Source organism: Rhinolophus hipposideros (assembly GCF_964194185.1).
Source record: "Rhinolophus hipposideros genome assembly, chromosome: 12".
Classification (NCBI taxonomy): Eukaryota; Metazoa; Chordata; class Mammalia; order Chiroptera; family Rhinolophidae; genus Rhinolophus; species Rhinolophus hipposideros.
In genome coordinates, this window is record NC_138058.1 from 70,690,203 (window position 1) to 70,978,560 (window position 288,358).

The 288,358-nt window shown below is 47.0% G+C and overlaps 3 protein-coding genes across 21 annotated transcripts; 1 reads left to right on the plus strand and 2 right to left on the minus strand.

The window, feature by feature from the left end:
- Positions 1 to 4,157: 4,157 nt before the first annotated feature.
- LPIN1 (lipin 1) lies at positions 4,158 to 116,334 on the minus strand. Of its 15 annotated transcripts, none has more exons than XR_013994610.1 (23): positions 113,948 to 114,327; positions 88,813 to 88,869; positions 55,038 to 55,238; positions 54,169 to 54,264; positions 50,725 to 51,035; positions 49,726 to 49,851; positions 47,418 to 47,525; positions 44,118 to 44,247; positions 42,454 to 42,766; positions 41,290 to 41,383; positions 40,431 to 40,618; positions 38,797 to 38,890; positions 37,971 to 38,040; positions 34,524 to 34,616; positions 31,084 to 31,163; positions 25,353 to 25,479; positions 23,978 to 24,126; positions 23,381 to 23,467; positions 14,948 to 15,100; positions 10,105 to 10,219; positions 8,682 to 8,785; positions 7,107 to 7,226; positions 4,158 to 5,637 (listed from the first exon to the last, which is right to left on the minus strand). XR_013994610.1 is itself a non-coding variant. In XM_081068366.1 (23 exons), the coding sequence occupies exons 2-23, from the start codon at positions 114,020 to 114,022 to the stop codon at positions 5,478 to 5,480; spliced, it is 2,931 nt and encodes a 976-aa protein (XP_080924492.1). In that variant the 5' UTR covers positions 114,023 to 114,077; positions 116,010 to 116,334; the 3' UTR covers positions 4,158 to 5,477. The 15 variants fall into 15 exon arrangements, 12 of the variants coding, with proteins under 12 accessions (XP_080924492.1, XP_080924486.1, XP_080924491.1 ...); XM_081068366.1 differs by lacking the exon at positions 7,107 to 7,226 and adding an exon at positions 116,010 to 116,334 and having other exon boundaries at positions 113,948 to 114,077; XM_081068360.1 differs by lacking the exon at positions 7,107 to 7,226 and adding an exon at positions 34,765 to 34,842.
- Positions 116,335 to 122,159: 5,825 nt separating this feature from the next.
- GREB1 (growth regulating estrogen receptor binding 1) lies at positions 122,160 to 187,769 on the minus strand (the record flags this gene model as incomplete). The annotated part of the gene is made up of 32 exons (XM_081068023.1): positions 122,160 to 124,009; positions 125,118 to 125,256; positions 125,692 to 125,892; positions 128,019 to 128,154; positions 129,160 to 129,378; positions 130,843 to 131,017; positions 131,540 to 131,744; positions 133,081 to 133,242; positions 136,047 to 136,189; positions 137,187 to 137,345; positions 139,730 to 139,832; positions 142,165 to 142,790; positions 144,935 to 145,036; positions 146,358 to 146,557; positions 148,518 to 148,633; positions 149,324 to 149,663; positions 152,266 to 152,402; positions 153,890 to 154,085; positions 155,491 to 155,671; positions 156,362 to 156,559; positions 157,192 to 157,320; positions 158,033 to 158,161; positions 161,535 to 161,885; positions 163,440 to 163,625; positions 165,874 to 166,017; positions 166,525 to 166,638; positions 168,879 to 169,010; positions 170,683 to 170,826; positions 172,553 to 172,735; positions 180,273 to 180,449; positions 182,807 to 182,926; positions 187,613 to 187,769. The coding sequence occupies 32 exons, from the start codon at positions 187,767 to 187,769 to the stop codon at positions 123,846 to 123,848; spliced, it is 5,868 nt and encodes a 1,955-aa protein (XP_080924149.1). The 3' UTR covers positions 122,160 to 123,845.
- Positions 187,770 to 259,267: 71,498 nt separating this feature from the next.
- Positions 259,268 to 285,658, plus strand: E2F6 (E2F transcription factor 6). Of its 5 annotated transcripts, XR_013994615.1 has the most exons (11): positions 259,268 to 259,386; positions 259,640 to 260,098; positions 267,141 to 267,195; positions 270,709 to 270,925; positions 271,436 to 271,591; positions 272,892 to 273,006; positions 275,509 to 275,656; positions 276,296 to 276,749; positions 282,988 to 283,132; positions 283,228 to 283,406; positions 285,573 to 285,658. XR_013994615.1 is itself a non-coding variant. In XM_081068395.1 (9 exons), exons 4-9 carry the CDS (start codon positions 267,189 to 267,191, stop codon positions 276,343 to 276,345), a joined length of 693 nt encoding a protein of 230 aa, XP_080924521.1. In that variant the 5' UTR covers positions 259,268 to 259,386; positions 259,640 to 260,098; positions 266,694 to 266,753; positions 267,141 to 267,188; the 3' UTR covers positions 276,346 to 278,278. The 5 variants fall into 5 exon arrangements, 2 of the variants coding, with proteins under 2 accessions (XP_080924521.1, XP_080924520.1); XR_013994616.1 differs by lacking the exon at positions 285,573 to 285,658 and having other exon boundaries at positions 283,228 to 285,531; XR_013994617.1 differs by lacking the exon at positions 285,573 to 285,658 and having other exon boundaries at positions 282,988 to 283,121; positions 283,228 to 285,530.
- The last annotated feature ends 2,700 nt before the right edge of the window (positions 285,659 to 288,358 follow it).

The following is a 288,358-nucleotide window of genomic DNA, read 5'->3' on the forward strand; positions in this document are numbered from 1 at the left end:
TACATTGTTGTTTGTACAGGTAATACAGGCTGTCTTCTCCTGAGAAATTCACCTTTCAGGTACCATACACTGATTTCTGTGGAAAGTCCAGATGAAAACTATTTTACTGTATATACGTATCTTTTGTGTGCTGTATGGAAGTACACAAACTTTTGTCCAGAACTGTCTTAATAAAATCAGAAGTGAACCGCCTCACTCAACCAGAAAATGCTATTTATTTTTAGGACAGCCCTGAAATATGGATCAAAAAGACAAAGAACAAAAGCAAAACGGTCCAGCCACTCTGGAAGGAAAAATATGAAGTTCCCAAATGAATGTGTTACTTGAAAATACAAACCATTTCTTCTTATGCTTGGCTCTGTCATCCATCTCGGAAAAGGATGTTTTTACAATCAGGGCAGAAATATGACTGGCTGACTGCATTTACATTTCTTTGTTGCAAAATGAATGTAACTTGTTTGGATTCCAGCAGTGGAGAAAGCAGCAGAAGTAGTGGTTACTTTCCAAAGTGAAACTTAAAACCACAATCTCCGGTGCACAAAAGGCAGAATGAGTCACCGGAAGAGGCCACTTGCTTGCAAAACTCATTAAAAGCAATGCAGGGCTGAATGGACTTCCTGCACCAGTGAAAAGATCGCTGGCATCAGGACAGCACCTCCAGGCTCTGACAATTTGGGGGGAGAAAGGGAGCCATCAGGAATCTGGGCACAGCCCAGGTCTGCTGGTTCACATGCACTGAGCTGCCCGACCTGGTCACAGGCGGCATTCCTTCCCGGCCAGGACCCCGCTCACCCTGAGATGCCCAGGAAGGTGGCGAGGGCCGGCAGCTGTGCATGGAAGGTTCAGGACATTTTGTGACTCAATCAAGGCCCTGTATTGGGTTTCCAGACGCCTCCCTCCTGCAGCAGATCCTTTCTGTGGCTCTGGTCAGGCAAGATTCAAGATAGACATCGGCGGCTGCAGTGCAGAAGCAGCTCCCTGGGACCAGGACCCAGACCTCAGGTGTACCACCTGGAACTTGCATGTGCATTGGCATTGGGGAGGACCCATTAACACAGGTGTGGGCCGCACACCCACTTTGATCCAGAAGGTCGAGGATGGGGCCCAAGAACATGCTTTTCTAACAAGCGACGGGACCTGGAACTGCAGGCCCCAAGACTACACTTTGAGAACCACAAACCTAAATGGTTCTCAGACCTGAACAAACAGCCACAAACTGCTCCCTCCTCCAAGCCAGCAGTGATGTCTGACTTTGAGCAGTACCAATTGGAGGCACTTTGGTACCCAGTCAGTCAGTCCCTTAAGGAACCCCTCCCCCTCCCCACAAGCCCACAACACACCTGGCTTATCTCCAAGGTAAGCTCTATGGGGAGGGGCCTTCGTCAAGCCCAATGTTTTTAAGGGCTGTGCCTCCAAACCAAAAAGGATTGTGCCCCCAGGTGGCCATTTGAGGCCTGCTGACTTTCAGAACTTCTGTCTGGTCCTATTCTAGTTTCCTTCAGGCACCAAGCCTTCTTGCACTAGTAATGTCATTTTACCACCTTCCATTGCAGCAGCAGCTGGAAAGGGGTCAGAAGCAAGGAGATCCTAATGGCATTTCAACCACCTTCTTTGTTTAGGCAAGAGATGGGAGGCCCACCCAGCTTCCCTGCCCTGCTCAACGGGATGAGAACAGCACAGCTTAGAGGCACCCCTGGGAGAAAGGGGGGAAGTGGGAGCAGTTGGGGATCACCAGATCCAATATGACAGCTTATGCTAATTTTTATTTTACAGATAAGTTTACAATCTGAGATGGAGTTGGAATAAATCTGATGTTCACCCAAATGAGAGGGTTCGTTTTGTTTTCAGAATACACAAGCATGAATTCTCCAGAGGCCCAGAGGTGAACTGTTTGGATCTGGGCTTCACGGGGAGCTCAGCCTGGTATCCTGTGAGGCCATCTTTTAAGCATTTAGGGGCCAAGGCTCTTACAATTATTCCAAAAACACTTAGGCTGACGCAGGTAAATCAATAGGACGTCTCAGGCATGTCGATAATGCACAAAATCAATAGGAATTATGACAGTTTTTAAGTGATCTGGGTGAAGTAGTCAAGGGTTTTGATGGGTTTGTTCAAAATGAAAAATGAATCAATACACCACAGAGAAAGAAGAGTCCAGAAACTGAGGACAGTGAATGTGAGGCAAGGGAAACTGAACTGTTTGTACTTTTATTTTCTGTATGTTATTATAGTGTCTTACATCTTAAAAAAGCATTTCTTGCTGACGAGAGAGTGGCTAGCCATTTCTTAAGAGGTAGCAAAGGGCCCGACTGGAGCACGTCTGTGATATGCATGACCCCCTTTCTGGCCCGTGCACCCCAGCAGGCAATATTCCTCTGCCTTCGTCATCCCCGGGTCAGGGCCAGGCAGCAGACACCAGCCCTATTGCTTAGAGGCCACTGAAATTCCTCAGCCTAGCCAGTCCCAAACTGTTCACCCTGCCTTTCCTGCACAAACCCCAAGAAAGCCTAGGCTGTCCCCTCACTCCTGACTTCTGCCTCCTGATCGCCCTGGTGCTTCCCCACGTGGCCCTGCGCGGCACGGCGTGACCTGCCTCCCGTTCCTCGGACCCCTGAGTATAATAAACTGGGTTTTCCTGAGCCTCGCCTGTGTCTTCTTTCATGGCCACAGCTGATTAACCATCTCATAAAAGTACCCGGAACAGAACCCGCTTATGTAATAGACACATGGGAAACACTGATTTCGGGCCAGGCCTGGAAGCACTCCATGTACAACGTGTAAGTGAAACCACCCCGTTCCCAAGCCAGTCCTCTCAGGTGGGATGCGCCCGGGGTGTAGCCCTCTCCTTTTCATCTCTACCCTCCTTCCTTCCCAAGTGCACACGGAAGGCGGGTGTTTTACCAAAGGCATCAGAAAAGATTGGCTCTTTTATTCCACGTATTCCAAACAGTTCATAGCCTTAACTTTCTTTTTTTTTGAGAATAAAATAATCTGTTTGATATCACACACTAGAAACTCAGCAACTTAATCACTTACCAAAAACCATTTAAAATTCACACGCCTCATTTTCAGAGAAGTCTTTCATCCATCTCGTTTATTACAATGTCTTCCAGCTTTGCAGCCAGCACAACACAATGAAGTAGTACAGTGATTTTTATCATTGCACCAGCATATACACATACAGACCAAGTGCTATAAATAAAAATATATTTAAAGTAGTGCTGCAAACCTAAAATTGAAAACGGAATTCTCTTTGGAGGTGCAATCATTTCTCTAATGTACCAGGTACATATATTTTTCTCCATCACAATGTGGTGAACATTTGATGACCCGTCACTAGGAAGTGACTCGTTTCCCTAGAACAGCTTGAAATGTGTGGTCCAAGGGCAGGGCTCCAGCACGTGACCATGAGTTGTTGGTTATAGTTGTGTAAACACAGATAAACCAGCTCACATATGTGTCAGTGCTGCCCGCGGCCACATCTCGTTTTCCAAAGCCCCAGGCAGGTGTGAATGTTACAGCCTCTCTGGGGGTCCCACTCTGAACTTGACACGGATCTGAGTCTGACTTTCTGGAAGGCAGGCGTGCTCTGGCTCAGCGTGCAGTGCTGTGGAAGCTTAGGGAGACTGCTCTCACAGCTGCATGGGGCGAGGACTACAGCCGCTTGTCCTGACAACGGCCAGGGCAGGAGGGATTCACGAGCCACTCGCTGCCAAACTCCTCCCAGCGCGAGAAGACACTCTGTCAGCCTCCGCAAACCTACTTACTTCCCAACAGTTCAAATTCACCCCGCAAGCACCCCCGTGACAGAAAGAATCAATGCAGCCTCTAAAGCTCACTAATGAATAAGTCCAGAGTGGTGAAGGCAGGACTATTTTTCCTTATTTTTAGTGCCTCCAAAAGGGAAACTGCACATGCGTGTTTGTATTTCCATGCAAATGTGCGATCGACTACACACGTATGTCTGCCTTTCTCTGTGGGGCACACGGACCGTTCAGAAAAGGCATCCACTGCTAACAGCCCACCAACTAAACGGAGACAACACCTCTGCGTCTTCTTTCACAGAAAGAGTAGAATTTCGTTCAACTGTTCCTTTTTTTTTTTTTTGCCTCCCTTGACTCTAACAAGGCCTTTTAAATAGGAAAGCATTTCAATCATTGGAGCAAAATGCTCTTTAGAAAAATAATATTTCAAAAAGTAAAGCAAAAATCTTTTACTAAAATAATTCTTTCACGTTTCGAATTGTTCTCTCCACAAGCCAATTTAATAAACAAGTAAGAGAATCATCTTCTACCGGCTTAAAAGAGTGTCCCTCAAATTATTACTTGCACTCGCCCTTGGGTGGAAAAAGCTAAGGAAAATAAAGAGTGTCACTCATAAATCTCAAAAAAAGGTCAGTGTTGTAAGATATATAGAATAAGGCTCTTTGGATAGTCCTAACGTATATCTTTTTAATGTATTAGTGACAGTTATAATAGAAAGAATATGGCTAAAATGCTTATAACAGTAACCCAGAGTAAAGTAATAAATAATAATATCTACAGAGAATATAATTTAACTTCTCGAAACTATTTCCTTAAAACCAACCAGTTTCCTTTGAGAGCCCTAATTACCATTTGGCATCAGTTCTGTTCAAGCCCACGTTCTCAGCACCACCTTGCTGATAAAAGGCTGCTGGCACAGTGTCTTAGTAATATTTACTACAGTCTAAACTTAAGGCATTGCGAAGTTACAGAGAGCTAGACAAGCACATTTGAAATAAAGTGTCTGCCACAGATGCATTAAGGCATTAAAAACTCCAGCCGTGAGCCACAAAAAAAGGGGGGGTAAGGGGAGAGAATATCCCATTTACATAGGTTATGTTCAACCAAAGGAATTAAAGAAAAGAACCTATCACCTAAAAAATTAGACCAGTCGGCAAATACTGCAAGGGAACATCCACGAGGCCAATACCCAGGTTTGGAGTCCCTCCCGAGACCCCAGACTCATGTCACGTGACCCCGCATGGCCCCCCTGCCGTGCACAGAACAGGTGGTACGAACTGCCATAGTGGAAACATGCCCCCTACTCTATCAAAAGCCATGCACCTCTGGCATTCCTCAGGTGATGCTGTCATCAGCGGGCCGCGTGGCAGCCAGCTCTGCCCAGCTTGCACAGGCCACAGTGCCGGTGAGCCAGCGACACCCTGGGGCAGGCCGGAAGCACAGTGTCGCCACTGGCTTTATGCCACACTGAGGAATGCCCTACACAAGCATAAATGCATCCGACTCCTGGCCTGTAAAGTACACCGTTCATATGTCACTCAGAAATGTCAGACCCCGGGGCAGCGAGGAAGGACACAATGCATCTCAGCTCTCACTGCTGGTAAGCAAATGACTGCACACCAGGCTCCTGAGCTCTGATCCCCGGACCCCAAAACCTATCCTTTAATGGGGGGCCCGGTCTTCGTATGATAGCAGGAGGTTGCTTGAAATACGTCATGCTGAGGCAGAATGAACATCCTGGTTTTCAAAGGGTGGCAGTGGCTCTCTCCAAAAGGTGAAATTACTGAAAGTGTCTGAGCAGGGAAAGTCCGAAGAATGGCTTCTTTTCAGCAACGGGAAAACGTGGTCAACCACTTCACAGAGTCTCACATACCTGGAAGGAAATGGACAGCGTCACTGCCCTGAGGAACACCTGCCACGCTCCCCGGGCTGTGCCTGGAAGTCAGGAGAAATCTATGACCCCGAGGAACGGACTTCAGGGGTTAACACAACAGAGGGTGTTCTAGAATAATTCCTCACCAATTTATAGGAAATCAAAGGGGGTACCAAGCGGGAGTCAGAGAAGGCTCCACGGGCAAGGCAGGTGGGACCTAACTTGGCACGAAGGACTGAGAAGGGCAGAGCAGAAGCAAAGGGGGACGGGAATAAGTCAGTCAGCATGGCAGAGGGACAGCCACCCGCTGCAGAGCTCACATGTGGGCAGCTGGGGCATCAAGCTGAGACTGCTCCACTGTGCCATGAAAAGACTCTGGGCCCTGGGGTTAAGAAGACACGGATTTGACCTTCAGTTCTGCCATTTACTAACTAACTGTGTGATCTTGGGCAAATGGCTTTATCTCTCTAAGCCACAATATCCTCAGCTGTAAAGGGAAGGAAGGGAACACTATGCCAAAGTATACATAATGAGAGTCAAGTAAAATAATGTATGCAGCAGTAAAATAAAGCCTACTGGACGCTCAATAAATGTATTCAACAGTACATTGTTAACCTTAGGAAATAATTAGTCCCGGCTAATTATTGGCCTTAGGAAGTAAAGGCCTCATTGGCAGGAGGGTCAAGAGACCTGGGATCCACTCCCGCCTCACTGCTGTGGAACCTGGGGCAAGTGTCTCGCCCTCTCTGGGCCTCGGGCCCTTCGTCTTTCTAGAGTATGGACTGGAACAGATCCGTGTTTCTCAATGCTCCCTGCAACTCCCTCCGTCTATTTTCTGTCTATTCCCAAGAAGTTGTTGCATATTAGTTTCTGTGGCCTATTCTACAAAAAGCAAGTTGCTGAACTGAATATGCATTTTCAGACCTCCAGGCGCCTCCAACCAGAAACTGTGACAAGCCCAGGCCTCTCCACATGTCCCCCGAGTCCTCCCTCAGTCACTGGGTCCCTCTCCAGTTCCAGTTTGCTGAGAACCCAAAGGGGCTTTCTGCATATACAAACTCCAAGAATTAGAATGTTCTGAGGCACAAAATAACTTAGAAATAAGGAGGAATGTGTGTATTTAATAAGGGACCTCCAAAGGGCTTCTAAGAAACATGCTTGCACAAAATGGAAAGAAAAACCGTCTCTTAACAAGCAAGAATTATGTCTTTCCTGGGGATTGAAACAAATGTTTAAAATACCTCCTGGCTTTAAGACCTACTTGTTTGAGTTTTGTGGCTATGGGAGGTGGCTGTCCTCACAGGGAGCAGCTTAGCACTCGTCACCAGGGTGTGGTGGCACGAGACCCAAACCAACTGGGAGCTCCATCATGTGGTTCTGTTGGAGCCACCTAACCCGCACAGGGCTCCTTTGGGGGCATAAATGCAAAGAAAGAGAGCAGGGGCACCCCACCCAGCAGGGGAGCCTACCCTCTCAAGATACTTCAGATGACTTCTCGGAGACAGTGTCCCAGGTTCCGAGGGGCAGGTACGCACTTGCCTTGGAAATGGCTGTACCAGGTTCAGTGCCAGACAAACGCATGTGCTTTCCTGGGGAAGGAGAGTCACTCTCTCACAGGTACAGCCACCTCTCCCAGTCCAGCCGTAAGACAATATGTAAGGTTTTCTCCCACTCAGGGGTACACCCTAGGCCAAGGCCCAGGCGAAGTGTCATTTTAACTCCAGAGTCTGTGAATCGGAGAGGCTCAGAGACCTCCTGGGCAAACCCTCATAGATGCCAGAGTCCCTCTTCCTAGGTTTCTTATGACAAGACCTGCCACTCACTCGACTGCTGCCTGGCAGAAACCTTTGTCATTTCTGGGCAGTGTCTCATCGGTTTAGAGTACTTTTGAACCCTAAATAAAAACCCACCAGATCTTCTCCAGATGGAGGAAAGCCTGTCACATGGGAATGTGCTGGGCTGAGGAATGAGGGGGGACGGGGAACTGTGACGTGGGGACGGGGAACTGTGACGTGGGCAGGGGTGACCACTTAGCACTTGGGAGGAAGAAGAAACTACTAGGAAAGGGCTGAGAAAGGGGTCGGTCCCCGGCCGCTACTCTTCTGGGGCTGCCCTGATTAACCTGGCTTAGACTCCAGCTCGTACCAGGAGCACCTTCAACGTGAAAATCTGCTCTGGGGAACCTAGATCTCTAATCTACCTGAAGCCAGAGGAGACAGCTGGAGGAGACCCAGGCTCGCCCATTCCAACTCTTCCACCTGACGGAGGCTCCAGCAGGCCCCCTGGGGTCACTGGGGCCAAAAGCTGTTATCTGGGTCTGCACAGATCAGGCCAAAAGAGGGGGGCATTCTCTGTAATGGACAAGGCAGGGGGATACCTGTCTGCCTGATGTCACCCAGGGGGCAAAGCTCCCAACACGTGGGATGAGGAAACACTCTCCCTTCTAAGAAGTTAGGAACCCAAAGTGAGATACATCAAGGTCACAAAGAGATTCAACAGCTAACCAGGACACCTCACTATAAGCAGGCACCCATTTCAGCCCACTGCCTCCAGGAAACCGGGCCGCGACCAAAACTATGGAAGGAATTCTTACAAGTACACAGCAATGCTTCTGGTGAGATTACTATTACAGGCCAGGATGTGAAGGGATATACAGTTCTTCGTCTTTAAATACAGCCTGACATGATATTTCAATTTAGATACATTTTTAATTCGCATTCTAGGCTTTCAAACCTAACTTGGCAAATTGAAACTACTAGTTTTCAAATTCATTCAATTCCAACTCTGTAGCAGAATGTAACCACCAGTTTAAATTTTTGACTCAGACGGGATCTGATTTAATCCAGATTGTCCAAAAATTAAATTTTGGACAAAGTAGGAGGAGTGAAAATATAGTTTCCTTGTAAGAATTGAAAATTAAAATATAGGCAACAGAGGACCAAAAGTTATACTGTAAACAGCAGAAGAAGAGCGTTCCGAGATTAAGCTGGCGGTGACACGGTGGTGACGACGCAGTCATCACAGGGAATGCGGGGGATACTCACGAGGAGATGTTGGTCTTTGCGTGCTCCTGCACGAGCTCTCCTTTGGGATTGACAGTGAATATTCTGTTCAAAGACACTCCTACTTGCTTGTACGAATACACGTCCTGTGTTTGGTAAGGTGTTAGGAAAAACAGAGTTTGTTGTAAATACAAATCCACGCTATTTTGGATTTGATACTACAGAATTCTCATTAACCAGAACTAATTTTCATCAACCAGCTAGTGTAGAGAAAGAATATCCCCGGATGTGAAACTATTAATATTAAATTAGTTTTCCCTTCTGGGCCCCAGTTTGTTTATTCAGGAATGGAATTAAAAACTGGACCACCCGTCACACCCCGTGCAGTCCTAACATTTTCTTACTGGGAAGAATTAGGAACATTTTCTTACTGGGAAGTTAGCACCCAACCCTATTCTCCAGAACACTGAACTTTCCAGCAAATTGGGGCGGTCCACACACAACCTCCGAGCGTTTCTTTTACCATCTGAAACAATACAGTGGTCCGCCCTTATCCACCGGGGATATGTTCCAAGATTCCCTGTGGGTGCCTGAAATTGCAGATAGTATCAAACCCCTATATATGCTATTTTTCTTCCTATACATACATACCTATGATAAAGTTTAGTTTATAAATTAGGCACAGTAAGAGATTAATAACAATAAGTAATAATAAAATAGAATTATAACAACATACTGTCATAAAAGTTACGTGAAGGTGGCGTTATTAAGTAAAATAAGGGTGACTTGAACGCACGCCATGTGATACCTCAACAGTGATCTCATGACCCGGCGAGAGGGCTACCAAGTGACTAACCTAACGGGCGGGTGGCATCCACAGTGAGGACGTCGGACAAAGGGATGCCTGGTCCTGGGTGGGGCAGAGTGGGCCTTCGTGAGATTTCATCACACTACTCAGAACCACGCACAAGTGAAAACATATGAATTATTTATTTCTGGAATTTTCCATTTAATATTTCCAGACTGTGGTTGACCAGAGGTAACTGAAACCACAGAAAGCGAAACTATGGATAAGGGGGTACGACTATACTCTTAAAACTTGCAACACTCAATTCACCACTGTGCTAAGGATTGGCTTTGAGGATCCTTTTTGGTAGGAAGGGTATAATCCTATTTAGTGTTCTTGTTTTTTCACTAATTTAGCAAGTAATTTAGAATTTGATGTTCCTAGGCCCACATTTCATGCTTCAAACTGAAACTCACTAACCAACCTTCAAAGAAAGCTAGAGGCCATGAAATGATTTACTATCTCCTTGCCTTTAGACGTAGGCAAATGGCCCTTTACCAGCTCTTTCTAGTAGGATTAAGAGTCTGGCTTCACATAATCCAGGCCAGCCTTTCCGATGACTGCTGTCAAAAAAGACAGGACTTCCCAGAGCTCTCAGATACCCCATCTACTACTTACAGCCGGTCGGTTTCCAAAAGCAGCATAAAAAGGTTCTGTATTTGGAAAAAACAGGTTCTTGATGTCTGTCAAACACTGTACTTTAAACTTTTCTGGCTTCTTTTCAATCACTTCTCTGTTAAAACAAACAAATAAATAACGGATCAGCATGAGAGGATAAGCTTCATTAGCGTCAAACTATTTTTAACTGTAGACAATGCCACGGACACTAAAAACACTCATCTCTTCAGGGGTTAAATACGCATAAATCAGCTCAGCTGTCCCAGAAAAGCTCTAAACTGAGAGGGAATCCTACTTGCAAATCTTCGTACTAGCAAATCTTCGCACAAAGAAAATGCTGAAGTCAAGGGATTTCACCTGAGACGTGCCCCAGCCACCCAAAATAAAAAAAGAACTCTAGAGCACAGAAAAAGAGAGAACAGCCCCAAGCTCGTTTTGAGGCTAGCATAACCTCAAAATCAAAACATGAAGAAAAATATAAGCAAAGTCTTGTTCATGAATGTCAGTGTAAAAATTCTAAATAATTAAAAAAAAAAAACTTCATTAAAATATAGCAGAGAAGACCTAAATAAATGAAGAAGCTTACCGTATAATTGAACTGGAAGATTCGATATTACAAGGAGATGCTAATTCTCCCTAAATTGATCTATTGTAATTTCAATCAAACTCTCAACAGGTTTTTGTCTGTATATTTTCATGGAACTTGATTCTAATGGCCACACAGAAGCGCAAAGGCCAGAAGCAGAAACACACATTTACGGACACGTGATGTCTGACCACAGTAACAATTCAAAGCAGGGGGAAAGGGTAGTCTTTTCAGTGAATCGTGTTGGGACAACTGAATATCACTATAAGGAGAAAGAAAAAAAAAAAGGAAATGGACCCCTTCCTGTACTTTCTGTACAAAAATCAATTCCAGTGCATTATTGGTCTCACTGTGAAAAGCAACACCTTTAGAGAAAAGGTAGGAGACTATCTTTATGGCCACAGGTCAGAGAAGACTTTTTTCATTGGAGAATATTGGGAACAGTGTGTTTTTCCAGGACCCATCAGCTCCAAGTCCCATCGTTGTTTTCAATCTAGTTGTGGAGGGCGCAGCTCACTGGCCCATGTGGGAATCGAACTGGCCACCTTGGTGTTATGAGCACTGCGCTCTAACCAACTGAGCCATCCGGCCACCCCCAGGGAAGCCTTTTTAAATACACACACGCACACACACACACACACACACACAAAGCACAAACTACAGTGGCAATGATATGTTCAACTACACGAAACCAAGAATTTATGTTCATCAAAAGCCGTAAACTGGGGAAAGACATTTGCAGCACTCCTAACAAAAGCTCCATATATAGAATCTATAATGCACTCTTACAAATCAAAAAGAAAATGGAGGACAGATCTGAGCAAGCACTTCACAGAAGATGAAGCCCAAATGGCCAGGAAACGTATGAAGAGAGACATTTCATACCCACCAGACTAGCAAAAATGTAAACGGCTGACATGTTGGCAAGAAAGCAGAGCAAGTGGAACACTTGCACACGCTATCGGGGCACAAAGAGGTTCAGCTTCTCTGGAAAACAGCTTGGAATGACCTAATAAAGCTGAATACGTGTATGCTCCGTGGCCTAGAAATTTCACTCCTAAGTGTGTACCTTGGAGCAACTATCACATGTGTCTCCAGAGGACACACACAGGAAGCACTGCTTTTAATAGCAAAAAACTAGAAATGATTCAAGTCCCCCATTGACAGTACAAAGGACAAATGAACTGTGCAGGATTTGTACGTCAGGATACTACACAGAAGTCAAAATGAATGAGTTAACAGGGACACTCAGCAATCTTGGGAACATAAGATTGAGTGAAAAGGGCAAGCTCCAGGAGAACATATGAATTGTCTACAATTAAACATATTGGTTTAATTGTGCACAATTAAACATATTGGTTAGGATTACAAATATATGTGATGAAACTATTAAGAAAAGCAAGGGATAATTAACACACGATTCAGGGATAACGGTTACCATGACCCCGAGGGGGCAGGAATGAGAGCAACTAGGACTTCAGATGTAAAGACATGTCCTTTAGCTTTAACTGGCTTATGGATACGCTGGTGCTCACTGTTTGGTTACCCTTTATACCTGGCATATATTTGAGAAATATTCTCTGTACCCACTCAGAACGTAATTTAGAAGATGATGGTGACGGTGACGATGATCAAACTGAGTGTTGAAAGACCCAAAGGGCTGTCCTGGCTCTGCACTGACTTCTGTGGACTCCAGAGCCCTCTGTAAGACCAAGGGCCTTCCATTTTAATCTCAGGACTCTTATAAGTGTGTGAGTGACTGTATGATTTTTTTTACTAAGACATAATTGACATATCACATTAGTTTCAGGTGGACACCGCCAACGACTTGCTAAATGCATATACTGCAAAATGATCACCACAGTAAGACGAGCTTACATCCATCACCACACCCAGCTATCACTTGTTTTTCTTGTGATGACAACTTTTAAGATCTACTTTCTTAGCAACGATCATATGATTTTTAAGTCTCAAAGTTCAGTCCACTGGGGGGAAATCATACAAAATCAACTTCCTGCTTCAATATCTCTCTCTCTCTCTCTCTCTCTCTCTCTCTCTCTCTCTCTCTCTCCACACACACACACACACACACACACACACACAGTTACTACCTAACTCCAGAAATTCAAATCTGTCCAGTAACCCAGAGTCATGAGAATTAACAAAGGTTAATCTGTGTAACCCTGTCTGTCTACCTCTCATCAGTGACACCCCTTCCTCATGAGAGGGGAGCCACACTTATTAGGAATGTGCATTGTACTAATAGAGTGTTTGTGAAAATGATCTGAAGAGCTCTGTCACCACAACCACACGGGGTAGGTAACTAAAAAAAAAAAAAATCACATGACTCAAAGTCAATTTCTACCTCAATAGGAGAAGCTCATGAACCAAAAGATTAGCTGTGTGAAATAGTAGATTCTCTCAACTTCTTCAGACATATTTCCTAGAATCATAGTACTTTAGTCCTGAAAGAACCATGGAGATCCTCTAATCCAACCCTGTCATCTAGCAGTTAAAGAAACAGACCCGGGAAGGGGTAGCACCTGCTTGTCACACCAGTAATTAGTCGCCAACAGCGTCAGTATGCGGGGCCCTGGGGCCCCACCACAGAACCCTCTCTGTACCCCATGCTGAGAGCTTATTTCTGCCACCTGTGCTCCACACACATTCACGCACTTCTCGTTTGTTCCAATTTAAACCCAGTTAGTATAGTCAGAGCTGTACCCAGTTAAAGTCTCTTGCTAGGGAAGGTCACCCGTGCTCACGACAGACTTACCCAGCAATTCTAGAAAATCTGCAGGACAGCTGCACGCAGAATGGTGCTGGCTAGAATGCACTGCTAGGAAGGACCAGGCTGTACCACGGCCATAGGAGCACCTCCAGCTCCCGACAGCTTTAGCTTTCTTTTTTTAAATAATTCCTCACAAGGAAAAAGTAACAGATCTTGGACAAATATGTTTAAATAAGGAAAAACCGAAAAAGATCACCTTCAATCATATTTAGTGTTAGGACAGTAAAAATGTCAACGTTTTACTTTGCCTAGCAGAGCCATAGTACGTAAAACATGCTCATCAGAAGCTTGTTGCAAACTGTAGACACAACTCAGGGACATCTCATTAAAATATTAGGATTTCTACTGAGGTCTACAGTCATCACAGCTCTTAGGACTTGAAATACACTATGGCACCCAGAGTTTTCACCTGAATTTTCTCCCCAGAATGTGTACATTTCAATGTGAGATCTTTTTCTACAGGAAAACAAAAACAAACCACTACTCACACAAAACAAAGCTGTGATGGAAAGTGTAGCTCTAGAGCTGAAGCAAAATACTCAAGAGCAATCAGCATGGTGTTTGGGCCCATCTGGATGTTTGCACTATTTGCATGGCTAGCAACAAGCCGCTAATCTGGTCCTCCGCTGAGGCAAAATCATGACAAAGCTTTTCATTGGATGTTCAAGACACAACTATAGGAGACTCACCAGCCTCTGGCTGCACCACCGTCCTGTTGTGACACAGTACACTGTGCTCTGAGAGCATCTGGGGCTGCCCTGGGTTCCATGCTCCCACCCCCCACAGCTGCAGGGAAGCCTGGAGCTCCCCTCCCCCACTCCAGGAGCCCCAGTCTGGCTTGGTTACCTCAGTGCAGCCAAGCGGACGAAGGGAGGCCTGTAATTGGACACCGGCTAGTGGCCTGTTAGTGGTCCGTTACCATCAACAGTGTGACCAGAACTCCCGGAACGGACGAGTATCATGGGAGTCCCAGGCCAGGTGGGTGGGGGTGGCTGGTTGAAGGGCTACTTAAGCCAGCCTAGGTCCCCGATTAGACGGGATGCAAGTTGATTCTTTCAGACCCAGCCAGGCAACGCAGGAAGACGGAGGGGCGGCTACCCACAAAAGGGCAGCGGCCCGTGCTAGGCCTCAAAGGGGAGACTATCACTCCGGAGAGAGTTCGACACAACAGAGTTCTAGAAACTGGAGAGAAGTGAGACTGGAAGGGAGGGCAGGGCAGGTCATGATGTCATGGGAGGCCGAGCTGACCTATCTGGATGCTGTCTGGAGAACCACGACAAGCCCGTGATGGGTGCAGACAGGGTTAGACCCGCATTTTACGATAATTTTTCCGGTGCCCACTACCAAGCGGGGACATCGGTGGGGAAGACCAGTTAAGAGGCTTCTTGCAAAACCTCAAGGGTGGAAGAGAGCGGGCCTGACCGGCCTCAGATCCGGGGCGAGCGTGGACAAGCCGAGCGCCCTACCTGTGCAAGGCGGAGAACAGACTGCTGGGGCTCAGCAGCAGGGGCCCCTGCGGCAGCACTGTCCCCCTCTCGTTGACCCAGTGCAGGTAGCCCCTCGTCATGTCTGCCATCCCGATGGCACGCGCTGAACAGTAGAGAAACTTATATCCGTTTCTGAAAGAGACAAAACGTTCACATTTAATGGCCTCACAAAAGGGAACCTGTGTGCATTCACAAACCCTGATCTGTGTCTGCTTCATGAAGAACAGAACTGGGGCAAGTTCCCTCACACGTGAGAGGCCACATTCTAGAAAATGTGATTGTGAATGCGTGTCGCTGTCATTTACCAAGCAGTTCACAACGCTCACCTGGCTTCATCCTCAGAATCTGTTAGTCATGTTCCCCCTGCTTTGCCACGAGGGAAACTACAGCTTCTGCCTGCACCTGTGCTGCTCAGACTCGCTACCGGTGCACCAGGCCCCACTGTCATCTACCAATTCACAGACCTCGTGCCAGCTCTGAGCCCATCCCTACCCACCCCCCCTACACACACACACTCACCATCAAATTCCCCCTCCATTCGATAATTCCTGTTGGCACATAAATGTACTCTGACCTCTCTCACCTCGGCCTAAAAACAACCCACGCAAAAACCACCACCAAAAAGCTCTGCTTCGGTTTTACCTCTCCAGGTTGAATCCCATTTCTCTGTTCCCCTTTGTAGCAAAATTCTTTCAAAGAGCTGTGAATCTGCACTGACTGCCTCCTCACTGTTTTCTCTCTCGTTCCCATCTCACTGCCCCGGTTGTCAAGGTCACCTGTGATCTTGCCAAATCCGGGCACGGCTTCTCAATTCTCCCATCAACAGACTTCCCGGTAGCATCTGAAGCAAGCAGGCCATCAATATCCCTCCCTCTACGACCCCTTCTTCCCCTGGCTTCCAGGACCCCACAATCTCCTGGGTCACACCTCCTCACTAGCTGTTTCTTCCCAGACAAGTCCCTGTGGCTCTAAATGTGGCTCTTCCCAGCCTCTGAAATGTCCAAGTGTTCTGGGGTCCTATGGCCTCATTGCTTCTCACCACACTCACTCCCGAGAGGACCTCACCCACTTCTGTGGCTTTCAATGCCACGTCTAAACGGAGGCAGTGGTAAACACTTGTGATACCACGATGTAATAAATATATATTTGGTCTTCACCCCCGGTTCTTGGCACAGAGCTTCTAAAACCCTTGGAATTTCCCGATGGCGGGAATAAGAGCATCTTTCCATTACTCATAACAAGCCCCTTTCATCCATACCTGAGTTTATGCTGATGAGGTGACTCAAGAAGGACGGGGACTTGTTGCCAGACGGGAAAAAGCCATGCAAGTAGAGGTCTGCAACTTTCAGCCCCACCCCCCCAAATTCTGGGGAGCGGGGAGGGGTTGGAGACTGAGTTCAATCACCAATGGCCAGTAATTTAATCAATTGTGCTTAAATAGTGAAGCCTCCATAAAACCCCGAAACACTGGGCTTCAGAGAGCTTCCAGGCTGGTGAATGAATCCTCGTGCTGTCATACACCCCACCTCCAGGGGGCAGGACCCTTCCTGACCTCTCCCTAGTACCTCTTCACCTGGCTGTTCCTTTGTATCCTTTCTAATAAACCAGTAAATGTGTTTCCCTAAACTGAGCCATCAAAGCAAATTATCAAACCTGAGGAGGGGGTTTGGGAACCCCTATCTGTAGCCACGTTGGGCAGAAGTGGGGGTAAGCTGGGGACCTGCTACTTACGACTGGCGTCTGAAGTAGGGGCAGCCTTGTGGCGACTCTCACCTCCATTCCTGCCACAGCCTGAACCTTCGCCCTGCCCCCTCATCAAGCCTCCACACAGAAAGAAAACTTAAGAGTCTGAAACATATTCCGATCCTGCCCAAAATACCTCCAGACTCTTGCCATTGCTCTCAGGGATAATCCAAATTCTTTGCCGTGAGCTACAAGGAAGGCCAGTGAGACCTGGTCCCTGCTTTTCTCTCAACCCCATCGGCTCCCTGGCACCCGGCTTCCCACACCATGTCCTTACCACTCCTCCCACTGCACGCCCGTTCCTGCGCTGGGCAGCTACACGTGCTGGTCCCGCTGCCTGAACACTCTTCCCCCAGACCATCAGGGTTCCCTCACGCCCTAACCCATCCAGGTCTCTGCTCAGACAGCACCTCCTCAGAGGGCCCTTCCATTGTCCCTCTATTGAATAAAACACACCCTCCCTCACCCTCACCCCAAGCACGGATCCCTCGCTCTGTTTCTTTTTCCCCAAGGCACTAATCACTGATATTACCTTGTGGTCCCTTGTTTAAAGGTATGCCTCATTAATCCGCACACTCCCTGAGGGTGGGGACCCGGGCTCATTCCTTGCTGTAACCCCTATGCCCAAACCACTGTGTGTCGTGCAGTGGACACTCAGTAACTATTTGCTGAATGAGCAACTACAAACTACCCTCTTCCCATCCGACTTCTTGCTTCTCCATGAATATCTTATGCTGACCAAACGACTGGCTCAATAGCATGTTTTTTAAAACAGGAAAGTTTTAAGACAAAGATAAGCTAGAAATATCAGCTTGTTTGCAATACAGGGATGCATCTGAAAGTCAAGCAATCTTTTTAATTAAACATCTTTGTATCTTAGCTGTCTAATTAACGTAATCTTTAAAAAACAAAATCCCTATTTCTGTATATAGCTCTTCACACCAAAGCCGAAAAGCTGCCACCTGCAGGCTCTGCGATGCTGGTTTTATTCAGAACTTGCTTTGCAAATACCTTTCCTGGTCTGACCATGGCACCGTGTTATTCTCTCCACACAAGTGTTCCGCTCCTGAGGCCATTACTAAACAGCTGGAACATCAGCTCCAGGACCATCTGAGGGGGACACGCTTGTTGGTGGCAGCGGGGGTTACCTGTCCGGACCTTTGACCCCATGAAAGCTGTCGCAAATCCCAAGTGCTGCCATTAAATGGTCAGGTAGCACCAAGTTGCACAGCTGACTTTCAGTAGTGTCCCTCGTGGTAAGAGGCCCCGCTCAGAAGGGCAGCGGTAGCAGGACACGCTCCACCACCAAGGCACACCCGCCAGGCACTCCCGCATCAGGCCCCGGGCTGGGTTGGCGACGCACGGGAGATCAGCACATACTGCCCTGTGGGGACAGAGAACGCCGAGGGGAAACCAACGATGACACGTGACGCAGCAAAGGGGGACACAAGGAATCCCGGGGTGGGAAGGCTGCACCTGCCTGAGCAGACACCCGAGAACAGAGGTGCAACGCACACGTGGATGGCGCTGCTCCCTCTGCTGCGTCAGCCGCTGACGTGGGGCTCTGGGGAGACACCAAAAAAGGAAGAGCCTTCCCGTCCAGGCTTGGGAAAGACGGCTTCTCCTTAGGTCCCAGTCTCTACGTCCCTGTCCAAACACGTGGCCCAGAGAGACATTAAAATAGCTTGAAAAGATTACCTTTAGAAGTATTTTCCAAGATGCACTTCTAGATTGGAGTTTCTCAACTACTGATATTTTGGACAAATGTACAGGTTGGGGGCATCTCTATAACGCTGCATTGTGGGGTACTTAGCAGCATGCGTGCACTCCACACACAGGTGCCAGTGACACGCCCCGGTCGTGACAATCAAAAATGCCTCCAGACACTGCCATGTGTCCCTCAGCTGAGAGCCACTGTTGGATAGACAAGGGACCTCTGTAGCCCCTGCTGCAGTCCTAGAAGGGTACTCGCCCGCGGCCCCAAGGAAGGAAAGCTGTGTGCCAGACTCGGGCTTGCTCTCAGCTGGCCTCACGGCCTCTGCCATCTGGTGCCAGCCGACTTTCCTGGTTCACCTACACCCGCCCCATCCTCTGCACCAAAGCCTCCCTTTCCATGACCCCACCACACACCTGGTCGTGTCCCAGGCCCCTCCTGTCACTCCTGCTCCCCCCCATGGTGAGCTTGCCTCTCCCGAAACCCTACTCATTGGACAAGGCTCAGCTCAGGAGCACCGTCTCACCCAGCGACACACACACACACACACACACACACACACACACAGTGACTTCAACCGCACAACCCGGAGCAGAACATTTGGGGCGACCAGTGCCTGAAGGGCTCCAGCCTGATATCCTCATTTTAGAGAAGAGGAAACCGAAGCTCCGACTGGGGAAGGAGGTAACAGCATCTGTCCTGAGCTAGTGGCTGTTGCCCCTCGAGTAGGGGCCCTGACTCTCTCCTGTGCACCACACATGACAACGGCAACAACCTACAAGGACCTGACGTGAAAGAAAGGAGTAACTGCTGTGGGAGGGAGAAGGAAAGAGATCCTAACCGTCTACTAATGATTGTTTTCAATGTCCTGGCTTCAAAGGGCTCACAGCTTAGGCCACAGATGAGCTCATCCACCTATGGAAACACAGAGCACATTCATTCTCGCTAAGTCTCGGAGACGCTGATTTCTGGTTACATGAATACAAAAACACAAGGTGTGATCACAAAACACAGTGAATGTTTAAATAAAAAAAGACACATCGCCATTAACCTCCCTCAAAATACGCCCCCCTTCACTTCAGACACACTTATCCCATCGTTCTTCCTACTTTCTGAAGCAGTTCTGGAAGTCCTCTTTCGTGAGTATCTTTAGTTGCATTGTCACGGCTGCCTCGATGTCCTGAATTGATTATTTTTCATGGTCATTTTTACTTTGGGGAAGAGCCAGAAGTCACACGGTGCCAAATCTGGTGAATAAGGTGGATGAGGACACACCATAATGTTTTTATTTGATACAAATTGCCATATACCAGAAGCGATGTGTGACACGGAGCATTGTCACGATGGAGGATGAAGTAAAGACACTCAGGACAGAGACTTCCAGAACTGCTGCAGAAAGCGGCAAGAACGATGGGATAAGTGTGTTCGAAGCAAGGGGGAGTATTTTGAGGGGGGTTAACGGCAATGTGTCTTTTACTATAATAAATTTTTTTATTTAAAAATTCACCATGTTTTGTGATCACATCCCATATATATATCATGTAAGGTAGAAAATCAGAGCAACTATTGCTCAAATTTAGCCCCCAAAAGATCCCCTGGCTCGATGTAGACATTTTAGGAAATGTCCTTCTTCCCTTTCCTTCCACTTACTGAACATAGTTGAGCATGAGGGAGTTTCGTATATCTTCCATTCGTATCTGCTCTAGTTCTTTTTAGTCAATAACCAAGTAAGCTTTTTAAAATCAATAAACAAGCAAGCTTTACACCCTCTCTGCGAACAAGGTAATAATCGGCCTGACAGATAATGTCTCGCAGGCTGACTGCATTCAAACAAATAATTACATTCGGCAAAATATATAAATAAAATGGCCCTCATCTTCTGTTATTTCCAGGGAAGTGGCTATCTGCAAGCCTGCTTTCTCCATTAGCCAAATCCCGCAGCACATAAAATTCAAGAGGGACCCGAATTCAAGGAAAGCAGTATCAGCAAAGAGTGATCAGTCTCCAAATCCTAAATTAAGTGGCATCTTTTTCCTGGGACTCTGGCAGGCTAAGCATTTTTCTAAATATGTCTCTGGGTAATCACAAATTTGACTTCCAAAGAAATGACCTGGACTCATTTAGGAGTGAGTGACAAGCTTTACCAGTTCTTTGCCCCTGCACTTCTCCCATTCTTTGCCCGTAAGACCTTGGAGGAGATGGTATGTGACACACTGCCAGGGCAGGTAGTCACTCCAGCCAGCCGTCAGCTGCAGAAGCCTTTCACCATGTCCAGCCTGGGCTAGGACTCCATGATGGGACCAAGGCCACCAAGCCAGGCCGAGCCCCTGGGTGTCAATAAAAGACTCAGTGAAGCCAGAGGAGGAGATGAGAGGTGCCCGGGGTCGCCGATTCTGGACAGCAAAGGTTTCATGAGGACTGCAGCATCTGAGCTGGACATTACAAGTTGACAAAAATGTTGAGAGGCAAAAATCAGAGGTAAAGGCATGCCAAGCAGAGGCCATCATATGAGAAAAGGAGGGACGATGGGAACATGAGATGGAGTGGGGACCACCACAGGCCTAGATCAGAGGAAGGTCTGGGAAGCAGCAGCAGAGAAGGAGGACCTAGCAGAGGGCGAGGACCCGAAACCGCTGGGTTTCCAAAGCCACCGCACGGAGCTTGCACCTCCTACCACAGGCGCTCTGAGAGGAGCTGCGCTGGGTTAGCGCCGCTGCTCCAAGGGGCGCGAGCATCACTTGTCTGGCTGGCTGGGTGTCACTGAGGACACACATCGAATTCAGTAATCAAAGAAGCATCGAGCTCCTTCCTCCCCACCAAAACAAAAACACAAGGGACTATTCTCAGAGCCTCACCAACACATCTCCCTCGTTCTAAACCAACCGACCAAAGAAACGAAGGATCAGGTGTTCTCTGGTAAGCTACACATCTTTATTTTTCAAGAAGATATCTTTTCTGGGAAAATCCAGAAGAGACAAATCAAGAACCCCACCCGACCCCCCCTAAAAAAAAAGCAACTGTGCCTTTTTAAAATAAAGTTACAGTAAAGACAGGAATCGATTTATCTTCCCAAAATCAAAATGAACCAAGCTGTGAACTACTCAGCAACCTGACCCAGGAGGGTTTCTTTCAACCAAAAATAGATCCAATTTTCAGTGTCATGCAAGTCACTGAAAAATCAGGGGGTTAATCCTTCTGAACAAACGTCAGTCCCTGGTTGTATACAAGAACGCAGACTAGGGGACTATGCAGAGGGCAATTTGGCAACACTGATCAAATCTTATCTTCAGATGTGCTCATGCTTGACCCAGCAATCCTACTTGACAGCAGCCCTTCCCAAGTGTGTGCGCCTTTATTTATTTATATGTTCATTATGCATAATAAACAGGATACGTAAACACTTAGTACATCACTTTTGGAAATTGTGGGAAACACTGCAAACTGCCTGCCACGGTCATCAGCAGACGGCTGGTGACATACAGTAAGGTTTATCCGGATCATAGCATTTGTGCAGCAGTCAAGAAGGGGGAAGCCTGACATGTAACGAAACATTAAGGATACATTATTTAATAATGTGAGCGCGTGTGTGTCGTGTGTGTCGAGGCAGGGAGACTGTGTAAACGAACTTTAAGTACAGCAAGACAGAACCCAACTGTTCACAGTAGTTCCACTTGTAGGGAATGGATTCGCTCGGCGCTCAAGTAGGAAGAAGATACGACCTTTGTACTTTTAAATTTCTCCAATTTGTCTTATTTCTCTTTTTTTTTTTTTAAAAAAAAGAAGAATGTATTATTTGGTGATTTTTTAAAGATGAAATCTAGAAAAGTAAGGTCACACAAATGATCTGGGCATCCGAGAAATCAGAAGGCTTTGATCCCCCCAGGGTACAAGGTCTGCCCCCAGCCATCTGTCTGCCACTAGAGCATAAGATCCAGGCAGCCTGAGACTGTCTACTTCATTGTCACCCCCAGCACCTGTCACAGGCCAGCCACTCAACAGGCACTCCCTGCCGCCACCACCACCACCGACATGGGCCAGAGGTGAGTGCATCAGGCTGCCAGTCACAGGCCTGGCTTTCCATCCTGTCACTCAGCGGCTGGGTAACTTTCTCACCTTTCTCCCCAAGCAAAGAGGGGCCGTCCTAAGACAGCCTCAGGCACCGCCCCGCTCCAGCTAACGCGGGAGGGCGAGCTTTCCCTCTAGTCCACAGTAAGACGAAGGCAGTGTGACGAAGCGCAAGCCAGGAAGGGGTGGGGCGGGGAGCCCCAGGGGCTTTGAACCTGGAGACGGACTGGAGCAGAAGCAATGGACTGGCACTTGGCTTTTAATGAGTTCTGCCTGTAAGCAGTTATGGGAATTTAGACAAATCACTTTAACTCTCTGAGTTCATTTCACTCATCTAATGATATTACTGATTACTTGCTTTTCAGAATTACTATAAGATGTAAGGGAAGTGACACACGTGCCCAACAGAAGATCGCAGCTTAAGATCTACTGTCCCCCCTGATGTGCGGGGGTGTGGGCCCCAGAGCAGCTGCTGGCCTGTGTCTTGGCCTCTCAGCAGAGCGCCCCCCAGGCCACAGGGCCGGCACCACAGCAAACACCTGCTTGAAATCCGCACCTTTTTTGCGTAAAATAAATCTCGTGGCGTATATCACACTACAGTTTCTTCACCTGATTATCTTTGCCTTTCCTCTGTCTGAGATAAACCTCAGTCTCTCGCCTGACGCTGCCTCGTCCTTTTCTCTCCATCAACGTTTGATTCATTTAGCACTTCCTTTCTTCTCTTGGCATTGAATTCAGATTTGCAGTTGGTGGGATTCACCGTGTGCTCAGGACTCCCCACTGCCACCCTTGTACCCCTCTCGGTAAGTCACCCCAGCAGTCAAAATTCTGGGTGCAGAGTGCCGTGGGCACCAGCAGAGCGTGGGGTGGGCCCACTGCCCTGTACTTACTGGCTCACTTTGTGGTACAGCTTAGCTATGCCTTGGTGGGTCCAATCCTTCCCGAGGGTGGGCAAAATGTGGCCAAGAGTATCTGACCTAAATAAGGATAGAAGTGGGAAGAACAACATAAAGAGGGTATAACAAAAGCGGGGTGGCGGGGGAGTCTATTCCAATTCATGCATCATAAGTGCCTCATAAAAAAAAAAATGCCAACAAGACCCAGAACTTCCTTTCTGGACAGAAAGCCCAAAACTAAAGTAATCAAAGGAGAAGGTTCGTAGAGGGATGTGTTAATACACGAATGGATTGAGCACGTGTCAAGTCCTTGACTTGAGAAATCAAAGTGAAGGGCCATCCAGAAAGGCACACCCTTCAGAAGGTGCTCCACATGAGCACCACATGAGCACCAAGACAGGGAGCTGACACCCAGGTGGAAACAGCTAGCAAGCCCAAAGGGCAGCTGCCAGATTCAAGGAACGAAGACTCCTCGAGCAACCCCCACTGCACAGAAACTGAACTGCACGAGCCCCACGATGCCATAGAAAGAGGACTGAAACGCTGGCTCCAGGCCCAGGGGTCCCACGGCCCTGAGTCAGCAGGACCTACCTGGTGATTGTCCCGTCGATATCAGAAATGATAACTTTATCGTCCCAGTTCCACAAATAGATGGTACCCTCGCAGCGACACGTGCCTTGATACTGTGTGGTGACGCTGAAAACCACATCATTGGGGCCATTCTTCAACTTTAAGCTTTTCTGAAAAACATGAACTCAGTGTCCTCTCAAGGGGAAGGCCCAGGTGGAGAGCTACTTGGCTTCTATGAGGAGCAGGATTAGGAGTTTTGTTTTTTTCAAATCACTGCCCTAGGCCACTGTGCAGTTCTTTCTTTCCCTATCTTGCTCTCCGTGAGGAGGGTTCTTTCCAGGTTCTGGGCAAGCTGAGATCCAGCTCTCCTTGCAGACCCACTTTCAATGCAGCTCACACACTTCCCTCACTGGCCTCCTACTTCCAAGGGTAATGCTAATTTGACCCCATATTTCTGGATGAGAATCACCAGAAAGAGTTAAGTGACAGGCTAGCAGACTCAGCAAAATAAACCATAATTTCAGAATAGGTCACACTTACTACTCCATGACTAAATATGAAGGGCCATGCCAGGGGACACAAATTTAAGCCAAGTGTGGAAATATGTTTCCCTCAGTAGACACGTTTTTAATGGTTTTTATACGGACACAAATTGAAGGCAACCAGTCTCGGTTATCAAACACATCTCATGTCCACACGCATGTAGTCTAGAGGAAATCCCACCAGATGCGGCCACACTCCAGCTCTCCCCCAGTGCCACTGGTTGGAGCCACTCGCCACACAGCTACACAGGGCTGCAGAGATGCATGCATGGTATACATGGGTGTCTGGGCTGTCTGTCATCTCTTCTCATTCAACACCATCACGACGAAGCCTGGGATCCTTGCTCACTCACTGACTGCTCATGAAAAACAGGGTCCAGGGAACGAGGGTCATGCACCCACGCAAAAAAGGTCATTGTGACCATCATGGGCCCTGCCACCTGCAATTCTCTAAATCCCATCACAAGTGCTTGATTTAGGAAATGCATTTGAGGAAATAACAAACTTCTCTCTAAAAGTGGCAACACCCCTACAGGATTTTTGGTCAATCAGTCATTTACACCTCAGGCTAAGTTACATCCATCAGGCTACCTTCCACTAACACTTGGAAACAGGAACGTCCAGGGCTGCATCCAAGAGGACAAAGGGGAAACGATACTGAGACAGCCTGGTCAGGTGCTGACGTCGGGGTGGAAACACGGGGTACCCAGGGGAGGGCAGCCAGGGGGCAGCAGGCACTCAGGGACAGAATAAGTGTCAGCAGGTACCAATGGGAGCCAGAGAGCAGGAGGGACACTGCCACACATTTGGGCCTTGGCCAGCGCCCACAAACAAGGGAGGAACAGGACACTCACCAGCTGCTCTGAGGTGAGCCGGAGGGTCTTCTTGTAGCTGACGTTGGGCAACAGAGGGAGGTGGTTTGCACTTGGCGGCTTGGCGGCTGCCTGCTCCTCATCACTGGAGGATGACTCATGCTTTATTCTAGAACACACAGTGACGTAATCACCAATTAGGAAATGCATCTGGGTAGCCATTAAAAATGCATTAGGCCGGAATCAATGACGGAGCCAACGGGTTCTCTCCTGAGCACCGCCTCCTGGGTGGTCATTTACCATCTGCCCTTACATTCATCAATGAACTCAATGCACTAAATTCCCATTCATACAGCTCTTGCATTATTCAGCTGGGGCTGCCTCTCCTCATTCACTTCCCCATTTACCAGCTATCATCACTCTATTTTAAACCAAGAGGCTCCCCTTCCTGATGAGAAGGGTTAGAGTCCCTCCTTGCCTAGAAGGGTGCTCACAAACGTTCTCCTCCCCATCTGTGGGCCAAGCACAAGAGCCCACATTTCTACGTGTCTGACCCATCAGCACCCTGTGTCTTCCTCTCCAAATCCACAATTCCAAATAACGAGAGCACGCTAGGACTCTCTAGAGGGTACCAGAGCAGACCAGGACGACTCGCCAACCCTCCCCCAGCCCGAGCAGCTGCCCTGTGAGGAAGGGCTGCGTCTGACCAGCTGACACAGAATCCAAGGCCAAGGCTTCTGGCTCTTCTAGACTTTCCCGTTTGCTGGGGGGGCTGAGAGGTGCAGGTAGGAAGTAGGCTCATTTTCTTTAAATAGCGCATATAAAGCGTATCAGTAATTAGTTGCTCCCTAGATTAAAATCCTGCTGTGGATTTTAACCCCCAACCTAACAATATCAGCTCTGCTTCCCAGGACCATTATCTTTAAAAATGCCTTAACTCGTACAAAGTGCTTAATAAATGTTTGTTAGGCTAAGTGGAAAAGGCTGAGTGGCCCCCAAGCAGGCATATTCTACCTCCTTGGGGACACGCCTTTCTGCCAAGCTTCCTTCCGGCACATCCCTATATGCAAGACTTGTATGAGTACACAGGAGATGTCTTCTTATGAGCTCTTCCTCTTAGTGCTAATGTCCTTACCCTCTGGCCTCCTGTTTTCCCCTTGCCTCCCTTCCCTTCTACTGCAAAATTATCAGCTACCTCCTCTGCAACCTGTTGCTATCGTCCTCCGGGTGTGTTCTTTCCAGAAGCAGTTCCTACAGTGCAATACTGCCCCAAAGTAGGGGAGACGTGAGCGAGGACTCCGTGACACCGCAGCCCTGCTTCTGTTATTTCTACCACCTCTCCCCGCGTGGAGAATGAGCTGCCCCTCCGTAAGCACCGGCCCCCGGGGGCCCAGGAGAGGCAGCCTGTGGGCTGCGGGCTGGTGAACTGGAGCTCACTGAACCAACACTCATGTGCTCTGTGCCGGGTGTTGTCCATACAGCAAAGAACCTGGCCCCGACTCTACCAGGGCTTCCGTCTACACTGTCACAACACGGCAGGACCAGTGCTGTGAAAGGAAAGCCGAGGGCGCCACAGGAGCTGGACTCAGGGCCTGGGAGCTGCACAGAACGACTGGGCTGGATTCACAGATTTGGCCATGCCCGGGACACAGCCCTGTGAATGAGCCGCAGGTTAGAATCCTGGTTGGTCCGGGGTAGGGCTAAGCCATGCGTGGGTGAACCCACACTTGTGACATTGCCACTGATTTTATGGAGAATGAAAAACGGCATAGCAGCGAATCTGAGAAACCCAGGTTTGAAGGCCACAGGAACTTCTGGCTGTGTTACCTAGCACAAAGCACGTCTTTTCTTTCAGCCCTGATTTTCTTATCTTAAAATGCAGAAAAACAAACTGCATCCCACTCAGCAGAAAACTCCAGCTGCAGAGATGCAGTCAGACAGCCTGTCAGGAGCCAGCCCGGGAGACACAAGTCCCAGGAAAGGCCTCGCAACCTGAGATTCCTCTCTGGGCCTCAGTGGCTCATCTGTACTATGACATGTTCCAACAAGAGTCCTGTCCAATTCCGACCCCCACGGATCCTATGAACAATGCTGGTCCTTCTGAACCAACAACCCAGAAGCTTTCAGACAGACGGGAAGACGCAGTCCGGGAGCCCATCGGCCTGACAAGCGCCTGGGTGGGAACCAGAAGGAGACGAGGCTCCAGGCCCCTCACTGAATCGGAAAATGTTTATGTTCCATCCAAACAGTTTGGAGTGAAATGAGGTCCAAATGTGAACTAGAGCTCTTCGTGACAACAGATTGATGTGTGCCTCTGCGGGTCGGGTGTGGGAGCAAGGAGGAATTGCTGTTATTCCATCTGCCGCTTAAAAAAAAAAATTCTAAAACCATGCAACATGCCATGTTTGCAGGAACACAGAAAGGAAAAACACAGATACAAAAACTAAAATGAGACTGACACAGCCGGCTGCTGGTCGTTCCGGCTGAGGACGAGTATACGGTCATTTGTGGACTTGCCACCCCGTGTGGAGCGACCTGGCTCCCGCCCGAGCCCCCCCTTCCCAACCCCACTCTCGCAACGGCTCATTAAATGTTGCTCACTTTACAGCATCTGCAAGAAGCCACAAAACAAAAGGGCTCATCTCGCTTGAAAGCCTATAGCTGTGAACGTCTAAGCTAGCACTTGTCACAGTGTACATTTTTCAAATGGTATTTTAATGATTTGTATGGTGACAAGCTGTTTGCTCAATTATGAGACTTCAGGGACCGTCCTGTCAATCAAGTCTGTCAATTAGGAAAGTACTCCTACACCTTTTTTTTTTTTTTAGTCAGCTGTATGAATCTAATTAGGAGACTAAAAGTCTAAGATGCCAGTAAAAATTAAAAGATTTACTTTCTTAACAAGAACTTTATGTTAAAACTTTTCAGAATCTCAATTCCTTTTCACAAGAGTCATTCTCCCTTTTTCAGGTTTAATAAAGAGATGTCGTGGGACTAATTCAGCATGATGATTTAAACTATTTAACTGAGAAAAGCATTTTTGTCAACATTGAGTAGGATTCTATCAGGCAGTAAGAAAATCCCAAACGCTTCAAATAAACCATGCCAGCCAGTGTCCCAACTTGGGAAGAGCTGCAGAAGTGTCTCGCTGAGCCCCCGCCTTGAGCCCACCCAGCATCCTCGCGGGCCCTCCAGGCCGCTGTGGGAACAGGGAAGAATAACAGCGGTGGCACCAGGCCCTCAGTGTGCCCGGCCCTGCAGCATCCGTCATCATGTTCCGTCCCCTTTCAACCTCTTCCCGCCTCAGGCCCATCTTCCTCTAGGTCAAAGACGGGCAGATGGCGCGCGGAACTTGGCAGATGTCCCATGGTGGGCCACACCTCGGAGTGTATCTCAAAACATTCGAAACTGCTCGGTTAGGACGAGCACGGGTCCTCCAGATCACCAGAGCCAGGTTCCCGACTTCCCACACAGCCTCTCCAGGCACATCCCCTGGGGCCTGTAGGGCTTCACATTCCAGATCTCTTTCCCCATGAAGCTGTTGTGGGGGTTAAACGAGCCAACATCTGCAGTGTTGGGGTCCTTCTCATCCCCTTTTCACAAATGAAGGAAGACACACTGAGTGAGGGGTTGACGAAGTCGCCAAAGGTCACACACAGAAGGTTGACAAAGTCCCTTCTCTTACGTCTTGCCTGTGCTACCTCTCATGTTTGGAAATGACTGCCAGGACAGACAGAGTTCTTAAAAAGAATTCCAGGAGAGCAGGACGTTACTCGTGCAGCTAAAGCGCTGGTTTAAACTGCTTGGGGCAGGTTTGCGTCTTTGCTCATGTCCCCTCTCGTGACCTTGACGGTCTCCGGTGCAGCTTCCCCGGCCACCCCGGCTGCTCCGGCAGAACAGTATACTTGTTCCTTTGCTCAGACACGGTAAACAGCTTGCCTGAAGCCAGGATTCCCAACCAGGTCTTCCCGACTCCAAGCCTGCTGCTTCCCTCCAGTAGCAGCAAACAGCCACTTACTGAAAATCTCATGCTTAATATATCGCTTCGAAGGACTGCAGGTTCTTATCCTGTCCTCCCATCTTGAACACACCTGCCATCTCCCTTCCAAGACCACTCAAAGCCAAACTCAAAATTCTTGCTGGGAAAGTATCCAAATAATCATGCTTGAGAGCCCTTCCCCAGACGTGAGCGTGCAATGCAGGAGGAAGGAAAAAGGGACCACGAGATCTGTCAAGCCTGCTCCCCTGTTGCGTGCAGATGGGCAGGGGGTCAGGGGCGTCCCCCAGGAGAACAGAAAGGGCGTCCGCGCTAATATTCCCACCAGGAGTAGGCAGGGCCACTTAGGGTCATCTTCAAAAACAGTTGTATCGGGACCTGCACATTCTTCTCACTGTGAGCTCACTGAGTTGAGCTCACTGGGGTTTCTCTTACTATTATAATAACCAATTTGACTGTTGTCCTTGGGGTTTCTTCCTACTACATTCCAAAAGTAACACATTCCAGTATCACAACAGAGAAATCAGATTGTTTCCTGCTTGCCACCCCAGGTTCCTACACGTATTTCCAACAGTGAATTCTAGAAACAAAATCGTTTAAGATAGAGAGCTTTGGCCAGCAGTCTGAGAACTTGAAATCGAAGGCCCCTCCTACAAATCAGCAATATATTGGGACAATCTCCTCAGTTCAGTAATAAAACTCAACAAGATACACGCAACGCCTGCTGGGTCAGGCACTGGTTTGGCCTCCCAGGTACAAAAATGATTAAGATACACATCTTGCCTTCAATTAATTTGTTAGCATTTTCTATCTGCTAAATAAGAAACGCAATCCTGGGTTTCTTAAGCACAGAAACACTGTGAAGGAGAGGTAATATGTAAAAGGTGTGACATTTGCTCACTCAGGGTCCATACATACCGTGTTTCCCCGAAAATAAGACCTAACCGGACAATCAGCTCTAATGCATCTTTTGGAGCAAAAATAATGTAAGACCCGGTATTATATTATATATTATATCATATCATATCATATCATACCATATTATTATATAAGACCCAATCTTATAGTAAAAATAAGACCAGGTCTTATATTAATTTTTGCTCCAAAAGACGCATTAGAGCTGATTGTCCGGCTAGGTTTTATTTTCTGGGAAACACAGTAGCAGCAACGTCATAATTAGTGGGTGATGGCATTGCCTTCAGAGTATGGCTACCCCCAAAATCCCATACAAATAGATTAACCTGAAGACGAAACCCTGCAAATGTTGATCAGTGTTATCAAAACCTAATGTCTCCTATGCCAAGTTCACATGAGTCCATATCAATACTTAGAAAAGTAGCAACATTAAGTCCCAGGAGTAAGAGGGGCAAGTTTCTTCAGAAGGAAAACTTATGTTCATTCTGCTATTAACGCTAGTGTTAATCATGACCGTTATTATTACTACTTCTTCTCTATACTGACTCTATACGACTGTCACATGCCAACACCATGTGAAGCGCTCTGGTTACATTATCTCACTGGAGTCTCATAATTACTTTGAAAATTAAATATCTAAGGGAGCGACTGCCTCCATTTGATTAGTGGGAAACCAAGTTAAACTGCTCCAGGTCATTGAGTAAATGACAGAGCCAGGGCTGGAACCCAGGTCTGCCACCCAGGTGCACGTGGGTCCCAGGTGGGTGCTGTTCGGTGAATCCTATCGGCATCTGCCGGGTCTGGGCCATGACATTGGACACAGAAAGGAGCTGCTGCACCCCAGGTGGGCTTGCACGGTACCTGGTGGCCATGCTGAGCTGTGACGGCTGCTCCCCAGTATTGTGACTCTTCCCAGCCAAGCACTGCTCCGGCTTACTTTCCTGGAGGAGAAGACAAGGAGTCAGGGGCGTGCCACAGAGAAGCACCTGCACAACAGCTGGGGTTCCACGATGGGCTCCCCAAAGCCCACGGCAGGGCCCCAACTGCCTTCCCCAAAAGCACAACTCCCAGGGAAGGCAGGGCCCTGTCACTCCTTTGCTTAAAAGTATACAATTAAGCTGAGAAATATTTTGGACAGAAATGAGTCTGTTTTCCTTAAGTGTTTGTGGCACCAAACCAAACTTCATAATCACTGTAGTTTATGCAAATGCTTTATCAAGGGCTGCTTGGATACCCAAGGGCTTTCAAAATATTTTCTTATAGCTGCTGATAGAAATGCCTGAAAATATTTTCACACCATATTTTGCTTAGGAAAATGTGGACGCAATCTCTCTTTCTCAATACCGCATACTTTTAATAGAAAATGCTCCTCTGAGGTACTAGAAAGAGCTTTGGAATTCTAAGAGATCTGGGCTCAGTCCTGCTTCTGACGCTCGAGATCCTCGGACAGCTCATGGAATCTTTCAGAGCCTTATTTCCTCACCTGTGAAACGGGGGTGATAATATCCATCTCCTAACACTGCTGGGAGGGCGACAGAGATGCTAACGTGTTTCCCTGAAAATAAGACCTAACCAGACAATCAGTGCTAATGTGTCTTTTGGAGCAAAACTTAATATAAGGCCGGTCTTATCTTACTATAATATAAGACCGGGTCTTATATAATTAATATAATAATATAATATAATATAATAAATATAATATAATGTAATATAATGTAATGTAACGTAACATAACATAACATAACATAACATAATATATACCGGGTCTTATATTAATTTTTGCTCTAAAAGACACATTAGAGCTGATTGTCCAGCTAGGTATTGTTTTCGGGGAAATGGTACACGTCAGCACAGAGCCCGGCCCACAGCAGACAAAGCAGGAGGAAGACACTACCACCCCCAGGGGCCACAGGAAGCCATCAAAGGTCAGACACAAGTGTCAATGGAAGGAGGACATACAATTAACCTCATTATTTATGGTCGTTTGGTCAGCAGGTGGGTAGGTCAGGAAGTTTTTAATATTAGCATAGAAAATGAGTGATATAAATAATATAACCGGGTGACCATCTTAACATATGATAAGGACAACTATTTTCAAATATTCTTTAGCTTTTTATAAGCACACAGGTAATTGAGGTGATAACATGCCTGGTAATTCGTAAGTTATTTACTGAGGCAGGTAACTTAGCCACTACTGACGGTTCTTTATCAGACTAGTTAAGAATGCTCGTGTTAATCATCACCACTCATCACTCTGTCTAGTGCTCTGAGATAGAGAGATCTGAAATAAATGTATCTCAGGTTTTTTATGAAACATTTAATTTCATAACTGTTCCTTATTTCATGCTGGCATTCCCCTTAGTTCAAACTGGTGAGAATCTGAATATTCCACAATAAATAGGTCTGCCTAACTTCTAGAACATTCTGCTCCCTAATAAGGGAACCTGAAAAACTCAGGTAGGCTAACAGAAAATGTGAAAGAACCATTTTATCTTGATAAAATCTTCCAACACTTTTTCCCTTTGAACTAATGGAATGAATAAATAAGTTGAGCTCACTGGGGTTTCTCGTACTATTATAATAACCAATTTGACTGTTGTCCTTGGGGTTTCTTCCGACTACATTCCAAAAGTAACCAGCATTCCCTCAACAAATATTCGCTGAACCCCTGCTCCACGTCCAATATGGACATCAGGGAGAGCCCAGGGATCAAAGCCACACATGGTCTAGGCCTTCATAGAGTGTGGGGTCTGAAGGGAAAAGAGATATTAATCAAACAGTCAAACTGATATGTATATAATTGCAAACTCTGGCAAAGTTCATGAAGGAAAAATTCCCAGGCAGAACTATGAGAACAGACAACAGCAGACCAGGCTAATCTGCAGAGAAAGGGACATTTGAGATGCTGGTTAATTAAGTGAAGAGATATGAGAGGGATCCTAAGAGCAATAGACAAAGAAAATACCATATGCAAAGGTCCTGGGGTAGCATGTACTTTCAGCCAGTGAAGCTAAAGTACAAAGGACAGGGGAAACATGGCAAAAGATGAGGCTAAAGAGGGAGGCGGGGACTAGGGTACACAAGTCCTATGACCATGGTAAGGATTACTGGTCTTGATTATAAGAACCCTGGGAACCCACTAAGATGCTTTAAGCAAGGAATAACATAAATTGGACCAGTATCCTAAATAGACCAATGTAACTACAGTATAGAGAATGAAGAAGAAAGGGAAGAACGGATACAAACAGTCCACTTGGAAGTGATCCTGGGAGAAATAATGGTAGGTTAGATTTGTGGGAGTGAAGCTGAACAGAAAAGGAAAATCTGAGAAACATTGACGATGACAAATTGATAAGCCTCAGAGATGGATTGAATATGAGGAGTGAGAAAAAAGGAAGTATCTAGTGTAAGGAAGCGTCTAGCCTATGGATGGACAGTGGTACCATTTTCTGATGATGGTCCAATGAAGGAATTCACAAGAAAATTGTGAATTCAATTTTAGAAATGACAAGTGTGGATCCCTTGAAGTGAGGCAGACACATGAAGATGTGGGTCTAGTTGACTATTTGATAAATGGACATAGAATACAAAAGAATGTCTGGCTTGGAAATAAAAATGGAGTCATCGCATGGGCATGACTGAGGCTGCTGAGGGAAAAGTAAGCAAAAAGAAGAGAAGGCCCCTGGACAGCCCTCGCAGAGCCCCTTGTGGAGACTAAGCCAGAGGAGGAAAGCCAGGTGGACATGGCGGCATGGAAGTCAAGCAAAGAAATTGCTTCAAGAAATAGGTTGGGAGACAGACAAAGATCTGAAAAAACGTATAGGCATTTATAGAAAATGGAAACCAGAGCCATGTATATTTAGACATGCCACCTAAGTGAAATGACTAATGAGAATTAGTCTACGGTTGTAAGTGTACCTCACTAAAATCATCCTCACAAGCAGAAGGAAAATATTTAACTTAAAATAATACTAATAATTTAAACTATCAGGTCAAATCCCTCCTTTTTACAGACGAAGAACCATTCCAGAGGAAGAGTGACTCGACCATGGTCTCTGAGCTAAGAGGTAACGGGGCAAGGAAAGGGAGCCCAGCTCTCTGCTCAGCTTTCCAGATCCTCCTTCTCCACCTTCCTCACATACTGTGATGCCCTTCCCCATTTTGGGGCAGAGCTGGCTCCTGCAAACTCAGTGTTATGGCTTGTGCTTATTTCTCTGACATTAACAGCTTGAAAAACTCCACTACACAATGCCAAAATTTACTGAGCTAAGTAGAAACACTCTATTGTTTTCCACGCTTACCTCCTTGATTGTGGTATTTCTTCCCCTCCATGAAAACCACCATCTTCCTCCCTTTCTGGGCATCTTATCCCTCATGATAGATTCCACAGTGGCCTGTTTTAAATGTATGGTAACATAAATAATGGAACAAAAAAAAAGATCAACTCAGCACATTCAAACCAAAAGACACAGACATGCAAATTAAAGTAAGATTACAAAAAATAAAAAAAAATAATAATAATCAAGAGAAAACACAACATACTATTTGCGAATTAAAAATTTTTGAGAAGCAAAACCTAATGGCATCCAAAACTACATTAAGGTAACTTAAGCATGAAGACTTAAAAAGATGTTAAAGGAATAAACAAACAACAGAAAAAAAAATGTAACAACAAAAAAAGAAAGCATTGAAAATCATTAGTGATTAGTAAGACCAGAAGTTTTCCAATTAAAGTGGCTTACTGGTTATGATATTGTTACTATCAATATGATGATTATAAAATAAAAAATGAAATGATTAATATGGGGTACAGGGTAAAAGAGTCTTAAACAAAAGGTAAAATGCACAGGATGTTTTTAGAAAATGTAAATTCCCGAATTTTGACAAACTGAACATTAACAGATGAATTTAAAAATCTCAAGTGTTAAAAAGAAAATTCATACACTTGCCCTAAATAAATGGAAGTTTGATGGGGGGAAGATTAAATATTAACTAATAATTTTCCAAGTATTTTCAAAGAACAAAATATCTATCTTGAGGCTAATTCCAGTACCATGGTAAATGTTATCTAATTTTCTCTCATTGGTTTGTAGAACTATCAGGGAGCTGACATATCAGCTAATAATGAAAGAAAGATCTGGGGTGGCCAGTTAACTCGGTTGGTTAGAGCGTGGTGCTAATAACACCAAGGTTGCTGGTTCAATCCCTGCATGGGCCACTGTAACCTGCGCTCTCCTTAAAAAAAAAAAAAGATTTAGTCTTTCAACCAAATAGGTTACAGGTAAGTGGAAAGATAAATAATTCACATAGTTAGCCTGCAGTATGCTTTTTACCATTTAAAACATCCCTACCTGACACAAGGGAAATCCTGCATACACTAAAATACAAACCCTATTCACAAATAGAACAATCCATAAAGATGTCAATTACCTTGTTCCTCCTAATTCATCCATAAATGTAATAGAACTCCAATTTAAAAACAAAAAACAAAAAACCTAGACAAACTAATTCTGAAGCTCATTGGAAAAACAAACAAAAATAGCTAAGAAAATCCTCAGATAGAAGAGTAATAAGAAGGCACAAGCCTTACTAAATATTAAAATATATTTAAAACTACAGTAATTAAAAGAATGCAAAGTTCGTGAATAAACATAGTAATGGAACAGAAGGCAAAGTCCAAAAATAAATCTAAATGCGTAGAGAAATATAAAAGCTGATAAAGGTGTAAATGCCTGTCAGTGGGGGCAAGAGTTATCTAATGAAAGGTACAGGAATAATTAGGGAGCTACCGTGTTGCCCCAAAAATAAGACCTAGCCGGACCATCAGCTCTAATGTGTCTTTTGGAGCAAAGATTAATATAAGACCCAGTCTCGTATTATATTATAAGGCTGGGTCTTATATTAATTTTTGCTCCAAAAGATGCATTAGAGCTGATGGTCCGGCGAGGTCTTATTTTGGGGGCAACACGGTGTGCCAACCTGTTAGTTGCCTCTATGGGTACATCATCTCCTTCCTTCCTTCTTTCCTTCCTTCCTTCTCAATACATCCGAAACTCTATTTAAGAATCAGACTACAATACATCCCGGGAAGGCAGGCTGAATTCCAGAGGCTGAACCTCAGCTGGTTACACCATTCACAGTCATCCCACTGTTTTGCCAACAACTTGGTTTGAGGATGGTCATGTGACCAAGTTGTGACCAATGAAATGTGAGACGTCTGTCTCCATCCTTCCTATTTTGGATGTGGTTGTTTGAGGAGTTAATGTGTAGAATAGTCATCTTGTGATCATGAAGGGAAAGTCAAGAAAATCACAGAGAAGCTAACCCAAATTCATCACACTGGGAACTATCAACCTCTAAGATTTTTATTATGTATGATAATAAACCCCTATTATTTAAGCTACTTGTAGTCACTATGTTTCCTGCAACCAAAGCATACTGATCCATAAACCAGCTAAGAAAAAAATTGATTTGGTTCTGGATACCTCCCCCATTACTCTCAAAATACAATCTGGATAGATCAAAGATTTAAGAAAGTACTTGAAGAAGAGACAGGGCACATTTTCACAAGGTTTGGAAATGGGGAAGCAGGGCCCTGTCAAGTGTGACACAAAACCCAACAGTTGTAAAAGACTGAAAATTTCTACACATAAAAATAATTACAAATTAGATAAATACCATAAACAAAGTCAAAAAATTATTGACAACTTGTAAAAAGATTAGGATGGATTTCTTTATGTTTAGGAGCCGTGTGTATTTCCTTTTCTGTGAACTAAATCCTTTAAGAGTATTTCCATTGCACTGGCCTTTTCTCTGATTTGTAAGAGTTGAAACATGTAATGCAAAAATTTGCCCCAGGCCATGGATACCAGGCAGCTAGCAGGGGCAAAACAAAACCCATGTGGAAAAGCATGCCCTCCGCCCAGTGCACAGAGAATACTTACAAATAAAGTACCCCCAAAATGAGGTCACAATCCCCAAATCCCAACACACATACCCACACACACGTGCACACACCCCCAAGCGAGCATACACTAAACATAATCAAATCAGACTTTCCAGAACCTCAGACATCAAGCTTATCTGACAGACTACAACATCCAGAGCAGCACAAAGCACTTGCTAAGTGTGCAAAGGATACGTGTGTAAGACATGGGCTCTGCAGCGAAAAGAACGTGTAGGAAGACACAGCATTGAAAAAACAAACAATTCCAGGCGAGTGTCTAGTGAGTCGTTGGGATGAAGACGAGAGGAGTGGCTGCTAGGGAGCCTTGGGCAAGTCACCCTCCCGTCACAGCCACTCACCGGCTGTCACGTGCAGCCAGGAGCTGCCCAGGCCCAGCACTCAGGGGGCTTGTTTCCTGGCTGAGCCACGCCTGACTAGGGCATCTGGCGTGCTGCGTCCCTGCCCCCTCCCCTCGTCATTCCTGGGCTCTGACACCTGGACATCCATCTGCTCTGCCCGCACTTGTGTCCCTAGCACGGCAGGTGTTGGGAAAGGAAGCCCAGAGGAGGCAGGACTTGGTGGCAGTGCCAGCACTGGGAGGTTTTGCCTTGATGAGCAGGAGGGGGACACACACTCAAGGTGCAAGAGACGCAAGCGAGACAGATTGGACACCCCTGACGTTTATACTCATGACACACAGTGTAATTAACTTTGTGGTTCTTAAAAAAAAAAAAAAAAAATTGAAATTCCGAGCACCCAGATAGATCTGTCCACCATTTTTCTTTCTCATGTTAGAGCTCACCTTTGGCAAAGGTTTCTGGAAGGCTTGCATTGCCAGGAGCAGTGGTGCTGCTGTTGTCCAGTTATAGTATCTACATAAAACCATAAAATAAATGTCAAAAGACCAAGGCTCAGCCTGAAACCTCATGGAAAGCTCTGGAACTCCAGTCTGGTCCTTGACGAGCCCAATACTTTGCCAGCACCCCTCGCCCTCCCCCACATGTCCCACCCTTGCATGGGCCCCTCTCCAGCTAACCCGGCAGCGACCACACTGACGGGCCAAGCAGCCGTCCGGGCAGAGGTAGCGGGAGAGCCCTGCAGGCCACCGGAGAGCAGCCCAAGCTCCGTGTGTGTGGAGCCACCGACGTGCCTGTAGCCTGTCTTGTCACACTTCAGGGAAAGGCAACGAGCTACCCTAAGGGAATACATAAACATCCATGACTGCCTCTTAGGGAGAAAAGTTTGCCGGCAGTCTACAGGAACACCTACACATCCCCTGAGCTCACACAAAGGAAGTTCCAAGGGCCGGATACATCGTCTACTCTGTCACATTCGAGGGCAATCCAGGCCTAAGTCCTACAGGCCAATGACGCGACACGGTGGGTAGAAAATCCAGCACAGGTGAACATTAAAATCTACAAGATGACTCGTCACTGATGATAGCCTACCAACCAATTATACAGCAACACAGTCTTCTGTCAATAGTGACAGTAGTCAATTTTTTTAAAGGCTTACAAAAATATAAATATATAAAATGATTTCTAGGGTCGTCTAGGTCTCTGTATTTAAAAAACTAAACTTGACAGGGTATCGTGCGACGGCCAAAATGACTTTCAAGAGAAACTTACTTATTCCCGATCTTTACCACAAGATTGGGGTCATCAATGAGGGCAGGGTTGTCCACAAACTGTTGATATGACACGGCTTGTTCCAGAAATGCGTCTGTGAAAGCAAGCGTGGGGGAGAGGGGAAAACACAAAGAAAAGGTTGTTCAAGAAATAGGCCTATTTTCACTTGCTCGTGTCTACAGGTAAGTTTTCTTAAGAGTTTATACATTCCACCTGTGCAGCTAATTCTTAAAATGTATTTGTAAAGGGGGCTTCAGTTTGTTTGGGGGAAGTGTCTGTGCAGAAATGAAGGGAGGCTGGGCATCTGCGGATGTGGGGAGCGTGTCCTTAGTCAGGGCACACACGTTTACGCAAGGGCAGGTGTGTGGGAAACACACCTGCTTACAGATGAACAGTAAGCAGGGCTCGGAAACCAGGAGACCTGGGTCTAAGTCACATTTACTGTTGTAACCTTGGGCAAGTGATTAATCTCCCCAAGCCTCAGTTCCGTCATCCGTCACATCTGGGGATAACAGCCGCGCCCACGTCCTTGGTGGCTGTGGGGATGGATGAGGTTGTGAATGGAAGGTGCAGTGTCCTGCCTGAAAAAGGGCTCACTCAGTGTCAGCAGGTGGGATTCTGACCACTGTCACCTACAGAAAGTGCGGAGGGCGGCACGAGGCCCAGCCGCTGACCCAGCCCCACCTCACTTAGAGCAGGCAAGAAGGCCACAGGGTCAGGAGGCAGCCTTGCTTCAGTTCATCATCATCAGGGTGATGGATTAGCTGGTCCAGGCGCCAGGATAAGGGCCTGAGGCTTTGCAAGTAAAGAAATTTACAAAGCCTCCAGGGGACTTCAGGGTGGAGACAGGCGTCCAGGAGCCCATCTGGGGGCCGGAAGGGGAGGTGGGGCTCATGAGTGGCAGGGGTAAGAAGGGCACGACCTTACCCCATTCCCTGCTAGAGATTCAGACCGTTGCAGGGTGGGAGGGATGAAAAAGAGAGAACAGTGGAGGTGGGAGGGGTGGAAGAGGGACAGCCAGGTCTCCTCGGAGAATCTGTGAGTTGGCGATGACTGGCTGCATTGACTAGGGGTCTTGGGCCACCTCACCACGTGACCATCATGAGACACTGGGAAATCACTTTACAAATATGATGGGTGCTATGAAGTCTCTCCCTCTAGGCCACCCTTCAGAGCACCCTTCAGATCCAGTTGGAAAGCATCCCTGGACTCACAGACGGCCCTCCCTCCCCCAAGACCCCACAGCATTCTTGCACCCTTCCAATGCACTGTATTCTCATCATCCTACCGTCCCCACCAGGACACATGCTCCTACACATCTGCAGGGCTGGCATGCGGCCAGGGGACACACACCACGCTCAGCAAACATGCCTAACGATGAGCGGCCCCGATGGCCCTGATATTGCCCGAAGCCATGTGTGAGAACAACAGAACCCCGAGGTCAGCCAAGTGCAAGCCAGCAACATGTAGGTCATGAGCAATGATGAGTCACTTGTTCTGTCACTAACCACACAAGTGAAAGCGACTTCTGACGTGAACGAAGCACAGAAGCCCAAGCTTCTGGACGTTCCGACCAGCTGCCACAAGAGGGCGCTCTCGGCCTGAAAAACCAGCTCCCAGGCCTGGCGCAGTACCTTTGGTTATCTCCCTGTTGTCACTGAGGCCCCCGCAGAGTGAGATGGCGATGGACGGCAGGTCCCTCAGGCCATCTGAGGTGCTCTCCATGCCACTGTCAATGCCAGAGCTACCCATGGGCTGTGGGGACTGGTTGGCTGACCGGGCTCCGTTGTCTGCATGTTTGGGAATCCCAGAAGGGTCTCCGCTGGAAGGAGTAAGAGAGGAAGGTGTTCTGAGGATTCTCCTTGTCTGGGTCTCACACAGACATCACGTGACTCCAGCAATCTGCTACCCCTCAGAGTAGCAGATGACTTCATCCTAGGACAGACTGTTCATTAAAGCATCATGACAAACAGAGACAAGTTACATGAATTACCTTAGGAGAGAAAACTATCTTTTGCCTATTACATCCCCTGTAGCCCCTCCCAAACCCATGTGAAATGAACTGAAGAGAAAGACACACTGTCCTAAGAGGCCACAGTTCTGCGCTTTCACCCTCCAAGGAGCTGGCCGTCCCTACGAATTCCTGGAGAACTGAAAATGGAGACGCCTCTTGGAGAGGGAAACAACAGAGCGGTGACCCGCCTTTTGCCTCTGGTTTTGGTTGTGGGCTAGTGACCCTGCGACATAAAAGTGTCATCAGGGGTGCTGGCCTTGTGCCTGCGTTCCTGTTCACAACACCAAAAGCCAGCCACACAGAGACACCCACACGCTGACGTCTACAGAGAAAGTCCATTTTTCCGGGTTGCTTTTCACAGCAAAATGGCATCCTCCCACTGCCTCTTACTTTCTAATCAAATAGAAGGAAAAAGTGGCCCCACACAGATAACTATTCAGATTGTAGGAAATGACATGAGGAATAAAAGGAAATGTTACTTTTTGGGAAAATACAGGGCAGCCACTTCGGGATCCATGTCTGTGAGCTCATCCAGGTAGACGCCATCAGCACCAAGATGTCTGCTCCGTTTGTCTGCAAGAGCAAATGGGTCCAGTCAGAACGCCGCTCTTCCGGAAACAACTCATGGGCTTCTGAGTGTCTCTAGAAAGAACGCTTAAGCATGGTGTGCAAATTTGCTCGGAAGTGCCCAAACCGGCCCCAGAACCCCACTGGCAGAAGTCGTCAGCAGCGTGGCAACACTGCAGAGGCAGGCCCCGGGCCTGCATGTGGTGCCATCATTCGCCAACTGCGTGACTTTGATCAAGTTACATAACTGCTACGCCTCAGCGCCCCCCGCTCCGTGAAGTGCCTGAATGCACTAAGCCATCACTACATTAAGGTGGTCACCACAATTCTTACTATTACTGTTATTACTAATGATAAAGCTTTCAGTAAGCACGTCCCCATCAATACGCTGGAGCACAGCATCCTAAGTGGTGCCGTTAGTCACTGTGCACCATGGCTGCAGACTTCCTATTGACTTCTGGCCGAGAATGACGTCACTGGCTCACATAAATCGAGAAGATTGGCTAACAGATTAGGTTTGACATCATCACTGCCGACAGGCACTCTCCTGTGTGCACCGAACTAGGGTTTAGGGAGCACCTACTATGTGCCAAGCACCATTGTAAGCACTGAGAAAACAATGGTAACCCAAACCAAAAAGACTCTTGATCTCCTGGAGAGCATATGTTCTAGCAAGGGAGTCAGGCAAAACAAAGAAACAAATGATCATTTGAAATGTGATCAACAGAAACTGAAACAGAGTCGTGTGCCAGAGGGCAAGGGGGCCAGGACTGGCTTAATAATCAGCTTTTGACGGAGCCCCGGAGCACGCTGCAAAGGACGTGACCCTTCTGGATCCCAACAACCCTGAGCCGCAAAAAGAGAGTTTACTGCACGCTCCCCAACGCCCCCTTTATGTCTGATTTTCTAGGGCTACGTTCCCGTAATGAATACATTCAGCAAAGGGGCACAGACTGAACATGACAGATGTCACGGTTCCGTTTCCACCTTGATTGTGTTCTGAACTTTCGAAGGGACGACCATAATTTGCAGCGCACCACGTTCGCACAGCAGGAGATGAGCCCCAGCCTCCGCACCTTTTCTCTTCGGAGACTCCGTCTTGCTTGCTGTGGAGCCCGGTCCCGCAGCGAGGGGTTTGGGTTCTTCCATCTCAGGCACAGGCAGGGCTGCGGCTCCCAAGGCCTCGATCTCGTCTTCGTTCACAAACTGCATGTCTGTCTGAGACTTGTTCGGCTCTAACAGTGGCTGCACAGAAGGCCCCCCAGCCAATGTTGGCGACTGGTCACTAAACCCATCGGAAGATTCACTGTGAATGGCCTGAAAGTGCATTTTATCACAGATTTTTCTACTGCTCAACGGGCTGGAATCTTTCATCTTGTATGGAGATGACTAAATCAAAGGGGTGAGGTGAGGGGGGGGAAGAGAGAGACAGACAGAGAGTCAGGGCACGACAAACAGAAAAAGTTAACCAAAGAACTACAATTAGCCAATTACGGATCTGCCAATCTGTCCACATTTTCCAGGGAGACACTCAAGCCTCAGGAGTCACTTGGTGATTTCTATTCCTGCTAAAGGCCCCAGAAATCAAGAATAAATCTTCCAAAGCAAAGGAACTTTCAGATAAAACATCAACTGCCAAACAGCAGTGAGTGAGATCAGAAACAGCCAGCAAGTGGAAGTAACCCACCTGTCCATCAGGCGGATGGGGGATTCACACAGGGGCATTTTGCAGTAATGAGAATAAATTGACCACAATTACATACAACAGGATGAATCTTGTAAAATTGATCTCTGCAGTTGGAGTCAAGATTGTGTCTATCCCTGTGGAGGGGTCCGTTTGAGCAGTAACTGCAAAGACGGGCGGCTTCCCGGTTGCTGGTTAATTCCCGCCCTGGGCCTGGGGCGCAAGTCGCACGGTCACGTTCACAGTGTGAGAATTTATAGATCTACACACTTATGATCTGGGTGTTTCTATGTATGTGGGTTGTATTTCACCCCCAAAATGTTAGTAAATAAGTGAAGATTTGGTGGTTGGTTCATATGAGTGGGAAATTAGCATTTCTGATTCTATCTCTCCAAGTAGTTTCCAGTTATGGAAAAGATTCATCCAAACAAAACCCAAAAAGCACTTTGTGCATTAGAAATGGGGAAGAAGGTATTCATTTCTGTATCTGATTTCGCAGCTTCTAGCACAAATGAAAGCAACACCCAGTAGGTCTGTGGTTGGAACTGTTTTTCCAAAAGAAGTGATGGGTGGGTCTACACTTCGATACCATTTCTCCAGCAACAGGTGACATGAATTTGTAAAGATACTTGACTGGGTCAGCATGATAGCTTGTGGGCAGATAAATCAGCATTTTCTGTGAAAGCTAAATATAACCCAGAAAGGGCATGAATCCACACTTTCAGCCTCCACAGACCTGCTCTCCAAAGAGCTGTACATCTTGAGTCTTAATAGAATGCTTTAGGCCCTCACTAAAGCATTCATTCATTCATATTATAAACATTTACTGGGGATACAAGAGGCTGTGGCATCTTCCAATGGCCTTACAATAAAAAAATAAGTAAAAATTAAAACAAACAAACAAACAAAAAAACAGCTTGAAATATAATATAATTCAAGGTTCTTGTAACACATTGGAATATGAAATAAAATTTCTTGAAAGAAAACATTGTGTCCATTTCACGTTTTTAGAACCTATCTTCAGTGTAATGTAGAATTGAAGGGGGAGAAACTTACTTTGGCAGCTTGTGGCAATTCCCCCCACAGCCACAGCACTTCTGGGGTGTTCTTCTGCACCGTCCGACCCACAGACTTACTGACCAATTCTGAATCACTTTTAGGTGTTGAAGGTCGGGAACCTGAAGGACTTAAGAAAACAAAAATCTGTGAGTAAAGTGGCAAGAAAAACTTTTTAAAAATACTTTTGGACCAAAATTCTATGGTTCAAATAGCCCAGAAAATGCACGCAAGCCACCATTCCCTTATGAGTGGCTTCATGACATGTCTCGCCTGTGGCCACCAGGGGTCCACAGAAAGCCCATCCAGGAGGAAGGAGCTCCCAATGAGTAACCCTGTCCCACGCTGCTGCCAAATTCCAAGTAGAAAAGGTGAGAAGTAGCACTACAGAGAGAAAATTGGGGGGGAAGAGAAAGGGACGGGGAGAGAAAGAGGAAAAAGAATTTGCTTTTACCTTAAAACCACCCATCTTACCCACCTCACCCTGAGCACACCTCTCCTGCCAAAGGGCACACCTCTCCTTCCAAATCAAGTTTCCCAACAGCTGCCCAAGGGCCCTGGCCATCTCTGGCAGGCATGCATTATATTCTATATTTAAGACACTAGTGTGTATCCATCTGCACTGGCTTTGAAAACCGGGAAGTTGCATCATGGGCCAAGTTTACCACAAATGTCAGATGCCACAAGTAAACTTGCTAACGTGGCAGAGGCCTTCGAATTGAAATTTTATGAAATAATTTACCTTCCAGGAACGCCTCAAAGGCTCCTACTTGTAAGGCTCTTTCTGTAACAACACATCACAAGGCTAATTCTCAGGCCAGCGTTTGAGTGGTTGTAACTTGTGTTCTCACCTCTATGTTTTCTGCTTTTTAATCTTGAGACATGAACAAACTCTTACTTCTGTCCAAAGTCAGCAGCCAACAGTAATCAGCTGACCTACAAAATTCTCACAGTATTCTCAACAACACACAGATGAAGAAATAGATATATACCCCTGTAATTATTTCATGTATTTATTCTCCCGCATCATTTCCTCTAGAATAAGATGACAGTTTTCAAATAAACTGAGAAACAAAGCTACCCCAATTTTCCTTTTGCATCTTTCAGAGACCACCTCTCACTGATGTGCTTGGTCCCATGTATCTATCTGTCTGAATCAGATGCAACTCCATTTGAATACGGCTTTCCTGTCAGGACAAGGAGAACTCACAGATGATACATAACTTCTATCAAATAGGGACCCCTAACGGCTGCATTCATCCTGGATCTCTTAATCTAAGCCATTTGGACCAAGCGGACCAGGCGCTCTCGCCTTCATCTCCCTCCCACCGAGGTGTATGCTAGCTGGTTCCTTCCCCACTGGTGGTGCCAGTGCCCATCAGCCCATCTACATGGCACCCGGTGCAGCCCCGAGGTCAGCCTGGAGGAGAGGGTCCTGAGATGGCATGCTGTGAGAGCATATAAAGTGGGACCCCCCCCCCAACACACTTCCCCGCCCTTGCGGAAGCAGCCCATGAGAAGGAATATGGGGCATGCCTCATGTCTGCAGGTAAAGTGTCCTCACCTTCCAACGTCTCTCATTTCCTCTAGTTCTGTAATTACAGGCTTTTCTTCAAAAGGCCAATGCTTTTCTGACATGGAAGTGTCAGTGAGGGACCTTTGTACCTACAACTGTAACCATAATCCATTCTTCCTCGAGTCATCACGGAAGACGACTCCTGCCCTCACCCATGCTGAACCCAAACTTCAAATCATTTCTTTACAAAGTTCTGCCATGATATTTATCACACAAAACATAATCTATATTTGGTTATAAAATCATTGGAGCAATAAACTGTCTCACCCACTGCCATTAAATTAAGTAAAGCCCTTTCAGCTGAGCTTGCTCTAGAGTAGGGGATCAGCAAACTCTTTCTGTAAAAGGCCAGAAAACAGGTATTTCAGGCTTTGTGGGTTATGCATTCTTTGCCATGGGCTGTAGTCTGCAAACCCCAGCTCCAGAAGAATGCAAATGCTGAACACGGTGGGACAGCTCCTCCCAGCTCCAGAATCCCTAACATTCTGACCCTCTCAGAAAGTTTCCACAGAGACATTCAGGTCTGCAAATTCATACTCATCAAGAAACAAGCCCTTGTGAACGTCATAAGCTGAAGTCCCATCTCTCCCATTCGACATGCCACTCCAGTAGCTCTGGCCCCTTGGGCCTATCATCCTTTGTCAAAGGAGTCGGGATACCATACACATGTACACTCTGACTGCTCATTGGGGGAATTCAGACTGAGTGAAGGGGAATTAGGGGAAAGATTCCCAACACTATGACCAATGAGAAAGATGATTCCCAAATTTCCCATTATCAAATATTAGGCTTTTAAGATCAAGGGTTGTTCAAAAAAGTAAGCTTACAAGGTCACTGATTTTCACAAATAATGCATTTATTAGCCATATAATAGTTTTCAGTATTTTTTGCCAGTCCCTATTAGGCAAACTGGTTATAGCTGTTCACAACTCAATTTGCCTCATTTTAAAATGGCCTTTCTTCTGCACATGTGACATCTGAATGAAGTATGAGATTTGGTTCTTGAATCAAAAAGAAACCCAGCATCTCATGTAGAAATTAACCATAGCTTCATTCACTACAGTTTTCAAGTAAATCCCGTAAGTTCACAATGTAGGCAGGTCAGGGTATGGACACACTGAAGGAACAGGGCAGACCTCAGACCACTGCGTCAAACAAAAACACAAACCTATAATCCTAAACCTTCAGATTGGTCCTATGCTATTCTCCAAAACTCTGTTCTAGAAATGCTGTGGAACTATCTGACTCCATTATTCCGAAAGTCTAAGAAGCTATTTAAATAGTTATAATAATAATTTCCCTAAAATGACATCTTAAAACATAGTCTTGCAAACTTATTTGTTGAACCACCCTGGACACAAAACAGAAGATCATACTCCCAATTTTTATTTCATTATTCTATTTTTCAAAGCACTGCAGAATGGAGAAGAATTATATGTTTAACTGTAATTTCCAGAGTTAAATGTAGTACTTAAAAAAAAAAAATCGAATACTCTACAAATGCTTACAATGAAAGGAAAATAATAATAATCTATACGCATTCTCCTCATAAATAATTTGGTTAGTAAAATAGATTTGTAAGGGTTAGATCAAAATTTTCATTTCCTAGATTCTATATGCAGTTTCTGCATAAGTAATTTGGTTAATGCTAAAATAGATTTTTAAGAGTTAAATCAAAATAGTCATTATCGAAGACATCCAAGTGGGAAAAGTAATCCTGCTACCTTTCCGAAGCATGGAAGTGGGACGACTGTGGAGGGCAAGAGCTAGACAGCCCGCCCTCGGCCACGACTGCAACGGGAGGGGGAGTCCTTTTGCAATCTATCAGGCTACTGGATACCACGTGATACACATTAAAAAGAAGAAGAAGAAAAATCGTAGGTCAATTAAATTAAATGAAATTTCATATAAGTTATAGGACCACTGTCAACAATGACATTTGTAAGAAAATGAACATACTTAGGCATCTGACAACAGCAGAGAACTGATATGTTGAAATCCCTAAGAAATCAACATGAATTTTCTTAACCACAAAAACAGGAAACTGCCAAAAGACCCATTTCACTTTCTATTTCATCCATATGTACATAAAAGATTGTTTTTCTCTGGTCAGAATTTCATGCTTAGTCAAACCACTTACTCCAAGGATTTGATAATTTGTGCTATCAGTTGTCTCTTTAAAGAAAATCCAGATTCCAAACATGGAAATGTATCTGTTTATCCTAACTTGTAATTACGTTTGACAGTGGCCAGATCCTCACAGTCTGATGCAGTCATTACTCTGCACGCATAGAGCAAACCACCAAAGACAGTGAAACCTAGTCAGGGTTGTGTTTAAAACATTTATTTTAATTCTTTCAATTAATGTAGGGTGTTTGAACAGATTTTTCCACCCATTAGTAGTTTCTAAACATTCCACCTATTTTCTTCCTGAAGTACTGTTTTTCCCTCCTGAGGGTTTCTCTCCCCAGACCTCGGAGGAGAATGTGTGAGGTCCTAGAAAGGTCTTCCATCTGCACTGTCCGATAGGACAGCCACGAACTGATTGACCACTGAGCACGTGAACTGTGGCCAGTCCAAACTGACATGTTCTGTCCACGTGAGATACACAATGGTTTTAAAGGCTTTGGATGAAAAAGAGAACATGACATATCTCATTTATAATTTTTTAGGAAATGGTTTACTTGAAATGATATTTTGGATCTACTGGGTCAAATGAAATATAACATCCAAGTCAATTTTATCAGTTTCTTGTTACTTTTTAAGGATGGGTGCTAGAACGTTTTAATTTATACAGGTAGCTAGTACGCATTATGTTTCAGTTGGACAGCACTGGTCTTTAGACAGACCTCATTGAGGGGACTTCACAGGTCCCCAGCGCCACCCTGGTTGACTGACATTCATTGTCACAGGGCTTCCTGGAAACTGGGCATGTGACATATCTATTTTTCTCCAACCTTAAGCTCAGCACACACTGCTCACTGTGCTGTCTCATTAACTAGATGACTCTGGTCAAACTGGAACCAGGAGTGGCATTTACAGGAGACCAGCTTTAGGCAGGAAGCCTCCACAGCACACGCCAGAATGCCTAGGGGCCTCCGACCCTTGCATATTAAACCTGAAGTAAATCTAATGCATTCGGGATAAGAACAACCCAAGCACATCACACTGTCACTTAGATCGCTATTTCTCAACCTCTTTCTCAAGGTCACCACATAGCCGGAGCATTTTGAAGCTTTTTTCCCCTAAGAGCCCTCCCTCCATCATAAAATGTCAATGCTGTACATATACTGTGTACCTGTTTATGTGCTGTGGCTTAGTACAGGCCACAGACTGTTATCACAGCTAGGATTTTTGCCATCTGGTGAGGGTGGTAGCGTCCCTACTGAGAACGCACAATTTAGATCTGTCCCCTCCCCAGTTCTTCTGAAAGCTCCCAGAAGGGCTCCCATATTCTCATGGGTTTCACTGATTCAAAGCCTCAGGACTCTCAGAATGGCATCTGCACCTGGGAGCTCTGCCTCTCCCAGCTCACACCGGAAGTCTAGGCCAATGTGGGAGTTCATTTCAGGGAAGTAAACATCCTTGAATTCAGCAGAACGAGTAAGCATGGGAGAAGGGCGTCATTCTAACAGCCCCGCGTGTCCTCAGTGGCCCCTGAAGCAAACCTTTGTGTTTGAATCCTACTATAGAAATAAGCATCCAGAAAGGCTCAGTCACCTGTCTTCTCCTGTGGACAGTTAGCACTGTGGGACTCAACAAGGGTCTTCCTTTCACTGCCACCTCGGGGAGCTAAGAGCCACATCTGCAGTTCCATATTAAAAAGAAGTTTATGACCTGCACACGGTGTTTTTAATCCTGGTCTGTAATGTACCTCCTGCTCTAAACTGCATTTTTTCTGTTCCTAACTAATTTCATATTTTATTTATGTTTCACTATTTTATTAAATATGCTTCCTATTATTGACTTCAAATCCTCTGGACCAGGACAGACGGACAGACTAACACACACACACACAAACCAGCAACTTACCTGGAGTTGGGTGACCACTCTCTATCGGAATTAGGGTACGAGGCTGACTGAGGATAAGACATGACTGGGGAAAGGTTTGCCTCAGGAGCATCTTCTAAGAATGGAGGTATATCACTACAAAGAGTTCTGGTTAACAAAAAAAATTAAAGAATTACTAGTGATAAATTCATGATAAAGCCAAGTTTCCACTTTTTCCTAATTATCTCTAAGTCCTTTAGAGATTAACACGAGCTCCATTAAAACCACCCAACCATATTCCAGGCAGCGGAGAGGAAAAATGCATTTTGTATGTTCATGCTTTGGCTGAATTATAAATGTAAAATTACTTTGTTCAAGTATTTGGACTTTATGTTAACAAGATAATTGTTTTATTATCAAAACTTATACTGAATTACATAAAAATCTGAAACGTCAAATATTCTTTACAAATGAGTTTTCTTTCAAAACTGGCATTTTTCACCAAAAATGGTAACACACAGAAACGGAATTTCACCACACTGCTAAAAGCAAAGAAAAACAAAACAGGGTGTCCATTCAACTCTGGGTCTAATCAAAACTGGAAAGGAAAAGATTGCATGTAGAGGAAACTGGTCACGTTCTACATTGACTTGCAACCCTCAGCCTATCACCGATCAGCTCCAAGCTACAAAATCAGCCAAGCACCATGTATGTAGTTGGTGCTCAAATAGGAATAAGGAGGTTGTGAAACTACGGTTTCATGCAGGCAGTGTTAGTTTGGTCAGTTCCTGTTTTTCGCCTCTGTTCTGGAATGCTGACATTAGCAGCCAAAGAGGTCTGGCATTCCCAACTGTCTCTTAGTTATAAGCCACATCAAACCTTGTTGATACTTTAAGATTGGGGCCACAAGATTCCAAAATTCAGTCTAAAATGTACTAACAGAAGAATAAGGAATTCTGGGGGAAAACATTTATTAAAACCTCTAGAAAAATTATGTCACTCAGTTCTCATATGGGTCCTGCCTCTGATTCACATTTTCACCTGCTGCTGCTATCTGGCGGGTCCATCTCCTCATCGGAACTCATTTCTATGGGAAACATGTCTTCATCTTCAGATGTGTTCACGTTGTCATCTCTTTTCAGGCTGTCCAGCTGGGACTTTCTCCTCCTTTTTCTTCTTTTCTTCACTAAAGAGCCACTTGAAGGGGTCTCACTGGGAGGTAAGACTTGGGCTGCCGTGCTGGGGTCCAGACTTCTCATCCTGTCTACGGAGTTCCTCTTCAGCTGGCATTCCATTAGTGAGGCTCCTTCCGACAGGATTGGGGAGGTGGCCAGGTGCATGGGGATTACCTCCTAAAGGACAGAAAATATTTTCACAAAAGACTCTCGTTAATTTGGGTTAAGGAGCAGGGTCGTGCCGAAGGCCTGCCATTGTTCATTCAGGAGCCCCAGCCTTTCTCAGGGAGGGCCACGGCAAGGCAGTGGGACTAAATGTCACAGTGACCTGGAGACGTGGCTGCCAGATTTGATGCAAGATCACACAGTCAACAATTCATTAAATGCTACTTTGTACTGAATTCCACATTTTCATAATTATAACAAAGTAAAGTAATTATGAGTGATTTCAGGCTGCCAAAATTCAACTTTTTCTGAACTATCCAGAGTACAGCCAAAAAACATGGGTTTTTTGAGTCAACACATTACCCTGGGAACTGGACTCAATTTTGCATTTCAGTGTGGGAAACGGTGTGTGCATGTAAGAGAGAGAATGTGTATGCATTTTTTAATATGCACTGAATTAAGATACTAATTTTAAAAAGAAAAACACCGAAAGGTCCCCTCCACTGTGCCCAAGTGCCTCCCTGTGCCAGAGCACATCCAGGACGTGGCTGCCGAGTAACTACATATTGACCCTCTGCTTAAAAACAAAAGAAAAAAAACACAGCCTGTCATTAGCTGTGTAATAAGGACTCACCAGGTTTTTAAAAACTAGAGCAATCATTTTATTAATGAATGACTCATTTGTTACGAGAAACCTAGAAACAAGAAGAATATATATAAAAAGAGAGGGGATAAACAGAAACATGCTGCTGATCGTGTCAAGTAGCTCAGAGAACATCAAACGCGCTACAGATATAGAAAGTCTACATCTGAGAGTAGCAGCCTCCGCTGAAAGGGACGTGAGAGGTCATCTCACTCGTGCTCAACTGGACCACCTGAAGAAGAAATGCCGAGAGTGTTGACACTGGGTCAAGAGCGGAAAAGAAGGTTCCAGCGACTGAAAAGGAAAGAGGTGGGCCTCTGCAGGTGGAGGAGAGACAGTATCCTGTAGCAATCTGATGAAGAAGGACACAGGCTCCCCAACGTCCGACAGGCTCCCCAACGTCCGGCAGCCTCTCAGGGACAGAAAGGGGCAGTATGGAACAGAACACAGTCTGGCCTCCCAGACCCTATCCCACCCACTGGCTCCCTATAAGGCCTGCCCAGAAGGCCCTCTGCGGCCTGCAACTTCCGTGGCATCTCGCCCAGAATTCTTCCTCAGCTCTGACAGCATAAAATCTGTCTAAAGCCAAGGGGCAAAAGGAAGTTAAAAATGCAAGTGTCCATTCGGGTGGGAAGAGTGTCTGTCAAAGCACCATTAGGAGCTAAGTAATAATTTCCACAGTCTTCCCTTTGAATAGGAAGATGAAGAGCAGTAGGCAGGGATTCCTGCTGGCCAGGCGGGTAATTACAGAAGACGGAAGGCACCGGGCAGGGATGCTGGCCTCCTCAGAGGTCACACCTTTGCTCCAAATGGAAGCAGAATCTGAGATGAGTTGCTTCCTGAAACTGTAAGTATGGGCATTTGTTTTAGAGCCTAGAGCCACTCCTTTTTAATCAGGCTATCTGCCCCTACAGGAACTAATTCAAGTGGGATTTATAGAGAAATCACCATATCAGAGTGGCTTCCTCAGTGAGTGAGAGTAAAAAGAGGTGGTTTATTTAGAGGAAAACACAGGGATAAATCTTCATGACCTTGAATTTGGCAAAGGATTATTAAATATGACACCAAAAGCATAAGCAACAAAAGAAAAAAAGTAGGTAAAATGGACTTCATCAAAATTTAAAAGGTTTTGTGCTTCAAAGGACACCATCAAGAAAGTGAAAAGCCCATTCATGATGGAAGAAAATATTTGTAAGTCATATATCTGATTGGGGACTTGTATCTAGAATATATAATGGACTCCCAAAACTCAATTAAAAAAAGACAAATAACTCAATTAAAAAATAAGCAAACAATCTGCATAGACATTTCTCCAAAGAATGCATCCAAATGGCTAATAAGCACTTGAAAAGATGTTCAATATCATTAGTCATTAGGGAAATGCAAATCAATGCCACCATGAGATACCACTTCTCGCCCACCAAGATGCCTACACTCACAAGTCAGGTAACAAGTATTGGTGAGAGCGGGGACAAACTCAAGCATGACTGATGGGAATGCAAATGGTGCAGCAGCCTTGGACAACTGTCTAGCAGGCAGTTCCTCAAATGTTCAACAGACAGTTACCATCTGACCCAGCAATTCCGCTCCCACGTATGCACCCAAGACAAATGAAAATATACGTCCATATGAAAACCTGTACACAAATGTGCACAGAGCATTATTCACCACAGCCAAAAGGTGGAAACAACCTTTTGTCCATCAACACATGAAAAGATAAACAAAATGTGGTGTATGGATATAATGGAATGCCATTCACCCTACAAAGGAATGAAGTACTGACACACGACAACAGGGATGAACCTTGAAGGCATTATGCTCAGTGCAAGAAGAGAGGCATAAAAGACCACGTACTATACAATCCTGTTCATATCAAAGTTCAGAAGAGGGAAATCTACAGAGACAGAAAGTAGATTAGTGGTTGCTTAGGGCTCAGTGGTGTCGGCGATGGGGAGGTGATAGCTAAAGGGCACAGTTTCTTTTTGAGGTGATAAACACGATCCGAAACTGACAGTGGTAATAGTTGCTCATATCTATGAAAACACTAAAAACCACTGAATTATACACTTGAAATGGATAAATTGTATGGTACAAGAACTACCTCAACGAGGGTGTTAGAAGTTTTTAAATAATAAAAATAAAAGTGATCTGCTCACTCATTAAACAAAAATTAGAACACTCAGCCATTGGTGATTTGACAACAGTATAATTCGTATGCTTTGGACAAGGGTTCAGACCAGTGTGATTCGGTTGCTCTGATCCTTGGAGATAGGGAGCAAACTCAAACAGCCAGGACTGCTGAGTCTTGTGTGGACACAGCACACGCCCAGCCTGTCTGGCTCAAACCCTCAGGACAGGAAAACAGCTGCTTTTCTCTGCTGCCATCTTCACACAGCCACACCCGGCATCACCTCTCCACCCACACTTCTACTGTGTCTCCTCCATAAGCATTGCTCAAAGCTCAAAACTTGGCAGTAATCTTGACCACCCAGCCTTCCTTACCTGATCATTATCAGCCTCTTGAACAAAAAATGCTTCTCCATTATCTCCCAATTTCATGTGCAAGTCCACAGATTCCCCGTTGATTTCTATGTCAACCTGAAAGAAAAACACACTTCTTCGCAACCGACCTCATGGGGGATGGCCATGGGTCCACACCCACACTTTAACCACATACATCCCCCAAATATCACACAATTCTAAATTCAGTCAGTCTGGTCCCACCTGCTCTTCCTCATCAAGAGACAGAGTCCACGCCCCTGCCCCATCCCCCCCCCACCTTCAGCTTGGTCAGGCTTGTGATTGCCCCAACATGTAGAGCACAAACCATAGTCATGACACTATGTGACCTCGGAGGCTAGGTCAGAAAAAAAGGCAGCGTCTCTCTCTCTCTGTCTCTGTCTCTCTCTCTGTCTCTCTCTCTCCCTCTCTCTCTCTGGAGACGCTCACCCTTGTAGCCAGCCGCCATGTGTGAGGACACCCAGGCGGCCTTCCGGCTGAGAATCCAGCCAAGAGCTGCCAGGCATGTGTCTTCAGGGGACTCTAGCCCCGGCCTTGACCCTTCCAGCTGAGGCCCCAGACAGCAGAGACAAACACAGACCTGCTGCACTTGGTCTCAATTCCTGACCCACAGAACTCAGGAGCTCAATAAACAGTTGGTTTACGCCACTAAAATCTGTAGTACTTTACAACAGCCACAGTAACCAGGACAATTTCAACTTGCAATTGTTAACTCAGTGAACAGCTCTTGCCAATAGAAAGCTAAAAATCTGGGTCTGCAACAAGCTCCGGAGATGCGAAGCCACAGAAATGTGATGATTTCGTCTAAGAAGAGAACCTGTCCCCCAGGTCCCTGGGTCCTACGGTCTTACCACTTTCTCTCGGGAGCGCAGGACCCCCATCTTCCCAAAGCGGACATGGAAAGGGGAGCACTGAAGGCTCCCGTTGGGTTGGCGGACAACAATGATGTCAATACACCCAGACAAGGTGGCGGGATTCAACCCCTTGTAGAGTTCCTTCACGGTGACAAACACCTGGCCCGCCAACTGCCCCACGTAATTCATGGTTTGAGCCTAAAACAGAGATACAAACAAAACACACAGACACACAATTAATTTGGGGAAGGCCATTTATCCAGAGCCAGTCAAAATGAACTCCTCATTTCAGCAACATGCATTACACGTCTGATTTGACACCTTGCCGGGATCATTCTGTTCCACTGGAATGGGCTCCACAACACCCACCCCTGCTGCCCATCTCCGCTACCCCAAACAGCAAGCCCACCAACCTCCACCCTGGAGCCCACAGGAGGCCTCATTTCAGTTAGCACTGGCCCTTCCTCGCTGAGGTCAACAAGTACCCCTTTAGAGCACCAGGGTAGCTATGGCCACCTGTGCGTTCTCTCACTACATGCAGGTTTTACAGACTCAATCTCAAGACTCTTGAGAGAAAAGACTGTATTTGATACCTTTTAATATCCTCCCACTGTCCCAAGGAGAGAAGTTACCTAGTTGAAAAAAAAAAATGACTACCTTTACTTCAGAGAAAAAATGGTTATTATTTGACCAATTCCGTCCTGGTCCTTGCCTGCCTGCCTGCCTGTCTGGCGCCCACGCTCCAGGGCACAGCCATGCTCGGCTTTCATTTCTCTGACCAGCTAATCGATTGACATTCACTCAGCAAACATCCAGGGCGTCTACTCTACAAAAGGCCCTGGTGCTGGGGGCTCAGAGATAAATAAGACACAGGCCGAGCCACTGAAAGGACTGGCCGTCTCATAAAGGAGAGAGAGGTAAAACACCAGTCACTAAAATATGTTGTGTCTGTGTGTTGTGTAAGGAAACGCTGAGGGAGTTAGGACCAAGGACAGCGGCGACTACATCACTGGAAGGCTTTCAGGTAGGAAGGTGGACCAGGGCCCTGCGACAGGTGTGTGCAAAGATACAAAGATGGGCTGTGTCTGCCCCAGAGAATGTGCAGGGGACGGACAGAGAGTTGAAACCACGCTAAGAGAGTCCGACGTTGCTATGTAGCAGTGTGAAGCCACGATCACAGAGATTCACGAACAACAAAATGCCAGTTCAGACCAGGACCTAGAAAAAAGAGGTCGTCATAAAAACGTAAAGGAGTCTGGCAACAAAAGAAACTGAAGGCAGGAAGACCAATTTGTGGCTGTTGACGGTGTAGACCAGAAATAATGCCAGCCTGGAAGAGGGCAGTGACAGCAGAAACAGAGGCAAAGGGACACTGCGAGAGATATCCGGGCCCAGAACGGCGGGAGTCTGAGCGGGCGCTACGCCCTGGCTCTGTCCACCACCCGGTGCTCATCCACACCCGACGACGGCCCACCTCGGCACAGCCACAGCTTCCAGTCCCCTGGTAGTGCCCTGGCACCTGCCCCGATGTGACTCGGACACCTCAGCCCAGCCCAAAGCACGGAAGTCTCTCTCTGCGGTCTTGCTCTGGCCGCCCGCCCTCACTCCTCTTCACCGGGCCGCCCCACCACCCGCCCTCCAGCCCCCACCAGGGATGGGGCGGCGCTCAGTGCTCCTTCTCTCTCTGGGTCCCTTCCTCCCAGGTCCAGCAGCACTTACACTTCGGGGCCACGTGCAGACCCTCTCCTCCCCTCCTCTCTGCCCACTGAACGCTGTGCTGGACCAGTGAGGCCACACGGTTCAAATGCCCCCTGAGGAGGAAGGGTTTGCACATGTGACTTCCAATCCATGGATACTAAGATGTCGCCCTTTCTCCCAGCCCACGTGCCTCAATTCCCCAAGGCGATGGCCTGCCTGGGGGCACAGGGGACACGCTGACCCCACCCACCTCAGGTTCCTTACAAGGATCCAGCAGCCACCACAGCCGGTGCTCACCTGTCCCTCACTCGTCTCAATCACAGGTTTGGTTCTGTGAACTTTCTTACTCTACCGTGTCTGTTTTGCCATGTGCTTCTCCTATCCCTTGGTGAAGCCAGATTCTCCTTGAGTCCAAAACTCAAGCCTTGTCCTTTCAAGTTTAAGAAACAAACAAACAAAAAATACCTCTTGGAAGCCTCACCCCAACCTCTATAAGTAGAAGCGATATTAGCATCCCAGTTTACAAATAGGACACTGAGGCTCAAACGTGATGGTTTGCCCTGCATGCACTGGGCAAAGCAGAACCATGGATCTCACTCGAATTTAGGCCATGAACGAAACCTCCCAGGGAAAGAGACCGAGAAAGCCGTCACTTCTCGTTTCGATTAAATGACGCCCTGGATTCACGACCGTCCTCCCTCGGATGAGGAAATGCGTTACCACATTCAGCGAACACCTGCGAGATGAACACAGACCTGCTCCCTGTAAACGGACTCACTGCCGGAGCTGTCCCGCCTCCACGCAAACACGAGTCACGTGCACATAAATCTATAAAATCACATGATTCCGAAGTGTGTTTAGTGGCGCAAGTTAACTAACTTCATGCATAAAGGGGAGGGGGGGATAGTTCCTGAGAAGATGAACCATATAGAAAAGGATTCTTCGTAACCCTGACACTTTTTTACAGGGAATCGTTTTATAAAAGAAATCACCACCACAGGGTTCAACCCCGATGTGAACACACTGTGCTTACCGAGAGGTAAACCTCTGACTCCACAGGCAGGATCAACAGCATCTCGTACGGTTTCTTTCATGTAATTACCTCACGCTCACGTGATTCACAATACAGCCCTGTAGGTGTGAGGCCTGTCAGATGAGAAAACTGAAGGACAAGCAACACGCAACTAAGCAAATGGCCAGGATCACAGGCCTCTGCAGCCTCCCTCGCCTCCCCCATCCCCCACGGCTTCTCCTAACTTCACGCGCCTCACACAGGAGCTGTGCTCATCACTGAATGACATGTGACCACTCCCCAGCACTGAGGCCCCGAACTCACACCAGCGTCACTGCTGCTGCTCACACGGCTCCTGAGAAGACCCCTGGACCCGCCAGGCAACATTTTTTATTCATAAGAAAGAACAAGCTCAGAACTGGATGGTATTACCACGTCTCCACACCCCAGCTTCTCATCTGAGGACTGTGGCCTAGATGGCCTGCGAGGTGCAATTCCAGCCCCAACCGATCCAAGATAAAGGCTGCGCTCCTTGATTCTTAGCCGCTCAAAGGGCATCTTTAATAATTTAAGCTCAACGTTCCTCGTCTCCTGTCCTCAAGAACAAAGCATCCTTCTGTCACTGAGCAAACTCAAGGTTAGCGTCCAGAATCCAAGGGTTTTGAAGCTGCCAGGATCCTGATTGGGTATTTGTCCCGATACCCTCATTTTAAAGATAAAAGCCCAGAATGGGAAGTGATTCAGGAAGAGCAAATCTGAAAATACCTCCATTTTAGAAGCAGGAAATCTGCTCCATAATTCTCAACAAATGACAGGGTCATGGTCCCACTTGGCAATAAGCTCCAGTCCTACAGCTGGGGCTGCTGTAGCTGAGCACTGAGAATTTTTTAAAAGGGACAATACGACCACCTCACACCTATTAAGATGGCTACCATCTAAAAAAAACAGAAAAAAAGCAAGTGTTGGTGAGGACTGCACTGTTGGCGGAAATGCAAAATGGTGCAGCCGCTATATAACACAGTGTGGAAGTTGCTCAAAAAAATTAAAACTACGAGTATCATATGGTCTAGCCATTCCACGTCTGAGAATATATTCAAAAGCACTGAAAGCAGGGACTCCAAGAGATATTTGCACACCCGAGTTCACAGCAGCATTATTCACAACAGCCAAAGGGTGGAAACGACCCAAGCGTCTATCAACGGGTGAATGGATAAAATGTGGTACATACACACAACAGAATATTATTCCGCCTTCAAAAGGAAACTGCCACATGCTACATTATGGATGAACCTTGAAGACATTATGCTAATAATAAATAAGCCAGTCACAAAAGAGCAAATACTGTCCTATGGCACGTACATGAGGTAACTAGAATAGACAAACTCAAAGAAACAAAGTACAACAGCGACGCATGGAGGGGAGTGAGTGTCTAATGGGTACAGAGCTTCTTCCTGCAAGATGAAAAGATGAAAAGCATTCTGCAGCTGGATGGCTGCCTCAACACGGAAGTATTTTTATGAAATGTACTGAACTACACACTTAAAAATGGCTACAACTGTAGATTGTATTTTATCATAATTTAAAAATATATATATTTTAAGGCGGTAAAGAAGACTACTGCATTAACCAGAACTCATTTCAGAAAGATGAACAGTATTTGGTTTAAAATTTCTTTGGAAGACAGTTTGGGCTCAGGAGGCATGGGACGCTGCCTATTACGGGGAGAGACACTGAGGCGGGCCCAGGTCACCTCAGACATCTGCTTGGCTTGGTGGGGCGCAGGCAGGGGATGGGGAGGGCCACGGCTCTTCTTTATCTGCCCCTCCTTCAGGATCTCCTCTAAATAAATGTTGGACAAATGTTTAAGGAATACAAGAATAAACCAGCCGGGCACCAATTCCAAAGTCCCACTTCCTTCAGTTTGCTTTGAAGTAAAAGGCTCAAGACAAGAAGCTAATATGATTGACCTGAAGATAAGCAGCCAGACAAACCAGCCGGATAGACTCACCTCCCTACACTTGCACAGTTAATCTCATTACTGTTATCGTTTTTCACGAAGTCACATGATCAGGCAGAGAGGGGAATATTTGTTTTGAAGGAGAAAGTCTCCTAACTGCCTCAAAGTAACCCAAGATAAGTAAACCCAATAGAGAACAAAACAAAATGGTTCAATTTCCAGTTGAACAGCTTTGAGACACCCGTTCTTCACTCACCCACACAAAATTACTTTTCAATCTATTGATTTTAATCGCAAAATCTGGCAAGAAATAGCTGCTTCACTTGACAGGGCTTCATTTACCACTTGAAACTGGATTCCCCAACCGCAGTTCAAAAGGTTTTCAAGGAGAGCTGGGCCAAACCTCACAAAAACCCTTCGACCAAACTGGGGTTCTCTCAGCTGTGCTGTGGATTTTCAGAGCAACTCTGAGGTTAAGAAACAAATAAACATATGGTTTTTTATTGCGACATTTTCTCGCTTGACCTGCTGGAATAACACTAATTTCCTGAGGTTATCACATCCCATTGGAATGCCACCTTTCCAGATAGTCTTCTGTAAGTTAGAAAGTATTATACTTACTACTGTACTTAAACTCAAAGAGATAATACACCGAGGAACATAAATATCGAAAAGTGGATTTCCACCTGGGATTCTATTAATAAGACATGCATTAATAAGAAATAGCATGTTCAACTCAAATAGCAATTATTAAAACTAAATATGGGAATTCGAACTACTTTAGGCCACGCCCCTTAGTCATCAACTCACGAATCAGGAGTTTCACTCATTCATTAGACAAGTGGGAAAAAATGATTTCAATTCTCTTTCTAGTCCTCTCAACTATAACGTTATCAGAGGCACCTTATCCAGGAAATAACAGTTTCTCCACTTTAATATTGTGGGATTGCTCCTTGAAAATGAAATGGGGACGTGGTGCAACATCTAACATGTCCCACTACTCTCCCTGAGAAGGCTGAAGATCAGGATTCAGCGGTGGGACACCTCACCTCAGCCAGGGTCAAGATGAATGCAAAACTCTCAAGCAACACAACTCTCAGAATCACCATTTTTGCTAACTCCTTCTCACCTCTTCTTTTCCTTCTCCCTTCTTCCCTTTGATACTGAAGTGTCCCGCAAGAGTTCTCTGATCACACCTTCGTCTGTATTTCCTGTTGCCTCCTCCATGCCTCACCTGCTGTCCAGCACACCTCATTCATAAACACGCCCACAGCAACTCCTTCGTTTGTGACCTGAACCTCCTCCTCAGCCCTCTGGCTCCGTGAACAACCTCACATCCCATCCAGGGCAGATGCTTGATGACCTTGGTGGCCTGTCAGTTGTCAAGTGGCGGGACAGACCCCTGTCCAGCAAGCCAGTCTGCTTTCCTGAGGACAGCGGGCAGCTTGCTCACCCTCACATGGTACCTGACCCAGCCCCAGGGACCTGGGAAATGTCTGCAGTCATACACGGCCACGATTTCTTTAACGACTTCCCGCGCTTCCTTTGACTAGATCCATCAATATCTGAAACACAGGAGTCTAATCTTACTTTGTCTGTTAAGCTAGGTACCTCTGGAGTGACTGAATTAAATCCCGTGTCCCCCCCAAAAATAAGACCTAGCCAGACCATCAGCTCTAATGCGTCTTTCGGAGCAAAAATTAATAAGACCCAGTCTTATATATTAAATAAAGGGTCTTATATTAATTTTGCTCCAAAAGACGCATTAGAGCTGATGGTCTGGCTAGGTCTCATTTTCGGGGAATCCGGTCTATATGGTGATTACCTTCTAAAAGTGAAAGTGCTTTATTGGTTTAGAACACGTTTCCATGGAAGCAGAGGATGCCAGATCAAAGCTGTCTCCCTCCTACTCTTAGCACATGAAAACATGCATGCCCCAGCATCAAGGACTAGGGCTCAGGGGAAATGGACTTACTTCTGGTGACCATGGTGACAGACCGGGATGGGAGCGGTGGTAGGCAGGAGGGTGTAAATTTGTGTTGTGGAGGGGAGCACCCACGGCCTCAGGACTGTCATGGCCACACAAGGGTGCACCGTCCTCTATAGTGCTTGAATGAGGAATGAGTTGGTACATAAAATGAGGAAATGTACTAGAAACAAATGGAGTAGAACTACTGAAAACAAATTACCCAATCGTACTCGAGTTTCAGCAGAAGATGAACCTTGATTCATCTTTGAAAGGACATCCAGTATGAAAGAGAATTCCGGGCTAAGAAAACAAATCCTACTGCCTGCCTGACGTTAAATTGTCCGTCGGCACAGCCCTGAGCCCAACCCTTGTTTTCATGCGGCTCTCAGGGGAGCTGCAGGTGCAGCCTGGACGGGCTGCCTCTTACCTGACAGCTCGGCAAGCAGCTCCCGGGATAATTATCTGAGATGAGATGGATAAAATGCTGGGAGAGACATAAATGGGCTTGGTAATCCAAGAAGGGAGTCTACTAGCTTTGGAGAGAAAGTAGTCCTGTGAAGCCATCAGACCCAACGCCATCCCATTTCGGCTGCAAACCCTTATTACATCACTTACCGAATGCCAGGAAAAAGCCACCAAACCTCCCACTACACCTATGGGGCACTTCACAATATGCAAAACCCCTTCGCATAGGCGAGGTCATTTGATGCAAATTTAAGCAAAGCCGAGCAGCACTCAAGTCCAGCTGCCTCATTTCTGGGGAGGAAGCAGGGTACCAGGGTGTGTGGCGTTCGTTCAGAGCAGCACGACCAGGAAGGGAGCCCAGGCTGGAGCCCTAGCCCACCCTGCTCTCCTTTGCATTGTGCTGCCTGCCTCCCTCATCTCCTGGACAAAACTGGTATCAATGGGCGAGGCCCAGTGAACGAAAAATCACTTGTGTGGCTTTAGCAAAACAGATGGCAGTCATGTAGTTCTAAATGTCAAATAGTATTCAGCTCACATTTACTGGGTATCTAGTGCTGTAGAGACAGTCATAGACTGGTGATTAATTACAGATGGTAATTAAAGTCGGAATTACAGAGAGGCCAGTCCAGAGTCAGGATGGAAAGCATAATCTATGAGACCAAGCTTCTAAGAACTGATTGTTAGAGGGAGTGGGCTCACCATCGATGGAAGTATTCAGTGTCTGAACCACCACCTGGCAAAGAGGTTGCAGAAGGAATTCAAGAATGAGATAGGGCTTTAAGTTTATGATTCTATGACCTGGTCATAACAACATCACAAAACAAATACTTCATGCCAAGCAAAAACCCGGAGTGGGGGCCAAAGGGCGGGGTTCCCAGAGGGAGATGGGGAAGGTGGTAAAGGATGTGTGTTGGGGGGTGGGGAGGATTGTTATACAACCACAAAAATTTCCAGACGTGCAGATACCCAGGTGCACCCTCCACCTCTGAAGTAGTTGGAAAAGTCTAGAGATGAGGGGAAAGTGCTAGAATTTAAAAATTAGAAGAAATTTAAAAAAACAAACAAACGAAAAAATACAGAAAATGTTCTCTCCCTGGAAGGTAAAACTCGTAAAGACAATGCCCCACACAAAATTCACTGCAAACATAGTTTAAATAACAGGCCCATAAGGCATCTCTTGCCAACAAACAGGCCATGAACTAAAACATAAGAGTGTGAAAAATAGGAACTGCACAAAATTTGGGGTCTGAAGGCCTGGAGGTGATGATGGTCTTCCTTCAACATGTTTACGCTGTGCGCATGGGAGCGAGGTGTTAGCGCCACCTGTCTGCAGAAGAAGCCTCACCACCAGCTGCCGGGTCACCACCTCCCTGAGTAAGTGACCAGCGAAACCTGATCAGTCGTTGGTTCTAGATGTGATATTTTCACAAGTACTGAGACCCTCATCAGCCATATGTCCTCAGGGCCTCTTAGAAAGTAAATTCAAAACTCTCCCCAGAGGACTAGCAGGTCAAAAGCCCTCTCTTCCTTCAGTTTGCGATCTGAAGCCGTCTTTGGCACTTCCTTTGACCTTTCTTGTGCTCAGAATGATTCATCATTTCCTGAAGAGAGCTTTGCCACTAATCCTCGCCTGTGCACGGAGAAAATACCTGTTGTGCTTGTCACCTCCACCCTCTCAGCAGGTGCTTAAGGAACACCTGTGGAATGTGGGTTCAAGGCACATGCAGGGAGCTGCTGGATTGGAAAACCAACCCCACATCGGCCCTGGACAGGCCTGCTTTGTATTCCTGTTATCAGCAGCAGGATTACGCATCCGGGTACAGAACGGGCTGCTGCTGGCTACTGCTCTCTACTGAGCTCCTGGCCAAGGGACACTGTTCAATCTGTCATGTCCCAGCCAGCCGGCTACTTTGGTTAAATGAGCACAGTGGAGACTTCCAAATATCCATTGAATTTACCAGCAACCCCAGGGAAAGACAGTAACAGCAGCAAACCAGTGCGACACAAATCGTTAAATCCACTGTTCACTGTCACATACCATTATGGTTGGTGCATGGTCCAGATGGTGATAATAATGAGTTAAAATTATTTACTTGTTTATCATAATGATACAAAGGATATAATTTTCCCATTTTGCAGAGAAGGAAACTAAGATCTAGAGTTTACATAACTTGCTCAGGGTCCCAATGCAGACAAGGGGTGGCAGCCAGCAGTTAAATCCAGGTAAGTCCGTACCCAATACTCTGACAATCCTGCAAACCATCGGTGTGACTTCACAGTCCCAAGTACACATGTGGCAGCACACACATAACCGCAGGAGAGTATAACACCCAGTATGTGCAAATATATTCACTTCTCCAATGATGAAGCCAAAATTATCCACTGCGGGACACTTTAATAGTTGTTATTCCTTTTCCTAAGCTGGTGTCTGGTTTGCTCCAGCGGTGTGCCTGTGCTTGCCAGTCGGTCCAGGAGCAGCAGACAGCCTCTCCCTCTGCCATCTCCAGGTGGCACACACAGGTAAGGAAGGTGTTCAGGTGAGGCACAGGGACTCGGCTGCACCCTGCCACCAGTTCCAAGAGTCAGGGGAAAGCCTATGGACCTTGCAGCTCTGAAAGGGGACTTGTTACTTTTGTGTTAATGAAGAAAAAGGGCAAAAAGATTTTACTAGGGAAGTCTAAGTACTCACAGATAAAAATCTCCCCACTCCTCCTTCTTATCCTGATCTACCTGGAATGTCTGAAAGATGTCTCTGGAGACAGGTGAATGACTGGCCAATCCCCACCCCTTTCTACACACATCCATTCCCCACTCACGCAGCAGATTATGTACACAGGTGCTTACCCTGTGCCCGGCTCAGGGTTTGGCCCAGGTTAAGACTGATTCCTGTCCTTGAGAAGCTGAAAATCTCACCATACCTTAACTGGCTCAGTTATGGAACGACTGATTACTGATGTCCATTTATAACCTTTCTGAAAACTGAAGACTTTGTTTTGGGAGAGTGAGCACCCCATCACTAGGAGTATTTAAGCTATTTGGCTTTTATTTAGGACGGTTCTACCTCAAAGCCATTACAGAATCTACCTCCCTGGGGTTCTCCCTCCCCACAGGTCCTTGGAGCCCAGGGACATCTGGTGGTCCTTGAGCCATCTGAGGTTGGCTATGTGACAGCCCTTGTGCCCTAACACCCAAACCAGGCACTATCAGCCCCCCAGCTGGGCCTCATAAGAATGGGGGTGCTGCAGTCATCACCCCCTGCTGCTCTCTAAGCACATTCATCTGCAGCTCCATCTGGTATCCAAACCCAAGTCTAACCAGCTCTGAGTACAAGTACAAACGTACTGCTGCAGATCACATTCACCTGGGAGGTTATGATATACATGTTGGTTTTCAACCAAAGCATTAAAAAAAGACAGTTTCTAAGAAATCCCAAAAATGGTGTCGTGCGGGGTCTCCTGCGGGGTCTCAGCTCCAGCTCCCCACATAAGAACGCAGGACATGGTGAGGCCAAAAAGGAACACCCATGTTGCCATAGATAGAGGAGTCATACCACTATATTCTCGCTGGCGGCTGGGCCACACTGTTCGCAACCTGCTGTCCACTTCTCTGCAATCTGCAACCCGCACTCCGCCGTGCTAACTGCAATCCGTGCTTGCCAGCCCAGCCACCATCTTCTTGCTAGCCCCCATTCTCTTCTGCTAGCGTAGCCACGGCAGTTATATTAGTGGCCAATGGCTCACTGGTTACAGCTGACGGTCAACTAGCCACAGCTGATGGCCATCCAATCACAGTTGACGGCCATTTACTACCTGAGCCAGCACCTTTCTATGTGAGGCCGAGAGCCTGGAAACTGCTCTCTAGGGCTCTGTCCCCACAAATGGTATAATGACTAATAAGACTTGCGTGAAAATTAAATTGGTTTACAAATAGCATATCTTCCTCTGTGACTCATATTAATGGCAAGGAGGAAGTCTTTTTTGGGAGCATTGTGGGTACTTATCAGCTGGCAAGGATGATAAATTATGTGCAAATGACAAAAAAAGGGGGGGAGTATGACTTAAGATGCACTGTAATGCAGGAAAAAGAACACCAGATGGAAAGTCAAGACACCTGGGCTTCCTCCTGCCCCTGGCATCACGCCTGTGGGCAAGTGCTACCCTCCTGGCCAGTTCTGGGCTGAGTGAGTCCATCAGCTGCTCCACGCAGTTAGTTCAGCCATCCTGCACACGGTACTTAAGCTTCTTAAAAGGCAAAAGTTCCATGTCCATCAGTACCCTTGGGGATTGGGGGAGGGGGATACTCTTGGCATATGTCAGGGTTCTTCAGGAGACGCTCCAGTCCAAAATAAGAAAATTGACTAGAAAAGCTTGAGGAGCTTTTAAAAAGTCAGCAGTCAAACTAATACTTCCTGTCAGAAGTGACGAAGCAGCAGAAACAGCTGACCCTAGGGTCCCCCATCCAAAGCCCTTTCTGAATTAAGGGGGTCAGACTGTTTTGTACTCCTGCTTTGGGACCAGGGGAGGGGGACAGCGAGCTCCAGGCGATCCTGTAGGAAGGAGGAGACAGGGACGCAGGAGGTGTGCGGGGTCACGGTGAGGAAGTGAGCCAAGCAAGCGGGTGCCCGGAACAATCCAGACATACAGGGACAAGGGAGAGTGGACCTGGGAAGGGTCTCCTCCTTCCAGGCCTCACAAGGACGGGAGCGCCCCACACAGACGCTAGTCTGTACAACTGCTGACACATAACAGATTTGCCAAAGTATGAGATACTCCGCTCTTGGAAGGTTCCAGAAGGGTCACACTGCTAACACTTTGTCAAGGTCTCGTGACTTCTCTCCTACTTGTTACATCAGAAAAATCAGTATTTCATCCCCAAATTGGCAGAATCCTTCTCCAGTCCACATTTCACAAATTATCAAGAAACACTGCTTCCTTGGAACTTGTGCCAAATTCAAAACCCCAACCACAGCTTTCCTAACCCCACAGTTTCTGTTAACACCAGTCACTTATAGAATGTTAAGGTCAATTTAAGATGGCCTCAGACCGACCCAATAGAAAAATGGACAAAATATATAGAGTTCACAGAGAAGGAAGGAGAGAGAGAGAAGGAGAGAGAGAGAGAGAGAGATAAAGAAGGGAGGGAAGGAAGGAAGGAGAGACGAATTCATACAATCGATGATCTATGAGAAGATATTCAACCCTACTCATAATTTAACGTATGCAAATCAAAGGAGGCCTTTCTGATGGTCCAGGTCCAAAACCAATCAATTCGTAAAACCCCAGGATTGATGAGAGTGGGGGAAACAAACTCATCACTCGCTGCTGGTGGGGTAATAAACGAGGTGAGTGCTCTGGCAATGTCTGGTCACTTTCTGCACACACTAGCAAACCCCAGCAATTCCACTGCTGTAAGACCCATGTACCAACAGTAATTATGGCATTGATTATAATAGGGGAAATGAGAAACAGTTTAAGTTATCTATAGGACTCTAGTTAAGTAAATTATGGACCAGCCACACCATCTGATGGAGTATTATGAGAGTGCTAAAAAAATGGAGAGGGAGAGGTAGCTCCACAAACTAACATGAAAAGTTATACACTTAGTGAAAAAAGTACAAAAATATTTACAACATGTTCCCATTTGTTAAGAATTACATTTACACATATTCTGATAACGCAGAAAAAAATTCTGGACTGATTCCCATCCCACACAAGGTTCATTCACAGGCTTACCCTGGGACCAGGCCTGGGGATGGGCGGAGACCTTCACATCTCATACGAGGTCTCACAATTAAGTTCACGAACTTTTTGCACGATGATGTCGCTCACCTTTTTTGATATCAGAGGGATTACTCATTATGAATTTGTACCAATTGGACAAACAGTTAACCAACTTTACTATTTGGAAGTGCTGAAAAGGCTGCATGAAAAAGAGGAAAACGACCTGAATTTATCGCCAACAATTCATGGCTCTTGCATCACGACAATGCACCAGCTCACACGGCTCTGTCTGTGAGGGAGTTTTTAGCCAGGAAACAAATAACTGTATTGGAACACCCTCCCTACTCACCTGATCTGGCCCCCAATGACTTCTTTCTTATCCGAAGATAAAAGAAATATTGAAAGGAAGACATTTTGATGACATTCAGGACATCAAGTGTAATACGATGACAGCTCTGATGGCCATTCCAGAAAAAGAATTCCACAATTGCTTTGAAGGGTGGACTAGGCACTGGCATCGGTGCATAGCTTCATAAGGGGTGTACTTCAAAGGTGACCATAGTGATATTCAGCAATGAGGTATTTCAGCAATGTGGCACTTTTTCTAGGATGGGTTCATGAACTTAATTGTCCGACCTCGTATATACTTCCAGTGTTGGTTTCTGAGTGTTGTTTTTTCACATGTGCATGTGTTACTTTAACATTAATTTGTAATGACCTCAGAGAACTGGACGCTCGAGAGTCAGGGTTTCCTGTCACGGAAACTGCTGAGAAGGAAAAGTAAGGGGTGGGGGCTCCTGCTTGGATCCCAACGCTCAGAATGCTGACCGCTCTGCTCCTCTAGTGTTTTGCAATGCTCGATCTTACAATCCCACGTCATGAGTGTTCCCGGGTCCCTGCCAAGGAGCACCAAAGGTCTGGTCAGTGGGGACGGAGACACGGAAACTGCAAGGAGGCCAACGTGCTAAAGCAGCCCAGGTCTAGGAACCCATCCTCTGGCTCTTTATTGACTCATCCATTGAGCCAGGGGTTTGCCTCACACACCTGCTAGAGCCGTCTGTCCAACTTTGTGTCTCGGTCAAAAAGAATACCCTGCTTTTGTGACTTCCCCTCCTGCGTGACAGCCGCCCACCCCACCCCAACAATTCATGGAGGGCTAAATACCATCTGGACGTTCAAGAGTGCTGCCTACAGTGGAGGGGGTAAGAATGTGGGTTCTGCAGGCAACGGTTGGTATTCAGATACCAGGTCCAGGACCAACCAACCTGTGACCATGAGCAAGTTAGTAACCTCAGCGTTTCAGGTTCGAATCTGTAAAATGGGATAATACTCGCACCGTCCACTGCACAGGATTGTTGTGAGGTGGTATATGTAAAATACTTTCAAAGGGCATGCACCAAATAACAGCCAGGTGCTAATCCTGTGGTTACAAATGGCTGCAAACAAAGGCTGCACTTTGAATTAAGGCTCTGGCCTGCACATCAAAGATTTAAACTGCACCTCCCCAAAAAGACAGGGACAAATAATATTATTGGTTAAAAGAATATAGAAATATTAGAAGGATATGTTTATATTCCAACAAAGTGGTAATGCATTTCCATTTGTCCAAAAATCTAAGCCCAAAGGCAACCCCAAGATTGCGCAGCACTTAGCAATTATGCAGAGTTCACTGGCAGGAAATTCTCTTGCCAAAGCAATTGCCAAGGAGAACGCCTTGTTGGGTCGTGGTGCCCCGTTACCCCATAACCTTTGTGGCTTGTATCTTTTGTAAACCAATGTTGTATGGTAGTGAGACCCATGAACGCTGAGGAAGACTTTCACCGAAAAAAGAAAGCATGTGTCTCCAAGGAGGCAGAGGGACTTCCTGGGAACAAGGCACATGGTGTAAATGTGCTCACCCCATCCTGGAAGCAGTTGGCAAACAGGTGTGTCTGGATGATAGGGTCTGTAGTCAGCTGTGGTCTGAGCCAGGAGCACACAGACAATCCAATCGATACAGAGCCAGGACTATCCTAATAGCCTGTAGCTTTTTTCGGGAAAGCCCCAGCATTCAGCACCAGCAAAAAAATTTTAATTGTTGCAAGAATCACAAAATTTGGTCAGTAGGTTGAGAGATGGGCCCAGATCACTAGTGTGGAAAAGTTCCCTGCTCCTCTCCAGAATGAGCCCTGTCTGTTCACCTCCATCCGACCGCTGAGGGGGACAGCAGACCAGGAGATCCCCTCAGTCCCTCTCCTGAACCCTCAAGTTCTCTCCCAGCAGTAAGACCCAGCAGGTTTGCCCCTGCAACCCGCTGTTTTCAAGAATGATGAGATTTTTTGACAACTGAGACCTGGGGTGGTGAATATTCTTGCACAGGGTCCCACAGCCAGCTAAGGCAGAAAAAACTATGACTAAATAGAGCCCAGGCCTCCAGACTCACTAAGTTTGGGTCCAGCGCTCTGTCCAGGCCTGGCTCCACAACACCACGTGGCCCTACTACATACTAACAGGAATAAAAGGTCCAAAACAAACACAAAAATGCTTGGTAATAAAACTAAGGTTGGCAAATAAGAAGCATTATCAAAATATAGAACCATAAAACAGGTCTCCCAACATTTCTAGGGGGAAAAAGTGTAAGTGTATGTTTACTTCTTGATTACTATACATTTTCTTCAATCGCTTACTTTAATTCATGAGACCCAAATTATGGAACAAAAGAGAAACACTAAATTTCACCATCCTACCCCAATTTTAGAAAAAAGAAAAACTGTTTCAAGTTCCTCTTTTCCAAAACACTCCTACCATCCCAAGAAAACTACTGGATTCTAAAAACTCTTGGGATGAACACTGCCAGTTGTTTTAGTTCAAGTGTCCTGTTTGGTGGTTAAAAAATAGGGTTGACATCTGTTTTCTGCAATGATTTCACCTTCCACACAATTATTAGCCAGGTACCTACACTCTAGCACTTTGGCACTTAAAAGTTATTTCCAAAACACCACTTTTCATCCTACATTTCCCCATCCTTCCCCAAAATAAAATAATTTGCAGGGGCATTAGATGGAGCTAACTAGGCCCAGCACCCACTAAACTGCAGGAAAGGTGCACAGAGGCCCGGCAGGCGCGGAACCAGGCTGTAATCTGAGAACCCAGCCGGATTCCTGGTTTCAGCCGGCCGCCCAGCAGCTGTGTGACCTTGGGCATGGAGGGCAACCCCCAGGCGCCTCAGTTTCCTAACTGCACATCAGGAATCCTAAACATTTTTTTTTTTAATGTCCTCGGCTAACGGCAGGGGCTGCGTGCCGCCCAGAGGGGACCCGCCCGTCCTCCCGGGATGGAGCCAGTCCCGCGCTCCGGGGTCCCACCAGCGACGCCGGGTCCGCCGCACGGCTCAAGGCAGCGCTGCGGGCGCCCCGAAAGCGGAGCCCCGAGGGATGCTCGCGAGGCAGCCGATCCCCGGGCCCGTTTCCCCGCCTCCCTCCCGTAACCACTTCCCCGAAAGGGCCGCGGGACGGAGCTCGGTCCTCGGGCGTCAGCTCGGCCGCAGTGGCCCGGCCCGCCCCGGCCTCGGCGCACGCCCCTCGCCCGGCCCAGGCAGCGGCTGGGCTCGGCTCGGGGCCCCACGGCGGAGCGGAGGCTGCTACTCACCCGCGGCCGCCGCGTGCGCGGTCTCCTTTGTATGCAAACACCCGGCCCGCCTCACGCCGGCTGTCAGGGCGCCCCGGGGGCGGGGCCAAGGGGGCGGGGCGGGGCTGGAGGGGCGGGGCTGGAGGGGCGGGGCTGGAGGGGCGGGGCCGAGCGAGCGGGTCGGCCACGAGGGGCACCGCGAGGCGCGGGCTGCTTGGCCGCTTTCAGAGCCCGCTGGGCTCAGGGCGGTAGAGACCCCCTCCGAGGAAGGCCTGGGTGCGCCAGCCCCTCCTTCATCGCCTCCTTTAGCTTTCCCGTGGGCGTGGAACCTTAGGCCATGCTTCTGATTTTCCTCCCCCAAGCCAAAGTCTTATATTTAATTCAGGCTAGAGTGACGTTGACGGATGCTCAGGCTTGCAGTGAGCCTGCGAACCGGCCATCAGGGCAGCCTGGTAAACCGCAGGGAACCACCCCCCAGGGCCTGGCTGGATGGCATCTGGGCCCTACTCTCCCTGAGCATTGGGACCTAGCGGGTCCCTTAACCTTTCTGACCCGGGCCTTTATTTCTTCAACCATAACGGGGCAGCTGCGTTGGCCGTATGGTGATCTACATTTCATTCATTCATTAAGCAAATACCTTTCACTGGTCATTGTAACCCTGAACAAGAGAGACAAGGCCCTGCCCCCTTGCATGGAACAAATAAAGAGTAAAATTATCTCTGATGGCAAAATGATTTAGATCATGTGAATGAAAAAGGGGTTCTGTAATAATACTGACAAGTCCAGTGACCAAAAGTAACCTCCAGGGTGATCTGATTATAAATTCCTAACTGGGCAGGTCATGGTAGGTAGGCATGCCCAGACACATAACTTTTTAGTAAAAGGTTTATCTTTGCCTTATGGAAGCCCTGTCCATGATTCCTTGTGCATCTAGGTTAACACACTTTGAAATGACAAAGTAATCCTCTATTTCAGAGCCCTCAGAGGTGTAACTACCCTTAAGGGAGCACAGAGACTTGTTAATTGTCCTATAATCCAATCCCACCTTGCTTTCCCCCACCTTTACGTAATCCTCTTTACGTTCCCTCCTTAATCCCTAATGCATAAGAGAAATGGCAAAACTGTCACTCTAGGAGGCATTTTTCTCAATCTGTCAAGATCTTGCCTCTAGGAGTATCCCCTTTTGGCTCAAATAAACTCATAAAAATTCTCTACAGGTTTGGTTGTTCTTCTGTCAACAGTCAGATGATCAGAGGTGGTTACATTTGAACTGATATCCTAAATGACAAGAAGCATTTGAGTTCTACGAAGATGGGGAGAGGAGACAGAGCTTTCTGGAGAGCAGAAACAGCAAGTGTAAAGGTCCTCTGTGGGGGTCTGGGGCCATGGCCAGCTAGCTAGAGCAGTGGGTAGTAGGGACCAAAGCTGTAGGGCCCGTGGGCCAATTTAAGGAGTTTACATATTACAAGAAGGGCTTAAAACTGGAAATAATAGAATCTAATTTACATTTTCAAAACACTTCTCTGCTATCTGAAAAATAGACTGTAGGGGGCAGGAGCAGAAGCTCAGACTGGCGGCTCCTGCAGGAAACCAAAGGAGATGATGGGGGCTCAGACTGATGGGGGAGGACAGGAGGGGATGGTCGTGAGAAATGGAAAGACTTCAGATATATTTTGGAGATAAAACCCATGGACTGGCTGACATCTAGGGTGTGACACGATGAAAGGAAGGAGAATCAAGGGTGAAATCTCCATTCAGGGCTCGAACCACCCTTACTAAGTGCTCCTTACTAAGATGCAGAAGGAAGAAAGAGGGAGAAGGTGGAGTTGAACGGAAATTCAGGCTCTAAGTTTGAGATGCCTTCCAGCCTCCCCAGCGGAAATGTCGGGAAGGCTTCTGGAGCTCAGTGGAGAAGCTCCAGGGCTGGCGGGAGTCGGGGGCTGCCTGCCTCGGGAGTTTTGCCCAGGTGATGCATCTTCCATCCGACTGGCCATGTGTGGATGCCCTATTAGCTAGTCTTGGGGAAACTCCCATCTAGGCAGCCCCTGTCCCCCATAAAAGCAGGTGACCTCCTCCCATGCTGGCACTTCAGAGGAGGCAGCTACACCAGGCGATCAGCATTTATAAGTGAGATCCCTCCACAGCAGTTTCCCAGAGACCAGAGTTCAGAATGTAAACTGCAGGGCCCCAGAAGGAAGTCTTCTTATGTTCTCCTCTCTACTCCCCTCCCTCCAGAGAACATCTGGCCTTGGTGTCAACAAGCAAGTCTACCCTACAAGGAAAGGCTTTCTGGAAGCAAAGTCCAACTTCAGGCCACTTAAGTGAAACATTAGTTTAAAATAAATCTTGAATTATTAAAACTTGGAGACTGTAAGTCTAAAAACAGAAAATCCAGTCCAAAGCACTCATCCTACAAATGACGACCATGGGGGCAGAGTGGGGTTGGGGTTCGCCCACGTGGGCACATCTTAACAGGACCCAGCTAGACCCCAAGCTAGTGAGGTCTGATGGCTGCCCAGCTTAACCTGCCACCTCAGGGAAAGCACTTTCCCTGCCATCTCTGTTACTGCCACACATCTCAACAGGGCCAGACTAGAAGGGGGCAATTTTTCCAAACAAGCAATTAGGAGAAAACACACACTAGACTCATATTTCACCATAAGCTGAATAGGATTCAACAAAGCCCTGGCGCTTCTGATGAGCCCTGTCTGGAGTCCCCCTGGGAGGGCCCTTGCTGTGTTGTCAGCAGCTGGGTAGTAAGAGCTGTGACTCAGCCACTGTGGCTGAGGTGATCCCCTTGGCCAATCCCAGGACCTGCCGTTTTCAGCCCAAGTCGGAAGAGAAGTAGGAAGAGAAGAAGGAACAGGATGAATAAAACTTGCTCTAGCTGGCTAGAGGAGGAAGGAGGGGTGAGTGATGCCAGGGCAGAGCAATGCACACATCCTTGATTCTATAGACTCAGTTTCACAATCTGGAAAGTGGGGTGGGCGAGGCAGATGCTCAATCCATAGATCCATTTTCAGGAAGCAAAAGGCCATCGTGTATATCACATAGCATGAGTGCTGCTGACTTGAAAGAGTTTTAAATTCTAGAACCCTCTACATTGAGGAGTGGTGATTCCTAGAAGGATTTGTCCAGTGCTGAGCCCAGCTCACTGCCCCCCAGGACTCAGAAGGCTGCTGGCCGCCCTCTGAGGAGGGATACCCAGAGAACATGGTATTGCTAAGGAGATGTAAGGCTAAACAAGGACTAGTCCTCTGCATATTAAAGCGACCAGAGTGGTGTAAGCAGTCCTGGTATCTGGAAACCTCCCCACTTTTAGCCAGTGGCAATAACATCATTTTCTTGGGAGGGGAGGCAGGAGGATGACGATCCCCATCAAATACTGCAGGTGGGTATACAATGGACTGGTCTCCTGACCAGTGAGAGGTGGCCTGGGTGGTCAGCTCTGTAATTGCCCCTGCAGAGAGGAACACAGAGCAGTGCTCCTGCAGAGGGCAGTGTTCAGGGAAGTGAACAAGGACGTGTTCATCTCTGGCAGCGCAGGGCTCCCGGGAAGGGGAAGGGAGGGGATCTCCTCAGGACCCAAGGCCAGTCTTTGGCTGGGGCCCTTGAGGAGGTGACTTCAGTGGGAACAGTGCCTTGCTGACGCCTCAAGGTGGGAACCAGCGATCCCTGGTGCCACCTCACTTCCTCAAAGGGCAGAGGACAGAGAAGCCTGGAAATCCACCAGAGGTGGACCAGGCCCCTGGTCGCCGGTGGGCTGGCAGACCACAGCAAGTTTCGTGGGAGAAGAGGTAGGTACGAGAGGCCCTGGGCTCCGTGGGGAGAGGAGCAGGGGGGAGGGCAAACCAGGGGAGCAAATGTCTAGAACCAAAGCACGGAGGGCACATCCCCAAATTAGGGTGAGGACCGTAGATTAGGGCTGAGGCGTGCAGAGGGAAAGAAGTCACGGGGAGATAAAGGGGAGAGGCGGACAGCTGGCCCTAGCTGGATCTTGGTGACCACCCCACCCCACTCACCCTAACAGGTGTATTAATTAGGACGCCTTGAGTGCCCTCCCTCAGCCATGCGCCGAGCACAGCCGAGGACTCATGGGACCCATGCACACAGTGCAGCAGGGAAACAAGGAAACTACCCAGGCTTGGGGCAGAGAGAGCTGCACCCACGGGACCCACTGTGCCCAGTGGGCCCACGCTACTTCACCCACTTGGAGAGCAGCCACCACCCGTCCCTCGCTCAGTCACAAGCCCTCGGCTTCGTTCAACCCTCCTCTGTTGAGTGCCTGCCCTGTGCCAGGCCCTGTGTGGAGTGCTGGGGGCTCCACTTGGGGGAGCAAACCAGACAGGGCCTCTGTCCTCAGTGAGTGTGTGGTTGGGGCAGTAATCACGGCCAATTACACAAATACATATAAAAACTGTCAACCTGCTCAGCACCGCTATGAACCCGAGGGTTGTACACCTCTGCAGGATTTCACCTGCTCCACCCCTGAAGAGGAGAATTCAGCCAAACTCAGTGGCCTGAGCAGGCACTAATTTGGCCTAATCTAGGCCAGTCATGGAGGAGCAGAAGGATGGGAGAGGGAACAGCACATGCAGAGTGGCCTGGTGTGTGCAGCGGCTGGAGGAAGGCCCTGGGTGGCCCCTGATGGGGTGAGGGGCATACACAGCAAGTCCCACGCCTGCCCTACCAGTGGTTCCCAGCCTGTGTCCCCTGTGATCAAGAGGGGCTGGGACACCCTTTCTCCTCTGGCCAAATGCGGAAGATTCCTAATGAGCCAGGCTAGGACAAGAAAGATATTTTTGCTACACTATTACTTGTCGCCTCTTCCAGGTCCGCAGGACCCAGTCTCCATACAACAGCCCACACGCCTTGGACGTTATGACCTTTGGAGTGGATTTCAGATCAGGGTGTGTAAGTTCAGCTATACGGTCTTCACCCTTCCCAGCTTTCCCCCAGCCTCACAGTGAACACTTGTCTCATCTTTGCCAGTCCAGGATTCATATGTAGACTGTTTGGTGTGGCACAAGCTCTTGCCATCCAGACTAGACGCCAGGCTCGGTAGAGCAGCGTCTTGCTGGATTATGGAGAAGGTGGGGAAGGGAAGGGAAGAGGAGAGATGAGCTGAGATGGCAGGAATGAGATTTTCTAATGTTTTAGTCATTGGCAAGGCCATATGAGAGTCCATACTAGATAAATTTACCCAAGAAGAAAACATATTTGGAATTCAACTGAGAAATGCATCTGCTATCGACTAAATTTTTATGTCCGTCACCCTTTCCAAGTTCATATATTGAAGCTATAATTCCCCATGCGATGATGGCATGTGGAAATAAGGAGGTAAATCGACTTAGATGAGGTCACGAAGGTGGAACCCCACGAGAAACCTGTACCACAAAACTAAGCATAGTGACCCAGCCTCTGACCTCAGTAAGAGAAGCTGACACCAGAATAAAATCAGGTTCCCACAAAGAAGGCGCTATGCAGCCTGTTACAGTGCTCTGAGCTGCGCCAGGTAATTGTTCAGCTACTAAACTTTTCAGCTCATAGCTCTTTGTTTGCCCCCACTTAAGATAAAATCTAAGATGCTAAATGATATAATTCTGTCTCAGCTGTAAGCAAACAGAAAGGCAGAAAAGGACATGCTTTGCCAACATACCATACTGTTAACAGCCGTCCACATTGACACCTACTTGTTGCCTGGAACCAAAATACAATGTCTTTAATCGTTGACCTAAAACCTGGGGTTTGTGGTGGGAAGTAACTCTAAACTCTGAGACCTCAAATCATGGATCTCATTATCTCATGTTCTTACTGTGTTTCCCCGAAAATAAGACCTAGCCGGACAATCAGCTCTAATGCGTCTTTTGGAGCAAAAATTAATATAAGACCCAGTCTTATTTTACTATAAGACCCGGTCTTTATAATAATGATATAATATAATTAATATAATATAATGTAATGTAATACAGGGTCTAATATAATATAATGCATAATCTAATATATAATATAATATAATATCAGGTCTAATATATAATATGATATCATATAAGACTGGATCTTATATTAATTTTTGCTCCAAAAGACGTATTAGAGCTGATTGTCCGGCTAGGTCTTATTTTCGGGGAAACACGGTAGAATAAATGAAACAATTCTAGAATTGAACATTCTCACCCACCCGTCACACTCTACAGCAGTGTTTCCCATGAAAACTTGTCACATATTAGAATCACCTGGGGACCTCTCAATGCCCAGACCACAGTCTGCATCAATTAACCACAGTCCTTGGGGTGGGACACAGGAATCAGTATATTGCAAACTCCCCATGAGACAGTTACATATGAGCCAGTGTTCTAAGGGCCCACTTTCCTTCATGCTGTACCTTGACTGTCATTCTCTCTCTCAAAGCCCACCCTCCCCTCAACCAGCCCCTGACGCCAAGAGTCAGCATATATTGTACATTTTTTGTAAATGTCCATATAAACGGAACCCATACAAGCCAACTCAAGTAAAGTAAGTGAGTGTGTCTGTGTGTGCCTGTGCGTGTGTGTACACATGCGTGTGTGTGTATGGAGTATGATATAGTGAAAGGAGCCAGGAATTCCAGAAATGGGCCTTGATCTATGGTGACTTTCTCTCTCACTTTCTGTCCATTTGGTTAGCTCTGCTTCCTTTCTCTCTCCCACCTTGCTTCCTCTGCTTCTTCCCATGTTCCCCTCCCTCATCAAGCTGGCCACACACAGCTCATCATGTACCATTGCCCTTCACATGACTTTTACATGACCTTCCACTTCAATCCCCTAACCCCGAAATTTTGAGAGAGAAATCGGACTCACCCAGGTCATCTTCTCAACCTACAATACACAAGTCTTAGACAGGTTGCTGACATCCTAGGAATGGCTACCTTAGGGTCACTTTCCATGGGAACACTTTCTCTATTACCTTTTGGGCTCTCTCTCCATCCCTTGTTCCTTCAGTCTTGCAAAAGGAACTGTACTGTTGCGACTCAACTGCCCCTTTCTGGTGTAGGGTCAATACAGATTGAGAAGAAATCTAATCTTCCCTGGTACAATAAAAAGAAGAAATTGTCTTCTTCCCTTTCTTAGAGCATTTACTATGTGGCACTTCTCATTATTAAATTATTTCTCTGGAACTCTGAGACGTAAATAAATCTTTTAAAAAGCTAAATAAGCCCCTGGACATCTGTACGACTCAGAAACGTCTGAAGGTCCTGGAAACCATCTGTGTGGAACGTGAACAATAAGGGAGGTGGCGGCCCTACTTCCCAATTTCTGGGAGGGTAGGCGCCAACCTTCGGCAGGTGCCATGCCTCCCTCCAAGGTACAAAACTAGCTCCTGTCCTTAAAGTACCGGAAGTTTCATTTTTACTTTGGATAAAAGCAATAAGTAACACAGATGGCCACGCCGCGACTAGGACAAATCATATGTGACACATGGTTCTGTCGAGTCCTCAGACCCAAGGACCAGCAGTCGTTTAACTTGAGAACATGTATCAGCCTGGCTACATAAGGGGGTGAGGTGTCATTCTGTCTTTGCAATCTGGCCATGGTGGGCAAGCCATAATATGATGACAGGAAGACTGGGCAGCAAAGGCAACTCAGGTAGACGACGTCTACGATGGTCTAGATACCCAATTACGCAGTCGAGCAATGAGCAGAAGTTGGTTGCCATGGAGAATTAACACAGGGACAAAATTTACAAATGTACAAATTTTTGAGTAGATGAAAATGGCAGCTCCAGCAGTAACACCACCCATCACCACGCAGGCTCAAGGCAGGATGTGGATGGCACCTTTTCTGTGGGCGTTATGTCCTGACCCCACGCTGGGAAGTGAGAGCCCTTGTTCCCCTCACATTTAAGTCCTTTTTGGGATGAGGAAAACTGATTTATTTCTTCAGTCAGCCATTAAAGAAAGGCAGAGATGGGGAGACAAAAGTGTTTGGGGAACAGTGCTCACATTTCCTGTCCAGGGGTCCAAGTGTGAGTGTCTGTCTACACAAGCTGGCTGTTTAGAGAAGTCTCAGACAACTCCCCAGTTCCAAGCCAGAAACCAAATAAAACAAAACAAAGAAAAAAAACCATTATCTTAAAATCCCAATGAAATTGTACTTCCTATAAATACTCGTTTGCTGATTCCTATTGTATTACTAATTGTTCTCAGTATTACAAACACCTCAGCTCTCTGGAATAAATGAAGGGAGAAAGGAAGGGTTGGAGGTGGACGAAGGCAAACCTCACCTACTTCACAAAGATGCTGTGGGCTCCTTGGGTCGTGGTTTGGGAATCGAAGTTCCTGTCCCTACTGCCTCTTGTCCTTCTAACAGGAATTAGACTCGGAGTTTCCTATCAGGCACCAATTTGGAGAACTCCCTGAAAATACATTCAGTATCACATGCTGGGACCTAAATAACACTGCCTTTGCATTTCCCATGTTAATAAAATAAAACATTGGGAAAAGTTATTTGAATAAATTAGAATTTTACAGCTATGGACCATGGCTTATCATTCTTAAAAGAACTCCAAGAGTCCATTGATTACACTTAGTATATGAAGAGAGCTGCAGAGGAGCCCACAGCAAACCGGTTAACAGAAGATAGAATCGAAACTCCACAAGTCTTGTCATAGGGCTCTAGTGTCCCCAGATTTCAGTCACTGAGATCATTCTTCGGTGAGTTCTGTGCCTGAGAAGCTGGCACGTAGGGAAGCTACTGAAACCTCATTACGCCCCACCCTCCCTGCCATTTACCTTAGCTGCTGAAGAAAGCCTGGGCTCTCCCTTTGGGGTGCATATTGATAGGACCCTATCAAACTTCCGTCAGCTTCATATGGACATCCCTGCGCATGGGAACTTTGGCCTCCTGGTTGATTTTCCTTTCTCCTAGTTGTCTAGTTCTCAGCAGCCTAGGCCACCACTGATTGGCTGTTGCTAGGATAGGCATGGTCTTACCCTTCTCTCTCGTGCCCCACCTCCTGCCCTACCATTTTCTCTCCCTCTCTATCGTCCTTTCATCTGTGCTCTCTGCAAAGACTTCAGGAAATGCTCATGGTTGAGTGGCAGGATTGTGATGACGTCACTGGAGTTATGATGTCAGTATGTAGTGGTGCTCAGAGAAAGAGAGAGAGAGAAGAAGTTATGAGTGAGGACTGAGTAAGGCTGCTGTGTGGAGCTAGTTTGAGACCAGCACCGAATTCAGAACAAAGTCTGGTCAACACTGGTGCCGGGAGAAAGCTTGGAGCACAGCATGACTAAACCCTTGCATGAAATTGGATTTTGCCTTGCTGATTTCTGAATTCACAACAAGTTAACTAGAAGAGACTTTTAATTCAGAAAGCTGCACTCCAACAAATTGAAGAAATGTTGAGGGAATAAATTACCTTATCTATTTTTTACAAAGCATGAAAATTTGGTGTTATCTACTAAATGTACTGTTAAGAGATTTCAGTAATAAATGTCATTGCAGAAAAAGCATCATTTCCAAGAAATGTAAGCTATATATGAGCTCTTTGAAATGCCTAAGCCATAGGGAAAAATGATGACTAACTACAGGATACAGTTATTGAATTATTGTCCAAGCAACTAAAAATAGTTCTAAATGGTGTTCAAAGTGGAAAGTTATGATACGGTCAGAACAGAATCCCATAAAGCACACGGAGTCTTGCTCAGGTGTGACTCTGGGAGCCCAGACTTCTGGCTGCACAGCAGGAGATATCCAGTGCCCTGCTCAGCCCAGTTTTTACACAAATGCTTCGGATCAGAGTGGGGCTCTCTTCTCATAAGCCATTTCTTTGGGCATCACCAGAATGCCTACTATCTAATCTTATACATCAGTGTGGAAGGTTCATGAACCATGGGTCTTCTCGCTCTGAGAAAATACCAAGTCAGAGCCAGCTATCCTGGTCTTCCAGACGCCCAAAACCTGCTTACCACATCTTCTTTGGATGGTGCTTTTGAATCATGACGAAAAAGTCATATGTGAAAGGAGCTCCTACAAGGAAAACAATTTTTTCTTTCACCTCCAGCTCATGGTACCTTGGATGGATTCGTGGTTACTGATGGTAAAAGGCTGGGCAGTGCGTTCTAGTAACTGCTTGGCATTTGTACATTGCTTTGTTCTCTTGTCATCGTGCAACACAGCACCTTTCAGGAGATCATGTGCGAACTTGGCATATTCAACTGTCCTAAGAGAATGCCGTGGAGGCAGCAGTACCTACCATAACTACATATCATTCCAGCTAAATACTGGGTGCTTCTATGGTCTCTACAGATCACGTCAACCCCTCCTCACCAAAATATGGGGTCTAAAAATTGCTCACTTGCTTCTTAAATCGTGATTCCCATCTTCAAAAGTGTATAGTATTCTACTGAGACCGGAAGTGGTATTCCTCAGGTTGGCATGCCCAATAGGCACGAGGCACCCCGCCAGCCTCAGTAGAGTAAGATCCCAGACCTTTGCATTTCCCTGTCGTATTGGGCTGCATGGATACACTTCTGTTAGCCTGAAACCAAGGAAGTCATGTTTCCTGGTATTCTCTGCATGTTAGGCCACACTCACAAAGCTGTATTCAGTGCCGGCCATCAGACTTAAGAGTCATAAGGACAGCAGCACACCTGATTGGTAGGGAATGACCCAGCATGAAAGGCTGGCTCTGAGTGCAATAACCAAAGCTATTTAACCTGCAAAAGAAAACCCAGTGTGGGGAGTGGGAGATGAGGAAACAGTGGCCTAGTAGCCAAGGGTGACATGCGAGAATTATATTTATCTATACATTCCCAAGGAACTAAAGAATGAAAGGAGGTGGATTTGTGATCATTATAAAAGGACCTCAGGAGACAGGTCATGCCTGTGCAGGGACCATCTGGGCTGTGTCTGGAGCTTGGGAGCTCCTGGCCGGACCCCCAGTTGAAAAAGGATGTGAAGAGTTCTGATCACGAGGCAGCAAATTGAACGCGATTCCCTTCATGCTTGTCCCAGCTCTGACTCCATGAATCAGCTCTCTCTCTTCCTTTCTGTCTTCCAGAGTGAGCTGCTGGCTCTTGTGCAAAACCAATTTGAGAATTCCGGGTTAAGCTCCACTGTGCCACCCATGTCCCCGACCCATAAAGGAACGGTGCTGAGTGGAGGTGGGCAGATAGGGCTCAGAACACTGCCACCTGCTCCTCCCATGTGTGGATTGAATTAGCTACTCTCCCTGCCACCCCCAGGAGGACCTTGTTCTAGGGAAACCCACGCTGCCCAGAAAAGGCAACCGAGGCTTCGGCCCCAAGAGGAGAGAAGGAACTAAAGAACTCTGTCTGAAGGGACTCTGAGAGAAAGCTGGTTCTGAAAGATTCTGGTGAGTTTCACATCTGCCCCAGGCCAGACCCCAGGGTCTACGCGTAAGTCCCCCGAGGCCCCCAGAGGGAACATGGCTGTCCCTGATCTCTACACTAAATGTGACCTGGGCCTCAGCCAAACTCTGTGTTTTTCCCTCCCAGAAAAGGGAGGATACAAGCCCAGTAAAATATCCCTCAAGTCTTTCTGGAGTCTGGAGTGTCCTACACAGGGCTGGTTCTAAGGAACAGAAGACCTGGGTTCTGTCTGGGCTGTGCTCTGTCACTCGCGAGACCCGGCACATGTCACCTCAAGACCTTGTTCTCCGCATCGGAAAGTGAGGAAGCGGGGAATAGAGGATCATCCGCTCTGACCGATCACTTACATTGTCTGAGATGTGACTTCATGGGTGCAAACATCTTATATCATCATCCCTGCCCGCTGCCCCCGGCCCCAAACACACACACAGTATGGTAACTTTCAATCCTGGGTCCATGACACCCTGGGCATGTCTAATCATTTCAAAATCTATTGAGATCGTTTCAGAAGAAGGAACAAACATGAATTGACTCTAACTTGAAAATGGGTAACATCCCACCCAATACTTTCTCTTCTCCCCTCTCCGTCCCCTGAGGAAGTCTAAGTGAAGGTTTGGGCACCACTAACCTAGAGGAAATTCTGAGCAGAGCACAGCATACTCAAAACAAAGAATCAGTTGGGAGTTTCTTGAATTTCAAACGGGAGGGAGGGATGGAGGCAGCATTTATCCTTGTCCCAACACTACTCAGTTTGAGTTCTCTTCCTGTCGCACCTTGCTTTGTAATGGCAAATCCACTCCAGGACCACATAGCTCAGTCAACGCTCAGCTCATCCACAGGGTCCTCGGGAGACTCAGAGGCAGATGGACCAGCCAGAGAGCATCAGAACGAGGGAACATCGCTCTGACAGACATTCCCCCCCAGGCCCCGCGTCCCCAGTATCAAACGTCGGACCACACGTCAGGTGCCACCGCTGCCCTGGCTTTGCTAATTCTCCACGCAGCCTAAGCTGAAGCCATAGTGGATTGTTTGCATTTCTTTCAGCGTGCACTGTTCTTTCCACCCCAGGGCCTTTGCACATGTTGTTTCCACTACAGAGAATCCCCTCCCTTCTTCACCTGGCTCACTGCTACTCATTCTTCGACCTCAGTGCAAGCATCATAATCTCCCCAACTATGTCAATTCTCCCTCTTAGACACTCTCACTGTTCTACATATCTTTCGTTCAAAATATTTATTATAATCAAATGTTCCATTTGTGTGTGCCATTATTATAAAATCCCTCGCCAACAGACAGACTCTGAAGGAAAGACCATTTCTGGTTAGGTAACTTGCAGAGTGCCTGGCACTTAGTAGGTACTCAATAAATATTTTTAAATGAATGCTCAAATACCATATCAAGGGCCACAATGGCTGGTTGCTAATATATATTTATAGACATAAGAATAACAAAAATAAACTCTAATAAAAACATACTCGTGCTAATAAAAAGTAACTAGGCACGTACTGCTGTTAAAAATATCAGCGTTCTTATCATGAATGAAGCAGGAGGGACGTCCCGAAGAATGCACTCATTTACACAACAAGCCATTTCTGAGTGCTTACTGTACGCAACGGACATGGGGGTTAACCTATTAAGAGATGCCTCTGTCCTCAAAGAGGTCACCATCCAGTATATATACAGAGAAAACAAGGACATGCCACTCAGCACAAGATGCCCACGGGGTGGGAGAAGGGATTGGTAAATGGGAGGATTAAGAAAACACATTAAAATGAGACATTCATACAATGTTTCTATGCACAAATGAGAAAGGGGCCTTGGGATGGCTCTACAAACCCAGAGAATTCACTGAACAGGAAGATTCTCTAGAAGATTCTAACTAAATACATTATTGTTGGATCTGATTGTGCTGGTGCCTGTCACTAATCCACGCCAGACACGCAATGCAGAGGGACTATAATGATTCATGTGTTTTTTTAAAGAAAGCAGTTGGGTAGGAGAGGCAGCTCAGCGCTGCCAAGTGGCGACTCAGTGATTGTCATCAGACGCTTGCGCAATAGCTCCAGGAGCGATGCTGGACAGGAAAGAACACCTGGGCAGATGGCAGGTGGAGCAGAACAGACAAGCAGGCGTTTGTTTTCCCTTTACTTCCACGTATCTCATTACATTTCAAGGAAACTTCAGACCATACAATCTCACAACAATGAAGAGAAAAGAAGGGGCACCTTCAATGGAAAAGATACTCAGTTACATTTGGAAGGTGACAGCAAAGGGAAGGGTTAAGCGAAGAAATAATACGCAGCGAGCTACAACCTGGAATACTTGCAAGGGGGGCTACAGCCCCCTTCTGTGCGTGTGTGCTGGGGGGTGGGGGGCGAAGGAGACAGGCAGGGAGTCAGGGAGCTGCTCCTCCTAACAAGTAAAAAGAAAGGCCAACGTAAGTTCCAGGAAAAACCCACGGCCCCACAAGGAAAACTCCATACAGAGAAAGGCATACTCTGAACAGAACAAACTCAAACCAGGTGAGATTATAAGTAAATGGCAGAGTAAAGAAAGGAGAAGGCTTTTGCATAGGACGTTCTGTGAGAATCAGCGAGACTCTCCTCTGTCAGAGTGTAGGGATAGTGCATAGGATAATGTGCAAAGGAGATACGCAGGCTGGGGATAGGAAGAAGAAACCAGCTTTAATCATGAGCTAGCATTTCCTAGCTGATTTTCTAGAGACCAGGCACATGAAGCACTTTGATAAAATTCTTCAAAAATAAATTTAAATCTAGGCACATTTCCACTTCCTCCCTGACAAAAATGGGCTCCCTCCAAGAAAACTACATTTTTAATCCAGTCCTTTGTCAAACCTAAAGACAACAAGAAATAAAAGGAATAAGCAAAATATGGTTTCATGTAACAGGGCCAAGATAATCTAGAATTCTGGGAATTGTTGCTCTTCTTAGAAATGTTGCAATCAAAGCACAGGGTGGCCAAGAAGGAGGCATTTTCAAGTGTGAGCTGCTCGTTGGAAACACAACAGGAAGGATGAGGTAGGCTTAACGTGACAAATTGCAGCACAACATCCGCCACCTGAGCAAGACCAGTTAAGTAGTCTGGGTGGCCCTTTCGCTGCTCAACTGTCCCTCTAGAATGCAAGGCCTTTTGCCTTGAATGAACCTGCGCGTGTACATGGGGTAGAAGGGGTAGGTGTCCCGGGCAGTATTTCTTTGTGTTTCTGCTTTGCAGGGCCAGAGTCTTCAAACTGAGAGACAGACCGCTTACAGAAGCCTGTCCACAAATGTCCTCAAGTCCATGAAGAATTAATCACTGGCTGCTATGTATGAATGAGCCCACATATGACTCCACTGTGGTGCATTTCACAAAGTGTTGTCACCATGTCATTGTAGATACTCTGTCTCCTCCACTGGTTGGTGAACGCTTGAAGGAAAAGACCAACCATGGCACACTCATCACTGAATCCCGGTACCTAGCACATCTGCAACATAACTATGTAGAAGACAGACAGAGACAGAGGGACATTCTGAGTCTTCTGCCCCATTGTTTTTCCCCTTCATTTTTGGTTTTCTCATCACTAAGCACTTTTGGAAGTTATAAACTTACCTTCTACGGGTAACAGAATAAAAATTACCAACTACTTTGATAAGAAGAGACTTTGATTGGAAACCCACCTACGTGCCCTCACCCACCTCCTCATGCCATACACTCTCCCTGGGTGACTTTGCCCCCCTTGAGACTTCAGTGACACTGCCCTACCGATGACCCAGGCACATTTCAGTGTTTCTGGTGCAGCCCTTGCCCCTCAGCTCCAGGCCACCCATCCGACTACCTGCCTGCTGGACACCTCCACCTGGATGGTCCGCAGGCACCTCAAACTCAGCCAGGCCAACAATCAACTCCTATCTCCTGCCTCCAGGCGCCCTCCACCCCCCATGACTACCCTCTAATAGGGCTGCAGATCTGAGACAACTCTGCCGACTTAAGGCCCTTCAATGCCACCCCCTCTACTACCTGTAGGATAAAGTCCAAGGTCTTTAGAAAAGCAGATGAGGCCCCCTGGTCACCAGCACCCTGCTTCTCCTCCATGCTCATCTCCCACTGCTCCCCTCCTCCCACCACACGCTCCGTGCTCCTTCTTACCTCCATGCCTGGCCGACTTATCCCTCTTTCAAGGCCATACATGGCTCACCTTGTCTTGGAAGCATCTTTTGAAATGCTGAGTTACAAACCCCATTTCTCTTCTACACCATGCCTTTTGATAAACAGCAAGCCCTTTATGTTTAGGACTGAATGAACTCCCAATGCACACAGAAGGAACTGAGGCTCAGAGAGGTTAGCTAACTTGCTCAATGTCACATGTGCCAGGACTTTGGCCTCCTAAACCAGTGCCCCTGCTTAGATGGTAACAGTTTTCTATAATTTCGCCCTTGAAGCAGAAATTTCCTATTTCGATTCTCTTGTCCATTGCTTCCTGTCTTGTCACTGGATGAGCTCTGTGAAGGGCCCAGGACAGGGCGAGATGTAGAGACCTAACCGATTCTTTTCCCTGCCCTCTTCTCTTTATCCCACAGCCACTGGGGCTTAGCCTGGGGCTGGAAACCTGTTGGCCGTGGGCTCCAGGCCCCTGGGTCTGGAAAATGGGCATTTGGCCATGGGAAGCAGCCTCAGACCACCTCATGACTGGCAGCCTGCACGCCTATCCACAGGAGAGGGGCACACTTACCGGGACTTCCTGCCCCTTCTGTCCTCCACCGAGGATGGTTCCCCTCACTCCAGGTTCAACTGCCACTAACTGCCCCCAGGTCAGCATTCCTGGCCTCTGATTGGGCCCCATCCCTGCCAATCCCCTCGGAAATAGAACTTCTCACAGAGTTCCCGGGGCCAGGCCTTCCTCAGCAGCCGTCTTCCTGCGTTTAAGCGGGGCCTCTGGTCTCATCTCAGGGAAGACTCTCTCGCTCTGGCCGGCATGGCATTAAGCCTCGTGAGCCTCCTGCAAATCCCCTTTGTCCACACTCTCGAGAAGTTCCTCTCTAGACTGAGCTCTTTGGGAGTGAAGACTGTTACTTTTATTCTATATCCCATGGCTTAGGACAGGCCACAGAGGGACAAATAAGTGTTCAGGCTTTCTCACTTCTTCCCTGGACGGTCCTATAGCCCTTTCGTGAACCTCTCTACCTGCTACTTATTACCTCACATCTGTTCTCCACAGACGAGGATCTCAGCTTTAAGATCTATGGGGTATATGGTGAGTTGTATAGCCCCGGCAAGGTGAGTGCACTAGCATGTAGGTTGGGACCACCACCAAACAGCAAGGGCTCAGAGAGCCAGGTCAAGCAAGAGCATCTGGAAGCTGAAATGAGCGTGAGCGGTGGAGGTGGCGCTGGCCTTCAGCCTGCTGAACTTGGGGTCTAGGGAGATCCCAGAAGACAGCATCCACGGGCAGAGCAGAGCGCAAAGCACTAAGTACAGTCACAGAGACAATCTGAAGGGCCTGGCTAAGGCTTTGGGACCAGGCATAGGTCAGTGAGACGAGGCAGGAGGACAAAGGAAGCAACAGGTGCAGGAGGAAGGAGCAGAATCTGCAGAAGGGCCCTGAGGGGCTGGGGCAGCTGCAAGGGCTCTTATCAGATACATGTGGCACCAATGGCAGGAGTACTGATATGAACCTTCCCTGTTGGCACAGGAAGCCACAGAATGCTGTGTAATCAGGGAGGTGACAAAATCAAATCGCTGCCTGGGGGAAGATGGATGCAGGGAGAAGAGATTAGAAGCTAGCCAAAATGCTCCTAGCCCCTTGGGGCTTCTCCAGCCTTCAGAAAGTGCCCCAGGCCAATGTGGCAGCTTCAGCTGAGCCGTGGGGTCCTGGTTTGGGGACTGTACCTGCCCACAGCACTCAGCCACCAAGAGTCTTTTCTCTCATCTCAAAATGTAACAGTATAATTAGGACATTCACAGTAACTTCACTCACGTTAATGTTTGAAGACCACACATTTCGAATCCATCCCGGGTCTCTCATGATTGGAATCTGAAAAACAAAAACATTAGAAATTATCTCATGGAAATGTTCTGGAATTACTGTATTTTGCCCAAATTTGTGAGGAAAAATTAAGGATGCACATTATACATAGGTACTATGTTTTCCTGAAAATAAGAACTAGCCGGACTATCAGCTTTAATGAGACTGTTGGAGCAAAAATTAATATAAAACCCGGTCTTATATTATGTAAGACCCAGTATTATATTATATTACATTATATTATATTATATTATATTATATTATATTATATTATATTATTGTATTATACTCGGTCTTATATTATAGTAAAACAAGACCCAGTCTTATATTAATTTTTGCTCCAAAAGATGCATTAGAGCTGATTGTCCGGCTAGGTCTTATTTTCCAGAAAACATGATAGTACTTATTCCATATCTATATAAATGTTTTTAATTCTTTTATTTATGTTTATGAGTTAAAAGTGTACCTCTAGAAATCAATAACGGTATCCGTATGCAAAATAATACCCTGGAATATGATAATAAGTTTTGTTGAACTTACCACGAACTTTGGAAGAGTTCTTGGCCTTCTATGATATATAAATATCATAACCTTGTATCTGTTCTTGTGTTTTGTAATTATTTGTTATGTAAAATTTCTTGTACCATAATATGTTAAAAATAAATGCTAAAATTCCTTTATAATACAAAAAACAAGTGCCTAAGAGTAAACAAATAAAAATTTGCGGGGCAGTTGATGGCTCAGTTGGTTAGAGCACGAGCTCTAACAGGTTCAATTCCCACATGGGCTGGTGAGCTGCGCCCTCCACAACTAGACTGAAGACAATGAGCTGCCACTGAGCCCCCGGAGGGGCGGCCAGATGGCTCAGCTGGTTGGAGCACGAGTTCTCAACAACAAGGTTGCCGGTTCGATTCCTACATAGGAGGGTGGGCTGTGCCCCGTGCAACTAAAGATTGAAAATGGCGACTGGACTTGGAACTGAGCTGCGCCCTCCACAACTGGATTGAAGGACAACTACTTGGAACTTATGGGCCCTGGGGAAACACACTGTTCCCCAAAATTTCCCCATTAAAAAATTTTTTAAATTACATAAATAAAAATTTTTTCCCCTGAATGATTGGGCCAAAAACATGGGTACACATTATAGAGGGGAGCACATTATACACAGCAAAATACGGTAGATAATGGTAGAGATCGCATACCTTGTGAATATACTTCAAACCACCGAATTGTACACTTTCACATGGTAAATTTTATGGGGTGTGAACTGTATTTCAATAAGGAAATTAAATAAGAAGGGTGTGGTGGCTTTTCTCTGTGCACGTTCAGTTAGTGTGAGGTCTGGGCAAAACGGGGTGCTCTATGAGGTCATAAATCTCTCACCCCTCCTTCACGCCATCTTCTGGTCCTCCCTAAAGTGATGTGACCTATCAGTGAAACTTCAGGAGATAAGGCAACATGGAAAATTGAGGGGATGTTGAGCCAGGGGACATGCCTTCAAGTGCTGCCTCTACTGTTCCTTAGCTGTCTGCCTACTCGGGCTCGTTTTCTTTCATGCAAAGTGGGCATAACAACAACCGCGGAGCTGACAGGTGTGCTGTGACTGGTCCATGCACGTGAAGGACCAAGCCTCATACACCATGAGCTACGGTGGCAATTGGGTGGCATTATCTGAGCAAGTAGGACCTGCACAGTGCGTGTGTTGGCAGGTGCCCCGATTAGAGCTTCCAAAGGGCCGTCACACTCATGTCACCCAGCCTGCCCAAAAGCCGGGCTGAGCTTTCCTAGGCCTTCAGTTAGACTTGTGTGGTGCTCAGAAACATATGCTCTGACTTCAACTAAAACAGGCCAAATCAACAACCCTCGAAGCCCCTCACTCCTATGTCCCTTATCCTGGCACTCCCTCTCCCTGTCACCCGACCTGCTCTCCATCTGATGCACTGAGCCTTTCCAGCCCTTATTGTGGATCGGCCGGTGGTTCATGGCGCTGCTTTACCTCGTTATTTATTGAGTTTCTTTCAGGGACCCTGTGCTTCGCTAGGTCGTGGGAATGCAGAGACGGGTAAAATACAAATCTTGTCCTCAAATCACTCGTAATCTAGTGGGGGGAGGGCAGGAATTCATGTAGAAAAGTTTGTCGTGGCCAGGGGTGGTGTCAGGACATGGCCAGCGTGCAGTGGGGGCACAGGAGGGAGCCAACAATCTGCCAGTGGGGAACCCAGGGAAGGCTGAGTGCCATCCAGAGGTGACATCTAGCTGCTTCTGAAGGTTAAGTGGGTCTCTCGGAGAAGAGAGGAAGGAGAAAGGCCATTTCAAGCAGAGAAGAAAGCGTGTGCAAAGAAACAGAGGCATCACACATGTGTTTGGGGAACGGTGAGGAGGGCACCGTGACTGGAGAGTAGTTGTGGCACGTGCACGTGGGCATGGAGTAGCCCCAGGTGGTGCCTATGGTCAGGAGACAGGGGTCGAGTGGGGCCATTATTTATTTTTTTTTAATGCCCTTCTCAAATAAAATCTTTTGCAGGAGCCCACATGTAAATAGATAGAAGGGGCACTGCTATGGTCATATCAAGGAAGGGGCCTAGATTCCGCATTCCTGGCTACAGGACCCCGAGGCTTCCGAGAACACACTTTGAGAACAACCACAGCACGAGACGGGAGCCACAGAGAATAAGGGGACTCGGATCTGTGTTGTGCAAGAGTCACTCACTCTGGCATTTGTAACGGAGGCAGAGAAGGGAATTCAATGGTGATTCCGGCAAAGGAGGGCCAGGGTGTGAGGGAAGGTGACAACAGTAGGGAGGAGGAAGGGGGCGCTGTGAGCGCCGCCTGCTGGTGGAATCCTCTGGGCTGGTGAGTGGCTTGGTTGGGGGTAAGGGGTAGGGTGAAGAGGGAGAGTTTTGAGGATGACTGAAGTTTCTGGTCCCTGGGGGACTAGGTAGATGATGATGCCACTAACTCAATGAGGAAAACTGGAAGGATCAGTTTGGGGAGGACTGTTCTAGAATCCTGGAACCGCAGCTGAAATAAAAAGGACAGATTTCCTATCTGGGAAAGAAGGCAGATATGAGTCAAGATTCTACCCAAGTCTGGATCCTTGTTGGGAAAGTGGGGCAAGGCAACTGGTTTCTTCATCTATAAATTACTTAATTTGGCAATTAATTCAGTCCTGGTTTCAACTGAACAGTGTGTTAAAAACACTTCTTGGAATCCAGTTACGACTTCTGTTTCAGCCCTTTGGAATATCACAGCATGCTGCAAAAAATCATGCAAGTTGGGCACAGATTTTCTGGATCATCCAACTCAAATTCCTCAGGGGGACAAGCACAGCCAGCGGCCTGCCAGCATGGCCTGGGTACAATAGTCACACTGATTACACGCCATGAGGTAGGCCGGAAGGCTGGCAGCAGCTTCACTTCGCAATGCTTGGGTTTGGTCCCAGTTAAAAACAAAGTTTCAAGTCAAATACCAAGTATATATTTTTACTGCCAGGGGAGCAATGACTCTGACCCCCCAAGAGTTTGCTCTGATTTCAGAGATTAAAGATAAACACAAGAACACCAAAAATGGTGAGCCCGTGTATTTCAACAATAATTTCTCTCAAAGCTAAGAAGAAAATAATCTCATTCCACCCACAGCCATCTGTTGTCAATCAAAATTCTATCACACGATGGGAAGCCCAGGCTTTGGACCCTGGGCACCAAGCAGTTAGCAATCTTAGGGGAAAACCACACACGAACCTGGATGTGAAGCCCAGTTCTCCCACTGAGAGCTGCGTGGCCTGTAAGGAATGTAACGTTTCCAAACCTCAAAGGCTCCACCTCCAAATATCATCACGTTGGAGATTAGGGCTTCAACGGATGAACGAGGGGCACACAACATTCAGGCCAAGGCAGTTCCATATGTTAAAACTTAAGTGAGGGACAGAAGGAAAACAAGAGTCGAGAATGAGGCCAATGCAAGCATGCCTTTCACTGAGCCCTTCTTATTTAGAACAGAAAGGCGACTCTGGCCACCAACGCCTAAAGAAGAGCCCAAATAATTCGCAGTTCATGGTATGACTGAGGTCAAAGCGAGCCAGCTGTTCAGAAGCTGCTCACCAATTCCTGACATCGAGTCTTCCACTTTTGACTGTCATCCGGGAACGGCAACTAACATCTACCGTAGGCAGTGTGTTATTGTTTTACAGTGTCATCACTTTTGATTCTTACATCAGTTCTATGAAGTAACTATTTTACTGTCATCCTTTTCTTACAGGTGAGAAGACTGAGGCTTAGAAAGACTTCAGGGAAACTGCTCCGCTGTTGACCTACAGGTCAGTATTTGGGGTCCAGACCTTGCCCCTCAGCTCCAGGCCACACATCCGACTACCTGCCTGCTAGATACCTCCACGTCAGCCAGGCCAACGGGCTGTAACCTGGGTGCCCCGGAGGTTGCCCAGAATAGTATAGAAGTGGAAAGAGAGAATCTGTAGTTGGGAACTTGGATCTAAGCCCTGGTCATAATACTTCATAGGGCTCGGTCTTGGGCAGGTCACTTCATGTCTTAGAAGTTCCTTTTCTTCAATTGCAAAGTGAGGTTACTGTTACTTCCTCCATATTCAGAGCTAGCTAGCCAGGGAAGGTGGAGTGCTCGCGATGTTCCATCTCTCTGAGGCACTCTCTGAGCCCATGGCGTGACACTGGGCCCCCTGGATAATCGTCGAGTCATCTTAATTCCATCTGCAACTTTAATTCTTTTTTTCCATGTAATTAAGAAATTCACAGGTTCCGAGGATTGGGACAAGGACATGTTTGGGGAACCACTACTCCTCCCGGCACGGCCTCCTCCTGGGATCACCCACACCTCCTTTTGCCACGCTGCAGTGCACGCTCCACGCTGTCAACATCATCTTTTTGAAACACAATCTGGTATGTCACCCCCGCGATTAAAACCATTCCAGTAAAAATATAAAATATATACAATTTTTAAACCCTTCCTTACCTTGGTGAGCAAATTTCCCTCCACTTTCCAGTCTCAGTTCCCACTGCTTCCTTTGATCCCCTGACCTAGTCACACTGGCCTTTCATCCCCTTCTATTCCACTTTCTCTATCCAGTCTCGGGGCCTTTGCACATGCCATTCCCTCTGCCCAAGATACATTCCAGCTGCTTCCATACCACTCATCCCCTAGAGCACAGCAGGTGTCACCTCCTCAGAGAAGCCGTCCTGGGCCTCCCCAACTTGCTCACATCACAACTATACCCTCCCTACACTTTTGTCACTCTTTCTTAACACAGTGCAAAGTGACATTTGTTTGTCTGACTAGCCAGCTAACGACAGCTGACTCCATAAGGGACAGTGTCTGTGGTTCTATCACTGTGCCCCCCACAGGGTCCACCACATGGTAGAAAGTCAATAAATAATCGTTGTATGGAAGAATGAAAGCATGGCATTCTCAATATACCGATGAGGATATACACTGGCACTCAAAGAATGCTGGGGAACGTGGCCAAGGTCACACAGCTAGCAAGTAGGGGTGGGGACGCTGGGACCTGACCCAGGTTGGGTTGACACTGCTCCATCTGCCTCAGGCTGCTGTATGGGAGAGGTGCTGCGGACAGTCTCATTTTGGTACTTTTCCTAAGGGGAAGGTGGCGTTGGTCCCTGCAGCTACCTGAGATGGAACTTCCAGAGCGGAGGCCCTCCGCCATAAACGACCCCTAGGTCAGGCTCTTCCCTAAGCCTCATATTTCATTTGCAGCCACTGGGAAGGCAGTTGAGGGAGGTGGCACACCTCCCAGCCCAGCCCAAGTTGCCCTCTGCTTCAGGCCAAGATGCAGCCCAGTGTGCTTAGTAGGGAAGGCGCACACATCATGTGGGGCAGAGGCTGTGCACGTGTGCATGTGTATGTGCGCACGTGTGTATATGTGTGCGTGTGTGCACGTGTGTATGTATGTGTGTGCATGTATGTGCTTGTGCGTGTGCATGTATGTGCTTGTGCGTGTGTGCATGTGTGTACGTGTGTGTGTGCATGTGCGTGTATGTATGTGTGCACTGTGCATGCATGTGCTTTGTGTGTGTGTATGTGTGTGCATGTGTGCATGAATGTATGTGTGTGTATTAGACTACAGATTCCTTGCTCCTCCTGCCACTGAGTCTAACAGCCCTCCCCTTAAATATGAGCTAGCCTAAGTGACTTGGTTGCTCAATAATATGCAGGACGGACAAGTGATGTTCTGCAAGTCCTGAGGACAGGTCTTAAGAAACCTCCCAGCATCCCCTCCACTCTTGGCCATGGTCTTTATGAGGGATGCCAGCTACAGTGTCAGAGGTTGGACTACCCTGAGATGCCGTGTCTGAGAGCCCCCGTGCAGGCTCTCCTGTCAACAGTCCCAGCTAAGTGGCTTTGTAGCCAGCAAACATGTGAGGGACGCCACCGTGATCCTTCCAGACCAGCCCATCCAGTCAGGTTCCACTCAGTAATGCACGAGGATTCAAAGACTCAATCAGCCAAACCCTGCCCAAACCCTGACCTAAGAAGTCACGAGCCGTAATAAAATAGTTGTTGTACTAGGGCACTAAGTTGCCAAGCAGATTGTTTTGGAGAACTAACTAGCTAGTACAGAGCATGTGTGTTTGGGAGGAGGGGGCCTGAATTGTATTCTATGCATGTTTGTATGTAAAATTGCACCTGTGTCTTTCTTTCATGATGTAGAGTGAGTATGCCTAGTTTTGCGACATGTCTATGTGTTTGCTCTGATCGATACACTTTGTGCTTCTGTGTGTTTACGTGTGTCTCTGTGTGTGTGTAGGGCCGACTCTCCCATGTGAAATCCTATGCCAGTGCTTAATGCCGTCTTTGCCTGTGTAAGAAAAGAACCCAGACAGACTGTAAATGTATGCACATGTGTGTTTACGTGAGGAGAAGTTCTGATTGCAAAACAGGACATAGCCCTTAATGAGTGGGTTCCAATGAGGAATTCATTCAATACAGGCCATCATGATCCCCCACTGTTTGCCAGGCACTGTGCCAGGAGCCAGGAATTTGGAAAAGAAGACCCGATACAGGAAGTTGGGCAAGGCCAAGGGCATAGCAGAGACTCTGTGAGAATCAGTCCAGGGTTAGCGCCCAGGGTATTGGCCAGTTATGTGGGCTCCTGGGCACCGTGAAGCCCTGGACTCCACGCCTGTAAGACTGGTCCCTCTAAGCCCATGAGTGGGCAGCTCAGAGTCAAGCCATGTCCCCTGTTCCAGTCTCCCCTAAATATGGCAGCAGTTACTGAGGACTTCTCATGGGATAGTACCATGTTCCCCGAAAATAAGACCTAGCTGGGCAATCAGCTCTAACGCGTCTTTTGGAGCAAAAATTAATGTAAGACCTGGTCTTATTTTACTATAAGACTGGATTTTAATATAATATAATATAATATAATATAATATAATATAATATAATATAATATAATAACATAACATAATATAATATCGGGTCTTATATTAATTTTTGCTCCAAAAGGCACATTAGAGCTGATCACCCCACTAGGTCTTATTTTCAGGGAAACAGGGTAGTAAGTGTTCAACGAAACTCAGTTCCACAGTGAGTCAGGCACATTTGGGAGCATCAGGTAAAACAAAGAGAAAGATTTTTTTTCCTACATAGATTCTCAGTGCCCTTATTACATCACTGCACACTGTCAGTTTCCAAGAGGTAATATAGAACGCAGTATTTCCCAGAACCACGTAAGCATGCAATCCCTTTTTCACTGAGCAAATGATGGTCTTTGTATCTCAGGTAACTCATTCAGGAGAAATTCTGCTGCAGAAATAATAGGTACTGTATCGGACTCTGGGGGGTCAGTCATCCACATGTCCCCTCTCCACCCATTCCCCTGTGGAAGATCACGGTTTCAAGAAATTCAAGTCTGAAGAGGGAAATTCATGGAAGAAGCCATGTGAAGGCTGGGATGGAGGGAGGGCAGTAAAAATTAGTGGCTAAACAGGAGTGGGTGTTGGTGCCATAGTGAGGAGAGAGAGAGAGAGGGACAGAAAGACAGAGAGACAGAGACAGATTGAGGCCAGAGTGAGGGAGGCCGGGCCAGCCTGCTCTGCTAACATCTCAGCATACTCCTCCCACAGTTCTCACTGCTAAGATTTCCTTCTTAGCAAGGCCATGCCATGCAAGCCAAGGTTTGTCTTTCTTATGTACCCATGTTACGTGGTGTATTAACCACATCTTTTCTGTATTTTGATGCTTTAATATTTAGGGCCTTGCTGACCCTGGAGAGACCGCCCCTCCCAAGGCTAGCCAAGAAGAGAAACCAGTGTCATTACTGTGCCACAGGACACCTGCTCTTGTGATTAAAAAGAAGAAGAAGCAATGTCTATGTATTTGTTTTCTTAAGAATACACACTGTAGGGAGCGGGCTGTAAGCTGACAAGGGCCTTGCAGCCTGCAAGGTCACCCATGGGAAGCCTCGCCTCAGCAATCTTCCCAGGAAGAACAAGATAACACTAATGCAGCCACAGACATACAAACTGGCCAATACACAAAACAAAATGTTCTAATAATACCTGCTTGTTCTGCTAATACTTGTTTGTATAGATAACTATTCTAAGCCTATATAAAAACTGTGCATGAAATAAAGACGACGCCACTGTTCCACCATCCATGGACGGTGGACCTCCAGATCCCAGCTTTCCTGTCTCTTGTGTCTTTTTTCTATCTCCTCGCCCTTCCCCCTCAGGTCAGCCCTCCTGGCCTCGCAGGCCACAGCAGACACCTCTTACTAGTGACCCAGCTGAAATCCAGCTCTCCGCAATCAGTTTCTTCTTTGGGTCCCAGGGCTTGATGACATTTATGAGCGTGCCTTTCATATGTAAGCCACCCAACCCAGAGCCTACAGCCAACCACCTTCCTGATCAGGCTCTCACACGCTGGGCCCTAATCACTGCAGGGCTAGGTCCCAGGCCACTAGGGACAGTCCCTGAGCCCCATACCCACTGAAATCGTGTACACTAGCCAGTCCTAAGCTGCTTCCCCTGCCTTTCCATTCCTTCCCCATGGAAACCACGGTAAAGGCTCTTGCGCACGTCTTCCCCTCGCTCCCTCTGCCTCCCCATACGGCCCTGCGTGGAGAGCCATGCCTCGTGTTCACAGGGACCTGTGAGTACTTCAAACTCCTTCTTGCGTGGCAGTCATTTCTGTGGCTTACCATACCTAAATAAAACAAATCTCGGGTACCCTTAAAACACACGGCATCCTGAAGCCCCAAGACCAGGAGAGACACAATTATAACATGAAGACATTGATTGACATGGCAGTGGGAGGCGGGGAGTGTACAAAATAGTTAAGGAACAGGTTTCGTACAGCCACCCCCAAACCAAACAGACACCAACCAACCAGAAAGGGCTCATCAGCCCTGGATCACCAATACGGAACGCAAGCCCCTTCCTCTGTAAAGTGGGTAAGGATATATTGTTACTGTTAGGATTAAATATGAATGAATTTAAAACACGGAGCACAGAAACCAGTACCATTATGCATTCCATAAAAGCAATATTTTATTTGTATCATTACTATTATTATTACTACTACAACCATCACTACAGATAACGAAGTGGCAACAGCTTGGTCCAGGTACTCATTCTCATCGCGAGTCTACCGCCTGGGCCAGGTGCTGTGGACAAGCTCGAGTGTTGTTGTAATTCAGGGAGAGAGACCAGTGAGGACTGGATTAGTCCAAGCCAGTCATACATTAACAAAGCATCTACCATGTGTCATGCCCTATGCCAAGCACTGAGTTCATCACCGGGGCGATTACAAAGATGACTAAGACATGATCACTTGCATTATTCCTCGTCTAGCAGGAAAAACAGGTGCAGAAACAAATCTCTATAAGCCCCCCGATGTGTGCTATCATGGGGCATGAAGAAAGTGCTGGGGTAGCCCAGCAGGAGAGAAATCCCCCAGGGAACAATGAAGGAGGGTCAGGGAAGACAGCCCAGAACATCTGGGTACAGACGATGACGCAGGCGTTCACCAGGCCCGCGAGGGAAGATGTGGCCAGCAGAAGCCACGGGGCGTGCTTCAAGCAGACACCAACACCCTTGGCACTGTTGCAAGCCAGTGAGGAGACGAGAACACACAGTGAGTGTGGGCAGCAGAGCTAAGACAGAGGACTCTGCAATTGAGGAAGAGGAGTTGAAGACCAACATGGAAAGAATCAGGTGCCACCGAGGCGTTTTGTGCAGGAGTTTCATGACAGTGATGCAAGCCGTGGTCCGGAGGAGGGTCTAGAAGCCCAGGTGGGCGCAGTGGCTCTGGGGAGGGGAGGTCTCAGCCACCACTGAGCCACCAGCCGCATGCTGAGTACAGTGCTGGCCATTTATGTGGGGGCCTCCAGGAGCCTCACTGCCTGCCAGTGAGGTCGTCTCACCAGCATTAACTTTGAAATGAAAAAGCTGGGGCTCAGAGCAGCTTCATATGGCCTGACCGACGTCACCCACTGTGGAAGTGGCCACACCGAGACCCAACCCAGGACTGTCTAACCCCAAAGTCTTTGCTCTTCCCGCTGTATGATGTGCCTTCAGAGGGGTGGGGAGGAGGTGCTGAGGTAGCTGCAGCAGCCCGTGAGGAGGCAGCCAGGCGTCCAGCCGGGACAGGGAGAAGGCACAGTGGAGGGGAGGTCAGGATGAGAGAGGCTGTAATGGCCACATGCGCCTGGCTTTGGGGCAGCCTTGATACTCAGCCCACCCACAAGGCCCCACGCGCACCTGGCTGAGGGTGGGCAATCTGGGATGCAAACCTGAGTTTCTGCACTTGGGCAGACTCTTGGGGCTTCACTTGAGGAAGACCAAGTTCTTGAACTGCAGCTGACCATGAACTGTGGACACCATGCCCTCAGCCCCTAGTCACACCTGACACGTGGTGACCATTAGAGACTGCACTTAGAGGGACTTCAACCTGTGAACCGAGGCAGACCGATGGCCAATTATGCATCTTCCTCTGCGTGGAACATCAATGCCCACCTACGACGTGCCAGGTGCTGTGCCGGGTGCTTTCCATAGTAAATTCCTGTCATTCTGTCATTCTCCTCTAAGCATTGTGTGTATTACCATCCAGTTTTTTATTGAAGAAGCTGAATTTCACAAAGCTTGAGTAATTCTCCCGAGGCCATAGAGCAGACATTCTTTTTCCTCTCTAAATGGCGCTGCTCCCTTTGTCCAGATGGCCTCCTCCTCGTCATCCACCGAGGTTCCCAAGTTTACAGGCACAGCATTGGGCAACTGAAAAACCCAGCTTTTAAAAACCAGGCCCTGATCCATCTACTCAAACGTAGGTGGGTTTCTCTGCAGAAGCAACAACGACAAACATGAAGAAACTGCCGCCTCTGAAGACATCAGATCCACGTGATATTGTTCCTGCATTTTACAGAAGTGGCGGCTGATCTGGGAGCCACTCACAATGGCCCTGATTCTGGGACTTTTAAAAAAAGAACTCAGAGCAAGGCCCTTGACCTTGGGTACATTCAGTCCCTTCTATGGAAGCACCTGGTCTCCTGAGACAGCTGCAGTGAAGCTGGTCCCCAGCCAGGCTGGAGATCAGGCAGCGGGAAGAGGTGTCCTCAGAGGAGCCAGGACACAGCAGGACATGATGTGCCCCCACTCCTCCAGGCTCCCGCCAGACAACAGACGCCCATGTCCCTGTGGATTCCGGACCTGCGGGAAGGGGCACTGGAGGAAAAGTCGTCTGTTGCTTCAGAGAAAATGACATCACTGCCAACACTGGAAACACGGACACTCTCTGACCACCACTGGCCCACTTGCCATCCCAGTCAGGACCATAATCACAGCCAGAACCAAAGTTGGGAAATCACCCAAGACTGACAAAGGCAGGACCAGGTAGCCTGTTCTCTCCTTCGCCCAGAGAGTTGCTGCAGTGATCTCGACCCTGATGGGATGGGAGGAGTAAGATGGGGAGACGGGGAGGGAACTATAAATGGGGGAGGGACGTGGGGGAGGGACTTGGTGCCCAGATTCTGCGGTGTCCACAGCCAGAAAGGCGACTGATGAGGTGTGAGCCAGGTTTCAGACACAACCAAGGTCTTTCCCACTCACCCCTCCCTGAATGGTGGCCTTTCCCTGTCCAGGGCCAGGACACATCACCACCCATGGAGTGCAAGGAAGGAGCCAGCAGGTCAGCAGGTTCAGCAAACCCTGAGCAACCTCGTGCCGGGAGGCAGGCAGAATCCCGAAGTCGTGACCCACAGACTCCCGCAGGCTGAGGGCAGGCCAAAGCCAGGAGAGACAGGAGCTAAAGCCCCAACTCCTGGTTTAGCCTGGAGTGGCTGGAGGGCGCTCCTTCCTGCCCCCCTGCATCAGGCCTCAGCTCCACACGGGAGGGCAGACAGACCGCAAGGCTGCCACAAATACGTGACCTGGACTAGGCTTCTAGAATTCGCAGGTTTTTTTCCCCAAGCAGCAAGGGGCACATCAGACTATGAGTCAGCCAGGGGCTCTGGTTAAGAATGCAGGTTCTGATTCAATAGATCTGGGGTAGGGCCTGAGAGTCCACACTTCTGGCTAGCTCCAAGGGGGTGCTGACGCAGCTTCTGCCCTAAGGGCCACACTTGGAATAACATAGAGCTCTAGATTCAGACCAGCTCAGAGCGCTGACCAGATCATTCAGCAGAATGCCTACATCACCTTTACATCATTCTAGAATCTCAACATCCCAAACCTGGCTGCACATCGGACCGACATGGGCAATTTGGTAAACATGCAGAAGGCTCAGTGCCAGAAATTTAATTCCATAGGAATGGGATCAGGGATTCTATAGTCTTAAAAAAAAAAAAAAAGTTGCTCATGGATTTTGGTGCATAGCCCTTTCCAAAGATAACTGCCCACCTGACCCTCCTGAGCCCCCAGGACTACCTCTCTGCCTTTTCTATTTCTGTCTCTTTAGCTCCACCTACCGTCTCCATGTTACAATGACCTTGAAGCTTCCACTCATAACTGGACACAAGTACGGAGAAAGCCTCAGGGGTGTGATCTGCACTTATGTGAGGAAGGCCGGCGCCTGACCCAAAATAAGATTTCTCCCCCATTTCAGCTGTCTCAATGCCTTCAATTTCTCAGGTTGTAATATAATCCCAATTTCAGGGCCAGTGCCAGAATCCTATGTATCTCATTATCGTGGCTTTAACAAAGGGTACAGATTATTGATCCAATAAATGGTGGTGAAACTTAAATGAAAACTTTGAATGAAGCATTGCCCTGTCTTCTATTTTTATCAAAGGAAGACATCTGGAGAAGAGCAATTTAAATGGGTTGCAACCTGTAGTTTTCCTCTGGGACACAAACTGGGTGACACGAGAGCACTGTGTACCTCCAAAAAGAGAGGGGAGAAGGAAAGTGAGGTGGGGGCCTCTGCAAAGCATGTGCTAGGCTCCAAGTGCGATTTGCTAGGTGCTTTACAGACATTGCCATTCAGGAACTAAACCTGCTTGCTTATCAAAACCGATGGAGAATTCACTAACATTTTACATTCTCAGGCCCCACTCCAACCTGCTGAGTCAAAATCTCTAGCAGCAGAACCCAGGGACTTTTTACGCTCGTGGGTGAGTCCAGTACATGGGAAGCATTGTGTTACATCGTCTAACCCTCACCCTAGCCCCTTTTACACATGAGGTCACTCACGTGCAGAGGGACCTACTGCATTTACACAGGGCCACAGCCAAAGCCAGGAGAAGGAAATGGGACCAAGCTTCCTACTGGAAGTAAAAATATTCAAAATCAGGGGAGCGGGGGTACATAACAGGTGACGACTTTTTGCTTTGAATATGCCAGTGTTTCCCGAACATACACAGCAAGGCAAATTTCCATCTAGGGCATGGTCACCGAGAGGACTACACGCCACCAAGTGAGGAGTTCTTAGTGGGAGAAAGCCACGGACATTGACAACCTGTAAGAAAGTGGCAGCCACCGGAATTTAGAGGGAACATCTCTGGCAAAGAAAATGCTTCCATTTTTCATTGAATAGTTAGGTTCCCAGATCAGGGCACTATCACATACACATACAAACACACACACACACACACACACACACACACACACACACACACACACACACACACACGAAGACAAGTAATGATTTCAGCAAGGCATTTGATAAAATCTTTCATGATGTCCTAAAGGATAGTTTGGATAACTTGGGTTGGGTAATATTATAACAGGGACAGCTAAATAAACTAGCATTCCTGAGGAATGAGAAATCCCCTTGGACAGAGGCCTCAAATATCATGCAACTGCTTCTCTTCTAGCTGTTCCCTCCTTGAACATTTTATCAATATTGGGTTGGGATAGAAAACATGTTTGTGACTTATGGTCAAGATAGTGTAGTGAAATTGTACTTTGAAACATTCCCTCTGACCCCAATCCACAGTGTATAAAAGGATAAAACAAAATAACATACGGAGGCTCAAAAAACAATGTAGGTGTTGTCATGAACCAAAGACAGATTAGAAATGTAAAGCCACTGGTCCAGAAGCAGAGAGTGCGGCCAGCACCTGCAAAGGGACACGTGAGAATGGGCACCAGGTTCTACATTGAAGCCTGCCCTGGGAAGGGGTCCCACCTCTAGCAAAACAGACCTGACATTTTCTGCAGTGCTACTGCTTAGGGCTAAGGCTATAGAGGGCAGTGGGAGGACAATGACACAACCTATCAAACTGAATGGCTGCCTGGCTCAGCATCTGTGTGGCACATTTCCCCAATATCACTATACAAAAGGAGCTCGGAAGTGCTGTTATAAGGCCTGGCTCTGGACTGTACTCCAGAAGAGGCAACTAGCCTGGGGTGTCTCTCAAATCACCTGGGCTTAATGTTGGAGAACAAAGGACTGGTGTGGGGTTAGGGTCAGGGGAGGAGATGGATATCACAGGAGGGAAATAACAGCAACAAATAAAATATTCATTCAAAATAAGCCCAAAAGCAAGACTTCTTACACTTATGAACAAATATAATGCTAAGAAAGACAGCAAAAATAAATAAACAAACAAACACTTGGAGTATGGATTCACACCAAAGTCATTTCATTGAACAGCCTGACAATGATTCTAAATAAGTATAATTAAGGTGCATAAAGATCTAGATTAAGGAACAGCATCCACTAAAAAAGAGAAATTACAAGACAGAAAGATAGAAAAATTGAACACCAGTCAGTAGCTAGGGAAAAGAACCAATTAGAAGTCTTGGAAATGAAAACTATAGTCACTGAAATTAAAACAAAAGTATTGGGTCGGCCCAGTGGCTCAGGCAGTTAGAGCTCCATGCTCCTAACTCCGAAGGCTGCCGGTTCGATTCCCACATGGGCCAGTGGGCTCTCAACCACAAGGTTGCCAGTTCAACTCCTTGAGTCCCACAAGGGATGGTGGGCTCCGCCCCCTGCAACTAAGATTGAACACGGCACCTTGAGCTGAGCTCCAGATGGCTCAGTTGGTTGGAGCGCATCCTCCCAACCAATTGGACCTGGAGCTGAGCTGCACCCTCCACAACTAAGACTGAAAGGACAACAACTTGAAGCTGAGCTAAGATTGAAAGGACAACAACTTGACTTGGAAAAAATTTTTAGAAGTCCTGGAAGTACACACTGTTCCCCAATAAAGTCCTGTTCCCCTTCCCCAATAAACTTTTTTTAAAAAAAGTATCAATATAGTGGACGATATCTAACAAGAAGCATTAAAAGAGAATTAATGAAGTGGAATATAGTAAGGAAAAACTCAACCAGCACTAGCAAGTCAAAGAGATAAAGAAATAAAGAACATCTAGGAGACATGGAAGATACAGTGAGCAGTGAGAGGCTAAAATTCCATATTTTCCTAAAAATAAGACCTAGCCGGACCATCAGCTCTAATGCGTCTTTTGGAGCAAAAATTAATATAAGAGCTGGTCTTATATTATATTATATTATATAAGACCTGGTCTTATTTTAATATAAGACTGGGCTTTTATTAATTTTTGCTCCAAAAGATGCATTAGAGCTGATGGTCCGTCCAGCTAAGTCTTCTTTTCAGGGAAACATGGTTTGTGTCTGATATCTGTTCCAGAAAAGATACTTAAGGACATCGCAGAGGAGAAACTCTTGAAAAGATGTCTGAAAGTCATCTAAAATTGATAAAACACATGACTAATGAGTGAAAGTAGACTGAGCATTGAGAAGTGTAAATAAAAATAAATATACACACATTGTAGGGACATAGCAGAACAAGGCAAAGGATAAAATTTAAGTCTCATAAAAGACTAATATTTTTTTAAATACTGAGGAAAAACAGTTGACAATTTAGAATGAGTGAAGGTCTAGGTGATATTTAGCAGGAGTATATAAATAATAAATAAGTTTAAAACCAAATTAGACATTAAACAAGTATGTTTAAAGATTAAAGAGAACCACTAAAAGAATGGGAATTCTACAGTCATAAAAGCTGAAGAAAAACAAAAAAAAATGGGAATGGAAAAACATATTTTTTCAATTGTCAATTGATAAAAGTCAGGAAAGGAAAACAAATAAGTCAGATTTTCAGATGTAACAAAATCAGTACATTCGATAACAGAATTAGAGGATCAAAGGGCTTTGACAGGTCTAAAACCAGTGACATGACATTTAAGACAGATATACTAAGACTCAAAGTTGAACTATATAACTCCTAGCAGGGTCATGAATGCCGCCTGCATATCTTGTATTATTTGGGAACTCCCTAATTGATGTTAGCGTCCAGGACTGAGAGCAACTGTAGGACTCCCAAGAGGCCAGCTTTGAGTTCAAGGCCAGATTAGATGACCGACCCCAAGGCCCTTTCCAATCCAGCATAAAGGATCCCCTATATCGTTAACTTCTTTCATCCAAAAAGTTTGTAAAGGCGGGATCCATAGAGAAAGAACGGTGTCTCTCCTGCTACCCCCCACCTCACCATCACCCTAAGAACAGGCATTGAGTACTGAGATCAGTTGGAACATGACCATCATTCACGTGAGATCGTGCTGCAGAACCAAATCTCTAACCCTGAGCATCAGGGGTAAGCAGAGCCATGCAGGATGGGAGAACTGGCGCCCGGGAGTTAGAGTTCATTCCTATAAACGCTGTGCAGAGAAGAATGGGAAGGCAGCATTTCCAGTAGAGGGAGCATTGTCTTTCGAAGCAGGAGGACCACAGTGGAATTATAGTTTCACTGCTACTCATGAGACCTCAGTCCAGTTAAGTAATATCTCAAAGCTCCTCTGTGTATAAACTGAGGGTATTACCCCACTCATATGGTTCTCACGGGGACTGATAAAACAAAAAGGGAAAATGCCTCTTAGGGCGCCTGGCATATAGAAAGCACTCAGTCGACAACAACAACAATAATAAACCTGGACAGTTATCATTTTTGAAAGCACTTTAAATTATCCATAACCTGGGAATAACTCATCTGTTTGCAAAATACCATTACACAAGGTGGCTGCCCAGTGTCCAGCGAGTAAGGCTGGTCTTTCTCTTTCTAGCTGGTGACCTCTCACCCATCAGGCAGTTCTAATTGGATAAAACCCAGAAAGCTGATCCCATGCTGCTTCACCATTAACTGAAGTGTCTATCAAATGGCTATTAATAAACTCAGCTTCTGCCTAGGTCAAATCAGGGAAGAAACCGACTAGCCACGCCCCCGTTTCCTTTATTTTGAACGACTCTGAAGTTCAAATCACCTTGTCCTTAGATAAAAAGAATTCACTAAAACTCTCTTATTGTTGGCTGAAAATGTTTTGTGTATTACCTCATTTTTCACTTGTGCCCCACTTGCGTGGAGCAGAGGGGACTCAAGGGGGCCTTGTCCTGGGTCCCGGCGGGACAGCGCTCTCTAGAGTAACTTCTGAGCCAGGACACCCGGGCCAAATGACAGCCATTGGAGGCTCACTGCCTAGAATTCTGTACGGCAAAGGAGGAACAGGCTGGAGCTGCAGGATGTAACAGGGCAGGGAGGCAGGGTCCTCCCAGCCCCAGCTGTGCAGAAAGGCTCCATCCACCAATCTAAGGTCTGCAGACTGTTACTCCATGTTGCTCCAAAAAGAATTCCAGCTTGTGATTCCAGAGATGGACAGCCTACAGGAGGTTAGCTCCTCCAGGGGTTTCAAACTTTACTGAGTCAGGCCCTGGGTGACTGTGGAGAGGGAAGGTGGGGGCTGGCAGAGAGGTGGCTGATGTGAGGAAAGGACAAGAAGCTTGAGAAAGGAGGGCACCAAGTTCCCCATCTTTGCGTCTTCACAAGTTGCCCCATTGTTATTTCATCTACACAATGGGGTCTAGATACTGTCGTTGATAGCAAAGCTCCCACGCTGGGAAGTGCAGGCGCTGGACACCATGGTCAGACCACCTCCCGGGCCACAGCTGGCACACGGAGTGTGCAGAGTGAACAAGAAGGAGGCCTCTGCAGGAACACACTTCAAAAAGGTGCCCCTTCCTCCCACTGTCCCAGCTGGCCTCAGTCCAAAGCTCAGCACGCTGTTGAGCAGAGTGCAGGTTGAATTTCAGCCCTTAGTCGCCCCTGAGCCAGCACCCTAGGCAGACCACAAACTACAGAACCCTACACAGCGGCCCTGCCACAGCCTCCTTTTACCGAAGCAGCTGTAAGGCTGTCTCCACTGCTACCTCCGCCATGACTAACAGCGAGCTTATTCCCCTTAGAGGGGCCCCCTTCTGCTTGCAATTGCACACGCCGAGTCTCGTGGAGACAGCCCTGTGGAGAGGTGTCATTGCTCCACAGTTACAGCGGGCCTGCTCAGAGCCACACCGTGAGCCTAGAACCAGAACTCCCGACGAGGCACTTTTTCTGCGTTCCTCCATTAGTGAACACGAGTCTCCCCTCAGAAGAGTCTTGTTCCCTTCCTCCTAGTAGCAATGAACTCTTCAAAAGTTCAGAGTCAAGCCCCTCCTGTCCCCGCCTTGCTGTCCCTGCTGCAGGCCTGTCACGCCCTGAGCCATGGTTACAGGCTGATGGACCAGGAACGTCCCAGTCGCATTCCTACAACTGCTCCGTAGTTTCAGTGGCTCAGGGCTGCTAACATTGATCTTTCAGTGAATTTCTCCTTTATCCACAGTGCTGAGGAGGTGAAAGGGGAGGTGACAGTGCAGGCGCAGGGCACACCTACAGGGGCAGCCCTGCCCCCTCCTGGCTCCTCTGCAGAGCCCCAGGAGGCAAGAGTTGGGGCAAGGAAGTGTGTACCTGGGGCTTCTCAAATCAAAAGCCAGTGCAGACCTCTTTTCTTTTCCTTCCTTCTCAGCCACCCATTCCCAACCCTCAGGCTCAGCTCCAGGCCCACCACCCACACAAGGCTGACTTCCTGACCTGCCTCACTCCAGTGGCTCCCAGCCCCCAAAATGGCAGACCTCAGTGTCTGGACCTCAGCGTCTGAAGCATAACTAGCCCAGTCCATTCTCTCATGCTTTCTGCCACAGAATCTGGCATTTTAAAATATCAGAACACAAAATTAGACACGATGCATGTTACACGATATATCTTATTTCATGTAGTTTCTTAGCTATCACTGAAAGTCAAGACCGTGTGTTCTCCCATAGCCCCCTACCCCCACCCCACTGCCCGGGGCCTAGAACCGGCAGAGCAGACACACGAGGTAAGCAGCATTTGTAGGGAGCTCCACGGTTTGCAAAGTGTTTTGACTCACATGACTCACTTGAGCCTCACAGTACTAGGCAGGGAACTGAGTTCCCCCAGAGAAGTGACCTTGTCCAAGGTCATGGAACGTTGGGCCTGCAACCCTGGTTTCTAGACCCTGCATCTGCAACTCTCGGGCCCATCAGCATGATGCTTCTCAATACCAGGTATACATGTGCAAACAATACATTTCTTGTTGGGAAAGAGTGAGTGTTCATCACAGGCCTAATTTTAATTTAAATGCATTCAGTTACACGTATCCTTGGCGAAACAGACAGGAAGAGAAAAAAGGCTAATAATAATTTCAACCGTGCATGCCAACTCCTCTTGCTCTTTTTATTCCAGAGAGTAATTCCCAGAGGATCTCGGGATGAGAGAGGTAGACCTGCTATTTCCCCACTGTCTCACCCCCCAGGTAGAGCTCATGGGGCAAAAGTCTCAGCGTGCTGGTGTGATGGAGGGCTCAAAGCAAGGGGTCTCGTGGTACCAACAAGGCCAATCGCGCAAGGCTTCGCAGGGGAACGGCTGCCGGAAACAGCGCCCGTGATGGATTGCATAATAGGAGGTAACACTCGTCACATGCATACTAGGTGCCTTTTTAACGCTTTTAGTCCTCACAAAATCTGTGTGCAGATAAGGAAATGAGACTATGCAAGGTCTCAGGTAGCAAGCCCGAGAGCTAGGCTTTGAGTCCAGACAGGTAATCTCTGCAAGCTACTCCCTTAACCATTAATGCAAACATGCCAGGAAAAGGTGTCGGCAGTGGGGATCGCATCCTAAGGGACCTTGACCACACACGACTTCTGCCTCTTGCACTGACTTCAGATCCTAATCTTTGCATGAAACACACCACTACCAAACAAAGCACCCCACCCCACTCTAGCCCAGACCAGAGGGCTCGGGCAGATGACTAGGACCCTGAAGTGGCAGTGAGAAAAGGATCTCTAGGAACAAGCTGTAGATGAGGGGACAGCTCCAAAGCCAGGCACACGTGAAGCCTTACAGGTGTGAACTAGGCAGGGTGACCATCCCATTCCAGAGCAAAAGGAGGCGCTACAAATAATTACATCAGGACTATAGGTGTTACTCCAACCGAGCCAGGCAAACACAGCTGTGTGTTAAGTGCTGTGGGGACGCCTAGATGGAGAGACCCTGACTGCCCTCAGGAGCTCACAGCTCAATGGGAGAGAGGAGACAGGCACGGAAGCACTGGAACATAACAGGCAGAGAGGGAAGGGCGCTAGCAGGTCAGAATTTAACCACACTGTTCGGAGCTTATCCCCTGCACTCCAGTTTCATAAAGGGAAACAAAACTGGTTTCCATCAGAAACACACAGAACATGAAACAAAGAAAACGTAGGTGACCCCAGCCTCAACCACTAATTGAAATTCTGCGGAGATGGTGGCATTTAAACTGGGCCTCGAAGGACGAATAGGACTGTGATCAGCTAAGAAACAGAAGGAACTGCACATGTTCAGCTTTTCTCTCTGCCCCCCTCCCCCATCCTCACATACCCAAGGGGCTGGTGGTTTCAGGCCCACCTGAGGCAGGAGCCTCTTGAGAGCCCTCCACGGACCAGGCAGGCAAACAGATATTTCAAGTCAGCGGGGGCTCTTGGGAGAGGTGCGCTCTTTCCCTGAGTCTGTCTGCCTACACCCCACCACAGTCAGGGGCATGGGCCCCAGAGGTCCCTGAAGAAAGGGGCCTGGGAGGGTGTTGTCCAGCCTCTGTCCAGGCCTCTGGTCAGTGTGGCAGAAGGAGCCCAGGTGGAAAGCATATGCTCTGGGCAGCTGGAGCCCAAATCCCAGCCCCCGAGCCTACAAGGCTGGAGGTGGCAGGAGGGGTCCTGATGGTCACCTCCCTAGAGACCCAGCTAACGGATTGGCTCAGCGCCTCTGAAGAAAGACAGCACATGGTTATGGTAGGAGAGAACAGAGCTAAGAGAAGGAAGGTGAGGCCAGCTTTTGAGAGGCCTTGAATGCCGAGCTAAAACGTCTAGTTGAAGATTACCCTCAGAATTCTGCTCTGTGTTAGCAGACAACGGGGTCTGGATTTGCGCATTTCCTTCTCACAGTACTAAGACCAACAGTCCAAGCGGAAATGTTCTGATTTCATTTCGCCATTATATTTACAAGCCAACCTGTCACAAGAGGCTATCTTTTTTCAGGTTTAGTTCTATTATTTACTAATAATAGCTACCATCTATCGAGTACCTGTGAGTATTATATTATTAAATATTGTAAGCCCCATTTTACAGATGAGAAAGTGAAGGCTCCAAGAGATCAATACTTGAAAGTAGCAAAACTGGGGCTTGAGCCCAGGCCACATGGCTCCTGTCCCCTACCCCACCCTCACCACCGCCTTCACTCTAGGTCCCACCTATTTGGCCCGTCCATGACTGCTTGCTTTCTTTCTTTCACAGGCTAGGTGCCTGACCAAGATGAATGTCACCATGTACACCCCAGCTAAGGAGAAATAAAACCCCCAAAGCCCTGAGAAACAAAACCGGCAGATTTAGCTTGAGGGGAACACCCTGTCCTCACAAAGCCACCCTTTGCTCAGGCTGAGCCCTCAGCCTACAAGGCTCCACCCCATGGGTTCTGTTTATTGAAATCCTACTCTTCTCTAAGGCCTGGCTCCAATGCCAGCTCCTCAGAGATGCCTTCCCTGGCCCTGCCAGTTGAAATTCCTCCTGATCCGTGCCCCTGTGAGCTTGGCAGCCGGCCGGGCGCAGGCCCACCCACTCCATTCTGCCTTGACCTCCTGAGGGAGGAGACCAGGTCTCCCACTCACTCCATTCCCCACGGGACTCTGCACACACGCAGGGCCCAGAGATCAAGCCCAGAAGGCTCTGGGAATGATTGTGGCTAGTGTCGCAGGTGGACGGTGCCAACGTAACAGGTGCCTTTGAGGGCTCAGCTGCCAGCTGCCCTTTCCCAGCCACAGGAATGACAGCACCCCACGATGGCTGAACCACCTTTATCCTTTCCAGAAGCAGCCAGCCCTGGCTTCTGGGGCTTCTGGCCATGGCACCTGCAGCCCCTGCCTCTCCATCCTGTTTGAGCAGCTCTGCAGCGGCCTCCTCCTAAACTGTCCTGCTTTGTGGTCAGTCCATCCGAGTGTCTGCCTCAGTTTCCTGCTTTGTGCTCCACTTCTGCTTCGCCGAAGTGCCCCTCTGAGCCTGGCCCTCCTCTGTCCTCCAAGGGCTAGTCAGGCACTCGCCACCCCCGCCCCCCCGGCAGCAGCTCTCTCATTGGAGCTGGTTAGGCTCCCAGTATCCCCTCTGCAGCCACCTTTCAGCACAACAGGTCAGATTCTTCCAGACATGAGCACAACCTGAGCCAAGCCTGAGTTTCTGGGTTCTTTCAGACCTGGTGCCTGGGGCAGACCCCCTGCAAGAGCCAGGGCTGCAGCTCCAGAGTCCAGTAACTGCCCCCCCACCTTCCCCCTGCCACGGAGGCCTGCCTACCCTGGGGAAGAAAGTCACAGGTGCCACACAGCGGGGCATCCGGGCTGCATGGGACGGCATAGGGGTCTGGGGGGCTTCAGCATGGGGCTTAAAATCAAGCACACAGGGTGGTGTGGGGGTTGGAAGAGTTATGGAATTAAAAGGGACAGAGGTGGACCTGAAATTCTTTCTGTGGCTTAATTATAATGTAATGAGCCTTCAGGGAAATGGAGCATGACCTCCGTTTACCAAGTCTCCAGGCTCCCTGATGGTGGGGCGATCGGCATTTACTAGCTGGTTTATACTTGGCTGTATATCCTAAATCTTCTATCATGAACATGCTTTTATAATCAGGAAAAGCAAGTAGTCATCCAAAAATAGGAGCAAAACACAGATGTTGCCAGAGCTTCCTCGGATCACAGTGTCTGAGGGCGCCCGGGGCTGTGTGGGCTCCTACCTCCTGTCTCCCTCTTCCACCAGCCCCCTGAGCTGCTGATGGCAAGTCCCACCTTCATAGCCTCAATTTCCTCAGCTGTCAAATGGGCATGACAGCGTCTGCCTGGGTTTTACAAGATACCCACAATAATAAGACCCACGTCTCAGGGCTACAGAGACTATCCGTCACTACAGCGGACGTGGGGGACTTTATGGGAGTCCAATGCTGCCCACGAAGGAGAAGTAGGCGCATTTCTCAGCCAGCACAGGGCTGCTCCGTGTATGAGCCACTCCAGGAATGGAAACAAGACGCAGCCATCTTAATTCCAGCTGAGCACAAATCCAGTCTGTTTAGTCAGAGTGTGGATGCTGTGCTCCTGGAGGGAGGTCTCATTCCTGTCCTCACACTGTCAAGGGAGGGCCATTGATCAGCCTGGGTAACTCTTCTGCCTGCAAGCATTGTCCACTCAAGCAAATATTTGCCCAAAGGGCCAAGTGGCAAGTGGCAAATGGTGCCAGAGGAGGGGCAGAATCTGGGTCCCCTTTGTCCCCTGGGTGCCGCACTGTATTTCTGCCTGAGCACCAACAGCCAGACCCCTGCAGTGATTCCTGCCCCTGAGAGAAAACAAGCCGCCCTGAGGATGAACCTGACTAAAGCGGGAGAGGACAGGGGCTTCAGGGAACCAGCAGCCTGAGGCTCTCGCTGCTTGGTGCATGCCATCCCATCACCCTAAAAAGAAAGCCCCGAGCTCTCTCTGCTTCCAGGCACCCTCAAGGGCCAGCCGAGCCTTCTGAAGATGAGAATGAGGTGGAGCGGCACTGGTGACCCTGATTTGGGGTGGGGTTTAACACCTTATCCTTACCGCCGCCAAACCCCTGGCCTTTGGAAGATACAGCAAAGGCTGCATTCTAGCTCAGTCTCCACCCTCAGCACCCACTTCCACATGGTGTTATCTGAGCACCCTCCTGCTTTGAGGCTTTAAAAGAAAACGACAACTTAATACAAATCTTGTAAAAAATAAAGAAAATAACCAGTTTAGAACAACCTTCCCCCCAACCCCACCAAAGCGCCCCAGCATCTAGGATGAGCTCTAGAAAGGCCGGACGGGACAGCTATCGGTTTTGGAGCCCACAGCACACGTGTCGCATTCTGAGACATGGAGGTTAAAGGGCTGCAATGGACCAGTCACTTCAACATGTAGATACTTTCCTCCTCGCCCAGACACGAAAGACAACGTGAGGTCCCAGCACCTGTGCAGCGAGTGGGAAGCCCTCGAAACACGCATCTTGAGGAGCAAAGCAATCACTATTTTCCATCCAAGGCTAGGAAAAAGCGTTTAATTCTTGAGTAAGTTGTAAAACTTCATCTATGAATGCATCTTCCATAACAAGGGCCCTTGGGGAGCAGCTGGTCCCACCACTTAATTGGACAAATGTGAATGCACGAATCCTAAATGACCCCGCAGGTCCCATAAGCATTCCTCTGCTAGGGGTGGCAGTTTGCAATGGACACAAAGGCCCTTACCCATGACCAAGGTGAATCCGGGGGGCTCTTATCCTCTGGACTCTCCCAGGTGGAGCCGCAGGTCTGGTCGTCCATGGCCCGGCCCTCGGGATGCTGGCTGCCTCCTCACCACCACCACCACCACCAAGGCCTGGAGAAAAATGTCATGCAGTGGCTGATTTCACTCTCTCAGGAGCAGTGGCTGGGCCTGCGACACTGAGCCCAGGGCAGGCGGCTTCCCTTTACACCCCAGGAGCCCGGCCAAGTCACAAGGCTCAGGAAAAGAGCTGAGTGTTGAATTGCAAATCCTCTCCCACCTGGGGACTGGCTAACAAACACTGAGACACCTCCTGTCCCTGAAGGATGCAGGGTCCCAGCAGGTACTAGTTTATATGAACCTTGTGAGCTGAGACCAGGATGGGGGGAGGGGGGGAAAGGGGAGCTGGCACTAATAGTCATTCTCTCTCCTCACCAGCTATCTGAGGTATTATGAGTAAGACTCAGAGATTGACTAACTCCCCCAAGGTCACATAGCTCTAAAAGAGAGAATTGGGACTCAGACCCGAGTTCTGTCTCCAGAGGGATTTGACAGGAAGAGGCATGAGGGAGAGACCACCTCACGTGCTGGGTGCAGGGAACGTTGCACAAGTCTGTCCGTTCACCTTCCACTCTATCCTACTAGTTCCCACAAAAGCTTTGGGGAACCTTTTCTCTTTGTTCCTCTGAGTTGCTTCTGCACCCCTCAGGAAGTCAGGAAAGCCGGGCTCAGTGGGCCATTATCCTTGCCTCTAACACGCTCAGCAACATCAATCATCACCTGCTCTCTGGTTTTCACTACTTTCCACACACCAGGAAGCTAAGCATTTAAGCTGCATTCTGGCATATAATTTGCACAGCAACCCTATAAGGTTACAGATCAAAAATTGGAGCTTGAAGAACTGGCCCAGTGTGGGAAGTGGCAAAGCAGGGCCAGGCTGACTTCAAAAGCAGTGCTGGAAATCCAGCTCTAATCCTGCCAGGAGTCTGGGATCGCGGGGATTGATGGGTTGGGCTCAGAGGAGTTCAGGTGTTAGAGGGACCTGCAGCTGGATGGGAGGGAGGTCACTGACTGGGGCAGTTTCTGGGCGAGGCCAAGGGCAGAGGGCACACTGCAAGAGTGGGTGCAGAAGCTTTGATCTAGATTGACAGGACGAAGGGGGACAGCTTTGTGACCTCACCTGGGGAGAGAAAGGGCAGTACCCTGAGTGCACGACAGGGTAAGAAAAGGGCCTTAGAATACTGCAATCTGAGCATGTCGGTGGCCGACGCTGAGGCCCGTAGAAGGAAGAAGGATCAGAGAGAGGACAGTTGGAGGCAAAAGGGCAGCGGAGTGGTAGATAAGTCAGGCTTCCTGACTCAGCTCTCACCACAGAGACCTCCCTACCCGCCGCCCAGCTCCTCCCTGCAACCTGTGACCCCATGACTGCCTCCTGGAGTCGCTCAACTCTACCCAGGGGGCTCTTTGAAGCACCCTTTCTGGTTCTCCAATCCCTCCGGAGCCAGGCCTTCTCCAGTTTTCCTGCAGGTTCCTCCTTCCTTCTGGAAAGGGCCCTGATCACGATCACCTGGGGCTGCCGTGAGAGGCAAGTGCAAGAATACATAGAAAGGTGCCCTTTCTAACGCAATGGGTATAACTGCCCTCCCTTTACAGGTTCAGGGTGGCGGTGGGTAGATGTCAGTGGCTTCCCCAGGTGCTGCTACTGGTAAGGAGCAGAGAGGTACTCAATCCTAGGCCTCTGTGTTCCCAGGTCACTGTGGCACTATCCTGGCCACACTGGTGCTCCCGCCTTCCTCACCCTGGAAAAGCACAGAGAGTGCCGGAATGGACCACTGTGCACAGCCTTAGAGCTGGGTGCCTCCTAGCCCAGCCCTGGAAAAGCCACCACAGTCTGAACGCCGCGAATTGTCCTGAGGCAGGGAGAAAATAACAAGTTTAAGACACTTCTGCTGAGCTGGGTCACCACTACTCTTACTATTTTTAATTCATCCTGTCAAGATATTTTAAGAACCTCATGACTAACGAATGATAAGATTGTAATTATACCTGGTCATGTGTAGCCTTTCGCCAGAAATCTGATGGAAGCACAGTGCGTGCTCAGGAGGTGGTGAACACAAGCAGAGCCTCCCCTGGTGTAACCGAGAGGGGGCGTGGTGCTCGGTGCTGAGCCCGGGCGGGTGGTTTCGCAGCCCTGATGGCAGTGTATGTTGGAGACAGGGTGATCGGGCTGACGATGTCCTGCTGCTATGAAGGGCTGCAAACAGCCAGCACTGGTTTAGCTGATGTGCCTGGAAAAGGGCCGTGAGCAATGACAGGGCTCCCAGAAGCTCTGGGTAATGGTTCAGTCTCGCAATCTGAGCCACGCAGGTCTGGGCACTTGGTCTGCCCTTTAGAAGCTGATCTGACTCAGGGCAAGTCACTCAGCCTCTAAGAGCCTTCGTTTCCTTATCTGGGAAACACGGGGATAAAAATAGAGTCTGTCTGTCACAGTGTTGTTGCAGGGATACTTCAGGCCATGCACTGAGAGCCCTTGACACAGCGCCTGGCACGGATTAGATCTTCACGAAGCGGTAGCAACTACGAATCCTCACAATAACGCTGAGGTAGGCATTCACAGCTCATTTCACAGACAAAGAAACTGAGCCTCTGTTTTATTTTGGATTTCCATCCGCTGCAGGCTCTCTAACATTTCCTACAATAGGAGTCCTGAGGACTTCCATCACGGCCCCATGGGACCACAGAAAGGACCAAGTTGAATTTCCCCCCAAAAGCCTTCCCTTGTGTGTGACCCTGGCTATCAACAATCTCCAGGATGCGCTCTCTCCCAGGCTGCCAGCCCAAAGTCTGGGAGTCACCTGTGAACCCAAGAGCACTTTCAATTTTCCCCTTTCTGGGTCGCAGTTCATGCTATAACCCTTCCCGGAACCCTTTTCCCCTCCTCTCTTCTCAAATGCATCTACTTTCTAGTCCCAGGTCAAACCTCCTTCCTCTACGGAGCCCTCCCTGATCTCTCCACCCCATAATGACTTTTCTATCCTTTGACCTTTGAGGGAAAGGACGAGGTTGGGACTGACATTTCTGAGTTCCTTCCATGTGCCAGGTGTTTTTCTTACACATATCCTAATTCTCAAGGTGAGGCATTACCAGGTTCCAGACGATGAAACGGGCTCCGAGAGGCTCACCTGGCCACGAAAGGTGGCGCTCAGAGAGTCGTCACTGTCAACCCCCTTACCTGACACTTAGAGTGTGCCAGGGAGGTGAGTTACCTGCGAGTTCATGCCTCATCACTCCAACCACCTTAGGGGCCCTCAGGACAGAGGGCAGGCCTTACTCATCCTTAGCTCCAACATACCTCACAGAGTAGGGAGGACACAGCATGGGGAAAACTCAAAAAAGGTTCCTTTTTTGATTAATAAACTTTTGCGTGTGGGGGGGAGGTGGGGGACAGTTTAGGTTTATAGCAACACTGAGCTGAAGGTACAGAGTTCCCATATGATCCCTGTTCATCCATGGACCACCTTCCCCACTACCAAGAGCCCCCACCAGAGTGGTCCATTTGTCACAACTAATAAATCTACATGACACATTATCACCCAAAGCCCATAGTTTACATTAAGGTTCATTCCTGGTGCTGTATATTCTATGGTTTGGACAAACGTGTAATGACACGTATCCACCCTTAGAGTATCATACAGACTAGTTTCACTGCCCTAAACATCCTCTGTGCTCACTTTGTCACCTGTCCCTCCCTCCATGTCTTTTCATAGCTGGACAGCTGATTTCTTTTTAGCACTGAATACTATTCCACTGTCTGGATGGCCCCAGATGGTTTATCCATCACCCACTGAAGGACATCTTCGTTGCTTCCAAGTCTTGGCGATTCCGAATAGTCAAGATTATGAATCCATACGTTTTCATCTCCTTGGGGTAAATACAACGAAGCATGGTTGCTGGATCATCTATGATCAAGAGTATACTCAGTTTTGTTAAGAAACTGCCAAACCACGTTCCACAGTGGCTGCACCATTTTCCATTCCCACCAGCAATGAAATCGAGTTCCAGTGGCTGCATTTCCTAGCCAGCATTCGGTGGTGTCAGTGTTCTCGATTTTGGCCATTCTAATTGGTATTGATACCTCGTTGTTCATATTTGCGTTTTCCTGATGACATGATGTGAAGCATCTTTTCATAGGCTTATTTGCCATCTGTATATCTTCTTTGGTGAGATGTCTGTTAAGGTTTTTGGCCCACTGTTTAATTTGGGTTGTTGGTTTTCTTATTGTTGAGCTTTCAGAGTTCTGTGTGTATTTTAGCTAACAGTCCTTTATCTCACACATACACTAGGTCAGGTAAGGTCCTGGTAGAAAGCAGATGGGACACTTCCTTCCACTGCTCCATGAGAATGACATCCTTAAAGGACTGGGGACGCATGATACCACGAGGGTGCAACCGCCAGTGACCAAGGACTTCCTGGAGGACATTAGTACAGCACTGAAACAGCCCTTACCGAGAAGAACACAAGCTGTAAAATGTTAATGAACTGGCAAGTTCCTGACCGTCTGTCTGGGACTGCACACAGACAGCAGCCCAGCCCAGGGGACATGCTATGCTGCGGGTCCCAAGCTTTCATACTGATTCCCTCATTTATTCTTCACAAGACTCCACAATGTAAATAGTTTTTAAATGCAGAGATAGGTTGAGAGAGGTTAAAAACGTGCCCAAGGTCACACAGCTAGAAAGCGGTGGCGATCGGCCCCACTCATGTCTATCAGGTAGGTCCCAAAGGAACCCTTTACACCCAGCATGTGCTTCTCTGGGTGGAAATGAACTGAGAAGCGTGAATGCAGCTAACAGTCTTACACTCGCGGTCTCACGTTTGCTCAGGGGCACCCATCCGGGGGCTCGTCTTCCCATTCTAGAGGTTCCCAGAGAGGAGGGGGTGCTCCCTAACCCAGGCAGCTCGCCCAGTTTCCCTGCAGTATGAGGCTAGGAGCGCAGGCTGCAGAAAAGGGATGAAAATCAGCATCCTGCGGCCCCCGAGGCTGCGTCCCAGCCCCGCGGCTGAGCCTGGATCCCGGCTGGGTGTGGACATGCGTCTCTGGGCCAACGTGTCGTTCACCTCGCTCCTCTTGTCACTCTGCGCGCCAGCAATGCGCTGTCCGCGCCCGTGGTGCTGAAGGCGCCGGCGGGTCTCAGGGCGCCGGTGCTGTGCTGCTCAGCCCGGCACTCTGGGCCCTGGTGCTGCGGCTGCTCAGCGTACCCACCCATGGAGCGAGCGCTACAACTTCGTGTGCTTCCACTCCCGAGTCTCCGATGACCTGGGCGCCTCCGACTTCGTGCAGGCGCTGTGCGCCTATGCCACTGTGTTCAGCATATTCAGCCTGAAGCTGAGCACTGCTTGGCCCTGCGTGCTCGCCACCTGTTGACACTGCACTTGACCCGCCGCCTCCCTCCGCTTGCCTGGGCTGCCTCGCGTGGCCTTGGCCTCTCCCTGCCCGTGGCCATCGCCATGGGGCAGAAGCAGTAGCTGGAGATGGTGGGAGGGGGAGCGGGAGCCTGCCGCGCATGTGTGCTGCTTGCTGTGACCCGCCCCATGGCCCAGGTTTTCATCCAGGGAAGGGGAGGGGGCACAAACCGCCTACGTCTTCCCCTCTAATACTCGTGACCACTAGAAAGGTGGGTCTCATTGCCCCATTTTACAGAGGACTTGGGGAGAGACTTGGCCAAGGTGAAGCATTAAGAAAAGTCCATATTTGAATACAAAATTAACTCTGTAAGTCTATGCTCTTCCCACTCTTGCAGGAGTGCTCGACTAAACGTTACTAGGTATAAGAATTACCTGGGGAGCCTGTAAAAAATATGTAGTTCATGACGTGCCCCAGGCTTCTGTTGTTTTTTTTTTTTTTTATCATCAAAACTAGTCATCTTTAGCCCCATAACTATCTAGACAGAACAACAGTATAATGGGATTTTGTGCAGGTATAGAAGAGAGACCCGAACAGTCAACATTAATGAGGGATTTCAGAAGAAATACATTTACCAACTGCAGTCTTAACAAAATATGGAAATACGTAAATTTAAACCCAGTAAGAAAACATTCCATTTGCTTCAGAAGTTGCTGCTCATGGTCCTTATAAAGAGAATTACTCAAAACCAACTAGGTAGGAGCCCCAGCTTTTAAAAATCCACTTCCTCGATTAACAGTTTTACAGGTTGTCAAATTCTTTACCAAAAACAAACAATCCCCAAAACCCACCAGCAGCAGAGCAGTAACCATACTAATGGAACTGGTCACACAGGGACTGCAGACCGCAGGGACCCCCTGACAATAGTGGGAGCTGCTCCACCGACCATTACACCAGATGAATTAATCACAACCTCGGGCCTCAGCAGTCCTCTGCCGGCCCCAATAGTGGCCCAAGCACATCAAGGCCATAGAGCAACATGGGACACTCATCTACCTCCCAGCATTCTCCACAAGGGTTCTGAGCTGCAGCACAATTATCTAGTGGGATAGTCAGTGCACTGTGGCTCCTGCCTCCGGCCTAACTGTCCAGCTCCGGGCTGTACCAGGTGTGGCCTTGGCAATGAACCAGCGACCACATGCTCAAAATGCCTACTAGCCTAGTCCCACCACTTCTCACAGACTGGGGTAGTGGCATATAGGGTACCCCTATTTTGGAGTTAGGCTTGGGGTGGGGGGAGTGTCAAGCAAGGTATGTGTTGTGACTTTGCTACTTGCATAGTTTGCTTTATGTGGTGCAGAGTGACCAATGCAATGCAAACTATGAAATGTGCTAGGGGCAAGCTTCTGACCTTATATGTAGTGAATTCTTTCAGTGTAATAGAATTATTCAATAGATAGTACATTAGGAAATATTTAACTTGATACATAGAGCCTATGTTAACACAACAAAATAACCAGACTCAAATTAAGATCATTTTGGCCCACCTTTCTTTTAGTGTCTTATCAATGAGTTGATACATTGTCTATATTAATCAGTGTTTTTTGACCAAGACTATTCCTCATGGTTTTTGAATGGGATTTTGTGCAGATATAAAAGGCCTGAAACATTCAATATTAATGAAGGATTTCAGAGAAATACACATACCAACCTTAAAAAGAATATGGAAAAACGCATACTTAAACCCAAAAAAGAAAACATGCCAGTTGCTTCCAAATTGCTTACCATGGTCCCAATAAAGAGAATTACTCAGAACCATCTAGGCAGGAAAGTACAAAAGCTGTATAGTTTTTCCAGAAATATTTTAAAACTCCAAAGATTAATTACTAACTTATGCACATATTTTTACCTTCAATTTCTGTCTTGACTGGTTTTAAAGTTACAATTTAGTAATAAGTATGCTGTCGTTGATAAAAACCTATTCGGTTTTATCATAAACTAAAATGATTGTCATGAACAGTGTTTAATTTTTCTCCTGATGTTGCTGATTTATTAGCACGCATTAAGATGAAAAAAGCATGAATAACAACTCCTTAAAAAGGTACAGCACCCAATACAGATATTTTGTACTGATTTTAAAATGCTATTAAAATGCTTACTTTTCTAAAATGTTTGCAAAGGGAAGGAACCGACGAGAAAAACCCTATGACACACATATTTTGAGTTTTAAAAATGACATTTAAAAAACAAGGTATATACGCTTGTTTCTCACAAGTCAAAAAATATCAAACAATAATGCAAGGTTTGTAATGGAAACAGCTGTCTCCTCCCTACTCGGATTTACATTCTCTAGTCTAGAGGCAACTGGCCTCCACTCTTTGCCTACTGAGGTCAGTGGAATACGGTGAGTGCGGCAGCAAGAGCTGGGAGGAATCAAACAGCCTCGCTGCTCCAAACTACTTCCCCTGGTGATCATCCTAACAAGAGCCCCAGGTCCCCTTCGGCTTCTTTGGCCACAACAGAGCTCAGAATACCTATAAAACCATCTTCCAGCGTGGCAGGCTTCTTTTCAGCTGCGATTTCCTCCATTTCTAATGCTGTCTTTTTCTTTTTCAGAAATTCCTCCACATGTGAACATATCCCTACTTATATAGATTTACGTATTCTTATTTCCTTCCCCAAACTGTCTTTTCTGTCATGCCATCAGATTTGAGGCAGGTAGCCCCTGGAGATCACTGGCCATACTACTTCCTCTCAAAATGATGCAATTAATACCCACCAAAGAAACAATAGATGCATTATACGTTTTATTTATAAGGCTGGAGCAAATAAGAATATTAGTTTGTTCGTTTTTTAAATTTAAATTAACTAATAAAATGGAGAGAACAGCACACAAGCCTCCTATTTACAAAAGACAAATATAACTAAAGAAGGTAAGTTTTTATTCCAAAATAGGAATAATGACATATACAAAGTGATCATTTTATAAACATGGATCTAAATCTTTTATACTCATGGACTTTTTTCCTTAGGGGAGAAAAGACTGACATTAATTCTTTGGCATCATCTTTTAAAATAATGTCTTCTTGGATTGTTTTCCATGAGAGTGCTTACAAGTGTCTAAGATGGATGTACAAGAATGCATTCTGATGATTTATTTGGGGGAGGGATAAGAATGCATTCTGATGATTCATTTTTGAGTGTCGTTAAACTTTTCCTTTGGTTATAGGCCACTCCAAAAGCAGTACGGTGTGGAGGGAAGAGAGACTCTGGAGTCCAGAATCCAGTAGCTTGACTTGTGCTTCTTCTCTTTTCCGGCTCTGTCGTCTTGGTGAGGTGCACTCCCTGCATCTCAACCTTCTCATCTTTCAAATGAGAGAGAATTCCACCACCCACATCAGCTGTTGGAAGCATTCAGACCATCTGTGAAAGCACCTGTTCCAGTGCCTGGCCTGTAGGTGGCGCTCTAAAATGCTGGTTTTAAAAAACATTCTGGCAGGCAAGTAAAAGTGTGAGCATGGGGAAACATCCCTGCTGTCTTCTCTTGTCTGTCCCCTTCCTATGGTCAGGGACCAAGCATTCATAAGACAAGACAAAGTATTTACGGAACTGAAAACTGAGCTTCAATAAATTACAGTCCGAAGTCTAGTTCTTACCAACGATATATCACTTGGGTTGTTTTTATTGTTTGTTTGTTTCAAGTAAGTCGTTTGATTCTCTTTCCTTTGTAAGGCAACTTCTGTCTCTCAAGATCAACCTCTGTATTCTGAATTTCCTTCCTGAAACCCTTTTAGCTTTAAAGAAAGTTTTTCATGTTTGCCCTTTCTAAGAGGTAGGGTATTTACCCTATACTATTTTAATAGAATTGTATTTGCTCTGAACTAAAACAATTCGTTTTACTTTATTAAACTTGACACCTTTGGCCTAGCTTTTTAAAAAGCAAACTTGTAGGCAATTACATTAATTCTTATTCAATGACCCACTTAGTTTTTTCTTGTCTCCAGCCTTTCCAGTTAAAATCTTCTTTTGGAATATTGCTTTGTAGTCGGTAACAGGGAAACACCTACATAGCTCAAATCATACCCATTTTCTGAAATACTGGTACCTCTACAAGATAATCCAAGGAGGATCCTTTAGAACTAAGAGAAAAGTCAAGTTTGTTCATGGAAGCATATGGATGACATAACAGTAGGCAAAACTTTGTTCTTTATCAAATGGAGTTTGAGATAGCCCAGAGCAATAGGAGGTGGTCCACAGCTCTGCAGGCCTGGGTGCAAGTTCCTGCCCACCAGCCATTCATCCTCATCACTCTCGGTTAGTCTCTGGGCCTTCGTGCTCTGGGACACGCGAGGGGGTTGCACAACAGACATTCTGGGGCCTCACGGTTCAAACACCCCATGGTTCTAATTTTTCCTTTAGCCTCAACAGCATGAGGTTCTGAAGGCTCCACTCTTCCCCCAAACCTGCTGCTGTCTCCCTCAGATGTGCCGTCCAGTCAGGAAAAAGAGTGGTCGGTCTTCCTTGGCATTGGCGGTCTGGAATTCATCGCGCAATCGGAACTGCCACTCGTCTTCCAGCTCCAGGCGGACAACCGTCTGGCGGAGGGAGTTCCGGTCCTGACAGATCACACACAAGGTCGCACCTGCACAGACAATGGTGGAGGAGGGTGAAGAAAACAGGTGACTTTATCCAAATGAAGCCTGCTGCCTGGATTCTACTTGCAATAATGAAATATGAAGCTGTTTGGAAGGGAAGGACCAGATATCCAAGTGACCTCTTCTTTCCTTTAGAATGCTTCATAATCTTAGCAAGACAGACACTGCAACTGTGATTGGCAGGTCTGGCAGATGAAACAATATGGAGACAGAAGAAATGCTGACTTACAAAGAAGTGAACAGAGGAGGAGAACTAGAAGGAGAAACTGGTCGGTCCCATTGCAAATCAAGCTTTCTCAGCTCCAGTGTGAACGCCGGCCCAACTCCACCTCACAGCCTAACCTCACCTTCTCCCACCCGAGCTGCCCACCCATCCAGGCCCAATGCAGCTCCCACTTCACCCCATCTGCCCAGCCATCTGCCTTCCCTCCTCTCGGCTCCTAGCATAACCAAGACATCATTCATGTTTGTTTATTCATTCATCCCATTTGTCTAACTACCTTCCTACCTACCTATCTACCTACATGTCCTATCCTCCCCTGAGACAAAATGTTTCCCAAGGGTCAGAGTGAAGACCAACCAAGGAAAAGTGTAGATCAGTTAGGGATCCCAGCTGGCTTTGAATAATTTTTTACATCATAGAGAATGAATGTTTGTCATTCTAAACCACACTAGCATGATAACAGCCACAGAAGGAGAAAAAGGATGAGAATAAAAGAAGCACGCAATACTCGAAGATGGGGAAGAAGATCTCATCTACCAGGAGGAAAACACATCTGAGGAGACCTGGGGGCTGAGGTTAAGAATTTGGACTGAAAAGGAACATATGTGTAAATGTTGAAAATATCTGCTATTTGCCTAAAAGAAAAGGGATGTGTCCTGTCTCTACCCAGACAGGTATGGGGGCTCAAGAGCCACCCTGAGATCCATTCCAGCTGTCTCATACTTTCCTGGATGGTTGGGGCAGTCACGTTCCCTCTCTGAGCCTCAGTTTACTGACTGGCAAATGAGAACTAGGACCAGAAGTCACATCTTCAGAGGTGCCAGGTAACAACATTCAAGTGAAGGTGCAGGGTTCAGAGGACGGGAAGTTACCTTTCAGAAAATGAAACTTTTTCAAAAAGCTAGCTCCCACGAAAGAGTCACAGAGGTAGAGCAGGAGTCCACTAAACATGAAGTCAGAGCAGCTGATGTTTAAAGAGTGGGGTCTGGAGCTCACATAACACACAGAAATCTGAAAAAGAAGGACGCCAAGAGAAAATATCGTTTTCCATGAAATACTCAGCAACATCACGCTAGGGTTGTCCAGCCAATGAACACTAACTGCTTGGTCCAGCTCAAAGTTTTGGGGGCCAGAAACAATTGTTTCGTGTGATTTGCAAATCTATGTCCTAAAAATCAACTCCAAGAGATTTACCCAGATTTATCCATTCGTGAATTCATTTGAGAGTCAGAAATGTTTTGGCATCAGAATTGCGTCTAATTCCTAACTTACGACATTGGGGCAAATGATTTAAATTCTCTGCAGCCTTTATATTATCAACTGTAAAGTCAGGTAAATACCTGAGACGATGTAGTGGAGTTATAATTCCAAGTCCTGAATTCTAAAGCATCTGTTGGAGGAATTTGTCAGATTTATGGAATCGACAATGCCCCCTCTGAAAGTTACCTGGGATCCCAGGTTAAGGTAGCAGTCGACCAACAGAACAGGGTGGCCGTGATTCTTCAGGGAGAGCGGGAAGAAGTGGTGGCTGTGGTGCTGGAGAAACTTCTCCAGCAGGAGCTGTGCGGGGGCCGCGAGGAACGTGTGCTTGCTGTCCGGGGCGCAGATGTACTGGGCTGGCACGATGGTCATCGGGTTGTCAGACACCTGCATGGGGAATGATGAGTGTCAGCCGCCCCCAGCCACCCTGAGCAGAGAAGTCCTTCCCAAGGCTGCACGGGGCCGCAGGGTGGGTGGCCCCGTCATGGAACGCTGTCAGGGTAGTGCCGTGGGTTGAGAACACATATGCAACAGTAAAATTCTCTGTTAAGAAGAAACATCAGGTTTTATCAAAGTGGGATATGTGAAAACTGACCAACGTGATCAGTAAGAATTGTAGACATTGATCATTCCACGCAGAAAACTGGCTGTCTGGCCTAGAAAGAAACAAGAGAACCGATGAACCTTGGGAACGCTTCCCCAAATCCAGGGATGTAAACCTCTCGGCTTGGTCAGCGCCGCCCCCCCTCCCCCAGCCTATCTACCGCCGGCCCACCCCCACTGCCTTTCCTCTTGACTGCCCGCCATGGAGCCCATGCTCTCTGCCTCGGTCGCCGCCATATTTTCCCTGCGGTAGCCAGGGAGACATAAGAAAACTAACAAAGAAAATTAATGAAATCCTCTGCTGGATACCCTTCTGCGATTTCTCATCATTCCTAGAGCGAAGTCTACAATGTCCCCATGGCCGTGAAGTTCCTGCCTGCTTCTCCAGCTCATCTCTGCCACGACCCCCGCCTCCCCACACCCAGTCCTTCCCGCTTCCTCTGCCACCTGCCCGCTCCTACCCCCTGGGCACTGTCACCCACTCCTCCCGGGGCCTGGGTACATGGCTCTTCTCATCCTCCCCGTCTCTGCTTTCATGTCACTTCCTCAGGGACACACACAGACCCTCACCTCTACTGCCTAAGGCACACGTATCGCCCATGGGTGCCTATCACAATGGTACTTCACTCCGTTTTTGTCTAACATCCACCTCAGCTGCCAGGCTATGCACTCCTGACTGAAGGGACAGGGTGTGCAGTAAACATTGAATGAATAAATAAACGAAAACAATTGAGTCATTTTATTCAGATGAAAGATTATCAGATTTTACTAGCTTTCCTATAATCAATATGCAATGAAACCTAAAGGAAAAAATAAGATTATGCTCAAATGGGAATAAAGATAAAATACCTAAGAGTTAAAAAATGTTATTGAGGGAACTAAAAAAAAAAACAACTTAGTTTTAAAAGCACATCAGGAAAGGGAAAAAAAAGCATATCAGGCTCTTTGGTAGAAAAACTTACTATGGTAAAGATCGGAATTCTCCCCAAATTAAGCTGTAAAGCTAACACAACTTCAACAAGAAATCTCAATGGAGTGGGGGAGAGATGGGGGCGGACTTAATTAAATGATTCCACGTTCTTCTGGAAGTACAGACCTTTCACTGAAGTGTCTTGCCCCCTTGCAAGAGCAATTAGAATGGACTTTCATTTCCAGAGAAAGCTTCACTCCCTGCAGACGGGAGAAGGCAGATGGGGGTGGAACTGGCATCTGAATTCAGACCTGGCCCAGCTCAGGGAGGGTAACCACCAAAAGAGTTATTGGCGACCAGGAAGGACAGAGGCTGGAAGAAGCAGCTGGGATTAGAACTGGCTGATGTGATCCGGGAACGATTCACGGCAGATGGAGGTGAAAAGCAGGGAATGGGGCTCTAGCCCGTGGATGGGAGAGACCTTCAGGCAGGGACATACCAGCTCTGCATCACCTCCTGGAAGACTCGGAGCTCAGGGCTTGCTGTGACTTCACATCTGAAATTGCCCAGACCTGCCCAGCCAGCACCGGCACAAGCGGAATATGTCTGTCCCCACCCAGAGGCTGGCTCGTGGACAGACAGCACAGCGATCAGGCTAGTGCCATTCAGACAGAACTTGGCCAGGCGCTGTGTCAGGGGCCCAGGGAAGAGCATGTACCACACCTACCCCCCAGAGCTCTGTCCAGCAGCAAAGCCAGACAGGTGAGCACTGAGCGCAGTGATGGAAATGTGTGCGGGAACCATCAGGCAGAGCGCGCGCGGGCAAGGGTGCCCAGGACGGTGGGTGGTGGGTGTGCGCCGAGCAGACTCAACTGAAAACCTTTACTCCCATGACCCAGAGGTCAAGCCCACACCCCTGACTCAAAGGCAACCATGTGGCTCCCCAGCAGCTCCCACCCTTGGTTTTCACACCACGCACAGCAACCCAGTGGTGACCCACCTTGGACGTGATGTGGAAGGACCGCTGCCCGCCCACAGCAATCTGCTTCTTCATCACGCTGAAGCGGTTGAACCGGCAAAGCAGGAGGCCCGCGCTCTGCACCCGCAGGTTGAAATCCACATCGTCACACAGGAACCTGCTCGGGACCAGAGGAGGGGCAGGTGGCACGGGACGCAGCTCACGCCCCCACCAGCATCATACACATGAGTGAGCGCCCCTGTACTGGCGCTGAGGAGGGGGAGTTGGCTCGCTGCTGCCCCACACACCTTCTTGTAGGAAGGCACAGGGGCAAAGCAAACCAGGAGAACAGGAGAAGCTGTGCTGTGTCGGCAGCAGGAATGGCAGGGGAAACCTCAGGCGTAAACTACAGACGGACTGCCATCTGTTGACCATACGCTCCATGCCAGGCACAGCGCAGGGACTTTACAAACACCCTTTCATCTATCTGTTAAAAAGAAAACACACCTGCCAGGGTAAAAAATTAGCCACTTTGACAGCTGAGGAAAACAAGGCTCAGAGACGGTAAGTCACCTGCCTAGAGTGCAAAGCTGGTAAGTGGCAGTACCCAGATTCCTAGCAGGTAGGTCGGTCTGGCTCTGAAATCCACACTCCTACGTGGGCCATCTCAGATGTTTGCCCACTGCCTGGCACACAGGGACACTCGACGAGCATTAGTGATTGAGTGAACACTTCTGTGGCTCAGTGCGTAGAGAGTGACATATGGAAATTACTTTACAGTTTTCTTCAGTGCTAACGCTCCTAAAAAGCCATGTGTTCAGAGAGGGAGCCAAAAAAAGCAAGAGAAACACATAAACATAAAGTATATTGTAAGTCGCTAAATAAAGTACCATGTGAATTGACGAAGGAAGTTGAATGATCTTATGCAAATCTCCCTTCCAGAACATTATACAAATACGCGTGCGCGTGCACACACACACACACACACACACACACACACACACACACACACACACACACACGAGAGGGCTGGAAGCAGGGGCCAGGCCAACTCCCTGGGCAGGAAGCCTCTGGTTCCCTTGCAGAGCAGAGGAGCAGCAGCTACTCGTCAGGCCTATGGCTGCCCCTCGCGGGGCATGGGGCCGCGGGCTGTGCCGACAGCCACAGTGGGGCTGGAGCTCACCGGTTCTGGTTGTACTGCACATTCTGGGTCAGGTCCACATTCAGGACGATGAAGTCGTGCACATGGCAGCGGGAGAAGGGCTCGCGCACCTGCCCACTCCCGGTCTTGCTGGACCACTTCCGCATGCCGAGCAGGGCATAGTGGGTGATATTCGGGGATGCCTCAATGTGCTGCATGATGTATTTCAAAGAGACGTTCCTTTCTGACCAGGAAAATTCTCTGCTTGAAGGAGGGAGATTGACATCTCTAGGTTGACATGCAAACATGAGCAAGGCCCTCTGGACTAGACCAATCAGGATGCTGCTCTCCACTTGGTGGGCAGGGCTGGTACAGATGGAACCCAGCACAACCTCTACCACCACAGAGAGCCAGGCACCAGACTATGCACCTCAAATTTATTATCATTTATCCTCACTGCAATCCTCTGACGTAGGCACACCATCCCCATTTTACGGAGGAGGAAAAAGAAGCTCCAGGGAACTTGTCCTGTGTCACTCCACAGAGCTGGGATTTGAGTAGCTCTGTCCCCGAAGCCCACACTCTGCACCATGCCAAACCACCTTATGTTTCCAGTTTCCAGATCTGAAGGTAAAAGGTGGGAAAGACTGAGGCTTTCTGCTGTGAATTCCAAATGAGAGAGTGGGAAGGAAGGGGGCACATGTAAACACCTCCCACCCCCAGGACCGCATTCGAGGTGTGTGAGGACCGAGAGGGACAGCTGAAGAGTGACTCCAGGGCTAGGAGTCGGGGATGAGAGCTCTGTCCAGGGGACCCAGGCAAGTCGCTCAGCTTTTCTGGACCTCAGCTTTCTTTTCCTCACCTGAGGGGCTTAAGCTAAACTCTGTAAGGACCCCACTGGCTCTGCCACTCCAGGGCATTAGCTGCTGCTGCGGAACAACATTCTCCATTCTCGTTCCCATCTGGGCCCTCAGTCAAGCTTGTGCCCTTGGAAAAGTGACAGCGAGAATACTGGAAGCAAAGCAGATCACTGTTTTCATAAGCCATGTGCCGTCAACCTAATGTTGTCTCTCAAAAAACCAGCCCACACTAATCAGAAGTCATTCAGCAGCCCTCAGTGGAAACATCAACATGGCAAAATCACAAGGAAACATTGTGTGGATGATGCTGCATACAACCGTATGCACTGAGCCTTTGCTCCAAGGCGCCGCTCCGTCGCCCCCCTGCGCCTGCAGGCACACCATGGCCACACCGTTCAAGACTGATGAATCCTCCCGACAAACCACTAGCGCCCCATTGAAAGGTATTCCGCCCCTTTGAAAGATGAGGGGGCTAGAAGCCAAAAAGAGTTAGTGCTCTCCCTACTGTCACACAGCAAACAAAAATAAAGCCGGGTGTTAGGAGGGAGGCTGGGGGGAGGGAGAATGGCGGCAGTCAACAGGAGGGGGCCCCTTTCTTCTTATGGGAGGTGGTTCAATGGGCGTGTTCAGTTTGTGAACATTTCTGTACATGTATTACATTTCCCTTTTTGTATGAATTTTATACTGGATATATATTGTGTGATTTTCTGTATGTATTATACTTCAATAAAAACTTTAAACTCAAAGTAAAGCCAGGAGCGTGAGGCTGCCACATGCTGGGCTCTGTCCCCCTCCCCGGTCTTCACAGGGTGGATGAGAGCACACCCCTCCTCTGTCCTACTCGCAGGCTCAGGAGACACCTCACCTGCTCCTTTCCCCGCCACAGTCGATGTCCACCACGTTCCACATCACGCAGGAGTCATCAGAGATCACGATGAAAGGCCAGATGTCCTGCGGCTTGATGCCCAGCTCCTCCTGCCGGCTGCGCTCCAGCTCCAGGTTGTGGTAAGACAGCTCCTTGATCAGGAAGTGCGCGGCCCCTGGAACGGGCAAACCCACCCCTGACTCGGGTCTGTCCACACAGGACCAAAGCCCCACTTAGAATGAGAACTGCTCAGCGAGGCCCCACCCCCCCAAACCGCCAACTCTGGGTCTCCCTACTCTGTATCGCTCGTCCACCCACTTGTGGCCGTTGACGCGGGACAGAAACTTCTAGGGGAGAAAACCCTCTCCAGTTTGCACACACATCTGTTTGCTTATCCTTTGCTTTACTACCGTGAATGGAGAAAGAGTCAAATCAATCACCACACCTCGAAAAGAATATTCAAACCCCTCAAAAGTGCCTTAAGGGATATGGGGAGGTTATCACTTTGTGGGGGGTATAAATGTCTAACTTGTACATTGTTTTGTACACCTGAAATAATAAAAAAATTAATTTAAAAAAAAGTCCCTTAAAAGTCCAAAAACATGATGACAAATGTTTAACTCTTTCATCACCAGAACATTCTCTCAAGTCTCCATTCCCAAAAACTTAACCGAGTGGGCATGTTCCAAGTGCCTACCGACTCCGGCGCTGTTGAAGATGCTTGGCAGCACCAGCATGATGTGGTTGGGCCAGTATTTCTTATAAATAGCCATCTCGTACTCCTTGACAACCAGCACATGCAAATGGCTGGCACCGTCCATCGCATGGTACAGGTTGAAGAGTCCGTGTTCGTGACGGCCAGTTGTTGGGGTGAAGGTCGGACTTTTTATATATTCATGACTCTGGAAAGTAGAGGCATAAGGAGGGAAAGGGTAAACACAGCCGCAATTATTCCCCTCCCTTTGACATGTGATTTTGCAGCATCTTCCGTCAAAAAACAGAGTCGATTTCCACACTCCTTGAATCCGGCTTAGCCTTGCAATTTGCTTTTACCGATAAAATGCTGTAAAAATGGTGGTGTGCCAGTTCTGAGCCCGGCTGCAAGAGGACTGACACATCCTGCCCTCTCTCAGAGCCCTCGCAGGAACAAGCCCGGCCTAGCCTGTTGGAGAAGGACAGCCCACACTGAGCAGAGACGGGCACCCCACTGAGGCCATCCTAGCCCAGCCAGCCCCAGACAACCGGCTAGCTAACCAGGTGCAGGAGTGCACGCAGCCACGCCCCTAACAACCCAGCTGAATGGAGCCCAAACTGCTAGCTCACAGAATCAGAAGCTACGTAAACGTTTGTTTGGGAATGGTTGCTTAAGCAACCCAAACTAACTGGCATATATCAACTACCCTCCCATGTTAGCATCTACCACTGTTCTGACTACACACAGCTCCTGTATGACTTAAATCACCCAGTCACTTACCCATATTGCCTGGTTATTTATGCACTCAGGCTGGGAATCTTTATGGAAAGAACTATGTTTTCTTCACCCTTTCCTCAACTATACATTCCTCGGGCTGAGCTAAGTCTTTCGCTCCCTCTGAATTCCTCAAAGCACCGGCCACAAAGCTGTGAGGCAGCTGGTGCTCAGAACCTGTTCCGGTAGGAACAGGCTGGAAAAGGCAGGGATCCTTGATCTCTGCAAGCCCAGCCCATGGGGTAGGAGACACCAAATCCCAAAGGCTTCTCTGGTACTTTACAAATGGTTTCAGCGCTGGGTAAGAGGCTGCTAGGTCTGAAAGGCTAGGTTCAACTCTGTGGATGTCTGGCCCTCTGGAGAAGGAAAAGCAGCAGTTACACAAGGTTCCCAGTGGCTGGGGCTGGTCGAAGGACAGGCAGCGAGTTGGCACTGTGCTGGTTCCTCAAGTCAGTTACTCTAATAATTCTCCCCACGAGCTTCTGTAAGATTTATTATTGCCCAAGCTTATAAATGAGGAAACTCAGGCTCAGAGATATTAAGTGGTAAGTCCAAATAATAAAGCTAATAAAGGGTAGAGCAAGGCTCAAACTTGACTCTAAGTGACCCCAAAGCTCTGTGTCCCCCAGCTTCCTCCAAGTTCCATCCCCACATTGGTCTCTCCTTCCCACCCCACATGCCTTTGACTCATCGGGCAACTAGTCTCTGGTTCTCCACCTCAGTGGTCAGTTGCAGCCACTGATTTGACCCACTGGACTCCAAGCCAGTACCTTGTCTGTGACGAGGGGCAGCCGCATGCTCTCCAGCTGGCCTCCAGGTTGGCTGAAGACAAAGTGATGCTCCTTAGACTTGGGGATGATGAAATGGAGCTGGATTTCCTCTCCTAGCATGGAGTAAGAGAAGGCAAAGGCGTGCAGGGTGGACTCATAGAGCTGAGGTGCAAGGGGAAAGGACAGAGCTCGTCATCAGAGGCCGGTGTTCCTTCCAAGAAGAACCCAGGCCCATCGTGGCTGTGCCTACACACAGGGCACTGCCACCTCTGCCCCACAGCACGAGAAACCCACCGGTTGGTACCCGTACAAAGTGTGGACACCAGGTCTTGCTACTGGAGGCCACACCCACTCAGCTAGAGTCTGCTCCGGCCCCTGATTCTGATCACGCTTCACCTACGGTCGCCACTTCAGGTGCCAGCCCCTCTGGATTTGGCCAGGAGAGGAAGGTTATCCACTAAAGCATTCACGCTGTAGATCACATTTCTCATTCTCATAAACGTGTTTTTGCATCCTACGTAACTACACGTGTAGCAGCACATTAATAAAACAATAAGAATTGTACACACTTACACACTTCTATCTCACTTACTATATCCGGCACCTTTCTGTCCCCTTTGTGGTAGAGTTAACAAGCGTATGAAGCAGGCACTGCCACCATCCCCACTTTATGGATGTGGAAACTGGTATCCAGAAATCTTGGGCTCACTCCTGTCCTCACGTCTAGCCTCACCTCCAGTTACTTCGTCTGAAGAACCCCCCTTACGGCATATCTGTGCCAGCCTGGCTCTACCTAAATTATGTGACGCTCCTTTCGGCCTCCGCTCAGGTACCCAGAGAGGGGCCTTCCCTGACCCTTTGCCCTACCGGCTATGGAATGACTGAGGCCTGGAGTGGGTGGATGCAGGCCAGGACACGCCGGCGTTAGACTCCTTGTCTAGAACCGCAAAGCCCTTTGGGAGCCGAGATGAGGGAGACATAGATTTTGACCTGGGAGGGAGCACAGAGAGACACAACTGAGGTAATTTCATAAAAAAGGTCCAGGGAGCCTTGAGAGTTGGTGAAAAGAGGACAGAATGAGCAGAGGCACGGGAATGCCAGCAGGGAGCTAGTGTACACCCCTCAGCTCTCCTCATGTGGCCAGGTGTCAAGTCCCCTGCAGCTGTGGCCCCCAGACCTGAGTACAGACCAGGTGTGGCCGACCAGAGCACAAGATCACCTCCTCCTTCTTTCACAATCCATCCTGCTATTCATTCACTGGTGACATTTACTGAAGCGACCAGAGACTAAAACCCCAAGTCTCTTTTAGTTCTCTAAATTTCAAAATCAAGAAAATGTTTTCACTTACATTTTTCTCTGCCTGAAAGAAAAACAATCTCCAAGGGTTGGAAAAAATGTCAAGAGAGTTTATCTGAAGCAAATTAGATTTCTGATGATTTTTAATCCTTTAAAAAAAATCATTCATATGTATTTTCCTATTTTGTCTACAATAATTGCATAATTTTTAAAAATTAGTGCTGAAAGAAGACTGCTATTTCACTGGTAGCCAAGCTCAAGGCCTGGCCGACTTGGGAAAATCAGAGCCACTGTCTTCTGCTCCCTCTGCAAAAGGGACAGATGGACAAGCCAGCTCTGGCCACCTCAGGCCTTTCTGGAAGCAGCCGAGGACAGGTGCTCTCCTGCACACCTGTTTCCCGACCAGGTGTCTGACTCGCACCTTTCCCTTGCTTGGGTCTGAAAGAAAAAGAAATGCTAGGTATAAAATCCTAGCCTCTTTGTTTCTACATTACCCGCTTCACAGGCCCTTTGGAATCCTCCTCCGGGCTATGACATTCCGAACATAGCTTTGCCCACATCAGGCCCCTCCTTCGAATTCCCGCTGAAAAGTCCACATTTGCCCCACAGCACAGAGGTCTTTTGTGGTCTGGTCTCTGCCCACCTTCCCAGCTTCCTCTCCTGGGACCTCCCACCACTAGCACTTTATGCTCCTGCAATTCCTGACCAAAACCACTTCTAATTCCCCTAGAGACCCCAGATCTCCCCTGGTGCACATGCTGTTCCCTCTCCTTCTACCTGTCTTGGCCCTTTGGCAAAGTCTTATTGATTCTTCAGAATCCTCTCCTCTGCTCCAGCCCGACAGTATCTTCAGTTATAAAACGGGGATAACACTATTGCCTCATGGGGTTTCCGTGAGAATCAAAAAATAAACTAGACAGGACAATTTCCTAACCAATGCACCTCGAACAGATTACAGGTGTGGCTTGAACACAAACTTTCCCCGGGTGATCAGCCAGAGCCTGGGACAGCCAGAGCCCTGGGTCAGTAGCCTTATCCATTTACCCAGTGTCCAGGGCAAATGACATTGTCTACCACATAAAAAGGTGGGGAAGTACTGAGATATAAAAAGTGCCTAGCACTCGGCCTGGCGCATAGTAGGTGGTCAATAAATGCAAACTCTTCTCCTTATCTACATAATTTCTATGTTGCAACCCTACTGCTCTTGCCGGCTTTACGTTGTTTTGAAGTTTTGCTTATGTGCATGTCTCCGTCCCTAGACCACTGAGTCGTGAGTATGCAGACAGTGTTCATTCATCTCTGGGTCTGTGTCTGCTACGCAATAAGCACTCAGGCTGTGCCTGCTGCACGGAACTTTTGAAATCGCTAGGACGTAAAGAAAAGCAAGACATCTGCAGTCAGGGACCGGTTGTCTCTCGTAAATGTGAAACCGTGGCTAATCACTGCTCTGTGTGCCAGCGGTAATCTCACAGGTTACTAAAGGGATCTGAGGATGCAAGTAGACCGGGAAGCAAGGGCTTCCAGAACGTTCCATCTCCCACTCCGGAAGGAAAGCATAAAGACAGAACAGGGAAACGACGGCGTTGGCCAAGGCGAAACGCGGTGCAGAGAGCTGCCGGGAGCGCCCCGGAGGGCCTGGGACATGGCCTGCGCCGGCCCCTGCCGCCTACCTGGTAGCGCGGGTGGAAGCCCATGTACTGGTGGCACTGCTCACAGTGGTGGTAGGTGTTGTACGCCGCGTACTTGGACAGTCGCATCCGCGCCGTCTGACGCCGCAGGTACAGGTCCTCCGGCTTCCGGGAGCTCCCTCTGTCTGCAGGAAACCCCAGCGTTACAGAGCAGTGGGAGGCAGCACAAATGTCCTCTCCCCTGTCTGCTCAAATGGAAACGACCTGAAATGCCGTCACAGGAGTTTGTGGGATGGCCTCCAGCCTGCCTGGGCCCTGGGGTGACTCAGCGGGTCAGAAGCCATGGCCTCAGTGGGATAAGTGATGGGCTGTGCCCACCGCAGCGTCTGACTCACAGGCCCATCCGTAAGTTTTACCAACACACAGTCAAGGATGTGCTACATGCCAGTGTAAATCCATTGCTGGTAATACTCAAGTACGGTAATGCAGATGAATTGTCCCCATTTTTCCAGATGCCTTGGCAGCATTACGATTTTAGCACCAAACTTTCATTAGAGACCGGCCTTTGTGAAGGACCCTGAAGTGAAAGTGATCTGTTCTGAGACCCATGAGGATACAATTACTCGTTTGAAATGGAGACTGCTGAGCACTTTCCTCGCACATTGCATTCACCAGACTTCCCTAGTCAGCATTTATAATCACACTGGCCACTGATAGTCTTATGTTTGCTGATGGTGACCCTGAAACACTGCAGGGTCATAATACTGTGAAAGTCAGTGGTCGCTGAAGAAGGAGGGAGAAAACCAGGCCGAGGGAGGAGAGGGAAATACGTGCATGTTGTTACCCCAACCCCAGGTCATAAATAAAGATCCATGTCTTTTATCCCCTATTCACCAGGACCTTCAGAATATTCTGGCCATGACAAACACCAAGGCTGTCCTCGTTATTCTCAGCACCTGTCACCTGCTGCGCAGCAAGTCTTCTTCCTTCATGGGTTTCATGAGGAGCCCTTCCTTGTCCTTTTCCAGTGAGGTGGTGACCTGAGCTCTCTCCTGGGCACAGCTGGTTAATTCACCACGACCAGATAATTAAGGCCATCACTAACAAAATTTGGCTGTTCCTGTAAGAGGCTAGTCCCATGTACTTTGGAAGAAGATTACACAGGACATTTAAAAGTCTGACCTTCACTCTTTATAGCCTGATGGTGTGAACAAATCAGGCTGGCATCCTCATACTTGGGATCGTGAATAATGTAGTCAAAAGGCAATGTCTTGAACAGCTCCAAGTCCGGCCAGGGGTCACTGAGCTGGAGGTAGTGCCACTCTGATTCTTCTCTGAGGTCTACAAGGTTGGGAGAAACACGGATATGTGACAAAACACCGAGTGAGAATGATTTATTTTAAGTGTGCACAAGTGTCACTGAGTCTGTGGGTTGCTAGGGGAACACCACTGGATCTTGAAGGCTTTTGGCACGTAGCCCATTTTCAGAATTGTTCTACAGAGGTGTTCATATCAACCTCTACCCAGAGGAACAGCCTGATACTGTTTCCTATGAGATGGATTTGTTCTTCTGACCCTCACACTAACTCCAATGCTCCCAGCATACCTACCCCTCCCCGGTGTGCTCTGTGCTTCACCCCAGCACCATCCCCCAAATATACCACTATGGTTCCCACCACCAGTGGAACCTAATGGAATTCTCTTTCTTGCTCTTCTATGTAAATGCTACCCAGCCAATACGGCCCAGTTCCTATCACTGCATCTCTGGAAAGCCTCTTCCAAGTGCTCAAGCCCACTGCTCTCTACTTCCGGATGCCAACACCACTCGTGACCCAAAGCACATTTTTACATTTGCCACGTTGTCACCTTACATTATGATTGGTGTGGTCTATGGTACTCACTAAACGCTTTTTGGTCAAAACGTTAAAAAATCTAGTTGATCCAACCCCAATTATATAACATGTTGATTGTACAGAAGGTGCCAAAGACATGTATACACATTTTAAGAATGGAAAAAACGCATTAAGATTGTTATACTCGAAATATACCGATAACAAAAGGTGAATACAAGTCATGTTTGACTTCAGCAATTATACGAGGTGCTCAAAGTGGTTACCATCAGCGTAAATTTAATACTGTTTTTTCCTTTCTTAAAATGTGTATGCATTTTTTTGGCACCCTCTGTATATTACACATATACACACATCTATCTATATGTATTTACCTTTCCTTCTATATTATATACATGGGCAAAGTATATGTTCATGAGAAGGAGAAGAAAGAAGAAGGAATGTTTATTGTGTGTTTCTAGGTGCTCAGTGTTTCCTATGTGTAACATAATTTAATCTTCACTACACCCTGTAAAACAGGAATTATCCAGGTTTTACCAAAGAGAAAACCTGCAGTAAGAGAGCATTTAAGAAAATGGGCTTTGAAATTTAAGAAACTGGGTTCAAATTCTGTCTTTATCATTGGCGTATGCAAGAAAGTAAGGAGACAGAAACTCAACAGGCTTGTTTTCATCTGAAATACAGTTAATTTTCATCTGAAATATAATCCCAAACTGTTAGGGGAAACCAAAGAAAACTCAGAGCTGGAAGAGCCTCTTTTCTTCAAAGGAAAGACCAAGGGCTGGTTCCAAATTTTGTCCAAAATTCAAGCACAGTCAAGAGCATCTGAAGAAGTGCTGTGTATGAACATGGCAGGATTTCCCTTTTATTAAGGTTAACTAATATTCAATTGTATGTACATACTGCGTTGTCTTTACCCATTCATCTGCTGGTGGGCATTTATTCCACCAGGGACAACACATGGTTATCGGCATATCTCAGCAATTGAGAATAATGCTGCAGTGAACATGGAAACTGTGAGGTAATGAGTATGTTAATTAGCTTGACTGTGGTGCTTATTGCATAGTGTACACGGATAGCAAGTTGTACACCTTAAATGTATACCCCAAAAAGTGCTGTTTAGACGCCAGTGCAGCCTACTGGTTCCCTTTCTTTCCAACACAGACAGGACTCCTTAACAAATTTTAATTCCCCAAACAACAAATGTATTTACCTGACCAAACTTATGCGCCACTGGGGAGGCACGTATGAAGAGGAAATGGAGGCGGTGTTCTACAGTTAGCATAAAATAGCTATTCGGAGTCTTACCTTAATCAGGGTAAATTCTGTTCCGTGAACAAGGAGAAAAGGCTGTTCCCCACACACCATCTATGTCCATTTTGCCCCAGGATATTGATCTCTATGCCAGTTGCCTGAGTGGGGAACCTCCCCTGATGGATACCTCTGCTTTCTAGAGGCAGCAATCAAATCCAGGTTAGTGCCAGCTCTGCCACCGCCCAGCGGGGCTCCTGAGCATGTTACTTACCAAGGAAAGGGATACAATCTGTCCCATACCAGGAATAACAACATCTACCTCGAGTGCTGTGCAGAAAATTCAATGGGGTAATTCATGTAGGTTACGTAGCACAGTACTTGACACATGGGGGTACTCAGTCAAGAGTAGTTATTTTTAGCATGGTGATTTTATCCCACAAATGCCGCCCAGGCACTCTCCTGACATTGAGCAAAACAACCACTAGGGAAAGATCAGAGCACCCCACAAGGCCCTTGGGGTGAGTCTGATTGTTAGCCTGAGAATTCCATCTAGAAAGTAAAAGACACAAAGTCACTTGAGAAGCTGATTCCAAGCCCCAGGGTCACCAGTGGATAACTCACTGATATTGATCTCTTCCTCATCGTAAACATCCACTTCTGTCAGCCGAATGAGCATTCTGGATAAAATACTGAGGAACTGAAGGTAGGCGCCTGTCTTCCCGATCTGTGAAGATTGAAATCGCGGCCAACGGTCAGGACGCCCTGCCTACGTGCTGGCCCTGGCTGGAGCACCTGGCATGACACAGAATCTACCTCTTTTACACATCTCACCTAATTAAAACCAGAGCCTGGAGAGCGAATGTGGTCTAAAGAAACGTGGCAGGTGGACAGATGGACGGCCACAAACGGGACACCTTCCTGCTTATAAGTCAAGGTAAATGGTCTCATTTTAACTGTCCACATTTTTTAAGCTGTTAGAAATCAGACTTTATCACAAGCTGAAGACAGTTTGCTTCCAAAAAGTAAACTGCCAATATAAAACAATTTCTTAAGTCTTGTATAAATTGCAACCCGCTGTTCTTATATTAATCAACATGTCTACAGTAAGACAGCAAAATTCATTGTGCAAGACAAAAAGTTGGCATCTCCTTTCTCTCCTCCTAAGTCCAGGAAAAGAAAGAAAATGATTTTTCTCTTCTTCCTTCTCTTTCTCATGGTGCCAGAGAGTCCCCTCTCCATCAGCCCAGCACCAGGCGAGTATACTATTGGTTATAGGTTTATTTTGGTCACAATTGGCTAAACGGGTGCCTGTCAGTTACCCTAGAACCCTTCCCTCTTGTTACTCTAGAAATGTACCTTCCAAGTTCTTACCTCAATGCCTGGTTCAGAGTAAGTACTCAAAAAATATTGATGAATGGAAATAACTTTAAAAAAATATGAAACAACCGGCAGAAGCTTCAGAGAAAATATTTGCAATACATATAACAGACAAAGGATTAAAACCCATAACCTCTAAAGAGCTCCTACAAAGCAAAAGGAAAAAGTAAAATGGCCAAAAGGACAAAGAAACCTGAAAAATCACTGTACAAGAAGTACCAAAGACCAATAAATAAATAAAAGTATATTCAACCTTACTGATAATACAACCATAAAATGCTATTTTCCCCCTATCAAATAGGCAAAAATTTTAAAAACTGATAACATCCAGCAATGTGAGGGTATGGAGAAACTGGAATTCACTTTTTCAAAACATTTTTGTTTTTTCATATTTTAAAAATAATTACAAAAAGCAGTATATGCTCACTTAAAAGTTCAAGAAATATAGATCAATAACGAAGTAGACTATTCACAAATCCCACTCTCCTTCCCAAAAAACAATTTAGTGGCTATTCTGTTAGGGATTTTTTTAAAGGCATTTTCACACAGAGAGACACACACACACACTGGTTGTTTTTCCTAATTGATATTACCCTATGTATACATTATTCTGCAACATTTTTAAAAATTTCAATATCTTAGAGAAATTTTGGTGCCAGTCTATAGAGATCTCTCTCAAATTTTCTAAGGTTCAATGGCATGATCCAGTTGTACCCAAATTTATTCAACCAACCTTGACCGATGGAATTTAAGTTGTTTCCAGTTTGTTTTTCACCTTCGCAAACAATACTAAAATGAGCATTCTTGTACACATTTTTGTAGGTTTGCGTTTCTGGGGATAGAGTCCTGAAAATGAACACACTCAGTGCAAAGGTAGCACATCTCGAATTGTGACAGTGACGTACTGATGATGGGGACAGTGAGTGACACTGCCCCCCTCATCACTGGTCAGGTCATGTTCTAGGCGCCCTGTCATTATTCCTTGTTTAATGCTCTCATCTATGACATGGGTACTATCGCTTTCCTCTTCCTCAGATGAGGACCCTGATGCAGGGGGAAGGCCGGGTCCCACCCAGGGTATCAGGGGATGTTTGAGTCATAATTCGACCCCAGGCAGTCCGCTCCAGGGCCCACCTTCCACCTCTGCACTGTTTGGACAAAGCCCTTCCTAGGACCATACCAACCAACAATCCTCCACGAACTCACACTAGACACTCCGCAGATTTTTTGCCAGGTGACAGGTGAACAGCCTTTCATTGTCAGGGAAATGCAATGAGTTGGGGTAGAGTTGGGATGCTGACAGCTCTCCTGCCTCCCTGTTATGTTTCACCAAAATCTTTTAGTGCTAGAGCCAGTAAATCACACAGACTGGCCGTGAGGACCAAACGAAATAACGTGGGAAATGCAGAATCACAGTCTGAAGAATTGAGGGGTACCCGTAGAGAGCCCTTCCACCCCCTACATCACACAAACGAAGAAGCTGAGGTGAGAGGACAGAAATTACCCAGCCAAGGGTGGTAGGCAGGTCCCAACCTCCGTCCACGTGGGGGGCCATCAGAGAAGATTCTGACATGGGACTAGCAAGACTTGAATAAGGGGCCACTGTCCATGCTAAACCTGCCCTCTGGCCTGAGCACAAGAACCCCCACGGAGTCCAGGCCATGGCAGGACACACCCACCTGAGGGGGCCCGCTGAGCAGCAGCCTGCGCGGGTGGAAGCTGTCCACTCGGCCCTCGGCACGGTTGCCATAATCCATGTGGCTGGGCCGGGGCACTGTCCACTGCCGGTAGTACAGGGACTGCTCTGTGGACGTCATGGTTTTGCTGAGCAGGGGCCGGAAGGAGCTGGCCCACATGACTGAGTGGGAGGGCAGGAGTGAGGCGGCTTTGGGCAGGCCGCTGCTGTCGGTGGAGGTGACCATGTCATACACCAGCTTGGGCAGGAAGACAACGGGTGGCTGCTGGCAGGCTTTGGTCATGGAGCAGTGGGAGGCCTGCAGGACGAGCGTGCCAGCAGCGGGCACCGCGGACGAGGAAGACGAGCCAGAGGAGGAGAGCTGGGAGGACGACGAGGTGACCGACATCTGGACGCCCTTCTGGCTGGTCCTGAGGCCGGAATCAGGCTGGGGGGCCAGCCCAGGGCTGTGCCTGTTGACAACCGCTGGACCCTGGCTCGCTCGGAGCCTCTGTTTGTCACCAGGGACCCTGCCCTCCTCTGAAGGGCTGCAGGGCTGCGGGGTTCTGGCCTGCTCCCCCTGCGAGGGCCCCCCAGGCTGAGCAGAGGACTCGCCACAGAGCGCAGAGCCTGGGGAGAGAGGAACCAGTCAGTCGTGCCCCAGAAAAGACCCGTCCTAAAACATGACATACGCCTGTTTCTGCAGCACAAACTACCTTCACTTGACAATTACTGGGAATTTGTCAACAAAATTCCACCTCTGGTTAGATATAAACTCTTCTGTCCTATGACAAACCCAGGATCTTCTGTGCGCAGAGAGCTGGTGACACCTATATGGTATGACTTTGTCCCCCACCCCAAAGCCCGGCAAACCGCCTCAAAGCCTTCTCCTCTTCTGCAACCCCTGCCCTAATCTGTTCCAGAACCTCTCCCCTTCGGCGCTCAACCTACGCTCATGCTTCTGGGCAGGTAGTTTCCTTTCTGTCACTCTTGCTGCTCAAGTCCCACATCTGCACCAGCACGGTGGTGGCAGCAAAACTCACAGGACTCAGTCGTCTTTCCTCTAATGCTCTCATCACTGAGCTTTAGGAGAATTCAAGATAGGAAATGCAGCACGCACAGCAGCTACTCGAGTATGGAGTTTCTTTTGCTCCTCCCCACGCAGACCACGTTGAGAGTCAAGGAAAGTGTGGGTCACCTGAACACACAGGAGCAGCACCCTAGCCCATATCTTTTATATGGGGGTATATACACCTGAGGCTCCCCAGAAAGCAGGGCCGACTCTGCACCCCTACCTGAGCTCTGTTGTTTCCCAGGATACGAGAGAGGCTGCTTCTCAGGCAGGCCCGATGCCCATTTTCCCTTCCCCTTGGCAAGGTTTCCTGCCACCCTGCATCCCACTGGCCACACCTCAGGCAGCCTCCTCTCTGGACACGAGCTCCCCAGAAGGCTGCCCCACTCAACTCTGCAGCCTGTGTCTGCGCTGATGTCAAGGCCACAGCTCTATGTCCTGCATTCACCTGTGAGGGAGAGCCTGCCCGCCTGGCTCACTGTTACCTGTGGGCTGCTTGAGGAGGGGGAAGAAGAAAGGAAACCAAAGCTGCCCACAGGCCAAATCCCCTGCTGTGTCTGCAGGACACCCCCCAATGCACAAACTCTCAGCCACACCCTGACCACAGCCAGGCCCCCCGCCTGCACCCTGACACCCCTCAGGGCCACTCCCTGAGCCCACGGACACCTGCACCTTCATGCTCTGAGCTTCCTTTGCCTGTGAAGTTTCCTCCCCCCATATGCTCTCCTCCCCCCGGATACCCTCTCCTCCCCCCAATTCCCTCTCTTCCCCCAAATACCCTCTCCTCCCCCCAATACCCTCTCTTCCCCCAAATACCCTCTCCTCCCCCCAATACCCTCTCCTCCCCCCAATACCCTCTCCTCCCCCCAATTCCCTCTCTTCCCCCAAATACCCTCTCCTCCCCCAAATACCCTCTCCTCCCCCCAATACCCTCTCCTCCCCCCAATACCTTCTCCTCCAAGTCCCTGTCAAATGTCAGCTACTCTCTGAGACCTGCAGTGACCACCTCCTCCCCCAAAACCCCCCACCTGAGATAAAATTCATTGCTTCTTTATATCCGTAACCATAACCCTCCCCATGTGAATACGTGTGCCCAAAAATCACTGCGTCCCTATTGCAACATAACATGGTTTATGAGGAACCATGAATTCCCTGGGAGCTGGTCTGTATCTTATCTGTCTTCAATGCCAGGATTCAGACATACAGTAGATTCTGGATAAATGATTCTGCTTTGTTTCATGTGTCCTAACTGCTCGCAGAGACCAAGGCGTCCCTGAGGGCACAGACTTGGGGCATTTTACCCACATTCCCTGCTCCTGGGGTCCGTGAGCCCTGCTGCCCGTGATGCTTCCCCCTCAGTGGACTCTTCTGGGGGTCCTTCTCACGGCCCTCAGACTCCATGACAACACCTCATTCAGCCCCTCTCCTGCTGATTCCCCAACCCTGGGGAGCCCTGAGGGGGACGGCCCTCTGCCACCTCATGGGACAGAGACCACCATCTTCCGCCAGGAAAGGAGCCACTGAACCTCACTGTCCTGCCAAACTCCTCACGTTCCCAGACCTAGTCCTGAAAAACGGTTACTATCTAGAAAATTCAGTTCTTCAAAGATTCCCTTCTCTTTCCAGTTCTGGCTGAAATAAAGGATCTCTGCTCATTCTCTGAAAGCTCAAGAAACCGGTCCAGCTGTGGGCTCTTTCCCACCTGCAGGCTTACTGGACGCCTTAGAGGAGAGGGGTGAGGATGTTGAGTCGTGGGAGCAGGGCCTTTCCCTCTTCACGGGGCTCCTCTTCTCCGACGTGGAGCCTGTTTCAAAACACGCACCGAAAATGCCTCATAATCATTGGCCATACGTTCACCCAGCACTTTACAGTTTACAAAGTGCATTCACACCTGTCATCTCTCCCCACCCATCCATCCAGCCGCCATCTTCCAGGTGCTCCCCTCTGACAGCACTGACAGGACAGGGTAAAATGCTGGGTGGGCTAGTGAGGCCCTCCCAGCTCAGTGGGGGCTCCCGCCCTGTAAGCTGGTATGAGGAGTGCAGAGAGAGGGGGGCTTGGGAGCCCAGAGGCCAGGCTTCCACCCAGCACAGGAGGGCAGGGTCAGAAAACTCTCTGGAGGTGACCCCGACGTGAGCCCCGAAGGGTCAGCTGGGGCTCCCAGGTGAAGCACAGCAGAGAGGGAACTCAAAGCAGTGGGGAAAGCGTCGGAGGGGCCCCGACGTGACAAGAGCAGAGCACAGCCAGGGACCCACTCAAGTTGGGCATGGCCAGGAGCATGGGGTACAGTGGGGGGGGTGCTGGAGAGTTGAGAGGAGAGAATGATAAAGCTAAACAGGTGGGTCGTGGAATGCCAGCGGTGTGGGTCACCCACGGGCAGCGGGGGTGTTGAGGCACTTTAACGTCAGGGTCCCATTCAGTTTGTGACAGCGTGCCCCAGCGCCAAGGAAGTCTGTCAGGCCGCTCTTTCAATCCCTGTTCTACAGCGAAGCACTTTGAGGCTAGGACAGGTGACACCATCTGTCCAACGTCACACAGGTAGCAGATGGAGGAGGAAGAGGAGTCAGTCGTCTGCCCCTACTTCCATCTCTGCACCACACCCCACAAACACTTTGCATTTTGGTATTAACAGCTTTTTGTTTCTTCTCGCTATGCTCTTGACTGCAACCAAATGTCTCACACTGCTCTGATTTACACATCCTATTAAAAATATGATGTTGGATTTTCAAGTCTGCAAATGAACTGGCCTGTTTTCATAAATCAAAATAATGGACACATATTGTCACGTTGATTCACATCGAGCCAATAAGCCCGTGAATCTTTTACCGGGCAGTAATTCCATCAACAAGCAGAGCAAAGCATGAACTTGAACCCTAAGACATCTCCGTTTTTCTTCTTATTCATTAAGAATTTCTAGAGCTGGGAAGAATTACTGGGATTTTCATTTTTATACCATCAAAAAAAGGGGGGGGAAGCAAAGTCTGAGCTGAAAGAGAGATTTGTCATTTCCTCCAAAGATGTATCTAGATAGCTGTCACCCAGAGCTGCTGACCAAGGCCATGTTGAAGGGGGACAGCTGTCTAGACAAGCGCAGGCCGCCCCCAAGACTAGCAGCCCAGGCCGACCTTCCGTTGCCAGCTCCTCATCCTCGCTGTCCGTGCTGCTCAGCTTCTCCGTGTCGCTCTCCAAGGCCTGGCCGCAGACCCCTTTCTCCAGGGGAATCTGGTTGCTCACAAAGTAAGCAGCCAGGCCCAGCTCCTGCTCCAACGCTGTCCTCACCAAGCAGGAGGAGTTGATCAGCCGCAGGTCACAGTACCTCAAAGACCTGGAAGGAACAGAAGAAGGTGTCTGTCAGGGGCTTTGTGCACACGAGCGCCATGCTGGGCACTGAGGGAAACAGTGGGCAGGACCAACAGCCCACCTTCCCCCTTAGGGCCCGAGGACTTGTGCCGACGGAGAAGCAAACAGCATCACCGAGAGCCCTTCGCAATACAGTTGGTTTCACGGTAAGTCTCCAGGGGCACCCACCCACCCCCCCCCGTAGTCTACCCCCATATTTAGTCTGTGCTGCGTGTAATCGAAAGAGCACCGACTTGAGATAAAAACGAAGCTCGAAGCCCAGCTCTAGTGACAGGACCGTCCACAAAGGTGCAACTCCTCGGAGGCTCAGGATTGTTTCCTCTGAATCATGGGAATGAATATTGATAACAATCTAAGTACATTGTTGTCAGGGTTACATGTGATAAGTGGACATTTATTTATCCAATCAATATTTAAAATGCATCCAGGACTATGAAGCTGAGGATCAGATGGCGACCGAGTCATCATCACATTGGAAATGAAGGCCCGTCTGGGAAGACAGACACCAGCAAGTGGTGAAACATTTGGAGGAAGTAAGCAGAGGACAGGCCCAGGCAGGGCTCAGGAGTGTGCAGCAGGAAGAGCAAAGGGCTTGGAGAGCGGCACACTGGGTTCCAACTGGCCCTGCAATGTACTGCTATGGAGCCTCGGGCAAATGGCCTTTCATTTGCCCACCGATCAAACAGGAGAGTAATATTACTGCTGCAACGAGTAAATGCTATGTGAGAAGTCTAGCACACAGCCTAATACAAACGAGGCAATCAGTAACTGCTTGCTCACATTTAAGATAAAGACATTGTCTCAGTCCTTAAGCAGCTGAAGAACAGAACAATTAATCCATGTGAAATAGCAACAATCAAGGTCAAACCTTTGGAGTCCCTTTTCCTAGCCTGTGCATACACATGTGCAGCGGCCTTGAGTGAGTGGCGTGTGGCCCAGTGGAAAGAAGCCAGGCTTTGGAACTGGGCAGCCCTAGAGTGCACTGTCAGCTACACTGGCTTAACCTCTGCATGCCTCAGTTTCTTCATCAGTCATATGGGACCACTGCAATAATACCCTTCCCCAGGTCTATGGCAAGAGTAAAATGAGATCAAGCACATAAAAAGTATCTAGTAGAATAACAGCACATAGCAGGAACTCAATAAATGCCAACTCTCACTATTCTGTTACACAAGCAAAGACGTGCAAAGGCCATGAGCATGGCTGCCCACTCCTCTCCATGGGTTTGAAGAAAATCTTTAAAAGCCAACCTGTCACCACCAATTCCAGCAACTGCCTTACTGGAAGCCCAATAACCTGTGTCTGCAGATCTGTGCAGATCTGTGTGGAGACCCTGGGAGACCAAGTGGGCTTGCAGCTGTCATCTGCTTGGCTGGGATGGCTCTGGGGAACACAGCCTTTGGGACAGTCAGCCCTGAGTGCTGGGAGAGCTGGCTCTTCCTGAGTGGCATCAACCACCTGCCCTCCTCCCACCTCCTGCACCAGGAGGCGCCAGCTATCAAATCAGCCTAGACACCGGTGGGAAATGTAGCCCCACACCCCAAAATGTTCTGATACTTTCCTAAATGGAACGGCCGTCCCTAACACACACAGCGACCCCCACACACACATTATTGGGGAGAAAGTGAGAGGCATCAAACTGTCTCCAGAGCAGGAAGCCCTTCCCCCACAGAGCCTGGGAATAGCCCTCACCACACTTTCATGAGCCCAAATGGTACCTGTCAGAGAATTAGGAAATGTGGCCCAGGCCCCAGACACATTTCACCATCAGCTGGGAAACCCTCGTAATACAGATACAAACCTATGGTGACCAAGATTGTGAATGCACCCCCTAGAGTCGGGCAGTGGAAGGTCGGCCTGGCAAACCCCCCAGCTGTGGGCCCAGGCGGCTCAAAGACCCCAGGGGTGTAGCCCCTTCCACTCACCGTGGTAAAGATTCCCCATGCGGGTCCATCCCACTGAAGATTAGGATGCAAGGCAGGCCCTCCAACTCCAGGTAAGTCTGAGGTCTCCACTCTGCATCCTCAATTTTCTGCCACATCTGCAGATAATTAAGAAGAAATAAAACCTAAGGCCCCTGACTTCCCAACTAGCCCAGGTTTAGGGGACCTTCATGGCCTCCTACTGATTTAAAGCCCTTACACCACCTCCTTTGAGAAAAAGGAAGTTATCCGGACTGCAAATAAGTAGGTCATCTGCTCACCCCTTACTCCCAATCCACTGCCTGGCGTGGCTTGCTGCTCAAAAAACACCTGCTAACTGACTGATCTTTGGGAGATGGTACATATCCTAAACTGTGTCTAATGTTTTTGACTATGTTCCTCAATCATGGCACTATGCCTTTCAATCATAATTCCTACTCAATTGTTGTTTCAATATTCTTTCTAACCCTTCTGCATTTTCCATCACTCATAGGTTTAGTGAGAAGCTGCTATGTGCCGGGCATTGTGCTAGGTTTGGGGGGCTGAACCGGCAGAAAGAAAAGCATGCTACAGCCCAGCAGTTTCAAATAGCAAGATAGTGTGTTTGGGGAAGCGTCAAGGGGGTAGCATTTATAATTTGGTACCTCTGGGCTGAAAGATGGCGGTAGGGATGTGGCAAGGGAGGAGGCTGGCAGGGTGGTGGGGTGTGGAGAGGCCATCATGGACTGCAATGCTAAGGAGTGTGTCACCCTCCGCCTCCCCATGCCCTTGGGTACCACGCCCCTCCTGTCCCTGACCACAGGGCTCACCTTGAGCTGCTTCACGAAGTGCTTCCCGACGGTGATGCCCGAGCTGGGGTTGCTCAGAATGATCTCAAAGTGCTGCTCCAGCGCCAGCCGTGCTCGCACGTGGGCCAGCCGCTCGTAGGCCACGGCCGCCAGCGGCGAGCAGGGCACCCGCAGCAGGACCATGAGCCCGTGGCCACAGGGGCACTGCTTCGGGGAGTTGATGAGGTTCTGGGTGATCTCCAGCGTCTCCACTGACGTGTAGTTCTTCATCTGCGAGAGGCCGCTCACGGCCATCATGGCGGCTGCGTAGTGCTGCACGAGAACAAACGTCCTGATCACCGCGCTGTGCAGGCGGGGGAACCTGCAACAAACAGACAGACCAGGCCGTGACCCCGGGCCCGGCCAAGCCCAAGGACGTCCAGGGTGCTCCGCAGGCAAAGGGCCTTCCTTTGGCAAACAGGTAGCCCCAGTCATCCGCCACGCCAGGCACGGGCATCTCCCAGGTTACAAACAAGTCATGTGGCCTTTCGAAGCTGAAACAGAAGCCGGCCTTAGAAGTCAAATCATAAACTACTTTGTCATTTCCAGCTTGGGAACAAAAGGTTTGTCGTAGCTATTGTTTCTCTGGCACATAGTGGCTGCTCAATAAATATTTGTGCAGTGAATGAACAGATGAATGAATAAAATAAATGCCCAGTTAGTCGATCATCAGTTTAACTTATAGTTTCCTGAGGCAGGTAAGTTGCCCCAAGTTCCCACTAGAAATAGGAGATTCACCAGCGAACCACATGCCTCAGATAAGAGGAATTGTCCTAAAAGGCACATCAGTGCATTCATGTCAAGTACAGCGACTTAAAAGAAACATAACTCAACATGATTTAATTTGACAGGGAATTACAAATCAGAACACACCCAGTCAAACCAGCAATCCCAGTTTTTGCTTGAGAAGCCATGGTGACCATATGTGTCTCCGCACAAAGGCGGTAACCCCTCCCGTGACCACGGGCATGGCTGGGGCAGCTCTGATCCATGCGTCAGAATCACGCAGAGCACGCAAATCAGTGTTTCTCAGCAGGAATCAACTGACACCCCATTTACACGTGATGCTCTTGTGAGTTTATTTCACTGTAATGAGTCGGCAGATTCAGTGCCTTTTGGAACAAAGGTAATTTCTTGACCTCCAAAGACAGGAACCTTCCCATGGCCATGCCACCCATGAGTTCTACAGGGCGGCCAGCTCACCTTCCAACAGCATCTCTGATGTCTCCTCCTAACCATTATTCTTCTCCTTTCCTCTGTGCTTTCTCCTTAGCACTGCAATGACTTTATAGGTTCTATAAACTGGAGAGTTAGCTTGATTAGCAAGCTGCCATCACCAGTGCTGTCTCAGAGGCCCAAAGATTGCTTTACTCTGTCCCTGGTGCACTGGCCAAGGAGTGCCCAGGAAGGAAGAAAGAGGGAAGCGTAGAGAATACAGGGTCTCCCCTCCTCTATATCACTGCCCCAGCTGTGGTGGCCCCTTGTCACCTTCAGCGATGTGAGAAGGGAGGATGTCACTTCGGCAGAAGCACACTCTTCTCCCCATCTTTGACGTGGTGGGAAGTGCCTACACTCAACTCTGTTCAAAGGACAAGCAGAGGACTAGCCCAATGTCTACAGCTTACTCAGCACTCAACACATTTGCCACAAGAGCAGAAATTGGGAGCAGAGAGCAGAGCACAGCAAAGGCCAGGTCTCATAGCCTCCATGTCAATTCTTGGGGGCTTCTTCCCTTAGCATGTTCACGAGAACTCAGCTGCCAATCCTTGAGCTGGAGAAGGGGCCTGATTAATCTCCATCAGCATCAAAGTGCTGAAAGGTATCAAAGGGATTGAGTTTCTCAAAGGGTGTGCTGGGGAACACGAATCCCATGAGATACTGGAGACGTTGCACACACACTCTAACCGTCTCCTCGAGACTTATAGCCTGCATGGCACATGAAAAGCTCTGAGAACTCTCGTGGAAAAGAAACCTTTTGTTAAACATAAAGTTTCTCAAGCACATTTGACCACGGAATTCCTTTTGACAAACAGCTATTAGTATCCAGCCAAAGCAGCATACATTGGAACACAGTTTATGAAGCACATGTCTAAGTTAATCCCTTTGTTGGCAAGTGAGAATAATGAAGTGCCACAAGGGGAGGCAGCATTGCCCAGCTCGACACCCACAGTTAGTGGCAGAGCCCCGTCCTGTTTTGGATTAGACAGTCTGTAAAGCTTGGCCTGGCTTTACAACATACAGACTGTGTGATGTCGGCAATCCCCTCCCCTCCCTGGGCCTCAGTGTTCTCACCTGTAAAACGGCAGCATTAATCTATCTTACAGGTGTGCGATGACAAGGTAAAAAGCTGTCGAGTCAGACTGACTCTGCATTCATACCCAGGTCTGTCATTTGCAAGACGTGTGGCCCGAGAAAGTCATGGGATCTCTCTGAGTCTCATTTGATTTGCAAAATGAGAGTAATAATAGCAACAGGCTCCAAGATGTGGTGAGGACTAAATAATAAATAAGATCATGAAAGTAAGGCTCTTGGAACCGTGAAGGGCACAAAATAAGTACTCGATAGATGGTGCACGGAGGAAACAAAAAATGAAGCCGACCAGGATTGTCACTATCGCTTCCTTTAGGCCTTTTGGTACCTTACTTCCCATTTTGTTGCCCTCCCTTGAGTTATAAACACGCAATCCCACTTTCCAGCATATTTGTACCCATTCTCATCTCTAAAATGTTCTGGCACAACAGTGTGAGAGAGATATCACTGGCCCAAAATGCAGGGCAAGAAATGAACCAGGATCCCTTTAATGGAGGGACTGAGTCCCAGAGAGGAAGGGAGATGGATAGCGTCCTGAAGTTGCCTGGCTGCACACACCTCAACTTGCACTTGACGACTGAGCACTTTTAGTAACTTCAAAAACAGACATGTACCTTTTCCCCAATGCGGTGACCATGGCCTCAAAGGAGCTGTCGTATCTTAACAATGGGAGGCTGTGTCCGGAAAGAGTAGACTCGATGAACTCTGACAGCCCAAAGTATTTTTTGTTCTCAGGATATAAATCCGCTCCCTAAAACAGAAGAGCACCCGTCACTCAAATATCACATTTTCGGGGGTTGAGAGCATCACATGCTCAGTGCACAGACGACCTGGATGGGCCGCTTGATCTAAATTGTGTCGACTCTGCAGTCCGTTGGATGACATTTGATTAACTTCTTTCCTCTTGCAGAGACAGTGCACAGAACCCTCCATATGAGGGCATGGGCCATCCCTGCAAGTCCAGACTTTTCCATTCATGTGACCCATTGTGTTCGCCAAGGAGAAAACCAGCCTTATCTTTTTTTATAGCATACAACTCTCTTTGTTAAAACTGCTTCTTTCCAACAATTTTAAGCTGGCTTTAGGAATAGGAAAATCAACTCTCTTGCATTCAGCTGCTATTAAAATCAACAGAAAAAATACATTTATCTAACCAATTTTACTCACATTGACATAAAATTACTCCCAAACTAAGATCAGAGCTCAAATTTCAGAGCACAGCCAAGTTGGGAAGTTGTTAAAATTACAAACACATGAACTTCACCCTCAAATAGCACAGAGGTCAAGTGCGAGGGCCGTGGAGCCCGCTGGACTGGGTCATGTCCTGGTTCTACCCTTTTCCGGCCCTATGGCTTTCGGCAGTGGCTCCACACACCACCCCCACCCCCGCCCCCGCCCCACCACCCCTGCCTCGTCTTCTCCATTTATAGATCTCTGATCCTAGCACCTCCGTCTTACATGAGTTCACCGGCTAAAGCACTTCGGACAGTGCCAGCCCTGCTCACGGTTAGCACTCCATAAACAAGGGTTACCACTGCCACTCGTTCTGAATCTTCTGGACTGGAGCTCAGCAACAGAGTGTTTTAAAAGTTCTTCAGATGACTCTGAGGCACTCCAAAGAAGTCCAGAAATTGATGTTTGCTTATGGCTTGTGTCATTAACTAGAATCCAACCACCCAGAATCCTCAAACCACAACAACTGTGGGGGGCGGCCGGTTAGCTCAGGTGCTTAGAGCGCGGTGCTCTTAACAACAACTTTCGATCCCCACATGGGCCACTGTGAGCTGCACCCTCCACAACTAGACTGAAACAACTTGGAGCTCATGGGTCCTGGAAAAACACGCTTAAATAAAAGAACGTTTAAAAAGAACGGTTGTGATCTATTTTGATGAGAAAATGACAGGTGATAAGTCAAACCCTCACCTGATTGTTTGGGTGTGTGTTCAGTTTGAGGAAGGAGATTTTGAACCTTGCTACTTAAGGATGCTGGCATAGGAAAAGCAGGAACATTTCTAAGGCTTCTAGACAAAACCTTTTCTGTTCCAAGATTGGGGAAGCCAACTGATGTATTTCGGGAATATTTTAAAGACCAGGAAGGGCCTAAATCTAAGTCAAATTAATGATCCAATTAATTGGCCCCCAACTCTGCTACTTAATCAAGATCTGTACTAAACAGGATTTCTCCGGACCCAGGGAGCACTGTCGCACCGGGCGCAGCAGCCAGCGGCACTCACGCACATTGTTGTAGGAGGCGGGCCAGTGGATCTCGTTGTACGGGCTGATGAGGGTGTGTTGCGTCTGCAGCGCATACGGGAAGGAAGTCACGTGCAGTGTCACGATGTTGGGGGCCTCCTTCACCTCCCTGCAGTTGAGCAGTCTGTCCACCAGTCCCACAGATGGGTCACTTTGGGAATAGAGATTATGAACAGGACTACTGAGGGAAGACAAGGGGGAGAAGTAACGGTAAGTGGGATGACTAATACTGATCCATAATTTTACAGGAATCAAGCAGTTGAATACATTTATAACTCGCCCCACCCCCTCACATTGCCAACACTCGAAGCTTTTGACTCTGCCCATGACCAGGAAAATTACAAATCTTTTAAATGACTGTACTACAGGCGCCTGTCAGGGCCTCCCCTGATACTCATTACTGATTAAAAACTCGGCCGGGACACAGTATTTATGGATGATTGCCTGCAGAACACACAACCCCTCTCCTCCTCACGGACAGCCATTCTCATCCAGCAGTGTTCATTGAGTGGCCCTTTCTCCCTTGGCCCAATCTCATTGTTGCCAGTGCCATTAATTTTTCTCTAAAGTCCTACTGACTTTGGAACGATCCAAAGAAGATGTAGAATGGTAAATTCTACGTATACTAAGTTTAAACGTATAGGAACGGAACAGGAAGCACTTCGGACAAGGAGCCTGGGAGACAAGCGCTCAGCCGTAGCGCTCAGCCTATCTCTATGGGACGACGGTCTCCGCATTCTCAGCCGCAAATCTAGGGGAGTAAGAAAAACCAGCGCTTCACCTCATCTGGGAGGCAGGCAGCCACTCTGAGAAACCTACCCCCAAAATAAATATTCACCCAAGAGCTTTCGATATAATTCGAGATGAATAAATTCCCCCTATCCTCATACATGGACCCAAGATGGTAAACCCTTTATCTAGGTACCTTCAAGGCCCCGCAGGCCCCAAGCTTCTGCATCTATGCCGAATCAAAGCCTTCCACCACGAGCTGACCCATGGTCTTCCTTCCTGCCTCAGCCACCTCAGTGGCAGTGTCTAAGTGCACACCTCCAAGGCCAGTCTCACGGACGCGACCGAACCTCATAAACGACTGGGAGTCCTGCCAGACTCCACGCTCGAAGCTGTCTGAAATTCATCTTGATTTACGTTCATTTAAATGGAGTAAGTAAAATCAACCCTGAAAAAGGGCGGTGCTAGCTGTGACCCATGGTACTGGAGCCCATGGGACATCCATCAAGAAGGGGCCTAGGCCGACCTACTCCTGGCAGGGTCCTTTCCTGCATCAGTGTGGTGACTTGCTACTCTGTCACTAACACCCCCACCTGAGCCCTGTGAGGTTGGGCAAGAGGCTTCCCTTCTTTCGCCTTCGTTTCCTAAGGGTACCTTTCAGAGGCTGCACTAGATGGTCCTCTGAGATAACTTCCACCTATGAGGCCCTGAAATACATCCACGGCATCTGCTTACAGACACCAAACCCCACAGCACTCATCTTTGTAAGGCCATGCCCACAGTCCCAAGTATCACCCACATACGTTACTTCAAAGAAGGCACACGTCAACCCCGCCACGTGCCAAAGTCGTTCTAACCTCACAAGATCCCAGTGGGCGTGGTCGTGGATTAGGACGAAGAGGGTATGTGGATTCTGAAAGGAGTTTTGCAGAAAGGACTTAAATTTTGTCTGTGCCTCCGCATCTAGCTTCAGAACATACTGTTCCACCCTCTGCTTGGTCATGTGCTCCTTTTCCAAGCCAAGCTCCAGTAAGACACCTGCAACACAGTCACGACACCTCAGTAGCTTTAACACAAACACTGTCACAGGTTTCGGTCACTCAGCAGACACCTGATGATCAATCGTCACTTACACTGCCGGCCTGTGCCAGGCCCCAAGGCTACAGGGATGCCGAAGACATGGGTGAGTCAGAAGGCAGGCTCCTATGCAAATGCCTGCAGGGCGACCTTCAGGAGCTGGCCACAGTGACAGGCCTGCTGACAGCTTGTGTGTGCACAGCAGCCCACCCAGGGGACACAGAGCTGGCTTCGTGAAGCAGCTGATCCCACGCATGGTGACTGCTGGGAAGGGAAGAGAAGGTCCTACGCCCCTGGCAAAATCATCCCTCAGCCTGAATGCCCCCGAGCCAGAGGTTACACCACTCTAGACTGAATCCTTTAAGACACTGACTCTCCGTGTATTTGATATTTAACCCCCTTGAAAACACAGGGAAAACACAGTAAGCTGGATATCAACATATGGGTTGCCGACCTGAGTAGGACAGAGTGAAAATTCAAGTCTACCTTTAACGGATTATAAAATCCTGGGCATCACATTCGTAATCTACAAGATGGGGGTGACAATTCTTGCCCTATCTACTTTAGAAGCAAAGACTGGTGTTCCAATCCCAGTCGGAATGTAAGTGGATCAAAGCATTCCCCACGCAGACATCCCGAAATGCCCTGTACCTGAGTGCCAGACATGGAACAGTGTCTGCTGGTAGGTCACTTCCGAGGGTGGAATACAAATCAGAAAGTCCACCTTCTCGAAGGATCCTAAGTCCAGATTCTGGGTACTGGAATCCGCGATTGAGCACACGTGGGAGAGGAGCTTCTGGGCCACGGCCAGCTGGAAGGGCCGGATGTGGTGAGGCTCCAGAGTGTAACCTGGAACCAGAGTCCCCGTAACGGTGAGGTGGCCCCGAGAGCGGATGGCCACAGCCCTGCACCTCTGCTTAGGAACTCAACAGTGGGCCCCTGTCTATGCACAAGTGGCAGGGAAAGGGAAAATACACCACCACATATCGAGTGGCTGCCCTGGGCTGTGCACCGTGATAGTTATTCCACACACCTGTCCTCATCTAATAATAAAAGGATGAGCAGCGCTCCGAGGGCACAGAGGCAATGACCCACTCTACCTGAAAGGGATAAGGACAGCACCTCAGGGAAGCTGACACTGACTTTGGACTTTGAGAGAGGCTGCAAGTTCTCTGGAAGAGAAAATGTCACAGCTCTTCAGGAACTTAGCATGAATAAAATATTTCAACAATGCATTGATAGGCTGGAGATCAACACAGAGAAAATGTGCCATCGCAGTAAAAGCGTACAGATGTACGTTTTAGGGTAAATGATTTTTATCGCTAAGGACTAAAATTGAAATTGGATGCTAGGTGTAATTTGATGCTTAGGAGAAGCCCTGCCTTCTGGATGTGCTGCTGACCTGGCTTCCTTGTAGCCCCGGCAGTCCTGGACGCTGCCTCACCAGCCCAGACCCCAACCGGCTCCCGCTCACCACTCACTCGTGCAGGTCGGGGCCCCGCCCACATCCAGGGACGCTGATTTGGTGACAGAGGAGGCAGTAAGTGAGGAAGAAATGTGGCCTTGATTTTCCTGATGAAATTTGTCCAGCAAAATGTCAATGTCGCCCTCTGCCCAAAACAGAGAGAATAACAGAAATGGGTTTTCCTTCTTGTGAAATTCAGCAAATATCTATGGAACACCCATTATGGATCAGGTACTGTCGTGGGCCGGGGGTAACGGAGGTAAAGAAGGCACGGGCCGTCCTGTGGAGAAGTCCACAGCCTACTAAGGAAATTACCTTGTGATCCAGTCGGTGCTAGGACAGAAGGAAGAGCAAGGTGCTAAAAGACGGGGAAAAACAGCCCAAACCCATCCCGGAGAAGGAGGGGCTGGCAAAGGTTTCTGGGGGGAAATGGGTGAGTACCCGGGCAAAAGAGGCAGAAGGGACGCTCAGCACAGACCCCATGAAACGAGGCACAGAGAACACATTCTCCAGCAAGAAGCTTCAAGCAATTCAGCGGGGGAGGCAGTGGACAAAGCCGGAGAGGCAGAGAGGAACAGGCACAAGGCCCTCCTGTGTCCCCAAAAAACAGAAAGCACAAAGCCCCCACCTAGGACAGCCCACAGCCACTGCAGGAAGATGGCAGCCAGAGGAGACCACACCAGCCAGGGCCTCAAATGCTCGTACACAGAACAGAGGGGCCACCCTGCACCTCTAAATCAAGGCCAGCCTCAGCAGGTCACGGGGTGATGGGGTCCGAGATGAGATCCCCCTTTGGGTCTTTGTTTAGTTCTATCGTATCCATTTATGGACTCATACCTGTCTCACTGCAAGCCTACCTGGACAGAGGGTGCTGAAAAAGGCTCCCAAGGAGTCCACTTTCCCCGTAACCAGCTCATAATTGACTTCTTTCTGGTATTCCGCTGGTGTGAGAAGGCTCTCAGAAAGAATCCGGGCTTGGTATTTTCCTGGAAAACAGACAACTTTCACTGGGCCCCTCCACATAAAATTAGCACAGGGGCACCTGGATGGCAGGGTCTGTGCCTGTATCTCCTTATCTCTCCATCCCCCAAGCCAGGCACCGTGCCTGGCTGACAGCAGGTGTTCCTGTTGGTTAAATGAATGCATGGCATACACCATCCTGGCCCAGTGTACTAGGTAGGGTAATAAGAGGGAACACCTGGAGTATTGGCGTTGGAACCTGACTCTCCCCACTTACTACCTGTGTAACCTGGGATTAGTGACCTAACCCTTCCAGACCCAGTTTTCTCCTCTGGAATACGAGGCTAACAGTAGTATCTACTTCACATGACAGTTGTGAGGGTAAACAAAACCATGTTTAGAAAATGTTTACCCCAATGCCTGACACACAGCAGGGGCTCCAGGTTTATTACTAGACACACCACCAAATCAATGCACAACATTGATAAAAAAACACAGAATGAGTTTAGAATCAAAGAATGCTAAAAGATAACTGGGACGCTGCACAATAACAATGTGAGTTTTTTAAAGTAAATTCCAAAAGATAGAAAAAAATTCAAGTTTAAAATGTATAACACCTGTGGTATCATTTTTTAAACGGGCCAAAAAAATATGAGTGCATGGATTGGCCAAAAATGACCTGACATTTACAAGTTGACCCTTGCAGATCCACGAGTACTATGCAAAAGGGTCAAGAATGTTTAAGTTTCAAGATGTTTTAAAATGTTGAATAATTATCCGAAGTAGAGAAATCTCTGTTTGTAACCATGACTCTTTAATGGAGAAAATGCTAGAATTAAGAATTTGTGTGTGTGTGTTTTAACTAAAAGATGAAGTTGGGAATTAGGCATTCACACTGCTCTGACAGAATGAATTCATGAGGTCACCGGGCAGGATACCAAGACAATACACACAAAGGACCAACCTGGCAAATAAAAGTTGCTTAATACATCTGATTTCTGCCAAGGGTCTGTCCTCTCCTTTCTGTCACCCGCCTACAACCACAGGCATGCCTTCGGTTTGGTTACTATTGATAACTGTGCCCCTCTAATAACCTTCACTTGCAGCACCAGCTCTCCAACCACCTCTCACACCCCACACTAAGAATTCTGCTGCTCTTCTCAAATCTTGGAGCCTCCTGGACATTTCCCTGCCTTCATTCCCTTTCTGTCCTCACGCCCCTCTTCCCGGACTGAGATCCCATGTCCATCCATAGACACTGCCTGGCACCCATCCTCAACAGCCTTGCCCCATGCTCACTGGTCAAACCCTTCTCCTGCTCCAGACCCGTACCCAAGCTGCTGGACGTGACTGGAGAAAAGCCTCCCACCACGCCGATTCATCTCCCATAAACGCAGAACCACCATACACCTGTCTAAGGTCACCACCTCCACCTGTGCACTGCAGCCCCGCCCCTCTCTCCTATTCATGGATATTTCCTCCTAACCATTGTCTCCTCTCGCTCGTATCATCCATTTCTCCCACTCTGCTGCATCATTCCTAGTATCAAACATACTCTTCAATTTCCCAACATTAAAAAAAGAAACAAAACACCTGATCCCATTTCCTCTCCAATTTTTATCTCATTTCGCTATTCCTTTTAAGGCAAAACCTCTCAAACAGCTGTCTAAATCTATTACTTCCCTCATTCTCTCTTGAGTCCAACCCAATGACACCTTCATCCCCACCACCCCATGGAGACACTGTCAGTGTCACCGACGACTCCCCTGTTGACAGATGGAGTCAATTCTCAGACCTCAACTTACTTCATCAAACAGGAGCATCTGATCCAGTCATCATCTCTTCCTTCTTGAAACACACTCTCCCTTTGGCCTCCTAACACCATTCTCTCCCTCTCCTCTTCTCAGGTTTCCTTTTGTTTTTTTCTGTGTCTCACTAGTCCTCAGACCTCTTCTTTCCTTTTGCACTTACAAGATGGATCATGGCATCCGCTTCTTGGCTTCCAAACTCCACAAATACTGACAACTTCCTTATCTTTCGACCCAACCTCTGTCCAGGCTTCAGATTTTTAGATCCAATTGCCTGCCCACCATGGCCACTGAATATTTGAAACCTAGGCTAAGTTGGTCAAAAAGAACTCTTGATTCCATCCAGACCGTCACTGCCACCTCTTCCCTCCACATACAAGCAATTTTTTTTTAAATTTTGTAAGCAAAACAAACACTTCTCCTGCACTTCTTCCCATATCAGTAGATGGTAAGTGCGTTATTCCAGCTACACAGGCCAAACTCCACAGGGTGGTCCTCGCTTCCTCCCACACTCCATATAGGACCCATCAGGAAACCCTGAAGGTCCCAACTTCAAAATACACCCAGAATCAGGCCACTGCTCTCCGCTTCCACCGGCCTAGTCCAAGGCATGGCCAGACCTGGACAAATCCAGCAGCCTCCTCCCTAGTCATCCCATCTAGTCTCTACACCCAAAAGGGATGGTCGGTCTAAAACAAAAGTCAGGTTATATGTCTTTTCTGGTCCAAACCTCCCAATGGTTTCCCAATTTGCACAGGGAAACATCCAAAGTTCTGACATGGCCTTCAGGGCCCTACATAATCCCCCAGTCCTGTCCCCTGCCCTGGCTTCCTGTGGTCCCTTCACCAGGCCAAGCACAGCATGCTGCCACATGGTCTTGGGGAGCCCTCAGCCGCTCCGAATGTTGGTATCATTTGCTTCCTCCTTTCTCCCAGATCCCTGCTCTAATGACACCCCATGGAAAAGGTCCTACTGACTGATCCCCCTTAGAAGCCAGCACCCCTAACTGCAATCCTCCATCCCTCCATCCTACCTGCGAGGCTTTGAGCTGGACTTGGTGCCTCCCAGATGAGAAGTCCAGGAAAGCAGGGACTGCACTCCTGTATCCCCAGCCCCTGACTGTAGGGGCACGCAGTAGGTTTTCCAGTCAGTGTTTTTAAAATGAATTAGTTAATTGACTCATTAACCCACACAGCACAATAAGGTCATTGTTTTTATCTCCATTGGAGTTGAAGAAATTGAGGGCCAGAGTCACTAAGAGACCAATCACACGGCTGGGTGCATGGGTGGGGTCGGGGTGCAGGTTTCCACCAGGACTGTCCAGACTCCAAAGTTGCCCCAGTTTCTCTGGGGGGCAAATCAGAACTGCTCACCCCCATCACAGGAGGATTGGAATTTTAACCAAGCAGACTCCAGGGCATGAGTGGCCGGCACCAGGAGGGTTCCTGGGCACTCACTGCGGTCACTACCCAAGTGCGGCTGCAAACCCGGGGCCACGAGAGGCAAAAGGGGCGGAAGCGCCAAGAGCGGAAGGCGGGGAGACCAGCACAGCCGCTTCTCCACCAGCCGGGGGCGCAGGCGCGGGCCTCACCGGTGACAGCGATGCAGGAGTCGATGGCGGCGTTCCGGCAGGCGCAGATGATCACCACATAATTGGTCTTGGCCAGCTTGCCCTCGACGAGCAGCCGGAACATCTCGGAGAGGCCCTCGGCCAGGGAGTAGGTGCACTCGATGATGTGCACGCTGTCGTTGCAGGAGCTGGCCGCCAGGCCCGCCAGCCAGGGCAGCTGCGCGGAGGTGACGGGCGCCACCGCGCTGGGCGCCGGCGGGAACGGCTGCGGAGGCGCCTGCTGGTACTGCCGGATCTCCGACAGGTGCGACTCGCGCCAGGAGCGCAGGAAGATCTGCTCCAGGTCCTCCATCAGGGGCACCTGGTCGGCCGCTGGCAAGGACAAGGGGGTGCAAGAGGCCTCAGCGCCTGCCCCACGCGCCCCACGCGGTGGCTTTATGCAAATTCTGGGGAAAGGCAGGCGAGCTGATTGAAAACCAGCAGACCTAAGTTATTTATGCTGCAGCCATTAGAGACAGCTGAGAAATGCAGGGAGGAACATGAAAGCAGCCATGACCTCACCATCCAAACAGATTCACAACGACTTTGTGTGTGTTTCTCAGTCTTTTTTCTTTTTCTTTCTCATGTGCAGGTTTTAAATGGTAGTGAGGATTGTGGGCATACAACTTCAGGGCTGGCCTGCTGTCCTTCCCAACACACCATAACCGCATGTCCGTGCTGTTCGTCTTGGCAAACAGCACTGTGAATGGGCACATGGCGTCCCATAGTATGGAAGCACCGTCATTGAGTTAGCGATGTCTCTACTGGTCTTTTTATTGCTTCCAAAGAATCCCCTTTGTAAATACTTCTGCAATATACATCTTTACATACAGAACATAACGTCCTCGGCCTCAATTCTCAAAAGTGGGCTTACAGAGCCAACGAATACGTATCAGCCGACTGTTTCTAGATGGTCCAAATATGTCCGCTCACCATGACATTAAGGGCACATAATAACACTGCTTTTATTGCACTCAGCTCCACTGGATACCATCATTTGGCTTCTTATCAATAATTTAATGGAGAACACTTTTACTTGTGTGATTTCCTAATTTACACCACGTTGATGACTAGTAAGATTGAATACTATTTTCAATCCACAGCTGGGAGTCCGCATATGCTATGCAGAGGGCTGACTTAAGTTATAGGCAGATTTTTCGACTGCGCGGATGGACCATGCCCCTAACCCTCCCACCCCCGCCGTTTGTTCAAGGGTCAACTGTACTCTCAACATTTGTTTCCTATGGGTATTTTTTGGTTTATATGTCCAAATTTTGTATTCCTATCCAGCTCCACCCCGCACCAGCTTCGGAGCCTTGAGCTCTCTTATGATAAAGTTTCCTGGTGTGAAAAAATGGGGATCACACCATTCACTCATTGGGCTGTGTCAAAATTTGATTAGATTAGCTGTTATAGCTCCCATCTTTAAAATCTTTCCCGAGCCCACATCCCCTTCCAGAACCACCACCACCCAGCAAAGCTCCCTGGGAGCGTTGTCTACACTTGTCTTCCCACCTCCATTTTCTCTAACCCCCTCCGATATGGATTTTGTCCCCGCATTCCTCTTACACCAGGGTTGCCAATCACTTCCATACGCCCACACCCAACAGTCAACAATCAGTGCTCACTCAACTCTTGGCAGGTAAATCATTTCTGAATTATCTCTATAGATTTTGACTTCCTTCAAGCCTTTCCCAGCCCCTCCAGGAGGTGACCACTGCAGTGGCCTGATAACATCTGTCAACATGGTCCCTGAAATTCATTTCCACCTGCCAGAGCTGGTCTTCACAAGGGCTCTCGCTGACAGTCAGTGATGAAGGTATGTGCACTTGGCACCTTTCGCGGTTATTCTACCAGAGGTTCCCACAAAAGGGGAGGGAGACTCACCCAGCTGGACAAGATAGTAGACCGTCAGCAGGAGCTGCGTCTCCTCCGAGATGGGCTGTATTGTGGACGCTCCGTATTGTTCATACGCTCGAGAGATGGACTGGGAGTTCTGGTAGCAGGTGTACAGGAGCGGGCTCACGACCACGTCGTTCAGGTTCCCACAGAGGTAAGGGAAGTTCCCGTGACCTGTGGAGGAAGGAAAGCATCCACTTGGCAACTGGCCTTGGGCACAATGTGGGGCCCCACGAGTGTGGATCTCTGAATGCGAGAGCACTGAAGCGTGCAGGCTCATGGCCTCTGGGAGCCTTAAGTGCTCTTTTTCTGGGAAATCTCACCCTTCCAGCCCCTGCTGATCTAGTACCCCTGCTGCTGCTGTGGTTAACTGACCGGGTCTGCAGCATTTGCTTGTTCATTTAGTCCAATCCCTTGTTTTACAGGGGAGCAAGAGAAGGCCCAGAAATAAGTGCCCAAAGCTGAACAGCCAGCCCTTAGGCTGCTCCTTCAGCGCTGACTCTAGAACACCATGTGGGTGACGCCTCCTGGGTCTTTGCCAGACTGTCTGCCAGCCCGCGCCTCCCTGACAATTCCATGCTGCCTGGATCCTCCCAGAACTCTGACAAGCTGAGTCAGGAAAACGAATCACTATTCAGACCAGAGACCCCGCATACTGACAGGACATGACACATGCTTTAGCCAATGTGACACGATTAATTCTGACTGACGACTTTCAGAGGCGGAAGAGCCTAGGCCACTTAGGTTCAAGTCTCTTCTCTGCCATTCGTTAGCTTTGTGAGCCTAAGCAAAAAGCTTCACATCTCTAAACCTCAGTCTCCACATTTGTAAAATGGGGTGAAGATATCAAATCTTCATGGGGTTGCGGAGATGAGCAAATATGTGTGGCCTACCTCAGAAGGCCTCCAGTTCTCCACCAAACACCCTGAATGCCTGCTGTGAGCTATGTGTAGATATCATGCCCAGCTCTGCGGCGAAATCTGGTGACTGAGACACAGTTCATGTCCTCATAGAAACTGCTCCTCAAATGTGGGGTGATGAGGGTCCCCTGAGAGGCTTCCTAAAACACAGATTGCCAGACCCCACCACAGAGCTTCTGATTCAAAAATATGGGTCCTGATTCTGGGCTGGGCCTGGGGATTCACATCTCTGGGTGACCTGCTTCTGCTGGACCAGGGACCACAATTTGGGTAGCACTGCTTACAATTCTGACTTATAAGAGGCAACATAACGACTTACTATAAGAGTAAGCATGTGATATTTGTCGTAAAAGACGCAGGTCTGCCAGGCCCCGCCCCTGAGGCTTCTCTGAGGCTCCTGGGTCAGAGTGGGTGCAGATGCAGCCCCCGTCCTCACCTCCAAGCCTGGCACCCTGCCGTGTACCATTCTCTCCATACTGTTCTCAGGGCTGACCACAGACACGCAATGGCCGTGCAAAGAATGCATGCAGTGTGACTGAACGTTGATCTTCACTTTCGTTGGTGAACAGGGCCCAATGGGATGATTGGCCCTGCTTCATGCCCACTTCAAAACCTAGCTGCGCAGTGCACCCTTCTTCCTGAATACCCTGTCTATGTTTCGGTTTGCCCTTTAATAAGAAAGGAGTGCCCTTTCTTATTTCTTAATTGAGTAAAATATCTTCCCCACTTTCCTACCACCCCCTCTCTATTCCTACAAACATGATACCAAATACAGTATTAACTTACTTAAGAAGGACCTTACTACGTATGCATGTGTGTGTGTGCACGTGTGCTGTGTGTGTGTTACTATATGCCAGCACACTGTACCAGTAAGTACCATCATCAAACAAGTCCTGCCAAGTTCTCAAATATCTAGGTCTCTCACTTGATTAGAAAAAGGAATTTCTTTAGTTAAACCCAAAATCTACCTGCACGTAGCACACATTCATTAGCCCACTGACACAAAACAGAGATAAAATCTAGTTTTGTTCTATGCTTCTACATAGTGACCATGGCTATCTTTGCCCAACCAAAGTCAGATTTCATAGTAAAAAAATACTAGTGGCCTAGGGTGACAACAGGACAACCCACCAGACGAGGGCTCCTGGTCTGATGAATCAGCAGGTGAGCCAAGGACCCACCTCTAACCCTTGTTCTTAGCACTGGGCCTGTTACCACAGTGGGAGCTCGATGAAGTGGACTGACTGAGGACAGAACAAATGAGCAAGCAAATGGACGTCACGGAACAGAATTGTTGTGGGAAACTGTGACAAGCTCTATAACTCTTGGCATCTGATTAGGAGCTACCCCCACGACAGGTCTTCTTAGCTCTTTCACTGCCCTGAAAAAGGTTTTAGAGTTTGCTCAGACTAGAGTCAGCCTACAATGACGTCTGGGTGTTGCCTATTTCTCGCACATTCCTTGAGGCTCCCCCACCTCCACCATTTCTTGCATGTACTTGCCTTTAAATATCACTGGCTTGGCCTTGCATATTTTCAGCAAGTTGTCGGGAACGGACACTGGTTCTCCGGAGGCCACAACAGGAAAGGTGACTGAAGCTGGTCCCACCAAGCCAACCTGGGGCATGTAGGACATGCTTGCGCTCTCTAGGGACACGCCAAGAGTGTTAGGAAGACACAGAGATGAGGCATCCATCTCCAGCAGACCTGACGTCAGGCCGGGTAAACGAATCAGCTACAACTTGACCCTTACCCATCAGGCCGGGTAAACGAATCAGCTACAACTTGACCCTTACCCCTACCTACGGAGTATCCGTCTTGGAATCACAGAGTCCTGAGGTCAAAAGCATTTCGAATGGCACTCAGTCCAACCTTTCCCACCAAACGACCCAGTCTTCCCCTCTTTAATATCCCTGCCAAGTAATAGGCAAGCCCTTTTGTAAATTCCTTTAGGATCAGGGAACTCACTACTGTACCGGGATCCCGGACGTTGTTAAGCAATTCTAATACAAGAGAAAGAGCCTTTCGTTGTACTAGAGTCGGCCTCCCTAGTACTTTCTCACCAACACACACAAAAGCCCCCCTACACACACACACACACCACCCCCACTAGTACCCAAGTCTTGGATTTTGGGCAAGGCTGTTGTCACTTACCATACTTAGCTCTGTTCCCAGCACCTTGGGAGTAGCTACCATCTGTAGCTGATGGAGATTCTGGAGACCACCCTTTGTGGCGCTTTTTGGGGGGCCCGGAGTTTGTCAAGATACCTAGACAACATTCAGAGCGTGGATTAGGCTGTCACTAGGGATGAGCGTTGATAAAACAGACCCCTGATTTGTAAAACACTTATTTGTTGTATTTTTTAAAATCAGAGTTTATAATGGGTTTTAGCATCTAGTTAAGTATCTAAGCATAAGGAAACATCCTGTCAATCTTTGTAAATGTTTCATTCCAACGTTGTGCGGGTGTCAAGCTTCATCTCTGAGCCTCAGCTCCTTCGTCTTTAAAATGGGACAATAAAACCTACACTGAAAGGGACTAAAGAGAATATATGTAAAGCAGAGTTTGGGACCAATAAATGGCAGCTACCGAGACACACATCATCATCATCTCACATTCCAATATATGCGGTGTGATCAAAAAATATGGTGAATGTTTAAGTAAAAATAAATTTATTACAGTAAAAGACACATTGCAGGGCGGCTGGTTAGCTCAGTTGGTTGTTAGAGCGCTGTGCTCTTAACAAGGTCGCCGGTTCAATCCCCACATGGGGCATGAGCTGCGCCCTCCACAACTAGATTGAAACAACTACTTAACTTGGAGCTGATGGATCCTGGAAAAACACACTTAAAAAATAAATAAATAAAAGTTTAAAAAAAGGGGGGGGTGGGCAGATGGCTCAGTTGGTTGGAACATGAGCTCTGAACAAGGTTGTTGCCAGTTCGACTCCCACATGGGCCAGTGAGCTGCGCCCTCCACAACTAGATTGAAAACAAGGAGCTGCCGCTGAGCTTCCAGAGGGGCGGTCGGATGGCTCAGTTGGTTAGAGCGTGAGCTCTCAACAAGGCTGCCAGTTCAATTCCCACATGGGATGGTGGGCTGTGCCCCCTGCAACTAAAGATTGAAAAATGGCTACTGGACTTGGAGCTGAGCTGCGCCCTCCACAACTAGATTGAAGGACAACGACTTGGAGCTGATGGGCTCTGGAGAAACACACTGTTCCCCAATATTCCTTAATAAATTTTTTTTTAAAAGACACATTGCTGTTAATCCCCTTCAAAATACTCCACCTCACCCTGAACACACTTATCCCATCGTTCTTGCCACTTTCTGAAGCAGTTCTGGAAGTCCTCTTTCGTGAATGTCTTTAGTTGTGCTGTCATGGCTGCCTGAATGTCCTGAATCATTTTGATTTTGGGGAAGAGCCAGAAGTCACACTGTGCCAGATCCGGTGAATAAGGTGGATGAGGACACAACGTAATGTTTTTATTTGACAGAAATTGCCATATACCAGAAGCAAAGTGTGACATGGAGTGTTGTCATAATGGAGGATGATTTAGGGCACACTTTAAAACACACCTTCTCTCAACCGTAGCTCACACCCGACTGACTATACCAAACAACTTGAAACTTGTCACACACTATTACTAAGGTTCAAGGCACCGCATCCCATATTGAAGATGCCTGCCTTTCAGTTGAATGGCACTAGGCAGCAGCCTTCACCATATTTTGTGATCACACCGCTTATTCGCATATTAACGCATGTTTCTGTAGACAAGGGGCCGCAGTGTTCAAGCCACCACCGAAGTTTCACCACTTGGGGGCAGTACTGACCCACCCGTGCTCCTCTCCCCACCATAGCGTCGAAAGCTACTTTTCAGACTAAAAAATAAAGGGGAACAGAAGCTGGTACCCACAGCTGTTAATGAGTCATCCTGCCCACGCTACATGACAGCATGCATATGACTCATGCTATGTTCCTGGGTTTTTCAAAATATCAAGAATTGGTTGCCATTCTTTTTTCTTTACTAATTTTTGACACAAAATTTCCCCTACATTTAGAACTAGATGTTCAACCCTTGACTGAGCATTAAACTCATCTGAGAAACTTTTAAAACATTCAGCCGGAAGACTTGTCCAAGATCCCCCAACTCGTAAGAAACAGAGTCAGGTTTTGGATTCATATTTATCTGATGTTTTTCCCATGATACCACCTTGTCCCCTATTTCTCCAGAACTCTACAGCCCTCCTTGTATGTGGCCCACGGTGAGACAGGTCGCCTGCCTCAGGACAGGCTGCCACTGCGTCTTGGCATGCACAGGTCACCGAGCGCCAGGACCTGGGCACAACCCCGCGGACTCCGGAGGCATCTGCTGAGCTGGCTGGACTCTCTTTCCAAGCAACACCAATTGCAGGAGGCTCGGTGGCCCCAGCACGACGGCTCCCGCCTCCCCCTCACCAACGCCTTGACCCGGAGAAGCCGGAGCCCCAGGACAGGCAACACTACCTAGTGCCGAGGGTCGTGGCATGGCCGACAGCTTGCTCTTCACCAGCTCTTGGTGCTTCGGGGAATCTTTGCCGTTGAAAACTGCAGGGCCTGTTGCTGCTGCGGTTAGTGAGGGGTGGTCAGAAGCTGGTCCTGATCAAAGAGACAGAGTGACAGAGCAGGCTCAGTTCACAGCACGCTCTGTGAGCCTGGCCGGCAGGAAATTACTTTTCTTCCATTTTTACAAACTAGCCCCTCACTGACAAGTCCCACCGGAAGTCGGTGACACTGCCCCACTGAGAAAACATACATGTGCACACCCACGTGCGCACACAGGCACACAAGCTCCTGCTGTGCCCAGTGAGCACTTCCTGGTGACAGAAGGACCAGAGGGCTCCCGGAACTTCAGGATGGCTCCTGAAATCGTCCCACCTTCCTCCTACCTGCTCTTTCACCCTCCAGAGCTCAGGTTGACAACAGACATACTCAGGGGAGCTGTCAGGGGTGCTGTCACACAGGTCCAGGCTGCTCACAGGGACTGGGGCTCCCCAGGTCTGAGGACAATGCTGGGGACCATTGTGGGTTCTGGTCTTCTAGGGCTCATTGCCCTAGCTGTGCTACCTTCCTTAACCTCCCTCTGCTTCAACTTTCTCACCCACAAAACGAGGGTCATAGCAGAGCCATTGTGAGGATGACACGACTTAACAGAAGTCACATCCGTAGAACAGTGCCTGGCGGGCAGTGAGCACTAAGTAAACATTTGCTGTTACTATAATCTTACTCACTGAACTCCTACAACCATGCTGCAATCGGACAGAAAGAGCTTCAACTTTACAGATGAGGAAATGGAAACTCGAAGAGTTTGAACGAGTTGCCCCAAATCACCCAGCGAGGAGGCAACAGTTCTGGAACATATACCCGGGTATGCTGATGGCAAAAACACTGGTCTCTCCAGATGCCATGGGGGCAGAGGTCTCAAGTGGTCTGGTGCAGTGGGGACAATGGCAGATATAGCATGTGGAAAGGGAGGCCTGGTGCTTCTGGAGGACAGCATGTTCCCAGCCCAGGTGCAACTTCTTCATTGGATGTGATGAACCAGGCGGGGCAAGGGCACTGCCCCCAGGCACTGCCTTCCCTCCCCGGACCCATCTACAAACCCTGCAAGCAGGAGCGATGAAAGCCCGAGTCCCTGGGAAGGCTGCTGGCCACTGTGATAACAGCTGCCACACATCTGTCTGCTCAGCATGGAAACCGCCAAGCCATTCAACCAGAAGTAGCCGCTGTCAAATCTTGACTCAGACACCTGCCACCCGTGAGATCCTAGCCAAGGTCCTAGGCAAGCACCAGTGAGCCTCGCTTTTCCAGTCAGGACAACAGGGAGACAAAAGCCTGCTCACAGGGGCCTACTAGGATTCGACGAGACACACACGCGGAGCTGGGGCTGCTGAGCACAGGACAGAGGGCCCTGTCTGGTCGTACAGCTCCTTCCCGGCGCTCAGGCCCAGCACTTAGTGCCCGTGACAGAGCAAGCTCTATGCTGCAAACTGGGGGTGCAGAAAGACCCTAAAGCCCCATCCCACCAACCAAGGGGTCACGTGACATAGCAAACAGGAATGCAGGACACCTTTCCAAATAAAACACTGCGTTCTGTGTTGAAAACTATTCCCGATTTAAGATGAAAAGCAAAGGCATCGTAGAAAACGCGAACACACAAAGCACGCCCCTATTTATGTTGAAGAAGGTTTGGCGGCTCAATCAAGCAGCTATGCTGCTGGCATGCCAGGCCTGTGGGGTCAGCCTCTGTGCGGCTTCTCCGTCGCCTCACCTGCCTGCTGTGCTCCCATGGGGACGCTCGGGTTCGCGCCAGGAGTGGGCTCGCTGGAGGAGGCAGCCAGAGGCCCGGAGCTGTCCAGCGGCGGGAAGAGAGACCCGGAGCAGGAGCCGGCGGGGGTCTGCCGGCCTCTGAACTCTAGGGGGACAAGACATGAGCATGAAAATCCACCCACTGCTACTCCCACCAGTTATGAGATGATGATGTTCTAGGCTGGCATTTGTCCTGCAGGAGAGATGGGTGTGCAGATAACAGTAATGGTGCCAGCCTGCTCTTTGGTCCAGTGTAGCCAGAGGAGGGGATGTTACCCTGCCAAGGGCAGGGGCTTTGCCTGAGGGACAGCTCTGACTGTCAGCAGTGGCAGCAACAGTGAGCATTTGGGGAAAAGAGGAAAACATGATACAAGTGGGTCATCCAATCACTGTCCTTCAAGTCCAGGCAAAGAACAGAGTATCACTCAAGGGTAAAGGAAGATGCAATACCTTCCTCCATCCCGTGAGTCACCCTCTGTCCCAGGGACATATCTAACCTGGGAGGTGCTTGGCCACATACAGCGAGTGATCAAAGACTCTTAACTGGTCCCACCTGGGAAGAACCACCTTCTCCCCAGGACCTAGGAAATGGCTGGCACATAGTAGGAGCTCAAGAAATATTTATTGGGGCGGCCAGATGGCTCAGTTGGTTAGGGTGCGAGCTCTCAACAACAAGGCTGCCGGTTCACTTCCCGCATGGGAGGGTGGGCTGCGCCCCCTGCAGCTAAAGATTGAAAACGGAGACTGGACTTGGAGCTGAGCTGCGCCCTCTACAACTAGATTGAAGGGCAACGACTTGTTGCTGATGGGCCCTGGAGAAACACACTGTTCCCCGATATTCCCCAATAAATTTTATTTTTTAAACAAAGCACACGGACTTTAAGCTACATCTTGGTTTCCATCCTGCCTATGCTGCATTAAAAAAAGAAAAAAAGAGAGAAATATTTATTGAGTGATGTAAGAAAGGGGGGTAGGAAGGAGAAGAGCCCTGGGGTGGGTTGGGAGGGGGAATGCCCAGAGCCAGCCCTTCCTGAAGGCCCCTCCTCCTACTCATTGTAGCTGGCTGGGAGAGTCTGGGTAACCAGAAGGGAACCAAAACAGACACGTGAGGGACAAAAGGCTGCTTCTCCTGGTCACCGCACGGAGAGCCCCTCCACACCGGTTAAGGGGGAGTATCTCTGTGAGCACCCGAGGCTGACCCTCTTAAAATCCAGCCCCTGCCTCCTCCCTCCATAGCTGACTGTAGCCAGGCGCCATACAGGAGAGCCACAGAAGGGGGCAGTGGAGGCCAGGCACTGCCTCAAGGACCATCCTTGAAGCTGCTCTTTCCGTGCAGGGGTTCGGGGTGGGGAGCAGGGCCGTTATTCCAGCCGAGCTTTCTCTACAACAGGGTCTCTCAACCTGGCACTGTTGACATCGTGGACGGTGGGGGACCACCCTGTGTCCTGTGGGATGTTTAGCAACATCCCTGGTCCCCACCCAGGGGTGCCAGCAGCACTCTCCCATCATAATGATCAAAAATGTCTCCAGACATTGCAAAATGTCCCCGGGGAACAAAATCACCTTGGTTGAGAAGCTCTGCCCCAAATACTTGCCACAAGAAGGCACAGCACAGTGTGGCCCTATCAACGTTTAAATGGCCCACACAGTTAGGTGGACATTGTAAACTGAACACCTGTAATGCAAGTACCGTTTTAATTTCACAGGGTGGACCTCGCACCTTGCCGGCTATACGGTCATCTCTCCCCCAAAGTCCTGGCGACAGGCACCGTGGCTCACCTGGAGGACAGCCCCTTCATACACCCCACCCCCTTCGGAGCCGAACTGCTCACCTGAACCTTTCCAACAAATGAGAGGTCCTTTGGTTAGAGCCCCCTGTGCACTGCGGACCAGGTAATACTTCAGGTGTTTCTGCTTCTTGGGCTGAGTGGTCAACTTAAGATTTATGTGATTGGAGAATTCTGTGAAGTAACAGAAGCCCTTCTTTCCACAGCCAACACAATTCCCAGAGAAACCTGGAGGAGGAAATAAACCATGAGCGTCTCCAACTTACCTCCACAGTCCTCTTCAGATAATACACAGGTCATCGAAAGTGACCATTCCCATCCTCTACCACCAACCAGAGAAGTCCACAGGGCAAAGGTCCCATCGTCTTATGCTGGCCCAGGGGTCAGATGCCTTGACGCAGCCAGAAGGACCGTTAGAGGTGGACCAAGCAAGCTTGGGAGACGGAACTTGCTCGGCGGCGTATCGGAAAGCCTATACATAGAGCCAACTTTAGGACAAGAGCTGGCCCATTCAACTGTCTGCACTGACCAAGTACTTGCAATAATGTGGGACGCCCCCATTTCCTTTGGTGCCGGCCAGTTACAGAATCTCAAAGCAATTAGACCACCAACCCTGGATACACGGGGGGACCGCGTGAGCGTCCAGGATCCCATCTGGGAGTCAAGTGATTTGATTCCATGAGTTGCTGGAAAGAAATGAAGATAGCCACGATGCGTACACAGCCAGGGTGCTGGTGAGTGACTTCTGGGGACCTGGCCGCCAGTGGAGTGGAGACCGTGCGCTAGAGTGAGGCTGTCACAGCCTGGGTGTCCTGCTACGTGAAGCCACCGTGAGCCACAGAGGCGCCCAGCAGTTCTGAGGCTCCGAGAAAGCTGTCTATGCAGTCACTATGCAAAACCCCCTCCCATGAACTATTAAAATCCAGAGAACACGCTTGAGAAGACCTTTACGACCTGTAAAGTCTGTTCAAACAGGACTCACGAGAACTGCTGGCTAATCTGAGAGCATGTGGAGAGTTGGCTTTTGTCTCTGATCCCTGTCTTGACACTCACTGTCTCCAGGACCCCTTCCTTAGGATCTGGCTTTGCCCACTCGTACATCTGGTTTCCATGGTACCAGGCCCTTTGGGCGGGGCAGCCCTGATGCTGAGACTAATTTATTTTATCATATTCTCTGGCCGACAGGTTTACAGTGGTCATTTCGACCTAAGCCATGGGGCCACATGGCTCTGTGCATAAGCTCTGCTTTTAAATAGAGGATTCCTCAGGCCTCTGGTCAGTGCTCAAAATAACATCAGTTGGTAAAGATTCAAAACATCTCCACAGGAAATAAGAATCTACATCACAGAAACCTAGTGGATTCCCTGACCCATTTTATTTCAATCAAATTTAATATTCCTTAAAAGGCCTAGAAATAAAGACCAATCTCCTGGACTAGCCACAGGACAGGTACAAGTTAGTTTAATCTTCCAGAATCCTCTTCCCTCTGCACCAAAACAAACAGGTAAGGTACCAAAGAAACACTAAACATGCTGCTCTATATTTACTGGTTTTTAAAGGGACAGGAAGGCAACTAACATGCACAGAGAAGCAGTGACATTCCTGCCCATTTATTGTCATCCAGACAGGTCACTCAGCTTAACAATACTCAGCTTAACAATGCAATACTTTGCAGTCGGTCAAGACTGCAAAACCTTCTTTTGGAAAACAGGAGAACCAGAGAGACGAATTTGTCCCAAGTAGATACGGAAAGTGTGGCATTCGAGTCTAGCACGAGAACAAAGTCTAGACCCGCAGCATGGCGTTCAGGCTGGGCCACACCCCCATCTCCAGCTTTAGTACCCGGTCCTCATCTTGCTGTCCCAATTCCTACTGGACTCCCCCTGCCCACTCCCACCACCCTCCTGCCTCCAGGTTCATACTCTTTCTCACTTAAGCCCCACCTGCAAGCACCTGCTGGTCACTCACTGCCCAGCTCACATGCCCACTCCTCCAGAGCCTCCTTTTCCCAAAGGCTGGGCCTCACTGCTCTCCAACCCCTACAGCCTCTTTATATTGTTCAGAGGGTGCTTGTAACTTCTTCGTGTTATAGTTACTGAGATTCGTGCCTTTTTACCCATAACTATCCCACGCTTCCAAAGGGCCAGGATCATGGTATGACTACGTAGAGGTGTGAGTTGCACCTGTGTACATAAGTGCATTGGACGGGAAGGAAGGAAAGAGGAAACAAGGTGCCTGTAAAAGAGAACACTGAGAGATTTCTGCATACACTCTCAAGTAATAATCTAACGTTTTCAGTGTTTCCTTTGCTTCCAACCTGGGAACCTTGAGATAAATACCTCAACTGCCATCTAAGTATAAGGCCCTGAGAAACCTTCCCAGCTCTCTAGAAGGGACTCTGATCCTGAGTGTCAGAAAGATGGAGGAACAAGAAACAGAACTGCAAGACTAAGATGCTAAGAACAACTTGCCAAGGCCTGCACTGCCATCCCTTCCAGAAACAGCTAACCAGCTTACAGGCCTTGGTCCCATGAGAAATGTGGGCTGTGGGACCATTTCAGAGGCAGAGATGGGGACCACAGGCGATAAGGAGCTCCTCTTTGTGGTTCAGAAATGAAATGGAAACCCGGGACTTCCTGTTACAGTAGTAAGCCACTTAGGGAGCCAGCAAGCAAACCGCTCTCCTGCTTTGGCAAAAACTTTCTGGTCGGGAAACTCTGCTGCTCTTCTGAGAAGGCCAACCCAGAAAACCACAGGACGGCTTACCAACCAGCCCCAGGAAACAGGGAAATGGTTTACACCACCCCAGGTGAATAGATGAGGTTATTCTAATTTCTCAAGAAATTGTCTGGATGGCGATAAAAGTTTTCATGAGGAAGAATAAACTAAGCCATTCTCTTTGGAAATCACCCTCAGGACGTGGGAGTCTATAACAATCTCTTTGGAAGACAAGCCTAGAAAGTATTCCGTACGGCCTGAGTCCTCACATTCCTGCCAGGCAAAGTATCCAGACTTAAGAGAAGTCATTCCTTCAGTGTACTATCCCACGGGAAGCGTCCCACAGAAATGAATCTCCGTGACCACACAGCAGCACTGCAATTTTCCTGCGGGTCCAGTTTAGCCGCTGTGAGTGTCATTTGTTTCACAAGCATACCCCTGAATGGGTGCCAGTGTGTGCCAGCCACTTAGCCAGGCTGGCCCTTCCATTGGAAGGAAAGCGCCTCTCCGCTCTCTCCACCCCCCTTCACTGCAGTGGAGCACACACTTGCAAATCAGAGAGACCTGGGTTCAAAGCCTGTCTTGGTACTTATGTGACACTGGGTAGGTTAATTCACATCGCTGAGCTTTTCTTTCCTCACCTGTAAACAAGATGATAGTGGCGAACATTTACTGTATACTGACCACATGCCAGGCACTGTACCAAGCTCTTTACAATACAAATGTTCTTGTTCAAACCTCCCGAAGCCCTATAAAACCATTTGTAGGCTCCTAATTTACAGATGATGGAATCAAGGCACAGAGAGGGAGTAACTCACTCACAGGTACAGGTTAGAAAATCTGGGAGTTGGGATTGAACCACTCTGCTTTGCCATCTCCTCACAAAAATCCATCTTGAAGGAGCACGAGGATGGAAAGCGCCCACTATTTGTCTAGCACATAGTAGGTGCTCAGCAAGTATCATTTCTCCTTCCTCTCCCTTGAACAAGCACAGCTTTATTGGGGATGGGGGGCGTTGCGGACAGGCGAGACCCTAGTACCTAAGTCCCCACAGTGCCAGAGGGAGATACGGGGGAAGTGGTGCGATCATTCTGGGTTTCAGTTTCCCAACCATAAAAGGGTGGGTGAGGACTTCCTTCCAGAACCAAAGGTATATGATTCTTCTTTGAAGTATCAACAGTGGCTTCCATTGGACCTGGCAAATTGTCTCTGAGTACACAGTTTATGACAGGCTACAGGAGACCCATCTGGATAAACTCAACAGGGGATGATGGTCCAACGCTCCACGGTTTGAAACAGAACTACTATGTTCCCCAGAAAATAAGACCTAGCCAGACCATCAGCTCTAATGCGTCTTTTGGAGCAAAAATTAATATAAGACCCGGTATTTTATTATATCATATCGTATCATATCATATCATATCATATTATATGGACCCAGTCTTATATTATATTAAAATAAGGCCGGGTCTTATATTAATTTTTGCTCCAAAAGGCACATTAGAGCTGACGGTCCGGCTAGGCCTTCTTTTGGGGGAAACACGGTATCAGGACACCATAATTATCTGGAATCAGTTCTCTCTTTTAATACAAATCAATTATTCACAGGACCTATAAGAGATCTTTTTAAAATGCAAATTAGAACATGGTAATTGCCTTATTTGAACACTTCCGATGTTTCTTTAAAATAGAAACTATAAGGAAAAAGCTAGGAAAGAAGACTACATGAATGAAGAGAGATAATAAATAAAAGAGACATAAGAGACACAGGAACCAAATGCTTTGGGAGAATCTCATTTGGATCTTGATTCAAAAAGCCACCTGAAATAAAGTTATCAAACAAAATTTGAACACACTGGGGATTTGAGAATATTAAGGCATTATTATTAAATTTTTTAGGTATGATGATTGTATTGGATTTCCAACAAAAAGCCCTTATCTTTTAGAGATACACACTGACTCATTTACACGTGAAATGACATGATGTCTGGGATTTGATTCAAAATAATTTGGAAGGTTGCGAAGAAGGAAGACTTATAAGTGAAACAGGCCTAGCCATGAGTTACTAACTGTCAAAGACGAAAGACAGAGACATTGGACCATTACACTTTTCCCTCTACTCCTAGACTTTGAAAATGTACCACAGGCTTTTGCAAGGGCAACCCAACTGAACCCATCCCAGCAGCCTCCGCTCCAGCCACAGAAAGATCTCACCATCCACCCCCCGCATGCTGACTTCCTTCACTCACAAATTTCCCTGGGCCTGAGATGCCCTTTGTCCCATAGGATGTGAGCACCCGGGCCAGGTCACCTGGGTTCAAATTCAGAACCTGCCATTTACTAGCTGTGTGACCCTGAGCAAGTCAGTTACCCTCTCTGTGCCTTTGCTTCTTCCTACGTACATGTTAGACAATAAGGTGCTCACCTCTCCAGGTTCTTTTAACTTAGGACAGTTTCTGGAGCATGACAAGTCTCCATAAAGTAGCTGCTGTTAGTCTTCTCCAACCGGCAAAACGCCACTCATTGTTCCGGGCCCCATCTGAATAGCTTGTCCTCCGAGATGTTTCTCCCATCACTGGGAGTTGTATGCAGCACTTTAAACCCTCGGTTACCACATGCTACACAGAGATTTAAATCAACTTTATTTCTGTGGTCGTTCGCCTTGGATCTCCGAGTCTCTGCCTGTGTTCTCCCAGGGAAGGACCACATCTGACTTGGCTTTGCGGCTCCAGGCTCAACTTAAGGTCTACCTTCAGTTTGGGGTTCTACATTCCAAAACTATTAGGTTGGTGCAAAAGTAATGGCGGTTTAAAAGTTTAAAAATAATTGCAAAAACTGCCGTTACGTTTGCACCAACCTAATACTTAAATTATTTGCCTGCTGAATGAACAAAAAACTCCCACCTAAGGAATGAACATTCTACTTAGATGTTTTCTTCTCCTATGTCTTAGCTATCAGACAATTTAGATGAATTACCGTCAAAAAATTGAAATATACACCTGGATTCTAATCTTTCAACTTTCTCAGATAAAAATCCCTCAGTCGATTCAAAGTCACTAAAACGACTCTCTTCATTATAAATTATGGGGTTTGGGGGGCGCCTAAAGCCATCACTTCCCCCAAGATAATCCACAGCTTCCATTTTATAGGCCACTAAAAAGCACTGAGCCCCGGTTCCTGGAGGCCTGCCGGGCCACCGTGTCCTGTGCAGCCATCGGGGTTAATTGCAGGAAACCTAAACAGTGTTAAATGTGCAAGCTGAGAGCATAAAGTTATTTTAAAAGAAGAAAGCATCAGTTATTACCAACTGGCCCTTGTTACCCACCTCCAATGGCTTTTTGGCGAGCAATTAACAAAGACACCACTTCCTCTGCACTGAGGAGCTGAAGCTGTTGCCGAGCTGGTGGTGAATGAACTGAGTCTTGTCTCCACATTTCAAGACACAGAAGCATCTCGATTTACTACCCTGGCAATTCTCTTAGTCACAAAGTGGTGGAATTCAGGCAAACCCTCACCACCGGCAGATGAAACACTAACCAAGCCACCAGGCTGTCTTTCCAATGGGGTTCAACCTGAGGGCCTTCAAGCAAATTAATCTGAGCTGGAATGACTGGAAGCTTCTTTGGGAGAGTGGATTTTCTGGCCTTTTTCTCGTCTGCAAGAACTAGTTACAATAAGCCCATGAACCTGCCTTGAAAGAAAGTCTGCATAGACTTTTTCTCTCCCGGGTCATTGTCCCAGAGCCACATCTCTCCCTCCAGGCAGCGTCCCTCTGCCTTGGTTCAGAATTTACAGCCTGGCCCCTAGGTGACAGGACCTGTTTCATTTCCGTCTCTGGGTCAATCCTTGCTCTCTCCCCTCTCCACCCTCTGTCCTACGCACCGTGCTTCAGACATAAAATGTTCTCAACAAATATCCACAAGGCGGAAGGGAAGGGAGGTTATCCTACAAGTTTCCCCCATAAACTCTCACAATCAAACTCACTTCTACAATGAAGATTGTTCCTGAGGCTACGTCTAAAATAGACAGATCATTACCAATCCTTCTGCCTGCCCAGTTCTCCTCCAAAGGAGACACCAAGGTGAAGGGGCCAGACTTTGGAAGGGCCAGGAGCACGTGTGGACATTACCTCCCCACTTTATAGATGAGTATATTGAGGCCCAGACACCACAAGCACCCTGAGGTCAGACAGAGTGGAGGCCAAAGTGGAGGCAGGACTGGAAGCCAGCTCTCGAGCTCTCGGGTTCAAACCTCCCATCTTCCCTGATTTTGTTCCACTAACGATGGCCTGTATTGAGCACAGGGCCTGGTATACAGTAAGAGCTCAATAAATGTCTGAACAAATAGGAGCCAGGCTTGGTATGGCTTGGCCTCCACTCTGCACTGACATCAGGATCTCTGGGGGCCAGTGGTTGTTTGAAAAGATCAAGCCTGCATTTCCACCGTGCTGACCATAACCGGGATACAGAACCATGAGGTATGGCTGTTAAAGGGTAGAATTTGGAGCCCGGAAGATCTGAGTTTGAATCCTGGCCTTATGCCTTTACCATGTACCCGTGGGCAAGTTCATTAACAGGTCCAAGCTCACCTATAAAACCAGGATAAGAATAACATCTCTTACAAGGTGAGAAGTAAACCAAAGGAGAGATGGTCAGTGGGTGCCAGACAGTTACTGCAGTTACGAACATTCTAGAGGCAAGAAAACATACTCAGCCTTGTTCTCCTTCTGCCTCACATCTGATGACTTCCAGGAGGGTCTAGGACAGGGTTTGGACCCCATGCCTGACACAGTAAGCATTTAGGGAAGGTTTGATGAATATGGGTACAAAAAAATAAACACTACATGATGGGCTTTCTGCAGGAAAGTAGTCACATTTTAAAATAGATCTCATTTGCATTCCATTTCCCAAAGACATAATCTGCCAAAAGACATACACGGGACGGGGGTGTGACATGCCGCTGAAGAGGCCCCAAAGGAGGCCTGTCACCACCAAGGGCCTCCCTCGGCCCCACCCACACGCAGACAAAGAGCAAAGGAGAAGCTTACCCAGAAGAGCGTTGTGCCCGCTGTCATCTGGCAAGAACCTTTTGTCAACGGCGCACACCAGGAGATGGTCGGGCAGGCTGGGGGACTTGGCACCCACGAGGAGGAAACCTGCAGGGATGTCGATGGGCTCATTGGAGATGGAGGCAAGACGCAGGTCCTTCCCCGCCTGGCAGAACCCTAGGAGGAATGGACAGGGCTCACGCATGCAGCCAAGCGGCTTCCAGAACCAGGATCCACGTGGGCAAAGGGATGAGAACATTCTGGATCTTGTCGGGACCAACCCTTACCTCTGCATGTGGTTGACTTTAAAATTAATTCTGAGAGATAAGATTATAACCATGGCTAGTAATGATACTTAATCCCACGTTTTTATGATTATCGGTGTCACATATATATAATACTCGTACATATTAATATACCGATGAAGCTCAATAGGTAAAAATTGTAGACAAATGATGATAAATTAAAATGAATACAAGATAAATCCATTAGAAAATGTGAGTGATTTGATATTTTTTACATCTTGCATTTTACGTGTATGAGGACAGGCGAGGGTCAGGCATAAGGGGTGAGACCCTGGTGACACTGGTTGCTTCTGGGGAGGGGCTTCAGTGACCAGGACACAGAGGAGACTCACCAGTGTAGGGAGACGTTCATTCTATACCCTTTTGAGCCCTTTGTATTTAAGAGCTTTTAAATACATTTCCCATTCAAAATATTCGTGTCCAAAATATCAGGGAAAAAAGGAGGAAGGAGGAAACAACTGAGTTTACTTGGATCAGCCCTTTCCAGGTGTTTTCTCGATGAGGCACACTTGGCCAGATCCCCTTTGCTTCTTCCATCCTTGGGTACCAACTGAGATGATGAGAGCGAACGTGAACCCCAATGAGCCCAAGGCCTTCCCTCCAAAACTGTGCAGGGCGCTACAGAGATCCTCCTGCCGTGAGCACCCGCTTCACCATTGACAAGCACTGTCTCCAAGTCCTCCCCTCTGCCCAGGCGGGAAGGCAGGAGGAGGGGAGGCTGTGCACCCACTGTGTGCAGCACCTGGCCAGGTACACTCTGCAGAGCTCCCATGGATCACCGATGGGGATGGAGCTGGTCTGGCGCTCAGACTTGGGAGATTCCCCTTCACCGTCTCGGGGAAGTTCAGCAAATTCTCTGCGGTTGAGTTCAGGCACTCCACAGATCTTCAACCTCCAGGCCCGCACCCCTCCCCATCTGCAGAGCGGCCCCTGCCTTCTAAAGAGCTGGGGGGGAAATGGGCCGTGGGCAGTCATAACTGTGGGCAGTTCACTGCGTTTACTCGGAAATTCTTTGAAAATCACTGTAGTGACCACTGGAGAGTTTACCATTCCCTCATTTAATTAGGTGGCCTTTTACTACTGGAACACTGGAAGGCCTACCTCACGAAGATCCACTGTGCTGACTTCCGTTTCCCGGGAATAGCAGCCCCAGGGAGGGCTAATTCCTTCCTCTGCTGGCCATCCTGCACAAGGTCAAGTCCAGAGAGCAGGGTGGACAGGGCCTCCACAACCCATCTGATCGCTTCTCCAAGCCCTGCCCTGCCCCAACTCAGGTCCCTATCTAACTAAACTGCTAGCAGTCCCCCGAATGGACTCTATTCTCACCCTGCTAAGCCTTTGCACATGCTGTTCCTCTGTCTGGAATGTCCCAGCTTTCCCCAACCCTCTTACCATCTCCCAACTCCTGCTAAGCTTCCAAAATTCAGATGAAGGACCACCTCCTCCAGGAAGCCTTCCCCAAACTCTCTACCTGTGTTAGGAACCTCTCCGGTGCTCCTATGCACCCCTGCTTGCCCTCCCCACCCTGCTAGCGCTTTCTACATTGTGTGCCAAGTGTCTGCTTGCCTATGAAGCTCCATTAACCTGGGAGCTCTTCTACCTTTTATTTCCATATTTCCAGAGCTGGGGCTCAATGATCTTAATTAACTGACTAAATCACTAACTAGTGACACCTCTTGACTGATATAATGACAGGACGGGTGAACTTGGCTACCACTCAGAAGCTGTCCGGCCAGAGAGCGGCAGAGCCAAGAGTTCATCCATCTCCCTGAGGGCTGACCACAGCTCTTATCACTAGACCGAGCTGCCACCCCAGCAGCACCCCCGAGCCTCGGTTCTCCAACAGCGAGATGGGAAGAACATTACTGATTTCACAGGGTCCCTGCGTTTCCAACAGTAAAGAACCGACAGACGTGAAAGATTCTTCCCGCTGGTAAGTTCTGAGTTACACATGTGGTGCAAGCATGCCTGAGTTGGGGACATGTATTTTAGTTTTCAAACAACTAATGTAGAAAAATGAACTTTTAGATCCGAATGCACTCGGAAAGTTGAGCCTGTCCCAAGGGTGGCTGAGGAGCTGTGAGCCTGGCTGGTGGAGCCCATCCTGCAGGTATGGAAGGGCAGGCCTGGCCACTGTCTGCTAGCGGCCGTGGGCACAGGGGACCCCTGCAGCACACAGCCGCAGACTCTGGGCAGCGGGCACTTCCTGGCATGGGCTGGCAGGCTCACCGTCCGTGGTGCAGCAGCCTTCAGGCGGAGGGAGCATCTGGTAAGGGTTTGGGGGACAGTTCAGCTCCAGCCCCCCTTCCCCCTCTTCTTCTTCTTCCTCATTGTCCACTCGGCTGCCTCCTAGAAGGAGGAAAAAGGAAGTGAGGCAGAAGGCAGAGGTAGGGAAGTACTCAGCACGTCTCAGCTACTAAGAAATTAATCAGCCCTTACTGACACCATAAGTCGGGCATTGTCACCTATCTTTACTAGAGGGAAAAGCGAAGGCTCACTCAGGTCGCTGACTTTCCCAAGGTCACAGACTCAGGCTCTGAGCCTGGCCTCGTGACTTCAAATTCAAGGTCACTTCTCCTCCCATCCAACGCAGTGGCACACGTCTGCGCACGCAGCAGGGTTCACTCGGTATATAATTGGTTGATGAGGACTGAGCATGAGGCCTATTCGCAGTGAGCACTCTGAAAATATTTGTGTGGGGGGGCAGGTACCATGGTGAAACAGATAGACCATTTCAGAGGGAAGGAAACTGAGGCTCAGAGAGACCCACGATTGGCCCACTGCCCTTTAATGAACTGCGAAGTAGCACAGCTGGCATGTTCCCAGTCGTGTGTGATGCCCAAGCTGATATTCTCACCGCCAAGCGCACTGCTCAGCTTCGAATACAAGATACAGTGCGAACCGCCTTAATGAATACAAGACGCGGTGACACAGCACATCACCCTTTAGTCCTGAGGGAAGAATGGAGGCATCATTACTAGAAACACAAACACACCCAAATCTGTCACACCCACACACAAAAAGCCATTCCAGAACAGGACCAGGCATGTTACGACTTTAGGAAACTAGTTTTTAAGTGAAATAGTATTTCAGGAGTAATGTCAAATGAGGCACTGGCCAGGAGAGCCAGGAATTGGCCATGGAAACCCCACTGCTCCCTGTGTCTGAGCTGTCATGGCAGCTTCTTGTCACCCCCCTCCTGGAGAGCGATACCCTGCCCTTACTCATATCTGTCATCCAGGGGTCCAGCAAAATGCCTCCTACAGAGGGAGTGCTCAGGTAACTCAGGCCCACCTGATCTGAGCACACACAGTTACACCTTGTGTTCCCAGCCTCACTAGAGAAAGGGCACAGCTCACATACATGAATTTTCAAAGCTGTTGGAAGCATAGTCCTAACTTCTTTTAACAGACATTTTGGGTGTAAAAAAAAAAAAATCTTTCTTAGCTTGTCTTTAAATGCCATTTAATAAATAGCATGCAGAATTCTTCCTGGAAGAGCATCACCGTGAACACCTTCAAATCCACTAGGCCAGGAGATAGCTGTTTCCTCTTTGTCTCTCTGGCTTCTCTTTCAGCGTTGGCTTATTTGTTGCCATCTCTCCTGCTCTCATCTTACTTGGCTCCCATATCCTCCATCCATCTAGTGCTAAGTGATTTCAGGTTAATGATGCAATCGTGTGCAGTGGGAAGAGCTGGGACTGGGAATCAGTGGACTTAAGTTTTAGGAATTGGGTCTGCCACAGTCTGTGTGGCTGCAGGAAAGTTACTTAACCTCTCTGTGCATCAGATCCTGCATCTGTAAAATGAGGTGGTTATATAAGGTCACTTTGAGTTGTGACAGCCTATGTGGGGAAATATGGCCTCAGAGTGGCACAGAATACTCCAGGCATGATTCAACTTGTATAGGGGACCGAAAACAACCTCACAGTGGCCACCATTTTTAAGGTACCTGATGGACAAGAGGCAGAAGAAGAAACTGGACATTCAAGCCAGCTCCAGCCTGTGACCTTGCAAAGGAACAAAGCAAGAATTCCTGGTGTCTCTGTCCTTCTGGCCCTAGAGGACACAGAGGTGGCAAGAAGGCTGTAAAAAGATTGCCCAGGAAGAACACAAGAGGGGCGGGAGATAACTACACAGCCTCCTTTAGAAGCTTCCTTCCTGCCATTAAATGCAGGCATGGAGGGTTTGGGCTGAAGGTACAGAGTCATGCCCTGACCCCAGGCGCCAGCAATGCAGCACCGGTCCCCATGGTCACGCAAACTGTCCTTTAGCCACCTATGGAGTGGGGGGCTAGAAGGCTCTGCGGCGAAATGCAGACTACTCTGAGCCAGTACTGCAGAGGCGCAGAGGGATGGCAAACGGAGCTCTGAGGGCACACCCAGGAATGTCTGCACATTATTCTGCTAAGCTGAAGAGAACAGGAATTCAGACTCCCAGAAAGAATGAAAGAGGAGGGTCTTAAATCAAAGAAAGAGCTCAAAATCCAGTCGCTAAGAAAGCAGGATTAAAGGTCAAAGGTCTCCATCAGACATTCCAGGGCCTTTGATGGGATCAGTCAGCCAGCAACAATCCTGGAGCCCGCCTGACTGGGAGCAAATGAAACCAGACTGTTTACCAAGGTCTTGGGGCAGGAGGGGCGCTTTCAAATGGCCACAGACACAGCCGACTGGCCTGGGAGCCAGGACCTTGCAGGTCCATTACAGCATTTCATTCCAAGGAGTAGCAGGCGGTTCGTGGTTCATTTTTACAGTAGACTTTGTGTTCTTCCCATGAGAAGAAACTGTATGACATCCCGAGTGGGTGGGATTATAGGAATTTACCTGCATCTTGTTTCATGCATAAATACCTCAAAATGCTGGGGTGGCATTTTTTTGTTTGGTTGGTCTTTCTTTTGTAAAACTAAGTATCTAATGAAAGGTTTTTCCCCTAGAAGGAGGCGGTGAGACCCCCTGAGTCGGAGAACAAAGTAATCAGGCCCCTGCTGAATCACCCTCCCTGAGAGAGAAAATGTTAACTGACCCAGGGGTGGTTAGTACGCCAGCATCGTGGTCATAAAAATCATCTCTAACGTTATTGTCTAAGGAAGGACAGCGATAAGATAAGAGACCCTGACAGGGAGACAGGCAGACAAAACAAGACATGGCCTGTACAAGCCGTCTGCATCAGGGTTTATGAGGCAGGAACCAGGGCCTGGGGCAGCCTGCTCAGTTTATGGTGACATTTAGCAAACTGAAAATAGTCCCCCCTGCCCGCCAACCTCCACCCGCTAGAAAAACCAAATCTCAAAGGATGTCTCTATTCTGTTTGCTGGACAAATGGGAAAATCGTAGAGGGCAGCTCTGGTTTTCATACCACTAGGAGGGCAGAACAAGGTGGCCAGCCAGGAGGCAGGGAGCCTTCCACACTCAACACTGGAGGCCCCAGGAGTGGAGGCCTGAGAACGGTCCCTGGAAAGTGTCACTTGCCCAGCACCCTATCGGCAGATGAGGGCATCCTGAGAAATCAGAAGGTTCGGGATGCAGCCTCCCAACTAGAGGCCAGAAAAGGTTGCCTATGGAGAACTTAGACATAAGGAAAAGCAGAGCGCAACCCTCCTGGGGAGAGACCTGCCTCTCTCTCCCCAGGTGAGCATCTTTCCAAATGTCAAGCACACCAATCTTCCATCTTCCCAAATCATAGGATTCGGTTACTTTAGTTGGTGGAACTAAGGCCCCTTTTAGATTTTAAGGTGCCATCCAAATGTACTAAATTAGGTATCATTGTTATTGTCATTCATTTATCATTAGCCACAAAGCCTTTCAAGACAGTGAGAACTTAGGGATGACTATTTACTTCGTATTTCACAAGTCTTCCCGCTAATGAAAAACAGTCTGTAAAATATTCTCCAGTTATTTCTCTTCTCCCCACAATGTGTCAGTACTGTTTGCTCTGCCGGAAAAGGCTAGCACTGTAGATGTGAATCCAAGAGAACTCTCAGTCTTCCTAATTCGTGCTTTTGTCCACAATCTAGATTCTCTCAGGCCCAGATCCAGATACTGCTGCTGTCTGCAAGGTTAAGTTGGTAAGGATATTTTAAAGAGTGACACCGGAATGCCTCCCTGCTAGAATAAGGAACTCTCAGATATCACACAAGCACATCCTGCCTCATTTTTCCTGATGTGCAGCCCTCCGTGGCCCACTGTGCCCACCCCCAACCCCTACACACGCACATTCACACACACACCACATGACTACCCCCATCCAGGCATACTGCACACTTTCTTATTTAATTAAAGTTTGTTTTAAACCACAGCCCTCTTTCACTACTTCAATACCTAAGTGAAGTCTGTAGGCAACTTCAAGTGAAGGACACAAACTGACAAAAAGAACTGTCTCATACTCTGGATTGCTGGGGGTGATTCTTGACATGATACCATCCAGCTATAAAATCACAACCTAAAGATTGAAAAATACAATCATTGTATTCTCTGGATAATTAAGTAAACCCCAAAGTGGTCCCCAGGCCTGAAGATAATGTGTTTCTTTATTCCTGGCACATGTGAAATTCAGAAGGGTTTGTTCTGGGTTTTTAGAAGTTCCTTATTCTAGCAGGGAGGCATTTCGGTATCACTCTCTAAAAAGGCTCTTGTACCTGCTATCCCACGAGAAACTATCGAGACTACTTTGCAAAGATACGGTCACGAATCAGAGGGAAAAAAGTAGCTGAGGGTCAAAAGCATGTTCAAATTCTTGCTGATCCAAGTGAAAATAAACCTTTTAGTAAGTGTGAGTAACAACCAATTCAGAACCATCTACCACGACCCTCTTCCTTTCTCCTTTGCGTCCAATGAATAATTTTATTCCTTGCAACTTTACGACCGAAACTTATTTTAATTTTAGCCGAGTAAGAATTTACATGCAACTTTCTTTTTCTAGCAATTCTTCTCTGGTGGACTCAACATTTTCTACATAGAGCAGAAGAGGACAGAGTTCCACATTCTGCTGCCAATATTAACTGCACACACGAAAAGAAATACACCAACTTGTCTCCTACCTTCTAAAGCGGAGAGGTGCCGCTCAGCTTCCAGGTACAGCTGGGAGAAGATGGGCCTGGGCACCAGGCTGTTGGACCGCAGGGAGGCCTCGATGGAGTTGTGCAGGACCTCTTCAAAGCGCGTCGTCTTCAGCTGTCCAGCGTAAGAGTTCCCCATCTTCAAAAGACACGATGGAGTCTCCTGTTTAAAACGGCATTTCCGTTTCAGTTAAGAAGACTGACCTGGCACATGAGACCCAAAGGTAATAGGCAAACCCTCTGCAAGAAGGGAAGGGCCGGGTATCCCCCAGCTCAGCAAAGGGAGGGGGTGGCGGGAAACAGCCACTGCTGGGCAATTACAGGAAGTTATATAAGAAACAGCTCTCTCTAATTTACTGCTCGGACAGCGGTGTCTGACGTCTCTTAGAATATTTTACTGGAAATTGGCTCCTAGTCACCCCCAGGTTTCACAGTCCCTCCGTTTTTCCCTGAGATGTCATTCTGTCCCTGAAAGACTCCAGACCAATGAGACTTTACTTTTCCTTGTCTTGCAGAAGAATAGCTCTGAGCCACTTTATATGTGTGACGGCAGCTGACAATTCAGTGATCCGTGACAATCAGTCCCCAGATTTTAGGATTACGGAACTTAGCCTCCTCCCCTTTCCTTCTCAGGAGATAGGCTAGCAGATTTCCCGTCATTGTCTTTGCTGTGAAAAGGCCAATTATTAACATTCTTCCTTTAAAATGTTTTCTGGTTTATTATGTTTTCATTATACAAGTAACGCTGATTTATATCCGGGAATCTGGAAACTACAAAAGACAGCGGAAAAGCAAGGAAAATCACTGATATTTCCATTCCCCGATAACCACTGTCATTTTTTTCGTAGCGGATTAATTAAGATATAATTCACATACCATTCACCCACTGAAAGTGTACGATCAAAGGTTTATAATATAGTCACAGTGTTGTGCAGACATCACGCGATCAATTGTAGGATATGGCATCACCCCAAAAAGACACCTGATACCCTTTACCTGTCACTCCCCCATCCCCTAATCCCCCAGCCCTAGGCAACTACTAATTTACTATCTCTATAGATTTGCCTACTCGGGGGTTTCATATTAACGGAATCAGATAGTATGTGGTCTTCTCTGCCTGGCTTCGTACAATTACCACAACGCATTCAAGGTTGACCCAGACTGTAGTACGTGTCAGTACTTCCTTCCCACTGTGATATTTGAATTATTCTTTCCAGACTTAATTTCCTTCAGAGTTTGGGGATAGAAGGGAGATGAGACATTGTAGTCACATGGTTATAATCATTCAATAATACAATTTTTGATTCTGCTCTTTTAACTTGACCTATGTATTTCACCCAATCCTCTTACAACTGCTTTTCAAACAATTCTAACGGCTGCATCATATTATATCGAGCGAAGGGACAGCTCTTTGCTCAACCGTTTCTCTTGGATCATGCATATGGTTAAATCTCTACATTTAGGCCTTCCCAAGAACATCCACTTAAATTTATATTCCTTCCTAATGTTTTCTATTTATTTTCGATTTCATTACATTTAGCTATTTGTTTCTATTTCGCTCTTTCCCTTTTGGTTTAATTTCTTGTACTTTTTCCAAACTTCTCAAAGTAATTACTTATTTTATCGTCTTTACTTTCCACCTTACGTCTTTAATAATGAAGACATTTACAGCGATACATTTTCCTCTGGGCACCTCTTTTGCTATGGCACATATGCTTATGGTCTCCCTTCTGATTCTCTCTTCAATCTGATAATAATCCAGTGTGTACATTTAATTTCTGAATAGTCAAGACCCGGGGAGGAGGGTGTCAGCCTTATATTATTTCTTTCTGATTAGTACTGGATTATAACCATGACTGTGGCCTTCAAAATTCTTTTTAAATTTATCAAGGGTTTCTTTTTGATAAGACGCCTGATGGATTTTTACAAATATACAATCAATATGAGAAAAGAGATGTATAAACTTTTTTCAAGGGATGAAAGGAGATAGGTTAGTCATTTCTCCTATATCCTTGTATATTTCTTGTCTACTATACTGTTGATTTTCAAAGTAGCATTTGACTTAAAAATAGAACAAGATATGAGCTCCAATGTGACCACAGGACAGTAGCTTCCTGCTTCATTACAGTGACGCACGCTCAGCCACACTAGTAGTCAGACTGGCTTCACAAGCCAGGCACAGTCTTAGACTTCTACTCAAGACATAGGTAAGAAATTGTTCCCCTTGTCCTTGTTCTGTTGGTGGCAGAGCAATTTCAAGATGGGTCGCTGGTGCCCTTAGGGAGCTCTTGTTCCCTCAGAAGGTAAAATGTGCTGGTGTCCTCTCTTGATTTTCTGCCTCTATTGTAAGGAAGTCTTTCCTCTTCCAGAGTAAAGTAAATGGAAACCATTAGACACTTCCTGCTTACGGCAGTCATTCCCGACCACAGAGCCCGTTGGTCGAAGCTGCTGACAGCCTGGGGAACAGAGCTGTTGGGAGGATTGCTTCAGGAATTAGCCCCAACAAAAAGCAAGCGCTCCTGAAAGAGAGAGGTCAGCTGCTGGAGCCACCTAATACCCCAACTCAGAAAAGGCTCCAGGGCCCTCTCACCCGCCTTTTCTCTTGACCTGCTGCATACCTCAATACATGAATGAGAGGTTACTGGCCCCCACATCTGGGGACACTTGCATTATATTCAATACAGGGTGGTCTATTTAAAGCCGCCACCAATTAATAAGATCAGAAATGTCTTCTATTTCTATAGAGCTTTGTCTAAAGAACTTAACTCCCCTAGAAAGAAGCTCTGAGTTCACCCATTTTACATGGAGCCCCTGCAGAATCATGCTAGATGATGGATTGGGGCATCCACATCCTACCTTCCCAAAATCCTGTTCAGCTCACCTGACAACTGATTGGCACGCTGAGCCCAGAGGACTCCAGCCATTAAAGCAGATTAGTGTCTAACGTGGATGGAGCCATAAAGAGAAAAAATATTGGCCAGCCACTGTGCAAGGCACAGAGCACGCTCCCTCACTTAGCATGGCAGCCAGGTGAGGACATTAACAAGCCCATTATAAAGATGACAACCTCCAGTCTTGGAGATGATATGTTACTGGAAGGAACTCTTGTTTAAAGGAAAGAAACAGAATTGGGGGTGGGTGTGGAAGGAGAAGGGGGCGGAGAGGGAAGAGGAGAAACATGAAAGGGACAATGGCACAGAGACGTTTTCACACTCAAAAAATGGAAATTTTATTTGACAACCCTAAGCAAACATCCAAGCTTTAATGTCTATAAGCAAAACGTGGTAGAGAAAATGGAGCCCACTCCCTTTCAAATGATGGTCTACAATCGTATAAGTAAATACTGTGAATTAGGACGGGGAGGGAGCACTGAGAACCCTGTGAACCGGTTCTGGCCCTTCTGGTTGGTCCCCATTGGACCCCAATGGATCAATCAAAGGGTGTGGGAACTTCCTCCATACACACGGAAGTCTCTACCTTACCGACAAGATACCTGCCAGGTGAAGAGAGTTAGGGACCAGAGTGCCGAGCAGGCTGAGGTGGAGGCGCAGCTGGAGCTCTCTGGCATGTTACAATCACCCACCTGCAAGATGGGGAACCACAGGGCCAGAGACAGGAGAGAGCCTCGCTCAGGGTCAGACAGGGAAGCCTGAGCCCCCAAATGCCCAAGGAATGCAAGGCAGTCTGTCGCCCCCACATGGCTCTGACACTTACTCCCTAAGCACCGTCTCTGTTTGGACCCCCGCTGCACTTACCCCGTCTGGGAATTGCACCCCGACACGTCAGAAAGACAAGGGAACAGACTCCATTATCAGATGTGCTAAACTATGTTGAAAGGAGTTTTACAGGTTCTTTCAGACTATGGGGATGAGTTATCAATAGAGTCAAAAATTGAAGTAAACAACAAAGCAACCATTAGCTGCAGGAAAACTAAGACGAGCACAGGAACTGAAAATTTCCTTAGAGCACACGGCAGGGGGAGGCTGCGTGCTGGCTGAACCAGTTTGTGACACAGCTATTTCGGAAGGATAGGGACAGGGAAGGGGGGTGTGTATGGGAGGGTGTGTTTGTGTATGTGAGGTAGGAAGAATGAGGTATAAGAAAGCTAAACTCTCATATTCCACAGTGAGACTGAAAAAGTGGTCTAGAAACAAATAAGAAATTGTAGCACTAGTTATTATTTGTAAATAAAGGCATAAATTCCAGAAAACAAAAGAAAAAAAACTGAAGAGTTGAAAGATGGCTGCCTGTAGGGAGCAGGAATTGGAGTGGAAACAGGCGAGAAGGAAACATTTGTTTTTCATTTTGAAGCTTACAGTATAATGATACAATAATAACTTTTTAGACTATGTGTATATTCACACTTATTTAAAACTGAAGGTTGCATGTTAAAAATAAATGAAATGCAGGCATGAAAATAAACGAGGGACAAACGAAATCTCAGGGGCATAGCAACTGAAGGTCATGGTGAGCTACAGACAAAGCAAAGGCAGGCCACCCCACTAAGAATTGCCACAGCATTATGTAATTTAATCCTAGCCACAATTCTGTCTGGTCATTATTTCTATCCCTATTTTATAGATGAAAAAACTAAGGTTCAGAGAGGTTAGGAGACCTGTCTAATGACACACAGCTAGTGCCTGGTCTGGAACTGAAAGCCCATGTCCAAAGAATCTCTTCCATGAAAAGCAGTAGTAAGAAGTTTAAACTAGCAGCATATAAAATCTCAGACATCCTCAGCTGAAGGGTCACCATGACCTTCTCGTGCCTCTTCTAGTAGTGACAAGACATTGCCCAATTTCACAGAAAGTTATGACATTCCTCTAAACTTCTAAAGGACGGTGTCAGGAAGTCAGCCTCATGAAATTAAGCACACACAGCCGACACCAGACTTCCTCCTGGGCTAAGCATTCTCGTCGTTACTCTAGGAACCTATAAAATCCTGCAATGATTCATAAGAGAAGGTTCTGCCTATACTCACAGAAGCACACTACAGACCGATTTTAGTTCCTATATAGCCAAAGTGAGCACGAAAAAGAAAATATAAAAATGTCAGTTTATATCTATTTTACTTAATCATTTTAATTATTTTTAATGTATGTTTTATAATGTAAATAATATATAATGTACCCTGTCATCCATGTATGCAATTTGTAAATCAATAAACATATATATATATATATATATATATATATATATATATATATATAATGTTTCCCCAAAAATAAGACCTAGCTGGACAGTCAGCTCTAACGCGTCTTTTGAAGCAAAAATTAATATAAGACCCGGTCTCATTTTGCTATAATATAAGACCAGATCCAATATAATATAACATAATACTGGGTCTTATATTAATTTTTGCTCCAAAAGACACATTAGAGCTGATTGTCTGGCTAGGTCTTATTTTCAGGGAAACAGGGGTGGGGAGGGTGTGTGTGTGTGTGTGTGTGTGTGTGTGTAGAGAAAGAGAGAGAGAGAGAGAAGACCAAAGTTTGAATGAAAGAATAAGAAAACCAATATTTGCTTAAAATCTGCTATGTGCCAACAGCTCTGTGATACAAGTATTATCTTCATTTTGCAGATAAAGAGACTGAGTCTGGAATTTCAAAGCATTTATTGTTTTCACATCTTTACTATTTCCTTTAGCAACATTAACCCCAAAAACATCTTAAGCAAGAATTAAAATAATAGCTAACATTGATTAGGGCCACTTTGTGCACTTTTCTTGGTTTACATTTGTAATTTTATTTCATCTTCATCACAGCCCTTACACACATGTAGTATGGTTCTTATTTTACACATTAAGAAACTGAGAGATTAAGTGACTTGCCTAAGGTCACACATTTGGGACAATTTTAGCATGTCCAATAATGGCCCTAAGCAGGAGAATCTTTGCTTTCAATGAAGCTGCTGACTTCAGAAAAGGGAGCATTTTTTTAAAGTTGTTGTTTGTTTTGTTTTATTTTTTAAATGATGTTCACTTGTCCAGCCAGGCTAAAACTTTTGGTTAAAAAACAGGTTGTCTTATGGGAGGTCTGACATGACAAGAAAATAAAGCCTCAGTAAATGAAAAGCACCATTAAAAAAAAAAAACAGGTTTCTAGCTAGACAAAGAAAACCAAGAGCACTCTAAGAATGTTGCCTGCAGACCAGTCTGCAAGAGAGGGAGGAGAGCAAGCCGGCAAAATAAACAATCGGGGGATGGGGCTGTGGCCTGGACAGTGTCAATCTGTCAGCCCGACTGGCCCTTCCCTGGAGATTAAAGTAGGAGACTGCAGACCCCACTCAAAGAAAAATATTTCACCTCCAGCCTCTCCTTCAAGTGACTTCCTCCCCACCTAGTCCCCCCACTTTTTTCTTTCTTAAGAATAGAATATCAAAAGATTTGTCCAAGAGGCAGAAAATCCATTTATCTTAAAAGACTCACAGACACTTACTGGGGTACCTGCAGAGTTGTGTGTCCAGCTTAAATCTGAGCCCACAATTATTTTCCGGTTCCTTTTATCAGTCAAGTAAGGGGGCACCTCTGTCTAAACCCAGAGCCCCCATCTGTCAACAACAGTTATTGAGTCCCTGGAATGGGCCAGAACTCACTTCCTAAGATAACACCAGCTCTGTGTACCCCTGGATGCTGCACACGCATCATTTTGCTCATAAAAATAAAGCCATCACCTCCCTCTGCTGCTCACGCCTCAGATCCAGCGTCACCTTCCCCAGAGCTCACAGAGATCTCATTTAATTCATAGACCGTCACCGACATCCCATTTCCTCCATAACTTGCCCGCTAGATGATAGAAAGCCTGTACTACGGAGTAATAAGCAAAGCTCAATGTATGGTCGTGCTTCTTTCAAGCTGTGTGGCCTTGGCCAAGTTACCTAACCTCTCTGTACCTCCATTTCCCCAATTGTAAAAGGAGGACAATCAGAACCACTTTCCAGAGTTGTGCTGAGGGCTAGAAGAACTCACATGTGGAGGGCGGCTGGCATGTAGTAGATGTTAATAAATTTTAGTTTCCTCTCTAAAATTGGAATTCACTACTCATAATTCTAATTTCTAGAGCTAACCAGAGATTTTGACTTAATTTGATTCATTGCACTCCAGTGGAAATAATTAAATTTGTGGCTTCCTCTCGGAAGCCAGAAAGCAAAGTACACCAGAAAGCGTATTAGCTAATGCCCCGGCCCCAGGCCCCAGGTATCACCTGAACTCACCTATTGTTTTCTGTTCCAAGCAAGGTCAGAGGAGAGCCCTTCCTACGAGCATCAAAGTACAGAGCGTCAAAGTACAATCCAGGTTCTTTCCTCGTGATCACAGGGCTGCTCCATGGCTCTGTTTGTACCTGTCCTTCTTCTGCTTATCCTTAAGCCGAAATTCATTGCTCCCTCTTCTTCACCTCGCCCCCGCTCCCTCCCACCCCACACTTTGCTGGCACCTCCCTGAGCTCTGGGTTGTTCCCCCTAAGGCCACCGAGAGTGCCTGTGTCTCCCACCTCCTGGGGGTGTGAGCTGCTGGGTGCAGCCACCAAGCCCATCACCTCTCCTTTCCCCACAACAGTTTCTTATAGAGAGCGATTCTGGCCAGGGAATGGCCACGACTCCGCTAATGACCCCCAACTGCCAGAGAGCCTTCTCAATGCCACGTGGGGCCACAGGTTGGAAGAGAAGATGCAGCTGGGTCTCAGGGCCAAGTTCGGACAGCTGGATCTGTCCTAAGTCACAAATCATGTTAACTTCTGACCTGCTCTGTGCCTCCTCTGTGTGAAACAGAAAACTTGTCCTCTTCCAGAGTCGTGGCTTTGCTTCAAACAAAGTTTCAAAATCTAATTTGGGTACAAGGCAGAAACATTTCATTCCCACTTAGAGCTAAGGGTGAAAGTGAAATAGGGTCCCTGACCTGAAGGAACTCACAGATAGGCAGAAATGCAGGTAAACGCCACAGCGTACCATATAGTGTGACCGTTGTCTAAGCAGGCAAGGAGATAGCTTCAGAGGAAATAGAGACAGGGGTGGAGAGTTCTATCTCAGGTCAATCTCAGAGGGCCTCCAGGAAATGTTGAACCTGGAAGGATGAGTACAGGTTTGCTAGCGGAAAAGAAGGTGGACAATGCACCCAGGCTTGACCCAGGGGTGACACCCATTGTGTGACTGGAGAACACAGGTCCTTCCAGATGCTGAAGCATAAGGTAGCTACGAGACAGCAGGGGTAGGAGAGTGGCGAGGGGTCCATTCAGACTCAGCCCTGCTAACGCGTTTAGAACTAGCCCTGTGGAGCCAGGAGAGGACTTTCAGCAGACCGGATAGAGCGTCGGTGACAGATTACCTACCGTGGCTCCCTAAAGAAGGCCTACAGGAGAACAGGGCAATACATTGTGACCAAGGAGGGCACACGGACTGGCTGCATGTGGAGGACAAAGGAGAGGAGAGACAGGCTTTAGAAAGAGGAGAAAGTCGTTGGTGTCGTCATTGCTGTGCAGAACGAAGGCAAATCTGAGGAGCTCAGTGAACGAAGTGTTCGGTCCCCTCCAGCCATCCCCTTGCTGGCTGAGCCCTCCTATGTGCAAAGCCTCGTTCGGTCTGGTACCCACTTGTCTTTGTCCTCTGTCTCCTCTCACCCTCTCCTGGAGAAGTGACCATGGCAGAAAAGAAGGAGGGCAAGAGTCAAAGGCTGGAGTTAGAGTCCACGAGAGAGAAAACCTTTCCACAGCGGCCTGCGAGGACTCTCTTTCCCTCCCTTTTGCCATCTGCATCCCTTCTGAACCAAAACACACCTGTGGTCCCCAGACCCTCCAGCCTGAATGGAGGCTCCCTCTCTTTCTAGGAGTCAGCTTTCCCCTAGAATCCTTGTTCACCTTTCACAGGGCCTCTCAGGAAGGTAACCGACCCCGCCCCAGCTGGCCACAGCGACAGACCCACACAGCCTTACCAGAAAGCCCCCCCAAACTCCAGCCGGATCTGAGCTGCCACAAACCCCGTTTCTTTCTCCTCCAATGTCCCTACAGCAAAACTGAAGAATCCTTCTGCCAAAACACAATATGGTGACTTACTTCCGATGAGTCCAGTTTCAGAACACAAAAGCAAAGCCCTCTCAAGACTGCATTTTCAACCTCATTCCATAATTTCTAACAGCATGGAGGGTCCCTCGCTGATGCAGAGCGAGAATGGTGGTGCTAGTCCCGTCGTAGGCACGGTCAGCCCTGAATATATGGTGTGGCCATAAACGCATTCAGACTGCAGAATGGTCTCCTATAAACCCTTTGACAGCCCTCCTGGCAGGAAACGGCATTCTAATGTAGATTCCTCCCGGTTTCCCTACAGGACCTCATAAACTCCACAGGTGTTGCTGAAGGAGGGAAAGCCAGGCTGAGCGCTGGACTTCTATCTAATGCATTTGTCTCTCCAACTGAGAGTGTCCTGCGTGAGCCGCCGCCAGACGTCTGTGCAGAGAACGTGAGAGAGTGCTTCCTCTGAGAGTGTGCTTAGGCTCTCCAAGGGGAACACAGGGACCACAAAGCAATGTTGCTGTCACTCCCACCCCGCTGCAGTGAGAACTGAATGGGAGAGAAGCTCCTTCAGAATAAAGCTAGCAGGGAAGATTTTCAGGGAAGAAAAACAATGACTGCAAAACTCCTCTCCAGAACCCACTAGGCAGGATCCGAAATCTGTTATACATCTCCTTAGCATATCACTAATAATTACACTGCTGTTGCATTTATTTGTGTCCACCTTGTGAGAAACTCATTACTTACACCCCCATCAGATACCATTTCCAACAACAAAAATAAGGGAACTAATTCATTAAGTGGATTTACACTGTACCTCACTTACTAAGAGCAAAAGCTTTGCTACACCTGAAATCTATGTAAATTTACTAACAATTGTCACCCCAATAAATTAAAAAAAAAAAAAAGCTTTGCCATTTGTTATTCTGCTTAGTACAGGACAACACTGTTCTTATCATAAGCAAAAAGCCACGACAAACCTGTCCAACCCCCAAAGCGAGGGCCCCACACCCAAAGTCAAATGCACCATACCTGGTCATTTCAGGCAGCCCATAAGCCAGCCAGCCAAGCGCAGTGGCTGTGTCTTTCATCATGTGGGGGCCCTGATGGCCCTGAGAAGGGTGTCGAGTGCTTGGTTGGGCTGCCACCCAGGCTCCCAGGCCCCTTGCCTGGGGAAGCAAAGGCAGCCCAGCCAGCCAGGGGAAAGGCTTCAAAGCCAGTATCTGCTGCTAGGGCTACAACAACAACAAGGAAAAAAAAAAAAGAAAATCAACAGCAGACCTTCCAAGTTGAGCTCCATGTGCCTCAGGCTCCTGCTGGGTCAGATGACAAATGCCACAGTTTTCCGTCTTCTTAGCACTGAAGTGTTTTGCTGGGTCAGAATGCTCTCCACACAGGTACATACCAATCTGTCAGTCTAACCACCAGCAGTTAAATTGAGTCTTTTTAAACAACATGAAAGTTCTGTACTTGGAATAGAACCACGTCCTCTCGCGCACAGAACAAAGGGTCAGTGAAGAGCATGGCTTTGCCACAGGAAACAGGCAGCCTGATTGGCTGCCACTAGAAGACCACAGGTGTGGCAATGGCCCAGGGGAGCACATGCCCCTTAAAATAACCAAGGCTGTGAATGCCAAAGAAAACGCCCCTGATGGTCACAGAGGCACGTTCTTACACTTCTTTCATTTAAATCATTTCCACCACTATGGAAACCAAGAAAACACCAGCAGTCCTCCACAGCTTCCTACACACTCCTTCTGCAATGAACTCTTCTAAATGCAGGAAACCTACTCAAATGCTAATTAAAAAAGGAAAGAAAATCACAGAAGCCCACTCCATTGGTGCTGAACACCTTTAGCTTTGATTTTTATCTTCTCCCCAGGGTCTTTCGTCTGCCTGCAAAGATGACTTGGATAGGACCCAGAGAGGTTTTCATGCCATCTACCCTTTGTAACAAAGGCCAAAGAGCTGCACCATTCCTGTTGGTGCTGCAGTCAGCAAACAGAGTTCTCGGCTGTTTCAGGTCCAGTCCCCAAAAGCACCAGGCGCTAAAGGGTGGAAGGAAGTGCCCCACATCGCAGACCTAATCTTTACTGGGCTGAGCTGCGTCTTCCTAGAAAAAGAGGATGAGGACCCCACGGCCCCCACACCTTCACAGCAAGGGCTGGGCAGCGCCCCTGGTGGTTCTGCTTCAGTGAGACTCCGGGAGGCAAACAAACCCCCGGGCCCCTGGCTTCACTCACTGGGGAGGCAAATGAGGTGTGAGGACGGCCGGTGGGGGCTGGAGAGGAGGTGACTGCGCTTGGAGTACCTCGGGCTTTCTGCCACTCAGAGCACTGTGGGGGAATGGCAGGGAACTGACACTACAGAAAGGGTATAGTCTCCAGTATCCGCCTGCACAAAGCTATGCGCATGAAAAGCTTTTACAGGAGCGGATATACTTAGCACACAACATTCACCAAGAAAAAGATTTTCAATTGGTATAGAAATACATGGAGAAAAATGCACATATATGGCTATCTGTAATATATGATATTTTATTACAGAGGTATAGAGAGAGAGCGGGAGACAGAGTTTGTTAAGAGGATGGATTCTGGGTCCAGGCTTGGGATTGAATCCTGACTTACTGGATGTTAGACCTTGAGCCACTTAATCTTGATGTACCTCAATCTGAAAAAAAGGATAAAAGTACTTGTTTCTCAGGTTGCTATGTGGATTTTATGAGCTAATATACGCAGGGTACTCAAACCAGTGAATGGTACATATACAATATTTACTACATAAGCATGATAACAACGTGTTTCCCTGAAAATAAGACCTAGCCAGACCTCAGCTCTAATGCGTCTATTGGAGCAAAGCTTAATATAAGACCTGGTGTTATATTATAGTAAAAATAAGACCGGGTCTTATAGTAATCTTTGCTCCAAAAGACGCATTAGAGGTGATGGTCGGGTTTGGTCTTATTTTCAGGGAAACACGGCAGTGACAATTATCATTACTAAGCTTTCAACCTGTAAATAAATAAAATGCATAAAAGAGATTGAAAAAAAATGTCGATGGTGGTTGCCTCTAAGTCAAAGAACTCAAGATTTTGTTTATGTTTCTTTAATCGCTTCTATAATTTGCTAACTTTTTAAATCGACGTAAGTTGTCTTCATCATGAGGGGTAAATTAGGAAAGAAGGATTTGCTTTCATAGGTCTGTATTACAATACGTTTGAGCCCGACTGCTCTCCCATTACTGTCAAAATAGGCTTTTGACGTGAAAATAACATTGAGGTGCCTAAAGAGGAGCGAGCTCACCCCAGTGTCAGCTCTGATGGGTGTTTCTGACTGGGGCTTCCTTCTGAATTTAGATCTGTAATTCTATGCTAGACACCAATACAGCTCCTTGCCATAAAGTTCTTACTTCTATTCCATACCAAATGCTAGTCTCCAGCCAACTCCCTTCCACATTAAACATGACAAGCAAAGACAGTCACTGTATCAGCAGCCAACACTGCATTTGAGACTGTGATATACTGGCTTTATTTTATTTTGTGACCACAAAGGCAAGAAATGCTGACCTGAAAAACAGAAAAGTCTCTACCCGCCCAACAGTGTCCTGGAGACCATGATAACCACCATTATCAAAGAAATAGGCCTTGGCTTTTATAAAACATTTCCCTGCGAGCTTTTCAGATCACTTTCAGTCTGCTTTCCGTGTAAAGCTGAGAGGGTCTGACGCTGCCACGGTTGCCAGATGTTAATGGCTCCAGGTGCCCGTTCATCTCAAGTCTTAGCACACCTCCTGCCTCCTGCGAGCTGTGTGCTCCCTCTGCCTGGACTCCTATTCATCCTTCAAAACCTAGTTGAGCATCTCTGCTATCGTGTGGTGAACCTGACCTCCCTCAACAGACCTGAGAATTTTGTCTTTGCTTAGGTTTAACGAACTTCCAGAAACAAGACTAAAGAGAGGACGTCTGGCTGACACAGGTAAAGTACCTCAAGGAAGCAGATGAACCCAACAGCTCATTACTCCGTGTAACCCCAAATTTTCATGTCCTGCTTTGCCTTCTCCATGCCTGATGAGCCAGAATCTCTTTCTGGGATGGGGCCAATTGTTGGGTTTCGTTAGCATATGTGAAATCTGTATATCATGTGGGTTTTTTTTTCCTCCATCAGATAAAGAATAAAATTCAAACATCAATAATGCAATCTCCATTCCTGGGTTTTGTTTACAGGGAAGCTGTGGGGTTGGTGCCTGGGTTCGCATCCTGGCCCTGCAGCTGCCTGTAACTGTGGGATGGGGGAGGGGGGTCGCTCTCTGAACTCGTTTCCTCTACCATAAAGGGAGATAACAAGGCTTACTTCAAAGGGGTTTTGTGAGGATTAAATAAGATCACGTAGTAAAGTATTTAGCACAGCAGCTAGCAGTGAGTGTTTTCCATTCACTCATTTTTCCTTTTTTTTTTTTTAAAGACTAATCAGGCTGATCTCTTTGCTGGTCACAAATCTGTTCCCTCATTCATGTCTTGTGTTATTTGCCTACATGGAAATCCCTTCCCCTCCCCACTGCTATTCACATTTGGAGCTTAAAAATGGAAAGAAAAAGAAAAAGAAACAAAAGAATAAGTGGGAGGTACAAAGCCTCTTAACTTTTGGGACCAATTCTTTCCGCTCACATTGGCCAGGTTCTCTTCTGTTGCCTTCCCCTTCCAGTAGCTTGGAGTTGTCATTCATTCATTCATTCATTCACTCACTCACTCAACATTTGCTGATGCCTACTGTCCACTGGGTATTGAGTGACTTAACTTCTCAGAGCCTCAATTTTCTCAGCATAATGTGGATAATAATACTGATATCACAAGGTTGTTGGGAGGCTCAAATGACACCAGGACCATAAAGCACCTTTTACATGGCCCGCACATAGTAGGTAGTTTTTATCGGTATCATGATGATGGAAAAAGAATAAGCCACAGCCCATCTCTCAGGAACTTCACCCTGAGAACATGACAATTCCCTTCTCACAGCACCGGTGAGGGCTGCACTAAGCCCTACACTAAGTCCTACACTAAGACCCACAGACCCCTCTCCTCCCACCGACCAAACCTTCTGGAGCCGGTGCCCCCTTGGTTACAGCACAATGAGTCTGGGAACACATGACTGAAAAGGCAGCGAGCTTGCTCGAGTATGATTCATTGCTGTCTGCTGCAGTAATTAGAAGTATTTTGCTTGGTTCTAGGTCAGAATGACCCAGTTACTGCACTTATTTTTTTTCACTGTTAAAGTTTGTGGTGAACCTTAAAATAAAAACAAAAGGCTTAGGAAAAGATAATGACTTTGTGGCTTTTGCTCAGAATAAGGACGCTATCAGCTCTGCCCTTTGGAAGCAAGTCCCGATCTCAGAAGCCATTAATGCTCAGTCTTTTATTTAAGGTCTTTTTATTTTATGAGACACAAGTGTAATTTTCACGCCTACCCCCAAGACTGAGCTTCTAGAAACCTAGATAAGAACGATGAGAGTGTTTATCGATGAAGTGCTCCCAGAGGCAGGTTAATTTTCAAGAAGTAAGAAAAAAGAGAATTAATGACCCCAAATAACTGATCTTTGCTAAACTCTCCAGGAATAAATGAACATTTCCCACTTTATTCTTGACTCATTAGCAAGGATAGTTTCTACATATTTAATATGACATGCAGTGACAAAAAGCATGAAATAATCATGGAAAGCAAAGAAAGTATACATAAGGACAGAAAGTTACATCACTCACATCCTCAGCACCAAATATAATTGTAATTTTTTTAAATGCATAGGGAAAAAGACTGGAAGGAAATACATTAAAATGTTGACAGTGGGTGTTTGGGGAAATGGGATTATGGACAAATTTTTTTTTTCGTTCTAATTTTCTGTGTTGTCTATATTTTTCACAAACAGTCACGTGCATTTTGTATAAATAACTTTTTAGGGGAAAATGATCATCGTGACATACCATCGACTTGAGTCCATTTTGAGGCAGCACGATATGGAATAGATGAAAGAAGGACCTGAGCACCCGAGTCACAGATCTGACTCTGCCACTTCCCCAGCAGTAGGCAGGTCATTTAACCCAGCTATCAGGGCTACATAGTCTCTTTAGCAGCCTACACACAGCTCCACCTCAACAGCCACTTGTGCACGTCAGGTGACAATACTCCCAGGGTAACCTGGGAACCCTACTAGAGGCTGAATGGGAGCAAATGGCCCCAGAGCTGTCCTCCAGCTCAGGACCTGAGTTACTCTTGGGAAGTTGGGAGGCGGCACCAGGGGTACCTGCCCCATTAACACCAGCCCACCACTTGTGGACTCCTTCTCCTTGGAACTGGACTGACTGCAGGACCCAACAGAGATCCGGGCTGACATGGATGAAACTGTACACAGCTCCTCTGACCCAAGAGAGACCTGGATGACCTCTCCTCCACAAATGCTAAGTTTCCTCATAGTTTAGGCGACTTTCCCATGGGGTCCAACCCTCACTTGGACCGCTTTCCTTTTTCAAGTTGTGCTTATTATATTTGAGCAGATACAAAGGAATATTATATTGAGCAGATACAAGGAATATTCGTAAAATACTCGTGTTATAAAGAGTCATCAGACAACAAAAAACGATGCGTCCACCTCCAGTTTAAGAACAAGAGTATCACATTATGCCTGATGTCCCTTGTGTGCACCTCATTTATCCCCATATCCCCAGGTAACTTGGATCCTGAATTAATGTTTATCATTCCCTTCGTTTTCTTTATAATTTCAACAAAATTCTCAATTTAAATTTACTTAATTTTAACCTAAAATTTAACACAGATTTACTTAAGTTTATTTTATTTTATGTTTCCTATTTTGGCAAAGATCAACTTCAGTGTGCATACGAATCCCCAGGGCTCTCGTTAAAATGCAGGTTCTGTCTCAGTAGGTCTGGCTGAGAGCCTGAAAGTTGGCATTTCTGGCAAACTAATTTAACCAACCTTTAATTTGTTTCAACACAAGCAACGTATTGCTCAGTTGTACATTTTTAATTCTGTCTGAACAGACTCACACTGTATAATTTTTCTATGACTTCCATTTCAGCTCAATGCAATGTCCCTGAGATTTGTCCTTGACCTTGCCTATATCTGGGAGTCACTTTCACTACTGTATGGCACTCGATTAAATACATACACCACCATTTATTTTTCCACTTTATAGTTGATGGCTAGCTACTTCTCGTTTTCATTTGCTTGTGTGTCATTACAAATAACACTAGTATAAATGTCATCGCATATATACGTCTCCTGTTACACACACAGGTCTCAAGGCTGCCACACAACTCCAGGGGGCACCATTCACATTGAAGGCTATGAAAACAGCGCCTTCTGTAGCAAAAGAGTTGTACCAATTTAGGTTCCCATGGCCAGTGAATAAGGGTCTGGTTGCTCCACATCCTTACCCACCCTTGACACCGTCAGACTTAAATGTTTGCTAATCTAGTGGTTGTGAATGGTGTCTCATTGTGGTTTTAATATGCATTTATCTCCTAACTACTGAAGTTGGGCATCTTTTCATACGTTATCTGTTTCTCTTGATCCTTTCTAAATTCCTAAATTTCCCTTCTGTTTATCTTAGCAAACCAAAAAGAAACTTCTGTGAATATTAATATCTCACTTTTATTTTATAGTTTTAGTCACTGCCCTACAACATAATTTGGTTTCTCTTTTTACTGTTTTATAGGTTTTTGGGTTTTTGGTGTGTTTTTTTCCCCTGATGGGGCTGAGTAGAACCCCCCCCCCCCCACCGTCACAGGTTTAATATGGATTTGGCAATTACATTATTTTCAATATTTTTAGAGTTTCTTACCATTATTTTCAAATAAGGAAGAGCCTCTGAATCTTGGCTAATGGGAATTTTCAAAGTCATTGTTGGAAACAAACATACAAACTAGGAGAAAATAAAAATAGTCTTCTGATTATTTTTGTAAAGATGTTATCTATACTGCAATACAATTCCGTACTTCTAGTGACCAAAGTCACATTTTAATAATGTTAAGAATTGCCTGAGCCCATTGAAAACACTTGCCAAAGGCTAATTCCTTGTCCAATCTAATTACTAAATGACTTCCAGTCTAACCAAGCTATCTGGTCATTCTATTAGGAAAACTAGGTATAGCTAGCAGAGAAAAAAAGTGAAATTTGACAAACGTATATCATTCAATAATAATATTGGTACTAAGGATTTCTCCCAAGATATACAAACTTGGACCACATAATGTGTACAGACAGAGCATAGCTTGGCAAAGGGCATTATAAAATATTCTACAACCATAGGTTTTAAAGCTGAAACAGGACACAAAACTATCACCTGGTCCAACCCTCTGCCTTATGTTAAGAAATTGTTATATCCTTTAAAGACAAGGAATAGAACAAATAATCCAAGTAAATAATTCTGTTACTTTCAATGAGGGGTTTGCACTTTGTAACTTTTTGCCTTTTGTAAATTCAGTTGAAAGAGATTTCTGCCGCCAATTAACTTGGATGTAAATGGGAATTTGGAGTAGAAGTAAAGTGACAGAAAGATCTCCATCCTTCAAAAGTCATCATTCTTCTGTTCCAGCAGAAGAGTGACCCCTGGGTTTTTGTGATCTGTCCCTCAGACACGGCAGCCAACACGTGAATTCGGGCCCGTTCCCATGAGGACAGCCGGGACCGGGGCTGTGCCAGCCAATGTCTGGTGCGCCGTCCCCCGAGCAAGGTTCATACTTGACAGAATTTGGTTTTACAACCTGAGAAAGACCGATTCTGAGATCTTGTGTGTTTACTCTGTTCAACAGCTGTTTGAGTGACAATGCAGAAAAGAGATAAGCCTTCAAAAAAGTTTAAGGAAAGGGAAATGAAGGGATTTAGGGTTATCCATAGGTCTGAAAACATTTTGGGAATCCGTATCAGCAGAACAATCAAAATGGCAGACTTTGTTAAACTCTTGGTAGAAGCAGGATTTGGTGACACACCCTCCCAGGCCAGCCTGCCTTTGTCCTCCATTACACTTATCAACAATTCCTGCTTCAATGTCTGTCTTCCCACAAGACCGTGAACTCCATGAGGGCAAAGACCACATCTGTTTTGTTGATTATAGGCCCTTCAAAGCCCAGGCCAGGCCTGTCTGTCTCCCTGTCTGCTTCCTAATTGAATGAATGAGTGCAGTCCTGCTATTTAGAGCGGCTGACCCACAGGAAAGGCAATCCAGGAGACATGCCATTCTTCCAGTCTACCAGGTGCCCAAGTTTACTCTTGGATCAAGTTTCACCACAAGACATTTTCAATCCCACTAGCTTTACCGCTCGTGGAGTCAGCATCCCAGAGTTGCACTGTAAAATTACAACCTTGGCTTTTTTCCAACACCATCATGGAAAACAGCCATATGGAACAGGTTTGACATTTGCTAATAAATTAATCCACTGTGTCAAAGATCATTTATATGAGGTCCCACAGTAGAAATTATTTTGATAATTTAATGTGGGAGGTGGTGAGGGGGTGGGGAGTTCTAGCTCCCAAAGAACTGGCACGCTTCTCCCTTTCTGATAATACGCCTACTAGCACTTACTACTTCCCTGTTTTGTTCTGACCACCAGATTAACAGTGATAAATGCATATAAAAAATAAGCAATTGTTAATTTCAGGGCAAACAAAAAGCTATACGGGAAAAAGGAAAACTACCATGTTTCCCTGAAAATAAGACCTAGCTGGACAATCAGCTCTAATGGGTCTTTCGAAGCAAAAATTAATATAAGACCCGGTATTGTATTTTATATTATATTATATTACGTTACGTTACATTACATTATATTATATAAGACCAGGTCTTATATTAATTTTTGCTCCAAAAGACACATTACAGCTGATTGTCTGGCTAGGTCTTATTTTCGGGGAAACACGGTAGTACATACCTGGCTCAGCTGTCAGAGTGTTTACTTCGCCATGATCACATATACACTGAACTGAGCTATTCAAAACCATAAATAAGTATATGGCAAGTATGGGCGGTAGGATGTACGAGTATGTATCTGTATGGGGGGAATGGGGCAGGTGTGAAAGAGAGAAAAATCCTTACCTTCTACATTAGGGAGTTAATAAATATTACCTAAAATTCAAAACCAATAAGTAGAAAAATAGGTTCTTTAAAAATGTCAAGATAATTACCAAAGGAAAAAAAAAAGAACCAGTTAAAAGGATTGAAATTGTTGCCTCCCAAGAACAAGAAAAGAGAGGAAGGGGTGAGTAGCTAGTATTTAACAAATAATAGTTTACTTAACCTATACTAAAATTCTTATGTTACTAATGAGAAAACCGAGGCTCGTAGACATTAAATAACCCAGATCACATAGCTAGTAAGTGAAGCTAAGATTTTAATGCAGGTTTAGTGAAAGCCAAAGCTCATGGTCTTTCCACTACATTATACTCCCTGTTGTATTTCCCTATATTAAGGGAACTAGTGACATAAAGGAAGAAAGCTCAGAGTCATGCAGTCCCATCAAATGCCATACAATGTGAAGAAAGAAAAAGAAGTGGCAAAGATGAAGAGTGAAGGACAATGTTTAAGACCATTCATAATGCTAGAGTTATATTAGTAATTAACTCACATGAACTCAAGCCCTCAAAGGATTTTTTTTTCACCAGAACAAACTAAGTTGGCATTTATAAAAGTGAGCCTTTACTAAAGCCTTGCCAAGTGTCTGATCCGTCTATGCAAAGCTGGGGTAAGCCTTTGGCAGCACCACCCACCACAGAGACTAGTAGTCACTGGGTCCCAGGGCAAGCTAAACTCAGAAGAGCACTGAACCCCATGCAGTGTGAAGCGCTGCAACCAAGGATGATGGCTCAGGAGGACCTCGGAGCGCCGCGGAAGAAAGGATGCTGAGCGCCAAGGTGGAAGGGAAGATACGCAGCAAGATGGAGTCAGGCGTGGGAAAATCCCGGCGAGGGGTTCAGAACCAAGTCTAGGAATTGTGCCCGGGTGCCGGCCTCCATCTCATGACACATTCTAAGGGCTGCTTTGTGCCCGGATGGGCAGCCCTGGCCTGATGCGGCTGGCTATAATCCCCAGCAGGTGCTTCCCCCTCCCCACGAGAGGCAGAATTTCTGTAAGAACACAGTCTCCTGGGTCTTGGCCAAATGCCTAATGAAAGAGTCCCCAGTAAATCTACCAAGTGTGTCATTCTGGATGAAAACAGGCACAAGAAAAGGATGTGTCCGAGGCACCTTTAAAAAGGCCACATGAAATGCATTTAAATTGATAGTCATGTCTGTGTGAGCTTGGTAAAGCACCTCACACACTGATAATCAGATTTGGCTGCATGGTACAGAAACACAGCCACAGTGGTTCAACCCAAAAGGGACTCACTGTTCCCATGTAGCAAGCCCACAGGGAGCAGTCCAAAGCCATTGGTGGCATCTTGACAATGACATCCAGGATGGCAACTGTAGTCCACACTCCAGACTGGAAGACGGGGAAAGGCAAAGGTTGAAAGGAGTATGGCCTCTTTACCAGGAACGCTTGTTTTCCCAGAAGTCCCACCCATTTCTGTTTATGAAACACTGGTCTAATGGCCACCCATGCTCCAAAGGAGCCTAGGAAATGGAGTTTTTAGCCTGGCACTTTGCTACCCTGAACAAAATCAGGGTCCTGTCAGTCAGGGATAAGGAAGGGAGGAGATGGACAGAGCTGTCTGCCATGGGCTGCAGAGCCCAACGTCCGTTCAGCCAGTGCCAAGATGAGTGTTGTGTTTTGGAAAACACAGTATGAAAAGTAATGATAAGACCAAAACAGATCAAGGCCAAATCTGTCCCAGACAATGAGGTCATGCTGACCTTCTGGGGAGAAGAGGATGTTCAGACAGCACATGGCACGGCTAATGCGAAAATATCACCCCGCTATTTTGTAATCCTGCCGAGGTGGTTATTTTGAGTGCTTATTACCCACCGGATAAGGATGGCACACAAACACCCCTAGAGAATGCCTCTGCTAGGCATTTCACATGTCACTTCATTTCATCCTCACACAGTCCTGTGAGCTCTACAGGAGCAGAAACACGAGGGCCAGACAGACAGGGTGTCTTCTTGCCCAAGGACACACAACTTGTAAGAGGCAGAGATGAGATCTGAACACAAACCTATCATGGTCCCAAGCCTGTGACCTCCACTTTTCCTCTCGTCCAATGTAGTCTTCTGAACAGTGGCCGCTGGCCTGAGGAAATGGGCAAAACGGCCTCTGTTCTGCCCGACCCGGACCTCTGGCTACTGAGCCAAACCAGGGCTTCATAACACACCCACCTCCCGCAGACAGGTCTGCCAGTCCCACACTCTAACCTCGGCTTTGAACTTTCCCCTCTGCCTGTCCTGCCACCCCCCTCCCTGGCTGTGATCCCTGGTTGACGCTGCTCAAGCTGTGGAGCTGGGCAACCTGCCTCCAGTCCTGGCCAGTCTGGTCCAGCCCCCACAGACTCGGGAACAGCTTTTTCCTTTGGTGGGTCATCACCAAGCCTTCTTAGTAATGTCCAGATTGTCTTCTGCAACTAACGTCTGCTACTGAGAGGAAAGAGAAAAGGGTGAATTCCATGTTTAGGCATTAATTGATTAGGAGTACAAGCTTCCACTGGTAAATTTAAATGCAATGCTATAAGTCTGTGCAGGGGTTTGCCCTCAGATGCACTAAATTGTTATACTCTTCTGTGAATAGAGTTCTTAGACTGAGCTTGTAAGAATCCCAAGAAAAGACTTGCCCAAGAATGTACTTAGACAGCATCCATTCTGTGCCACGCACTTTGAACCAGTCTAAGTGGGAAAGACAGTGGCGCTTGACAGAGACCCCCAAACCGTGAGCTACACAGGCCAGCAAGCTCGGCCTGCAGGCAGCAAAGAAGCAGTCAAGGCCCCCTGTGACGGGTCTGAAAGGTGATGCCGCCTGTGTGTCATCTGGAATGGGAAGCAGGAAGGAGCCAACCAGAGACTGAAAACGCCTGGGCTATTTCCAGGTCCTCCAGTCTTTCTGGCTTGAGTTTGAATCACAACCTTGGGACTCCTGCCTAGGACACCAGACATCTACCCAAAGGGATGTCCCTTAGGGCCCGAGGATGGTAACATCTTTGCAGTCCTCAGAGCCAAGGAGAAGACGCCCATTTACTGTGTCCAAGGAAAGACACACATTCCAGAAGCCTCCATTTGTGGGGAGGTTGCCATCAACACTTTCTTATGGAGTGCCCACTATGGCACCCCAAGACCAAACAACAATTTGTTTTCAAAATTACATGGCCTGGGAAACTTCTACAGACAGTACAATGTAGCGAACAAGAAGTGGTATGTCATTTGCAGTTCATAAGATTGTCCAATAAACTTGCAGGAGGGCCACTCGGTGGCTCAGGTGGTTAGAGTTCCATGCTCCTAACTCCAAAGGTTGCCAGTTAGACTCCCACAAGGGTTGGTGGGCTGTGCCCCCTGCAAGTAACAACGGCAACTGGACCTGGAGCTGAGCTGCGCCCTCCACGACTAAGACTGAAAGGACAACTTGAAGCTGAAGGCACCCTCCACAACGAAGAAAAAAGTCCTGGAAGTACACACTGTTCCCCAATAAAGTACTGTTCCCCTTCCCCAATAAAATCTTTTTAAAAAAAATTTGCGGGGAGGCTGTTGGCATATTAACATTAATTTTGAATATGAACGAGCTCCATGATGACAAGGAAAGCAGAGGCCTTTTGTCCCTGATGCTGCTTTTTAGCCCTCAATATTTTAAGGAGAAACCTGACTGGGGTGAAGAGACCTGAGAAGAATAGAAGTGAAATACTTGAGTTCATAGCAAGGGAGACTTTCAAATCAAGGTAAATTTGCAAAGGCAGATGTCGGCATGGACACATATTGTTTCATCTTTCAAAATTGTAGGAACTTGCAATTATTGCAAACTTTTCCTCCCTTTGAATATTGATCGGTTCTCTTCCAAGAACGAATGAATTCATCCCTCACTGGGTAATTACTGGGGCTCTGCGTGGCTGCTGAGTAGACAAAGGAGATGACAGAGCTGAATGCCTAAGAATGCAGGTACCAGAGTCCAAGTGCCTGCATTCAGAACCGAGATCGCCCATAACTGTCTCACCTTGAAAAATCTACTAAATCTCTCTGCACCTCATTTTCCTTATCTGTGAGATAAAGATAATAACAGTACCTACCTGTGGCAGGCAGGATAATGCGCCCCCAAGAAATGCTACCTTCCAAAGCAAATGGACTTTGTAGACGTGATTAAGGTTACAGACTTTGAGGTTGGGAGGTTATCCTGGATTATCTGGTGGGTCCAAGAACCTGTGTCTGTGGTAAAAGTGAGATGAGGGGGAGGGGGAAGGGGAGGAGGACGGGAGGGAGAGAAGAAGGGGAGGGGAGGAAGACAAGAGGGGGAGGGTATGAGGGAAGAGGAAGGAGGGAAGGGAGGAAAAGGAGGAGGAGAAGGGGAGGAGGGGAGGGAAGGAGGAGGGATTCAAAGTGTAAGAAGGACTTGACCCATTGTTGCTGGCTTTGTAGTTGGAGGAAGGGATGAGCCAGGAAATGTGGGCAGCTTCTAGAAATGGGAATAAGCATCAGCTGACAGCCTACAACTGAGTTATGCCAACAACCCAAATGAGCAATGAAACAGATCCCTCCTTGAGCAGCCAGAAAAGACAGCCCTTGCTGACACCTTGATTTTAGCCCACTGAAACCCAATACCAAACCTCTGATCTCCAGAACTGTAAAATAACAAATCTGTGTTGTTTTAAGCCACTAAATTCATGGTAATTTGTTCCAAGAGCAGTTGGAAATTCACGCTCTATCTCAAAGGGTTGTTGTGACAATGAAATGAGTTTAATCTCTAAAAAGAGCTTGGAACAGGACTTGGCATATAAGGAGTAATTAAATAATCATTTAATTTTTTAAGTGGTGAACAAGATAAATACAGCTCATTCTCACAGACCTTCAGTCTTGTGGGGGCGGGGGCTAAATGATTAAACAAGTAATTATAATAAAATGTGAGAGGGCTAAGTCAGGGAAAAAGGATCTTCAGAGGATAGCTGACAGGGCTTCCTAACTTCATATAGACCTAATAAAGACCTTCAAAGATAGTCAATTTCTATGTTCAGAATGCCTTCCTTTAATGAGCCAACAAATGGTAACATTCAATAATCCTTACTGCAAACAATATAGGGAACTCTATCTGTCCACACTAGTCCAAATCGCACTAAACTACCAGCCGGATTAAAAGAGAAAACAAATAATGGATGCCTTTCAGTCAAAATTTTCTGGAAGAGATCTTTCAGTGAGAAAGATAAGATTTGTGAGGGTACTTTTCATTTAAAAGAATCACATGTTTATATTTTATGCATTCACTTTTGCTTTGCCTACCTCACTCTATTAACCTACTGTTAGATCTCGATGAGTTCTGCAAGTCCTACTCAAATTGCCACCAAAATGTCATCAGAGGCCAGTGCAAGTTGTTTTTGAAGCTTTTAGCCTTGGCCACTGGATACGTGATCGCATGAGTGAACACTCGCCCCTCAGCAACTGCAGCAGCCCACCCCAGACCCTTGTCTTTTGATGATGCCCTGACCGTGGAATTCTGAAACTCTAAACTCAGTGTCGGAAACACAACCTTCAAGAAGCCCCAGAAAAACCAGCGACTTTTTCTACTGAAAAGGAAAAAAAAACATCGTCACATTACCCGGACAATCCAAATTCACCTAAAAAGGAGCATGACTTTCTCCTAAATTTTTAAAAATGTGTTCATTTCCAACTTTCAACAATTGCTAAGTCATAAAGTCCTACCTGCACGTAACCTTGACATTAGACATTGATCTGGAAAAGAGGACCCTGCTTTCTCAGCAGGCTGTCCACCCCTGATTGCAGGGGATAAAAGGGAGCTCGTGCAGTAATTAAATATGCAGTTCCCGCTTTGTTCCAGTCATTGCTTTCTTTTCTCCTTGCTCTTCAAGAAAGGCACTAAATCAGCTTCTCTAGTAAAATGCCCACACGTAAGGGAAAACCAACAAGAGCGACTCCTAGGAAAAGTCTCTGGGTCCTGAGATGTTACCAGCACCTTTTAATTCCTCCTAAATGTCTCACTACCAGTTGTTAAATGTAAGAGAAGCAGGAATTACATTCTCCCATTACAACAGGAGGATCATTAGCCTGTGGTGGAGTCAGACCAACACATAAAACATGATGAGCGCGCGGGAAGATCCCTTTAAACAATGACTGCAGGGCAGAAAGCCGGCTTTCACTGGGTGACAATAAAATACCGAGCACTTGACTTCCACCTTCAATAACTGAGGGGGTCAGGTGGCTATTGTCATCTTTTGTACAGATAAAGAAACTGAGGCTGGTCACACAGGAAATGATAGTAGAACCAAAGGTTTGACTGACTCCAAACTTGGGCATAGCTGCTCCACCCTCAGTATATGGAAACAATTCCCAAAGTGGGAATGTAAAGGAATGTTCATTTACAATGGCATATTTTCCTAATGCCTGAAAGTTTCCAACAAAATGCTACGGTATGATGGATATTTTATAAGAGTTTCAGGGAACCACGACCTTCTGGGATTTCCAAATTAAGAAGCAAGTGAGAAAATATTTGCAAACATAATAAAGAAGTGTCGAAAAATCCACTCACCGCTGGACTAAGGCAGTCAACACCTACGCCAGAAAAAAAGTATTCACGCAAAGATTTTTGTGCATAGGATCAATTCTGGCAGAAAGAACAGACTTTGAAAAATGACTAGCAAATATGCTGTAATTCCTTACAACGTCGTCCCTTGTAGCAGAGGGTTCCCTGCTGTTCCAAAGCTCAGGTTGCCTTGGTGATACCTGTGACAGTAGGAGCAGGTGTTTTAGGAGTGGTGTCGGCATAGTTGGGAGAATCTGCCTGAATGGATGTGTGAAGGTCAGAGCTCGCTGTGCAGTGTGGACAGACACGGCGAGCCCCACCCCGCCCCAGCCCTCAGAGGGGACAGCACGTGGCTCTGGAATGGCTTCTCCCTGGCTCCTGTGGACACAGCATCTGCTGTCCTCCCAGCACCCTGCTCCGTCAGTCACACCCCAGTCGCTTCACCTCATCTTCCTGGTGACCTGACACACTCATCTCTCAGCCCATTCACTGGTGCTTCCTCATAGCAGTTTTCTGTGTCCTAGGCTTGACGTGGGCTCAGACAAACCTGGGTTCTCGTGTCAATGCACCACTGGGGGGGAAGGGCTTCTTACCTTTCTGAGCCTCGGTTCCTCACCTGTAAAATAACCCCCATTGTGACACTTTCCTCAGGCAGTGAGGAAGGGTTGAGGAAAACCACAGAAGTTGCTGCCCTGAAATTGCTCAATAAATGCGTGTATGGCCCTTTTACCCACCCCGGCAGGCCCCAGGCAACTGCTGCATGTGTCACCAAGTATCACCACGGCAACACCGGCTTTGGAACCAAAAGGAGCCCTTTTCTATGATGTTGTAAGGAATGACAGCATATTTGTTAGGCCACTTTTCAAAGTCTGTTCTTTCTGCAAGAATTGATCCTAATAACAAAAATCTATGCATTAATCCTTTTTTCTGAGTAAGTTATGACTGTCTTTGTTCAGCAGGTTGATTTGTGTGCCCCCAAAATTCCTATGTTGAAGCTAACTCCCAGACCTCAGAATGTGACCTTATTTGGAAATTGGGCCATTGCAAATGTCATTAGTTAAGATGAGAGCATACTGAGGGGGGGGGGGCTCATCTAATATGACCGGTGTCCCTATGAAGGGGGTAAATTTGGACACAGACACGCACCCAGGGAGGACACCAAATGAAGGGAACTAGGCTTTCACAAGCCAAGGAGCCACCGGAAGCTGGGAGAGGGGCCTAGAACAGATCCTTCCCTAGGGCTTCAGCACGAGGGTGGCTCAGCTGCCACCTTGACCTTGGGCTTCTAGCCTCCGGACTATGAGAGAATACATTTCTGTGGTTTAAGCTACTCAGTGCGCGGTACCGGGTTATGGCAGCCCAAGGAAACTACTGTAATACAATGATTGTCTTAGTCCGTTCAGGCTCCTATAACAAAACACCACCAGCTGGGAGGCTTATAAATAACACATTTATTTCTCTTAGTTCTAAAGGCTGGAAGTCCCCAAGATTGAGGTGCCAGCAGATTTGGTGTCTGGTGGAGCCGTCATCCAGGTTGCAGACAGCCAGCTTCTCACTGGCTCTGGGGTCTCTGTTATAAGGGCGCTGATCCCATCCTGAGGGCTTCACCCTCATGACCTAATCATCTCTCAAAGGCCCCACCTCCCAATACCATCATATTGAGGGTTTGGTTGAATGTGACAGTATTGGGAAGTGGGGCCTTTGAATTTGGGGGGACACAAACATTCAGTCTGGAGAAGTGAGTTAAACCTTATCTTCACCAAGAGGACTTTCCAGATTCTACTGACCAAGCCCTTCCCCTAAGGGAGGGGTGGGGGGTGGGTTCCCGTCTTGCCCCCTTTCAAACAAGAGACACTGCAGCTCCCTCTATGGGGGAGGCATTTGCATGGAATGACTCAAAAGGAGAAACTAGGCCAAATCCCTCTGTTGTAAGTTTGAACCCAAAAGATGCAGAGGGGAGCAGAGCAGGAAGAAGACACAGAGTCACATGTGGTGTCACACGTGGTGACATGGCACAGGACAGAGTCGCACGAGCCCCTGCGCCAAGGACCCAGAGCAGCCCCAATCCAGACGCACTCTCAGCCTCAGCCTGGGTGCAGCCCAGCCCATAACAGCAGCTGTCCTGAGACGTGTGGACCCTCTCATGTCCCTCACAGCAGAATCCTTCACTCAGCTGACTTCAGGGCTCTCTGTTCCTAATCTCAAGTGAGGCAACATAGAAACACCTGGTCTCTCCCTGAGCTCACAGGTACCATGTTTCCCCGAAAATAAGACCGAGTCTTATATTAAAGTTTGCTCCAAAAGACGCATTATGTTCAGGGGCTGTCATCCTGAAAAATCATGCTAGGGCTTATTTTCCGGTTATGTCTTATTTTGGGGGAAACACGGTATCTCCATCGAGCACCTACAGCTGTCTTGCCAGCCTCCCAGCAAACCCTGGGGAATAGAGACTGCATGTAACTCATCAGTCCATTTCAACAGTGGCTGACCAAAGAGCATGGCACCGAACAGTGGTCAGCAAATGCTGCTCAAAATTCGTCTTCGCGCAGTCATGCAGCGTGGTCACCCACCAAGCTGCCATCCAGGGCTTGGTAAAGGTGTGGCAGCCTGCAGGAACTCAGACAGCCCAGGCTGCAGTAGCACAGGGACTGGTACAAACACCTGCAGACACCCCCTGCACCGTGCTCTGCCGTCAGGGTCCGCTCTGCCCAGGGAGGGAAAGGTACCCAGACATTGCACTGGGGTGGTCACCATATACTCACGACACATCAAGGAGACAAGATCAGCACTTCTTGCGGACAAGACCACACAGTAAATAGCTGAATGCTAAAATGGGAGGAATAGACTAGGTAGTGTTGGAATTGATAGAAAACGGACGGCCCGAAGAGCTAGAGGCGTTTGGAAGGCTGGTACCAGCATCCTGAAGCTTCCCCCAGCATGGCGCCTAACTGTAAGGTCTTCTTTCATAATCTTTCTGGCTCACATGCTTTGCATCTAAGAACTTGTTCTGAATGGCTAACCTCAACCCCTCTTCCAATCAAGCCTGTTTCTTTCTAAATTTGGATGCTTACAGACATGTGATCAATTCACTTATTCAACATTTGCTTGGAGCCTTCTACGTGCCAAGCACTGCATTAGGCATATTACCTGTGCTTGAAGAACTCCAACTTCAGTGGGACACACTCTGTCATGCAAGGTCTCTGGTCCCGCTCCCCACATAAGAACGCAGGACATGGTGAGGCCAAAAAGGAACACCCACGGAGCCATAGGTAGGGGAGTCATACCACCATTTCTCGCTGGCGGCTGGGTTGGAGACACAGGAAGCAGGAGCCACAAGATCTGCAATTCACAGTCCGCTTCTCTGCCAACCAACCAACCCCCTAGCTCAGCCACGGCAGTTATATCAGTGGCTAATGACTAACCAGTAACAGTGGATGGTCATGTGATCAGAGCTGATGGCCATCTACTACCCGAGCCAGCATCTTTCCATGTGAGGCCGAGAGCCTGGAAACTGCTCTTTGGGGCTCTGTCCCCACACACACTAAAAGCAGCACAATAGTGAATGAGGAAAGGCACCCGACTCGGCTCGGAGGGAGGAGGTCACACATAGCAGGCTAAAGAGCTGGTGCCTGCGTCAGGGAGGAGCGAGCCAGATGATGCAATGCAAGACATCCAGGTGAGTGAGAGGAGAGCACCCCTGGAGAAGGGGGAGAGACTGGTGCTGAAGGCAGGCCAGGGGGTAGTGGGCCAGGGGAGCAGGGAGGAAGAGGGGCAGGCCTGGCCATGGGGGAAAGGGCGCTCCGGGACACGAGCCCTGCCTTACACCACAGCCTCACTCATCCAGGTAACCCTGGGCCACTGCACCCACCACAGAACCCTCCAGCAAAGGAGGACACTGGAAAAATAAGCAGGGTCAGGTGGTGAAAGCCCCATGCTAAGGAGCTTGGACTTGACCCTCCAGGTGATGTTAGGGAAAGGCGTGTGCTCTCTTCCCGGCATCCCCAGGTGGAAGGCTTCATAGAGCACAGCTCCCAGCCTTGTGGCGCTCACTGCACGACACAGGTGATGGCAGCAGCCACTGCTCTTTCCTCCCACTGGCAGAACTCATCCAGGCAAAGCCTGTTCACACTGATGACTTTGTCCCTTTTCCCTCCGTGAGTGAGGCAGCTTCTTGGTAACGTCAATGTGAAATCTTCCCTTAAATGACCCCCCTGCCCGTGGTCTAGCCTGGGGTCGGGGGCCAGGGAGAATTTGGCCCTCACACCTTAACCACACATCCTTAGCAGATATGAAGGTGAAACTCTGGTCCCCCCTGACTCCTCCACCCACTGCAGCTGGAACTTGGGTCAGGAGAAAAGGAGAGTGCCTTATCAACCCCTGAGCCCCAATGGGAAGGCACAGCAGGCCTGAGACACAGGAGTGACACACAGGACTTAGGTTTTAGAAGACACGAGGATGCAGTGGTGGGATGGTGACCCACCGCGGAGAACTGCCAGGAGTCCGTTACAACGTCCAGGGAAAAGAAGCCAAGGACCTGCCCCACAGCTGTCACAGAGAGAAAGAAGAGAACACCCTGACCCCAAACACACACACAGAGCATTACAGGAAAACCAACAGCACTTGGTCATTACCTGGTTGCAGAGGCAAAGAAAGATGTCCAAGTTTACAATCAAAGCATTCGGGAGAAGCTGGAATAGGTTGGAGATGGTGAATTCACTCTGGATGCAATGTGTTTGAGACGACTCCCAACAGACAAATGGGACCTCCAAGTCTGAAAGTCGGGTGTGAGAGACGGACGGCTCTTTTTCCTGTCATTCATGTGAAACACACTGTGACCTGCCAGATGGGCCACCTCCATGTTTCCACTTTAAACGCTCAGATTATGCATTTGCCAAGACAGTTGGAAAATAATAGAACTTTGATCACTAAGGAGGTTGCTTTAGGATTGTGTTCCAACGTGTGCCCAGTGGGCTTACTTGTGTGGCTAAGTCAGACTCCCGAAGCATTTCCACATGGGCCTCTCAGTCACAAAGGCTGGAGAAGGTGAATGAATTAACTCTGCCCCTCAGGAGTCTGACATGTGTCACAAAACGCCAGTAAGCTGAGTGAAGAATAATGTCAAAGGAATTAGCCTCTGCTCTCAGATAAATGTGCTGTCATCTCCTGTTCCCAGAGGAGGGCTGATGAATGATCACTCTGCCCAGAGAACATCTGCTCTGTCCTTTTAGGCAGCATTCCTCTTGGGGAGACACAGGAGGGGACGGTGACGTGCCACCTTGAAGCCGCCAGGTCAGTGCCCCCTGCCCTCTGCTCGCACGCAGTCTCCTGTGGACAGCCTCATGTCTCAAAAGGCTTCCAGCAGAGCAAGGAGCCAGATGGTGCCAGAAATCTCAGAGGGGCTGAGATACAAGGGGAAAGGCACAGAGCGAGGAGGCTTCGTTCATATCTATGTCATTTAAGATAAAGAAAAAAAAACTAATATTCTTGGAGAGTCATAGGCTTGGGAATAGCAATATCTTCATTCAGTCATTTTTTTCTGCTTACCGCATTCTCCCTCTCGTTACCCCTAGACGCTGAACTCTTTGAGACCCTGGTCTGGATCTGACTCAACCTCTGTTACTTCAGTGCTGGCCATAAAACTAGGCACACGGTACTGTTTGGAGAACACCTAATGGAGGATTGAGTGAGAAGATGGGCAAAAGGATGGAGTGTGGGCAGGTGGGTGGATGGGTGGGTGGATGAAAGAGGGGATGGATAGATGGTAGATAAATAGATGAAGAGTTAGATGAGTGGGTGGATGGATGGATGGATGGATGGACGAATGGATGGTTGGTGGATAAATGGATGGATGAAGGGTTCGATGGTGTGGTGGGTGGATGGTGGGTGGATGGATGGATAGTTTGGTAGATGGTTGGACAGACAAATAAATGGATTCCACAAACAGTTCTTAAGTACCTACTCTGTGCCAAACACAGTGCTGGGCACTGGGGATACAGAGATGGATGGCTCCTTCTCTCAATTTCAGAGGAACTCACAACCTAACAGGGCAAAATGCTATATTACTAAATCAATACATGATAAGGGTTGTAACAAAGGGAAGGGAGCAATGATATCAGCATAAAGTAACGTTGTACAGTTTGAGTCATGAAAGGTGCACAAGTGTCTCTCAGTCACTGGACTCAGTACATGGCTTCCCAACCTTCAGTGACATTCTAAGTGTTCATTCTAGAGCTTTCCCTCTAATGAGCTGTCTGCAATCAATATCGCTCCCCTTTTCCTTGACAAGATTTGCTGGGGGCCCAATCCCTCCCCCCCCAAAGCAGTTAAATAGCACATGCATCTAAAGACACAACACTAATAGCTGATAACAGAAATATGGAGGTGGTATTGTGGTGATGTTAACAAAAGGGTCGAGTGGGGTGGAGGTAATTTCTGGGGTCAGTCTCCAGCTGGTGAACGCCTAGTTCAACAATGCAATAGCTAACCTGGGCAATAACTTATTTTTCTCTACCCCTCAGTTTTTCCCATATGTAAACTCAGTCTTATGGTAATGTCTACGCAATAGGACTGTTCGAAGGCTTCAGTGAGCACTGTATGTGAATCAGTGTTGCACGGCCTCTGACGCACACATACTTGGCCCTCAGTGGTAATCACTTCCCTCCTGCTCCCTGGGGGCTGGGGACAATCATCCACGTGCCGTTATCTTTTGTTGTACAGAGACAACTCTGTACCTTTGGGCCCAGGCTCCCAATCAAAAACGTTCCTTCCTGTCCCCACCTGCAGCCACTGCACACTGATCCAGCTCCTATTCTGTCACAGCAAGTGGGACATTCCTCCTTCCCTCTCTGGTCTGAGCTCCTGAGGGCCGACACCAGGACCTCTCCAAACCTGGCACAGACGATTATTCAGGATAAATTGGCTGAATGAAATCATACAGGACGCTGCCACCAGCAGTCCTGCTACAGCCCACGTGAGTGCAACTGGCCTCGCCCAGCCGGGGCACCCAGTCAACATGTCACAAAGAAAGGCGAGGACTGGGAAAGCACTTCATCAACACACGGTACTATGTACGTGTGAATTATTACAAGGAAGCCACTGCTCTCGTGTTTCGTAAAGCAAGACTGAGAACCCTCAATTAACTAGAATGATCCGAAGATGGAATGTTCCCATCAATTTAAGTTTCTGGTGAGTCAGAATAAAACTCCAACCCAGAGTTACAGAAGTTCAGAAAAGGGAGAAAATTCTATCGGCTAAGACGATCAGGGAAGGCTTCCTGAAGGAAGTGGGACGTGAAGGATGAAAGAGAGGGCCCCAGGGGCCCTGGAACTGAGCTAGAGACTCCAAGAGCGCAATTCCCAGCGAAGATCTTGGATGCTGCTCCTGGGTAAATGAATTATTATACAAGGGCTGAGTTGCTTAAAACGTTTCCCTGAGAACCGTCCTTCAATTCCCGGATTAAAACCCCTCAAGGATGACATGGGGGCCCTTACTCCTCCCACACTGGGACCAAGTTAAAGACACCCACCCTTTCTGTCAGGGAGATGAGCTGTAGGTCCCTAACAGACCCCCAGGACAGGTGAAAAAATGTCCCTCCTTGGGAAAATAAAGAGAATAGATTTGATTCACCCACAGAGCTTTCTGGAACCAACAAACAGGAAAACAACCAGATGCAATTGAGCCTATCATTTTTTAAACTTTTCATTTCAGCTCAACAAGAGAGAAGCTCTGACTTCCTCCAGTTCTCCATTCGCAGGCAGGCGGTGTGGTGAAAGAATCCAGAACCATCTTCCCACAGTCCCAGGGTTCTACTCTACCAAGCTCCTCCAGCAACAGGCGGGTCACTGTGACCTGATTATCTTTGTCTATAAATCATAAATCGTGTTCACTTAAGTAAAACATAAAACCCACTAAGCTGCATAAAACGTCTCCTGAGTTGTGGGGAAGAAGGCTTCCGTTCATTCTTTGCTTGAGAAGACTCTTCAGATCCAGCCTTGGGTCATCAAGCACCTTCCACATGCCAGGCACAGCTTCGCTTTTTATGAGCCTGCAGACAGACAGCCTTGTGAGATCAGGGGTCTGAGCACTTCTGTCACGTGGGGAAGGGGCTCAGGGGGTGGGGACCTGGCTCCTGTGACAGCTGATGGAGCAGATCACGCAACCCAACTACTGACCCCAAACCCACTGCGCCTCCTACCACCCAGAGTGCTTCTCAACAATCCTCAGCCCTAGAAGTTCAAGATTAATTCTTTTCCTAAAGCTTTAGAAAACATGCAAATCTCCCCTTGTCTCAATGTTGCCAAGAAAATTCTGGCAGGAATCGCATCTGATTAATGTATTACTAAATACCCAGGGCATACATAGCACACATGGGAAGCGCTCAATAAATATTTGTAAGTGAATTAATTTTTATTTATAGGAAAAGAGTTGCTTCTTTGAATTTTTAAATTTTCCTATGTCGTCCCCATAAAAATTATAATTTCTTCAAGTTTCACTAAATGAAATGTTGGTTTCAAAAAATGAGGTCTTCTATGGGAGCCAGAAGCCTGGGGGCGGGGGGGAGAGTCGGGGGCATGGACCAAAGGCCTTGTAATGTGGCCAGAATGTTATCTGTCACAGTGGTGGCAAAGCAGGTTATGGTCAGCCACCTTTGGTAGAAAAAGAAGTGGGGAGAACAAATATAAAACAGATAGCTGCTATTTCTCAATTCTGATCCATCGAGAATGCATGTGCCTTTCCTAACTTATTGAAGTGAAAATAAAAGAATGTAAAGACAACTTTGTTAGAGGTGGCAGTGGCACAAAATGGTGAATACACTAACTGCCATGACATTTTTTCACTTTGAAATGGTTAATTTTATACTGTGTAAATTTCACCTCAATTTAAAGAAAAAAAAGTTTCCAACTATCACTGCATTCATTGCCTTGTGCTACGGAAATTCCACCCACCTCAGGCTAGAAATCAGCTGGTAACAGAAAGCACATGAGACTGAACCACGGTTTTTTCCTAGGAACACGAAGGGCAAAGTGACGGGCAGGGGGCAGCAGTAACCATCGCTATGTTGGCAGAGGTCTGACTGTGGGCCAAGCACTGGGCCAGGAATGTGAGTAGTATTATCTCATTTAATCCCAGCGACAGCCATAGGAGACAGAGACTGTTGTTACTGCAGCTTACAGCTGAAAATGCGTACCTAAGAAACTCTGTGCGTCTAAGCAGAGTGTCTGTTTTGAGCTAGACACGGGCACAGTTTAATTAGGAAGGGTCCCTGTTCCTAGGAAGCTCGGAGCCTCTGGGTGGAAGGGAGCAGAGGTGGGTAAGGAGGAAACAACCACAGACGGGGGGTATAAGGAGCAAAGGTAGCACTGAGAAGTGAGTGCTGCTTACCTGTGTAAAACCTCCAGCTGCCTCCCCCCACCCCGCCCCTATCCCGGTGGCCTTCAGGTTTCATCTGATTCCAAGTTCTCCAAGATCTAGTCCCTCTTGCCTTCCCCACCCCACCCCTAAGGGACCCTGGCTCCAGCCGACCTTGCCCTGAGTTCACCTCCTATCAAATGTCGGCACCCCTGGCCAAGCTTTTCCCTCCACCTGGAATGTCACCCCTGCCATGTTCTCACTCCCTCACTGAGTCTTAGGATATGAGCCCAAGGGCCTGGGTTGGTTTCCCAGTTCTGCCTTTACTGGGTGTGTCGTCTCAGGGGAAACCTCTGAACCTCAGCTCCAATGGGGATGATGATGTACAACCAGAAATGTGATGACCCCTGGGAAAATGTTGGATGGAAACGGGAGTGGTCTGCTGCCCTTCCATCAGAGTCTGGCTCACCAAGGCCATTTACCACGGAAAAGCTTGTTCTCTAAGAGACCGAGGGTAGGCGGTGAGCCCCATACGCTGAGCCTGGGGCCCTGGCCAAGCCTGGTCTGCAGGAGCCGCCTGGAAGGGCTGCCCTTGGCCAGAGATGGGCACTTTGAGCACCAAAAAGAATAATCACTTCACTGAATTGAGCACACTGAATATGTTAAAAATCCATATGTTCATTAAAAGAAAAAGAAAAAACACTCATTTGGTCAGCTTTGGAGGATGCTGGGAACCACCTCATTATTCTGAAAACTGAATAAAGGGGAAGAGCCAAGCCCTCTGCCTTTCCTGTGTGAACTGTATTTTAGGGTAGTCAGATAGTTGATAATGAAAAGTCCTTTGTAAGAGAATTCCAGCAAATACATGAAGAAGGAACTGTAAATTAGGATATCATCATATAAATTAGTGCTGAAAGGCTGATGGGGAATTTTTAAATGCACAGATCAGGCCGACAACTTCTGAACCCACTTTCTGAATCGTAAGAGGGACAAGCAGACAGGAAGTGCCTCCCGGGGTGATACCACAGAAGGTACACATCATCACTGGACAACTCTGGCCACATATTGAATCTGATCAAGCGTCTACACCCAACTACCAATTTACTGAATATACAGGGACAAAAGTACACATGAGACAACAGCTCAGTGATGCAATCAGTGGAATCTGGAAGGTAGGGAGTTGCAAGAGACCAAATGACCTGGGGGGGGGGGGCGGGGTTTCAACAGATAAATGGCAAAAAGAATAAAAGGCGGGGACGGTTATAGATCAAAAGAACCCTAAGAAACTTGCAAATAAATTGCAATACACAGACCTTGTTGGCATACTGATTCCAACAAACAGATCCTCTGCAAAAACACGTTAATGAAACATTGGGGGAAACTGAACACTAACTGGATATTTGGGATAAAAAGGAATGGCTATTCATGTTTTATTTAGATGTGACGATGGTATTGTTATATTTCTTACAAAGGGAATCCCTGTGGGGAGACACACAAAGGTATTTGGATAAACCAACATGTCTGGGATTTGCTTTAAAGTAGTCCAGCAGGGAAAAGAAAAATGTTTAGGTGGGGGTGGGTGTAGTAAGTAAAACAAAATTGTCCTCTTATTGCTAATTTTAAGATGGGAAATACATGTATGAAGGCTTATTATAATAGTCTGTTTTCTTTTGTTATGTTTGTTTAAATATTTCCATAAGAAAAGATTGAAAAGGAGAAAAAGGAGCTTTGGCCCTGGAACCTGTTTTACTTGAAGGGACATGGTCATTTCTGGCAAATCAATAGTAAAGGGAAAAAATTGGATTCACCTTTCGTGCAGAGCGTCTCTGTGTTCCTGAGGAGATGAAGGACATTTGGGGTAGGCCGTGTACGTGGAGATGCCGTCCTGGCAAACAGTGATTTGAAGTGGTGTGCATGCAGAAAAAAACCGTCTTCAACGTGGTTGAGGCCAAATCTCCATGGTTTATGTTGGCTTTAAAAGAATGTTTTGTTTTATTTCATTTTGTTTTCTTTCATTCTAAATATGGGTTTAGACTACACTGTCCTGGAAAATGACTGTTTGTTCCTGGATCGCGTGTGTTCTTGTTCAGGCAGCTACCCACATAAAAGTGGGAGTGGAGCTCAGAGATGTCAGGCACATGTGAAAACAAGCCTTCCCGTGCCAGGTGAGGGACAGAGGAACCACACTGGAAAAGCCCGCTCGCATGGGGTGCTACTGTTTCCTGGAAATGAACACGCAGGGAACTATCCCAGGGCCACATTCCTGTGTCCTGGATGCATGGGGGGGGGGGGCAAGGCCAACCCTGGGTGTAAGGAGTGGGTTTTTCCTGAAGGACACAGAAATTCCAACCGCCAAGAATCCCTGGAGATGGAAAGCAGACGAAGGGAGCAGGCCTGGGGCACAGGATTGGGGCCACAGTGTGAACAGCTGGGGACTGCTCCCTCTCTCACTCTCTCTCCCTCTCACTAAAGAAGAGAGCAGAGCTCCAGCACTGGTGAAATGGGCTAAAAGCTGTCTAGGAGCCCCCAAAACCAATCATATCTTGTATATAATTTCGTGTTTTCCAGGCTATAAAACCTCCTAGGATAGCGTCTTCAATAGGTTATTGTATAGCAACACAGCCCAGGTTTAGATGAGTTGATGGAAAGAAATAGGGAAGGGCCAGAATCCCCCCTTAGAATAATTCAGGAAAGGAGACAATAGCCTTCTTCCCACCCACTCCAAGGCCAGCATGGTGACAGCAGCAACAGCTGACAAGTACCATGGTGTCAGGGCTCCAGCCTAGAGGCTCGGTGTGGACCACGGCTGATGTGGGTGCCACCCGAGCCTCAAGGGGCAGGGGGCTCTGAGAAGCAGGAGGCTGGTCCTGTGTAGATGGGAGCTCCATGCCAGGGGCTTCTGTGTCAGTCATAATAACACCTGTGTCACATGCAAGTTCTTTGAAATAGAAAGGTTTGCATGTTCACTATGATTCACTATGACTGTTCCCTGATATCAGACATAAAGCATCTAGTCTATTTTCCTGGAACAGGGTAGGCAGTCACCAGAGGGTCAGTTTTATTGCTATTATTATTATTACCATAGTATTGTTTGCTGTTACTATGGACACATGAGAAAATATCGACGCTTGTTATATTACCTACTCAGCAAAACCCGGGTGTTTAAAAGAGAGATTGTGTTTACAGGCGGAAAACAGACATGAAAAAATGCTCAACCTCACTAATCATTAGAGAAATGCAAATAAAAACCACAATGAGATACCACCTCACCCCAGCCAGAATGGCTATCATCAATAAATCAATAAACAATAAGTAGCGGGGAGGATGTGGGGAAAGGGAACGCTTGTGCACTGCTGGTGGGATTGCAGATTGGTGCAGCCACTATGGAAAATAGTATGGAGGTTTCTCAAAACAACTGAAAATGGAACTACCTTATGACCCAGCAATTCCACTCCTAGGTATCTGTCCAGAGAAATCCAAAACACTATTTCAAAAAAATGTATGCACCCCTATGTTTATTGCAGCACTATACACAATAGCCAAGACATGGAAACAACCGAAATGCCCAACGGTAGATGACTGGATTAAGAAACTGTGGTACATTTATACAATGGAGTATTACGCAGCCATAAAGAAGAAAGAAATCTTACCATTTGCAACAACATGGATGGATCTAGAGAACATTATGTTAAGTGAAATAAGTCAGAGAAAGACAAATACCATATGATTTCACTTATATGCGGAATCTAAAGAAAAGAATAAATGAATAAACTAATTGGAAACAGTCTCAGAGACATAGAGGAAAAACTGAGGGTGGCTAAATGGGAGGGGGGAGGGGATAAGGGGGAAGGTGAGGGGATTAGAAAGCACAATCAGTAACCACAAGATCGCCACGGGGATACGAAAGTCAGTCTGGGGAATGTAATCAATCATGTTATAAAGATTTTGTAGGGTATCGGATGGACACTTGTCTTATTAGAGAGACCACCTCAGAGATGATGTAGATGCCTGATCACTGCACTGTACACCTGAAGCTGAAGCTGAACAATAATGAATGTCAAGTACAATTTCATATATATATATATATTATATATACTCACAAGAAGCGGAGTACAGCATTAGGAATAGAGACAGTGGAAACGCAATGGCTGTGTGCGATGTCAGAGGGGTAATATGTTGGGGGAAGGAGATTATCACTTTGTGAGGGGTATAAATGATAAATGTCTAACTATTACATTGTTTTGTACACCTGAAACTAATAAATAAATTAACAAACAAATAAAATGAAAGAGAGATTGTCTTTTAAGTTTCTTGGTTAAATGAGTTATTAATTACTGTGTAATTCTGTGTCAAAATCAGCATACTCTTTGATTGAGTCATGCAAAACATAAGAAGTGACATAAATCCTTCTCATTTAAGACAATGGCTACTGTGGGTGAATCAGACCTTGAGAGTTCTGAAACCCTGAGGGTTTGTCTCCAGCACATTCTGCCAAAGGGCATGGCAGTGTCTGGGATACTGGAAACTGGGGCGTCCACACCTATGGAAGGGGGTGGGGTGGGGACAGTCAGGAGCCCTGGGTCCAAACCTGCTGCACACACTCTGCGTTCTCCACCCAGTTACTGAACCCCTCAGGCTCCCCTTACCTCGTCAGTAAAATAGGATGGATGCCGTCCTGTGTACGATTTTTGTCAGGAGTAGAAACAACACATAGTAAATACTTAGCGAGATGCCTGGCACAGGTCGAGACCAAACACCCAGGAGCTGGAAGTGACGGGGCAGCAGTGGGGCTGGTCTCCTCTCCTTGTTCTCCCTGCTCTGTCTCAACTTGTCATCTGAGACCCGACACCTGCCCTGAGATGAAAGCTGAATCCAACCACCTCATCTGCATGGGAAAATGAGGGCCCAGAGGACTCCACCACTTAACACTATCTATAAAGCTAAGCTGGAAATATTAATATATCATTTTAGACAAAACATTTTGACCTTCAAATTTGTGCTTGTACTGACAGCTTCCTCTATCGGGAATGTCCTTTCCTCTTTGCATGTCCCATTACTACATCCCTTTAAAAGTATTAACTCCGATGGCCCTTCTCCATGAAGATCTGCAAGTTTCCACCCAAGGGGCTCCTTCTCACCCCCGCATTTGCATAACACCTTTATGGAACATGCACACCCTTCGAAGGCCAACCAAACTGGAAGTCCCAAGCCTTATACTTTTTTGATCCCCAGCACATATCACAACATTTAAACTTAACAAATTTTAAATAAATAAATGAAGGGAGAGCTAGATCTCCTTCGGGGAAAGCCACCTCCCATTCCTAACCAATTGCAAAGGCATTTGGGCTAATGGAAAAATTACAAATACACCAAGTAACCCCTCATGCTCTCCATCTGCCGCAGGAGGTTTCTCATCTAACTAACAAACCACCACTGGCCTGGGGAGGGGTGCAGAAAGGCCTGCCAAGGAGATCAATAGAAGAGAAGCTTTGATGCATGGGGCTGCAGGGCTCCCATAATTGGCCTTACTGATGAGAAAGTGTGGCGGGTTTCCCTTTGGCCGTTAACACAGGCTCAATCCCTAGAGAAACAGAGAAACGTCTGCACACAGCACGGCCAGTTCCTGCCCTGGCTCAGTGCTGTGTTAACTATCTGCTTATACATCCATCTCCCTTCCCAAACCACACTTCTCAAGGACAGGAAACACCAGCATCTACACCCAAGCGGGGACTGTGGGAAGAGCACACTAGATATCCACTGTGGCTGGAAACGTTACTGCTGGGCCACAGACAATGGCATCGCTGAACGGCACCTAGCTCACCAGTCTCATCCATTTGTTCTCCCGGTGAGGACGGTCCCATCCAAAGAGGTTCCCTGGGCAACCCAAGGAAGTTGGTGACTACATCCTGCCTAACTCCTGATTCTATCCCTGCCAACTCAAGGAATCAAATCTCTAAGAAATCCACAGCACACACGTTCATGTTATATTTTCACATAACATTTCCTTACATGTAAATGATGGATATTGCACACGTTCATGTCCACAAGGAAATTTTTATTTATTTGTAAACACACCTCAGGCATCCCAGTCTCGTGGAGAAAGTTGGACCCTCACATGTGAGCACACACGCCTCTCCTACTTGACCTTTCAGGATTAAATGAATTTAATCTCCCAAGTGATCCTAAAGGTAAGGACACGGGCAGATCCCTTCTAATTACACATCCACCTGACAGACTTGGGAAGACATCTGTGCCCACAGGTCCAGCCCCTGTAATGCTCCTGGGAAGAGGATTCAGGACGTTATTGATGTGGAGCCCCTGCTCCAGGCACCTCTGCTCGTGGAAGGGGAGCCAAGCCTGCCGTCTCTTGGGTACTGAATAGATGGCCCCCACCTCCTTCCACCACCCCCTAACAGCCAACAGAGGGAAAGAAGAAGACAGGGAGGAAAGGGGTCCTCTCTCTCCCCCCAACTGGGGGCTGGTGAACTGGATGGAGAATCAGAAAATCTGAATCGAGTTTCGGCATTTATGAATGTCAGACCCTCTGATTTGGCTCCTTGACTTGTCAAAGAAACTGGAGTCAGGAGACGTGCAGTTCAGGAAATCAAAGGAGGAGTGGCACTGGCGTCTCTCCCGTTGGGTACGTGAAACAGGAGCTGGCCAGGGGCTTTGGGTGACAAGTGTGCAGAGTGGGAGAGAGGAGTGGATTCTCCCTGCTCTGCCATCAGGACTTCAGGCTCACCTGTCAATGTTGTTGCACTTAATACTATCTTCCCCCCAAATTGTGTAGTGTGGACAATAAGCTTCGAACAGAAAAGGGAGCTGGGAGGAATCTGCAAACAGGGAAGGTTTCTTAGAAGTTCAGGACTCTGCTGGACTTTCAAGTGGGGACGGTGTGGATTAGCAGGAGAGACGTCACCCCATCAGGTCCTTGGCGCTTAAATTCTTACAATACAAGGAGTGCTGCTTTAGAGGAACGGGACGATGGTGACACCAATCAGGCTTTTCAATCAAAGCCACAAAAGCGCACAACTGACTCCCAATCGTGTGGCCACATCTGTATTGGAGGAACCCAGAAGGGTCACCTGACTGGCAGCTTAGAAAACTAGAGGCCAGGGCCCCCGGACCCCTTCAGTTCCATCTGCTTTTGCATTTAAAGGCCTGGAAGAAAGCTTCGCAGAGAGCCTTCAGTTTTCAGAGGCAGCTTGAAAAAGACAGACCCGGAGTTGGGGGGCAGCCCAATGACCTGACCACCTCAGCCCACGCCCACCCCACCCCCTAAGCCCCGGCAGCAGCTTCCCAATGCTCTACAGGTAAATTCTCTCGTCTTTAAGAGGCCCTAAAAGGTCAGCCTGGGCAGGCGCCCCCCTGCCCACCTGGCTGCACACCTCGGGCCTGCGGAGCCCGGCCTCCTCCCGCGGGCACATGCACCCGGGCCGGGCCCTCCGCGGTCACACCGTCGCCTGGGTCAGGACAGACCTCCCTCCCCCACGACTTCGCAGTTACCACCAACCCATCTTCAGATCAAGTTCCGGGCTAAGTCAGGGTTCTTTGCTTTCTGCCCGCCTGGAACTTCCTTCCCCATCCACGCACATCCCTGCTCGTCCATTCAGGAATTGTTAGGTCAAAGTCTGTCTCCCCCACGCATCTGAACACGCACTGGCATAGGGGCCTCACCCGTCTGTCCCCCGTGCCTGACACACCACAGCTGCTCAGTATATACTGGGTGCAGCGTAAGCAGCCACGAGGGCCTTGATGCCAGCCTGTCACTTCTTCGCTGACGAGCTGTAGGTCGGTCTGTCCCTCGGTGCCCCTGCACCATGCTGAAGGCTGGCCAGCACTACAGAGGACCATTTTCCCTCATTCAACAGTGATGACCGCGTACCTCACTACCACTGCTTCCCTTACTGTTTACAGTGAGTTCAGACTCATTCGTCATTTCTTATACCTTATTGATCTGTTATTATTGGATTTCCTCAGGGACAGGAATCGCTCTGCTGGTGCTCTACTGCCCATCGTCATCAGGAGGTAGGGGCATCTTTCTCAAAGCTCACTCTATCAAATAGAGATTTGGAAATGTTTTCGATCAATCATTGCAAAAATAATACTGTAGCGAAATTAAAAGCTGGAAGGAAATATCATTCCATTCAAGTATATCAAGATTTAAAGAGAGTTTTAAGATAATAAGTGGCGGTGGCTGCTACACTGACCGTTCCTGGCTTGCTGGTGAGTCTCCGGTTGTTTCTAGCACCTCAGGAATTGCTGGGGAAAGAAAGCAGCTCCTGCCACTGGTTTGCAGGAGCTCTTTTCCCAAAGTGACCCCAAACACCACCATCTTTTTTTCCAAAATCCTTTTCACACACACACACACAAGCTGGCCACCAGAATTTCTAAGCAAAGCCATAAATGAGTAAATGACATCTTCCAGGAACCCTGAAACCACAGCCCTTTGTCTGGGTTGGGGAGGTCATCTCTGTCCTAAATCAGCTGCGAATCTGCGGCCCAAGCTGGGAGCTGAGACGAGGAGAGCAGCATTTCCTAAGCCCACACAGTTAGAACAGGGTCCCTTAATCCTTCGAAAATCATGCCTTTTTATCAGCCGGCTCCGCTGTGGCTCCGTCTTTCCCAGCACTGGCAATGAAGCACAGCTGGACAGCTGGACAGCCCAGCGGCACCAACGCAGCCTTGACCTTGGATGGACTTGGGACTGAATCTCAGTGGCGCCCTTTGTAGCTGCACGTCCTGTCCTGGAAGCTTCTCAGCCTCCGTTCCTGAGCTACGAAATGGGGGTTATGAACTGACCTCGCGGGCTTGTTATAATTAAAGTATACATTCATTCAACCTCCCACGTGCCTTCACTGTATGAAGTGCTACCGATAAAATCATGACACATATGGAGCTACAGATGAAGTACTTGGTACAATGTTTGTGGTCAATAAATATTTTCATCATTTTTGTAATTTTTGCCTTTCTTGTGATGAACTATTGAAGCAGCAAACAGACGAACTGAAGAAGGCCCCCACTTGTACTGGTTCTGTGAAGTTAAAGGGAAACCCAGGCTCTACAACTCAGTAAAAACTCCGCCCAGTCCAAAGATAGATAAGAACGGACCCCTAAGAGTGTGGTTCCCGAAAATAAAACGAAGCAAGCCTGGCAGGCAGTAGGCACTTCACATGTTGGTGGTTGGACACAGCTCAAAATTGTCTTCCTAAAAAGTGTGATACAAAACAGAATCTAAAAGCACCTTCCATCTTAAAGAACAGAGTCACAGTAACCCAGAGAAAATAGGAAACATGTCTAAAACACTTCACATCCCATCATGGAAGGAATCCCAGCATGAAGCAAAATGCCCTCCTCTCAGTCCCATCCTCTTGCCTCGGCTCCCCACACACCGCAGCAATGTACTCAGAACAGATTAGGACGTAAGTGAACACATGCCAAGTCTGAATTCAATGTCCCTTCATGAAAAACTGAACGTGTTCATTGGCCGGTCCCAGGAGGCTGCAGCTCTATGCTGGGTTCCAGAGGCTGCCCGGATGAAGGAGCCATGGTTTCTGCCTTCAAGGAGCTCGGCAAGCAGTGGGAGGAAGGTGCAGGTAAACATGCAATGATAATGCAGGGTGCTCAGCACAGAGACAAAGCTCGTCACTGCGTGAGCTAAGCCTCAAACCTGAGCCCCGAATCACAGCCACGTCACATCATAGCTGAAAACGGGGAGTGAAATGGTACCTCATGAACTGTTAAGTTGTCGTACATCTCAGGCTAACATTGACATCAAACTGTAGTTTGCCAGTTCCCTCTGCCTTTCTCTCTTCTTTGTTTCTTAACCCTAAAGTTGGCCTAGGAAATTGCACCTAAAAGACTTTCTCCCACAGAGTTGCCCGGTGGGGTCAGTAGTCTTACTAGTATCCATTCCCCGCTGTAAAGATGTCAAGTACAGTTCCCAAAAGGGAACTTTCTGGGAGTTGTTTTTCCCCCCACATATTGTCGATCTGCAGTTGGTTGAATCTGCAGATGTGAAACACGCAGACACGGAGGATGGACTGTAGCCACTATTTGCTTATCAAAACTGAGTCTCAGTGGTTCCCTTTCCCAGTAGCCAGAACCATTCTAATGTACAAAGTAACAATCTGCTACTTGAATGATACTTTTTAACTGTTCCTTTTAGCAAAGCAGGTAATTTTATTTGCAATGTTTTAATTGCTACAATAAGACTTCTTTAGTAATCAAAACAGGCAACAGTACTGGTTTAGTATTTTTTGTAAGGCAACAATTCTATATTGTAAAGAAATTATGTAACAAGGATATAAGAATACTCTGCAAATATCAAAATTTGTGTAGTAGAATATTTAGAGTAGGGACATAGATAAAGGTTCTTAGCACACCTACAGGGAAATTGTGTGTCCACACGATACTAGTTTTATAAAATTTATATTATTGCATATATGTATGTTAAAAAGACTAAAAGAACTCCCCAAATGCTACAATGGAATTACAGTTTTTTTGTTTTGTATTTTTCTGTGTTTCTTTTAAGTTTCTGCAATTAACACATATAATGTTTTAAATTTGAAGAACATGCTTTTAAATCTTTAAATTAGATAAATAAAACTTTCCTCAGAACAAAACAGAGAGACTGATGCAAATGGTTAATGCAAATATTATTGATCTGCTCTTGCGCAGAATGAACAGCATGATGGAAAGTCTGCCCTCCAGGGTTCCCTGGGGGAGACCCCTTCCACAGTCGGGGCAAAGGACAGGGCCAGATAACAGTGTTTAGACATGTCTTTGATGTCCTCGGCCATCATCCTGTACAGCCAAGCAGTGGAAACAAAGGAGGCTCCTGGCAGGACTGGCCACAGCGGGGGCGCCCCGCCGGCCCCCCCCCTGGCCCCCCCCACACACACCCCAACTTCCCCCCTCCCACCTCCTGGTCCTGCTGGCTCAGTGCAGACCGTTGCTCTCACACACGGGCCTCATTTGCAGTGTGATTAGCTGGGCAAAAACATCGCTCCACATTCAGCCAACGAGAGAACAACGTTTCTGTCCCCAAAACCGGCTTGGTTTCATGGCCCAGCTAAAGTGAGAATGGAGTGTTTACTGGGATTATCTCAGGGTATGGGAATTACAGATACATTTTGTTTAATGGCTATCTACGTTTTCTCCAATGAACACGCCTGTGTAAAATAAAACATTTACAAATAATAACGTTACTTGTAAAAATGCAAACCCACATTTCCAAATTTGCACTTGAGTGGGGTGTGTTCCAGACACAGGTTGTTAAACAGCCCGTTGCTGGAAGCCACACAGCGGGGGCTGGTGCAAGACCTCACAGGAGCTGACAGCTGAAATCAGTCAGAGATGGGGCAGGGCTGCAGCTGACGAAGGAGGCGAAGGGAGAGCCTCACGCTGTCATGCCTATGCCTACCACAAGGTCGTCTCCACCCCGCGGGTCAGCGCGCCCCAGATTGACCCAGGACACCCAGCGGCATCGACCCTGCCTGGAAAGGAAGGCTGCCCAGCTGCACGGCAGCAGCAAAACTTCACAGCAACTCAGCTTCCCGCCACCCGCCACCCACCAGATTCCCCGAGCTCTGACGGCCATCAAGCCCCGACGTACAGTGTCCCTAAGCCGAACTGTCCTCACAGATCTCTGGAAGCCTAGAATTAGCTATATGAGCATCTCAAGTTTATTGTGCAAACTTCAGGCACCTTATGACCCAACATATTTGACTTGATTCTAAAAAGCACCAATTCTTAAAATCTTATAAGATACCAATGCAAAAGCAATGCGATGAAGGACAGATAGCCTTTTCAATAACCGGTGCTGGAACAATGGGACACCCACAGGCAAAGCATTGAGCCTTGACCTAAACCTTGACACCTTATACAAAAATCAACTCCAAATGGATCATGGAAAACATAAAACTGTAAAACTTTCAAAAAGTAAAAACACAGTTGAAAATCTTCATGACCTAGGGTAAGACTAAGAGTTTAGATTTCACACCAAAAGCACAATCCCTAAAATGATAAATTGATACACTGAAACTTCGCCAAAATTGACAAGTTTTGCTCATGCAAAAACATCCTGTTAAGTAGATGAAAAGATAAGCTATGGAATGGAAAATACGTGCAAATGACATTTCCAACCAAGGACTAATACCTAATATGTTTTAACTCCCGAAACTCAACAGTTAAAAAAACTCCAGTTAGAAAACAGGCAACAGACATGACGAGACAGACATTTTACCAAAGAGGATATACAGATGGCAAATAAGTCATGAAAAGAAGTTCAACATCATTAGGCAATGGGGAAACACAAATTAAACCCACAATAAGCTATCACTACATACCTATCAGAGTAGCTAAAATAAAAAATAATGACAACACCGAACGTCAAGTATGCAGAGAAATTGGATCCTCATACAATGCTGGTGGGAATGTAACACGGGGTAGCCATTCTGGAAAACTGTTTGGCAGTTCCTTAGAAAACGACACATGCAACTACCACGAGACTCAGCAGTTGCATTCTTGGATATTTACCCCAAAGAAATTAAAACTCATATTCACACAAAAACCTGTATACAAATGTTAATACCCGCTTTATTCATAATACTCCAACACTGGAAACAACTCAGGCATTCATCAGTGGGTTCATGGCTAATATGGTACCTCCATCGCTGGGAATACAACTCAACAATAAAAAGGAATGAACTGTTGATACTAAAAACAACGTGGTTCAATCTCTAGGGAATTATGCTTAGTGGGGATGAAAAAAAGGCAATCTCAAGAGCTCACATAATGTATGATTCCATTTATATGAGGTTCTTGAATCAACAAAATTATAGGACTTGAGATCAGTGATTGTCAGGGGTCAGGCATGACGGACAGTACAACACGAGCGATCACTGTGGTGATGAAACATCTCTGTATCTTGACTATACCAGTGTTGTGATAATTTAATTGTCCTATAGCTTTGCAACATGTTACCATTGAGAAAAACTGAGTAGAGGGTAGATGAGTGCTCGATATTATTTCTTACACCTGCGTGTGAACCTATAATTATCTCAAAATAAAAATGTTCATTACAAATAAATAATATCAACCAGCATTTTTAAAAAAAAATATTCTTGCTAGCAACCTGAGCAGTAGAGAATGCTTCGCCCACACTCCCTGCTTTGTTCATCAGGCACTCAGTGTGGCGACAGGCTGAAGAAGATCCCTTGCGGCTCCATGCCATTGACTCCCGGCAAGAACTCTCCTTGGGAATCTGCAAGTTTTATACAATATTAATGGGTATGAGGAGGGAGCACCCAAAGGCCAGGTGTGAGCCTGTTCCTGTCACCCGTGTGAATGATCTCAGATAAATATCATGGAGAGGTTTTAAAGATCCCAACAAGGCATTTTTATTCCCTTCCACAGTGATCAAATCATTGACAGAAGACCCTGTGGGTGACGCCAGCACCAACCTAAGAGGCATTTGCGTTGAGAGCAGTGCACAGAGGCAAGTGCCTGGTCTCAACAGAGGGAGAGCAAGAGTTTCTGGAAGGATTCCTGAGAACAGCCACAGTGGCAACTCCACCGCAGGAGGAGTGACGGGACAGGGCAGAAGCACCCAGACGAAGGAGAGGCACAGAGGCGTGAAGACCAGCTGGGCCAGTTTCTGGAGCTGTAACTTCCCTCACCTCTGGGAGACTGGCTTTGCTTAACTGTAAAATGGGGCCATTGTTCCATACATCACAGGGCTGCTGTGACAACGAGATGAGAGGGTGCACAGAGCACCTAGCACAGGTTCACGGAGATGATTGGAGACGCCTGCGCCCTTCCTGTCCCCTCTCGTCCAAATTCCACAACACCCCAAGTCCTGCGACTTGAGAAAAAGCACCTTATCCTAAGAGACTCGAGATAAATGCACGCAGCTAAAAGCTCGCACTGCTTGTGGCCCAATTGTGTTTCTGCCACTTCCTGTGGCCTTGGACAAGCCATGTAACTTCTTGGTGCCTCGGTTTCCCCATCTATAAAACGAGCATGATGATAATAACATCTACTTCTTAAGGCGGTTGTGAGCACTGAGTGAAGAAGTGCTTGGGAAAGTGCATGACCCAAAATGTTTTCAATGTGTTCTTTTGGATAATATTGTTGTTAGGGGAAATAAGAATATTTCCTTGGGATCATTTTTTTAAAGTTTGTGAAAAACAATTCACTTGTGTGATAAAGGTATTAGGTTAAACCACATGAAATTGCCAATATTATAGCAGTTTTACCTACAAAAAATACCGTGTTTCCCCAAAAATAAGACCTAGCCAGACAATCAGCTCTAATGCGTCTTTTGGAGCAAAAATTAATATAAGACCCAGTATTATATTATTATATTGTAATATAATATAATAATGGGTTTTATATAATATAGTATAATACTGAGTCTTATATTAATTTTTGCTCCAAAAGACACATTAGAGCTGATTATGCGGCTAGGTCTTCTTTTCGGGGAAGCACGGTAGCAGTTTCATATGGTTTTGTCTAGCAGGTAAATCTCTGGGCCTCAGTTTACACGTCTGTAGAATGTGTACCCTAGTCCCTATGTTCTGAGGCAGTGGTGAGGCTTAGGGATACTGTGAAGTGCTGGTACAAAGTGGGAACGTAGTGAACGACACAAGTCAGTTGTCAAAACCACCAATCTGCTTCCCAGTTATCATGCTCGAAAAACATACCTTAAGAGCAATGTCTCTAAAAAAAAGTGGGAAAAAAAAGAAAAAAGTAAAGGTGCAATAACCGGATGATGTTATAGGCGAAACTCCCCAAGCAAACCAACTGATGTCTCGTGGGGGGACCCTCTTCCTAAGAGGTCACAGAATGACCCAGCAAGAGGTGTGGAGAACAGTAAAAGCAGAACACCACTGCGGGACAGCAGCTTTAAAGCCAGGACCGAAGGCAGGGTGTGAGTTATAATGCAATAATAATAACAGGTGTGGGGTTCTTTCTATGCATGAGGCAATGTTCTAAGCACCTCACAGGCAGCACATTGAATTCCTGCCGCCATCCTAGGAGGCATTTATTATTACTGACCGCATTTTATAGATGAAGAAGCAGAACTGGGGACGATTCGGGAGCTTGTCCAACTGCAGTCAGGTTCAGATTTGCCCATGTGTGCACGACTCCAGATGATGGCTGTCAACCACACTCCCGTTAGCTTAAGCGGATCACCCCATTTAAACAGATGTGGGATTCTCATCTTCCAAAGGCGAGGCTGACCAAGGAAGCCAGAAGCAGCTGTGTCAGGAAAGGACTCCAGATTTTCAGACCAAAGATCCCTTCCATTGATGTCTTGCCAGGGCAGTTCTAGAGTAGTCCCTCTCAGCCTTCAGCCTGCACAAGACTCAGTTGGAAGGATTCTGAAAACTCAGATTACTGGGCTGCAACATCAGGGATTCTGATTCGGAAGGTCTGAGTGGGGGGAACCTGAGAATTTAGATTTCTAACAAGTTCCCAGGATATTGACACAGCTGGTCCATGGACCACACTAAAGCATCCAGAAGGCATCTTGCAATTCCAAAGTCTCATGAGTCTGTGTGATGAGAAGTCAGGGGAAGTGGTTTTAATGTTGGGGGTACCCTCATTGGGGGTACCCTCAGTCCAGACAACCCCCATCAGCCCATCTTCTCAGCCTATCTCGGCCCAACCCTCACTCCCACTTTGGAGTTAGACAAAAATGGGTTCCTACCATTTGCTGTCCATGTAACCTTGAGTGAGTCTGTTGGCTTTTCTGTACCTCCATTTCCTCATCTTTACAATGGGTACAATATTCCACCTTACCAAGTAATGTGAGGTGACACATGCGAAGTTCTCAGGCTTGGGACAAAGTCAGTAACTATTTCTTCTCTCACCTCTCTCAGTCAGATCCATTTCCCCTACATCCCCAAACACACAGGCCCAAATTGTACCTTTTCTAAACATGTATCATGTCTGCAGACATAAGTAAGAATAGCAACAGCCCTTCATATTTCCATAGTTTACAACCTGCGCTTGAGGACCGGGTCCGCGGCCTACACCTGGTGAGTCCCTCGGCACACACAATGCGGTACCCAGCTCAGTAAGCATCCAAGAGGATGTACTGGTCAAACAACTGGACTGAATTTGCTCTCAAACTAACATTTTGAGAAGAAAAATTGAACCTTCAAAGATGTAAGCTTACAGTAGTGCTGGCCTTTTGCTCAAGCAAAAACCTCTCTCCTCTGCTCACTTCTAGCAGCTGCTAAAGACAGCCAAGGACAACCAGGAGAAAGATTGTGATTAGAAGACAAAGGTAAAATGAAGTCGGCGTCCTGGATACAGTCAGGCAAAGGCATCTCTTTTGGAGCTACAGAAACCAGAAAGCCTCGTTCTCTAGGCAAATCCAACAAACATATCTCAGTAAAAGACAGAGTCCAAAGAAGATTTTTAGGCTCAGCCCCCATAATAGCCAGGGAGAAAATGCAGGGTGTCAGGAGAAATGGGGAAGAGATAGAAAACGATAAGGCAGAATGTTTATCCTGAGATACGGCTGTTATCTGACCAGCCCAGGGGCCAAGAGAAAGGGAGACTGAGTGGCAAATGAGAAGTTCATGTAGAAATTAACTTGAAACAGACAAAAGTTTGGGAAGCTAAAGCAATGGACACTTTTTTTTTTATGCTAAGATTTGGCTTCACAGTTATACAGCTTTGTGGTCAGACAGACATGTGTTCAAGTTTTGTTACATTATCTTACCACTATATGACCTTGAGCAAGAAGACCTTGAACTTCCCTGAACTTCACTTGTCCTGTGTATTAAACAGGAATGACAGTACCTATACTTCCTAGGGTAGTTGTGAGGACGGAATGAGACCAGATATATACAATCCTACCTGGAACCTGGCCCAGAGCAGCCACATAACCGTCGGTTCCCGTCAGCCTTGCCCCACTTGTAATCACTGGGAGAAGAGGAACTGGGTTCTACTCAGCCTGACAGCCTGGAAATCTACAGTTACTACAAATTACTTCCATGTATCTAACTAAATAACTGCCAAGTTCTATTTCCATCACAACTGAACCAATTTACACTATTAAAATGAAAACGTTGTGAAATTCTTGGGATTTGATAATACCACCAAACTCTATGGAGTCCATACTGAAAATATCCAAGTATGCAGGACTCTGTTTCTGTTATTTAAATATTTTCAAGTAATTAAATGATACTGAATTTTTCATCTTATTAGCAGTGCCAGAATTAGCTATGCAAATCCATTCCCAGCCTTCTTCTTTGGCTTCCCTTTTCTCCTTTCTAAGCCCTGACTCAAAGGATCATCCTTGGGTGACAAAACTGAAAAGGCAACGCAGCAGAATGTCCACCTGCGTGACCACAGGGAATGCTGGGTGAAGAGAAACGCGTGGAAACCCACACAGCTCACCCCTCACCACATAGGTGGTATAGTTTGAGGACCGTCCCAGTTTTTCAGTTGACCAGTTTTGTGATAGCTTCTCAATCTAAGGCATGAGGATGATGGATTCTAAAGAGTAAGGGAGCCCTGGTATATCCAAGACCCCTGCACTGAGCCACAGTGAAGTCTAACAGAAGACAAGAACATCTGGCATGAAGCAGAGGCATGAGGAATGAAGAGGAGCTTTGTCAAACCAGAAGCAGAGGCCATGAATCATAACCATTTTTAAAGGGTAGTCTGCATATATGCCTTCAACATAAAAATAAACCAGTACATTTGAGAAATGTATGAAGAATGGTGGTAGGTCTTATCAGTGTGGCAGAAAATCCATCTGATTGCCCATATCCAGAAGTGCTAGCAATTTTTATGTGCTGTTCACAGTCCATAATTGTCCACCAACAACCAAGCACCTGTAGATAAGTACCTCGTCTTGCATGGCCCTGGGCTGGCACAGGTGTGTGCACACTCGGCCTCTGCATCAAGCACAAAAGGATCACTGACAGCATAGCTGTCACTTTTGTGTGTTCCAGCCTTACCCACTGTGGGAGAAGAGTCCCAACTTCCCCGGTGCTCCCCAAACCAGTGCTGGGAGCCCCTGTGCACTCTTACAAACCAACCCTCTAACTGCAGGTGTGCTCAGCTCAGGGGGCAATCTCAAGTGTGTCATGGACTGAAGACTCATGTCCCAAAATTCATATGTTGAAGCCCTAACACCCAGTGTGGCTATATTTGGAAACCAAGACTAAACAGAGGTACTTAAGGTTAAGACAAGTCCTAATAGTGGGGCTCTGATAGGGTTAGCATTCTTATTAGAAGAGACGGCAAAGGTCTCTCTCTTCCTCTCTCTCTCTCCATGGCCATTTGAGGACACAGGAAGAAGGTGGCCGTCTGCAAGCCAGGAAGAGAGCTCTCATCAGAAACCGAATCAGCCAGAGCCTTGCTCTTGGACTTCCAACCTCCAGAACGATGAAAAATAAATTTCAGTTGTTTAAGCCACTCGATCTGTGGCATTTTGTTATGGCAGCCTGAGCTAATACAGGGCAGTACAAGAAGGAATATTGGATTTTTGTTATTATGTATCCCTATTTTAGAAACTATAAATACATTAAGCCTTGGTAATGCATCAATACCCTCCACAATGCCATATATGTATGGCAGGAAAGGTATCATGGAAAAACAGTGCGCATCCCACACAGCTCAAGGGTTTGGCAGAATGCCCGTACCTATCCACCTGCTCTCCACAGACTGCAACATATTATAGCTTATATGTAATAGAATCATCATATTTCCTATAGAGACAAGGAAAGATAATGAAATCGCTTACAGCAGAGAGGTTCACTGGTGATCTTAGCGATAAAATATAAACTCCATGACAGCAGAGATTATCTATTTGGTTTCAATGCTGTATCGGTAGCGCTGAGACTAGCACTTGGCACATAGTATGTACTAAATAAACATTTATGTACCAAATAAATGATGGGATTTTGTTGTTAAAACATGTGCTACCTTAACCATCCATCACGTCTGCAGATTTTTAAATTTTGGAAGCAACTTTGTAAGTCAGCTTTAAATTTTTGCACATGAAGATTCCAATGGGTTCTTAAATTATTTTGTTAAAATGTAGGAATGCAAACTTTACTGATTACTCCCTAATAGGGAACAGATATTTACACAATTTGCGTAAAATACTTTCCTGTGGTAGACACTCAAGGAGTGATGGCTATAATAATTATTAATCGGCCAACTCTTGTGTCTGAAAGCAGTGGAATGAAAGGTAGTTATGGATCAGTGAAATACTCTTATATGCATGAGCTCCTGGTTTATTCTTCTTTTGTATTGCGCTCCATACTTCTCCCCAGAGTCTAAGGCATTGCTAAGTGTATATTAGACACGTTTATTTGACAAATATGAAACTAACTGATCTTTTGGCTCAAATTCTCCTACATCTGGAGTCAAGACTTCAAAGTAGAACCCTAAATTGTTCTCTAGTTGTTTCCACCAGTAGTAGGTTTGGCTCTCTACCCAAAGTTCCATAAGTTCCCAAAAGAACAAAAGCTCATTCGTTCCTCAAATATTTACTCAGCACATGCTATGGACCAGCCATTGTGCTGGATGCTAGAGCACAGCAGTGAACAAAGGAGATGTGATCCTTCATGGCCCTTAGCGTGTCCGAGGGCGAGCTAAGACATCAAACAAGCACGTATCTAATTACAAAGGTGGTGTGTCACGTGAAGTGGTTCTCAACCTTATTTTTTAATGAAAATTGCCTACACAGACCCCAAGTCAGAAAGATTTCATCTCATAATTTCTTTCCCAAAACTTTTCAAGTCCAGAACATGTAACTATCAGTCAGAGGTCCTGATGAACGAAAGATCTCATAGTCACTCCACCGTGAGTATCATTCTGCACAAAGGAAAGGAGCCTGACATTGATTGATTTATAGACTGGATGACCGGTAAATGCACCATTTCTAGCAGGTTTTTGTTTCTAGTTTTTTGTTTGTTGTTTTGCTTTGTTTTGTTTTTTAATTAAAAGAGCTTATAGACCTCTCAGCTACCCTCACAAATTAGTGGCTCTCAAGCTTGGGTGGTCATCAGAATTACCCAGAAAACTGGTTAAACCACAAACTGTTGACCATCGTCCCCGAGTTTCTGATTAGGGCTAGTGAGAGGCCTGAGAATCTGCATTTTTAAAAGGTTTCTGGTGATGTTAAAGTGGCTGGTCCAGGGACTACAATTTGAGAACTACCATGCTAGTCTAAAAGGCAGACCTTATGCTTGAACAAAGTTAAAGCTAGAAGGAAGCTTCCGGGTTACCTAGGCCAAGCTCCTCAGGTGACAGGCGAGATCCTGGCCCAGAAAGGAGAACCTACCCTCTGAAGGTCAAAACCCAACAGATTAGGCAGGTTTCCTAACTCTCAGGTCACTGGCCTTTCTGTCACACAGCCTACCCGCAAACCTACCTCCTGCTGAGCCCCCAAAACATGCCTTTTTTATTGGATTCTGAGGTAAACTCAAACACAGGGGTACAAAATGCTATAATGCCTTAGATTTACTTCCAAGTAATCCAGGAGGGTTGCAGCGTGGAAAGGGAGAAAATAGAAAAAATAAAACTGACCAAACGTTGACAATTGTTGAAGCTAGACAATGAAGTTCATTATACCACTTTTCTATGTTGGAAGATGTTTGAAGTTTTCCGGAATAAAAAAGGTAATAGGAATCAGCTGAATCAAGATTTGTCATTGAACGCCTCTGAGAGGACTTGGCTTTCCAACACAGTCCCTGAAATTCACTGCCCCCAAAAGAATATTTTGATCATGTGTGACATGCCAAGCCTTAATTGGGCACCAGAGGGATTCAGACAAAATTAAGACACAAATTTCTGTCCTCAAGAAGCCTATAATTTGGTGGAGTAATGCAAATTATTGTTACGCCATCGCAATAAATGGCGCAAGAGAAATTAAGAGTAAACTAAGAGATTAAGAAGACTGAGGTAAGACTGCATCCTTTCCCACTTCATATCCCTGAAGTCAATTTTGTTTGCCACTTTCTAAGAATTTTAGTTTTAGTTAAGTTTTAGAAATGTATATTACCATCAATCAGTGAAGTTTTATCAAAATAGAAATAATATCAAAAGTACAAATAATAGGAAAATTCCAAGAATCTGCTAGAGAAATAGTTAAATTACAATTTACCCATATAACAGAACATAAAATTATTATTTAAAATGCCAATGTCAAAGAGGAGAGTTCTGGTCAAGATGGCGCAGTAGGTAAACGCTGTGCTCACCTTCTCTCATGACCACATCAAATTTTCAACTAAACTGCAAAACAACCATCATTGAGAATCTCCTGAAGTCTAGCAGAACTGAAGCCCTACAACTAAGGACACACAGAAGCCACCTCGAGACTGGTAGGAGGGACAGAGACACGGAACAGGCTGGTCCCACACTCGTGTGTGACCATTAAAAACTGGGAGGGATACCTTGGCTGTGGGGGACTCCCCACCCCAGAGGAGGGAGAGGTCCCAGCCTCACCCCCGCCCAAGATTCCAGTACCGGGGAGAGAAGTCCCCATAATTTCTGGTTGTGAAAAACAGCAGATATTGTGACTGAGTGAGACGGAAGGCGGCTGAACTCCCAGCCGCTCCTCTTAAAGAGACTGCACAAGGACTTACCAACGGAATCACTGGTTTTGAGCTCCAGCACTGGGGCAGCAGCAGGAAAGGCGGCAGGGACATATGGTGGGGAACTGAGTTGTCTGGCTTCAGGACAGAGGCTGGAGGGGCAGCTTTCTCCTGGACGGAGGAGCGGATGGAGGCCATTGTTTCTTCGTTGAGCCTGCCCCCTCCCTTCGTTCAGACACAGGTGGCCACCATATCTGAGTCTCCATCAAGTTGCCCAACACCATTCATTCACCATGCCCTGGCAATTCAAGACCCCATCCTGCCCAACTTTCGGGCACACTCAAGCCGCTTCCAGTGGCCTTTTCGTATAAACAGCCTGCCTTAACTCATGCTGCAGACTTTCCTAAAGTCTCTCAAAGGTTCACGGAACTCAGACAATCAGCATCTAGTGTGAGCATGTCCTCTGCCTCTGGCTGAGCAGCTCTAAGCCTGGCAGCTAGCCTTGGTTCGCAGCTCGGCCTCTCAAGGCACTTCCAAGCACAGCACAGGTGGCAGCCATCAGCAGATTTCTTTGTGGCTCCTGTTGTGATTACAGGGAATCAACAGTAATTAGATGAAGCGGAGGATCAAACCAGAGATGTAGAAGATAAGGTAGCAGAAAACACCCAATCAGAACACCAAAAGAAATAAGAATCCAGAACATTGAGGAGAGTTTAAGGGGCCTCTGGGACAATATCAAGCACATCAACATTCAGATCATAGGAGTCCCAAAAGGAGAAGAGAAGAGCAAGGAATTGAAAAAACCTATTTGAAGAAATAATGACTGAAAACTTCCCTAACCTGGTGAAGGAAATAGACATACAAGCCCAGAAAGCACATAGAGTCCCAAACAAGATAAACCTAGAGGCCAACACCAAGACACATGTGGGGACAGAGCCAGGAGTGCAGTTTCCAGGCTCTTGGCCTCACGTGGAAAGGTGCTGGCTCAGGTAGTAGATGGTCATCAGCTGTGACTAGTTGGCCATCGGTTGTTACCGGTTAGCCATTAGCTACTGATATAACTGCAGTGGCTACGCTAGGGGTTTGGTTGGTTGGTAGAGAAGCAGATTGCGGCTAGCAAATGGAGTTAGCAAGTGTGGATGACGGATTGCAGATCGTGTGGATCCTACTAAGCTAGCAAAGGGTGGTGTAGTGTGGTGGTGTAGTTGTGGAGTGGTAGATTGTGGATTCCAGATTGCAGAGAAGTGGATGCCGCCAGTGAGAACATAGTCATATGACTGCCCTATCTATGGCTCCGTGGGTGTTCCTTTCTGGCCTCACCATATCCTGCATTCTTATGTGGGGAGTGCAACTAGAGACCCCACATGCCACCCCGCATGACAACACATCATAATTAAAATGCCGAAGGTTAAAGACAAAGAGAGAATCTTAAAAGCAGGAAGAGAAAAGCAGTTCATTACCTACAAGGGAGCCTCCATTAGTCTGTCAGCTGATTTCTTAACCAAAACTTTGCAGGCCAGAAGGAATTGGCAGAAAATATTCAAAGTGATGAAAAGCAAGGTCACAACCAAGATTACTCTACCCAGCAAAACTATCATTTAGAATTGAAGGACAGATAAAGAGCTTCCCAGACAAGAAAAAGCTAAACAAGTTCATCACCACCAAACCAATATTACAAGGAATCTTAGAGGGACTTTTTTAAGACCAAAAAAACTAAAATAAAAAATATGGACAATAAAATGGCAATAACTACATACCTGTCAACAATTACTTTCAATGTAAATGGATTAAATGCTCCAATCAAAAGCCTGGGGTGGGGCTGTGGGGAAAGAGCCAGGAGTATAGTTTCCAGGCTCTCGGCCTCACATGGAAAGGTGCTGGCTCAGGTAGTAAATGGTCATCAACTGTGACCGATGGCCATCAGCTGTGGCTAGTTGGCCGTCAGCTGTAACCAGTGAGCCATTGGCCACTAATATAACTGCCATGGCTACGCTAGCAGAAAATGGGGGCTAGCAAGAAGATGGTGGCTGAGCTAGTAAGCAGCCGAGTGTGGATTACGAATTATGTGGCTCCTGCTTCCTGTGTCTCCAACCAAGCCGCCAGTGAGACTATAGTGATATGACTCCCCTGTCTATGGCTCCGTGGGTGTTCCTTTTTGGCCTCACCATATCCTGCGTTCTTATGTGGGGAGTGGGACCAGAGACCTCACATGTTGCCGTGAGTGATAGCGGGGGCTGAATGGATAAGAAAACAAGACCCTTACATATGCTGCCTACAAGAGATGCACTTCAGAACGAAAGACACATGCAGAGGAAAGTAAAGGAATGGAAAAAGATATTTAATGAAAATAGAAACAAACAAACAAAAAAAAACCAAAAAGCTGGGGTAGCAATACATAAGTATATTGCTTATAATACTTAATATAAGTATTGCAATACTTATACAAAATAGACTTTAAAACAAAGCCTATAACAAGAGACAAAGAAGGATCTAACACTTGTGGATATTTATCCGAACAAACCCAAAATGCTACTTTGAGGGGACAGTCATCCACATGTTCATTGCAGCATTATTTACAGAAGCCAAGACAACCTGGGTGTCCCTGAATGGATGAATGGAAAAAAAAGAGGTGGTACATACATACAATGGAATATTACTCAGCTGTACAAAAGGAAATCTTGTGCTCTGCAGCAACATGGATGGACCTAGAGGATACTGTGTTGAGTGTAATAAGTCAGACAATGAAAGACAAATGTCATATGATTCCACTTATAAGTGGAATCTAAAGCACAAAATAAACAAATGAAACAGAAACAAACTCATAGATACACAGAACATTTTGATGGTTGTCAGATGGGAGGAGGGTTGGGGATGAGTGAAAAAGGAAAGGGATTAAGAAGTAGAAATTGCTCGTTACACAGTAGTCATGGGGATGGAGGGTACAGCATAAGGAATACAGCCAATAATATTGAAATGACTATGTATGGTGTCAGATGGGTACTAGATCTATGGGGTGATAGATGGAAGAGGGGTCGGGGACAGGGTGAAAAAGGTGAAGGGATTAAGAAAGACCAACTGGCAATTACAAAATAGTCCTGGGGACATCAAGTATCGGGAATGTAATCAATAATATGGTAACAACTATGCAGAGTGCCAGATGGGTACTAATCAGGGGAATCACTTCCCCTAAACGAAAGAAAGAGTGGTCCACTTCATACTAAGCATAGAATCCTTTAGACAGGCTTTATAAACTGTCCTTTTAAAAATGACAAGACAAGGCCGGCCCGGTGGCTCAGGCGGTTAGAGCTCCATGCTCCTAACTCCGAAGGCTGCCGGTTTGATTCCCACATGGGCCAGTGGGCTCTCAACCACAAGGTTGCCAGTTCAATTCCTCAAATCCGGCAAGGGATGATGGGCAGCACCCCCTGCAACTAAGATTGAACACGGCACCTTGAGCTGAGCTGCCGCTGAGCTCCCAAATGGCTCAGTTGGTTGGAGCACATCCTCTCAACCACAAGGTTGCCAGTTTGATTCCACGACTCCTACAAGGTATGGCGGGCTGTGCCCCCTGCAACTAGCAATGGCAATTGGACCTGGAGCTGAGCTGCACCCTCCACAACTAAGACTGAAAGAACAACAACTTGAAGCTGAACGGCACCCTCCACAACTAAGATTGAAAAGACAACAACTTGACTTGGAAAAAAGGCCTGGAAGTACACACTGTTCCCCAATAAAGTCCTGTTCCCCTTCCCCAATAAAATCTTTTTAAAAAAATGACAAGACAAAAATTTAGATATTTAAAATGTAGCTTCAAATTACCCACCCAATAAAAGATTACCGGTATTGGTCCAACCGGCTATTTTCACTAAAACCATTTTAAGCCACAAATAAACCATTTACACCACCTGCAATAATAAGAAAGGCCAGGATGGAATTTCAGTTTCAACCTGAGCTTTCTTCTTACTCCATAAAGAATACTTGTTCCAGAATGAACAGCCACAGAACACCTCATCCACTGCTGGGAAATGGAAAATATCACAGATCACGTTGCAAATTCTAAATGAACCAAATTTCAGCATGAAAACACTTGTAGAAAAATCTCCTCACCTGTGTTTCATTCAGTCTTTTCACATTTTAAATTTGTTTTTTATTTCCTAGATACAAAGTTTCTGGAGAGAGCTCAAAGCAGTGCTCTGGAGGCAGTGAATTGGGTATCAAGAATTCTTCAAATCTGCCCAGAGATTTAAGACATTCTAAGGAGATGTTAGAAGTGAGGTTCTAATTGGACTTTCAAACTTCCAAAAACATTTTCCTGCAAAGTACTGTAAACCAGAGGACATTTAACAGAACATTTATATATCATGAAGCTCAGCACCCTCCCAGACCTCCACTCCCCCCCATGTCTAACTCCCAGTATTAAATGCAGAAATTAGAATGCTCTCACTGGGTATAAAAGTTTTTATTTGAGTTAAATTTACACATTTATTGTTTTACGGAGATAGTAAAAAATCTTTCAAGCTCCGAAGTAACACTTACCTCTATAATAAAAGTTTATTAAAGAAAAACTTCAGTACACAAATTAAGTACTTCCTCTTTTCTGCTGGTCATGACCAGGGATCAAAAGAGGGTTGACAGAAGGCCCAGCATCCTTCTCCGTGAATGGCGGGTCGCCTTGGCGCCCTGGCGGCAAACACACACACACACACACACACACACACACACACACACACACACACACGAGTCTCTCTCTCTCTCTCCTTCTTGGACTTCAGGGAAGCAGCCTTTGTTCCTAAGACCCAAATCTAGTTACCATGCTGCCACCTCCCCGCCCCCAAACCTGCCTTTCCAAGGGTAGGAGCCCCTCCTACTGTCCCCCCCGGCGGTTCTGAGAAGAAACCCGTTTTTTCCCCTGGGTCCCAAGTGCTAGGAGATGTGGCTGCCACCTCCCGCTCCCGCTTTTCTGGACGCATAGACACAGACACACGCGTTCACACACGCTCTCAAAACAGTCATTATGACCGTCACTGTCATTTTTATTAGCTCTCCCAGACGGAACGCTGCCCACGTGCCAAGGGCTTAGCGCGCTCTAACTCCTCTCTCTCTCTCTCTCTCTCTCTCACACACACACACACACACACACACACACACACACTCACACACACACACACTCACACTCACGAGGCCGCAGCGCCCAGATCTCCAGGTGCCCTCAGGGCTGAACAAGAAAACTTCCGCGCCTCCCTCGCGGGTCCAGGCCCGGAAAGTGCCCAAGACCCGCGCCCCGCGCCGCGGCCCCTCTTCCCCGCGAGCCGGGCAGGGGCGAGTCCCACGCGGCCCCCCCGCGCCCCCCCGCGCCCCCCGCCCGCGCGGCCCGGCCGCTCCTACCTCGGCCCTTTGTCCTCGCGCAGATGCTCCCGCGCGCCCGGCGCCGTCCGAGCGCCCGCCCAGCCTCCCGCCCGCCCAGCCTCCCGCCCGCACACCCACGGACCCCGGGCGCGGCCGCGCGGGGGGCGCTCGGCAAACCCGGACTGCGGAGCGCGGCCGCGCCGAGGACCCGACCCCTGACACTGGCCGCCCCTGCAGTCCGGCTCTCCGGGTCTTCTGGCCGGCCGCGGAGGACGGACGCGGGGTGGGCTCTGCGGCCCCGCGACCCCCGCGGGGGCAGGGCCGGCGGGGCGCGGCGGGGCCGAGGGGGCAGGCCCGCGGGTGGAGCGGCGCCCCGCGCCCGGCCCCCGGGGTGCGCCCCGCTTTGGCGCTGGCCGCGCTGGTCCCCGCCCAGGACGTGGTCTCCCACCCTGTGCCCTGATGCCCTCGCGCTGCCCCGGCGCCCACCTGGAGGGCTTCCCCACTCCCCAGCCGAGGTGCTGGGTGCGGACACCCGGCGAGGTGCGCCCCTGGCCTCAGGAAACGTGGCTTCTTTCTCTGTTCTCTGAGAGGGATTCCTTCCCCCGGCGGCCCATCCCGCCCGGGGCACACACTCCATCCGCACCTTCCCGCGGGGCCACGACTGGGAGGCCCTCCGGCCACAGGGGACTTAGCGGGGAGGGCGTCGGGACAGAAGTGGCAAGAACTCTAGGAGAACAGTCATTTTGCCGCTTGGGACCCAGGCGCCCCGAGGGGACGGGCAGGTCTATGCGGTCGCAGGAGCGGTGCCCAGGCCTCCCAACGACTCCCCGCCAAGGGCCCGGGGCACCCACCGCCCACCGCAGCCACCCCCGCTGAGTCCTGACGCCCCGAGCCCTGGGTACTGTGCTGGGCGCCCCGCAGGACAGAGCACGGCGCGGGCTGGGGGACTCGGGTCCCACACAGCCCAGGTCTGTGGGTGGCCGCTCAGGCCTACGCGGGGTCAGCAGAGGAGGAGGAAGATTCTGGGACGACGGGCAGCTGCGATGGAACCTGGCCTTTCCCCCGGCCCCAGTGTCGGTCAGAAGAACGAGGGAAGGAAGGAAGGAACGAGTGAAGGAACCTCGTCTAAGTCTTTACAGACCGCGCTGGCCACTGGAGCCGAGGTGGTCTGGAGCCACGAGCACAGGCCGCGAGAAGTAAAACTCGAGATTTCTCTTTTTTAAGTGAAAGACGGCCGGGTGATTTCAGGAACCTTCAAGAACCTTTAGTAGAGTCTCACTGCCTGTACCCTCACTGTCGTCCCCGCTGCTGACCCCCGTGTGGCCTGGGCCTAACAGTCAGTGTCCTCGAGTACAGGGGACAGTCACAGTGGAATGAGGGGGCAGCCCCCAGCAAGTGCCAGCGCGCAAGGCGTCCTCAGTAAAAACGTTGCCGGAATGAATCTCCGCAGATCTGTACTCTGATTAGCAGCACTGTCGTTTTCCCTTTCTTATTAGGAACTACTTCAAACCCGCTAACTAGGGAGAGTAACACCATGAGCCCCTGGGTGCCCAACAACCAGCCAATCCTGACATCTTGCCATGTTTGCTCCAAATGTTCATGTAAGAAATAAATCATAGGATGGTGGGTTAGCTCGGTTGGTGAGAGCGTGGTGCTTCCTTAACAACACCAAGTTTGCCGGCTTGATCCCCACGTGGGCCGGTGTGAGCTGCGCCCTCCGTGTTTTTATACTGTTACTACACACGCATGTGTTCATGAACTAGACAGCATTTTTACCAGCTTTACAACCTCCTGGGCGTCATCATACTCCATGTTTTGTTCTGGAACCTGGTCAGTTTATTTCATGTTGTTTTGCTCAACACTGTGTTTGTAAGATTCATCTAATCCTACATACAGCTCTACTTTACTCGTTTTAACTGCTAACTAGTATTCCAATGGTGTGACTATAGCACAATTTTTATATACATTCTTCTGATGGACATTTGAGTTCATCCAGTTTTTCATGATTATAAACACGACTACAGTGGACCCACTGAAACTGCATTTGTGTTTCTAGGGGATAGCCCATTTTTTTCAGCCACTCCTGTAAAAACACGTACAGAATTAACCAACGTGTTTGCTCTATGGTTTAGCTGTGATTGTTAAATCAGTAATCACTATAAAAAATGCTCTTACCTTTTTCTCCCTTGCATTTTGAAAACTTACATTTTATCAAGCAAATAAAATCCTATAGAACAGGGGTCAGCAAACTTTTTCTTGAAGACCCAGAAGGACGTATTTTAGGCTTTGCCTAAAAATTATTAAGTAACATATAAGTACTTATATAAACATTTAAAATATAATCTTTTAAAATGTAAAAACCATTCTTATCTCATTGGCCATTTTTAAAAACGCAAAACCAACAACAAAATAGGCAGCTGAGCAGATTTGGGCTAGGGTTAGCCTATGCCCTGGTATAAGAAAGTGATTCCAAACATTAATTTCTTTCCTTGAAACCCAACACTAAAAAGGAAGCCACTTTTAATAAAGACAAAAATACAATTTGGCTCAACCTAAGAATCAAAGTGAATTATGATGTTATTGCTAGGGAAAAAATTCTTAGGAAGATGTACTCTACCTTAGCTAATTAATACAATAACTTTGGGGAAAGTCTATTCTATTTTTGAAGAGCCACAATAAATTTTAGAAACACATGGACTCCTAACAATGAAGAATTACTTAGACAAGAAATGAAATTCAATGACAAAATTGTGTATTGTTTTCCAGCTTAATGAATCCTTTTTCTGCTTCTAGTCACTGATTTAAACAACAAATACAAATGATTAAATTTGTTTTTCCTGAACCGAACCTGACCCACTTATTTTCTATGTCTTTATTGAACTTGAACCAAAACTTGAAAAAGTAATCTCAAGATATTTTCTTAAATGAGGGGAAATCAACCTACTTTAAAATGCTGACAAGAATGGGACCAAATTAAAAAACTTTGGTGGCCAACCTGAAACTTACAAAGGAGCTGTCAATCTCCAAGCCCATTCAGTAAGCAGAGAGTTCTCGAAAAGGCCATGGGGTCAGGAAGGCAATTAGACATGGCTCCTGGGCACATTTGTTTCTTTGACCAGCATTATCCTAAAGAATCACACACATCCACTTCTCCTCACACACATGCATTGTTCTCTCCTTCACACATTCACATCTCTCCACACACATTTCCCCCTTCTATGCATGTGCTTCACACATGTATTTCTTACACACATCGGCTTCCTTCAATGCAGACAGCACACATGCTTAAACAGACATATGGCCCTTTTTCATATATATACATGTCTCTCACACATTCTTTCCACAGACACTAAACACAAGGTCTGACAAGTTTCCAAACTTGTTGCAACGATGTTGCTAACCCTTTTTGATATCAGAAGGATTATTCAGTATGAATTTGTACCAACTGGACAGTTAACCAGTTTTACTATTTGGAAGTGCTGAAATGGCTGAGTGAAAAAGTGAGACGACCTGAACCTTTCGCCAACAATTCATGGCTCTTGCATCGCGACAATGCACCAGCTCACACGGCTCTGTCTGTGAGAGAGTGTTTAGCCAGGAAACAAATAACTGTATTGGAACACCCTCCCTACTCACCTGATCTGGCCCCCAATGACTTCTTTCCTTACCAGAAGATAAAGGAAATATTGCAAGGAAGACATTTTGATGCCATTCAGGACATCCAGGGTAATACGACGACAGCTCTGATTGCCATTGCAGAAAAAGAGTTCCAAAATTGCTTTGAAGGGCAGACTAGGTGCTGGTGTCGGTGCAGAGCTTCCCAAGGGGAGAACTTCAAAGGTGACCATAGTGATATTCAGCAATGAGGTGTGTAGCACTTTTTCTAGGATGAGTTCGCGAACTTACTTGTCAGACCTCGTATTTCTCTCTCTCTCTCTCTCTCTCTCTCTCTCACACACACACACACACACACACACGCTTTTTCATACAAACACTTCTCCCCTTCACACATACATTCTCCTTGCACCCATACTTCTGTTTCTGGCAGACCCAACTCTTCTCATTCCTTTTTCTTTGTAACACACATTTTTCACATGACTACACCCAGATATAAACTTATTCTCTCACACATAAGCATATATATTTGCTTATCTAGTCACACATGTACAAATATGTGCACAGTCTCCTTCCTTTCCTGCTGTGGTACAGACTACTTCCTCTTGTAGTCACATTCATCACAACCACCCAATTAAAATGCCGCAGACTGGAATGGGACGAAGCCTTTAGGACCCCCCTTTGTGTAAATCAAGAAGTTTGGAATCGTTTATCAGCAAGCCACTTATTTCTATAAAAAGGGGGTTTCCAAATGGCTTAAGAGTACTTAAAGTTTATTCTTTTACAATAATATATCCCTAAATGATAACCCAGTTTACGTTAATTATCACTTTCTGCGGAGAAAATGTTTCTCTAACATAGTAAATGCTTAAATCTAGCTTGCTTAAATTACCCCCAAATGTGAATGGGTAGGTGTATTAGTTTTCTCGAGCAGCCATAATAAAATACCACAAACTGGGTGGCTAAAACAACAGACCTTTATTGTCCTAGATTTCTGGAGACTAGAAGCCCAAAATCAAAATGTCAACAGGATTGATTCCTCCTCAGGGCCAAGAAGAAAGGCTCTGTTCCAGGCTCTTCCACTTGACAGGTAGATGGCTGTCTTCTCCTTGTGTCTCTTCATATCATCTTTCCTCTGTGTGTATCCGAGTCCAAATTTTCTTTCTTATAAGGACATCAGTTATATTAACTAGAGCCCACTTAATGACCTCATTTTAATTTGATTACCTCTGTTGAGACCCTAACTCCAAATGAGGTCACATTCTGAGGTACTGGGCTTAGGATTTCAATGTATGACTTTGGAAAGGGGCAGGGATGGGGAATACGTCAACCCATAACAGTAGGATTTGCCTTTTTTCTGCACGTGGTTTAGACCAGAGACACTAAACTCTACCTTGATTAATAGTACAACCATGGCCTAAGGATTGGGAGTTCCTCACTTAAAACCTTAAACTGAAATATGACTGCACCCTGCTCTACTCCAATCCACATCCATTTTACCTGGAATATTGACCACCCAAACTTCAGAGGCGGTATTTAATGGACTCCCTAAAGTGAGACTGCTCCACCTGGTGGAGAGTCAAAGCATTTGCACAGCAGCAAATGATAGCCCAACTAGTAACTGCCCTGCTTAGGTCATCTTGACTGGTATCCAATATTAGACAGATACACAGGGAGAGAGTCCGAAGGGCAAAACCAATCTGGTGCAACTGATATAGTCCATGGGGATAGTACAAGGAGGTGGCCATTTAACAATAAGACATTAGCAAACAACCTAAATTGTGCTTGTATAGAATTCAAATAGAACAGAATGTAAGAATTCAACTTTGATGGAGCTTTCTTTAAAAATGTGGTAGCAGTGTAGTCACACACTAGCCGTTTAGCACTGGGCTCCCCAACCCAACCAGAAAAGATGAAAGTTATTCAAAAGTGTGAGAAGATGCTCTGTTCCAATCATGTGTACAGAAATAAATCACTCTGCAGGTTGTGAAACAAAATTTAAAGACCAGCTTCTTAATCTCTAATGGTATTTACAGAATGAAATTACATTGGGCTGAAGAAAATGCAAAGGATATAAACAATATTGCTGTAGATGTCGGTATCTATCACACTTACCCTCTTTCTCTTTTTCTGCAAAGAACACCTCTTGAGAGTTTATTCCAAGGAATATTCAGGAATGTAATAGTATATAATGTACACTACATACATTATGAACGTGTATAACATACTTAGATTATTGTGATAGATCCAAAAAGTCATGTGTATATCACACTCACATGTCAGACCTTAAGGCAAGATGACTGGAAAAACTTGGATAGCATCAGCAAGGAAAACCTACTGTTCTAGCAGTTTGCAGCTTCTTTCTATCACAAAGAATAAGGATGCTTTTGTTGAAGAAATGTATTAATACAGAATGAAGAATGCTGTTTTCTAAAGACCAAGTGAACATTTGTTTGCTTTATCATATTTCTCATACCTTTAGCTCTTGCTAAAGGGAAGATAAACTGATACAACTTCTTTGGAGAACAATTTGACAATATCGATCAAAAGCACCAATTCTTGTGCCTCTGGCCCAGTGATTTACTCCTAGTCACTTATCTTTTAGGAATACTCATACCTGTGTGAAATGAAGTCTGTACAAGACTGCTCTATATTTGGTGCTGTTTGTGGTGGCAAAATATTGGAAACAACCTAAGTGTTCAGGGTTGGGGAACAGCATGGGTTATTTATAGTTATACATATAGTATATGTAGCAGTACAGTACTATGTAGACATAAAAGAGGGAAAAAGACTTTTCTTGCACTGTTAGGGAATAAGCTGCAAGACGTTTTTCTAGGTTCAAAAAGCAAGAAATGGTATGACTTTTACTGTGTATACTAGGGGGCAATGACATAGATAAATATTTGCGCATGAAACATCTCTGTAGGAATACAAAAAAACAAACAAACCAAAAAAAACACAGAACGCAGCGGTGGCCTCCAAAGAGAGGACTTTTCTATTGAGAGAAAGGAGGGAGATTTTTCACTGTTTATGTAAATGTGTCTAGTCAAAAAAATTAATTCAAATGTTTTTGTTTGTTTAATTTTCTTTGATCAAAACTTCTCAACGGTCTAATGATATTTAAATGTTTTGGAAACATAAGTCTGAAACCAATGTTATTGTTTTCTAATATTTAGCAACTTTCTTTCCTCTTAGGAGAGGGTATTAGAGTTTATCTTTTCCATTATGTAAATGATATGTAGTTACCTAACAAAAGATTTCAAGTTTGCTGAGTGTATTTCTTTTTTCAACACAATTAATTCAAATGAATTTTTAATACATACAGAAAATGTCAAAGATAAATTCAAATGATTCATCTAAATTATTACTAACAAAACTTTGCTTTGATAAAATCTTTAACAAATGAAACTTGAACCCTGCAGATTTGTGTAAGATGAATTATCAAATATCTGACAACCTGTGTGCAAGTTTTCCTGAAGTGTATTCCATATCAATTAATTTCTGAGAATTCCCAATGCTGAGAATTAGTTTTATTTCTCCAAAATAAAATTTAATCCTACCTACAATATTTAAGAAATACTAAGACAATTAGTATCGATTAGCATAAAATTCAAGCAGGAGGAAAAATAGAAGTTGCTAAATTTGCCAATAATTTGATAATGCTGAATCAAACAAAATCCATTGTAAGGAATCCTTAGGAGGTTTGACAAAAGATTATCTTTGTATTTCATGTTGTCATGTTTTGCTCTAGACTCTACGCTACAAAGTCAGCCCAGTAAAGATTTTATTTTTTTCAAATGCTATTTGGTTATTTATAATGTAATGTACCTACTGATAGCGAAATGTTATTAAGGGCATCAGTCCGGAAGCTTATCAGACAACATGGGGAGGAGGCTGACGTGCTGGCCTCACTGGGGTTCAGGGAAGGCTTCCTGAGGGAAAGATGTCTAAAATGAGGATGAGGAGTTTGCTAGAGGAAGCATCAAAGGGATAATGTTCTGGGCAAAGAAAACATGTGAGAAGACTCAGCAGTGAAGGAAAGCTTTTGAGGGACTGAATGAGGATTAATGTGACTGGACCGTGCTAAGGCGGTCGGGGCTCCTGAGTGCCGGGGACACAGCTCCCGCCCTCCAGAAGTGTGATGGGGGACACAGCCAGGCGCGCAAGTGACCAATGTACAGGGGAGTGTAATACGAAGTCCACTGGCAGATTTTAAACAGAGAAGCAACGACGTCAGATCTGTGCTTTAGAAAGATTTCTCTGGCAATGTAAAGCCAATAGTCACCCCCCAAAAAAGAAGAGAAAAAGGCTGCTGTTTCATTTGACAGTGAGAGTGTAGGATCTCTTGTAGGTGGAGAGATGAAAGACAGGCACATGAATTAGGAAGCAGTTATAATAGCCCAAGAACAATGACCATGAGCGAAGACGGCGCAAGGGGAATCAGGAGGGAAGGGCTGAGAACCCTTCTCGGAGTCGCAGACGAGCCACCGAGCTGCCCTCCCTCCCTCCCTCCGTGCCTTTCTCATGGGAGTTCACGGAGGCAGACAGCAGTAGCTTCTCCTCCCCACAGGTCTGTTTTGCTTTCATGGGGATTTGCCCTTGCGGGTGCCTTTGACTGCAGGTTTACTTTTTTGTTTCCTTTCTGATGCGGGAGGCAAACACTGTTGCTAAGCGGGGAGATTGAATCCACACGCCTGGACCAGTGAAAACTTGCGTGGGCGAGCACCGTCCTGGGAACTGCCTGTAAACTCGTCAAGTTCTGCACAAAACCTCAGGACAAAGAGTTAACTGCACTGCTCTTTGTTCCACCTGATTGTCATTTTACAACAGCTTTTAGTCACTGGAGTTGGAAGCTTTGACACTTGATTATACACAGCCCCTGGGAAATCTGAAGTCCTCGCTACCATTGAAGACGGATTTTGCACCAGGGATTCGACCCCCATTATCTCTAATACGACAGGTGTGCAGGTACGGTTGGTTGCTCTCGGTTTACAGAGGTAGAATCTGAAGATCCTAAAGGTTGAGTTACTTGCCAGGGAGAGCTCCACCCACAAGGGTTGATGCAGGCCTCGCTCCAGTCCCGTCTGTCTGTCCCTTCTTGCACGCCACCCTCCTTTTCCAGCGTCCCTCCCACTCTGCAACACTCCTCTCCTGCAAGTGTTGGTCCTGGCCTCTCATCTCAATCTCCTAAAACGTGGACTGATCGGAACGTAAAAGACCAGTTCTGCCAGAGAACACCTTTTTGACCATGGGCAGGTCACTTAACCTCTCTGTTCTGGGCTCCATCCCCTGTGAAACGAGAGGGTTTGACTAACCGACCCCCAGGGCCTCTTCCTGCCCTACGGTTCTATGACCCAGATTATGACATACAGAAAATTAATGGGGGACAGTCCTTGCTGCCACCATTTCTCCTCTGCCATCTTTTACACAGGCCTCTTCATGCCTCAACTCTCACAGGACATGTAATCGGAGCCAATGCGAGATCGCCCTGGACGGAGGGAATGTCCAGTGTGACCCGGCCGTCCTACTACGTCGGGCCAGTCAGTCTTCTCTATTGTTCCCCATTTGTAAATATTTGCCGAGTGCTGGCTCTGTCTCCCAAATCCCCAAGGCTACCCTCTCCCCTTGCTCTCAGCAGGTGACCCCGCTTCCCCCAACTCCCTGCCAAGCCCGGGCGGGCGTCGTAAGTGTCCCGGGAGGTGTCGCCGTCCTGGCTCCACAGCTGTGCTCACGCCGCCTTCGGCCTGCAGTGCCCACGACCTCGTCTGGACCCACGCCCCACTTTCACTCCCGGGACCCCATTTCCGGCTGCAGACGATGTGGTCACCTGTCAGTCGCCTTCTCCGGAAACGGCACTCCAAACGAGCGAAGCCGCGGGAGACCCAAGTCTCGCTTCTACCGCCGCCCAGCCGGGACCCGGGTGGTTCTGCAACCTCGCTCCTCCTCGCTTTCCTGATCTGTAAATGGGGCACAAAACCACCTGTCCGTCAGCCGCAGCACCAGGTTTTCGAGAGAAAACGTACGGAGAACACGCAGCAGGACGCGAACGCCGCTCGGACCCCTTACTTACTAACTACAGCCTTCTCCGGCGTCCAGGGCTCGGCTTCTCGGCGACGCCGGGTGGTGAGCGCGTCTCCCACGTGGAAGACAACGGGCAGGAGGAGAGAGAGGCACGTAAGGAACCAGCTCCGCAAGGCGTGGTTTCCTACAGTCGGTAAGCATCGCCGCTGGGTAGTAAGTGCCTGGGAGGTGCACACGGAGCTCAGGGAGAACTTAACATCTCTGCCCACTCGGCACCTTCAGTGACGAGAGTCATGATGCCACGAATTCCGCGGGACAAACGCGGTCTCCCTGGCCGCCTGCTTTGGGTTTTTTGTGGCTGTTTCTCGTGCTGTTCCCTTCCCCCGGAGTCCCGCTCCAGCTCTTCCTTCCCCTTAGCCGTCCCCTCCGTGGATTCCGCCCCCCAGGGTTTCGCGGGCTCCGGCTGAGGACAGGGTGGCCGCGTGGGAGCGCGCCCGCGGTGGCAGGCATGCGCACTGGCGGCGGCGCACTGCGCATGCGGGAAGATGGCGCGGACGGCGTCCTGAGAAGCGCGGGTCCCGGGGCGCTCACTCCTGCGGTCTGCGTGCTGCTCCCCGGGGCCGCCGGACGGCGGCGCGTCCGTCTCCGGCGCAGACCAGCCAAGGGCAGCCCCGAGCAGGCCACAGGCCCACTTCTTGGCTCCGGGAACCCCAGCGTCGGGAGCGGCGTCCGACGCGAGCGGGAGAAGGCGGGAGAGCTCGCGGGGTGCGAGGGCGACGGGCCGCTGGCCGGGCAGCATGAGTCAGCAGCGGCCGGCGCGGAAGCTGCCCAGCCTGCTGGTGGACCCGGCAGAGGAGACCGTACGCCGCCGCTGCCGAGACCCCATCAACGTGGAGGGCCTGCTGGTACGTGCCGGGGGCAGCCTGGGTCCCGGCCGGGGGCGGGGGGCGGGGCGGGGCGGGGCGGGGGCGGGGTCCCGGCGGGGGGCGGGGTGCGGGGCGGGGTCCCGGCCGGGGGCGGGGCGGGGTGAGGGGCGGGGCAGGGGGCTGGGGGGCGGGGTCCCGGCCGTGAGCGGGGTCCCGGCCGGGGGCGGGGTGCGGGGTGCGGGCGGTTCGCGTCGCAGGCCCGCCGCCCCGTCCCCTCCTCGGCGCAGAAGGACTGAGGTCTCCCGAAGGACGAGCTCGCCAGGGCCGGGCCGCGGCTGCTCCGCCGCCGCCTCTGCTCTCGCGCTGCCCGGCGTGTCCTGTGAACCAGCCTGGCCGTTCGCTTACGCTCGTGTTGCCTTCTTTCAACGCGTTCGCGCAGATGTGTCGGCCTCCTTGGCTTTTGCCTGGGGGCTACGGAGCGCGGTTGGAGAAAGTTGCTCAACTTTGCGTTACAAAATCTTGTTTTCCTGCCTCCACTCACGCTCAGTGTATCTCCGCAAGCGATCATTTTTCTCTTCGGCTTCCTGTCCCGTTCTGCTTAACTGGAACCATTTAAAAGCTCGTCCATATCTCACATTGCCCACCCCACAGCTCCCCATCCAGAAAGACAGAGAAGAAAATGGAAGGGGAGATTGGGCTTCGTTCCAGCTAAAGGCTAATTTCCTCTATTGTTGCTCTAGATTAGATGCGATGTACTGTGTGTCATGATATAACTCCCAAACCTGTAAATCGAGCTCACAGCTTTCCAGCTGTCTACTAGATATCTCTACTTAGAGGTGAAACTCACATGTCCAAAACTGAATTCATTATTTTCTTACCTAAGCAAGAAACAACTTTGCTGTTTCCTATGTTAATAAATGGTAACACACCCACCATATTGTCCAAACACCTATCCTAAGCATCATTTCTTGCCTTTTCTTTTTTGAAACTGACTCCCTCCATCTTTCTAATCCAATTAAAATTAATCCCCAATACTTGCCACTTTTAACCGTCTATCTTTCAGATTGTTGCAATGTCTTACTAACCAGCATTCCTGCTTCTGGTTTTGCCCCCAACTTTTCTGTATATTCTCCACACAGCAACTAACCGTATGGTCTTTTTAAAGCATATTTATGATCATTTCATTTGGCTTAAAGACTCTGTGGTTCCCTACTGCTCTCAGGTTAGATTCGAAACTTCTTAATCAGGCCCCGGGGTTTATCTTTCCTGAACTGCTTATAGTCGCTAAATTTTTCATATTTCCACATTCTTTTGGATAAAATGGTGATTCGAATATCTATATCTGTGTTTTTTAATTGGCTAATGATTGGAAGTATTTAATAATTAAATACATAGAAGTCTGTTGCTATGCAAAGATTAGTTATGTACCTGGCTGAGTGTTTGATGTTCCCATTAAGTAAATGGCTTGCAAACTGAGAAGGGAGAAAATAGTATTGTTTGAAGGTAGTATATAATATAGTATTATTTTTCAGTCTGCAAACTGAAAAATAAGGAACATTTAAATGAATGTAATCACCTTGGAGAAAGGTATGTTTTCATAGGGCTCTTAAAGGGATGTTATTCTCCAAAACAGGCAGTCGGTACAAAGAGGCATCCGTATAGAGAAATTTTTAACTAATTTAAAGACAGTGCTTAAGATTTTAGTTTCCAAAACTCACTTTTTAGTCTCTTCTTTTTCTTTGAAATCTCAGATTTAGAAGCATTGGTCTTTAGATGTAGGACTAGGAACGGTAGTAAAATAGCATGGAATGTGCTGACTTTCCCATCAGAAGCTGCTGGTTCTTAGACTGCTGTCATCCTTAGTGATTTTGGAGGCCTCTGCCTTCTCCATTCCTTTCCAAGGCTATATAATAAACCTGAACAAATGAGAGGCAGATTTGAGGATTGAAAGGGAAAGCCTCTTAGGTAGTCTAGTCTTGAGGTGTGACTGGTACTGGGCTCTCCCTTGGTCTCCCCTCAGGGAAATTACTTGCGAGTAACCTCTCAGTGAGGTTTTCTTAATAGAAACAGTGATGCTGCCCCCACAGTTGTGGGTTGCAGGAACTAGAAGCAGCAGCATCTCTGCTGGCATCTGGGCAGGTTAGTCACATAGAAATTTAAGGGAGCGTTCCTCTGAGGACTCATCCTAAAGATGCTGAAAAGGTAAAAACCAAGTGTCCTTATTTCAAAGTGCAGGAGCCACTTTGAAAAAGCCTAATCTGCAACAATTTGAGCCTCAGAATAACAGACTTTATTCTCATGAACTAAAATGAGAACCCAGGCTGCTCAGGTGTATTTCTGTAAATACTATTCCTCCACATCTTTAGATGTGAAACTAAACACAAGTTATCTGATCCCATACACAACATACAGCGTAGACTAGCGCAGCAGACATAGGATCACTGCTCAACACGTGCCTATTCTTAAAAGAGGAAAGCGAGAGTCACGGAGCAGTAACTGGTCCACAGCAGTGCTGCAATCCAGCCTGATAAATGTTCGCATTTCCTGATTAGGTCTCAAGGCTCCCAGCTCCACACTCTGGGCTCTTGGTTCCACTGTCTGAGTTTTCCTTTCCTTTTCATGAAAGGTAATATTGTTGTAGCTCAGTAGTTTTTTTCAGCCTGCTTCCTGTCCGTGGAATTCTAGGTGTCCGCTTTTAATGTAAACTGTCCCTGTCACTTGTAGTCCACGCTGGCGGTGTTTTTGCTGATACAATTCTCCCGAAACTAGAATTCACTCCTGTGAATCTTGTGGTTAACTCAGTAGTAGACAGGAGTCCCACTCTCAGATTTCTTCAAGCTAAACCCTCTGTGCCTTGGGCTCCTGCTGGGATGGCTGAGTGACAGTGACCTGAAGCTTCCTATACCTGCAAGCCTCATCCTTAGTCTCTTTCAAGGGCCTCTTGTGTGACCGAATAGTATTCTGAGGTACCATCTTTGATGTTGGGAGGTGTTAACCGAAAGTTGTAGTCACACCCTCACCTTCATCTTCAGACTGTTCTGGCAGTGCCTTTGATTTGGTCTTTTCTTAGAAGTCGTTGCTTTTTAGCTTCTGGAGATGCTGAGAGTTTTTAAAGCTACTAAGTCCTGGCTCCTTTTGGTTTAACAGTTATTCCCTCAATTTCTCTCTCTCACGTTTTACTGTGAGCTGCAAGGAGAAGCCAGGTGCCAGCGCCAGCCCTCTGCGAGGAAATCTGCTTAGTTAGATCACGCAGCCCATTAACATCTTCTACTTTCCACATACTGCAGCTGTCGGTGTTGCTAAGTGCTCTGTCTTAGCATAAGCAGGCTCCCCCTTCTTCCAGCTTCTAGCATGTTCCTCCCTTCTTTCCTTTTGAACCCTCACTGGCAGCGAGTGTCCTCAAAGCCCAGATTTCTACTGACAGTCTTTGCAAGACTGCTTAGTCCTGAATGGACGTTTTGATACACTGTGCTTGTATTGATATTAGGAAATGCCCTTGGGTTACACACTGATGTAGGGGCCTGCGCTGTACCCTCAAATGATTCAGGGGAAAACACACTTGTGTGTAGAGAGAGGAAAATGATAACAGGAATGTAATAAAAGATGAACATTTGGGCGATTTGGGTGAAGACTGTCTGGCAATTCTTAGTACTATTGCTGCACCTTTTCCAACGACTGACATTGTTTCAAGATAAAAAGAAAATGGGTATCCCTGCCAGGAGCCCACGGGCTCCGTCTCCTGTTGGGAGGGGCCTCCGTTGTTCCTCAGCTGAAGTGGGAGCCCCTCTCCACTCCACCTCCTGGCCCCGTTTCTCCTCCATTCAAGGGTCCATACAAGGATGTAGAGCCCCATCAGTCTCCCTGCAGAGGTGAGGGCCACTGCTCTGATCTGAGGGGCCTAACTGACTTGGGGCCACGTGCACGGTGGCATTTCATTTTTCTTATTTTTATAATAACTCACTAACGTGTGAGGAAACATTCTGATTTTAAAGCCACTTCAAAAGGAGAGATCCTATCTAGTCCCGCCGACTCCCAGAAAAGCCAGCCTCCCTGTTGAATGCAGTTCACGAAGTTCCAGTTGGAAAGGCTTGCCAGGCTTGTCAGGCTGCATCTCTCCAGATGATACGCTGGAAAGCAGAAAACGAGGCTTCGACTTCTTCAGGGATCCTGATTAATGGTGTACCCAGGCAGCAGTCTTCACCCTGGGTTCTTGTGTCCGGAGATACTCAGTGTTTTATGGTGCTAAGTTATTTGTCTGTTGGTCATCTATGACATGTTACTAGAAACTATGTCAATTTCCATACATGAGTTTAACAAATATTTACCAAGCGCCTGAATGTGCCAGGCACTATTCTGGTTCGAAAAGGAAAACAATAATATGTGCTTGCATAGGGCTTTACAGATTACGGAATTTCTCGTTTAATTTTCACAATAGCTTGGGAAATGGGCAGTAAAGTTATCCCACTACACGTGTCATAGAAGGTTGGGACCGCCCCGCGTCTCAGAGGTCACCTAAGTAGTAGTGCCAACCCAGTCTTAGGCCAGAACTACTTTGGATATAAAGGAGGTGACTGTGCCCTTCCTGCGGGCACTTGGAAATGTCCAGAATTGTCGACCTACAGGATTTGTGCCTGTGGGGATGTCTGCCCCTGAGGGGCCACGATGCTACTGCGACTCCTCCAAGCTGAAGAGATGGTGTTTTCATATTCAAAGAAAAACAAATGAATGGATACTGGTGGAGCCTGCTTTCCCACCGATCTCAGTATAGCCAACGTGCAGTACAGAATCCAGGGAAAAGAAAGTTATGCTTCTGTTGTTGTGTCTCATTGGGGTATTCGCCCTGTGCCAACCTGTGAATAGCGACAGTCTAGGTGAGGAGACAAGAGGGAAGGGGCTGTAGAGCAGAAAAGGTGCCCTTCTAGGACACGTGGAGAGCAGAAAGTGAGGCGGCCTGTCCGGGAACCAGGAAGTACTGTGCGTGTAGGACTGGGCGCAGCTGCTCCAACTCATGGAGGGAAGGCTTTGCAGCCTTAAGGCACCATGAGCTCTGCTCCGTGCTCGCTGTGCGTTCTCCGGCTGCACCCACGGGAGTCAAGTTTATAGTCATTAAAGGGGTAAGCTGCAGATACATAAGTAACAGATCGTGGGCTGAGGAGAAAACTCATCAACAGACTTTAATATATACGTAATAGGGGCGGCCCGGTGGCTCAGGTGGTTGGAGCGCCGTGCTCCTAACACCGAGGTTGCGGAGTCGATTCCCACATGGGCCAGTGAGCTGCGCCCTCTACAGCTAAGACTGTGAACAACAGCTCTCCCTGGAGCTGGGCTGCCGTGAGTGGAGCGCAAGGCTCATAATACCAACTTGGGCCAGGGAGCTGCGTCCTGCACAAGTAGTCAGAACAACGGCTTGAATCAGAGTATATACATATATATATACATATACACACACAGACACACACATACATATGTGATAATTTAGGATATTTGTGTTTCGAGTCATTGTGATGGGGATGGATTTTTTTCATTCAAGAATCCTGCTACTGTAGTTAGACTATCTCACAGTACATCAGCAGAAGGGTTAAATGTGAAAATAGCAACGACAGTCGGTCATACTCGTCCTGTGTTTGACTCTGACAGGACTGCCCTTCGGGTTTCGCTGTGGGATACCATGTTTGCAAGTCACTGCCGGCCAGACCTAGTCCCTGCCCCCGAGACAAGCATTTCCAACCCTGGTTTTGCACACCCCCGCCGGTCTATGTTTTCCTTTAAATTCTAACAACTAAATTAATTGTACAGCCGAGTTCTATTTCAGTGGAATCATTTCATATCAAGCTAACTTGCTAATATATGCTATCATCTTGTCATAGCCAATCTGGAAATCATTGTGCCAAGGATTTGTAACACTGATAGGAGCTTCTTAGCTGCTCACCTCACCTTCAGGCTTCCCCGTTGCCTAGTCTTTGCTGTATTTCTCCCATATGTAGATTCCTAAACCGTGAGCTTGAATATGTGGTGTTCTTGTTCGGAAATCAGTGCTGAGTCTCCACTGGTTATGCCGTGACGTCTAACCTCCTTAGCGTGACCATCGTGGTCCTCCATGTGGAGTGTGGTTCTAGCATGCCCGTCAAGGCTTGTCCTTCAAAGGGGGTCCCCTTCCCTGTGAATCGTGCGATTTCCATTTCTGGGGGCATCCGTGCTAGTCCTGCTGGTTCTTCTCTTAGAGTGCCTTGTGGAATTCACTTAACCCCAGTTTTGCTACAGCCAGTTTGGGGGCCGGTTTTTTCACTCAGACAAGAGCTAAACTTGATCACCGCCTATCTGGAGGCACATGACACCACTATACTTGGTTCTCAGCACAAGGCTAATATGGGTTGCTGTTTACCTGGCTTTATCTAAAGGTTTTCTTTATTTTTTGCAAAAACAGTTTCTAAACATATTGCAAGTGTTCCTACCAGTTTATGTAAACTTTCATAGCCTCTAATCAGCTGATGAAATAGTGAGTACCTACTACCAATTTCCTGCTTGTTTCAGGGATTTAAAAGAAACTTGTCAATAAATCTAAGTACCAGTTTCTAGTTGTGTAGCATGCATTATTTCCCAGCATGAGAAATGTTACTCTTTTTACATTTTACAGCTGCCTGTGAAAGTTTGTGGGCAAATTTTTTGGAGACACTTAACACTTAAATAGCAAGAGGTGAGCATTTATGAGCATATCTTACACCTCCACTGAGCTTTCCAGAGTCAGGGACAGTGTCCTAATCAGATTTGTATTTTATCCTCACTTCCTGGTGCGTCAATAAATGTCTATTCAGTAATACAGTCTCATATTCATATTTTCTCTCCCTCAGCAGTCCTTCCCCACCCCTTTCTTTCTTTAACTACCTTAGAAATTTAAATCTATGAACATCGTCAGATCTGATCACACTTAGAGTAAACATAATTTGGGAGAAGGACTGGTTTTCTCACACCCACATTATTATCCCATGGTGAAAAAAAGACCTGCATATTGTCCAGTAAAATGCTGTTCATTTGCATTGTTTTTAAATTACTAAGTTAAATTTCTGTATCTTGTTTTTTTCAGCCATCAAAAATAAGGATTAATTTGGAAGATAATGTACAATATGTATCCATGAGAAGTAAGTTGATTCCTGAATAGGTTTTAGATTTTGTAGTTTGAACTTCCTTTGTTCCTTTGTTAAATTATCAGTAGTTTGAATGATTTAAATGATTTCTTTTAAATGTAGATAAGTTGATGAGAAACGGAAATGAAATATATTATTTGTACACTGAAATGTAAAGCTTAGAATTTCCTGAGGTTGTGGGCTGAACAGTGTGCTCGAATGCATTTACTCTCTGTGGCTTTGGAAACGTTATTTTAAAAATAGAGTGGTCTGCATTGAAGGCTATTTCCCCAGAGCCCCGTGAGGGCAGTTACCTTCCTGTCAGCAGCACCGAAAGCCGCTTGACAGCACACATGAGGGCAGTCTCTTGCCTCCTGGTTTCCCTCGACTTCCTCTGCCCTTTCCTGTGGCTCCTGCTGCGGATTTGTGTTCAGGCAGTTGGAGGAAATGGAAAGTCAGGGGCTTCAGTGCCCTGTCCTGGAAATCGTGCTGATAGACTGCCCCACACCTGACTCTCCTTTAATTTGGTCCTAATCTCATCGAAAATGTAGTGCATGTATGCCAACACAGAAATCTTAATACCAACCCTTAGTTTTTCCTCTGCCCCCGCCAGTCTCACCCATAGTTGGTACCCAAGTTTTACGTTTGAAGCGTTCCTTGTTTGTCCTCTACCACCGACTTGGAGTAATGTCTAACGTTTATTGAGCTCATACAGTGCCTGGCCTGTATTAGGCTCTTTGGATGACTGTCCCAACAACCCTTCAAAATGAAGGTATGGATTATTATTCATATTTTATAGATGAGGAAACTGAGGCCCAGAGAGCTTAAGGAACTTGCTCAGTCAGGGTTCAACCCCACGCCTCCCTGACTTGAGCCGACAGTCTTAACCACTGTGTTAGACTGCTGCTTCTGGGTTGGGGTCTCACGATCGCTCGCCAACGGAAGCAGTGGGACAGTCTCCTGAGTAGGTGGTCTGCTCCCGGCCACTGCACCCCCTAGCCTCTTCCCATCTGCGGCCAGTGTGAATTTTCTCATAGAGAAACGGAAGGGTGGTATCACTCACCCTAAAATTCCTCAGCGATGCTGTCACCTAGGAGAGGAAACTGACTCGCCATTTACTTGGTTTTACTTATTTGTGTTACATTTGTAAGCTATCGCATAGGCTTAAAAGAAACAAGGCATCATGGAAGGACAGACAATAAGACAAGACCCTGGAGGCCGTTCCTTGCTTCACTTTGCAGCTTTGTCCTCCAGCACTCTGCTGCCCACCAAGCCGCCCACCCCCCAGCTGTGGGCTCCCTGCGTACACTGGGTCCTCAGGTGCTGCTCTGGCTTTTGACCTGTGGTTCCCTCTGCCTCATTTAGGCTCTGGCCCGCCATCAAAGTAGGAGAACACCGTTTTCCTCTCCATCTCTCTATTCTCTGTTCCCAGCATTCTCCCGGTAGGGGGCCTTCCCAGTCCCCCACTCCAGTTAAGATTTTATTTAGTCTTCTCAAGTGACTTTGAGTACCTCTCTTAGCACTTATCTCAGCGTACTGTTACAGAGTTCCTTAAAGACTGTGCAATGCCTTTAGTGGGAAGACCTTTTTAATCATTATTAACCATCACGTTATAAGTGTTCAGTTAATATCTGTTCTTTGTAAATGACTAACATGATAGGAATATTCTAAGCATATAAGACCATGCCTTGTTAGTATATTTAGTATGATTAAATGCATGCTTTGTAGAGTTAGAATTTCTCATTTGTAATCTTCCAAGGTTTGTTGTAGAATTGTGGCTTTCTTGTACCTCCAATTAAAAAAAAATTCCCATTTAATGCTGTTTAATCTTAAGTATAGGAACAGTCTTGACAAAGAAGACATTTACATTGTAAAATTTGTACCTTTGTTCTTGGAATAACTACCAGCGGTCTTGAAACTGAATCATGACATTGCAGAGGTTCTGGAAAAGGGCCTTTCTGATTGACGATAGGATGATTATTTCTTTTGAAACATACCATCTGTGGTATTCTGTGGAGGAAGAGAAAAAGAGAAATCATATACTCCACACTAGAAAGACAGTTAAGTTATTTGTACATTTATTTCCTCTGCACACCAAACCATAAGAACTTTTCTTTTTGGTATAAATTGCGAAAGATGAAAAGAATGATAATACTCACTTCGGGCAAGGCGTGAGATGAGGCCCTCATACACGCATACAATTGTAGAGTCCACAAGCTGGATAGCAGGGTTAGCGATACACATCAAAATCCCTTTACAAATGCCCTTCTACTCAGCAACTCCAATCTCTGAATTATCTAAAAGAAATAATTAAAGATGCATACAAAAATGTAGCTCCAAGGAGATTTGTTGAAGTAGTGTGCAAAACCGTAAAGTTGTAGACAATCTGAATGTCCAGTATTAGGGTACGTTGGCGACTATTCCATGGAGTTAAATATTATGTAGCCATTAAGAAAAAATGCCCTTTTTTCCAGTTTTATTGAGAAATAATTGAGATACATCACGGTGTAAGTTTAAGATACACAGCATGATAGCTTGATTTACCTATATTGTGAGATGATTACCACGATAGGTTTAGTTAACATCCATCATCTCATATACATACAATACAAAGAAAAGAAAAAAATTTCTCCTGGTGATGAGAATGCTTAAGGTCAACACTTAACAACTTCCTTTTATCTCGGTTACGTGGCAGCATTGACCATTGTCCTCAGGTCATACATTACATTTCTAGTAGAAATACATTTGTTGGCAAGTCGAGATGTTCACAGTGTTGAGTTAAAAACAGCACGTTAAAAAATAGTATGTTCCTATTTTTGTTTTTAGAAACTATGTATACATATTGACACACGCACGTATGTATGTGTGTGGAGGGGGCAGAGTGTATGAAAAACCAAAGTTACCATATTAGGTGGGTAAGTGAATTAAAGAGATTTTCCTCCCTCATTTGCTTACCCGTTAATAGAGGGTAGTGAATATTTTAAAAAATAGATATGCCACTTTTCCTTGAGGTATAATTATCCTATTGGAAGACCAATTTGAGCTTTTTCAAAAACTCCATCAGAGTTACACTATGACATGTATAGAAATATTTGAAACATTTAAAAAAAAAAAAGCCACGTCTCTGCCTTTGCTTTATCAAGAATTTCTTTAAGACCAGATGAGAGAGTTAATGTTAAAAACCACGTCTAATTCTATTCCTCAGAGTGGTGTGGATACACATGCAAACTCGCCACTTTTTGTCCGATAAGACGCAGCTGGCCTCTAAAAATTCACACGTTCACTGAATACTGGTGTCATATTTCAAATACTCCTTTAAGGCTAAAGCCTTTGCCTGCCTGGGATAGGCTAATGAACTTTTACCCAGTTTGAGAAATCTGTTTCCTAAAAAGTAGCTATGACTTGGTCAGTGTGTAGTTTCTGTATGTGTCTGTGCTCACTAACCAAAAGAAAAGAAATGATTTTTTTAATGAGTTGAGAAAGAAATGCCATTTAAAATTTTACAAATGTGTTTGTTTTGTTTCCCAGAAGCTCTAAAAGTGAAGAGACCTCGTTTTGATGTATCACTGGTTTATTTAACTCGAAAATTTATGGATCTTGTCAGAAATGCTCCTGGGGGTATTCTTGATTTAAACAAGGTTGCAACAAAACTGGGAGTACGAAAACGCAGAGTATATGACATCACCAATGTCTTAGATGGAATCGACCTGGTTGAAAAAAAATCTAAGAACCATATTCGGTGGATGTGAGTTGGTTTCAACCTTTTCATGGCTTTTTTCCGCCTTTTCATTAAAGGACAAAACAACAAACTGGATATTAGCAATGTTTTAACAATATAAACAAAGCAAGACGTGACTTCTTATTAGAAAAGGAGTCTATAAAATTTAACTTGTCAAAAGTCATGCAGTCAGTAGTAGAGCTGGGGCTGAAACTGGGCATTATTGACTCTTAGCTCTTAGTTCTACGATCACTTCTTTAAGCTTTCCCTGCCCCTGCTAATTTCCGTAGGGTTATGATGTGTGTTTTTTGAAAGTCCCTATGTGAGGGACTAGAAAAGGGGACAAGGCCCAGGAAGAGTCCTGGTTACCTAGGATAATGGGAGAGCAGAAGGAAAGTCGAAACACCTAGTTTCTGTCTGTCCTGGTGCGAAACAGCTCATAGCAACATTTGGAGAAGTTCCACTAACCTAACCTGTATTTGTCTGTAATCTCTGAGATGGTATTGATGGTGGTCTTTTTCTTTAATACTTTTCAAGAGGATCTGATCTCAGCAATTTTGGAGCAGTGCCCCAACAGAAGAAGCTGCAGGAGGAACTTTCTGACCTATCGGCGATGGAAGACGCTCTGGATGAGTTAATTAAGGACTGTGCTCAGCAGTTGTTTGAGTTAACAGATGACAAAGAAAATGAGAGATATCCTTTAAAACGATTTCTCCTTCCAAAGCAGTTACTTTAAACAATAGAGTCAGCTTGGGGGTGTAATTAACATATTTAAGGAACAAACAAGGCCTTCATAAGTTTAAGTCAAGGTTTAGTAACAGAGCCTCAGACACTGAGAGGGCACGTCACAGCCTGCAGTCTCCTGGTGTGACCTCTGCTCAGGGTCAGTGCCGCATCCCGATCTCAGCAGTGCAGTAATGCACCAAGTCAGCACTGGCTTTTAAAATTAAATTAGGGGGGCATTCTTGTTCATGTTTGTCGTCTCAGTACTGTAAAGGTGGTAAAATACTTGTTGCTTTTGTGAAATTCATGTTTTCCCTAATTTGTTAACTAGATTTTATTTCTGAAACAGAATGAATGGCCACTGAAATGGCAGTTCAACTGCCTTTCTAGCCCACAGAGCCCAGTGCAGCGCTGAAGCTGTGTCTCGGCACCGGAGCAGGAGACTTGTCTCTGTAGCCGGTCTTCTCCCGGGTCCCCTGGACCGTTTGCTGCTCGGTTCCCCTTGTGAGGCGTCACTGATTCTGAGCTGGCCCATGTTCCCAATTTACTTAAACTCTTCGTCAGTCAGAACTCCTCTTTCCACAGTACAGGTACTAAAGGGAGGGTAAATGCCGACATTACTACAGTCAATCAAAAGTTCTGCGGAGTAAAAAAAGCATGCTGGGAAACCCCAATAAAACACGTAATTGGTAAATTTTAGGCACCACAATAAAACAAGTGCAAAAATTCGGGTAGTGAGCTGGACAAGAATTTTGGATGAGGGACATTTCATGAGTAGGAAGGAGATAGTCCTGAAACTCTTATTCTGTAAGTTATTTCTGCTCTTTACAGATTTTTTCCCACCAGGCCTTTGAGGGGGCTCTCATCAAAAGTCTGAGTATTTTTCCCCAGAGATACTCATAGTGAGATTTAGCAATGAATAGGGAATGGGGGTTTGGTGGGCGCATTTGATACCGTCCTGAGTTGTGTTTGCGTGAGGGACTCACTACATTAATAGTTTTCTCCAGAAATTGTCGTCGTAGTCACAATAGTACAGTCTAAAGGAACTCTTTAAATAGAGTTATAAATATTTGAAAGATCTATAAAAGCTTCAGAACTGTTCATGAAATAAGAATTACATATGGAAATTTTTCACCAGCTGCTTTCCTTAATTATTTGTAGCCCATAAAAACTGAAGCTATTCTAAAATTACACTTGCATTCCTGTATTACAGATCAGTTCCCTCCCCAATAAGCAGCACTTTGCTTAGAGCTCCTTGACTGATTTTTACACTAGCATATGTGACGTATCAAGATATTCACAGTATTCAAGCCTTCCATGAACAGATTGTTATTGCAGTGAAAGCTCCAGCGGAAACCAGACTGGACGTTCCAGCTCCCAGAGAAGTAGGTAGTCCTGCATCTGTAAGAAGATGTACAGAAGAGGCGGGCCAGCTGCTTAGACTGCCCTTACCACACGCTCTGTAACTTGAACCCTTCCGTGCATGTATGTACGTAGCTGCACACCGAGTACTGCTCACGGACTGGACATGTTTTAACTTGTTGTGAATAACAGCAAGCGAAGTGCTCATGGTTGGTATCCTCTTAGAGGTGACGAACCTGAAGCACAGAAAGATTCATTAACTTCCTCACGATGACACAGTAAGAGACAGAATCCGAATTCAAACCCAGATAGTTTGGCTTCGGCCTGTTCTTAACCATTGTGCTGTACTGCCTCTTAGAAGAACCACCAAGTACCGGCCTCCATCTTGAAGTTCCAGCAGGAAGATCTAGTCAGCCAAGGCCCCAGAGAGTAACGCACTGACCAAACCCAGAAAAGACCCAGGAATAAACTAGGACACTACATTGAGGCTGAAAAGTAAAATTGTTCTGTAAATGGAAGTATTCATATCAGGTGCCAGCTGCTTAGCGCACTCTTTCCCTTGCAGGAAAGTTTGTATTGAAAGATAATTGTCATCAGAAGGTTGCTTGGTAAGGATGGAGTCGGGACCGAGAGCTGTGGCCGTTCCTGGGGCAGATCACCAGTTCTGACCGCCTGATAGAGCCATCGCTGCTCGTGGCCATTGGTGTCGTCAGTGCTGTGGGGACTTTGCTCCCTCAGGGTGAAGATACGCACACTACCCCCCTTTCCTTTAACCCCAGCAGCCCACTGGCCAGGCGACAGCCCATGTTACACGACACTGTCACACATCGACTAAGGACCAGCCTCCTTTTACTCTAGTCACACTCAGATTGTGACTTCTTGGTGATGTTGCCTTGTTCATTTGGATTTAGATAGTCCCAGTCTCCTAAGTAACATTTATATTTAATTTGAGTCATTTCACAGGTATTTAAACTTTAAAAAAAATAATTAACCACTAGTTTTTCAACACATCCTCATTGGGGGCATGAGAGTCCCTTCCACAGTGACTGATGGGGTTTTGGGGTTTTTCCCTGTGCTGTGAGCTGCTTCATAGGGCCCCGTTTAGAAGCAATGCACATGGGCCATCTGCGCAGCCTTTCTCAGCAATGGGCAGTGATGCGAGCCCATTGAGTTCAGTGGGGTCCGACTCCACACAGATCCACCCAGATCTGGGGGGGCAAGCACCAGGGTGGAGAGAATGGCCTCCACGTCAAAGCCAGCCTGCTGGGTTTCGGTAACATCCTGTTGGGACACAGCCACATGTCCATGTTCACATACCCTGTTTCCCTGAAAATAAGACCTAGCCGGACAATCAGCTCTAATGCGTCTTCTGGAGCAAAAATTAATATAAGACCTAGTATAATACATAATACAATATGTTATAATACTGGGTCTTAACGGTAATTTCTGCTCCAAAAGACACATTAGAGCTGATTGTCCAGCTAGGTCTTATTTTCGGGGAAACAGGTACTGTGTGTAACTGCCTCTCTCTATAACAGCAGAGTTATGTCTCTGTGAAGGTTGGTGTGGCCCACGAAGCCAAAAATCTTTCCTATCTCACCCTTTTCAGAAGACGTTTGCCAGCCCGGTTTTGTGGAATATGAAGTCCGCAGCTGGCTGCCAGTTCTGAGCATGTTGGTTTCCTTTATTGTTTAGAAATGGCTGTTGAGTTGTACAGTGTATACCATTCAGACCAGGCCTGCCCTGCACCTAGAAGCTGGGTGCAGTTCTGCAGTCTACCTGTGTGGCGCCAGGAAGCTATGGCAAGGATGACACATGGGGTTCTGAGGCGGATGTGCTGAGTCGCACCGAACTCACCAGGAGGGAGCGATGGTGTCTGGTACCCGGCCCAGGCCTGACCGCCCAAAAGGGAAGAAAACAGACTGTTACAGTTGAACCTACTCCCAGTCAAAACAGGAATCATAACTAGAACTGCTCCTTAAGGATTTAGCATAATTCACAGTGGAAGCACCCAGTACGGATTTTAGTGTTTTAATTTACACAACGTATAGTTTATCTTGACCTCATTCTCTTACTTTTTCAAGTGGATGAAAGAATGGTCCTTTCAGTTAGCTCACTACCTTGTCAGTGGTCTGGAAATCTAAACACACATACCCTTTCATGTGAGACTGCAGGGTTTTATATTTTAGATTTCCTTGTCATCAAAACACGGATTTTTAAAACTCAAGTACAGATTCCTTAAAGGGGTCAGCCAGCATCCTGCGTAGAGAAAGCTGGGCTCTTTCTACTGAGGTATTCACGTTAGGGCTCTGAAACCATCGTTCTGTGATCAAGTAGCTGTTTGAAGAACGGGAATTGGCCAGTGGTTTAATGTGACTAAAGCTAAGATTTTCCCAAATATACGACAGGAAAGTACCTGAATTTAAATTTTCAGAAATGTCCCTTGAAACGTCTGCATTTCTGATAGGTGAAAACATACGATCCCTGAATTCTGTCGTTCCTCCTGACGTTCGATGTCTTTCTAGGACTCCATCACAGTCCACATCCGGAGCACCAAAGGGCCCATCGATGTTTATCTGTGTGAAGTGGAGCAGGATCACTCGGGGAGCAGAGTGTCTGACGGCGCAGGGGCCTCTTCATCTAAAACCAAACACCCAGAACACCCCGATCAAGGTAAACACCAGATTTGTGCTTGGGAAAATGGAAGATTCTCGTGATTTTTAAAATATATATGTGTATTGTGGCCTAGCCACAAAAATGGGAGTTAAAAAAATTACAAGGTAATTTGTCATAGGGTTTAGAATATTTCTAACAACTTGACAGTTGAATTCCATGCGGTTTTGATACGAGTTAAAGCTTAGAATTGCGGTTGGTCCCGTCATGGTGCCAGCTGGTGGTGGTCTCCGCAGAGAAGGCCCTCTGCATGCTCTGACGGGGGCTGCCAGCTATGTGTTTGAGTTTCCGTTTCTTGTGAGATGCAAAACGTTAGCTTTATGCCATTGGCATGAGAATATGGTTCTTGACCAGGGAGCTTCAGTTTTCTTTTTCTTTTATTTTTTTATATTTTTATTTTTTTTATTAATTAAATTTATTGAGGTGACAATTGTTAGTAAATTTACATAGATTTCAGGTATACAATTCTGTATTACATCATCTATAAATCCCATTGTGTGTTCACCACCCAGAGTCAGTTCTCCTTCCATCACCATATATTTGATCAGTTTTCTTTTTAAGCAGTTGAGTTGTACTGTTGCATGGTTGCCTTTTATACCCTATCTTAGAAGAATTTCTTTCATGTTTGTAATTTTGCAGAAGAAAATCCTCCACAACAAAGTGAAGAATTGCTTGAAGTAGGCAACTAATAGGAGTTGAGAATTCGTGTATTGAGTGTGTGGGGACACCCTGTGTGGAAGAATTAGGCATCACGTTTGATTCTCAGAGCAATAAGCCGCCCGTGAAGTTCCCTCGTTCCCAGGCAGTCGCGGATGAAGGCCAGCAGCGCCTTTGAGTAGTTCACCTCTTACAGCCCTGGATAGTTACAGTTCTGCGTTTGAAAACAACTCTTTATAAGGATTCACTGCTTTCTGTCAGTGACACAGACACCGACCTACAGGAATAAATAGATCACAGAGTATCACTGAAACAAACGTCAGGCCTGAAATGGACAATTCTTCGTGGACTCGGCCCTTCCTTCAAAGTTTGTGTGTCGTGATCACAAAAGAAATTGCCTTACGTGGTTTACGTCTGCAGGTTGCTGTTGATATTGGTGGGTGTGCACACACGTCTAAGTGTGATATCTTTGTATCTATCCGTGTAATGTTTAAATGACTTAGGAAATACGTCGGAGTGAAACTTGTCACCATTGTACAGCCAAATAATGTATATATGGAAAGTAACACAAATTCTCTAATTTCTGTGGTGTCTATAACTTATTAGAATCCTCGGAATGAGGGTTAGGGGAGAGATTTTTCTGAACTTCTACATGTAGAAGTATCATAAATATGCTATCCATTTAAAGGTTATGGATTTAATGAAAGAATTTCACTATGCCTCCCAGTGTGAGAATTGGATTGGAGCCACCTACAGTCATTGTGTCTGAGCACCGGTGGCCTTAGGGGCAAGTGTGGAAATGCTATCAGGTAGTGACTTAATAGATCATGAGACATGTATGCTATCATGGTGAAAATTGCAAACTATTTTAACCTCTTTGCCAGCAAATTTTATAACATGTTTCTGTGTGCAGCCTGGCTCTTCAATCAGAAGAGTTTTACTTGTGATGAGTTAGTCAGTCGTACCCTGCCATCTCTCCAGCTCTAGTCCCCCATTTCCAAGTACCTAGCTAATTCTACCTCACCAGGTAAGTCACTTACCACTCTGTGCCTCAGTTTACTCAGTAGTTTACCGTTAGACTGTGAGCTCCTTGAGGGGTTTGTCTGAATCATTGTTATACCCAGCGCCTCGCACCATGCCTGGCACAGAAAAAGTGCTCAGTAAATGTTGGAATAAATCAGTGAATGAGCGAGTGACTTGTAAGATCGAACTAACAGTACTTGGCTCGCCTGCCATACAGGAATCTCGTGAGCAGCATCCAGATTTATACATTAAACCTCTTGCTTTCAAAGAAAAATTTGAAGCAACCTGAAATTAAGATCATGTATGAAACAATTTAAAATAGGAATAAAAAATCAACATATTTAGCTATAACGCCAAGTATTTAGGGTTCCCCTAACCTCTGAGCTGCAGCGGCTTTTCCAGTCCTGGTCCTCTGCCTCCTCGCTCCAGGCAGCCCCTGCTGGCTTTCCTCTCGAGGCCTGGGACTGCTGACAGTGTCCTCGCTCTGGACATGCTTGGCGAGCGTGAGAGTTGCAACAGGACTGTACCTGTAGTCAGGTGCTCAGTGGAAAGATCTGGGCCGTGCATGATACATTGGTGGGTGTCAGTTTCTATTCTCATGGCTAAAACCATGAGGAGATGAGGTCATCTGATGAGAGTATAGCAGGAAGAGAGGCCCACGACATTTTGTCTAAGGGAAATACGGAAGAAAAAGCTTTTCCCAAGAAGGAATAATGGGAGGGGGGGTGGGTGAAAAGTAAAGAAGGCAATTCCCTAAAAACGAACACAGGAAACCGCCCTCCAAAGGTGACAGCGTCATTTCTGAGCAGCCGTTTCTTACTGGTGAAATGTGACAAATGTTCTACTTTACAGATTGTTCTGAGGGTAAAATGAGACCTTGTGAATGCAAGTCCTTTGTAAACTGTAGGCGTGTTATATAAAGGAGTATTTCCCGTCGCTGCAGCTTCTGGTGTCTGGTGTCATGTTTTCACAACTGCTGTAGGAGCCCCGGAGCTACTCCCCAGCTGTCCCTCCCCTCCGTCCTGACCGCCACTGCCCATCTCTGTGCTACTGCTTCCTTCCGTGTCCCTCGGCCCCATTCAGAAACCTTCAGGCTGCCGTCCCAGCTCCTGGGGTAGAAGGCCTGACACAGGCTAGCCCAGCCTCGCTTTCCAGTCTCGTGATGACCCCTCCAGCCTCCAGCCCCAACCAAACGGGTCTCATCGCCGTGCCTGACGCACACAGTGCACTTCGGCATCTCATCCTTCTTCCTGGAATTGTCTTCCTGGAATTGTCTTCCTCTTCTCTGTTTTCAAAACGACATCTCCATCCTGGACCTGGCTTCAACGCCTCCTCCCACCTGACTCCATCGTGCCTGCAGCCCATCCAGAGCATTTGGCAGCCAGCATCTCCTCAGGTTGCTGTTGGGTTTTCCCAACTGGCCTTGCGTGCTCTCAGTGTAGGGACCACATGTAGCATGCGTTTATATGTCCCATGTTTCTGTAGTGTTCAGTATGTTGTTGCTTGATAGGAAGCATGCCCTGACTTCCTTCACCCCGATTCCCAAGAATTTAAAAACAAAAATCCTGACTCTTCAAAAACAAACCAACAAACTGAATTTGCACTAGAAGACAAAAATCACCAGTTTTGCCTTTGTTAGAAGTTACAGCACATCTGCCTAATTGTCCCTCATCTCAGCAGAAGAGGGACGGACCCCTTTGTGCTATGAGGACACCTGAGATGGTGATGACCCCTGCTGTCCCTCCTGATGAGTCCGTTTGCTGGCCCCTGGTGCAATGGGAGGCTCACACAAATTTATGTAATGATTGCCATCTAGTGGAGAATGAAGTGACTCATATTTCTTCCCTTACTTCCATGTAAGCAGATGCTAGAGAATAGCATTTTTAACAAATTTTCAGATCCGATTCTTGTTCACAAAGTGAATTGATGCTAATTTTTACGTATTAAAATTTAAATGGAAAAACTTGGGAAGAAAGAAGTTACAGCTGTTGAGAAATGAGCATGATATCCTGGCTACGTCACATTTTCTGTTCTTGCCGTGATCTGGTCCGCAGAGACACTGAATGTCATGACGCCCCTCAGAACACCACATTGGTCCGTGACTTTGGACCAGGTGACCAGGAGGCAACGAATACCTTAGATACTCTAGTAAGACAGAAGTGCCGATGGCGGTGGACAAACCCACTCTTGATACCAAGTACTGTATTTGTCAGGGTCCAGTAAGAAAGCCATGGCAGATACCACAACAGGTGAGTAAACACAAGAAGGCGGAAGCAATGAGGGGAACTTGAGGCACCAGATACTAATAATTGAGGAAGCAGTTACCACCCCCAGGATAAAGTAGGGTTCTTACAGCCCAGGAGCTCCGAGGAGCGGTCCCCACATCCCTTAAGGAGACGCCACACTAGTGCTTGCACCTCTGGTGAGGAAGGACACACCCACTGCGTGGTAGGTGCTCAGACCTCTGGGCTATGACCCCTGGTGTGCTCACCACTAATGGGTACAGCCACCAGTGCTGGCACGGCTAGAGGACACACCATGACTGGAGCAGCAAAAGAAGCTGAAAACGAGCCATTGCTGTCCTCTCGCTGTAGGGACCCTGACAGGAGCTAGAAAAAGGAAGCAAGTCCCTCTCACAGCCTCCTGCCTTCCATTCTACCATTGCCTCCGTATCAGGCCCCCACCAGCCAGCAGGGGACTATGGGACACGTAGTTTGCAGAACCCAGCCACAACATGAAAGGACAGACTAGAGGGGGGGTTGGATCTGAGAAGAGACACCAGCACGCTCTTCCTACCCATGATGGCCCCGTGGTGTGGCAGCCCCAGCTCTGCCCGTGGCGACCTGCGACATTAGATAAGCCATCCCATCTGCACATTAATTGTAAAATTCCTTTGAGGTCTCGTAGTCTATGATCCTAAGGTGACACACGAGTCCAAGCGAATGACTTGGATATGGGCTGTTTCTTCGAGAGTTGTATTCTGATGGCATATTTTGCAACATGGTTGGAGCCGCATAAGCACAAACCAGCCTCACGGGAAGCACTCACCTCCCTCCGCTCTATTCTCCTTCACTGTAATTAGGACAAGAATTTGCCGCAGTGGTTTATGGCTACTTCATCCCCAAGATTACCTTACATTCTCTTTGCTGAGGGGGAAGTGTGTGCCCTCAGAAGCGTGTACTTCTCGATTTACAGCCTAAAACTCGAGTGAGAGGATGTAAAACCTTACAGTCTTTTTAAAACTTGGGAGGAGTATGTACAAAGGTAGCAACTTCGACTGTTTACACTGCCTTGAAATTTGGGGCCAAGAACGCAGCCCACTGGTCTCGGCCGAACGTGCCCCAGCACGGAACCAGTGTGCTCATAAATGAGGCGGTTATGTGGTTAGAGCTGGCAAGCAATGGCCAGCATTTTTGCAGCATTTCAGTCATGAAGCTGAGGTGCTGTGTAGGCGGAAAGGAAAGAAAACCATCCACTTTGCGTCAGATTGGTAACTGAGTTCGTTACTCTGCACATTTGTTCCTGAATTCATTCTAAAAGCAGCTGTTGTAATAGAAAAGGAAAGAACAAAGCAAAATTGTTGGAGGAAGATGATTTTCAGATTTAACCAGAGTGTATGGGGTTTGTTTTCTTTGAGTGTCCGCCGTGGCCATCATCTATTTATTTATAAAGAGAGAAATTCCATTTGAATCCCAAAGTGTAAATTTTACTGGTGATTTTGTTCTGCTTTATTCCTCCGGGGATTAACAAGCTTTTTGGTGCATCACGGTTTCTTTACACCAAAAAGTGTATGGATCTTCTGAAATGTGCTCCTGGTGGCATTCAATGGCGTTGCGTCACTATTGGGATAGGACAAAATGAAAAGCATGTGACATCGCAGATGTGTTATGTGGTCTCCACCTCATTCAAAACAAATGTAAGAATCACAGTCAGGGGATCGCAGTTGTCCTCAAACATTTCGTTATTTTTTAAGCTTGAATCACGTAAGAATGATGTTGCTTTTCGAAAGCTGAATATGACAATAACTGGGAATTAAAAGAACTATTGAGTACTAAATTTATGTTCAGTAAAGATGAAGTGAAGGCAAGGGTCTGTAGAATAGGGAACGTTCCAGAGTCCTTTCTGTAGACCCAGGTCTGTTACAGGTATTTGAAGGATAAAAATACATCTGAGATAGTCCCTGCCTTTAATTCTAGCAGCAGAGCGGCAGACAAATATCAATCCCAACAGGACCGAGTGCCCAGTGAGGAAAGTGTGAGGACTAAGTGGAGTGGCTGCTGCCTTTAAACGCAGACTTGAAGGATAACCAGACGTCCACGGGCAGACAAAGGGGATGAACATTCCAGATGAGGAAACGTTGTGTGTATAGGCAAAGAGAAATCAGAGTGCCCCGTGAGGAACTCAGAATGCGAAAGCAGTGGCTTTCAAAGCTTTGCCTAAGACCCACAGTGAGGAAGACGTTTTAAACGCTGGCGGGTGTGTGCATACTCACATACCTCCCAAAGCCATCCTGACCTCACTAGTTTGTATCCACTCTTCTATTTATTCCATTTCATTTTCTTATTTTAAAAAGAAAAAAGGTAATGGGCAGCCGGTTAGCTCAGTTGGTTAGAGTGCGCTGCTCTTAACACCAAGGTCGCCCGTTCGATCCCCACATGGGCCATTGTGAGCTGCGCCCTCCACAACTAGATTGAAACAACTCCTTGACTTGGAGCTGATGGGTCCTGGAAAACCAACTTAAAATCAATAAAAGTAAAAAAGGAAAAAAGAAACTAGAGACCTCATCAGTCACAAGCTGCAGTTGAAAAACATTGTGATCGACTGTCCAGGACTCTCCAGTCCCTCTAAGATAAAGCGTTGTTGTTTTTTATCAGTCTCATTTGCATTTTAGAAAGATGGCTGCAGAGCAATCTAGTAAAGACTGTTGAACTTAGAATCAGGAAGGTTGGAGTCTGTTCACTCATTCCTTCATTTATTCAACAAATACATGTTGCCCATTTGCAAGTTCTGGACATGAAAACACAAGCAATAAGGTCCACACCCTCAAAAAGGCAGACTAATATAACAGGGATTGAATCCTGCATCTTCCACTTATCAGCAAAAGCCTCTAAGTCCTTAACTTCTCTGAACCAGGTTTATCACCCATTAAAGTGTTCAGTGTGGGGACGGGGGAGGAGAGGAGTGGGGGAGGGGATGTTGGAGTTCAGTATCTGGCTTAAAATAAGCATTCAGTAAATACCAGTCCCCCCTCCCCGCCCCCCGCCTAATATGGAGGGGGCTTGAAGAGAGGTGACTAGTGACAAGGAAACAAGATTGTATTTGTTTTCTGCTTCGGCCATTTTGAAAAATGTGTAGATTGTATTGAAGTTATTGACTGGGGCATTTTGCTTTTAAAAACTTTGGTTAAATTTCAAAAAGTGGCTTGGCGTTGTGTAGGAACACACACATGGCTCGTTTGGGTTCCTGGTTTCCCCTCTAACATCCGATAGGAACTGGATCGGTAACATAGAAAGATGTAGCTAGTGTGTGTTTAAAAAGTAATCAGATACATAGGGTTGTTACATGAGAATTACATGAGTCAATGTTTTAAGTACTTATTTTTAAAGGTTTTTTATTGTTTTGTTTTTTTTTTGTTTCATTTTGTTTTTAAGGAAGGCGCAGCTCAGTGGCCCAGGCGGGGATCGGGGATCGGAGCAGCAACCTTGGTGCTACCAGCACCATGCTCGAACCAACTGAGCTAACCGCTATCCCTGAAGCATTTCTAATGTACAAGGCCTGGCACATAGTAAGTACTGAGTAAGTATTTGACAAGTTAAAAAATCTAATAGAAATGAGGCTGACCTGAATTGTTTTAGTGGAGGCTGCAACTTGGAATCTTATCCATCCGGCAGAGAGCCTTCTGACGCGGCAGGCAACACAGCGCTTCCTTTCAGGACCCTTGACTGATCTGTGTGCCAGCCTGTGGACAGACCCAGCCACCCGCAGCAGTCAGGCCTTCCGCCACGGACTGTTGTTGCGACGAAAACTCCAGCCAGAGCCAAGAAGAGTCCCAACTCCAGAGGAGGAGGTGGTGAGTCACAGGTTTTATGTTCCCCTTAAGAAAGTGTAACGGTCACACTCTTGCTGTTACTTTCCTGGTGTAGCCGGAGTGCTGTTGTCTTCAGGGATAAGTGTCAAAAGCGCCTATGGGCTGTCCTTATCTGCACATCAGCTCTGTGAAACCCATTTTCCCAGAAACAATACGCCCAAGAGGTGGATAACTTGGACGCTTTTTTGTGGTTAACTTGTACACTTTGTTGTGACTGCTGTGTCCCCAAGGGCATGTCTTTACCTGCAGTCCCTCGAGGGGCTCCACTGTGGGGAGGCTTCAGAACACGCCCAGGCTTTTTCAGTCCCATGGAACCTGTGTACACATGGCCCTGTTGGCCAGCCATCCTTACGCTGTCTCCATCCACAAATCCAGGAGGATGGGCAGACCTAGTCACATGCGAAGTCTTCACTTGACTCCTTTCGAAATGTCTGGGGAAGGAGAACCACCACAGCAGTCCTAGACCTAATGCCAAGAAGGTGAGCTGAACACAGATGTTCTGATGTCTAAGTGGAGAGTCCATGTGCGGAATCGCAATGAGAAACAGACTGTCATTCATCTCCCCACAAGTCACTCCGTAGGAGGGCAGAGATGTGCGGGGACAGGCAGAACAGTAGTGGCGGAGGATGCGGTCCAGATCTGACAGCCTGAATGCAAAGCCATGGGGGTGTGGGGGGGGGGGCTCACTTCCAACTGCCAAACTGCTGCTTGGGACATCGAACATTTGTCACCCTGATAATGACACAAAGCAGGCCTTCCAAAAAAGCTGTTTCCATGCCTGGAAGGGAGAAGAGGACAAAACGTGGGACAGAGTGGTCAAATTTCATGAAGAAAATGATGAAAGGAGACTTCCCGTGAAGAATGGACGGTACAACTTTGGGCTCGGTGTAATTCTGAAAAGGAAAGTGTCCCTTTCTCAATAATTAAGGAGAAGTCATACTCCAAGTTTTTAAAATACATATGGCACCCCACTTATGATGGTTTGACTTATTATAATGTTTTTACGTTATGATGGTACAAAAGTGATACGCGTTCAGAAGAAACGGGCACAGTTGAGCCATGATGATTGGTAGGTTAGGTGCATTTAAATGCAGTTTTGACTTAAATGATATTTTCAACTTATAACAGGTTTATCAGGCTGTAACTCCATCCCAAGTCGAGAAGCATCTATAATTACAAGGAAATGAACGTCTGACACCAAAACACATGACTACTCATCCTAGTTATCATGCTCAGGCGGTCTTAGGCTAATAAGAAGTTACTAAATACATGGGAGTTAAAGTCATATGGGGCATACAGGACAAAAAACTTTGTATGCCGTAGGAGTAGATTTTGATTTTGATTTTAAACCTTACTCTATAAACCTTCACCATGTAAAATAGCAGCCACTAGCCATATGTGGCTATTTAAATCTAGTTGTACTTAGTTTAAAATCAAGTAAAATGTAAAATTCAGTTCCCGAGTCACAGTATCATATTTCAAGTGCTCAGTAGCCACCTGTGGCCGGTAGTTCCCACACTGGACAGTGCAGAGGGCATTTCTGCCACACAGAAAGCTCTGTGAAGCAATGCTGCTATAAACGTGTATTATAGCACGGGCCCTGAAAAGGTTAATACACTGTAACTATGCTTTGCCAATTATAATTCATTATTTAAAATATTTAATCAAGAAATGTTTCATTGTCAAAGATTAATTGCAATGCTTCTAATCAGAAGTTAGCTACTAAAGGAGTTAAGCTGATTAACTAGCAGCACAGTTATCAATAAAGTATTTTAGCAATTAATGTTATAGTATTGACAAATATGGAATGCATGTAAATGAAATATAAACTCAACAACTAGCTTGCTGTTTAACTGACGCGTGATTGACTAACAGCGTTACTGAGTCAGAGTTGTGAACAATCATGGCGAGGCAAGCCTGTCACAACACAGGTTATGTGATGATTCCACTAAACTGACATTGTTTGTTTAAATGTCTATGTATTTGTTCCCCCAAAAAAAGGGGAAAAAGAAATTACATGATCACTGTGTATTATAAGACGGAGTGTAAACTAAAATTTGAGAAACAGAACTTTGTCTATTCCTGAGAGTAAAACAAACTGGTTAGTAATTTCTCGTATCTAGAATGATATCTTTTATCTTTTCCCAGGAGTGTGTCACAGCCCATATAAAGAGCACAAAGGGACCACTAAGTGTTAGTGTGAGAGGAAACAGGACCAGACAAGTGCCGCCGGCTCGAAGACCATGGGGCCTCTGAAATGAAAGCGTATCTCTGACTCTTCGATCCAAGTCAATAGAAAGGGATTTAACATAATTATAAGAACCACATTTTTTACACTAATGTTACTGCTTTATTCTAGTTATATAGAACATATATAGAACAATAGATGGTGGTAGCAGAAAATTTGGAAAATGCAGAGACATGGAAAGAAGCATCCATATTTCTTCCTAGTTTTATTTCTATCCATCTATCTTTACATGCATAGTTGAAACATTCAAAATAAACTTTTCTATCAGGAATAATAAACCTTCAAAGTCATAAAAGTTCAAAGTAGAAAAAATTTGATCATTCTGATTATACTCGTACAAGAAAATGTTTTTAAAATTTCATGAAGTAATGCACATTTTTTAACAAGGCCACACATTATCATCGAGAGCAATATCTCATTCTTCCAATATAAGTTGGTACAGATCATCACCATTATGTGGGATAATCTGTACTAAGATGATGTCAGCTTTCATGTATTAAACTTTGGCCCTGGACAAAACTAAGACATTGTCGGGTAAGTGTGAGACCATGGGCTTGTCATTGACTGGAAAGAGGTCTGAGGCGAGCTGAAAACGGGTGACGGACATTCTCTGTACTATCTTCATTAGTGGTGACACCAGTTTCTGCCATTGCCAAAACCCATTGTGCATTTAATTTATTGTCGTTAATAACTCAATTTCTTTAAAAAAAAAAATTTTTATACTACCGTTTACAATTTACTCCAAAGAAAAATGAAATACTCAGATATGCACTTAAAGCATGTACTGGATATAGGTGCTGAAAATTACAAAATGCTAATGAGAAAAATCAAAGAGGACCTAAATAAATGAACCTTCAAATACTCTTCCTAAATCACAGGATTTGCACCTGGATTCTGCCCCAGCCAAGCAAGGGATAAAGGCCAAGGAGTTAACCACAGACCATACAAGTACGAGAGGAGAGAAACACTGGACCACAGGCTCCATCAGTCTGTGCATGGAACTAATTTCCCATTTTGTAAAATATTTTTACATTCGGCTGGTTCTTAAACAACCTCTAGTTGACTTTGGGGTGATATTAGGATAAATAAAAACTTATGTTCATGGTGGGAAAATTCGACTTAAAAGAAATATTGAAATGTTGCTTTGTTAAAAACCTTTTAAAAATCTGTTTCCATGTAGCATGTGGCTACTTATTCAATCCTATAATCTGGCAAGAAAAGATCATGACACTGACTTGCTATTTATAACCAGGCAATTTATTGCTTAGTACTTGTCAGCTTCTGAAGGAGCCGAGTGTCTTGTCCAGTACTTAGGGAAATTCTCTCAGATTCTCTGATAAGAGCTTCAGTAGAAAATGTCCTCAGGGGCCAAAGGGTTGTCTGTAGACAGACTCATTTTATATTTAACTTTGAAACTATGTTTACAATCCTTTTAAAAAAATCATCTTTCTCAGTTGCAATGCTGAGTTTAATTTGGTGCAAAAAGAAAACCGGGTGATAGGTAAACGTTACATCTTGTTTGGGTGGTGAACTGTAGCAATTTATATCAACACCTACATCTGCTTTTAGAAATTGTGCTACGTTGGAGCAGTTATAGTTACTATCTACTCGTGATAACTCCTTTTATTGAGCCTTTGTCACGTGCCAGTTACTGAAGTAAGAGATATAAATAGTTGAATATTCACATTATCTTGTCAGGTAAGTATCGTTATCCTCATTTTAGAAATGAGAAAGCTGAGGCTTAAGAAGCCAAGGGACCTGCCTGCAGTCTGGGACTACACACCTCGTCAATACAAGAGCCAGGATTTGGACCCAAGACAGTATGATTCACAGTCCCAGGTACCCCTCAAAAACAAAGGTTGGTTAGAGCGCGAGCTCTCAACAAGGTTGCCAATTCAATTCCCGCATGAGATGGTGGGCTGTGCCCCCTGCAACTAAAGATTGAAAATGTCAACTGCACTTGGGGTTGAACTGCGCCCTCCACAACTAGATTGAAGGGCAATGACTTGGAGCTGATGGGCCCTGGAGAAACACACTGTTCCCCAATATTCCCTAATAAAAATGTAAAACAAACAAACAAAATACAAAGGTGACCCCACACCAGGCTACGTAGTTTGAGGATCTGATTTGAGATCTAGAGTTCTTTGGGCTCGTGGTGTGGCCACAAGAAAACATCTTCATTTTTGGACCACTCTTCAGAAGTTGTGGCAAGTATTAACTATCAGATTGTGACAACCATACCACCTAGTTCCGTTTCTCCTACCACTGATCAATTCTTTCTTCCCTTGACCAGTATGTACGGGTATGAATAGTAGTGTCTTGAGACCAGGTGAAAGAAGCAATCTGACTAAGCAGGAGGGCTGGTTTCTGAGTTTCGTTTCACAATTCACTAATAACACTCAGCTGGGCAGGAACGCCCTGGCACTGTAGTGGAAGTTTGTATATGTCTCATGAGAGCTACGTATACACACACACATACATATTCTAGGGTTACTATTTAGACCTTGATTTCAGAAACCTGGACTCTTTATTTTTATATTCAACTCGAGAATTTGATTTGAGATATTTTAAGCAGACTGACCTACAATAAGCTATCACAGCAAATCTAGAAAGGTATCCATTATTAATGCTTTGAAATATGGCATTTTTACTTACTTGCACTTCACGCTGTATCAGATAGTATTTC

Bases quoted from the DNA above. Each gene is read 5' to 3' on its own strand.
- LPIN1 (XM_081068360.1), bottom strand. From the start codon at position 114,022: ATGGACGACCAGACCTGCGGCTCCACCTGGGAGAGTCCAGAGGATAAG. The intron at 24,127-25,352 runs GTGAGTGTCCTG...CATGTTTTTCAG, and splicing joins GGCTCACCTCAGAGCAGCTG to AAAAGCTTAAAGTTGAAGAA. The intron at 8,786-10,104 runs GTAAGTAGTAGA...TACCAAACACAG, and splicing joins CTTTTGGAAACCGACCGGCT to GACGTGTATTCGTACAAGCA.
- E2F6 (XM_081068394.1), top strand. From the start codon at position 259,991: ATGAGTCAGCAGCGGCCGGCGCGGAAGCTGCCCAGCCTGCTGGTGGAC. The intron at 267,196-270,708 runs GTAAGTTGATTC...TTTGTTTCCCAG, and splicing joins ACAATATGTATCCATGAGAA to AAGCTCTAAAAGTGAAGAGA. The intron at 275,657-276,295 runs GTAAACACCAGA...GTAATTTTGCAG, and splicing joins CCCAGAACACCCCGATCAAG to AAGAAAATCCTCCACAACAA.